Raw genomic sequence first — 288,358 nt, 5'->3', positions numbered from 1 at the left:
CACAACTCCAACACCATCATTAAGTTTGCTGACGACACAACAGTGGTAGGCCTGATCACCGACAATGATAAGCCTATAGGGAGGAGGTCAGATAACTGGCAGTGTGGTGCCAGGACAACAACCACTTCCTCAATGTGGGCAAGACAAAGGAGCTGATCGTGGACTACAGGAAAAGGAGGACCGAATATGCTCCCATTAACATCGACAGTGATGTCGTGGAGCAGGTCGAGAGTTTCAAGTTCCTTGGTGTCCACATCACCAACAAACTATCATGGTCCAAACACACCAAGACAGTCGTGAAGAGAGCACGGCAACATATTTTCCCCCTCAGGAGACTGAAAAGATTTGGCATGGGTTCCAAATCCTCAAAAAGTTATACAGCTGCACCATCAAGAGCATCCTGACCTGTTGCATCACCGCCTGGTATGGCAATTGCTCGGAATCCGACCATAAGGCGCTACAGAGAGTAGTGCGTACGGCCCAGCACATCACTGGGACCAAGCATCCTGCCATCCAGGATCTACGTATATACCAGGCGGTGTCAGAGGAAGGCCCCAAAAATGTCAAAGACTCCAGTCACCCAAGTCATAAACTGTTCTCCCTGCTACCGCATGGCAAGTGGTACCGGAGCGCCAAGTCTAGGTCCAAAAGGCTGCTTAACAGCTTCTACCCCCAAGTCATAAGACCAAATGGCCACCCAGGCTATTTACATTGACAACCCCCTCCCACCTTTGTTTTTACACTGCTGCTACTCGCTGTTTATTATCTATGCATAGCCACTTTACCTCTACCTACATGTACAAATTACCTCGACTAACCTATACCCCCGCACATTGACTCGGTAGCAGCACCCCCTGTATACAGCCTAATTATTGTTATTTTATTGTGTTACTTTTTATTACATTTTTAACTTTAGTTTATTTAGTAAATATTTTCTTAACTCTATTTCTTGAACTGCATTGTTGGTTAAGGGCTTGTAAGTAAGCATTTCATGATAAGGTCTACACATGTTGTATACGGTGCATGTGACAAATACAATTTGGTTTGCTGCCAACTTAATGACTTACTATAACTTATTATCCTCCAACTAAGGCTCGCACCACCTTTCTTCCTGACATTAACATTGGCACAGACATCAAACACTATGACTGCCCTTGTTTGGCCCTGATAGATCTAGGTGGAATGGAAATGTCAATTTAGTCCCATCCACCATTGCACTATCTATGCCATTTGGCAATGCTATACTGTTGTTACTTGTGCTGATTGCCAGGTCTTGTCCCAAATTGCATCGTCAGTTCTAATGGTTTCTTTAGATTGAAAATCGAGTGTTGGCTCTATGTTGCTAGTTTGGTCATGTGGGGAGAATTCTGAGGAGTTGGGCCCCGGGGCTGTTTTCACAAGTCCATTCCGATTCGGCTGCATATAAATACAGCTTTAAACTCCAGCCAATCAACTTGTACTCCCCTTTCTCATGTAGTGTCTTTTATTTCTGCATTTATTCTGCATTGCGGTGCTAGCAGTAAACATTTAACAATCCTGGTGTGGCGATTTACACCTTCAGCACTTTCAGACTACAAATTTCGCACATTAGAGTGTGGCCCGAGCTAACTATGGTATTTGTCAAGAACCTGTGAACATTTAGGACTTAGGTAAGAGAAGATTCTGCATCCTCCATAAACACAGGCCAATTGACAAGCATGCTGGCCTCTGACCACATTTCTCCCGCTAGACCATGTTATAAAAATAAGTGGTCCTCGTCTTCCTATTTTGTGTCAGGGAGAATGGGGGAGGGCAGCCTTTGAGGATGAAGGTTGCGCGTGCATGTTTGGAGGGAAGGAAGGAGTGTTATGTATAGCTATTCCCATTGTCTGTGAGCACTGTGGAAGGCAGGAAGGAAGAACCTTCTGAACAACAAATGGGGGACCAGTCTGACCTGTTCCCGACCATCCTCCTCAGCTCGGTGATAATGACTAGGCCAGTGGACCTAGGGGGTTCAAGAGTGCAGCTCCTAGCACAATGTAACGGATGTGCACCACCTAGCCAGGCCCTGTCCCCATCGTATGATAGAGACTGCTTAAACAGTCATTGTATTGTATGCTAATATTGTACTGTATGTTGTTCATGACTTATTTGTGTTGATCTTCACGCTCGTTGGGCACTGCAATAAAGGGCCGTAAATGACTTCCTCACAGCCATCAGGACAGAAATGTTTCATTGTGTTTGGCCTCTGAGGACAGACAGAATAGTAGACTTTCCTTTTCTGATGTTTTCCTGTCTATGAAGAACAAAAGCAGTGGAAGTGGAAGGTTATTGGTTGTGTGTGGAATCAGTACATGCTATGAGCTCATTTACACTGTCCTTGCTAAATCCGCTTCCGGTAAAAGGCAGTGCAGGCAACTTTTTCATCATAGTCTAGATTAATGTGTTTCATTTTAGTTTTTGCTTTAGCACAAATTTTACCGGCCTCAGTCTGTAGCTGAAGTGGCCTGTAATGGTGAAAAGAACATACACAAGTTTAGTCTGCAAAGTTCTGGCGCTTTCTTTGTTCTAAAGAATGTTTTTTTTCTCTTGTTCAATTGTTTATTTTCTTGTTCATACTTTTAAAACATTCACATCAAACAAGTGCATGCTTTAAATTACACAACATAAATGCACTTTACCTAAAGCAGAATTCAAAAATGTTCCACAAATACCTTGTCTTACTGTATGATTTCACATGAAAACCAAAATGTATTTCACATTAATACAATAAAAACACTTACAGTGGGGAGAACAAGTATTTGATACACTGCCGATTTTGCAGGTTTTCCTACTTACAAAGCATGTAGAGGTCTGTAATTTTTATCATAGGTACACTTCAACTGTGAGAGACAAAATCTAAAACAAAACTCCAGAAAATCACATTGTATGATTTTTAAGTAATTAATTTGCATTTTATTGCATGACATAAGTATTTGATACATCAGAAAAGCAGAACTTAATATTTGGTACAGAAACCTTTGTTTGCAATTACAGAGATCATACGTTTCCTGTAGTTCTTGACCAGGTTTGCACACACTGCAGCAGGGATTTTGGCCCACTCCTCCATACAGACCTTCTCCAGATCCTTCAGGTTTCGGGGCTGTCGCTGGGCAATACGGACTTTCAGCTCCCTCCAAAGATTTTCTATTGGGTTCAGGTCTGGAGACTGGCTAGGCCACTCCAGGACCTTGAGATGCTTCTTACGGAGCCACTTCTTAGTTGCCCTGGCTGTGTGTTTCGGGTCGTTGTCATGCTGGAAGACCCAGCCACGACCCATCTTCAATGCTCTTACTGAGGGAAGGAGGTTGTTGGCCAAGATCTCGCGATACATGGCCCCATCCATCCTCCCCTCAATACGTTGCAGTCGTCCTGTCCCCTTTGCAGAAAAGCATCCCCAAAGAATTATGTTTCTACCTCAATGCTTCACGGTTGGGATGGTGTTCTTGGGGTTGTACTCATCCTTCTTCTTCCTCCAAACACGGCGAGTGGAGTTTAGATCAAAAAGCTCTATTTTTGTCTCATCAGACCACATGACCTTCTCCCATTCCTCCTCTGGATCATCCAGATGGTCATTGGCAAACTTCAGACGGGCCTGGACATGCGCTGGCTTGAGCAGGGGGACCTTGCGTGCGCTGCAGGATTTTAATCCATGACGGCGTAGTGTGTTACTAATGGTTTTCTTTGAGACTGTGGTCCCAGCTCTCTTCAGGTCATTGACCAGGTCCTGCCGTGTAGTTCTGGGCTGATCCCTCACCTTCCTCATGATCATTGATGCCCCACGAGGTGAGATCTTGCATGGAGCCCCAGACCGAGGGTGATTGACCGTCATCTTGAACTTCTTCCATTTTCTAATAATTGCGCCAACAGTTGTTGCCTTCTCACCAAGCTGCTTGCCTATTGTCCTGTAGCCCATCCCAGCCTTGTGCAGGTCTACAATTTTAGCCCTGATGTCCTTACACAGCTCTCTGGTCTTGGCCATTGTGGAGAGGTTTGAGTCTGTTTGATTGCGTGTGTGGACAGGTGTCTTTTATACAGGTAACGAGTTCAAACAGGTGCAGTTAATACAGGTAATAAGTGGAGAACAGGAGGGCTTCTTAAAGAAAAACTAACAGGTCTGTGAGAGCCGGAATTCTTACTGGTTGGTAGGTGATCAAATACTTATGTCATGCAATAAAATGCAAATTAATTACTTAAAAATCATACAATGTGATTTTCTGGATTTTTGTTTTAGATTCCGTCTCTCACAGTTGAAGTGTACCTATGATAAAAATTACAGACCTCTACATGCTTTGTAAGTAGGAAAACCTGCAAAATCGGCAGTGTATCAAATACTTGTTCTACCCACTGTATATATAAAGACAAAAATAACTGAATGTTTTTCCATATACCGCTACCAACATAGAAAACTGACAACAATACATTCAGCTTTAAGATAGTAGCACCTCCATAAAATCGTCTCTCTCTCATGCACCCGCACTGTCTGCACTAAAAGTCCACGCTCCACAGCGCCATCTATTGGTCTGAAGGACTACTAATGCTAAAGTATGTAGAATATACAATTTAGATACAGTTGAAGTCGGAAGTTTACATACACTTAGGTTGGAGTCATTAATACTTGTTTTCAACCACTCCACAAATTTCTTGTTAACAAACTATAGTTTTGGCAAGTCGGTTAGGACATCTACTTTGTGCATGACACAAGTCATTTCCCCAACAATTGTCAACAGACAGATTATTTCCCTTATAATTCACTGTATCACAATTCCAGTGGGTCAGAAGTTTACATACACTGAGTTGACTGTGCCTTTAAACAGCTTGGAAACTTCCAGAAAATGATGTCATGGCTTTAGAAGCTTCTGATAGGCTAATTGACATCATTTGAGTCAATTGGAGATGTACCTGTGGATGTATTTCAAGGCCTACCTTCAAACTCAGTGCCTCTTTGCTTGACATCATGGGAAAATCAAAAGAAATCAGCCAAGACCTCAGAAAAAGAATTGTAGACCTCCACAAGTTTGGTTCATCCTTGGTAACAATTTCCAAACTCCTGAAGGTACCACGTTCATCTGTACAAACAATAGTACGCAAGTTTAAACACCAAGGGACCATGCAGCCATCATATCGCTCAGGAAGGAGACGCGTTCTGTCTCCTAGACATGAAAATACTTTGGTGCGAAAAGTGCAAATCAATCCCAGAACAACAGCAAAGGACCTTGTGATGATGCTGGAGGAAACAGGTACAAAAGTATCTATATCCACAGTAAAATGAGTCCTATATCGACATAACTTCAAAGGCCGCTCAGCAAGGAAGAAGCCACTGCTCCAAAACTGCCATAAAAAAGCCAGACTATGGTTTGCAACTGCACATGGGGACAAAGATTTGGTCTGCTGAAACAAAAATAGAACTGTTTGGTCATAATGACCATCGTTATGTTTGGAGGGAAAAAGGGGAGTCTTGCAAGCCGAAGAACACCATCCCAACCGTGAAGCACGGGACCTTTGCTGCAGGAGGGACTGGTGCACTTCACAAAACAGATGCCATCATGAGGATGGAAAATTATGTGCATATATTGAGGCAACATCTCAAGACATCAGTCAGAAAGTTAAAGCTTGGTCGCAAATGGGTCTTCCAAATGGACAATGACCCCAAGCATACTTCCAAAGTTGTGGCAAAATTGCTTAAGGACAACAAAGTCAAGGTATTGGAGTGGCCATCACAAAGCCCTGACCTCAATCCCATAGAAAATTTGTGGGCAGAACTGAAAAAGCGTGTGCAAGCAAGGAGGCCTACAAACCTGACTCAGTTACACCAGCTCTATCAGGAGGAATGGGCCAAAATTCACCCAACTTATTGTGGGAAGCTTGTGGAAGGCTACCCGAAACGTTTCACCCAAGTTAAACAATTTAAAGGCAATGCTACCAAATACTAATTGAGTGTATGTAAACTTCTGACCCACTGGGAATGTGATGAAAGAAATAAAAGCTGAAATAAATCATTCTCTCTACTATTATTCTGACATTTCACATTCTTAAAATAAAGTGGTGATTCTAACTGACCTAAGACAGGACATTTTTACTAAATGTCAGGAATTGTGAAAAACTGAGTTTAAATGTATTTGGCCAAGGTGTATGTAAACTCCCAACTTCCAACTGTAAATTTAGACAAATACATAAACAAATTGATTAAAAAAAAAATAATAAAGGGGTGTCTGTTTTTAGTGACTCTGTATTCAACCCATTACACTAACACACTTGATTCAGCTAATCAACTCATCACAAAGCCTTTGATTAGAATCAGGTGTGTTAGACGCTACAACAACCATAAAAATGTGCACCCCTTTGGGTCCCCAGGACCAGGGTTGAGAAACATTGTGTATGAAGCAACATTTTTTCATTGAAAATACTCACAATCAGCCCAAAACATCAATGTGACAAAAACGTAATGAGACCAGGTTGTGACATTACTATCTAACTGCTGCTCCCATGTTTCCTAGCTGAGCCTGGCCTCCTGGAGGTCAACCAATGGAAACTAGAACTGGTTTTCCCGATAACTTTATTTGAAACCTTGTCAAGAGATCTAGTAAACTGTGACACACTATCTGTCGTTGTCTGTGTGAACATTAAACAAATCATATAGACATATGTTATACAGTTGTCCTTATCACATAACCCATTTCCCGTTACCCTCTATCTTCTCTTCCTGTCCACCCGCTATGTAAATTTAAGAAAACTCAAGCCATTGAGCCTAGCTGCAAGTGTTAAAGATAGTGAATGATAAATGACTGTAAGGGGTGCGTAACTGGTGGCAGGGAAGTCAGACGCAGGAGAGCAGAACTGAGTAATAACCCGAGCAGTTTAATTATCAAAACCAACGGCATCCAGAATAACAAAATATGGGTACAAAACCCATCGCACACCAGTCAAAATGTGCACAAGCACTTACAACAAACAATTGCACACACAGACATGGGGGGGAACAGAGGGTTAAATACACAAGAAGTAATGAGGAAAATGTCAACCAGGTGTGTGGGAAAACAAGACAAAACAAATGGAAAATGAAAGGTGGATCGGCGATGGCTAGAAGACCGGTGACGTCGACCGCCGAACGCCGCCCAAACAAGGAGAGGAACCGACTTCGGCGGAAGTCGTGACAATTACAAAGTGAAAATGACAATTGAATATTTGTGAAAATTAAGGCCTCCATTGACCACACACACGCACATACACACACACACACAGAGAGACCCCTCCTCACCTCACCCCACCCACCAACCCAACCCGCTCGGCCACAATAATCTCAATGGGACAAGTTTATTCTGCATGTGGCCTATTACCAATGCACATTTCTGTGAAGCCCTGGGAAAATGTGTGTCAACACATGAAAGTAATGCCTGGGCCTGCCAGAACAGTGGGGCTGGGACGCTGAGGGGTGCGCTGCAGGTCGCCCCCTCTGGAAGGGCGCCTGCACTTGAACTGCCTCCATTCATGGGAGGGGAAGCCCTTCTTTCACGTGTCCCCTGGCAGGGCGGCCGGGGCTGGCCTTTAATTCTGCTGACCCCTCTGTGATGTCCTACATTGTCGCCTAATCCTCTTTCTTTTCCTTCCACCGCTGCACCCCAGTCAGAGGGGTTGACTTCTTTCTCTCTCCCAGAGTCCCCTTCTCCTATCCCTTCTGTCTCTCTCTCTACCCCCCAAATCGTTAAGCCCCTCCTCTCCCTGTCTCTGCTACCCCTCTCCCCCTCTTTCCCTTGCATTTACACCCCCCATTTACACCCCCCCAACATTCCATGTGTCTTCCTGTCACCCCCCCTCCCGGTGTGTCCCTTGGGGTTTTAGGAGGTGGGGGATTAAGACTCTGGCCTTGCGATTTTTTGAGGGATGGAATACAGTGGATAGAGCCAGGGGTTGGTGGTCACAACAGGAGAACATGAAGGAAGAAATGGGAGAAACTACTGGTTTAGACAAGTGTTGTAAGAATCCTGAAGGCAACTGGACGATAAAACTATGCTTGTATCAGGCTGCTACTGTATGATACTGCAATGCACTTCATATATTTAGAAATGATGTATTCGTACATTCTAGAGAGTTATCCTTTCATGACAGACCATCTGATAACTGATATTCTGCAGCTGTTCATAGATTTCCTTTTGACACATTCTACCGTTTGACAGGAACTTCCATGGAAGTAATCATTTGCCCCAGACCATGACTTGTAAGTTAGAAACCACAGCCTGAGTTGTTGTACCATGACTTTGCAAATTGGTTGCATTATTCAGCATATTCGTGGTCAACTGACGGAGACTTTGGAATTCCGTCTCTGTATCAAAATCACTGGTGTATTTTGCCTATCCTTGAATAACCAAGTACGGAAGGCTTCATGCCCTTGTGACACATGCTGACTTACTGTCTGTGATTCTCCATGCCCGGGTGACACACTGATGGTTTATGAGGGTTGGCACCATGGTTCTGTTACTGAATTGCCAACAGTTTACTTGTCACTGGCAGAATATTGTAGCTGGTTGTTACACATTAGGGATTATGATACATGCAAATATTGAGTCACTTCCCATAACTGAAATGCAGTGGTCAGTTTAATATCAAGAGATGGAACAGTGGAATTGAACAAAATAGTCCTCGTTTTGAAATAGTTCAAACTTCAAGCACAGGAATTGAAACTGATGGAAACTGAGTGTTGTATGAAACTGTCACCCTCTGAAAGTGACTTTCTTCAGGCATTGTGTGTTCTCTCTTTCCCTCTTTGTCTCTGTCTATATCTCACTTTCTCCCTCTCTCTTGTCCACAACTGCCTGTTTCTGCTTGAGTAACTATCAGTGGCCAATGGACCACATGCATTCTTGATCATCCACACACATCTGCCCTCCTCTACTCACCCCTCTCACACACACACACAAGATCTCCCCCTTTCATGTGTTGGGGCCCTGGAGTACAAGCTGAGAGGGGGGGGGGTATCCCCTGCTTGAGTGTGGGACCAGCAGCTGTGTCTAGAGAGGCCTTCCATGAACTCTCGATCAGTGATGTCACGAATGGGGCCCTCAGAAACACTTGGGCCACAGGGGCCACCTAGAAACCCTGTCATGTCGCCTCTTTCTCTGAATACAGCACTCTACAACACACTAGTGCCTAAATCGTGTTAAGAATTCAAGAAAACCTATGCCACTGAGCTTAGCTGTGGTTAAAATAAATGAAAGTGAAGGATAAATGATGAGGTGAAAGTGAATGATAGTCAGACAATGGATTACAGCTACAGGCTCCACTAAGAAAACCGGCCATCTCTCTGATTACAGCAACAGGCTCCACTAAGAAACTCTGCCATCTCTCTGATTACAGCTACAGGCTCCACCAAGAAACCCTGCCATCTCTCTGATTACAGCTACAGGCTCCACCAAGAAAACCTGCCATCTCTCTGATTACAGCTACCGGCTCCACTAAGAAACTCTGCCATCTCTCTGATTACAGCTACAGGCTCCACCAGGAAACCCTGCCATCTCTCTAATTACAGCTACAGGCTCCACCAAGAAACCCTGCCATCTCTCTGATTACAGCTACAGGCTCCACCAAGAAACCCTGCCATCTCTCTGATTACAGCTACAGGCTCCACCAGGAAACCCTGCTATCTCTCTGATTACAGCTACAGGCTCCACCAGGAAACCCTGCCATCTCTCTAATTACAGCTACAGGCTCCACCAAGAAACCCTGTCATGTCTCTGATTACAGCACTCTGGAATGCATGCTTCTCCAGTGTCCACTTTCCAACTACCTTCATCAGCAGCTGTTACCAAGGCAGACTTCATACTGGTATTCTGGTCTCCCCAGCCCAGCAAGATGTCTCGCTGCCTCTGCCATCTCTGCTTCAGGAGGACAGCAACACATTCGGCCCTATATTCTGAAAACTCCTGTGATTTTTGTTTTACATTGTGTAATCGCTTACTGCTTGTACCGGACCCAGCAGCAACAGACAGACAGGAGCAGACGGACAGTGTGCAGATGTTGTCACTGATTTACACACGACAGCTGAACAGAGGACAGGAGATGAAAGGAGAGGCCCTCTGGATCCCAGGGACACAGCAGCAGCAGTCTCCACCAGCTGTGCAGAGGACAGGAGATGAAAGGAGAGGCCCTCTGGATCCCAGGGACACAGTAGCAGCAGTCTCCACCAGCTGTGCAGAGGACAGGAGATGAAAGGAGAGGCCCTCTGGATCCCAGGGACACAGCAGCAGCAGTCTCCACCAGCTGTGCAGAGGACAGGAGATGAAAGGAGAGGCCCTCTGGATCCCAGGGACACAGCAGCAGCAGTCTCCACCAGCTGTGCAGAGGACAGGAGATGAAAGGAGAGGCCCTCTGGATCCCAGGGACACAGCAGCAGCAGTCTCCACCAGCTGTGCAGAGGACAGGAGATGAAAGGAGAGGCCCTCTGGATCCCAGGGACACAGCAGCAGCAGTCTCCACCAGCTGTGCAGAGGACAGGAGATGAAAGGAGAGGCCCTCTGGATCCCAGGGACACAGCAGCAGCAGTCTCCACCAGCTGTGCAGAGGACAGGAGATGAAAGGAGAGGCCCTGTGGATCCCAGGGACACAGCAGCAGCAGTCTCCACCAGCTGTGCAGAGGACAGGAGATGAAAGGAGAGGCCCTCTGGATCCCAGGGACACAGCAGCAGCAGTCTCCACCAGCTGTGCAGAGGACAGGAGATGAAAGGAGAGGCCCTCTGGATCCCAGGGACACAGCAGCAGCAGTCTCCACCAGCTGTGCAGAGGACAGGAGATGAAAGGAGAGGCCCTCTGGATCCCAGGGACACAGCAGCAGCAGTCTCCACCAGCTGTGCAGAGGACAGGAGATGAAAGGAGAGGCCCTCTGGATCCCAGGGACACAGCAGCAGCAGTCTCCACCAGCTGTGCAGAGGACAGGAGATGAAAGGAGAGGCCCTCTGGATCCCAGGGACACAGCAGCAGCAGTCTCCACCAGCTGTGCAGAGGACAGGAGATGAAAGGAGAGGCCCTCTGGATCCCAGGGACACAGCAGCAGCAGTCTCCACCAGCTGTGCAGAGGACAGGAGATGAAAGGAGAGGCCCTCTGGATCCCAGGGACACAGCAGCAGCAGTCTCCACCAGCTGTGCAGAGGACAGGAGATGAAAGGAGAGGCCCTCTGGATCCCAGGGACACAGCAGCAGCAGTCTCCACCAGCTGTGCAGAGGACAGGAGATGAAAGGAGAGGCCCTCTGGATCCCAGGGACACAGCAGCAGCAGTCTCCACCAGCTGTGCAGAGGACAGGAGATGAAAGGAGAGGCCCTCTGGATCCCAGGGACACAGCAGCAGCAGTCTCCACCAGCTGTGCAGAGGACAGGAGATGAAAGGAGAGGCCCTCTGGATCCCAGGGACACAGCAGCAGCAGTCTCCACCAGCTGTGCAGAGGACAGGAGATGAAAGGAGAGGCCCTCTGGATCCCAGGGACACAGCAGCAGCAGTCTCCACCAGCTGTGCAGAGGACAGGAGATGAAAGGAGAGGCCCTCTGGATCCCAGGGACACAGCAGCAGCAGTCTCCACCAGCTGTGCAGAGGACAGGAGATGAAAGGAGAGGCCCTGTGGATCCCAGGGACACAGCAGCAGCAGTCTCCACCAGCTGTGCAGAGGACAGGAGATGAAAGGAGAGGCCCTCTGGATCCCAGGGACACAGCAGCAGCAGTCTCCACCAGCTGTGCAGAGGACAGGAGATGAAAGGAGAGGCCCTCTGGATCCCAGGGACACAGCAGCAGCAGTCTCCACCAGCTGTGCAGAGGACAGGAGATGAAAGGAGAGGCCCTCTGGATCCCAGGGACACAGCAGCAGCAGTCTCCACCAGCTGAGCAGAGGACAGGAGATGAAAGGAGAGGCCCTCTGGATCCCAGGGACACAGCAGCAGCAGTCTCCACCAGCTGTGCAGAGGACAGGAGATGAAAGGAGAGGCCCTCTGGATCCCAGGGACACAGCAGCAGCAGTCTCCACCAGCTGAACAGAGGACAGGAGATGAAAGGAGAGGCCCTCTGGATCCCAGGGACACAGCAGCAGCAGTCTCCACCAGCTGTGCAGAGGACAGGAGATGAAAGGAGAGGCCCTCTGGATCCCAGGGACACAGCAGCAGCAGCAGTCTCCACCAGCTGTGCAGAGGACAGGAGATGAAAGGAGAGGCCCTCTGGATCCCAGGGACACAGCAGCAGCAGTCTCCACCAGCTGTGCAGAGGACAGGAGATGAAAGGAGAGGCCCTCTGGATCCCAGGGACACAGCAGCAGCAGTCTCCATCAGCTGTGCAGAGGACAGGAGATGAAAGGAGAGGCCCTCTGGATCCCAGGGACACAGCAGCAGCAGTCTCCACCAGCTGTGCAGAGGACAGGAGATGAAAGGAGAGGCCCTCTGGATCCCAGGGACACAGCAGCAGCAGTCTCCACCAGCTGAGCAGAGGACAGGAGATGAAAGGAGAGGCCCTCTGGATCCCAGGGACACAGCAGCAGCAGTCTCCACCAGCTGTGCAGAGGACAGGAGATGAAAGGAGAGGCCCTCTGGATCCCAGGGACACAGCAGCAGCAGTCTCCACCAGCTGAACAGAGGACAGGAGATGAAAGGAGAGGCCCTCTGGATCCCAGGGACACAGCAGCAGCAGTCTCCACCAGCTGTGCAGAGGACAGGAGATGAAAGGAGAGGCCCTCTGGATCCCAGGGACACAGCAGCAGCAGCAGTCTCCACCAGCTGTGCAGAGGACAGGAGATGAAAGGAGAGGCCCTCTGGATCCCAGGGACACAGCAGCAGCAGTCTCCACCAGCTGTGCAGAGGACAGGAGATGAAAGGAGAGGCCCTCTGGATCCCAGGGACACAGCAGCAGCAGTCTCCACCAGCTGTGCAGAGGACAGGAGATGAAAGGAGAGGCCCTCTGGATCCCAGGGACACAGCAGCAGCAGTCTCCACCAGCTGTGCAGAGGACAGGAGATGAAAGGAGAGGCCCTCTGGATCCCAGGGACACAGCAGCAGCAGTCTCCACCAGCTGTGCAGAGGACAGGAGATGAAAGGAGAGGCCCTCTGGATCCCAGGGACACAGCAGCAGCAGTCTCCACCAGCTGTGCAGAGGACAGGAGATGAAAGGAGAGGCCCTCTGGATCCCAGGGACACAGCAGCAGCAGTCTCCACCAGCTGTGCAGAGGACAGGAGATGAAAGGAGAGGCCCTCTGGATCCCAGGGACACAGCAGCAGCAGTCTCCACCAGCTGAGCAGAGGACAGGAGATGAAAGGAGAGGCCCTCTGGATCCCAGGGACACAGCAGCAGCAGTCTCCACCAGCTGTGCAGAGGACAGGAGATGAAAGGAGAGGCCCTCTGGATCCCAGGGACACAGCAGCAGCAGTCTCCACCAGCTGTGCAGAGGACAGGAGATGAAAGGAGAGGCCCTCTGGATCCCAGGGACACAGCAGCAGCAGTCTCCACCAGCTGAGCAGAGGACAGGAGATGAAAGGAGAGGCCCTCTGGATCCCAGGGACACAGCAGCAGCAGTCTCCACCAGCTGTGCAGAGGACAGGAGATGAAAGGAGAGGCCCTCTGGATCCCAGGGACACAGCAGCAGCAGTCTCCACCAGCTGTGCAGAGGACAGGAGATGAAAGGAGAGGCCCTCTGGATCCCAGGGACACAGCAGCAGCAGTCTCCACCAGCTGTGCAGAGGACAGGAGATGAAAGGAGAGGCCCTCTGGATCCCAGGGACACAGCAGCAGCAGTCTCCACCAGCTGTGCAGAGGACAGGAGATGAAAGGAGAGGCCCTCTGGATCCCAGGGACACAGCAGCAGCAGTCTCCACCAGCTGTGCAGAGGACAGGAGATGAAAGGAGAGGCCCTCTGGATCCCAGGGACACAGCAGCAGCAGTCTCCACCAGCTGTGCAGAGGACAGGAGATGAAAGGAGAGGCCCTCTGGATCCCAGGGACACAGCAGCAGCAGTCTCCACCAGCTGTGCAGAGGACAGGAGATGAAAGGAGAGGCCCTCTGGATCCCAGGGACACAGCAGCAGCAGTCTCCACCAGCTGTGCAGAGGACAGGAGATGAAAGGAGAGGCCCTCTGGATCCCAGGGACACAGCAGCAGCAGTCTCCACCAGCTGTGCAGAGGACAGGAGATGAAAGGAGAGGCCCTCTGGATCCCAGGGACACAGCAGCAGCAGTCTCCACCAGCTGTGCAGAGGACAGGAGATGAAAGGAGAGGCCCTCTGGATCCCAGGGACACAGCAGCAGCAGTCTCCACCAGCTGTGCAGAGGACAGGAGATGAAAGGAGAGGCCCTCTGGATCCCAGGGACACAGCAGCAGCAGTCTCCACCAGCTGTGCAGAGGACAGGAGATGAAAGGAGAGGCCCTCTGGATCCCAGGGACACAGCAGCAGCAGTCTCCACCAGCTGTGCAGAGGACAGGAGATGAAAGGAGAGGCCCTCTGGATCCCAGGGACACAGCAGCAGCAGTCTCCACCAGCTGTGCAGAGGACAGGAGATGAAAGGAGAGGCCCTCTGGATCCCAGGGACACAGCAGCAGCAGTCTCCACCAGCTGAGCAGAGGACAGGAGATGAAAGGAGAGGCCCTCTGGATCCCAGGGACACAGCAGCAGCAGTCTCCACCAGCTGTGCAGAGGACAGGAGATGAAAGGAGAGGCCCTCTGGATCCCAGGGACACAGCAGCAGCAGTCTCCACCAGCTGTGCAGAGGACAGGAGATGAAAGGAGAGGCCCTCTGGATCCCAGGGACACAGCAGCAGCAGTCTCCACCAGCTGAGCAGAGGACAGGAGATGAAAGGAGAGGCCCTCTGGATCCCAGGGACACAGCAGCAGCAGTCTCCACCAGCTGTGCAGAGGACAGGAGATGAAAGGAGAGGCCCTCTGGATCCCAGGGACACAGCAGCAGCAGTCTCCACCAGCTGTGCAGAGGACAGGAGATGAAAGGAGAGGCCCTCTGGATCCCAGGGACACAGCAGCAGCAGTCTCCACCAGCTGTGCAGAGGACAGGAGATGAAAGGAGAGGCCCTCTGGATCCCAGGGACACAGCAGCAGCAGTCTCCACCAGCTGTGCAGAGGACAGGAGATGAAAGGAGAGGCCCTCTGGATCCCAGGGACACAGCAGCAGCAGTCTCCACCAGCTGTGCAGAGGACAGGAGATGAAAGGAGAGGCCCTCTGGATCCCAGGGACACAGCAGCAGCAGCAGTCTCCACCAGCTGTGCAGAGGACAGGAGATGAAAGGAGAGGCCCTCTGGATCCCAGGGACACAGCAGCAGCAGCAGTCTCCACCAGCTGTGCAGAGGACAGGAGATGAAAGGAGAGGCCCTCTGGATCCCAGGGACACAGCAGCAGCAGCAGTCTCCACCAGCTGTGCAGAGGACAGGAGATGAAAGGAGAGGCCCTCTGGATCCCAGGGACACAGCAGCAGCAGTCTCCACCAGCTGTGCAGAGGACAGGAGATGAAAGGAGAGGCCCTCTGGATCCCAGGGACACAGCAGCAGCAGTCTCCACCAGCTGTGCAGAGGACAGGAGATGAAAGGAGAGGCCCTCTGGATCCCAGGGACACAGCAGCAGCAGTCTCCACCAGCTGTGCAGAGGACAGGAGATGAAAGGAGAGGCCCTCTGGATCCCAGGGACACAGCAGCAGCAGTCTCCACCAGCTGAACAGAGGACAGGAGATGAAAGGAGAGGCCCTCTGGATCCCAGGGACACAGCAGCAGCAGTCTCCACCAGCTGTGCAGATCTGTGGAGGGACATAGGAAAAAGGACATAACAATGTATGGATCATGTCTATATCACTCCCTGCACATTTCCCCACAGGCAGCTCAGGGATTCGAACCGGCAACCCTCCTGATACCGGCCTACCGCTCTAACCTTGAGGCTACCGCTGCGCCCCAAATACTCTAACATGGGTTGGGTTCTTCCATTCCTCCTCAGTCTTTCTCTAGGCAGTAAGCTACTTACACTGAGTTTGTTGCCCTGCTGGACAAGAGACTCTTGTAGTAAAGCAGATCAATCTGACTGGAATAAAACCATATGACCAATAAATGTTTCATTGCCTCGATTGGTCTATTGTCTTGTTTCCCACCCTCTGTTAAAAGCTTTGTAGGTGTCCCAATAAACTTGGGATGACTGTGGGAATGCTTTGGCCAAAGGTCTTCGGCCTGAGTGCTAACAAAGCAATAACATTCCCATCTACAATTTGAACCCACCTTGCAGAAACATCTCCCCACGAGAATAATTATATTACATTATGTCTGAAAAGTATGAGTGAATGTGACTTTTGACTCTTTGTCATTTCTGAGACTTTACTGCGCTTGCTGTTGTCATGCAACAATGGCTGGTGGGAATATGGCCTGGGCAGAGGATCAGTCCACTCTGGCTTAGAGGAGACAGAGTCCTTTTTGCAGCGCTACCTGTGAAAACCCATGTGACTGAAGTCAATTGTTGCGGCTAGTTTAGCATATCCAGTGGTAGGCTGTCTGTCTGTCTCTGTCTCTGTCTCTCTCTCTCTGTCTCTCTCTCTCTGTCTCTCTGTCTCTCTCTCTCTCTCTCTCTCTCTCTCTCTCTCTCTCTCTCTCTCTCTCTCTCTCTCTCTCTCTCTCTCTCTCTCTCTCTCTCTCTCTCTCTCTCTCTCTCTCTCTCTCTCTCTCTCTCTCTCTCTCTCTCTCTCTCTCTCTCTCTCTCTCTCTCTCTCTCTCTCTCTCTCTCTCTCTCTCTCTCTCTCTCTCTCTCTCTCTCTCTCTCTCTCTCTCTCTCTCTCTCTCTCTCTCTCTCTCTCTCTCTCTCTCTCTCTCTCTCTCTCTACAGCACATTCCAATGGATACATTATATATTGAGTCCAGTAATTTGGCAAGATAAATCTATTAGACACAGCCTCTGAGATTCCCCTGGACGGAAATACAAGACCTATAGCCATCCTGTCCTGCCCTTTGGGGCTGGAGGTGGGGAGGGAGGAGGCCATAGAGGGAGTTGAGCAGCATTTCAGATGCAGCATTAAATCAAATTCCCCCACATCCCCCTTTTCCACTGATTTTCCGCATCCAGGTCAGAAGCACACAGACAATGAACTAATTTCCAGCCACCACAGGGAAACTGTCGGGGAGGGGAAGTAGTCTGATCTCACTTTCACTGCAAAGGAAGTGCCAGGCTGCAGGCAGGCAGGCACCAATACCACAGATCAGAGCAGGCTGCTGGCACAGGGCCAGGGCCAAGGGAGCTCCATGCTGGATGCATGGGATTGACGTATGGATGGATGATACCAAGGAGGCCTTTGTTTGGGCCCAATGGGGGAAGGGGGAGACAGGGGCATTCCTGTCTGAGATTACAGGGGCATGGTGCCTTCCCCAGGGCCAGGCCTCTATGGGACTGAAGAACAGCCAGAGGCAGGGTCCACTGTCAGACTCCTCAGTATTTGGGAACAGTGACCCTTTACTGAGAAGGTCATGAGGGGACGCAAGCCATGGAATGTGTGTGTGTGTGTGTGTGTGTGTGTGTGTGTGTGTGTGTGTGTGTGTGTGTGTGTGTGTGTGTGTGTGTGTGTGTGTGTGTGTGTGTGTGTGTGTGTGTGTGTGTGTGTGTGTGTGTGTGACTGAAAGGTATGAGCCAATGAGAATATCCCACATTCAGCAGAATCAGCAGGCTGGGTGACAGCAGTTGAGGTTATCAATGGAAGACAGAGTAAAGAGCAACCCCCTACTCAGCATCCCACCACTGCAGGGTGCCTGAGCGGGTCAAGAGTTTCGAATGGAAAAAGTACCACTGAAGCAGCTTTGTGATTCTCACCACAGACCCTGAACCTGGGGGTTTAACACTCCATAGTCGCCTAGTTTATGTCATCGTTTTTTTTTTCTTCATCTTCATCAATATGTAATTATTCCATCACTATTTCCACACACTTGTGTTGACTGACATACTGTACCTTGCAAATAAAACCTGAGGTATTTCAGTTGATACCTGGTTGAATATCCAAAGGGTGAAACAAGGCTGCTATTTCCTCTGTCCGTGGGCTAATCAAGGAACTGTGTAGTGCTTTCTCCTTCCCTTTTTGTGTGAGAGGAATTTACAAGTCTTTTATCCTTTGTATCGCACACTTTCTTCCACTTTTACCACTGAGGGGAAGGGCGGGGAAGCAGAGAAAAAAATCAGTTTGTCATTTAAAGTGGTAGCAGTGTTAGCAGGCAGTAGCAGGCAGTGACTGGACAGGTTGCTCTTTGCCGTGTTTTGCCACCCTTCAGCAGCTGGGTTAAATTCGAGCATCCTATATATGGACAAGGGCTCTTCTTAACATAAATATTCCGGAGGCTTCAAGCTGGACTTAGCGCACCAATAATTTAGAGTGGTTTTATTTATCTTATGACATGAACGAGAAAAGGGCAATTTCAAAAGTCCAGTACCTTCCTGCTTGCCGTAGGTGACACGCTGCATTTGATGACCTTTGCACCCCCATCCACATTACTTCCCCAGACAAAAGACTATCTCAGTAACATACATATTTTCCCGCATGCAAGGCCCGAAATTGGAAACTTCCTCTAGCAGGCTGAGACTCTTTTTGGAAGTCATGAAAGGCCAATGTGGGAGGTGAAGAGGGAGGGAGGTCATTCACCCTGTTGCTGCTTCGGCCTGAGAGGACTGAGACCAGCTCCAAGCTCCAAGCCTCTGTTTATCACTCTGGTTTCATTGAGTGAATCCAGTCAGTACGTTCTCAAGAGTTGTTTTCTTTATTATTGCAATGTACACTCTCCGGCAGGTTCTCTAAGTATACTGCAACATTGCTTGGGTTGGGAATAATAAGAGCCCTCCATCAGTGAATGCTAATGTGAGCCTGACACTGGCTCTACCCTCTGTAGAGCTAGCTAGTAGCCCTATCATACATTTAACCTCTATAAACCCCCTAGTTTGAATCATGTTGCAGGGTTAAGAGTAACCAGGGGCTCAGGAGGTGGGTAACTTCCACAACTAGGGGTGACAGCGCAAATATTTGTCCAATTGAGATAAGCTCATCTGATCGTGGCCAGGACCTTAATCTGCCCAGCATTTTGTCCATCTTATTGGATAACATTCGAGCTTCAAAGCTGCAGCACAAAAAGGTTCCCAAACTGAGCGTACTCCTCGCCGATCAGGAGACACAAAGTTCCCGTTTTGATAGAATTACCCATATGACAGGTTGTTCCCTACCAAACACTGTAATTGGAACTAGATATCTAAACAATGGCAGCATGCCATTGGTGGAGAGGGAGTGTTGGACCTCAAATCCTTTAATGGTTTCAGTCTTTAAAACGTGTTCTCCCACACACCATACCAAATCAGTAATAGCGTCTGAACAAATAGAAGTACAGGTGTTTTACATAGAAACAGAGAGCTTTCTAAACGGGATTTCCAGTTTTTTCAGATAAGGAGATAGCATGGCTAATCTGTAGAGGAAGTAAACATTACTTCACATAAAACAAACTGAACCACATTCCTCAAGGGCTCTAACTGGTCTCTTTAGAGAATGGATCCATTAGTGCTAGAAAACATCCATATTATGCTTTCTTGAATCAGATGCATATTTTCACAACGTCAGGGAGCAACTCTTCACTTGAAATGTTCACCTTATTTGATTACTTCAAACAGGCTTCCTGTGATAGGATTGTGTAACTTTGGTGGTTTAATTAAATTTGTGGCCACCTTCCTTACTGGTGGATCAGTGAATGAAAGGTGAAAGACTTCCCAGCAGAACTCCCTGGGTTGCCTGGGTGTTAACAAAACCCTTAAGCTGCTCAACAGTGGGGGAGACGGTAAAGAGTTAACTACGGCCCACAGATGAGAAGAGGGTCAAATAGCTGGTGGAGGCAGTGGTATTAGTGTCCAGGTGTCGTCCGTGTTCCTCAATGGTCCTCGCCTCTCCTCCCAAGTGACAAAAGTTATTCACATTGTAAAATATAACTATGACTTCCACTTGTTATCTATTTTCCTTAAACACATTTTAGTTTGGGGAAATGTTTCATTTCAGACTTTGGAAAGTGATTGGGGGACAGAGAAGAGAAGGGCGTGGAATTCAACTCAACGCGGGCGGTGGCGTGTTACTAACTGCAGCGGTGCACAGTCTGCAGGCTAAAATAGATCCAGGAGTGTGGCCGCGTTAGCATTCTGTGCAGCACAATCAAAGCATTCTCTCCCAGTCGTCGCATGTGTCTGTGATTTGGGCCCGGCCCGCTCCAGCCCAACCACTAAGCCTCCCATGTGAGAGCGAGGGGCGCCCAAAGGGGTGCAGCGGTTGAACTGGGGGACAGCTGTACCCTGAGGGCTTCCATCAACACAGCCCTCTGCATCCCCCACCTCCAAAAGAAAGGCCTGCACCACATCTAAGAGGAAACCCACTCTGGAAAAAATGCTTTTCCTGCTCCATCTTTTCCTCCTTCAGTGTTTCTCTTCCTCGATCCCTGTTTCTCGCTCTGCAGTTTCAGGCTTTTTCTCACCACTTTCAGACTTGAACTATGCCAACATTTTGCACCGTCACTTATCCTCCATCCTCCTTCATTGTTTTCATGTGAGTAATTATACAACTATTCATTATAAAAAATCACTTTACCACAAACTCTATCAGTGCAGTCCTGCCCCCCCCCCCCCATGAAGGACCTTAAAGCTACCCCCTGACACGTCCGTCTTACCGTGACACTTTTCTCACCCTTACCTCTGCCCTTACCATGTCTGCTGTGCTGGCTACACACCAGCAGTGTTCCCAGACTACCTCATCAGATACACTGACCAGAGGTCTCAGCTTACCTCTCAACTGTTGAGGAACATTGTATAGGTTGATGATACTCAATGATACTTCCAACATCCTGTTGAAACCTATGTTCCAAAGTCAGTACTTTTATAAATGTTTGTGGTTTTCAAATGAATCATTTACTTAACTGCGCGATGCTCCTCAGCTTCGCTTCGTCAACAAAACAGAAACAATAACAATGGGGATTGGGCAGACAGTGGTGATGTTACACCCTACTGCGGATTCCATCTTTAAAGGTAAAAAACAAATGTGTACTTGACATATCTCTCTTCTTTGTATACACCACTTAAACAGGCTAACAACCTCTGAAAGGAGGTAATATGCTTTTAATTACTCAAGCACATTGTGCCATTACAATCTGTAAATGCAAAGAATGCACCCGTCCCTATTTCTCTCAACACTCTGCTCAGGGCCATTTGTTGTAGTGTTGTTTGTTGCAGGAGAAAATAAAAGGACACCCTGCATAAGCAAACACCCCTATGCTTCTCTATCAGGGCTCCAGGTGGTTGCATCTCTTCATCCCCTGATTTCCCCGTTCCTCCTATACCCTTTCACTCTTCCATTCCATCTACTTACTCCTAATGAGTTTGCTCAGTCCCAAATCAAAAGGGGGACGCCCATCAGGCACCTCTTGGAAACATGTTCAAATAAACTGTTTGTCTTTCAATAGGTAACCAATCAAATGCAGGCCCCACATTTTAAAGGTCCCCCACAGGGTGGTCCCTAGCTTCTTCATATTCTTTTTAGGAGTCCTAGAGGGGTGACTGGGCAGTGGGGGTTGGTTAGTGGAACGATTTGGGGTTTGGGGTTTAGGGTTAGAGAGGATGAACGTCAAGGGATTTGTCATTGCCTCCCTCTCATGTTTTCCTGTGTGGCTTTGGAAAGCAAGAACTAGATTGTGGTTCTCATATTACTGCTTTACCTGGACCTTGATGATGCAAATTGATTAAACTCTCACTGGAGACATTGTGTGACAAAATGTGGTTTGGTGACGATAATGGAAATTTATATCACACACATTTACAGTACATACCGTCTTTCTCTTAATACTGAATCAGGCATTTGAATAACTGAAACTGAACCCTAGTTTTATTATAAACCAGAAGCAACATTTGCATATTTCCTCACAAACTCCACAAATGTAAAATTCCCAATATTGGAAGGAATGTTTCTTCAAACGGGAGAAAACATACTTGGAATAAAATACAGCAGGTGTAGCCCTGTAGCCATTTCTAGGCCCTAAACAAATCATTTGATTATATTTTATTGAACTATTGAATCAACAAAACTATCTTTCCTGTGTCATATCAAACCTTTTGCCTTTTACATTTCGATGGATAAAAACTAATTTGAAGAATCTGACAATGACAATGGGGTCACACTATCCATTGGACATTATGATAGAGGAAAACAATGGACTGCTCTGCTCTCTCTGGTCTTTCTTCCCTGAGTGAAACGGAGACTGTAAACACACAGGTTATGATGAGATAAACAATGTGGTCCCCTCTGCCATAGATTATATCTCTCTCTCTCCCCACCCCAAGGCTTGGCGAATATTCAGAGACATCCCTGGAATTCACTAAAGCCCACTTGGCCTGGGCCATTCACGCCGCGTCTCCCCTTTATCTTTTGTGTGCGCTGTCACCACTCCTTCTCCCAAGGCCCAGAGAGGGGGACCCATTCATCCCTAATGAACTTCTGAAATCATGCAAACAGCCTCGTTTAATGGAGAAATGGGGGAAGCAGTTGCGTTGTAATTTTTTTTCAGTGGGAGAACGGGGTACAGCTAAGGGAAAGCCAGTTAAGACAGCAATCTTTTATATTCTGTTTGAGGGTGAGAACACTTCAAGCAGCAAACAGAATGAAAAATAGATCAACTATCATATTGAGGGAGGAATTTTTGGGCACATTTGATATCATAGAAGCTCAAAGAGGATAAAGATATTTGAGAAGTGATGCTGGTAACACTACTTGGATAGTCCATCTGTAGATGCTCTACAGACTATCAGTAACATTTCAACTACTGTAACTATAGTTGAAGTCGGAAGTTTACATACACCTTAGCCAAATACATTTAAACTCAGTTTTTCACAATTCCTGACATTTAATCCGAGTAAAAATTCCTTGTTTTATTTCTGAAATGTCAGAATAATAGTAGAGAGAATGATTTATTTCAGCTTTTATTTCTTTCATCACATTCCCAGTGGGTCAGAAGTTTACATACACTCAGCATTGCCTTTAAATTGTTTAACTTGGGTCAAACATTTCTGGTAGCCTTCCACAAGCTTCCCACAATAAGTTGGGTGAATTTTGGCCCATTCCTCCTGACAGAGCTGGTGTAACTGAGTCTGGTTTGTAGGCCTCCTTGCTCGCACACGCTTTTTCAGTTCTGCCCACACATTTTCTACAGGATGGAGGTCAGGGCTTTGTGATGGTCACTCCAATACCTTGACTTTGTTGTCCTTAAGGCATTTTTCCTGCAGCAAAGCACCCCCACAACATGATGCTGCCACCCCCGTGCTTCACGGTTGGGATGGTGTTCTTCGGGCTTGCAAGCTTCCCCCTTTTTCCTCCAAACATAACGATGGTCATTATGGCCAAACAGGTCTATTTGTGTTTCATCAAACCAGAGGACATTTCTCCAAAAAGTACCGTCATTGTCCCCATGTGCAGCTGCAAACCGTAGTCTGGCTTTTTTATGGCGGTTTTGGAGCAGTGGCTTCTTCCTTGCTGAGCGGCCTTTCAGGTTCTGTGGATATAGGACTCGTTTTACTGTGGATATAGATACTTTTGTACCTGTTTCCTCCAGCATCTTCACAAGGTTTTTTGCTGTTGTTCTGGGATTGATTTGCACTTTTCGCACCAAAGTACGTTCCTCTCTAGGAGACAGAACGCGTCTCCTTCCTGAGCGGTATGACGACTGCGTGGTCACATGGTGTTTATACTTGCATACTATTGTTTGTACAGATGAACGTGGTACCTTCAGGCGTTTGGAAATTGCTCCCAAGGATGAGCCAGATTTGTGGAGGTCTACAATTTTTTTTCTGAGGTCTTGGCTGATTTCTTTTGATTTTCCCATGATGTCAAGCAAAGAGGCACTGAGTTTGAAGGTAGGCTTTGAAATACATCCACAAGTACACCTCCAATTGACTCAAATGATGTCAATTAGCCTATCAGAAGCTTCTAAAGTCATGACATTATTTTCTGTAATTTTCCAAGCTGTTTAGAGGCACAGTCAACTTAGTGTATGTAAACGTCTGACCTACTGGAATTGTGATACAGTGAATTATAAGTGAAATAATCTGTCTGTAAACAATTGTTGGAGAAATGACTTGTGTCATGCACAAAGTAGATGTCCTAAACGACTTGCCATAACTATAGTTTGTTAAACAAGACATCTTTGGAGTGGTTGAAAAACAAGTTTTAATGACTCCAACCTAAGTCAATCAATTTCAATCAATTTTATTTTATATAGCCCTTCGTACATCAGCTAATATCTCGAAGTGCTGTACAGAAACCCAGCCTAAAACCCCAAACAGCTAGTAATGCAGGTGTAGAAGCACGGTGGCTAGGAAAAACTCCCTAGAAAGGCCAAAACCTAGGAAGAAACCTAGAGAGGAACCAGGCTATGAGGGGTGGCCAGTCCTCTTCTGGCTGTGCCGGGTGGAGATTATAACAGAACTATGCCAAGATGTTCAAAAATGTTCATAAGTGACAAGCATGGTCAAATAATAATCATGAATAATTTTCAGTTGGCTTTTCATAGCTGATCATTAAGAGTTGAAAAACAACAGGTCTGGGACAGGTGGCGGTTCCATAACCGCAGGCAGAACAGTTGAAACTGGAATAGCAGCAAGGCCAGGCGGACTGGGGACAGCAAGGAGTCACCACGGCCGGTAGTCCCGACGTATGGTCCTAGGGCTCAGGTCCTCCGAGAGAAAGAAAGAGAGAAGGAGAAAATTAGAGAGAGCCAAGATTTTCAAAATGTTCATAAATGACAAGCATGGTCAAATAATAATCAGGAATAAATCTCAGTTGGCTTTTCATAGCCGATCATTAAGAGTTGAAAACAGCAGGTCTGGGACAGGTAGGGGTTTCGTAACCGCAGGCAGAACAGTTGAAACTGGAATAGCAGCAAGGCCAGGCGGACTGGGGACAGCAAGGTGTCAGCATGCCCGGTAGTCCTGACGTATGGTCCTAGGGCTCAGGTTCTCAGAGAGAAAGAGAGAACGAGAGAATTAGAGAGAGCATACTTAAATTCACACAGGACACTGGATAAGACAGGAGAAGTACTCCAGGTATAACCAACTGACCCTAGCCCCCCGACACATAAACTACTGCAGCATAAATACTGGAGGCTGAGACAGGAGCGGTCAGGAGACACTGTGGCCCCATCCGAAGAAACCCCCGGACAGGGCCAAACAGGAAGGATATAACCCCACCCACTTTGCCAAAGCACAGCCCCCGCACCACTAGAGGGATATCCTCAACCACCAACTTACAATCCTGAGACAAGGCCGAGTATAGCCCACAAAGGTCTCCACCACAGCACAAACCAAGGGGGGGCGCCAACCCAGACAGGAAGATCACGTCAGTAACTCAACCCACTCAAGTGACGCACCCCTCCTAGGGACGGCATGAAAGAGCACCAGCAAGCCAGTGACTCAGCCCCTGTAACAGGGTTAGAGGCAGAGAATCCCAGTGGAGAGAGGGGAACCGGCCTGGCAGAGACAGCAAGGGCGGTTCGTTGCTCCAGAGCCTTTCCGTTCACCTTCACACTCCTGGGCCAGACTACACTCAATCATATGACCTACTGAAGAGATAAGTCTTCAGTAAAGACTTAAAGGTTGAGACCGAGTCTGCGTCTCTCACATGGGTAGGCAGACTGTTCCATAAAAATGGAGATCTATAGGAGAAAGCCCTGCCTCCCGCTGTTTGCTTAGAAATTCTAGGGACAATTAGGAGGCCTGCGTCTTGTGACCGTAGCGTACGTATTGGTATGTACGGCAGGACCAACTCGGAAAGATAGGTAGGAGCAAGCCCATGTAACGCTTTATAGGTTAACAGTAAAACCTTGAAATCAGCCCTTGCCTTAACAGGAAGCCAGTGTAGGGAAGCTAGCACTGGAGTAATATGATCAAATTTCTTGGTTCTAGTCAGGATTCTAGCAGCCGTATTTAGCACTAACTGAAGTTTATTTAGTGCTTTATCCGGGTAGCCGGAAAGTAGAGCATTGCAGTAGTCTAACCTAGAAGTAACAAATGCATGGATTAATTTTTCTGCATCATTTTTGGACAGAAAATTTCTGATTTTTGCAATGTTACGTAGATGGAAAAAAGCTGTCCTTGAAACAGTCTTGATATGTTCGTCAAAAGAGAGATCAGGGTCAAGAGTAACGCCGAGGTCCTTCACAGTTTTATTTGAGACGACTTTACAACCATCAAGATGAATTGTCAGATTTAACAGAAGATCTCTTTGTTTCTTGGGACCTAGAACAAGCATCTCTGTTTTGTCCGAGTTTAAAAGTAGAAAGTTTTCAGCCATCCACTTCCTTATGTCTGAAACACAGGCTTCTAGCGAGGGCAATTTTGGGGCTTCACCATGTTTCATTGAAATGTACAGCTGTGTGTCATCCGCATAGCAGTGAAAGTTAACATTATGTTTTCGAATAACATCCCCAAGAGGTAAAATATATAGTGAAAACAATAGTGGTCCTAAAACGGAACCTTGAGGAACACCGAAATGTACAGTTGATTTGTCAGAGGACAGACCATTCACAGAGACAAACTGATATCTTTCCGACAGGTAAGATCTAAACCAGGCCAGAACTTGTCCGTGTAGACCAATTTGGGTTTCCAGTCTCTCCAAAAGAATGTGGTGATCGATGGTGTCAAAGGCAGCACTAAGGTCTAGTAGCACGAGGACAGATGCAGAGCCTCGGTCTGACGCCATTAAAAGGTCATTTACCACCTTCACAAGTGCAGTCTCAGTGCTATGATGGGGTCTAAAACCAGACTGAAGCATTTCGTATACATTGTTTGTCTTCAGAAAGGCAGTGAGTTGCTGCGCAACAGCTTTTTCTAAAATTTTTGAGAGGAATGGAAGATTCGATATAGGCCGATAGTTTTTTATATTTTCCGGGTCAAGGTTTGGCTTTTTCAAGAGAGGCTTTATCACTGCCACTTTTAGTGAGTTTGGTACACATCCGGTGGATAGAGAGCTGTTTATTATGTTCAACATAGGAGGGCCAAGCACAGGAAGCAGCTCCTTCAGCAGTTTAGTAGGAATAGGATCCAGTATGCAGCTTGAAGGTTTAGAGGCCATGATTATTTTCATCATTGTGTCAAGAGATATAGTACTAAAACACTTAAGTGTCTCTCCCGATCCCAGGCCCTCGCAGAGCTGTGCAGATCCAGGACAGCTAAGCCCTGGAGGAATACGCAGATTCAAAGAGGAGTCCGTAATTTGCTTTCTAATGGTCATGATCTTTTCCTCAAAGAAGTTCATGAATTTATTACTGCTGAAGTGAAAGCCATCCTCTCTTGGGGAATGCTGCTTTTTAGTTAGCTTTGCAACAGTATCAAAAATAAATTTTGGATTGTTCTTATTTTCCTCGATTAAGTTGGAAAAGTAGGATGATCGAGCAGCAGTGAGGGCTCTTCGGTACTGCACGGTACTGTCTTTCCAAGCTAGTCGGAAGACTTCCAGTTTGGTGTGGCGCCATTTCCGTTCCAATTTCCTGGAAGCTTGCTTCAAAGCTCGGGTATTTTCTGTATACCAGGGAGCTAGTTTCTTATGACAAATGTTTTTCGTTTTTAGGGGTGCAACTGCATCTAGGGTATTGCGCAAGGTTAAATTGAGTTCCTCAGTTAAGTGGTTAACTGATTTTTGTCCTCTGACGTCCTTGGGTAGGCAGAAGGAGTCTGGAAGGGCATCAAGGAATTTTTGTGTTGTCTGAGAATTTATAGCACGACTTTTGATGCTCCTTGGTTGGGGTCTGAGCAGATTATTTGTTGCGATTGCAAACGTAATAAAATGGTGGTCCGATAGTCCAGGATTATGTGGAAAAACATTAAGATCTACAACATTTATTCCATGGGACAAAACTAGGTCCAGAGTATGACTGTGGCAGTGAGTAGGTCCAGAGACATGTTGGACAAAACCCACTGAGTCGATGATGGCTCCGAAAGACTTTTGGAGTGGGTCTGTGGACTTCTCCATGTGAATATTAAAATCACCAAAAATTAGAATATGATCTGCTATGACTACAAGGTCTGATAGGAATTCAGGAAACTCAGAGAGGAACGCTGTATATGGCCCAGGAGGCCTGTAAACAGTAGCTATAAAAAGTGATTGAGTAGGCTGCATAGATTTCATGACTAGAAGCTCAAAAGACGAAAACGCCATTTTTTTTTTTGTAAATTGAAATTTGCTATCGTAAATGTTAGCAACACCTCCGCCTTTGCGGGATGCACGGGGGATATGGTCACTAGTGTAACCAGGAGGTGAGGCCTCATTTAACACAGTAAATTCATCAGGCTTAAGCCATGTTTCAGTCAGGCCAATCACATCAAGATTATGATCAGTGATTAGTTCATTGACTATGACTGCCTTTGAAGTGAGGGATCTAACATTAAGTAACCCTATTTTGAGATGTGAGGTATCACGATCTCTTTCAATAATGGCAGGAATGGAGGAGGTCTTTATCCTAATAAGATTGCTAAGGCGAACACCGCCATGTTTAGTTTTGCCCAACCTAGGTCGAGGCACAGACACAGTCTCAATGGGTATGGCTGAGCTGACTACACTGACTGTGCTATTGGCAGACTCCACTAAGCTGGCAGGTTGGCTAACAGCCTGCTGCCTGGCCTGCACCCTATTTCATTGTGGGGCTAGAGGAGTTAGAGCCCTATCTATGTTGGTAGATAAGATGAGAGCACCCCTCCAGCTAGGATGGAGTCCGTCACTCCTCAGCAGGTCAGGCTTGGTCCTGTTTGTGGGTGAGTCCCAGAAAGAGGGCCAATTATCTACAAATTCTATCTTTTGGGAGGGGCAGAAAACAGTTTTCAACCAGCGATTGAGTGCTGAGACTCTGCTGTAGAGCTCGTCACTCCCCCTAACTGGGAGGGGGCCAGAGACAATTACTCGATGCCGACACATCTTTCTAGCTGATTTACACGCTGAAGCTATGTTGCACTTGGTGACCTCTGACTGTTTCATCCTAACATCGTTGGTGCCGACGTGGATAACAATATCTCTATACTCTCTACACTCGCCAGATTTAGCTTTAGCCAGCACCATCTTTAGATTAGCCTTAACGTCGGTAGCCCTGCCCCCTGGTAAACAGTGTATGATCGCTGGGTGATTCGTTTTAAGTCTAATACTGCGGGTAATGGAGTCGCCAATGACTAGGGTTTTCAATTTGTCAGAGCTAATGGTGGGAGCCTTCGGCGTCTCAGACCCCGTAACGGGAGGAGTAGAGACAAGAGAAGACTCAGACTCAGACTCCGACTCCGACTCGCTACATAATGGGGAAAACCGGTTGAAAGTTTCTGTCGGCTGAATGAGCGACACCGGTTGAGCATTCCAACAGCATTTCCCTCCAGAAGCCATGAGAAAGTTGTCCGGCTGCGGGGACTGTGCGGGGGGATTTATACTAACGTTACTATCTGTACTTACTGGTGGCACAGACGCTGTTTCTTCCTTTCCTACACTGAAATTACCCTTGCCTAACGATTGCGTCTGAAGCTGGGCTTGTAGCACAGCTATTCTCGCCGTAAGGCGATCGTTCTCCTGTATATTATGAGTACAGCGACTGCAATTAGAAGACATCATGTTAATGTTACTACTTAGCTTCGGCTGTTGAAGGTGTTGACGAACCATGTCCAGATAAAGCGTCCGGAGTGAAAAAGTTGAATGAGGGAAAAAAGTTGCGATGGAAAAACTAAAAATATAAACGGTAATTAAAAACAAAAACAAAACAAAAAACGTAAAGTTGTCAGCTAGCAAAGTAAAGTAAAGTTGGCAGCAAAACGCACAGCAACAAAACGCACAGCAACACGTCTGCAGATTCAACAGGAAGTGACGTCAAGAAGCGTATGTAAACTTCCGACTTCAACTGTATGTACTAACCCTAACCCTAGCTCCAACCCTAACCTTAAACCTTATCCAAACCCTAAACTTAACCCTTACCCTAACCCTTATTCTAAACCTAACCCTAACCGTAACCTTAGCAAGCAGTTGCTTATCAACAGATATTTGTTGATAGTATGACCATCTGTCGAGCATCTACAGATGGAAAATCCGGACTATTCAAATAAAGTGTGACCATGATTTATTTATCCATACACAAACTCTCATTCAGAATTGGTCATGGAGGGAGCCTGTTGTAGACATCCGCTTACAAGACAGGTAGAAAAAACAGCAAACCGAACAGCTCTGCTGCTTTTTCCCAGAGTTCCACATCATGAAAAGACGTGCAGGTGCCTCATAAAACAGTACCGCAACTAGAACATAAACATGAAAAACAACACTAATTAAAAGGTACAGGGGAGGCAAAGATAAAAACAATATGTTTACATAATGAGAATGGTAAACCACAAGCTAGTGTCTATATATGTCAACCTCCACGTCGGTAGTTTTATTTTCATTATTCCCGACATATTTAAGAAGCACGTTCTTCATAGTTGTTGCATGTACAGTACCAAGAAACATGTACACCCGTTGCCAACTGTGAAAGCTGTTTCTTATCAGTGAAGCAGGGAGCGCCCAATTGTTCCTCATGCCAAGGGTGTTAATAAGCGTATTCTTGATACTGTGTTTCTGCTGAATTTAGGTGGGCCTGTAACTGAAGCAGACATTGAGAAATGCACTGTCATTGTTAACACTCCCATCCACAACCTACAAGGTTAACCCTTTTTAGGTTAAGACCTCAAGAGTAGAACAATTGTTGATGGTTTTCAAATTGTTTAAGAGCAACTGAAGAAAAAAAAAAAGACTTCTCTGGTTGAAAAAGGCCTATGTGGCATTGGTAGTAGTCATTAACATCAATTCTACTCCCACAATTTAATAAAAAGTGTAGGATAACTTTGGTCATAAAGTCAGTATTTTCCAAAACGAATATTTGTGAGATTTAAGAAATTCATGACGTTGCCGATATACTTGGATATTTGAGGGTTGGGTTTGGATTTCAATCATGCCCACATGTCCACTAACACAGCACAGCGTTTCAACCGGTTTCAACAGTTACATTTCTTAAGGAGGAGGAGGAAAACCACGGTGCAATTCAGCCCCCCCTTAAGCTTAACAGAAAGTTTCCCACCATTTATAACTTCGAAGGATCATCCACAGTGCTGATCTAAAACATATGAAAATGGTTCATCTCTTGCTCAAAATAAATATGTTTAACATTAATTTACATTCATGACTCATCAACACAATAAAGGCTACCTAACGCTCATCATAGAGTTCATCCGACTTTTTGTTTTGTTTTCTCCAATTGAGAGTGCACCTCTCAGACAGGAAGAACCTGACATAAAGCATCAACACATCTAAGGGAAATAATACAAAGAGTGTCTGGTCGGACAAATCCTCCCTTCCACCTCAATGCCTTCTTTCCTCTACCTTCCATTCTGCTAAATCCTCCTTCTATCCCTACTGTCCTCCCCCATGTGCCAGCTGCTGTATTTTCACTGCACCAGCCCTTTCCTTTGCGAGTTCCACCCAGCAAAACCTGTATACCGACCACATGCGAAGAGCGGAATTTATGGCCATTTAACTGATTTTCCTGTCATGCCAACAGAAACCTTCGGAGGCAGAGAAGGAGACTTGTGGGACTGGCTATAGCTAACCGCACATTTTCTCAAGAAAGACACTCTTCCATCACTAAGCTGTCAGGTGAAACTTTAAAGCACAATTAAAGATAGAGATGAGAAGGCAGTAAGTGAATGGAGGAAGGTCTCTTCTCAGTAACCTATTAAAAGCAGGCAGCAGTATATCTGAAAGAGCAGAGGCTTTTTCACACTGTGTAGACACTATCCCTCCTTGTGATTGGGTGTCAGCCCAGCCAATAGGCGGGCCCCACTCTGCAGCCATTCATGAAAATCCAGAGGCACATAGTGACTGAGTGAGAGCACAGGAAGTACAGAGAATGTGGTGGCTATCATATCCCAGCACGCCTTCCTCTGCAGGCATCTCATTCAACCCCTCAAGGTTTCACTTCCTACTGTCCGTTGCCTAAATCGTCTTTCTTTCTTAAGAGATAGAGCACTAGCTGATGTATGAACTCAAGAGTCTCAAGACTCTCTCGCTCTCTTTATTGACATAATCTAATCTTTGAGGTCTTTGAGGAATTCACATGGCCTTACGGTGTTGTGTCTAAAAATATTCAGACTATTGAGTTGGGAATTTGACTCATGTCTCTAGCTGCACAACATCCCTGTTTCTCAAAAGCCTTTTTTTATAGACAGCCAGGGTATGCTCATGGGAGGGTGAAAGGAAATGGGCTTTAAATGTAATGATTTAGTCAGTGTGTGTCCCTTATTCGCACTCTCCTTTCACCATACTGTATATACATTTCATTCTTAACTGATGGTCTGAGCTCAGAAAAACACCCACACTGAATTTTCTCCATTTTTTTCTCTCTTCACTCCGTTCACCTGCCACTCACATTTTTTCAGAAAAAAACTTAAAGGACATCTGTCCATAATCTAAATCTAAGATTTCCCATAAGGGTTTAGTATTAGTTGCGTAACACTGGCTATACAAAACAAACAAACAACTGATTTGAGACTGGATTTGGAATTTAATAGTTGCCTTTTGGGCGATTACATTGCAGTGTTGCAGAGCAGGTTAGTACTTGTCTTCTTTTAATTCCTTGAAGGAATGAACTGCCATAGGACTGTATAACCTTGACCCTACGTAACCCCCTTACCCTAACACCTTGTGAATAGACTGCTAAAGAAGCATTGTATATGCTGTTTTTATTGCAGAGCAATTTCACTGAAAATGAGATTCCTTGCTAAAGTAATGAACTGGTCATTGTGGTCCAGTCGGCTGACCCTTTTAGACATTAATAGAAAGGCTTTTCTGTAGCATAAAAAAATCCATTCTTTGAATTTTTTGGTCAGAGCTTCCGTGCAGTGATAGGGACCATGCTTCTTGAGTCACACAGTGTTTTTGTCTTGTCTATTTTCATTTCATTCTTCTAACAAGAGGCATTATTTGATGTCTCATATGACCCATTGAGATCTGGAAACGCCTCTGAGACAATTTAACTTTCTTATCTTACAGTACAATGTATTTTCCCTGATTGCAAGTTTATTATTGTCTGTGCCATTTCTTTGTCTGTTTATACTTTTCATTTGAGAAGTCCCCTTATTGTTTTTGTATATATTTTTTTAAATGTCATTATTTTAGTGGGGTCCTCCCTGGAAATCCTGTGTGCTGAATACAGCTGAATATATTGGGTTTTGAATGAGAGTGCGACAGATTGCTCAAGACCTTCCTCAAAAAATGTGGTCTTTATGCCCAAAGTGAGTCATTGTCCCCCTTGAAAAGCGGATAGAGGAGTTTTGGGGCAGTTTCCTATAGATACCATACTGCATGTGGTATGTATTGGTATGGGGTAGCGCAGAAGCAGTCTGGAGGATGGGTGGGTGGGTGGGCATTATGTGGGGCTTGCTCTTTTGGCCCATCAAAATATTTGACATTCAACTGGCATCTAGCATTTAGTGGTGTTCTGTTAGAAAACAAGTATCTGGCTCATGGGAGGTCTAGTTAGATGTGTTGAGCCTTATAATAAAAGTTCTGTTCTTCAGTAATGGAGTTGACTCACAATGACCTTACAGCAGTCTGATTAAAGACACAACAAGTTTGTATGATAAGACTATGTCTTTGCAGCTTAGATTAGTGTAATGATTTGCTCCTGTTTACTGTCTCTGTCTTACTGTCTCGTGTCTCTCTCACACGCACGAGCACACACACGCACACGCACACACACACACACACACACACAGGTACTATAAACCTGCCCTTTGGACAATATGACTCTAGTAGACAGTCTAACATGTTGACATCTTGTTTACCTTGACCTTCTGTGCTGAAACCAGTTTGATGACCTGCCCTGTAGTATATTTATTTTTATAAACTGGTTGGTTCAAGCTCTGAATGCTGATTGGCTGACAGCCGTTGTATATCAGACCGTATACCACGGGTATGACAAAACATTTTATATTTATATACATTTTATATTTATACTGCTCTAATTTGTTGGTAACCAGTTTATAATAGCAATAAGGCACCTTGGGGGTTTGTGGTATACAGCCAATATAGGCCTGTATCCAGGCACTCCGCATTGCGTCGTGTTTAAGAACAACCTTTAGCAGTGGTATATTGACCATATACCACACCCCCTCAGGCCTTATTGCTTAAATACACTTTCTAGAAAAAAGGGTTCCAAAAGGGTAATTCAGCTGTCCCTATAAGATAACCCTTTTTGGTTCCAGGTAGAACCTATTCGGGTGCCATATAGAACCCTCTGTGGAAAGGGTTCTACATGGAACCCAAAAGGGTTCTACCTGGAACTAAAATTGTTCTACCTGGTACCAAAAAGGGTTATCCTACATCGGGACAGCCAAGGAACCCTTTTAGGTTCTAGATAGCACCTTTTTTTCCTAAGAGTGTACTTTCCCATGTAAGCAGCCTGATGATCTAATCTACGCTGCTTTATATCCAGTATAAAAACTGAGGTCAAAGGCAGCGCTGCAGTCTGGAGCTGTTAACAATGCAGCCGCAGGATTTCATGAGCTCTGCCTCCTTTTGTGTCATAATTATCTGCAAACGCCTCCAGATGGTGAAAATGCAGACACTCCGCAACCATTAAAAACCTCTAGTGTTGGTGTCTAAACATTAGCATCAAACCAGCACCATATCCTCTCCATATGGAAACATGTCTAATAAACAAACTTGAACTTGATGTTAATACATATGAAACAATGGCCACTTCTGTCAGCTCTGCAGTGGGCTTGATGTTCTTTTATGAGCCTGTAAAGCGAGGGGCCGTGGCGTTGTCTCAAATGAGATGCAGACGAGCAGAGATGCGGGTGTACGGAGGAGGCCGAACAGACTCGCACAGTGTTCCAGTGTCCCTCACTGTTCAGACATAATCAAGCATAAGTGGATCAATAACCTCACTGGTCTTAATAGACGGTTTTACTGCATCTTCCAAGAATAGAGGGAACCCACCCCCCAGTCCCCCCGCCTCCCTAACTCCCTGCTGCATACATCTGACACCATACATCCAAAAACCGCCAAAAATCTGCCTGCACCACTCATTCTCATCTGCCCCAGCCTTGGCCTTACTGAAACAAGCTCCCAGTTGTCTTCAGGGGAACACAGCTCCCTCTCCCTCCACCCCTCAGTGCTCATTAGTGGGGGTGCATGGCATCCACCTGTCAGACTGTGTAACTGGAACGGGGACAGGAGATGGAGGGACAGGGGACAGTGAGGGCACGTCTCAGCTGGGACCTCTCTGCAACACATGGCTGGTGGTCTGTGGGTCTGGGCTGTGGGGATCAGGGCTGGGGGGGTTCCTCTTAAATGGTGGTGCCATTGAGGATGGACCACAGACTGGCCTCCCATGCAAACTGGCCTCAGCCAAACTGTCGGGGCGCACGGAAGTCTGCAGGTTTGGACCCTTGTCTATTGTTCATGGAACTAGGCCAAGGCGCTGAGCTATCAAAATCTATTTGGCCTGTGGAATGATTGGAGAACGGGGCAGGGCAAGGTAGGGGGAAGGTGGCTGATCACACTTGTTGATATAGACATAAAATCAGCAGTATTAATCTAGGCCACCTCCTCTCAGGCTCTGAGCCAGTAGATGAAGTTAGTGGAGAGGGGCATGTGGAGACAATTATTATGTAACTACACTACCATCCACTTAGTCACTGTATAGATCTGTCTCAAAGTTGGACAATTGAGTCAGTATATTAGAATTATAGAATTACAATTGACTCAGAATATTAGAAATATAACAAGTCATTGGTTTATTAGTACTGTAACTACTAGTGATGGGGGGAAACATTGATAGTTACATATTGGGATATTCATTTTGACGATATATCGTATCGATCGTTTTGACAATATCGCAATACTATTTTTGCGCTAGTTCGCTGTTCCTGCACCAAAACTCCAGAATTTTTCCTTCAAAGCTTGTTCTTCATCTTCTTTTTAAATAGGGAGCCAATTTGTTTTCAGCACTTATTTCCATGACTGATCCAAACTTGTTTTCTCATGGCTCCCTCTTGTCCCTCTGCAGCAGACATGAGCAAAATGTTTGGAACATCAAATCGCAATAAAATCACAGTGTCGAATCGCAATACATATGGAATCCTGAGAATCGCAATACATATCATATCGGCACCAAAGTATTGTGATAATATTGTATCGTGAGGTCCCTGGCAATTCCCAGCTCTAATGTCTACAAAGCAACTAGCTCAAATCTTCAAACACCTGATGGGAAGTCGTAGTGCCATTTAATTTGTCAGAGTATATACCATTCAAGAAGAAAACCTTGTCTAGCTACACTATGTATACAAAAGTATGTGGACACCTCTTTAAATTAGTGGATTCGGCTATTTCAGCCACACCCGTTGCTGACAGGTGTATTAAAATCTCCATAGACAAACATTGGCAGTAGAATGGCCTTATTGAAGAGCTCAGTGACTTTCAACGTGGCACCGTCATAGGATGCCACCTTTCCAACAAGTCATTTCGTCAAATTTCTGCCCTGCTAGAGCTGCCCTGGTCAACTGGAAGTGCTGTTATTGTGAAGTGGAAACGTATAGGAGCAACAACAGCTCAGCCGCGAAGTGGCAGGCCACACAAGCTCACAGAACGAGACTGCCCAGTGCTAAAGCACGTAACACATAAAAATCGTCTGTCCTCAGTTGCAACACTCACTACCGAGTTCCAGACTGCCTCTGGAAGCAACGTCAGTACAATAACTGTTTTTCGGGAGCTTCATGAAATGGATTTCCATTTCCAAGCTTAAGATCACCATACGCAATGCCAAGCGTCGGCTGGAGTGGTGTAAAGCTCACCCCCATCGAAGCTGTGTAAACACTTTCTCTGGAGTGATGAATCACACTTCATCATCTGGCAGTCCGACGGACGATTCTGGGTTCGGCGGATGACAGGAGAATGCTACCTGCCCCAATGCATAGTGCCAACTGTAAAGTTTTGTGGAGGAGGAATAATGGTCTGGGGCTGATTTTTATGGTTCGGGCTAGGTCCTTTAGTTCCAGTGAAGGTAAATCTTAACACTACAGCATACAATGACATTCTAGATGATTCTACGCTTCCAACTTTGTGGCAACAGTTTAGGGAAAGCCCTTTCCTGTTTCAGCATGACAATGCCCTGTGCACAAAGCGAGGTCCATACAGAAATGGTTTGTCGAGATCGGTGTGGAATAACTTGACTGGCCTGCACAGAGCCCTAACCTCAACCCCATCGAACACCTTTGGGATGAATTAGAAAACCGACTACGAGCCAGGCCTAATCGCCTTACATTAGTGCCTGACCTCACCAATGCTCTTGTGGTTGAATGAAGCATCCCCGCAGCAATGTTCCAACATCTAGTGGAAAGCCTTCCCAGAAGAGTGGAGGCTGTTATAGCTACAAAGAGGGGACCAACTCCATATTAATACCCATCATTTTGGAATGAGAAGTTCGACGAGCAGGTGTCCACATACTTTTGGTCATGTAGTGTATATAGACTCAGATTCATTTGCAAGAGCTTTACACAACACTTGGTGATTTTGGCACCTACATAAGGTCCTAATAACCAAACCGATTACATCTCTTGCCAGCCAAAACAAGCTGCATGGGCTTGTAGAAATCCTGAATGGCCCTGCTGCGTCCTTCAGGCACAACTTGAATTAGCTCTCTCACTGCATTGTTTCTGAGGGCTAAGCCCAGTAATCAAAGCAGCCTATTGGGCTCATTGGCCATGCATTATTTCAGGAGTTTGGTTAATCCCTTATGCTCATGTTCCTACCCCGTTGACATATGGGACTCTGAGATTGATACTTGGCAGGATTTACTGGGTTGTTCACTAATAAATCCGTTGATAACCATTTGAAGAGTGAGACATGGATCTCGCACATTAGTGTACGTTTTTAATAGTGTATTAAGTATTTAACATAATAGTGTAAGTATTAAATTATGTATTTATGATTTAATTCCCATCCCCCTAAGGCAATAAATACATAAACTGTTAGCTTTCTTGTTTGACACGGTCATATAAATATAAAACGCTCTGCCGTGCTGCTTGTGGATATTCTCATTATGTTATCTAAATGGTTATTGGTAAAGGAAGGGGTCCTGCCACTGACAGGCTAATTGATAGACGTGTGATAATCAATGTGTCCAGCATCTGTGGTTTCGAGACGGAGCTCATAGATTTAATCTAACAATATGGATTACTGTACATCCAGCCCAGTTCTACCACTCAACGTGATCGTAACGCCGCTGATATTTCTAATTAAAAAACTATTGCCTTACATGACCCTTGTTTCACCCACTAAGTATTGGAGCCTGCGGCGAAATACTATAATCTGGACATTAATGTGATTTGATTGATTCCCTCTAGTACAATGATTAAGCCATTGCTTGAGCAGCACAGATGGTATGTGTAAAGCTTATACATCTCCAACAACAGGGTTTAATGAAGGCTAATGCTGCAAGAGGTATTGTTCTGTGTATCAGCAGAACTTCCAAAAGCCTTCATCAGAACAGTCTGTTGTTGTTGTTGGGTGACTCTTCTGTACGTATGGCATACCGTAGCTGCTAGCAGTATTCATCATGCTAGTTGTTCATTCCTTGGACAAATATGTACAACAGAGTGTCACATACTTTAGCTCAGGACCAATTGAAATAAAGATATTTCACCAAAGTAAACTGATGTGTCACGTTGTAAGATAATAACAGTATTGTCGGAACTACAGTTTGGTAGTTTGATTAAAATGGAAAATCATTGTTCATCAAATGTGTGTGGACACTTGGGTTTGCACGAGAGGAATGAGGAAACTATGAAAATATTTGTGTAACAATGTGTGCTTTGATTAAACATGAAACTCAAATATATCATGATGTATCCTGCCATGGCCACAAACATTATATATTGTGTCCATGTAGTTTTAGTTTTAAATAGAATTACAGCCAATGACATAATCACTTGATTATTTAGATTTTATAATGATATTTTATAGTAATATGATTGTTTTCCTATGACTATTGTTTCTTTGGTAGATAATGATTTGGGATCTTAAATACGTGCATAAAAATACTTGGCAGCCATGAGTTTAAAAATAAAAAAACAACAAAAAACAATAACCATTACATCATAGTACCCTATAAAAAACATTTCCTATACGCTCCACATTGATGTCTGGATTAACTGTATGACCTCACCTCACAATATCACAAAATGTTGATTTGTTTATTTGAACAGTTTTAGAGTTGTAAGTTGTACGTTTTTCTTTATATCATGTTAGTTGATGAAGTTAAGTTAAGTTCAGTTAATTCCCCTTGATAATACACTTCCGACTTCAACTGCATGTTCTGTCATTACAAGTAGGGATTTTCACCCATTTTCATCCAATGTACACTACATCACAACTACCTACTTACAAATGGACTGTCTCTCCCAAGGTTTCTTGGGATCTTTGCACTCTCTTGGCTTTATTTGCAAAGGTTTTTATCCATCCTCCATTCAGCCACCTGTATAAACCACATATCTAGTGAGGAAGCCACTGGACAAGATCTTTCACCTTCCTTTCATTGTCATACCGGGGTTCTTGGGGTCATATGATGTCAGTAACCAGAGTCATAACTACTCCTACTAACTGGAAGGTTCTCGTATGACCACGACCATGATTTGGCACCCTTTATCATAATTCAATTTTGGGTGACAGAGCCTTATGAAGCAGCCCTGACGATTGTGGTTCCGTCGATATGTAAGATTTCTTGATGGTCACGAGGTTCTGTCTGTCTGTCCATGGACAGCTGAGGCCCAGGGGCCCATGAAGAAGGCTCTGCATTGTTCCCCCTGGCCTGGTTGGAGCGTGGGCTAGAAGAATGTGAACCAAACACTAGCAGTTCATGTCTGCAGGATGTTCATTGAGATAGTAATATGGGCAACATGTGGTGCCTTATTCGCTCCTCGTTTCATATGGTCAAGCACTTACTGTGTTAAGCGTGATGTACAAGCAGCCAGTTGCCTTCGTCATGTAGCAGACAGGAATGCAAGCAGAGCGGGAGCAGTGCATGGCTCCGGAAGCAGAGAGACGTGTCATTGTTCCTCGCAGCCACCCATCTACTGTCCCAGAGTGACAGGGCCATCATGGGTCAGCTCCCGCCAACTCTGCCTGCTCCCAATTCAGAACTCCCGCTAAAATCCTACTCCCAAGTCAGAAGCACCCATTACATCTCCTCATTAATAAAGACAGAAGGAGCCAGGATCACCAGCCCTTCGTTATGTATTTGAGTGATTTCATATTACTCCAGAGAAGTCTCACTCTCCACAAAAAATGTCCAGTGAAGGACAAAACATTTGCTAAAATAACATTTTCTTTCCCTGCTTCCAACTAATAGGTCCTATTACCACCTACCTACTACACTACTCTTGGTCACTTCCCATCTCATTAAAATGCTTGATTTGTTTCCTTGTCATCTTCTGTGTCGTGTTTCTTTTCCCAAATTGTCGGATTTTGTTACAAGGGCTACTAGAGATGTAGAAACTTGCAGAATCAGATGGGATGGGAAAGAAAAGGAGAACCAGAATTGTCCTTCCCCTCTCTTTTATCATCTTCTAGTGGGCAAGTATGCGATAAAGAGAGTGAGAGAGCAGTTCAGAGGCACTAGGACTAAAAACACTGAACACAGGCACAAAGAGGAGGGTCAGGGGTCACATAGCACTGCAGGGAAAAAAGCACTAAAGAACTCCAGACAATTGTCAGGGACCGGCCAGCATCGAGGGGTCTTGGAGAGGAGAAGCAAGACCAACTCAAGTTGACAAATGTCCACTTTTCCTGTCCTCCAGCCCACTCATTCTTTCTCCTTCTGTCTTTCTAACTATTAAAAAAGTGTGTTGTTCATTAACATTAGAATATTTTGGGTCTCTGATTGGGAAACTTGTTGAACAATGTAGAATACAAAAACCATCTGAATACAATACAATTTAGTTAATCTGTAATTCTCTAAGTCACACAAACACCTCTGTGCGCAATTTCCACTCATTTCTATTAAAATATGACTAGTAGATGGTCCTTGAATAACTTGCCAGCAGGGCAGTATTTCTGGTAATTAGTTGTCTGCCATTTGAGCGCCATAAAGGTCTATCCTGCTAAACAAGTAGGGCAACATCCCAGGGCCTAAGTAGTTAGCTGGGTAGTGTGCTCCCTGGGCCCAGATGGAGCAGACACAAGGACTGTCCCCATCTCCGGCTGCTGGATTTGTGGCTATGAGGGGGGATAATCCACCTGGATGTGTCACCTCGAAAGTCAAGAACAAACAATGGAAACTTAACTAGGGATCATCTGCTGTGTAATTACATATCATCCATACCCATCCGCACTTAGATGGACACCCCCGGCCAGCAACAAACACGCCAGGCCCAACACACACCTAATCCTCGAGGCGACCATTCGGACCCCCTTCTGGGGCAGATGGGCCAGGGTGGCGCGCGTTCAGCATTAATGCCCAGGAAGATTTCTGGCCATGACCTTTTTGGTTTGATCCTATTAGCAGCTGAACGGGGAGGTGGACATTGGAGTGACAGGTGCCCCAGTCCCAGCCAGTGGACTGGAGCTCTGGAAGACTGTGGCCCCTGACCCTGTACTCATTAAGCATACATATGCCATCTCAAACCTGGCATATTGCAAAGACTTTGGATAAGTTCATGATGCATATAAAAGTACATTCATAGATGAATAGACGATTACTCACTATATAGATTTAAAGCTTAATAATATGGTAGTGGAAGGCCCCCTGCTTTGTGGGATCCGGATGAAAATAGAATTAACTAGCTTACAGTTCACTATGTAGTGCGGTAGCCAACACACTTATAAGGGGTGCTGTTTGTAGCAAAACCCACCTCTCATTCCTACCAATGAATTTTTGGAAGTGAACACAGTATCTTCTCTAGATTAATGGAGGACCTTAATGCAACATTAGACATTATTGATGAGTGCCAGAACAGGAACACTATTCCCCCGTGACAGGAAGTTCCAGTGATGAACATATTCTGGCTCGTGGTCCGAGGCCTCTTTTTTCATGATCATAAAAGAGGTCTGAGAAGAAAGGACTGTGTGAGGGACATCTTCACCCTTGTTTTGTATACCTGAACTAATTTCAACAGTATTATAGTTGGGTGTCCACCCACTCTGCCCACTCTTGTATAAAATACATTTTACCAAGACAAATATGATTATTAATGTTCTGAATAGTTCAGTGGGGTCTTTCTCTAACATATCATTAGCATTATATCCAAAAAGTCGGATTTCGTAACCGAATACATCCGATAATAAGCACCGAGCTCTGTTGACATTGTGGTGCAAGTTTCTAGTAACAACTTTTGAGGATTTTACATTTTGTGGTTGTCGTCTTCAAAGTTGTTTCTGCGGGTATCAGAATTAGCGTGACACGAGCTGAATTAGATGTAAAAGGCTTTGGGGAAAAAAGCTTGGTATGCACTCAGTGCTACATTGACATTTCACAGAGAAGCGCTTGATGTGTGAGAAATCTTCAAATCTTCGAATTAATATGAAAAGCGTATACTAAAATCCTACATGTCATGTTTCAAAATCGATATGCATGGGACGAGCTCAACGGGAAAGTATAAAGTAGCCTTAATTCTTGCACAGAATCCAGCATAGCTGACTCGCTGCAATTTTCTTGATTTCTGACCACGTTTTTTTTCTTTGGCCTCCATTGATTTAGTCACTCTAATTCTGGACATCCTACAAGGGTAAAAACTCCAATAACTTTTGAATGGATTAGGATAGAGACATGAGGTTTGGACCATTAGAGGATGATTATTATTATTTGTTTACCCATTGGTCAAAAGATGCGTTATTGATTGGACAACCTAATTATAGTATACAATGTATTAGCAATGCTGGACCTCCTGATGTATTCCCATTCTATGGAATCACTGCAAAGAAAATATTTTACTCTCTGTAAAAAGTGTGCGTGCATGGTGTGTACGTGCATGTGCTTGTGTGTCTGTGTGAGAGAGAGTAGGAGTCTGATTATGTGACTGACTGCATGTGATGTCACTGTTAGTCTAGCTGCCAAATGTGTGTGAGTGTGTAAGTGTGCGTACATATAGGAAGAGAGCAATGGCTGGCTGGCTGGCCCCCCAGGCTGGCAAGACTGCTAAAGCCAGAACACAAACCTCCAGAAAACACACACACACACCAGCCCCTCTGATTAGGGCCTGAGCTCAGATGAAAGGCGGCAGGGCCAATCAGTGATGAGTTAGGGGCACCGAGGGAGGAAGTGAGCCCGCCACAGGCATTCTGGGCCGTCTAGCTGTTACTATTGAAACAGTTCCCAGAAACAGAAACAAATCATAAAAATGGATGGTGGCGGTGGCAGGAGGAGGAGGACTGTGGAAAATTGTATTATAATCAACTTGACTTTCTTAGACTACAGCGTCTCAAAACCGCTGAATGAGAACAAGTTGTCTTTCAGAGGACCAATGTTCCAGTAGAAACTATGTTTGTTTGCCTTCCCCTGGCCTGTTGGGGAGAAATTATGGAGTTATGGAGTTACCGCATGGTATGGCTTGGTAGCAAAGGTCTGGTGAAAACTAACTGGTTGTGACACTCTTCAATCATGAGATTAATTCAATACAACTGCATTTTTACTGAATTGTTGTTTATCATTATTCAATCGAGCTGCTTTTCCAGGAACGGTGTATCTTGAGTCATGTCCATTTTCCCATAATTCATGGCGACATCCGACAGTTATTTTGAAACTGGCAATACCTCAGTAGGCCTATCAGGATCTTGAAGACAATGTAACAACCAGCAATTATCTTCCAAAACGTTGAAGTCCTTGCTAAGATGCTTTTGAAAGACCAATATAAATCGTGAAATTGACCTTAATGTCGTCAGCTGCAGTGTATGAGTCTCCTTTGTAGAATCATTGGCCGGACAGTGACAGAATGAGCATGGGACACAAGGTCTGTGTAGCATGGCTATCAGATCGACCTTATCACAGAGACACAAACAGGACACTTGAATGATAAAGAGAAAGTATATAAGGAAAGAAGGTCCTGAAGGTCAGTCTACCAGATGCATGGTAGAGACCTCCCTTTTTTGATGATTCCCAACAATGGTTGACTCTCACTTAGCTCCAAGTATTGAAAACTCTGAAGTTGTTTACTCCTTGAGGGGCAACCTGTTTGGCACCTTCATAGTTTGTTTGAATTTGTTTCTTTCCACACATCAGAACGATTGAGCGTTATGGCTTACCGGGATGTAACATGCTTTGTGCATTTCCTGTACTCTTGATGTGGTGAGGGGCATGGAGAGACAGGCCGAAATACTGACTCACAGGACAATGGAGGGGGAGAACCAGAGGCTTTGAGCGTGTGCCACAAAATAGTTGCGGACAAGGCTCAAGAGGCACCCGCGCTCTTCGATAGAGTAGACACGGTCTGGCTATTTTGTTTTCCACTGGTCTTCGCCGTCTGTTCCAACCCCTCCTCTTCCTCTTCCTCCTCCTCCTCCTCCTTTAACATCACCATTTCATACTGACTCTTGGTGGGGTGGTTGGTGGTCCGTTCATGCTCTCTCTCTCCCCTCAGAGTAATATCTCATCAGACAATCATTATAACCTAAAAGAAAAAATATGGGCCGGGGGATTTCAAACTTCATCCTACTGAATGATCCCATCCCAGCCGCACTCAAAGCATCCATAGAAAGCTATTGCAAACACCACCTGAGTGGAGCATGCCCCCACCTTGAACATTTCCCTTTCATCTTCCCTAGAGACAGAGAGTGTTTATTTGTCCTTGAGGGGGGAAGCAAAGCCAGACAAATGATAAGGGGCCTATATAAATGCTGCGGTTAGCAGGAGGCCGGGAGCACAACTCTGTCATGAGTTTTCAATTTCTATTGGAAATGCGTTTTTAATTTCACTGTGTTTGCCTTTTGGTCTTGAAAAGAAAGATATGTATTGGCCTTCACAGACAAAAACACATGAGAAGCATAACATTCATCGAGTACTGTTACTGTATTGAGGTTCTGAAATTTCAAGGGGGGGAAAAAATCAAGGACATGGAGTTCCAGGCTTTTTTTGGGGGGGGGGGGGGGGTTCAAAAGGATATATCTGTTGTTGTGAAATATAATTAACTGTGAATACAATATGTATTGATCTGTTTCCAACATAAGTAACTGGATTTAGCCCAAAGCTCCTTACTATGCAATCACCTCTGCTTGGGAACAGAGGTCAATGACCCGCCTTTTCTTGACAGCAAATGCCCTTCTCAAAACCAGCAAAGACCAAGACAAATATTAGTGGAAGATTAATCAATAAGGACAAAGCATACACCCAATTATCCTGATTATGACATAAGCAGAGAAATGTAGAGACAGACCATGTGCAGATTTTCAGAGGCCAAGTCGATGAGGCGACTGATGCCATAGATCAATAAAGAGTAGAACTCTAAACATGCAAATGCTATCTGACAGCCAAGTCCATATTCCCCTACCCTGGATAAAAGCTGAAAAGTCATGCATTTTCCCTCCCATGGCCTGTATTTGCAAGGTATGGATTACATAGGGCTTCTTAACATCTAACATCCTTCTATCTGTTTGCAATCTAGTTGTTATGATTACAAAGCATGCCTTAGCAATTTTTGATAAGCAGTAAAAGAGGCTGTTCTGGTTTCCGCTAGGTATCTCATCCTCTCAGGGTAGATACAAAATACTGACAGTGGCTGCCATGAAACTGGGATTCATTATTGGCCATTCTAATATACTATTGAATAAATTGAATATGGTAGGCAGAACTATTCATCAGGAAATTATTTGTTATGCATCAATGTAGCATCCTGCAAATATTACAAATGCCACACAGACCGGTATCTTTTGTAAACAGGAAAATCAGGGCACATAGCTAGCTAACTAGCATCAGGCAGATAAAGTTTGACTAACAACCCCATGTAGTAAAACATGGAAGGCATGGATATAAAGTTGAAGTCGGAATTTTACATACACCTTAGCCAAATACATTTAAACTCAGTTTTTCACAATTCCTAGTAAAAATTCTCTGTCTTAGGTCAGTTAGGATCACCACTTTATTTTAAGAATGTGAAATGTCAGAATAATAGTAGAGAGAATGATTTATTTCAGCTTTTATTTCTTTCATCACATTCCCAGTGGGTCAGAAGTTTACATAAACTCAATTAGTATTTGGTAGCATTGCCTTTAAATTGTTTAATTAACTTGGGTCAAACGTTTCAGGTAGCCTTCCACAAGCTTCCCACAATAAGTTGGGTGAATTTGGCCCTTTCCTCTTGACAGAGCTTGTGTAACTGAGTCAGGTTAGTAGGCCTCCTTGCTGACACATGCTTTTTCAGTTCTGCCCACAAATATTCTATAGGATGGAGGTAAGGGCTTTGTGATGGCCACTCCAATACCTTGACTTTGATGTCCTTAAGCAATTTTGCCACAACTTTGGAAGTACGCTTGGGGTCATTGTCCATTTGGAAGACCCATTTGCGACCAAGCTTTAACTTCCTGACTGATGTCTTGAGATGTTGCTTCAATATATCCACATAATTTCCCTACCTCATGATGCCATCTATTTTGTGAAGTGCACCTGTCCCTCCTGCAGCAAAGCACCTCCAGAACATGATGCTGCAACCCCCGAGCTTCACGGTTGGGATGGTGTTCTTCGGCTTGCAAGCCTCCCTCTTTTTCCTCCAAACATAACGATTGTCATTATGGCCAAACAGTTCTATTTGTGTTTCATCAGACCAGAGGACATTTCTACAAAAAGTACAATCTTTGTCCCTATGTGCAGTTGCAAACCGTAGTCTGGCTTTTTTATGGCGGTTTTGGAGCAGTGGCTTCTTCCTTGCTGAGCGGCCTTTCAGATTATGTCGACATAGGACTCGTTTTACTGTGGATATAGATACTTTTGTACCGGTTTCCTCCAGCATCTTCACAAGGTTCTTTGCTGTTGTTCTGGGATTGATCTGCACTTTTCGCACCAAAGTACGTTCATCTCTAGGAGACAGAACCCATCTCTAGGAGACAGAACCCATCTCCTTCCTGAGCGGTATGACGGCTGCGTGGTCCCATGGTGTTATACTTGTGTACTATTGTTTGTACAGATGAACGTGGTACCTTCAGGCGTTTGGAAATTGCTCCCAAGAATGAACCAGACTTGAGGAAGTCTACAATTTGTTTCTGAGGTCTTGGCTGATTTCTTTTGATTTTCCCATGTTGTCAAGCAAAGAGGCACTGAGTTTGAAGGTAGGCCTTGAAATACATCCACAGGTACACCTCCAATTGACTCAAATTATGTCAATTAGCCTACCAGAAGCTTCTAAAGCCATGACATAATTTTCTGGAATTTTCCAAGCTGTTTAAAGGCACAGTCAACTTCTGACCCAATTGTTGGAAACATTACTTGTGTCATGCACAAAGTAGATGTCCTAACTGACTTGCCAAAACTATAGTTTGTTTAACAAGAAATTTGTTGAGTGGTTGAAAAACGAGTTTTAATGACTCCAACCTAAGTGTATGTAAACTTCCGACTTCAACTGTAGATAGGCCAACTTGGGGCACCTCTTCTATAGTACAATATGTCCCCATGCAGCAGACAGCTCCAGGGCCGTGTGGTTGAGCCGGAAGTGGTGGTATGACAGGTGACCTTAGCCAGGGGCCGTGGTGTGGTGGCCCCTGCTTCCTGGGGACCTGATGGACAGGAACCCCCTGCCTCTGCTCTGAGGGGAGAGGAAGTGCCTGACATGCCTCAGTCAGGGTGGTGAAAAATAACCTGAACTGTAATTATAGCACTGTGTCATGTTAGACAGAGCCCCAAGGTACTACTCGATCTGAGTGTCAAACATGCATGCTATAATTGTGTTGGAGGCTTTTTGTAAAGGTCGGGGGTCGTGTCTTCCATCTACCCCATTATACAAAATGAAGATAGGAAATCATCATTGTATATTTCTCTGTAGTACACGTGTGACTTTTTAATACGAACATCCTCATTTGCCATCAGAGATCAGTTCACCAGAGACAACATAATAGTCATCTTACATACGCTGCAGTCTACAAAGAGAAATGAGTGAGGGAAATGTCCTTCATTGTTGCTTGATTGAGAGGAGTTGATAACGCTCTAATTAGTTCATCAGGGGTTGGAGGTCAGTGGTATGCCAATTAGTCTAATTGGAGTGTGACTTTCTGTCTAGGTAAAGTGAGACCGCTGATGTTGGCATGAGTTCAAAGTGGCACTTTAGGTCAACACGTGAAGGGCTTTCATGGGCACTGACCTAATGATTCATGAGTAAAACTCCATTCATAAAGATCTTTGGCATATTTTGCTGCCATTATGAAGGTTGCCTGCTGTTTGTGATAGAGGTCTGAGGAAGCTGTAAAATCAACTAAACTAAGGCCATTTTCCTCCTTGTGCATGTGTGTGTTCGCATGCGTGTGTGTCTACTTAGTATGTTGAAATGTGTAAATACGGCATACTAAAGCAATGCAAATAATGTGTTAGAACCTGCATTTCAGGCGCTGTATGCAGCCATGGGGTAAAAGAAAAAGGGAGGCTTTTCAGTGGACAGCCATCACAACGGATAATGGGTACAACATAATGGGTACCAGACTGTGCACACAGACATTAAAGCTGTGATTTTCTATGCATTTACCTGCTATTCTCAGGGCAGACCAACCCCCTGCGCCTCCAACCCAACTTAGCACATGTTGAGATGGTGCCCAGGACATGGTATAGAATCTGAAACCACTTAAAGAGGCTTTGTGAGCGAGCGACTGAGGGTGGGAATATGAGAAAACGAGAAGGGTTCCCCCTAAACTCGGGGCCAGATGAAAAGCACCCTCCCCATTAAATACCCATCAAACTCTGCTGGAGCGCTGAACTCTTTGGGGGGGGTAGAACATGTCTGGCTATACCGCCACAGCCCACCCCCCCTCATCCAAGTCCTCCAGGATATAGTAAGATTGATCGTGATGGCCAAACATAACAACAGACCTGTTCCTATGGAGATGGGGGGCCTAGGTGCACAGACTTTGGAAGTCATGGTTTTCTTTTTCTCTCATTCTTGAAAATTATTCATGTTGATGTCATGCGTCTCTTTCGGAACACACATGTGGAGAGGAGAGGCACCGGCGAGAGAGAACAAAAAAAAAGCATGTGCAGCCGAATATATCATATGATGTTAGATTACTTTTGTTTATAGCTTCATGCATGTGTGTTGGGCGTGCGTGTATGTGTGTGATTGTTGTGCTGATAAAATGTGTCCATCTAGTTCAGAACCCCAGGGAGTGTGCCCCTCCAGTCAGTCGGTACGGCAGTAGTTTGCGGTAGCCATATTCAGAGACCTCAGGGGAATCAGATCAGGGGGCCCATGCAACCACCATGCACCATACTGCTACAGTAATATAGAGTGCCCGGTGGCCATTTATTGCAAAGTTCCAGTGGAGGAATGCTTAACATAAGGTTAGGTATAGGCTATGGGTGAGGGAACATTGAGCCAGTTGTGTACATTCGCCCGAGGAGTGCAATAAGAGGTTTTCAAACGGTTTTTGCATTTACCTCCTTGTATGTGTTTGGGAGATCAGGGGAAAGCTGAGGCAGACCTAGGCCCAGGGCAGTGACATTTCAGTAGAGCAAAAACCAGTCACCAAAGCGCCCCTAATTTCATAATTGAAAGCATGAGTGTATGGGGACCCCCATTCTTCGAGATGAGTGTTTTGATAAAGTTCAGGAAGTAGGAGGTGGTTTTGTGGAGTTTCTTGGTTTCATTGAAAAATGGCCTTTCAGAATCTAATGCAATGGGCTAGGGAAGTAGGCTACTGTAGGTAAATACTGTACTGTCATTGGTATAAATCCGAACTCTGCTGTCTACCTTCACAAAGACTGACATTCATCATTCAACACACAATGTCACTTTTTTATTGTATCAACAACACACAAATGCAGAAATGTTGAAACGTGAGTTCTGATCTTTGTTATTTTTGGACTGTCTGGACATGATCTAAATGGGAATGGTACCAGCAAACACATTCTACAGTGGAGTTGAACTAGTCATAGGATGGCTTTCTATGATATGAGCCTGGACTGGGGTCTGAGGCGTAGATAGGACATATCAAAGGAACAGGCGCTACTTGTTTCTATCAAAAGAAATGTAGAACACCTAGCCCTACATGTAACACAAGCCTACATCTTAATGTTCATATGTTAGCTACGGGGTGTATGGAGGTAAACATGTATGTGCTTGATTTATAAAACATTGCAACAACCAGCAAAGCAATAATAAGCTGACAGTAGTATAATATAGAGCACACAGCCATGCAATCTCCATAGACAAACATTGGCAGTAGAATGGCCTTACTGAACAGCTCAGTGACTTTCAACGTGGCACCGTCATAGGATGACACTTTTCCAACAAGTCAGTTCGTCAAATTTCTGCCCTGCTTGAGCTGCACCAGTCAACTGTAAGTGCTATTATTGTGAAGTGGAAACGTCTAGGAGCAACAACGGCTCAGCCGCAAAGTGGTAGTCCACACAAGCTCACAGAACGGGACCGGCAAGTGCTGAAGCGCGTAAAGATTTCCTGTCTTCGGTTGCAACAGTCACCGACTTCCAAACTGCCTCAGGAAGCAACATCAGCACAAGAAATGTTCGTTGGGAGCATCATGAAATGGGTTTCCATGGCCGAACAGCTGCACACAAGCCTAAGATCACCATGTGCAATGCCAAGTGTCGGCTGGAGTGGTGTAAAGCTCGCCGCCATTAAACTTTGGAACAGTGTAAACACATTCTCTGGAGTGATGAATCACGCTTTAACATCTGGCAGTCCGACGTATGAATCTGGGTTTGGCGGATGCCAGGAGAACACTCCCTGCCCCAATGCATAATGCCAACTGTAAAGTTTGGTGGAGGTGGAATAATGGTCTGGGGCTATTTTTCATGGTTCGGGATAGGTCCCTTAGTTCCAGTGAAGGGAAATTTTAACACTACAGAATACAATGACATTCTAGATGATTCTGTGCTTCCAACTTTGTGGTACCAGTTGGGGAAGGCCCTTTCCTGACAATGCCCCTGTGCACAAAGCAAGGTCTATACAGAAATGGTTTGTCAAGATCGGCGTGGAAGAACTTGACTGGCCTGCATTGAGCCCTGGCCTCAATTCCATCAAACACCTTCGGGAAGAATTGGAACGCCGACTGTGAGCCAGGCCTAATCGCCCAACATCAGTGCCCGACCTCACTAATGCGCTTGTGGCTGAATGGAAGAAAGTCCCCGCAGCAATGTTCCAACATCTAGTGGAAAACCTTCCCAGAAGAGTGGAGGCTGTTATTGCAGCAAAGGGGGGACCAACTCCATATATATTAATGCCCATGATTTTGGAATGAGAAGTTCGAGGATCAGGTGTCCACATACTTTTGGTCATGTAGTGTATGCGGTATAGAGCTCACCAATGAGAAAAGCAGTTATAGCCAACCCTATTGAACGTTTTTTGATCATATTGTTTCCTATCATTGTTATCATTCAGAATACCTTCAGGAATGTGCCTATCCATACTAAGTGGCATTCCAATTATGTGTGGCAATGCCAACAGTGGGAAAACCTTAACTCCAACTGCATTTCAAATTCAATACATATTATTAGATGTTGCTGGAACACTGGCAGCAGACGAGGATAGAAGTGAACAGCTTCAGTGGAATTGTTTAGTCAATGCCAATACTTCATCTTTCGGTACCTCAATGGCAGCTCATGGGCCTTCCAGTTTGGCTGTTGTTCTGCGGCTGCCATTGTTAATGTTCTCCTGCAGATTCTTCATCGGGACTGAGTGAAATGTCCTAGGGCACCTTCACACACCACAGGCATTCTGCACATCTCAACAAGCACCCCGTAAACAAACATACATTTTATTTTTTACTAATGTGTTTGCTTTGATTTCATAAATGGGCCCCTGCACCACTACAATGTCAGTTGTGGTTGTTCAGAAATGTAGTGCTACCAGCCTTATGAAACTGAAGTTGCTGTGTGTGAGACATGCTGCAGGCTCGGGCAAGAACAGCCTTCTTGCTCTTGTCGTTTGGCATTATGATCCCTGTATAGAACCTGGAAAACTGGATCATGGGAATGGCACATCTTCTGGCTGCCGAAAGATCAAATGGAGCTGGAATGACATGGAGGCGTTTCAGGTATTTTCGCTATGGCTCTGCTCCCCATGTTTTTCACTTCAACTCCCTGAAACCTTGTTTGCGTTTAGAGGGTCGGGGTGAGGGGTAAGCCCCGGTTGGCCCATGATGGCTTTAGCTGCTGCTCCGCTGGAGCTATGGAGGTCGTAAACGTCCGTCAGGACGGCCTGTTAAAGTTGTCCCAACCACTGATTTCAAGTGCCTGCGGTGGTGCCTTTTGACGTGGGCTTGGGTGACGTCAGCCAAGGGGGCTCGTCCTCTCTCCTCAGGAACTTTTACCCCCCACAAATACAAGCACCATCACCACCACCACTGCCTCAATTTGAAAAACACAATAGGGGCACTTACTGAAACACAAATTAATGGGTGTTCCAACCAACAGACGGCCAGAGCTCATTGTCCCCTGGCCCATTATTAAGGATCAGGATGGGGGAGGAAGGGGGAAGTTGGCAGGAGGTTGGGGAGAAGATGGTTAACGGGGGTTTAACTGGTTGACTCAGTACAGGTCTTAAGGAGAATAAAGAAAGAAAGTCTGCAATAAATAAAAAAAATTGAAACTCAAGTGTTGAATTTTAGTTTGATACCATACACTGCATCATTATACTTCAGATATCTCTGTCAACGAGTTTACATTGTTCTAATTTTTAGCTACACTAATTGCCTCAGCCACTAAGTGACTATCCACTGGTTGCAAGTGTTACATTATGCATGTCAGCCCAATGTATGCAGACTCAATGATGAGCCAAATGGTCTTGATTGCTAAACTCCCAATGATTGCATTAGAAGGACCTGTTGCCCCCATGCCTCTATATTTAAATGCTCAACAATCAAGTCTCTATTGTCAACATTCCAGAATCTCTGTGTAAAAGGTGGTGAGAACAGGCCCTATTACTAGCGGGAAAGAAGAATAAATAAACAAGCTTTTCATTTTCAAGAACCTCTGTAATACAAACCACCATCCTTAACTGCTGGCTATAGTGCCTGGAGTACCAATTGTTCTGCATAACAAATGAATCCATTTGAACTATTGCTTAGCCGTATGGCTGCTTCAGTTGAGCAATCCCATGAGAATAAAAATGTTGTAGGCTTGGACGTTTTCTTCTATAGTTTCTTTTACAGTACAGATAACTTTGGGTTTTCAGAGGGAGACGATGGGCCTCCAAAATGCTAGTTGGATCACTTTGAACTGGGACGCATTGTAAGCTGCTTGAGGAAGATCTGTTTAAGCCCCAACAAAAGGTCACATTCCCTGGCCCTTAGCTGGCACAATTAATATTTATAAGGATTTAATGCCAGAGACATCCTCCTACCAGCACACACACACAAACGCATACGAGCACTCACACACACGCACACACATCACAATATGTCGTTGGTAAGAAACATTCCTTAAACACTGTTGTCATTCTGACATTTTTTGTTGTCATTCTGAAATTATGAACAAAATTGAGTTCACTGGCGGCTAAACCCTAGTCAGCACTGTCTATAGTGTACACATTGAGTATGATTTTAGAACATCAAATTGGATGGAGCAGGGAATGACGTTCTGGATGGCCGTCCTGGCAGTTTCTGCTGCCCGCGGATAGAGCGGGACTAACAGGGCTAACCTGATTATAGGCTCCCATCGTTCCTCTCTTTGTTTGTTTATGCTCAGTTTTGTCCCTGACCCGGGCAGCAGTTACAATGGGATTACGTCCTCTTTTGCAAGGGGAACAGAGGAGAAGACGGAGCATCCTAAATGGCAGGGCGGCGAACCCAAAGGAGAAGAAGAGAGACTGGGAAGAGAAGAGAAAGGATGAGAGAGGGTCCAAGTCGTCTCTTTATAATAAGCCTGTCCGATGTGGTTCTGGTACCCTAAAGACATTCAAAAGGACAAGAGCGTGGGCTCTCAGCACAAGAATGTCATATTGTGTACAGAGACAGACAGAAAGAAACAGAGAGAGAGAGAGGCAGGCATGCAGGCAGGCAATATTTTGTGTGATTTAACTGATGGGGTAACATTGGTGGGAATCCTCTCCCTTCCTCCCACACATCATATAAGCTATTTGGTGCTGCTGTAACATGTCCTTCTGACAGTGACATCTGACCTTAAGTATTGTTAGGAATGTGATATCAGGTTTTAAATACTTGGCTCTGTGTACAGAGAGAATAAAATGGAAGTAAGAGTCACAATGCATAATAACTGTTGCTCACTCTTAACTAAGTAGGATTTTTTTAACTATCCAAAACAAAACAGTTGAAAGCTTCAGTCCTGTAATGTAGACAATTAAAAAAAAATGTGTTAGCGCCAGGACAGAACCCCATTCTTTAAGTTTTAGGTATTTTGTTATGACCAACTTTTAATGTTTAACACACTAATTAGCCTACCACTTAAACCATAATAACAATTACTGTGCTTTTGGAAAGTATTCAGACCCCTTGACTTTTTCCACATTTTGTTACGTTATAGCCTTATTCTAAAATGGATTAAATAAAAACATTCCTCCTCAATCTACACACGATACCCATAATGACAAAGAGAAAACAGGTTTTTATAAATGTTTGCTAATTTAGTAAATATGAAAAACAGAAATACCTTATTTACATAAGTATTCAGACCCTTTTCTATGAGACTTGAAATTGAGCTCAGGTGCAACCTGTTTCCATTGATCATCCTTGATATGCTTCTATAACTTGATTGGAGTCCACCTGTGGTACATTCAATTGATTGGACATGATTTGGAAAGGCACACACTTCTCTGTATAAGGTCCCACAGTTGACAGTGCATGCCAGAGCAAAAACCAAGCCATGGGGTCGAAGGAATTGTCCGTAGAGCTCCGAGACAGGATTGTGTCAAGGCACAGATCTGGTGAAGGGTACAAAAAATGTCTGTACCATTGGATGTCCCTGAGTGGCCCAGCCAGAGCCCGGACTTGAACCCGATCAAACATCTCTGGAGAGACCTGAAAATAGCTGTGCAGCAATGCTCCCCATCCAACCTGACAGAGCTTGAGAGGATCTGCAGAGAAGAATGGGAGAAACACCCTAAATACAGGTGTGCCAAGCTTGTAGCATCACACCCAGGAAGACTCAAGGCTGTAATCGCTGCCAAAGGCGCTTCAACAAATGACTGAGAAAAGGGTCTGAATACTTACGTAAATTCATTATTTCAGGGTGTTTTTAGAAACCTGTTTTTCCTTCGTCAGTATGGGGTTTTGTGTGTAGATTGATGAGGGGGAAAAACTATTGAATCCATTTTAGAATAAGGCTGTAAGGTAACAAAATGTGGAAAAAGGTGTCTGAATACTTTCTGAAGTACTGAAGTATAATGTTGACTGCATTCTCTTATTCCTTCTATTTCCAACTATTCATCATCATATTTCATAACAGTGTTGACAGTGATATCAATAGCATACTAAAAGCCTTGTTGATTACTCGTGTACACTAAAACATGTTTTAGCTTTTTATCTACAGTTATCCAATCCCTCAGGTTAAAAGTACTGTACATGCTTGAGATTACTGTATACAATTCCCCAGTTAAATTATTTATACACAGACTCATTTTAAACCCCATTCACTCTTCAATGTTAGACCACATTGCCTACACATGATTATGCAGTACTTATGCATCAAAAAACACAATATGCTGAAGAAATTTTTGATGAAACGATGGTATAATAGAGGGATTCCAAGTACTTTTCTGTACATTTCAACAATTCAAACAATTCTCATTGACCTGAGTCACATATCAATTCGAAAAGGCACTGTGCTATGCTTTAGACAGCCAATGCAAAAGTAATTCAAAGTTATGCAAATAAAAAATGTGGAACGTGTCACATCCAGACCAACATTTTCATGAAAGCTCCAAAGATTCCCTGAACGAACATGCTTCCCTATTTTCTTCCTGGTTTTGCTCATGGAGTTTCCTGATCCAAAAGGTGAAATCCGATTTAGCTTTCAGTTGAATCACAATGGAATAAAATACACAAGAATGAAGCTATATACAGGGGGTACCAGCTAAATGTGCAGCGGTATGAGGTATTTGAGGTTGATACTGTATGTACATAAAGGCAGAGTAAAAGGCATCAGAATATATAATAATAAGAGTAAAAAAGAATTAAGAAGGAGGGACAGGTGCACTTCACAAAATAGATGCATCATGAGGATGGAAAATGATGTGGATATATTGAAGCAACATCTCAAGAAATCAGTCAGGAAGTTAAAGCTTGGTCGCAAATGGGTCTTCCAAATGGACAATGACCCCAAGCATACTTCCAAAGTTGTGGCTAAATGGCTTAAGGACAACAAAGTCAAGGTATTGGAGTGGCCATCACAAAGCCCTGACCTCCATCCTATAGAAACTTTGTGGGCAGAACTGAAAAAGTGTGTGTGAGCAAAGAGGCCTACAAACCTGACTCAGTTACACCAGCTCTGTCAGGAGGAATGGGCCAAAATTCACCCAACTTGTTGTGGGAAGCTTATGGAAGGCTACCTGAAACGTTTGACCCAAGCTAAGCAATTTAAAGGCAATGCTACCAAATACTAATTGAGTGTATGTAAACTTCTGACCCACTGGGAATGTGATGAAAGAAATAAAAGCTGAAATAAATCATTCTCTCTACTATTATTCTGACATTTCACATTCTTAAAATAAAGTGGTGATCCTAACTGACCTAAGACAGGGAATTTTTACTCTGATTAAATGTCAGGAATTGTGAAAAACTAAGTTTAAATGTATTTGGCTAAGGTGTATGTAAACTTCCGACTTCAACTGTATAACGTGTGTAAATACAGTCTTGTGAGTGTTCATGGAGTCAGTGCAAGATAGGTTCAATGCAGATAGTGTGGGTAACCATTTAATTAACTTTATTTAGCAGTCTTATGGCTATTTAGCAGTCTTATGGCTTGGGGGTAGAAGCTGTCTCGTAGCCAACCTTTGTAGCTCTTTGCGGTCTAGGGCGGTACATTTGCCATACCAAGCGGTGATGCAGCCAGTCAAGATACTCTTGATGGTGCACCTGTAGAACTTTTTGAGGATCTGAGGGCCCATGCCAAATCTTTTCAGCCTCCTGAAGGGGAAGAGGAGCTGTTGTGCCCTCGTAATGACTGTGCGGGTATTTGTGGACCATGTTAAGTCCTTAGTGATGTGGACGCCAAGGTACTTGAAGCTCTCGACCCGCTCCACAACAGCACCGTTGATGTGAATGGAGGCGTGCTCTCCCCTCTTTCTCCTGTGTTCCACGATCAGCTCCTTAGTCTTACTGACGTTGTTGTCCTGGCACCACACTGCCAAGTCTCTGACCTCCTTCCTGTAGACTGTCTCATTGCTGTCGGTGATCAGGCCTACCACCGTCGTGTCGTCAACAAACTTGATGATGGTATTGGAGTCGTGTGTGGCCACGCAGTCGTGGGTGAATAGGGATTACAGGAGGGGACTAAGCACGGACCCCTGAGGGAGGTGTTGTATTTCAAGTGAGAGGGATCCTGGTCAATATAAAAACTTTCCCTGAGGCAAATGACCAATTCTGGATCCATATTTTACTTTTTCTATAATTACTCTACTACTTTTCCATTCTCAATGTTCAAGGTCTATGCAAATTACTTTTGAGGGACGTAAATGGTGCTCTTAGATAGAGATATTGTAAGTATTTGTTTAAGGATAAATAGCACCCATATATTTAAAGGTGTTCATGATTATGTGTTTCATGAGTCAAGCAAGAGTTCCCACCCATCCTCCGATCTACACACACAAACCCTACCCACCCCACCCTCAGTATGCATTGCTTTGTCTATAACAAGATAGGAGAATGGGGAAGAAAGGAGAGTTATTCAGAAGCAAATGAGCGTCAGTCTTTCAGCTCTGAGACCATCAGACAGAAAGGATCTGGGATCCTCCTTAAGCCACCAGAAGCTTCAGAAGACAATCCTGCCATCAGCACCATGGACTTTACGAATGGCTGTCAGGATGGGGGCTTATTGACACATAATTGTCAAAAGAGCAACCAACTGACTACAGATTGTTGGATGTGTTTATTTCCGTCCAAACCAAAAACTATGACTGTGTGATGTGCACAGTATGTATATGTGTGCACGTACATGCACGCTCGTGAATGACTTTGGGGGCCCATTAACTTTTGCAATCCTTTGTGCCCCGAAATCATAGCACAGGCTCCAACTTTCTTCCATAGCAGATATGGGCCATATAAGTAGAAGTTTTACCTTCATTATGCTCATCCCATTCCTTGTCTGGAGTCCCCCATGTTCCAAGGCTCTGTAGGCCCCCACATAGCAGGGACGAGGTCCTTCTCTCTCCCAAGGGCCTCCATTGTTCAGGGGACCTTTCCTCTCATTGCTGCCCTTGGCCGGACATGGCCCCCAACCACCCACCCAAGCCAGTGGTGTCAGGTCAGGCACGGTGCAGGCGTGCCCTCCAGACTGGACCCCCACCTCTCCCAGTTTGCGGATCACTAAACAGGACAATCACTCAATCCATCTTTTCAGGGAGCATTGTGGAGCTGCCTAGAGTTGAGAAAGGGGCTTCTTTCAGTGGGAAATCTTTTCTCTCTTTTTTCGTTATGCTTTTTTGGGCTTGCGGATGGGTTAAAAGAAAAGCTCTCACAGACTATGTGTCTCTTGTTGCAAGGCCTTCTCCCTTTTTGGAGCACATATCCAGGATATGAAGAGGAATCAGGACATCAAAGCTGGAGAGAATGCCTCCCCCATCCTCAATATTCAAACCAACTGTCAATATACCTATCAAGGAGTACATTTGCATGCATACTAACAATATTAAACTGACTATGGCAGTAGGCCGAGTGTGGCATTAGTAATGTAAAAACCTTACTCTACTTATCTTAATCGGCGTAAGGTCATTAAGAAGTAAGCATACGCTGGTTAAAACAGCTGTTTTTCTGAGCAATATTTTGAATTATTGGGACATGTAAATAGCTTAATCGGAGTTCCAGCGATGTATTTAAGCTGTGCACGTGCTAGCACCAGCAGACCAAGACTCCCTCTTTTGCGCGAGTGAAGTGAGTTCTGAAAAAATTGAAAGTATGCATCTTAGAAATAGTTTTCGCATACAAACTTTATATGTTCGAACTCAAACAAAATGTATATGGTCGCTATGGTAGAATGTTTATTTTGATTTGCGATTTTCTTCATTTATCAAAGTCCCATCAGGTAGCTTGATTTCAGACATGTCCATGTAAACACGATTATTAGGGAAATCGTAGCCCTGCTTCCACCAGATTTGTCATTGCTATTGACATCCTGCATTAAAGCTACAATATCTAACTTTTTGGACGTGTATTACAGACCTGTCATTCGCATTGAAGGCAAGTCTAAGAAGCTAGTTCTATCTAATCTATTTCTATGCTTCTTGTTCTTGAGTTTCGATTTTTCATCTTTTACTTTCGTACAGCTGCTTCAAAGAGCTGAAAATACAGTATTTTTACAATGATTCTCTACACAGTGACTGCTTGTTGATTTGGCACATAAACTGAAATTAGGCGAACTATTAGAATTTTAGCAATCAGGAAATTTTGCATCTTTAAGTGGCACAGCCGGTAATACACTGGTGTTCCCCAGCGACCGGTTCTTACATAAAACATCTTCTATTTAGGCTGCTAAGGTGTCAGTTTCCTCCTTAATTTTGATTTAATAGCCAGCTAGCCTGAAAAAAAACGGAGAAAATGTTGTACTGTCTTGATGTTTGTACACCCCCATTTTGATGTTGCACACCCCCATTTTGATGTTGCACACCGTGTTCAGCCAATCAGGTTACACCAGTCTGTTTTTTACCCCTGGCTGAACGTGGTGCGCAACATCAGGAAGTAGCATTAGTCACTCTAGCGTTTTATTAAGACAGTATGCATATTTTCCCTGTTTTTTTAGTCCGGCGGGCCATTAACTTGAGTTAAGGAGTAAACAGACGTCTTTGCAGCCTGAATGGAGGATGGTTTATGTAACAACTGGTCACTGTTTTGGTAAACAGCTGAGGGATGGGGCAGGAGAAATGTAACCATTCTTAAATTCATAGACAGAGCTATGGATGCAAGGACTGACCATCCCTGATATCACCATTATAGTTTTAACCATGTTTTGAGGCTATACATTGTTTTCAAACAATGGAGTAAAAGTTGATATTTTGGGTTATGGAGTATGACAGTTGAATTAATCTCATGAGGCATTTATAAGTTATATTCCTAGAGAATCAAACATTTTAAAGTCTAAAAATGTATGTACCAATTGCTGATTGCCCCTTTAAAGTTATTTCAGGACATTAATCAGTAGTCAGTTATCAACAGAAACTTGTCAAATTTGATGTAATGATCCTATTACATTTCAATAATGATAGCTTGCAGTCATCTTACATAAAACAAGTAAAAACAATTTAGGTAGAGTTGTCTGTCACGTTCTGACCATAGTTCTTTTGTGTTTTCTTTGTTTTAGTGTTGGTCAGGACGTGAGCTGAGTGGGCATTCTATGTTGTGTGTCTAGTTTTCCCGTTTCTATGTTTGGCCTGATATGGTTCTCAATCAGAGGCAGGTGTTAGTCATTGTCTCTGATTGGGAACCATATTTAGGTAGCCTGTTTTGTGTTGGGTTTTGTGGGTGGTTGTCTTCTGTCTTCGTGTGTCTGCACCAGACAGAACTGTTTCGGTTTTTCACATTTGTTGTTTTGTATTTTGTAGTGTTCATGTTTATCGTCTTTATTAAACATGATGAACACTAACCACGCTGCGCTTTGGTCCTTTCCTTCGTCCACAGAAGAAAGCCGTTACATTGTCAGAGACAAATTATATTCCATGATTTGTAAAGCAACAGACGGTTGTTGTGACAGATAAACATAAATATAAAGTTATTACATTTAAATCAGCTGACATAATCACTCAAATTTCATTAATTGGTCTATGCAAAGTCATTACAATTTAAGAATGCCAAATGTGCTTCCAGTAACTGAAGTTTCACTGAAGAGTGTGAGTAAATCTTCTAATGATAGTGTTTTTGCACCGTTACACCCATAATGTGGGAGGACACTATTGTTTGTTAAATTGACAGATATGACACAAAGCTGTACTGACAGTAGCGGCATTTATTCATCAAAATGTCACTAACAGATTTTTTGAGTTTGAGGCCAATTTCATGACTCACTTAACAAGAACTTGAATGAGCGACCTACCCACTCCAGACCCTTAATTTAAAGGCAAGTTCCAACAATATGAGACAAGATCATAAAAAATGCAATCTGCTAAATCCTGAGTGAGACGATCAAGGTAGATACACACTATTTAAAGGCATATTTCTAGTTTTGCAGTTCAAAATCACACACACTTCTATCACAACACATTCTCTATCCATTTCACCACTTACGCAACACACTGTAATGGAAAACTGTAATTTAAACATGGTAATGCTGGGTATTATCAACAGTAAAATACTGTGAAACATATTTTGTTGGCAGGGAAAGAATTGCTGTATTTCGAATGGTACTATAATTCCATCCCACAGAATACAGTACTGTACCATCTTTTTGGAGTGGCAAAAACCTTTTGACCACTAGTGGTTACATGGTATTGTTGTTTCTGGCTCATTAACATATTTTGAGGTGTGCCTTGTAAGAGGCTAAATTTGTTGCATCCGTTAGTGAGAGTGCTATAGTAGTTAGTTGGTATGGGGTAGTAGTGCCCCATCAATTTAAAATGTATAGGGAACAGATTTGAGTGGCAGCAAGTCTTAAACCATTTAAGCTCAACTGCCCCTAAAAACAAATATTGTTTTCAAAATAGCCTATGCGGTATTGATATGAGTCAATCAAAATTGACTACAAAGTGCAAATAGAATAATTTTTGTCATAAAGTCAGTCTCGTCCAAAGCGGAGATTTGTGCGGTGATAGATAAAAAATAGTATGTCTAGGAATGAAGGATACCATAAAAGTTTTCCATGGGTAGGGTTTATTTTAATCCTCCCCACAGCTGGGAGCACTCAAGTAATCTTCAATTCGGAGCGCTGCTGCATAATGCCGATGGTCAATTTGGTTTGACATTTGATATCCCTATGGGGTTAGTTAGGGACCATCAGTAAATTACGAAATGTACATGGGACAATATTTTAAAAACCTCAAACCAGCTACACATTGTAGAAATTCATCTACAAATATTGAAAGCATTTAATGAGCCAACTAAAAGATGTGCAACATGAAAACATTGCCCAATTTACATTGTGTAATTTATTGACGGTCCCTAACTATCCCCAGAGATAGGCTATCCAAAGGCAAATCAATTTTGCCACGGTAAAACACCAGCTGGCTGAAGCTATTTGGCAAAATAATTTGGTTAACTCTTCCCACCTGCAAACACACACAAGAGACACCCAGATTTAACCACACCCAGAAACCAACCCACGTTTGAATTGAGTCTGGAGCTGAGTATCTCCCCGACCCTTCACAAAATGTGAACACATTGGGGCCATCTGATTGGTCCAGAAACCGATGGGTTGGGCCAGAGCCAGAACTTACGTGGGTAAGGCAGCAGTTTGGAAATCAGTCATTTGCTTTGATACTCTGGTTATTGACAATTCAATCGCTGATGACTTTGTTTTGTACAACGCCCCTCGTGCCCCTTCTCACCACAAATGACTTCAATGATTGCAGTCTCAGACTAAAGTATATAGCGAACGACAGAGGAGCGGAAGAATTTAGTGTAAGTCGTCAGGCTATTCTAGAAGTGCAAGTGATATAAAACACCAAATATTCATTGATGTGCTGTATGTGTAAACACATTACCAAGCAGCCAACCTGCTTGCACCAATCCCATGTAATTACAGTAAAATAGTGTGAAATACAAACCCCACCTCCCCACAATGAATTTCATTCATCCATTTATTCACACATTCATTACAATTACAGTAGCATTGACCTTTTTACAGTATAATACAGTCAATTCTACAGAAGTGTACTGTGTGTCATTACACAGTACTTGCATTGATACTGTATTTAGATTACAGTAGGTGTACTGACATATGAAATACAGTAACTTACTTGCCAATGAGCTGCCTGTAAGTTACTGTCAAATTCAATACAACCCCTTTACAGTGTACATTATAGTTTTAAATCAGCACGAGTTGACCACATGAGATGGCCAACATAAATGTCAGGCACGCAGGCTTCCTCTGACCCTTGAACGCGGAGATACTTCTGGTGTCAACCATGCTCTGTATGAATGGACCTACTGACTATCAAATGTGTTCCCTGTGGCCTTTTTGCCAGAGCCCCTGGTCGAGAACAGAGATTCCTGTCTTTCTCAGTCTGATGCATGGAGTCAGAGCATCTCAAAACTCATTGAACCTTTCAAGCAACCACACTTCTGAGAAACAGCACTTTGCAGAACTGTAATTCTTACTATGGTAGTCCCATCAGTAATCCATGTACTATTATTGGTCAGTCAGATAGATCCAGGCAAAGCCAGTGTCCCACCTACTCAGTGAGTTTGATGTCTAACCAAACATTTGAGTTTTACTCTTTTTGTCTTTGAGTTGTAGAGATATGGATGGGAAACATCTGACCTGACAAGGGCTATAGGTCTCCTTACACAAACAAACAGACAGAGAGACAGAGACAGAGACAGAGAGAGAGAGAGAGAGAGAGAGAGAGAGAGAGAGAGACAGACAGAGACAGAGACAGAGAGAGAGAGAGAGAGTCATGCTCAACATGAGCTCCTGATATATTTGTTTTTTTTTTGTTTTTAGAATGAGATAAACACTCTAATCGAAGAAGAATTCCAGACAAGAAGTGATGAACAACAACTCTATTCATTCAGAATAGAAAAAATAAATAAAATAACTGCGCCTCAAGTTAAGAAGTTTTGAGTCTAGCTAGCTAGCTACACAACAAAGACCTAGCCAGCAGACTAACAAGCTAGCCAGAAGAAACGAGCTAGAACAAACCTAGCAAGGGCAGTTAATACAACTACATCAAACGACCAAACTGAGTGAGAAAACCAAAAAGGAGCACGGACTAACTGTAAACATATCTTCAGTTTTTTGTGTGAGGATTTTTCACTCTTTTTGCTGTTTTTTGAACTAAAGTAGCGCGAACAGCAGACGAACAAATCGGTTGCCATGGCAACGGGGCAGCAGAACAGCGCAGCAGCAACGGTAGTAGCAGAGCGCACAGACACCATGTCCCCACTCCCCCTCAGCGCAGAATCCATTCTCTACCCAAAAAAGGCCAAAAATGACACAATGAGGAAAGCTTTCAAACAGAAACTACTAGAGGAGAGGCCAGAAACCCTTTTTTGCAGACCTCTACAAAAACGGTGACGTGAGTAATCTCATCTTTCTCACTGACCAGCCAAATGCATGGCGCTCAGCAGTCTGCTCTCACTACCCATGCATAAAGAAAGAGGGAATCTGTAATGGGTGGAAGCTGAAAATCAAAGAGACAGACGACCCTGACAGCACCATGATAACAATCAACCTCTACAAGACTGGGACTGTCATGGTGCAAGGTAACATCAGGCTGTTTGAAACAGACTTTCAGACCATTAAGGAGAGAGCGGAGAGAGAGAAGAACACCACCAGTGACATGCCCTCCCACAAGACAAACTCCACCAGCACCACCCTCACCCCTACCCTCCCCACCCAAAAAGGCACATCCAGCACCTCTCTTCCCACCATAGTGGAGGACACGCCACAGGAGGAGAGCGACCCCCTCAGTGCAGAGCAGGCTCAGGCCCTCCTCACCACCATGGCTGCCATGAGGGATGAGTTCACCAAACTGGAGGGGGAGGTGGTCCTGCTCAGGGAGAGCGTGAGCAAGCAGCAACCAGACAACCACACCTTAGAGGAGCTCCTAACCAAGGTGAGGACAGAGCAGGACAGCAGCCTTGCAACACAGCTGAAAGAGGTTCAGCAAGAGAGAGACGGACTCAAGAGAGAGCTGGCTGATCTAACACAGGAGGTGAGAGAGCTCCAAAAAGACAGGCAGAGCAGCAATAAGGAGCTGACCACACTAAGAGAGGAGCTGCAGGAGAGAAAGAGAGCAGAGGACAGGCTGCAGGAGCAGCTAGATCACCACCCTATGACCTGCCCTCACACAGCAGAGGAGCCCAGCTCAACCAGCCAGACTTCCCCAGCCCTGCCTGCTGCACCCCTCCTCCCCAACCCACAGAACAGCCTCCCACTGACAGTGGCACCGACACAGACCAGCCACACCCCAGCTCCAACACCCACCAGCCCCCACTCTGCCCCCCCCCCAGTCCAGAAGAAACACTGGCTGACATCGTCCTGTTAATGGACTCAAATGGGAAGTATGTCCAGGAGAAGAAACTTTTCCCTAGACACAAAACGAGAAAGGTGTGGTGCCCAACAACGCAGAGTGCCATGGAGCTGCTTGATAAGAACCATCTCGGGTCGCCAAGCCACATAATCATACATACCGGAAGCAACGACCTGCGTGCTCAGCAGGAGAGGGTGGCGACTTCACTACGGGGAGTGATTGAGAAGGCCTCCGCAATCTTCCCCAACTCAAGAATCATAGTGTCAACCCTTCTACAGAGAAGGGACTTCCACCCTGCCACAATCCAAAGAATAAACGCCAGCCTATCCCGGGACTGTGCCCTGCGACCCAATGTACACCTGGCCCACCATCCCACCCTCGATCTGGACTGTCTCTATGACCATGTTCACCTGTACAGGGAGACAGTCCCCATCCTTGCCAAGACTCTCAAGGACGTCGCTTTAAACCGCAGCCCGACCTCTCCACCCAGGAACAGCGGAGCAATCTCCACCCCGCCGAGATCACCGAGACAACACCCCGGACCAGCACCCTGGACCCCCCAGCCACGACCACAGCACCACCAACCTCAATGCCCACCACAGCCAGCGCAGCACAGACCACCCCAGCCCAGCTTCAGAGCCACCCAGATGAGGCCTACCACCCCCCTCCTCCCCACCGCAGACCCACACCTGGAGGAGCCACAGCCCAGCAGGCAGAGCTACGCACAGGCTGTGAGAGGAGCAACTGGCCCAGCCCCCACCAACCAAATGAGTGACATTAAACAAATGCTGAGTCTACTATGCCCACATGTGATAGGCCGAGGGTCATGGTAAGATGAGCACAAGAACACCACCATCCTCACACTACATCCACCCAAGTGGCATGACACAAATTCTATCTTAAATGATAAACAAATCACATTTGCAAAATAAGAGTTTACTTTAATTGAAAAATCCTGTTTTAATGGTTCTTCTTGGATTGTGAATGTTTGTCTCATTTTGAAAGGTAAAGAAAAGAAAGAGGAAAAAAAAAGTTATGAAGTCATTTTACGTTGCATGTTGGAATATACAAGGATTGAAGTCCTCTGCTTTTGGGCTAAAGAGCAGAAACCCAGACTTCCTGAAAGAAATTGATGATGTTGATATTGTAGTACTACAGGAAACATGGTGCAGAGGTGATGTTTCCACTGGCTGTCCACTAGGTTATAGGGAGATAATCATACCATCCACTAAATTAAAAGGAATCAAACAGGGCAGAGACTCAGGGGGAATGTTAATATGGTATAAATCTGAACTAATTAATTCAATCGAATTGATCAAAACAGGAGAATTCTTTATCTGGTTAAAAATCAACAAGGAGGCTATCTTGACAGATAAAAACGTCTTCCTCTGTGCCACATACATTCCCCCCTCAGAGTCACCCTACTTCAACGAAGAGAGCTTCTCCATTCTAGAGGGGGAGATTAGTCACTTTCAGGCCCAAGGCAACGTACTCGTCTGTGGAGACCTGAATGCTAGAACAGCAGAAGAACAAGACACTATTAACAGTCATGGGGATAAACACCTACCAGGAAGCAATAACCTTTCCCTCCCCACATACCCCCACAGAAACAACTATGACAAAGTGAAAAACAAAAACGGAGTACAGCTCCTGAGGCTCTGTCGAACACTGGGTCTGTACATAGTCAATGGCAGGCTGAGAGGAGACTCTTTTGGTAGGTACACCTACAGCTCATCCCTTGGCAGCAGCACTGTAGACTACTTCCTCACCGACCTAAACCCAGAGTCTCTCAGAGCCTTCACAGTCAGCCCACTAACACCTCTCTCAGACCACAGTAAAATCACAGTGTATCTGAGAAGAGCAGAACCCAACCATGAAGCATCACGGCCCAATAAATTACATGGTACTAAACAAGCCTATAGATGGAGTGCAAACAGTACAGACATCTACCAAAAAGCAATTAGTAGCCAAAAAATACAATCTCTCCTGGACAACTTTTTAGCCTTAACATTCTCCTTCAGCAATGAAGGTGTAAATTTGGCCGTTAGGAACATAAACTTTATATTTGACAAATTAGCCTCCTTGGCTAATCTAAAGAAGCATAAGAGCAAACCAAAAATAACAGATAATGAAAAATGGTTTGATAATGATTGCAAAAATCTAAGAAAGTCATTGAGAAATATATCTAATCAAAAACACAGAGAACCAGACAACAAAAATATACGCCTTCAATATGGGGAAACACTGAAGCAATACAAACGCACCCTAAGAACAAAAAAGGAACAGCACATTAGAAATCAGCTGGTTGGAATTGAGGAATCCATAGAATCAAACCACTTCTGGGAGAATTGGAATAAATTAAACAAACCTCATCATGAGGAATTGGCTATCCAAAATGGGGATATGTGGAGAAATCACTTTGCAAACCTCTACAGCAATATAACAAAGAGCCCAGAACAAAAAGATATACAAGAAAAATTACAAATCCTTGAATTAGCAGTCAAAGACTATCAGAATCATGTAGATACCCCAATTACAGAAGAAGAATTATTGGAAAAACTATGCAATCTCCAACCAAAAAAGGCCTGTGGTGCTGATGGTATTTTAAATGAAATGATCAAATATACAGACCACAAATTCAAATTGGCTATACTCAAACTCTTCAACATTATCCTCACTGCAGGTATTTTCCCCGATATTTGGAACCAGGGATTGATCACACCAATCTATAAAAATGGAGACAAATTTGACCCAAATAATTACAGAGGAATTTGCGTTAACAGCAACTTGGGGAAAATTCTCTGCAGTATTATAAATAGCAGACTACATCATTTCCTTGACGAACACAATGTCCTGAGCAGAAGCCAGATTGGATTTCTAAAAAATTATCATACAACAGACCACATTTACACCCTCCACACTCTAATTGATAAACAAGTTAACCAAAACAAAGGCAAAATCTACTCGTGTTTTGTAGATTTCAAGAAAGCATTTGATTCAATTTGGCACGAAGGTCTTTTTTATAAACTAATAGAAAGTGGTATTGGAGGGAAAACATATGATTTTATTAAATCAATGTACACTAAAAACAAATGTGCGGTTAAAATTGGCAACAAGCAAACAGACTTCTTCTCTCAGGGGCGGGGAGTGAAACAGGGCTGCCCAATAAGTCCAACATTATTTAACATCTACATTAATGAATTGGCAAAAACATTAGAAGAATCGGCAGCACCTGGTATCACCCTACACAACACTGAAATCAAGTGTCTGCTGTACGCAGATGACCTGGTGCTGCTGTCTCCCACTAAAGAGGGGTTACAGCAGCACCTAGATCGTCTTCACAGGTTCTGTCAGACCTGGGCTCTGACCGTTAACCTAAAAAAAACAAATATAATGATATTCCAAAAAAGGTCGGGAAATAAGGATGACAAATATAAATTCTATTTGGACACAGTTCTATTAGAACACACCAAAAACTACACATATCTAGGACTAAATATCAGCAACACAGGTAGCTTTCACATGGCTGTGAATGAGCTGAGAGACAAAGCAAGAAGAGCATTCTATGCCATTAAAAGGAACATCAAAATTGAAATTCCAATTAGAATCTGGCTCAAAATTTTTCAATCAGTTATAGAACCAATTGCTCTATATGGCAGTGAAGTATGGGGTCCACTCTCTAATAATGAATGTACTAAATGGGACAAACATCCAACTGAAATATTGCATGCAGAGTTTTGCAAGACTGTATTGCAAGTACAAAGAAAAACTCCAAATAACGCATGTAGGGCAGAATTGGGCCAATACCCCCTCCTCATTCGAATAGAAAAAAGAGCCATCAAATTTTACAACCATCTAAAAACAAGTGACCCTAAAACATTCCATCACACAGCTCTACAATGTCAAGAGATGAAACCAGAGAAGAGTCCCCTCAGCCAGCTGGTTCTGAGGCTCAGTTCACCAACCCAAACCAACCCCATAGAGCCTCGGGACAGCCCTCAGAAAATCTGGCCCAACCAAATCATCACAAAACAAAAAGAAAAATATATAACCTATTGGAAAGACACCACAAAAAATCAAAGTAAACTTCAATGCTATTTGGCTCTAAACAGACAGTACATGGTGGCAGACTATCTGACCACTGTGACTGATAGAAAACTGAGGAAAACATTGACTAGGTACAGACTCAGTGAGCACAGTCTGGCTATAGAGACCGGTCGTCACAGACAAACCTGGCTGCCCAGAGAGGACAGGCTGTGCTCACTCTGCTCCAGGGGAGAGGTAGAGACAGAGGTGCATTTCCTACTACACTGTGACAAATACTCAGACCTAAGAGCATATTTCTTTCCCAAAATTATAACTCAATACAAAGAATTTGAAACTATAAAAGATGAAGAAAAAATCTAATATTTATTGGGTGAAAAGCCAAAATGTGCAGTTTTGGCAGCCAAATATGTGTCCTCCTGCCACAACCTGAGGGACAGCCAGTGAAATATGCAAAGTAATGTTGATAATATTTCCCATTTAGCTTAGTTTTGTTTTGTCTTTCATACCAGGTCATATGTCTTCTCAAGACATGTTGACACTGGTCTACTACCATTGATTTAATGTATTGTTGTTCTGATTAATATTGTTGTTGTAGTTGTTGTTAATGGTGATCCCATGTCCACTACTACTATTGTTATTACTGTTGGTCCCACCATTTATTTATATATAAATATATATATATTTTGTATATATATACATATATATTTGATTTTTATTTTTTGATATGTATACTTTGACAATGTAAGTAATAATGAACTTGCCATGTCAATAAAGTCAATTGAATTGAATTGAATTGAGAGAGAGAGAGAGAGAGAGACAGAGAGAGAGAGAGAGAGAGAGACAGAGACAGAGAGAGAGACAGAGAGAGAGAGACAGAGAGAGACAGAGACAGAGAGAGGAGAGACAGAGAGAGGAGAGAGAGAGAGAGAGAGAGAGAAATCTGCCACATCTCCATTAATCTCTGCAGAAAGAAAGGGGCCTGCTTAGGGATTGGCCTCCACTGGCAGTGAGTTGGGAATTCTTTTGACTTCATTTGGCACCAAATTAATCTTGATCACCATAAGCCAAATAAAAGGTGGCTTTGAGGAGAGAGTGTCTTTGGGAGTGGTGGAGATGGATCACAGAGACAGTGGTGTGGGGGAGTGTTGGGCCCCTCAAGATGAGGATCAATCTTGTGAGTCTCATTGTCTAATTGCATGCAAAAGTGATGATGTCATTTGTGTTGAATAAATGTTATTTCAATAATTGAGGGGCCATGTATGTTAATACATTATGTGTAAGTGAAAAAACAGTGGAGAGTGAGAAAGAAAGAGAGATGTATGTACAAATCAAATCAAATGTTGTTGGTCGCATACACATATTTAGCAGATGTTATTGCGGGTGTAGCGAAATGCTTGTGTTCCTAGCTCCAACAGTACAGTAATATCTAACAAGTACTTAACTAAACATGGTGGCTTAGCTCTGTGGCAGCCAAACCAGATCACCATCAACATACAAAACTTGTGTTTAGTTTATAATGATGGTGGCAAAAGTTCTCCTAACCAGACCCAATTTATGACAAATGATTTTTTATGACCTCTTTAAATTGAGCTTTCACTTATTAACAGTGTTATGTGGAAGATATTCAGATTCCCCATTCAGGTTTTGTTTTTGTGCAGACTTCAGAGCTGTTCTTTTGATTTACAGCAGGGGTCGTGGGGTCGGGCACTGCCATAGCCCATAGACTGAGAATGCTGCCCATTAATCTTTGATACCTGTTACACAGTACTTTAGCACTCCTTGTGTAGTTGGCTTTCCATTATAGGTCTGTGATTTATTGTGGCATCAGGGGGTCCCTGAGGTGGTCTGTTTCCAAGGGCCACGATTTATACTTTCAGCGACGTCGCAACATAGGACCAGCCCCTCTAATGAAGGAGCGGCCTGGACTTCCATGGAGCGGCCTGGACTTCCATGGACCAGCTGGTTCTGAACTCCGTAGTACCAGGTCCCCATACTAAACTATTACTCACTAAAGAGTAAGGCACAGATAGTTGATCCATCAATGGAAATAAACCATCTACACTAATTCACGTAACAGAGCCTTTAACTAACAGTAGCCTATTAGTGTAAAGTCTTCCATTTTCACAGCTCAATATGTGTGCAATTATCAACTGGGCAGGAATCTCGCTCGGTAATGTACAATAGACACACACTGCTACACTTTAACCCACATTAATAAAACTGAAACTTCATGACCAGCAAACTTTTGCAGAAGTTTACCGAAGCACATTTCACAATCCATAGGCGATACTGAAAATGTTGCCCCGCCCTTAGGTCGTTAACCTCTATAGGTCAAGGACGTTTGAAGGGATGACCCTGTATTAGCATAGGGTGACACCCGCTGAGGAAAGAAAGTGAACTCAATGCATCTGAGTCCATAGCGGAGTGGAGACAGTGGGGGGGTTGACGAGTGTCAACATGGAGAAATCCTTAAAGACAAAGAGAAGTGGGAGGAGGCAGTGGCTGGGAGATGGTGGGAGGTGGTCAGGTGGACATTATGTTAAGTGATTGACAACCTGTAATCCTCTCATTAGGCAGCTATTTGTTTTGGGATATGCAGCAACACAGGTTGGAGGCAAGACACCAGCACTCGTCACCCGGCCTACAGCTGATTTACTGCACACCTGTGGGAGGGAGTTGCAACAGGAGCAGGGCCCCGGGACACACAGCCAGGCCACCCTCAACTATAGAGCAGCATTCTAATTCCTAGAGAATCGCTCTGTGTTCTCTCTCTCTCTCTCCCTCTCTCTCTGATAAATAACTGAGGTCCATTCAGACAGTGAGCATGTACTCTTTAAAACACACATATACTTCATATATTAACATAAACACAATACAACATACAGTACTAGCTATATACAGTAGATAATACCACCCACCCTCCACTAACACAGAACTGCACTCGTATTGAATGTTACTAATAAAGCAGAACTCTTTCAACAGACTACAGATCATCTCACTGCTACGGCTATAAAAATGGCATAGCTTTCTTTCAGAAGGGGAGAGGCACATAATTGTAGCTTTGCTATCACATAGAATGAGAAAGGAGTGAATTCCTAGTGCTCATGAAGCATTAAACCAACAGAAGGGCCATGCCATAATCTACCACAGCTCTGACATGTGAAAATGAAGTATGCATGTCAACCAGTGTGAGATCACGCTAACAAAGAACGGAAGGAGTGGTAGTGTGTGCTGCAGCTGCAGAAGGAATTAACTAGATTTGCTTATGGATGTCATTATCATTTATGAATCCGAAACTTGCCAATGATGGGTCCCATTGTACAATAAGTGTCTCAAATACCTGTGTATTTATGTGGTAGTAAAATGTATTCACACCCCTTTACTTTTTCCACATTTTATTGTGTTACAGCCTGAATTTATAATGGATTAAATTGATATGTTGTGTTACTGATCTACACACAATACCACATAATGTCAAAGTGGAATTTTGTTTGTAGAATTTAAAAAAAATAACAAACAAAAAGCTGAAATGTATTGAGTCAATAAGTATTCAATCCCTTTATTATGGCAAGTCTAAATACGTTCAGGAGTAAAAATGTTCTTAACAAATCACATGGACTCATTCTGTGTTCAATAATGCTTCATGAGCACCGATTAAAATGGCTAACATTATTTTTGAATGACTACCCCATCTCTGTACCCCACACATACAATAAGCTGTAGGGACCCTCAATCAAGTAGTGAATTTCAAGTACAGATTCAACCACAAAGACGAAAGGTTTTTCAATGTCTCGCAAAGAAGGGCACCGATTGGTAAATGTGTAAACATTTAAAAAAGCAGATGCTGAATATCCCTTTGAGCGCTGTGAAGTTATTCATTTGGTTTTGGATGGCGTATCAATACACCCAGTCACTACAAAGATACAGGCGTCCTTCCTAACTGAGTTGTATCTGAATTGCAATTGATTATATAGAGTTCTCACTTTAATCAGTACAGGGATCATTTAGTAGACTGACCTTTGTACAACTTTTAAAATAATATACCTTTAGTTTACATGCAACATAAAATAGGCTTAGCCAATACAATAGGCTCACTGTGTGCAACTAACACATTGAGTTGTTATAGAAGTCACTGAAAATCAGTGTCAATTGGGTATGGTAGAGTATACCCCAGTTCAACACCAACAATTAAAACTAAACTCCTTCCAATCCCGATTAAAATGCAAATGCAGTTTAACAGGCTGGCTTTAGGACCATGCGGACAGCTCAGAGCTGACGGGCAGGCTGTATTATAGATGGGTTGGTAGTTTAGCAAGATAACCGACGCGTGCACAACTATGGAGAGATTATTCACAACATGTTAACTACACTGAACAAAAATATAAACGCAACATGTAAAGTGTTGGTCCCAAGTTTCATGAGCTGAAATAAAAGATCCCAGAAATGTTCCATATGCACAAAAAGTGTGGGCTTGACAAGTATCAACGTAGAGCAATCATCAAAGGCAAAGAGAAGTGGGAGGAGGCAGTGGCTGGGAGATGGTGGTCAGGTGGGCGTTATGTTAAGTGATTGACAACCTGTAATCCTCTCATTAGGCAGCTATTTGTTTTGGGATATGCAGCAACGCAGCTTATTTCTCAAAGATTTTGTGCACACATTTGTTTACATCCCTGTTAGTGTGCATTTCTCCTTTGTCAAGATAATCCATCCACCTGACAGGTGTGGCATATCAAGAAGCTGATTAAACAGCATGATCATCATTACACACCTTGTGGTGGGGACAATAAAAGGCTACTCTAAAATGTGCAGTTTTGTCACACAACACAATTCCATAGATGTCTCAAGTTTTGGCGGAGTGTGCAATTGGCATGCTGACTGTAGGAATGTCCACCAGAGCTGTTGCCACGGAATTGTTCATTTCTCTACCATAAGCTGCCTCCAATGTCATTTTAGAGAATTTGGCAGTACGTCCAACCGGCCTCTCAACCGCAGACCACGTGTAAGCACACTAGCCCAGGACCTCCACAGCCGATGTCTTCACCTGCGGGATCATCTGAAACCAACCACCCAGACAGCTGATGAAACTGTGGGTTTGCACAAACGAATAATTTCTGCACAAACTGTCAGAAACCATCTCAGGGAAGCTCATCTGCATGCTTGTCGTTCTCACCAGGGCCTTGACCTGACTGCAGTTCTGGTCAGGGCCTTGACCTAACCGACTTCCGTGGGCAAATGCTCACTTTCGATGGCCACTGGCACGCTGGAGAAGTGTGCTATTCACGGATGAATCCCAGTTTCAACTGTACTGGGCAGATGGCAGACAACGTGTATTGCGCCGTGTAGACGAGAGGTTTGCTGATGTCAACGTTGTGAACAGAGTGCCCCATGGTGGTGGTGGGGTTATGGTATGGGCAGGCATAAGCTAAGGACAACAAGCACAATTGCATTTTATCGATGGCAATTTCAATGCACAGTGATACCATGATGAGATCCTGAGGCCCATTGTCGTGCCATTCATCACCTCATGTTTCAGCAAGATAATGCACTGCCCCATGTCGCAAGGATCTGTAAACAATTCCTGGAAGCTGAAAATCTCCCAGTTCTTCCATGGTCTGCATACTGACCAGACTTGTCACCCATTGAGCATGTTTGGGATGCTCTGGGTCAATGTGTACGACAGCGTGTTCCAGTTCCCACAAATATTCAGCCACTTTGCACAGCCATTGAAGAGGAGTGGGACAACATTCCACAATCAACAGCCTTATCAACTCTATGAGAAGGAGATGTGTCACACGGCTTGAGGCAAATGATGGTCACACCAGATACTGACTGATTTTCTGATCCACGTCCCTACCTTTTTTTAAGGTATCTGTGACCAACAGATGCATAACTGTATTCCCAGTCATGTGAAATCCATAGATTTTATGAATTTATTTCAATTGATTGATTTTCTTATATAAACTGTAACTCAGTAAAATATTTGAAATTGTTGCATGTTGCATTTATATTTTTGTTCAGTGTATATTTAGTCTCCAAATGTTTATTGAAAACATAAATAAATTTGCACAATGAGCACTTTCTGTCCCTCAAATGCATCTTTACAGTTGTTGGTTAGCTAGCTCGCAATTTTTTTTGCCATATTAGCATTGACATGAAATCATTCAAAACACCGCAAAACAATACCAGAGGGGTATCCTACGAAGCAGTTTTAAGGAGTAAGCGAGCTAACTTTGGTCAACTGAGTTCAACTCGGGATAACCGGTCGTACGAAAGTGGCTCACCGTTAGCCAAGGTACATTTCTATGGCTATGAATCCTTCAGAACTAACTTGCTCCGGAGCAGGCTAACTAACGGCTAACTGATTAAATATTTGATTAATTAAATGTTTTTTTGGTGTGTTAAAAACGTGTAATGTCACACACAGTATGACTTAATACAATTATTTTATCGATAGGAGTGAAAAAAAAATGTGCTGGTGGTTGTGCATTGATAAGCACAACAAAGCACACCAAAGTCGGCATTAACGATAAGTAATAAAATAAAAGGCAATTCTAAAAGCCTATTTTATATCATCTCATGTTGAATTTGCAAAACAACTTTTATTTTGGCACAAATGAAACTGTGGCACTGACTAGTTGATGGATTTATGTTTCAGCATTGTCTCAATGAAGAGTTTGTCGTTTGACTAGCCATTTGCGACATGCATGTGCAGTTACAAGCCTGCTAGAGTTAGTGGCAGGTGGATGAGCAATATCCACCATTATAGTACTGACGAAGCCTGAGCTGGAATGTGAAGCTAACTGAAGCTGGTTAGCTTTAGAAAACCCTGAGTAGATCTAGCTTGCTTCGTGGGATACCCATCAGGCCCATTAAAGTACTACTTAAGTAGTTTTTTTGGGGGGGGGGGGTATCTGTACTTTACTATTCATATTTTTGACAACTTTTACTTCACTACATTCCTTAAGAAAATAATGTACATTTTACTCCATACATTTCCCTTGACACCCAAAAGTACTTGTTACATTTTGAATGTTTATGGACTTATCAAGAGAACATCCCTAGCCATTCCTACTGCCTCTGATCTGACAGACTCACTAAACACACATGCTTGTATTAAAAAAATAATAATAAAAAAAAAAAAAAAAAATATGTAACTAGGCAAGTCAGTTAAGAACACATTTTTATTTACTGGGGAACAGTGGGTTAACTGCCTTGTTCAGGGGCAGAATGACAGAGATTTTACCTTGTCAGCTCAGGGATTTGATCCAGCAACCTTTCGGTTACTGGCCCAATGCTTTAACCACTGTTGGAGTGTGCCCCATTTAAAAAACAATCAAATGATGCCATCTGGTTTGCTTAATATAAGGAATTCTAAATTATTTATACTTTTACTTTTGGTACTTAAGTATATTTAAAACCAAATACTTTATACTTTTACTCAAGTAGCATTTTACTGGGTGACTTTTACTTGAGTCATTTTCTATTACAGTATCTTTACATTTACTCAAGTATGACAATTGGATACAGCGATCAAGAACAAGATAAAACTAGCTGAAATGAGACACCTACCATTCCCCACATGGCAGCTTCTTGTCATTGTTGCTAGCTATCTGACCATTCAGAAATCATAACAAAGCAGGGCTTCTGGCCCTATCCATGTGTGCGCATTATTTTGTGACTTTGTCAGCCAACCCATCTATGGAGAGTGGATTGACACAGCTGCAGGGAACAGCATGACTTTTATCTCAAAACAGTGCAGAGGTGGAAGATGGCTGTGGTAGGAAATCCCCCACTGTAACTTTGCCATACCCTACATTTAGCTGAAGCCCCTGGTCAAAATATGTAGGGATTTTGGCACATGGTTTGCATAATGTTCAAAAAGTATGAAAAAAGTTCAAAAGAGTGCAATAATGTGCAACTTGGGTGATAAGAATAGTAGGCCTTCCTTATAGGCCATATGAGTTAATGATAAAAATCGATTTTTATTGAAAATAAGTTTTGTTTAAAAACTTGTAAAAGTGAAAGAGTCAAGGTTAAAGAGTCACCCACATTCGTCAACAATAGCAAGTCTTGACAAAAATAAAACTTATTTTGGTCGTTATACGGTAGCTATTCAATAACCTGTGGAGAGGAATGTTAAGAATGCGAAAAACTCATATTCCTATTGAAACGACTGTGAGATTAAACGTTATTGCGACTCTTAGAAAAAGTGTGATAAATCTGATTTCGACTATTCACACCACTGATCCCTTATTTAGATCCTCTTTCACGCAACAAAAATATTGATATTCCACTCCCATGACTTGCAACTGTTCTAAAGGTAAAAGAACATACCATTCTGTTCAAACTTGTTTTGTTATTGTTCTAATGTTATATAACAGAACGTTCAACATGTTTTTATTTGGCCTACAGCCAATGACATTTTAACCAATCACATGATTATCGATAACTTTAATTTGAATACAACATTTCAACACTCCCATAAGTGCATTAACGTCTTCTGCCTGGTAACAGCAATTCCTCCTATTGGTTAAGACTCATTTCGGTCTCCTCCCTAGTCAGAGAGAGAGAACTTGTGTGAGAGTGTAATATTTACTGTACATTTTTTATTGTTTATTTCACTTTTGTTTATCCATTTCACTTGCTTTGGCAATGTAAACATACGTTTCCCATGCCTATAAAGCTCCTTGAATGTATTGTAAAGTGAGCTAGTGCACTTTTGTTGTACCATGTTTAATGACATAAAATTAAACTGAAACCTGAAATCAATATTGTTAACAAGCTACTTTGTCTAAATTAGAGATGTTTATAATGCTATTATTATTAGGTTAGGCTTTAACGTAAACGTCTTTGCACATCGTGTTTTACTCTTGAAATATTAAATAGCCTCCCTTACTCAAGGGCTCTGATAGTTGCTTTTTACAGGTTTTGTGATGCATAGGTCTATTGAATATGCCTGCAATCTGAACAAGTATATGAATTGCTGTATAATGATTATGTTAAAGTGACTTAAAAAATACATGTCCCACTGTTTAATGTCTTTGTGTGGTAGAACCTTGCCCATGTGCTCACCTCATGTTCGACTGGGTGACGAGAAGAGAAGCCGGGGCTATTCTCTGAGATGGCTTTTTCTAACAGGAAAGTTTCATGAATGTGTCTATACCGCCCCCTATCAAAATCGAACCATTTCACATTCATCTCTGCATAACCAACTTCCCTATACCGACACTAGCCTTTACATCCCACCTCCCTCAAACCCCCACCACTCAGCGTCCGTTCTCTTCACCCCCTCCTGACTCCCCTCGGCTGTATAGGCTACGCCACCCAGAATACTGGGACATCCCATTTCCATACCTATAGGAGTGGTTCAGCAGCGACTGGAAGGACTTGGAACTTTAGAGGGGTAGTTCTTTAGAGTCATCCTCCTCTCGCTATAGACTCCTTAGCTCGGCTCTCTCAGACTCGCTGTTGCTTTGATCTCCTCCTTAACAACAGTTAACGTCATCGCATAGCCCTCTGAAGGAGAGTTTTGTCTAGAAGCGTTGGAGCTCTCAGAGGGCTACATTGTAGGAACAGCAAGCAGCATCCACGGAGCCTCACTCACTCCTAACAAGAAGCACATCTTTTGATTATTTATTCAGCCCAGAAAACGCAAGCTACTACCGCAAAAGATATGGAACACCAGCTGCTGTGCTGTGAAGTGGAAACCATCAGAAGGGCTTACCAAGACGCCAACTTACTAAATGACCGAGTTCTACAGACAATGCTCAAAGCAGAGGAAAATTACCTTCCGTCTCCGAATTACTTCAAGTGTGTCCAGAAAGAAATAATACCTAAAATGAGGAAAATTGTGGCTACATGGATGTTAGAGGTGTGTATATTTATGATTAATGTATTGCTGAAAAGTTTGTCCAAACACTAACCATGCCCTTTGGACGCAATGTATTGAATTGGTCGTTTTATGCTTCGTACATTTTATTCTTCACAAGCATGATCGTATATATTATGTAAACATACTGACATGTAGTAGGCTAATGTTTCATTAGTGTACGGTTGTCCAAGTAGGCTAAAATAGATTTGGCACACGGTTGTAGCCTATAAGGCTATTTCGCAGGTATCGTGTGTGTTCAGTAATTACAACACTTGCAATGTAGCTGCTCGATTATTTTCTTTTGTCGGAGACTTATTTAATGTAATTTTGTATTTAGATGTAATTTCCCCCCCCAAATTAATAGCAATGTACACGTATGCAGTCTTACTCTTGCCAGTATTATGCGCCATCTTTGTTGTCGTATGCGTAGGTTTTTAATATAATTAAAAATATTTAATAATGTCAGCTATGACAGTAACTGAATCAGCAAGTCGAAAAGTATATCTTGGGTATGCATGTGTAATCCTGTCGCATGGATAGCGAAAAATGATTATATAAAACCGTAAAGTTTTGTTTCGGCTTACTAATCAGGCTGCTGTTGCTGCAGTTTATGAAGGTTGCTCTGGAGACATGATCGTTTTCACAAAAAATGTAAATAAGAATGCATTTTAAATGGTCGGTTATGATACTATATCGATTAATCAACATTTACATGTAGTTAGAGATCGAGTCTTATGTCGACATACATTTATTATTAATTTCAGAAATTGTGAGTCAGCACAAGATCTAAATGTCGCACGCTCCACGAGAAAGAGCGTTGACTTGTAAATTCAATTGTTTTCATATGTTTACTATGAAAATTCGACATTTCATTAAACTATCCGATAAGGTATACCGTAAGGATCATTTACATGCTAATTTGACAAACCGGGACAATTTTTACATATTTTTTATTCTTTTTTGAAAAGATGACGAACTAGAAATTTAAGGGGAAAGTTGCATTGACGCCACCTTTGTGTCTTTCCAAGAAGCGACTGAAAACAGCCTAAATTCTCAACTATTTCAATTTCCGTTTTAATTAGGCCTAAGCCACTTTCAGCTTTTCGAAATGCATGATTTTATGCTCATTGCATCGGCAGACTATAGCCTACTTTGCGCCACCTGTAGCCTATAATTAGGCCATAGCTATTGTTTTAAGAACAGCCTTAAGGAATAGAAGTATAATTCAAAAAATGTGTTGTGTTGTCATTACAGTATTTTGTTTTCACTTATGGACAGGCCTATTTATTGGTATATACAATCGACCTGAATGCACTTATAGGCCTATATTATAGGCTACTGTAATTTGAGGCTATAGGCTAAATTGCTGTTTTCACTTCTAGGTCTGCGAGGAACAGAAATGCGAGGAGGAGGTTTTTCCCCTGGCTATGAACTACTTGGATAGATTTTTGTCTGTGGAGCTCACAAATAAAACCAGATTACAACTCCTGGGAGCTACTTGTATGTTTTTGGCCTCAAAGATGAAGGAAACGGTCCCTTTAACTGCAGAGAAGTTGTGCATTTACACCGACAACTCCATCCGGCCCAGCGATCTATTGGTAAATGAGCAATGTCAATCTTCTTAATAGACACTCTGTATATGGCTGTAGTTATAATCCATTTCATATCGGCCAGACAATTGTAATGAGCATTTCCATTTTCCATAATATAGGCCTATAGTTAGCCTACTACAATGCATCCAGTTTGTAGGCCTATAGGCATACTACTTGTCTTTGTTTCTCTTTGACTGGATCTAAATCATTATTGCATCATTTTTGTTGTGTTAATTTTAAAGAACGTTTGGTTTCTTATACATTTAAAAAATGTAGCCTAAAGCGGTTAGGCCAGTGTAGCGCAATGACATGACAAGGGCGACATCTCCCTCTAGTGGATAACGTAAAATGTAGAACAAATTATGTGAAGCCACTTGTGAAGTTCGATTGTCTCATTGTGCACGTCTGTCTTTTTTGTTGTTGTAGCAAATGGAACTACTGACTCTAAACAAGTTGAAATGGGATCTAGCATCAGTAACACCTCACGATTTCATAGACCATTTCCTCTCCAAGCTACCAGTCCATCAGAACACGAAGCAGATTCTGCGCAAGCATGCCCAGACATTCGTGGCTCTCTGTGCAACAGGTAGGCCCACATATGAACCACCGGTTCCTGTCACTGCTCCATAACCACTTTTTCAAGGACCAATGGTTAATATATGTGTTAGATTTTGTCTGCATTTTTTTCTCCACTTGCCAGGATAACTCTTCCTCCTTGAAGGACCCAGGTGGCCAATGGTCAATGTAAATGGTTGGGGGTGTGGGCTCTGGTGCAGGAATGTTTGAGTGTACAAGGCCTAACATGTTTTATGGAGGGTGTCTCAGTCACTGTGTAGTGTGGACAAGTAGAGGAGATACTGGAATGGAGTCAGTGATCTCTTTTTCTCCAGATCAGTTTTATGTGATTATGGGTTTGCTTCTCACATTGCTTTGTTGTTTCTCCCCAAAGTCAGGGTTTGCTCAATAGATTTTGAATCTGTTGTCACTGGGGTATGTTTTAGGGCTATTGTGGAAATGAAAATGTTGTGCTGTTGATGCATTTATTTGTGAAAATATATCTACTGCATGCATGGCAGTCAGTTGGGGGATGGACAATGTCCACTCTAGATTCATGGTCACCTTTCATGCACTTGGAGTAGGAAGTGGGGTGCTAACCTCTTTAGAGGAGATCAGCTCAGTGGGGATTAAAACTATAATTTATGAGGGAAATGGGTAGGAAGGAGAGTGGTATTTCCTTCTTGGAAAAAGTTAAGTGGTGTACCCATTGAATGCGTGTGCTGGAAGTTATTTTGTACCTGTTCTATTTTGTCCATGAGCTAGATTTATTGTTTTTGGAAGTGTGTGCATGCGCACCGGTGTCCTGTCAGTGGCTGGTCATGAAATAAGGCACATTCAGGATATTGTGAGTGGAAAGGAGCAACAGGATATCCATTGTCCCCTACATCATTATGCCACAGCCTAGAATGGCCTCCCTCACATAACCTCCACATTAATCCTATTGAAAGCTCATGTGTACTATTTAGTCAATGATCTGTTTCAGATGGGTTGCTTTACGACGTAAGTACTTACTGTCTCTTTCTTTTGTCTTCCCTGTAGATGTCAAATTCATCGCCAACCCTCCCTCCATGATCGCAGCGGGCAGTGTGGCAGCAGCGGTCCAGGGGCTGTACCTAAAGAGCAAAGATGGTGCACTGTCATCTCAGAACCTAACCAACTTTCTGTCCCAAGTCATCAGGAGTGACCCGGTACGTCAAACACAGCTCCCCAGGCCTTTACACTGCACCACACATATGCTTGCATTGACTATTTGTCACAAACCCTTTTGCTACTATTGTCTTTCAGATATTTTGCTTCATTATGCTGACCGTATTTCTCTCTCCTCACAGGACTGCCTGAGGTCGTGTCAGGAACAGATTGAGTCTCTGCTTGAGTCTAGTCTGAGACAGGCACAGCAACATAATGTCTCCACAGAAACAAAAAGGGTAGATGAGGATGTGGACCTGTCCTGCACCCCTACAGACGTGAGGGACATTAACATTTGAGTGGCATCCTCCGCATTTTTGGGGAAATATCTTTGAGGCTCTGGCCTTACTAAGAGGCCATCTGGGAAAAGAGGACACCAGCGCACCCTTGAGTCGTCACCCTCTGAACACCCTCTGGCAAATGCTTTTGTGCCACACCTGTTACGGTGCCCCGGCCTGTATGGCCTTACCAGTGACGTGTGGCCGCCCTCAGCCAGGGCTGTCAAGAAAGGACTGAACACCTCACTTTTCTGAGACCACCAGTCATATTCCCTCTCACTTTCCATCCTGTCTTGCTCAAGACCTAGACAAGGATGATAGCAAAATGAATTCTTATGGAAGATACACAACTATATGGATGAAACAAAAACATTATAGTTTATGTGCAAGATTAAGCCACAGAAATATACATTGTTACCACCCGATGTTGAACTAGGATTTTTAAATACCATAGACTGACTTTACATGCTTACTTAAAACATTCAAAATAACAAGTAGGTATTTTTAGTCTCTTTGTCTAGGTTTTTATTTGAAGTATACATTCATTTATAAGAGAAGGGGCATTTTTGTTCTCTAATAGATAGGCATTTTGCTTGCTATCAAAGCTCCCTTTTTTTTTTTTTTTTTTTTTTGCATCTAGGCATCTGTATCCCTGCTTGCTTATGCGTTTAGTCACTTTATTATATTGTCTAGACTTCAAAAAAAAATTGAGCCCCTAGTTTTGGCCTCTTCTCTTTTTAACTGGGTTGTATAACTCAACAGTATACTTTTAGTATATATTGCTCTGTTTTTATTGTTTAGATGATTGTGGGTTGCTGGTGCTGAGGTTTGGCAAATAAGTTCATTCATTCAATATAAGGACATTTACTTTATATTCAATTAGGAGTAAATTGAATGAACCAGCATTGTTTGGCTGTTGATTTGTGACTTATTTTGTCCTCATTGCCACATATGTACATATTTCAACAGCTAACTATGACATGATAAACTAAAATCTAGCATTAATTGCAAACCTTTACCATGCAATCCACAGTTGAATTTTTTTGTGGTTATATCTTACCTTCTAATACCATTCCATTTTTAAACGCACTTTTAGTCAGTTTTTTTCTGACTCGTAAAAAAAAAAAAACATTTTGAAAAAATGGAATGGAGCAGGTCTCTTTTAACTATGGTGTTATGTGTGTTACAAGTCAATGCAGCCCAGCAGCGATCCTGTGTGCCCTTGATGTAGAAGGGTATTATTTTGGAGATTGTTATGCCACGGTTCTTACAGGAGGGGTCTATAGTGAGACGAGCGTTGTGTGTGGCATGTTTCAGCATCCTGTATTCCATCGCTTGAACGGCATCCAGAGCATTTGAAACACTAAAATATCAAACTTGAAAGCTAAAACAAAGATTTAGGCTGTTTATTATTGCATATTTTCCTATTGGAGCCAGTACAGAGTAGAAACAGGATGCCAAAGTTTGTCTCTATCTAACATTTTGTACACAACTATTTACCATAGTGCTTAACACATGCCTGCCCTCCAAATCATGTGTTTTTTCAATGCAAGACTGAAAGAAAACACCATAGTTAAAATGCTGTTTAGAATATGTAGTTGAGGGGATAAAAATACAAAAAAATTGTTTTGGTATAGAGATGATTTTGCACAAACCTGAAGACTTAGGCTATGTTTTTGTGGCTTGCCTAAGATAAGAGAGAAGGGTAACGTTGAAGAGTGGGGAAAAAGGGAGGCAAAAAGGGTGACAGCAAGTTTTTGTTGACTTGCTGAATTAAGGTGTTTGACTGTACATTGAGAAAAAGATGAGAAAACAGGATAACGGAAGAGCACACTCCTTTTGAGCTGCTATGGAGGAATTCCCAGCAAAGTGTAAAAGAAAATGAAAAACAACAAGAAAAAAACAATGCTTTTTCTCCTATTGTTTGCTGCTATTTTTTTTTAAATATACATATAAATGTCAATATACTGCCATGTAATTGGTCTTTAATTTTCTATGAGAAAATTGTTGCCATCTTTGTTTTTGTAGTTATGTCATCAGTTTTTACTTTATGATTTCAGTGCTATTCCAAAAACAGGAAAAATGAGACACCATGGTTTTTATCAACAATACCTCATTACAGTCAAGATTTATCTTTCATCTATTTTTACTTTTTTTACTAGTTTGTTCAGTGGCTGATAGTCCTGTTTAAACTGCTAATGGTAATGCATTGATCATTATCCAAATGGGTCCTGATGTGAGCAAGTAACCTGGATTGTATAACTCTTGAGTGTTAAGCTGTCTCATTGAAAGAGTCTTTATCCCCTTTAGGCTCCTGAAGGCCCTCCTATTTTATATTTATAAAACATTTTCTCGAGTTAAAGCCCGTAATGAGTTTTTGAGTTTGTTAAATACCAAGCCATAGAATTACTTTCAAATCATCATGCCGTTATTCCACACAGTTCAGTTCATGCTATTCTAGATATCTTGTCCTCCAAGAAGCATAGCATATTTATGTCAACTGCACAATAAATGGTAAATAGATTTAAATCTTGTAACACTGCAGTTTTTTTCTAAACTGAACCGCTACTGGTACATTGAAGCCAAAATAATGGGCTACTGATATTGTTGGCACACTTCCATTTGACCCAGACATCCTTCAGAGTTAATGAGTGTGAGAGCCAACAGTGGTTCACTTAGCCATAGACATGATGCTGCTATATGTTCTGGTTGTAGATGTGAGGTAGGCCTAGTATTTGACAAATGATGTTTCTGCAAGCTGCTCAAATTTCTACTAGCTAACACAGGACCCAGGATGGAGATATTGTTTTTCTGTCTAGTGTAAGGAATACTTGTTACCTCAAATGGAGAAAAAAAATACATGTTGATGCCCCTGTGATCAACTAAAGATGACATTACATATTTGTCATATTGAAAAAGTGCTGTTAGTAAAAATAAATAAAAATCTTTGTCCAAACAGTAACAGAATGTGCTACAGTGACACCCCCCCCCCCCAAAAAAGCTAAATGGTCAGCATTTTAACCATTGCTTCTATTGTTAATGATGGTCGGGGAGGTCGCAGCTCTTACTGAACTGTTGTTTCAGGATCTGTGTTCATTGCAATGGGTCAAAGGTCATCTGGGGTACAAGTAAATAAAGCAAAGATTCTGAAATGTCTGCTTTATGTCTGTTTTGTGTAACAGTTGCTGGTCTGAAATGCACAACCGTTTACTTGCAGATCCATTCTATAAACATGATGAACATCAAACTAAACCAGAATTAAGTGGATTAAATACATCCTGTTTTGTCTTTTCTTGATGGGAAAACAAAGAAATTTCATGTTGTCTTTTACAATGTCACATGATACATATTTATTTTTAAAACAAAGTTATTGTATTCCATACATACATAATCACACCTCAGTTATGATCAGTAATCATCCATTTTGAATAGGAAGTTATAGATTACTGACAGTGACTGAATCGTTTTCCAAAAAAGCAACATTGATATATATTAAGGACATTTTCCAAAATCTAAAGTTGAAATGCTTTGTGGGACTAATGATTACCCATGCTATTGGTCAAAGCATGAGTGTGTGACAGCACTCATTGATTTATTATGCAAGGAATTCCTTTGATCAGGGTTTTCTGTAAAGAAAAAGGTGTGAAATCCTAATCCTTTCCCACAGCCCTGCAATCGTGAGCTGGACAAACAGTGGATAAAGGGTTTCAGCACATAAGACAATGCGGCACCAAATTCCTGCTGGCACATAGACATCTCTCGCTCTCTCTGAACATCATGCCACAAAATTCATTTTATAGCATTTGTAAACTAAAGGATTAATTAAACTTCAGCCATAATGCTCACTATTTAACAAGCACCAAAAAAACTATCATAAAATGCCTAATCTAACCCTGGGTTATAACTGTTTTACTAATGATTTATTAACACTAGTCCTAGCTTTAACCTGTTGATTATATTGTAAACGTTTTACATCCATATCAGATCAGCTCTTTTGCCAATTATCAGCACTGCATTTTATCACTGGGGAAATTTTCATACACATCACTGCATTTTGTATGGGCTGGGAGTCTCTGACTACAAGAAGGGTCCAGCACTGGCTACTTTTTGTATATAAAGTTGTTCTTCAGACACTCCGCAACAACCTCAGCTCACGTATTAACTGGAGATCCAGCAATTTTCAGACCCGCTCTCTGGACTGGCTTGTTCTGGAGGTCCCGCGGGTACCCTTCAGGCCACCTTGAAATTAGACTTGCTTGTCTCCATTGGACAGTTTAGATTGAGTTTAAGGGAGGTGATATGTGAGAGTTGTGATTGTTTTGATTAATCTTGTAATATTTATTGTATTGATATTATTTATTGTATGTTCATGTTTTGTATTTATTAAGGATCCCCATTAGCTTCTAGCTTTTCCTAGGGTCCAGCAACATTAAGGCAGTTATATACAATTTAAAATATTACATTTCAATAACACTTCTCACATGTTCACAGGGCTCCCTTGCAAATGAGACCCTGGTTTCATTGATGACCCACCTTATATAAATATAAGTAATTTACAGATAGCCAGGGGCACACTCCAACACTCAGACATAATTTGCAAGCGAATCATTTGTGTTTAGTGAGTCTGCCAGATCACAGGCAGTAGGGAAGACTAGGAATGTTATCTTGATACGTGTGTGAATTGGACCATTTTCCTATCAAAATCTAATGAGGACTTTTGGGTGTCAGGGAAAATGTATGGAGTAAAAAGTACATTATTTTCATTAGGAATGTAGTGAAATAAAAGTAAAAGTTAACAAAAATATAAATAGTAAAGATACCCCCAGAAAACTACTTAAGTAGTTCTTTAAAGTATTTTTACTTAAGTGTAAAAGCAACTGATTGTTGGGTACTGTAGGTCACAATAAAATGTCAAAGGCTTTCAGATGGGCCAGAGTAAAGAAAAGATGGTACCCACTGGTCTAAGGCCCTGGGCATTTGTGAAGGAACTCTGGAGTATTTCACATAAACCTGTGGGCATCTGAGGTTCGCATAAATACAGTGTCCTCAACCTCTGACATCTTAGCACTTGCGTTTTCAGAGGAAGGATCAACATTGCGCCCCAAGTGCCATCAAAGGGTACAGGGATGGACTCGTCAGGACATGCTACCTCAGTGTGGTATCCTTTCAACATTTTTACCCATGTCTGTAGCTGTGATGCAGTGCAGACCTTCATAACTGAGAATTAGGCATTTCTCACTCATGCCATGAGCAGCTTGTGAAATCATGCATCAAGGTCTTTTAAAGTTATGAAATCGCCTGACTTCCACCGTGATACATATCAACATTAAAATATTAAATTGAGTAGCTGATTCTGGGTGCCAAGATTAATCGTAACTGAATGTTCAAAAAACAAAAGCATGAAAATATATACTGGCATTCTTCAGACATACTGCATTAATGGGCTAGACAGCTGTTAAAACTGAGTTCAGATAGCCTATAGCCATCTGCCTCCAGGACTGGAATGGGGGGGGGGGGGCATATGAGGCACCAAGGCAGGGGAAAACTCTATGCCATCATTTAGTTTGGGGCTTTTTCCCTCGAAGTGCCTGGCGGTTGCATTTGTCACGTCTTCTTTTCATGTCACCACTCGCCACCTGCTCCAGAAATTCCAGAACATTCTCTAAACCCTCCAGTGCCCCCATATCCCTCTCTGCCTCCTCCCTTTCCTTGGCCCCATCCACTCTGCTTGCCCAACACAAGGAATCAAAGAAACAGTGCTGCTACAGCTTTCATTCACTGGCATACCCCCTCTCTCCCTCTGTTCTTTTTTTTGCATTGGACTCAAACACACACAAGTAACTACGAATCAGGTCAGACCGCACAAAGATGAGCAGTGCACTGGCCGTTCCTTCTTCCCTCCAGCTCATTTGGGATTTATCTGTCCCCCTCAGAAGGTGCCTCGGGGCAGTGTTCACCTGCTGCTGCACAGTGCATCAACCAGCTGCCACTGGCCCCCACCTCCCCATCTGGTTTTGTCTATCTGAATTTTTATCCGTACAGCGAATAGAAAGGGGGGACCATGAACAAAAACAAGCGCTCCGCAGCCCCTGCCATCCCTGGTGCCCCTTGATACCATTGTTACAGCCAGAGGCCAATCTCACACATGACTCAGGAGAAGGGGCCGAACATTAACTGACTGCTGACCACCAGTGAAATGAGGCTGAAAGGCCCAGTGGTGGAATTTCATGGGGATGGAGTTGGTTAAACAAAACCAACAGACAGTGATTGCTTTGTGCCTCTGGCAGGTGAATCAACCCTCCTGTCATACTGTATATAAAGTCATTTTACCAAAAAAAGTGGCTTAGAAACACATACCACCTCAGTTTGTATTGCATAGTAAAGAATTTTGGTTTTGATCACTTATTTCATATAATGTTGAGTTTAATTAATGCCTGTAAACTAATACACCATAGCTGATGGAGATCCATCTCCATACTCTTCCACATTATCTCAGCCTGAGGAGCTCACTAAAACATGGGTGTGATATTTTTCATTGACCACATGGTGGGGATGTTGAAGTTTAAGGCTATCCATATGACTTCCTACTACTTGATCATTTCAACCACTGAAATTATTTATCTCCTTGTGACCATTTATGTTTTAGCAAGTGTGAATAGAAAAGGAAACATGTATTGGAATATGCTAACATACATACTTCACAAGTACTTCAAAATAAATAGCTTTTTATTATTATTTCACATCAACCAGTAGTTTAAGCAATCACTCATTCTCAACCAGGTCACTCAAAATTGACCTACACTATTAGAAAAAGTGTTAATTGGGGTTCTGTATAGAACTTTTAGGGGTGTATATATATATATATATGAAGCAAGCGATAGACTCCTTATTGGTTCCATTTGGAACCTTTTTTTCCCCAAAGTGTAGATTAAAAAAAATAAAAAAATCACTCATTTATCTAGAATCATTAGAATTACAAAATAATTGATGCAACTCAGCTCTCTCTTACCACCCAGACAAAGCACTAAATATCAAGGACTATAGAACACCAGTTAGGCCTATGTAGCACTTCCAGTTCACTTTGTGTTCTCAGTGGCACTCCATATTTCAAAACTAGACTGATGCCCCACCAATTGATATCCTAACCTTTGTCATTCGAAAACACCAATTCTTCATAGTACCAACTGATAGCATACTTTATGCTCCACCATTAAAAGTCAGTTAACTACACTACAGACCAATTCAGGACATCCTGTTTACATAAGGGGAGGCCCACCTGCAGGTTCCCCCTCCTCAACTGTTCTCCTATCATGTCTTCAAAGCCACAATGCTTCACAGGAAAGGTTGCATTCAAGGAACCCCCTTCAGATCCTCAAGCCGTGGGCTTTAGAGTTGCCAGTTCCCTTCAGAAAGATATTCCTCCAGACCCTCCAGACTTCACATAATCACTGAAGTCTGTTGGCACATTTAACAGAGAGCAGACCTAAAGGTGAAAGAAATTAAGAGGAGCTAAAGACCAGTACCTAGTTTTTCAGTAGACATTCGTTTAGACATCAAAATAAGAGCATGAAAAACACTGCTAATCAGTGGTCAGTTTAGGTCATGGATAATCTAAAGGCCATGAACCTTTACAATGAAAAACATTTGAGTCAACCATGTTTGTTTCTAAGAGCATATTCACACAATTGACTTGTGGTTGAGTGAGATAGTCCTACCTGTCTAAACTTGGCCCGAACCTTCTCCATGTCTTCCTGTAGATATTCATATTGAGGTTCTTCATGGGGGAACTTCTGAATCAACCCAAGAAGAGATTCCAAAACTTTCAGCCTTTTTCTGAAACATAAAATAGACAAACTGAAGATCATATTATTTGCATGAAAGTCAACAGAAACAAGCGACCAATGATTCGATGAGCTATAGGCATTTTATTACTGCAGATGAGAGGTCAAACCTGGCTTTCACGTCTGTGTTGTTTTGAAGAAGGCATTTCCAAGTGATTCCAAATCCATAATAGAAGGAAACCTATAAAAAGAGGTGAGTGTAGTTTAGAAAGTTATCTGTAGTTGGGGAGAAATTAGTTGTAAAACACAAATCACACTTATTTAACGAAGCTGTTTTCACAAACCAGTAAGCCTATACATGTAATGTGTGTGTAACAAAATCATATGTATGACTTCAGCTGAGTAACAAATCAGCTGCTGTAACAACACTGGGTTGCCATGCCTGCCCTGGGGTTTTGACTAGCTATTAAAAAGTGCCTAGTCAGCCTCCTGAGTGGTGCAGTGGTCTAAGGCACATTTGTTTGTTTCTAATAGCTTATTCACACAAATGACTTGTGGTTTGAGTGAGATAGTCCTACCCGTCTAAACTTGTCCCGATCCTTCTCCATGTCTTCCACATTTTTGCGCATCAAGTTCAAATCATCCTAAGTGATTTTTGTTGAGCTTCACAATTCATTTTAGATACTTTTGGATGATTTGAACATGATGTGCGAAAAATAACTCAGTCACATGACGAATGGGATTTGTGACAAATGCTAAAACGTTAGCACGTGGAAACAGTAACGTTAACAGCGAAACTAAACCAAAGCATGGATTGCTGTCATACCGTGTCCATAGACTGCTTACTACAGGGTAAGGAAACTAATTTTAATTTTGTAATTTGGGTAAACTATCCCCTTAATAGCTAGTTTTGACTAGATGGTTTACAGCTTGTCAGAATTGACTTTTTGTAGCATGTTAAAACTTACGCAGTAGGTTATGATAATTAACGTAGCATGTTAGGATAATTCGGTTAAGGTTAGGAAAATCATTAGGTTTCGCTCAAATGCAACAACAAAAAATATCACCTTTTGACGTCAATTTAGACATGACCCTGGATAAGTGATGCTCAACTTGCCTCCATTGAAAGCTTGGCACCATGTGATGCCCCATGTTTCCGACCATCAATCATTCCTTGTCGCGTGCCTTCATCGAACCCCTCGCGGTACCCCTCTACATGGAACCTGAAATCATATAAAACTCATACGGTAATCACGGAACATTGCTACAACTCTAGCTAACTATAAACAGAAAAGCGACATGCTAAATAAGCTAGAGCAAGGCAGTATTTATCCTACCTATCGTCCGCCATGAGAATACAGTCAAATAAATCTTCACTTTTGTGGGCCATTTTCGAAGAGTTTTAAAAGAGTATCGCCTATTACACATATTACTTGGCTATCTAGCCTAGCCAACAGCCCTCGCTTCCGCAAACATCAGTTTGTGGCTACAGCATTGCTTTAGACAGCCCAACAGTTAGTTTGCGCATCACTGCCATCTACTGTGTTGGAGTTTATTGTTCTTCGATGAGGTACAACGGCGGTTGGCATCCAATGTTAATGGGGCATTACCGCCACCAGCTGGACGGGGTATTAAATAAAACGAAAACATATATTCCGAAAAGGGGTAAAACGATATCATACAAAATATCTAAAAAACAAAGCCATCATACTTCTTCAACCACAGTCCACTCCAAAATACATCCCTACACAGGCTCAGGGGCCTGTGATAGAGCTACGTTCACCGACAGGAACGTTCAGCGGCATTCAAAATGATTACAATTTTCTTAGACTTCTTCTCCGCTTGTGCTGTACAGTTTATGACCATTGTAATAAATAATACAAAGTCCACCTTTTTAATATGCAGCATTTCACTATTTCTCGGTTGGTGATAAACCTTCACTAGTATTGGTGGCTCTACTACCATTGCTTCTACCACGCCACTCGTTCCTTCCCATTTTCTCACCGCCTCCAGATAGGTGACACGCTGGACACTCCATTCTCCTTCACCTTCTCCTTCAACAGGGCACTCCAAGAATTCAGGTGCATGAACACATCCACAGGTGCAGCATTTTCCTTCATCTGGCATACAATATTCTTCCCTTCTGCATGCACTTGACACATGACCAAATATTTTACATGTATGACACTGAAGGGGCTTGTGCACAGAAGCTCTTACAGGGTATCTCATGAAAGCTAATTTTGTATGAGAAGGGAGAGACTCAGTAGCATGGATGAAGTGAACTTATTTTCTCCGTCCACCATACAAGTCAATCGACTTGCACAAACCACTCCATCAATGTATTCAGTTATATCCTCTGCCTTTATTTTGCACCTTCTTGCGCCACCCTAAAAATAACCCCCTTGAAAGGCGCCCTGCTACGAAAATCCATGCAGGAAACATTCCACTCAGATATCATTTTGAGTCTTAACACACGCTTCTTCTGCTCCACAGACACACAAAACATCTAAATAAGACCACTTTCTTCCAACACATTCCAGATTTTCCTGGAAACGTTAAACGGATTTCCCAAGTAGCATTTATCCAAAACCCTGACTCCGACCAAAAACGAGTCTAGTGGTTTCCTATTTTCCAACATAGCTTTACTTCTTCGGTTTCCCTTTTTCTTCGCCACTGTAACCCACTCAATCTTCACTCGACTCACTGGCAGTTTCAACCAAAACCTCAGTTTCCTCCATTTTCCGTCAACCCAATCTAATCCAATCAATCTGGAGTTTGTTGGAGCCGAGGTTCCAGTTATAAGCAGTAAAGAGATGCTAGTGCTGAAAATAAACATGACATTTAGCGCTACATTGTCACATCTCGCAATGAACATGATGACTTACACCATGGACAGTGCCACGTAATAACAGCCAATGAATGCATCTCAATGATTGTAGTGCTCTAGCAGCACCCAGTGCAAGCAGTGGTGTAAAGTACTAAGTTAAAATACTTTAAAAGATTACTTAAGTAGTGTTTTGGGGTATCTGTACTTTACTATTTATATTTTTGTCAACTTTTACTTCTACTTCACTACATTCCTAAAGAAAATAATGTACTTTTTTTAAATTTATTTTTTTATCACCTTTTCTCCCCAATTTTCGTGGTATCCAATCGCTAGTAATTACTATCTTGTCTCATCGCTACAACTCCCGTACGGGCTCGGGAGAGACGAAGGTCGAAAGCCACGCGTCCTCCGAAGCACAACCCAACCAAGCCGCACTGCTTCTTAACACAGCGCGCCTCCAACCCGGAAGCCAGCCGCACCAATGTGTCGGAGGAAACACCGTGCACCTGGCCCCCTTGGTTAGCACGCACTGCGCCCGGCCCGCCACAGGAGTAGTAAAAGCTGGAGTGCGATGAGACAAGGATATCCCTACCGGCCAAACCCTCCCTAACCCGGACGACGCTAGCCCAATTGTGCGTCGCCCCACGGACCTCCCGGTCGCGGCCGGCTGCGACAGAGCCTGGGCGCGAACCCAGAGACTCTGGTGGAGTGCTCTAGACCACTGCGCCACCCGGGAGGCAATAATGTACTTTTTACTCCATTCATTTTCCCTGACACCCAAAAGTACTTGTTACATTTTGAATGCTTAGCAGGACAGGAAAATGGTCCAATTCACACACTTATCAAGAGAACATCCCTGGTCATCCCTACTGCCTCTGATCTGACAGACTCATTAAACACAAATTCTTCATTTGTAAATTATGTCTGAGTGTTGGAGTGTGCTATCCATCAATTGTGCCATCTGGCTTGCTTAATATAAGGAATTTGAAATGATTTATACTTTTACTTTTGATACTTAAGTACATTTTAGCAATTACATTTACTTTTGATGCTTAAGTATACTTAAAACCAAATACTTTTAGACATTTACTCAAGTAGTATTTTACTGGGTGACTTTCACTTTTACTTGAGTCATTTTCTATTAAGGTATCTTTACTTTTACTCAAGAATGACAATTTAGTACTTTTTCCTCAACTGAGTGCAAGGAAGGTAAGCATTTTCTTTACCCTAAAAAGGCCTACCAGTTGATGAAAGCTACCGGAAAATATAGAAAACAAACAATAATAATAATAATAATAATTTCTGTCCATGCATGGGTTGAACTATCAGTTATCATACTGGCCTTTTACTTTTACTATGGAGGTATATTTATTGTTATCTTTAGTAGGCTACTGGCCCTCCCTCCCTTCAGGCTATGCACAAACCCTACACCCCAACCCGAGCACTCCATTCTGCCACCTCTGGTCTCTTGGCTGTGGCAGGGCTTGCAAACTATTACGAACTACAAAGGGAAACCCTGCCGCGAGCTGCCCAGTGACGCGAGCCTACCAGATGGGCTAAATGCCTTTTATGCTCGCTTCGAGGCAAGCATCACTGAAGCACGCATGAGAGCACCAGCTGTTCCAGACGGCTGTGTGATCACGCTGTCCGTTGCCGATGTGAGCAAGACCTTTAAACAGGTCAACATTCACAAGGCTGCAGGGCCAGACGGATAACCAGGACATGTACTCAGATCATGCACAGACCAACTGGCAAGTGTCTTCAATGACATTTTCAACCTCTCCCTGACTGAGCAGGTCGAGCGCTTCAAGTTCCTTTGTGTCCACATCACCAACAAACTATCATGGTCCATTCCCCTTCAGGAGACTGAAATATTTGGCATGGGTCCCCAGGCTCCTTAACAGCTTCTACCCCCAAGCCATAAGACTGCTGAACAATGAATCAAATGGCCACCTGGACCAGCTAAATTCATAATAATAAAAAAAAAAAGCTGTACAAATATATAAGTATTTACAAGCATCTACAAACATGTAGACAAAGTGCATGCAGAGCCCCATATTTGTTTTTCAAAATACATGGATCAAGTATTTTCATTAAATAATATGACTAAGTCTAAAAAAAATAATAATAACAAAATAAATACTACAATTGATTTCAATCCACTTCTTCTTGGGCCTGAATGTTTGGAGTGGTGTATAATGTTCTGTGCCAAGTGCAAATTATGAGTTTGGAGACACTTTGTAGATGTAGAAGCTTCTTAGTATAGGTTTCATGTTAGCACCATCAGTCTCTCATCTCTCGATCGCTTTGGATCGAGATCTGTGAAAGTTTCCTAAAGGCATCTATAGTGTTTATGTCTAGGCCTGACTGTGGGCCTTGCTCGGAGTGGGCTGACAACCCCAAATCTGTTGTTATATCCAGGGGCAGGGTGCTCAACCTTGGCAGAAACCGGGACAGTTCAGGAATGCATCTGTCTCGCCCCTTGAGCCTCTGCCTGCTGCCACCCAGGCTCACGAGGGTCCCATGCTTGTCGGAGACATAAATATTGTAGCCGTCTGGGAGGAAGTTTTCCTTGAAGGAGCAGTCATCTTTCATATAGGTTTGCTATGAGAAGAGGAGGGAGAAAATAAGCTTTAGTGAATATGGAGTGACGCACACAGGCTGTTTGTTAGACCCTCTTCATCATCAAAGTGTGTCATCCTGACTGACTCCTGCCAGGAGTTCTTGGAGAGCTCTTTGCATAGTGTACACAGAGTCACTAGAGGCCAATGTTGTTGTTCCTGTTCCTTTCCAATGAGGTTTTAACTTTTCAAATATACCCTACCAGTGGACAAAGGTTGCAGCAGGGACATACAGTATAACCTATAGTAAACCATAGAATTCTCAGTATTTGCCAAATATATTTAAAATCTGGTACGGAAATGTAATGTAACATTTTATGCAACTGCTTCTGTAAATAACTCAGGAAACGTATTCAATATTTTACTATCATGAGCTATGATCTTTGTGTTGCCTATATTTTACTATTTGCATTTAGAGCAAAACCTTAGGATTATAGGGTTCTATAGACATCTGATGAAGGATAATTGGATATTCTGTACCAAACACTTTCTCAAAATGAGTGTATATATAGTTTTATGTTTTATTAATTTGATATAAATGTCGATGTATTAATGCGCCTCCAAACATGTATTTCTGTTATTCACAAATCGGAGCTGCATCTGAAATTGTGAGGTTTTAGTCATTGCAATCAATCAAAAGTCAAATGTGAGTGCTCTTACGGATGAGTATTGTCTTCCATTCCCTTCCATGCAGATACTGCGAGGCTGCTACTCCTTTGATTGCGACACAGCCCGTGTCTACACGTCGTATTTCCACCAAACTTGTATCAACACAACAGATCATTCAATTTACTTTTTTATTTTGATTAAATATTTACAAATCATAATAAAACTGTGACAGCAATACATACAGATATACCAACAGACAACCACAACACGTGATAATACAAATAATATAAAATACAAAACATATAAAACAGACAGAAATATAGGTTTATATTGTGCCTAATCAGAATAATATCTCAAATGTGGGATGAAATTGAAAAAGTTCTGTATTTGGACATTAGCTAACTCCTCTCCTTATTATGGATGTTATGAAGGAGATGGCTGAGGACCAGGTGGATATTGTGGTGGCTTTAGCTCTGTGTATTCTAGCGGTGGATCTCTCCAGGAGATAACAAGGTGTAGATCCACAGAGTGTTCAAGTGAGCCTCCTGATCAAACAAAGCTTTCAAACTTGCCTTTTTTCTGCAGTAAGCCAGTTATAAGTGCATATTACTTCTGGGATTTTAGACAGGTTTACACACTTTCTAAATAAATTCTATTGACTATTAGGCATATCTCTGTATGTAAGTATTATGTACAACCTAATAGAGTTACCATTTTATAATCCACACATTTCAAATTCATAATCACACGTTTTCATATGACTTTCTTAAAGGATGCCAATACACAATGCTCAACCAAAAGTTCAACATCTATTTCATCAAAACAACCTATCCAGAATATGAATTCTGGTTATGCAGTCTCCAATCAATATTGTGAATGACCTTGCCAGTGCTATTCAAAGATGGCAAAGCAAAGGCAAAGTTAATAGGGCCACTATGTCTCAACAAAATATAACCGTTTCATTGCTGCTCTATTTATAGTGGTAGCGTACTTACTGTAAGAGCTCTGCTCAGGAGATCCGTGCACCTTGCCGTTCTCGTTGATTAGCAAATGCAATCCGTGTGTGGCCGCATACAGATGGCTGCCCCTGCCCCGAGTGGGGGCAGACAAACAACTCCAACAGCAAAACATATGTTAACCATGTATACTGCAGTAACTGCAAGTGTCATTTTGCTCTTGACTATAGCAAATTCTCTTTTCTGAGGCTTTTCTCTGTCTATTATGCCAGACCGTCTCCCTTCTTTCTACCTGTCGCTATTTTCTAGTAAGACAATGTCCCAGCCTTTTTAAAATGTAATGCTTACCAGTACGATCATAACCCTTTTCCCAAAGCCAATTCTGGGAACAACAAAATCCTAGGTGACTGGTTGGCCATGCCACGACCAAGGATTTATAAGATAATTAGGCCTTAAATTATCAAAGTCAAAACATTGATGATCATAATGTATTATAATAATTGATTATAATGATATGAATTGTGTAAATATGTATATTCCATTTGATTTATAGCCCTGTGTAATTTATGAGGTCTTGAGAAGTTAAAGTGAATTATAGGCTACTGGATTAAATAATAGCCATCCACTCGTCATTATAATATAACAACAACCTTTTTAAATTAGGCTATATTAATTAAATCTGGTTTGCCATTGCTCAATCGGTGGGAGCATTCAGTTATTTCGCTAAATGCCAAGGGTACAAGTCATGTGTAATTCAAATAAACTCTGGCACAGGAACATATCTGTCCTTGTTGGATTTGGTCAACTAGCACAAATAACAGATTTACTCCTCTGTTATCTTATTTTGACCGAGGGTTTCCGATGCTTAGTGCACACTCGTTGTCAATTGACGAATTCCTACGTGGACCGTGAAATGTAGGCTACATAGATGTTAAACAGTAATTTAGAGCAAATATCCCCATTCATGAAAATGCAAAGCGCAATATCAGATCAGGTAGTATTAAACTGTGTGGACGGTCGAGATAACGTCTCTCGGTGAGTAGCTTATTCCAGTAGGCCAATATTTGTCCAAATACATGTTGTTGTTTTTTTATCAAACTGATGTCTTTAACTTTATTCATAACATTATGGTGTGACCGATTTAACGGGAGCCTTCTTGAAGATTACTGACTAATCCATGGACTAATTAACCAGCTCTGCCTAAAATAAATTGCCTACTTATTCTGTAAACCATTTTTTTTTCACTCAGTGGTCCATGTCATTATATTCACTAGGTGGCGCACAATACCACATTATCCATTTTAAATTCTAAAGTGTCTTCGTGAGCTTTATGGAGTCTTACAAGGAATTAGTTGATGAAGTTCGTGCCAACGACATCTTCAAAGGTTACACGTATGCTGGATAGGATATACGTACTTTTGCGCACTTTTACGCCTTGAATTGGGTGCACTGCGAAGGTGCCGTCCATATTTGCACCGAGGCCAGCTGACTGTCTATTCAGGGTGATAGTGAGTAGGGTAACCAAGGCTGGTTAACAAGATTAGATGGTAGCCTTAACGCTTTTATCGCAGCATTTAATTGTAGGCATGCTGTTGTTGTGTATTTTACATTTGATCAGTATGTCTTGTCAGTCAGTATCATGCCGATGTGAAATGCATGCGCTAATAGCGTTTCAATCGGTGACGTCACTCGCTTTGAGACCTTGAAGTAGTGGTTCCCCTTGCTCTGCAAGGGCCGCGGCTTTTGTGGAGCGATGGGTAACGATGCTTTGTGGGTCCCTGGTTCGCGCCCGGGGCGAGGGGACGGACTAAAGTTATACTGTTACACCGATAGTCTCTTACACCGATAGTCTCTGATCGAATGGCGACAAAAACGTTGTGTTTACTGGGTGGTAAGCCTTGCGAAATGTTTGGTAAATTGCCGCGTGCCGCTTAGGCAACCCACTGTGACCCGCTTGTGGGCGTGCTTGCAGCACGTTCAAAGTGTGTCAAGAATTCAGCATCGCAAGTTCGTATGAAGGTCTGGTTATTAAATGAGTAACGTTAAATAGTTCAATAGTAATAATCTCTAAAACGCTCTGGTGACAAACTTTGCTGCCCTGTTTCCAATTGTCCACATGGCTGGGAGAACCTACTCAAGTAAGTAAATACATTTCGAAAATGTAAAAAAACAACTATGTGCAGGCTAACTCAAATGAGCTGCTAAATGAGGTCGCTAGTTGGCTAGCTAGCTATCTAGCCAATTTTACATACTGTATAGATAGGTAGCTGGTGCTATTTAATTCACTTAGCTAGCTAATATGAAGTTAGCTAGCTATCCCGATGTTTTTATCACTCTAAAAAAACTCCAAATGCATTTGTAGGTTGCTAGCTAACAGCCATGGAGGAGGGTGAAAGGATAGCAGCCCCAACTGTCAAAATGAGTAGGCTATTCTGGATAGGGCAGGTACTTTTGTGTAGTTCCTGTCCCTAGAAGTGAGTACGGAGATAATAGTAAGATAATATTCAGTGTGGTTTTGTGAGGTTTTCTGTCCTCAGATAAAGATAGCTATGAAAGCCTGCCTACAGATGAAGAGGTCCCAATGAAGAGTGTGTTGTGCAGGCTCAGGTGTATAACTGGCGCCTTCCACCTTCAAAGAATAGTAAGACACTTCAATATTTCTATAACTACGGTATATTGTTTGTCCTCGTGTGCCCGTTCATGTTTTTCAGCAGAAAGTACTCTGCAGCCACTTAGTGTGGACACCATGTGAGCCCATACACACAGATTCCTGTTGAACACTCTTTAACTACCATATTTTCTCAATAAGTCTCTCCTTCACTTCATCCCTCTCTCCCCTTCTCCCTAAATCCTCTAGGTTATATCAGCTGTGTTGGTGAACCCCTCCCGCATCTGAACTGGCTACATAGAGGGCACAGCATGATCAGAGGTGAGAGGTCGCTTGGTCAGGTCAACAGGAAGTATTATTAAAGAGCTGCTTTACATTGAAATACAGATAGAAATGCAGTAGTCCCAGAGTTAATGATCCAAGGTCAGTTTAGCATTTCACCTCCTGATTTTATGATGACTGACAGTGTTAGAATAAAAACACAAAAGCAAGGCTTAAACATGCTCTCTTTCTCCATCTGTCTCTCGTCTGCAGGTATGTTTTGATGTGAGAGAGGATCCCAACCCCAACCCCCAGTCCCGTCATCGCCACCTCACCCGCTCTTAAGATAACCTTCGGGCCGACTGGGAGCCCAAGGCTGGTTAGGAGACACCACTAGAGACACTATTATGTAATTGGGATGAACTGAGAGAATATTAGGGTAGCACTGTGATTCATTAATCATATGCTGCCTTCCCTGCTCCTTATGTTCATACCTCTTTTTTCCTTTCTGTCTTACACCTCACCACCTCCTCTTTCTTCCTGTTTTTATAATGCACAACATATGTGCATTGAAGTACAGATTGAACTTGTATTTATCATATAATATTAGTTATAATATTTATAATGCATGTATTTATAACACATGGATAATTAACTTCTTTCAATAAAGCGTTTCACATTCTCTACTGGTTGAAGTTAAGTCTCATTTGATGAAATATTAACACCTATCCTGTGTTTATCAGATCAATGCAGATGAAGGAATTTAGATATTGAGATGAACCGGTTTGAGTATTTACATGATGCAGAGGACATGTAGTGTCCTGTTTTTTAAAATTATGCTTCTGTATATATGAATTACAAATCAGCATTTAACTAGTTAAATCATGTTTCTAGTATTTTGCATAGTTATTACAATGTGTAACCATTGATGTCCCAGGACCAAGATTGGTAAACACTGTTGAAGTGTATAATTGTAATACATACATGCAGACACAGCATCATTCAAGGACTGGAATTTGATACCCCTGGTATTGGATATGACTTAAAAATAATCTCAGACATTCACACCTGAACTGCACCTTTATTTGCCAAGGTAGAGTACATGATCAGTGAATATATTAAATGTACAACCTACAATGTGGGGATCTCATGCATGATATTAACTACATGTATATATGACTTGCATCTTTGGCACAAAGTTATTTTATTCTACTCAATCCATTTTTTTATTATTATTATTATTAAACCTTTATTTAACCAGGAAGGGCTCATTGAGATTTAAAATCTCTTTTTCAAGAGTGTCCTGGCCAAGATAGGCAGCACCAAGTCATTACAAAAATTACAGACAAACAATCTAGTAAAAACCATAGAATTCACAAGAGTATAACAAAATCAAAAAGAGCAAATTAAAAATATTGACAGGTCAGGGAATCAGTCTCAAGATCATTCATCAGTGATTTAAAAATATTAATCGGGACAAGTTCTTCCAGTTTAAAAGTATTTTGTAAGGCATTCCAAGACGATGGCGCAGAGTACATAAAAGCGCTTTTACCAAATTCAGTTCGGACATTTGGAACAGTTAGCAGGATAAAGTCCAGCGAACGAAGAGAGTACCCACCACATTTCTGAACAATAAAAATGCCCAAATAAAACGGTAGTAAACCCAAAATGGCTTTGTAAATAAAAGTATACCAGTGACAGCCTATGAGTGACTAGAGAAGGCCAGCCAACCCTGGTATACAAAGTGCAGTGTTGTGTAAGGGTTTTGCAGTTTATAATACATCTCAAAGTGCCATGGTAAAGGGTGTCAATTGATCTCAAACACTGAGCGGAAGTATTCATATATAAAATATCCCCATAGTCTAGTAAAGGCATAAATATATCTGATACTAGCCTCCTTCTGGCTTCAAAAGAAAAACAGGCCTTATTCCTAAAATAAAACCCCAATTTCAGCTTTAATTTTTTTGTAAGTTGTTGAATATGCGATTTAAAAGAGGCCGTCATCAATTAAAATTCCAATATATTTATATGAGGTTACAGTCTCAATCTCAATGCCCTGACAGGTAACAATAGGTGAAAAGTTCAGAGGTCTATTTCTTTCTTTAGAAAACACCATTAGTTTAGTTTTGTCAGTATTGAGGATAAGCTTCAATTGACACAAGGTATGTTGAACAGTATAAAAAGCATTTTGCAAGTTCTGGAAAGCTTTTGTAAGAGACGAGGCACAACAGTAAATAACAGTATCATCAGCATAAAAATGAAGTTGCGCATTTTGGACATTTTTGTCAAAATTATTTATATAAATAGTGAATAAGAGAGGACCAAGTACAGAGCCTTGGGGCACACCATTACAGACAGACAATTTAACAGACATGAGCCCATCAAATTGAGTGCACTGAGTTCTATCAGACATAGTTAGCAAACCATGCAACTGCATGCTCTGAAAGACCTACACTCGACAATCTCTGCCTTAGAGAGATCAATAAAAAGTGAGACACAGTGCTGTTTTTTGTCAAGGGCTTCAGTGATATCCTTTAAATGGCTGCTGTAATTGTGCTCTGCTTCTTCCTGAAGCCTGATTGATACATTGATAAAATAGAGTTAGTAAATAAAAACTATTTTAGCTGTTCACTCACAAGGGTTTCAAGTATTTTCACCAGGGGTGACAGCTTTGAGATTGGCCTATAATTATTTAAAAGAGTTGGATCTCCCCCTTTTAAAAGTGGTAGGACAAATGCTGATTTCCAGATCTTTGGAATTTCATTACATTCCAGGGTTAGATTGAACAGATATGTAAGTGGTTCAGCTATGAAATCAGCTGCCAGATTTAAAAAGCAGGGATACAAAAGATCAGGACCTGCAGGCTTTCTCTGATCTAAGGATTTTAGGGCTTTATGTACCACCTGCACTGAGAATGGCAAAAAGCTAAAAGTTTGACCAGCTCTCACTGTTTCATCCACACAGGGTTGAGACAGAGGACACTGAATCAAACAGCCTACCAGATTATACAAAGTGCTCATTGAAACAATTCAGTATTTCAGTTTTGTCATATACAGCAACAAAGTCCTTCAATACACATGACGATAATTCATTAACATTACTGTTACCAGACATAGACTTAATAGCCTTACAAAACTTTCTAGGGTCATTCAGGATATCAGTGGTAACAGACATAAAATATTCAGACTTGGCCTTCCTGAGAAGAAAAGAACACTTGTTTCGTAACTGCCTAAAAATAAGCCAATCAGCATCGGAACATGATTTCCTTGCTTTAGCCCAGGCTAGATTACGGTTGTGAATAATACAAGACAGCTCAGAAGAAAACCATGGATTATCCCGCCCTTTAACCCTGAACCTGCGGAATGGGGCATGTTTGTTTACTATTTGGGAAAAAGCATCATGAAAGACTATCCAGGCAGTTTCCACATCAGGGATAAGGTCAATCTCGCTCCAGTCAAAATAAAACAAATCATGAAAGAAAGCCTGCTCATTAAAACACTTCAAATTTCTCTTACGAATAAAACATGGGTTTGTCTTAGGAACCTTACTATTTCTAACAGCAACAACAGCACAATGGTCACTTAAATCATTACAAAAAACACCAACCACAGAATATTTACGTGGAACATTTGTCAATATCAAATCAATCAGGGTAGATTTTTCTGGGCATTTAAGATTTGTGCGAGTGGGTGAGTTAATCAACTTGGTAAGATTCATAGAATTACAAAACATTTTTAAATCATCAGACACCGGCTTTAACCAACACCAGCTGAGATCACCAATCAAGATCATTTCACTGTAAAGAAGTGAAGTAAGGTTCATCAGAGAAGAAAATGCATCACCGAGAGCAGAGGGGGGTCTATAACAGCCAATCACAGTTATAGAGAGACCCTTTGAAACCTCAATATTCAAAGCAAGAAATTCCAACTGTTTACAAATAGTTTCAGACTTTGCAACACTTACAGGGAATTTAGTTTTTACATATATAGCCACACCCCCACATTTCTTAACTCGATCAGTGCGATAAACATTGTAACCACTTATACAAATATCCTTATCAAAAACAGACTTGCTGAGCCAGGTTTCAGAAAACACAATTACATCAGCATCAGTTGATTTAGCCCAAATCATAACCCCAACAATTTTTGACAACCAAAAAAAAAAAAAAAAAAAAAAAACAGATCTTGATTTAAAATCAAAGGGGGTTTGGAGACATTGCATATCAGGGCCAGGGTTAGGTTGCATAACTGTCCCGTGTCCCGTGTGGCTCAGTTGGTAGAGCATGGCGCTTGCAACACCAGGGTTGTGGGTTCATTCCCCACGGGGGGACCAGGATGAATATGTATGAACTTTCCAATTTGTAAGTTGCTCTGGATAAGAGCGTCTGCTAAATGTAAATGTAACTAGGCACCTCTGTTTAATAACCTTGCACGGCTTCTCTTTTTTAAGAGACCTACTGCAAGCGAATTCTACAAGTGAGTTTCCAGACAATACAAAACAGTCATTTAAAACCATTAGACTTTGGTAATCCATAGGCTTCATTAATGTCATTCAGACTGCTTTGAAGTTGATACAACTGGCTATGATAGCTCAGGTTCATAGCTAGGTTCTGAACTAATATGTATACCAAATGTTTTATGGTCCATACACAGATCAGCTACATAACTAGCTACACATCCATAGGCATACAGGTATTTTTTTTATCCTCCACTGCACAATAAGCAAGAACATAGCTAGCTGCGTTATTTCATCTATCTGCATTGCATGGCAAATATCAGCAAGGCAAGCATACAAAATTGTACATTCAATTTCCAGTAAATGCTTTAGCTAGCTAGATTCTTTATATCAACTGTTTCCCAAGACGACAGCCTGGTTTTCTGGTTGTTTCAGGAGTCCCTAAAACATTAAAAAAAACTGCATTACAATTTCATACTCATGTCTCAACACCCATAAAACTAGCCAGCTAGCTGGCTAATGTTAGCTAGTCAGCAAGCTTGCTAAATTGTGAATTTCGTAAATTTAAATTTATGATAAAAAAAATATGCATAATCGTTTGTCTCCACATTAACTGACATATTCCTGACAACTGTACATTTTTGCATGATTCGTTATAACGTTATAATCACTTACATTTGCTTCCTACCTAGTGTTTTTGTCAGCCATCTTTGCTGAAGAAAGTCTCCAGCCTTGGGTCACGTGGAGTCAAATTCGTCATGGGAACCACTCGATATGATTGGTCATCGTCCAGCGGACACCGCTAGTGATTTGCATAAAGTTGGAAAAAGTTCATATTTTTCACCGCCTCCCACGCCACCTTCGCACCGCCCAAAGGTCCCCCGCCCTCTCCGCCTCTCACCGCTTTCTTTCCATTGAAAATGAATGGGAAGCGGTGTTTCACCGCGCAGCACCGTGTGCTAGTGAACACCGGGCAGCTCCTTCTCCACTCACGCGTCATCAGGCAAATTACGTTTATACAGTGTTGGATCCCAAAATAAATGTGTAGTCATAATAACAAATTAAGTCATTTGTGCAAGACAAATTGAATTAGTAACATCATACGTTTTGCGAAATCTTAACATTTTTACATTTTGCTAATTCGTTACATTTATGAAATTCGTAACATATCATACGAAAGGGATGATAGACATCCACAAATAATACATACAATATGAAACGTAACATATACTAAATGGTGTATCTTTGATATACGTACAGAATAATATGAAATGCTCTGAGACCAGGTTGGGTCACGGAGCAAGGATGGAGGAGTTGAGGATGGTCTTCTGTCCAAACGAGAATCTTCCTAAAATATCTCTACACCAGATTTTCAAACCTGAAAACTCTCCGTTTTCTGGCCTAAATTAGAACAGTCTAAAAAATAATGCCTGCCGAAACCCGGGATCGAACCAGGGACCTTTAGATCTTCAGTCTAACGCTCTCCCAACTGAGCTATTTCGGCTATAACTCCGTACACTAACCCCATAATAATTAGTCATACTTTTCTAAGGTCTGTGGTTGGCTGTCCGGTGTATTCATCTGGCTTCAGGATAATCAATATTTTCTACTCATCTTTCTCTAACAGGGAGTGACAAATGCCCCCACATGGATGGAATAATCACTCACACGTTCTTTTCAAACTGCTAGAAAGACAATGCTTTCACCGGCTGGTGCTCTGACAAACTCACACATACTTTTAGTTCGAATTTTTATTAAAATTAGGCTAACCTTTTACTGACTACGGGTACGAAAAGGAGCCTCAGTTGATCTGGAGTCTTCTTGCTAACAGACACAGGCTCTCAATGTGTAATGGAAGTTCTAGAACTGCTCAGAAAAAATGACCTATTATTTTATCCATTGTCCATGAGAGTGTGGTAGTGAGCACATCAAATTTGCACTTGCCCTTCTGCATGACGCAATATTAATGTGGTCTAACACAACCATCTATTACCCATAGTTTATGTATTATATAAGTTATAGTATTGCTTATAAACAGCATTTTAACACATTCTTTGTAAACAAAGCTCTCGTTTTATTATGTCTCATCATAACTGTATGTAGGTATTACATAAAGGCTTTTTACATTATATATTTTAATTCGTGTTTTTTTCCCCTGCTGAAATACCGAGATGTAAAAAACATAGCAGAGGATGGTTTCGATCCATCGACCTCTGGGTTATGGGCCCAGCACGCTTCCGCTGCGCCACTCTGCTATCTATTTTGTTAGGAAGAAATGTAGCATTTGATCCTGTGAGACCAGCTTATTACGTATGTATGCAATGAAGATCTCAGGAGCTCCCTAAAGAGAATTTGAAAATAATACTTCTTTCACTGCCATAGTAAAATAAGTACAGACAAATCTAATGACAAAATTATTATAATTAAACAACCATTAATTTTCTGTCTAAAATGTGTTTGTTGTTGTTGATCAAGTCATATAATTTATTTACAACCACATTAAAGATAAGTGAGAAAAAACGCAACAAATCAAATGCTATTTCACAGATTGTACACTATTTTATTGTATTTTTGACAAATATGAAATAAGGCATCTGATGGAAATCCAATGGCACAAGTATTATACTATATATAATTTCTCCCCACGACATATGTTATAAACTAAGGCCTTTCTTATTCAGTCAGTGTCAGGGCCACTTCCCCAGTCTTTGGGCTTTCATGTCATTGTGTACGTTGAGATTGCTTCATTTATAAGAGACGTATGCATTTTCTTGGTTCTCTTTGCAAATGCCATTAATATCAGGTATATTTTCAATGACATAATAAGATGAACCTGTATTTTATTGCTTTACTTGTATAATAAAGGATACAATGCTTCTCTATAATACTGTTAAACTGAAGATGTCAGGAATATAGTGAAGACATACGAAACACACAGTATAGTTATTTCTGCCTATAGCAGAAATACATTGGAATTCTGTTAGATTAAAATAATACAATGGCAGCATACGTGATACATTTGCCATTTACTCAACATAAACTGAACAACCAGTCCAGTTAGCATGTCAGGAGAGAAACATTAAGCCTAGTCCTGGACTAAGAAGAATTTTCAATTGATCCATCAGGAGGGGTCAGCCTGTCCTTGCATTGGATATCAGACACTGGTTGACCACCTCCAGAAGCTGGGAGTTCTCGAGTGCAGCGGCCACTCTCTCTTTGTCTGCCAGCTGTTTATTGACTGGAACAAAGCAAAAACAAAGGGTTTAGTTAGGGACAATTCCACAGTAACTGGGTGATGCTGACACTCAGATACTTCACTTTAAGATATACACTACCGTTCAAAAGTTTGGGGTCACTTAGCAATGCCCTTGTTTTCTATGAAAACATACATGAAATGAGTTGCAAAATGAATAGGAAATAGTCAAGACGTTGACAAGGTTATAAATAATGATTTTCAATTGAAATAATTGTGTCCTTCAAACTTTGCTTTCATCAAAGATTCCTTCATTTGCAGCAATTACAGCCTTGCAGACCTTTGGCATTATAGTTGTCAATTTGTTGAGGTAATCTGAAGAGATTTCACCCCATGCTTCCTGAAGCATGTCCCACAAGTTGGATTGGCTTGATGGGCACTTCTTACGTACCATACGGCCGGATGCTCCCACAACAGCTCAAAAGGGTTGAGATCTGGTGACTGTGCTGGCCACTTCATTATAGACAGAATACCAGCTGACTGCTTCTTCCCTAAATAGTTCTTGCAGTTTGTGGAGCTGTGCTTTGGGTCATTGTCCTCTTGTAGGAGGAAATTGGCTCCAATTAAGCGCCGTCCACAGGATATGGAATGGCGTTGCAAAATGTACCCTGTACAAGTCTCCCACTTTGCCACTACCATGCTTGACAGATGGCGTCAAGCACTCCTCCAGAATCTTTTTATTTTTTCTGCGTCTCACAAATCTCTCTTCTTTGTCAACCAAACAGCTCAAAAAAAGTTTTTTATTTAACTAGGCAAGTCAGTTATAACCAAATTCTTATTTACACGCCGGCCAACTGTGCACTGCCCTATGGGACTTCCAATCACAGCCGGATGTGATGCAGCCTGGATTCGAACCAGGGACTGCAGTGACGCCTCTTGCACTGACATGCAGCGTCTAAGACCACTGCGCCACCCGGGAGCTCTCCGGAGATTTCTCTGTCCATAACACTTTTTTCTAATCTTCCCCTGTCCAGTGTCTGGGTTCTTTTGCCCATCTTAATCTTTTATTGGCCAGTCTGAGATATGTATTTTTCTTTGCAACTCTGCCTAGAAGGCCAGCATCCCAGAGTCGTCTCTTCACTGTTGACGTTGAGACTGGTGTTTTGCGTGTACTATTTAATGAAGCTGCCAGTTGAGGACTTGTGAGGATTCTGTTTCTCAAACTAGACACTCTAATGTACTTGTCCTCTTGCTTAGTTGTACACCAGGGCCTCCCACTCCTCTTTATATTCTGGTTAGGGCCAGTTTGCTCTGTTCTGTGAAGGCAGTAGTACACAGCGTTGTACGAGAACTTCAGTTACTTGGCAATTTTTCACATGGAATAGCCTTCATTTCTCAGAACAAGAATAGACTGACGAGTTTCAGAAGAAAGTTATTTGTTTCTGGCCATTTTGAGCCTGTAATCAAACCCACAAATGCTGATGCTCCAGATACTCAACTAGTCTAAAGAAGGCCAGTTTTCTTGCTTCTTTAAATCAGGACAACAGTTTTCAGCTGGGCTAACATAATTGCTAAAGGGTTTTCTAATGATCAATTAGCCTTTTAAAATGATAAACTTGGATTAGCTAACACAACATGCCATTGGAACACAGGAGTGATGGTTGCTGATAATGGGCCTCTGTACGCCTACGTAGATATTCCATTAAGCAATTTTTAGCCCTCCCGATTGGTCTAAGGCACTGCAGTGCTAGCTGTGCCACTAGAGATTCTGGGTTTGAGTCCAGGCTCTGTTGCAGCCGGCCACGACCGGGAGACCCATGGGGCGGCGCACAATTGGCCCAGCGTCAGTCGCCAGGCGTACGGTGTTTCCTCCGACACATTGGTGGGGCTGGTTTCAGGGTTAAGTGGGCACTGTCAAGAAGCAGTGCGGCGGGGTTGTGTTTCAGAGGACGCACAGCTCTAGACCTTCACCTCTCCAGAGTCCGTACGGGAGTTGCAGCGATGTGACAAGACTGTAACTACCAATTGGATACCACGAAATTGGGGAGAAATGGGCAAAAAAAAATATTAATAAATCAGCCCTTTGCAGCTCCAATAGTAATTTACAACATTAACAATGTCTACTATATCTGATTAATTTGATGTTATTTTAATGTACAAATAAAATAAAATAGGACATTTCTAAGTGACCCCAAACTTTTGAACGGTAGTGTATGTAAAACAAAACCCAATATTTGCAAAGTTAAACAACCCATACAACTCTACACACAAGGACTACTTTGAACAATTTCCACAAAAACACATTTACTTCAAGAACAGTGCAGATGCAAAGTTCCGTAAAAGAATGACAGCAAAAAAAAGCACACTGTCAACAAAATTTGCTTCTGCACTGTTGTTCAAGTAAATGTGTTTTTGTAAACATTTCTGTGGAAATTGTTAAAAGTAGTCCTTGTGCATAGAGTTGCATGATTTGCTTAACTTTGTAGTCATTGGATTTTGTTTAACATACATTTTAAAGTGAAAATTCAGTCTCAGTATCACTGTTACTGTGGAATTGATATTAAGGGCATCTCAAAAAGGGCAGTCTACAACAGTCGTCTTGAAGGTGTGATTGTTGGTCTCAGCCTCAATGTTGAGTTACTTCAGAGGCATGTCACTTTACCTGCATCTTCTGAGGCATGCGTCCCAGGAGTGATGTGCACATCAATCTGCAGAGATATGATTAGGCATAGACGGACATGACCCACTATGTTAATGTTAAATGTCCAGACAATTAAATCATATTAAAGCTTGTTCTCCTCTCACAGCTCACCAGGAAGCAGACTTCATTTATTTCACCCACCTTAAACCTTTCTGGCAGGGACCGCAGCAGTTTGACTTTGATGGACAGGCCTATGAGAGTTGCCATGCTGCAGTGGGGTATAGTGGGGGTGAACTCCACACCCACTGTGTTCTCTTGGTCATCTACCTGTAAAGAAAAATAAAGTTGATGGTTATATTAGGCTAACACAGTATGGACTATCTGCTGTCCTTAGTAGCTACACAAGTGTGTCTGTGTGTCGAACATCTAACTGGGGAAAAAGTTGTGAAAGAAGTTTAACTCACGCGCACTCGCACTTGTTCCACGACATTCAACTCCTCGAGGGACAGTGGGTGTTCAGGATCATTAATGGATCTGATGAGATGTAGTGTGGGTTAAGGTGAAATCTGATAACACAATGTTGAGAAATAAGCTTTCTTATTAAAGAATTAAGCATCATATGCAAAGTTAATTAGTATGACATTGAAAGCTCAAGGGATGTATCCTTAAGATAGCTACACAGAAAGGATATCAAATATTTCTCTGTCGTCGATGGGATCAGCAACATCTTCGTCCTCGTCATTTGCGGTCTGAAGTCTCTCGCCTGTTCGTTGAAAAATCAAGGGATTCGCGTTCTCTAAACTGGTCCCCCCTGACATTTGTGATGTTGAAATTAAAGAAATACGTATATTTGTTTGCGCTATCGTTTTTTACTCTGACCCACGGGACTGAACGATCCACTTCCGGAAACTGTAGACGTCAAAACGTACGCAGGCGCAGCCCAGCGATTTAGTGTCATGTTGGATTTCCAGATGTATCCGGCAGGTGGCAGCATACTCATCTTAAATTCTGAAATGTGACTGAACTACAATGTTAATATACAATTGAACTACAATGTTAATATATAATGGCAATGCTACACAGAAGCATGAAAATAATGATCCAAGTACAAAATATTGTTTATGCAAAAAAATAATAATAAAACAGCAATTCATTTAGCCCTCTTACACATGTGAATTGTGAATCCCAGGCAAAACAGCATTTTACCATAGACTCAAATGATAAGCTCTAGCTAATATCTTTAGTAGCAGTATAAGTAACATCTGATGACTCAGAATACATCTGCAATGCACCATTTCAAAGTCAAGCCTAACCCATAATTGTACAATTAATCACCTGTGTCTGTGAGGATTGCACATTTTGGGGAATATTCAGAGGTGGAAACTTCCCGTTGGAATTAACGGGAATATACGGAAATTAATATTAATACCATTTAAATGTAGATGTTTTTTGCATTGGATATATTTACAATATCATATGGAGACAGAAACATAAACCTTTTACCTTATAAGTAGACATAATTGCAAATGATTAAATCCTTCCAATATAAATTTAAAAAACAATTTAGTTACAAATTGAACTTTAATTAAATGAGTTGACTCTTCAAATGGGATGATTTCACTGAACAACAAAAGAAAGGGAATATTGAATGATCCCCAATGATCCATCGCATCTCCCAAAAAAGCTTTCAACAAACATCTGTAAAATGATAGTCTAGAAACTACAGCTTTGGTTGTCTTCCTCTCAGGCTTCCATGTCTTCTCCCTGGATCTCCTCAATGTCCACCTCCTTGAACATCAGACTCTGAGGCCTCATCTTCACTGTCACTTTCCAACCTTGTTGAGGATGGCTCGTTGTCAGGCTCAAAAAACCTCAAATTTGCCCGGATGGACACCAATTCTTCAACCCTTGTATTGGTCAGCCTGTTGCGTGCTTTGGTGTGTGTGTTCCCAAACAAGGACCAATTGCGCTTTGAGGCGGCTGATGTTGGTGGGATTTGGAGGATGATGGAGGCAACAGGGGAAATAGCCTCAGATCCACAAAGTCCCTTACACCAGGTGGCTGATGTTGGCACGACTGCCATATTGCATCTCCATCCCAAAGCCATGGCTTGGAAGTGTACTTCGCCAGACTGCCAAGAACCTTTCCCTCATCCAGGCCAAGGTGGCGAGACATGGTAGTGATGATCCATAGGGTTTGTTGATCTCTGCACCTGACAGGATGCTCTTGCCAGCATACTTGGGGTCCAACATGTACGCTGCGACGTGTATGGGCTTCAGGCAGAAGTCTTCACGCTTTTTGATATATTTCAGAACTGCAGTTTCCTCTGCTTGGAGCAACAGTGAAGTGGGCAGGGCAGTACGGATTTCTTCTCTTACATCTATCTGCAAGCAGAGTCTGAACATCAGACAGGATGGCATTGTCTCCTTCAATCCGTGCAATGGCTACTGCTATAGGTTTCAGGAGTTTCAGGCTGCTTACCACTCTCTCCCAAAATACATAATCCAGACTGACATGGCCATTTCTTGGAGAGACTCCTAGGCTACTATTTACTAGTTAACAAAATATAATGTATGTCATATCAAATACACTGCTCAAAAAAATAAAGGGAACACTTAAACAACACAATGTAACTCCAAGTCAATCACACTTCTGTGAAATCAAACTGTCCAATTAGGAAGCAACACTGATTGACAATAAATTTCACATGCTGTTGTGCAAATGGAATAGACAAAAGGTGGAAATTATAGGCAATTAGCAAGGCACCCCCAAAAAAGGAGTGATTCTGCAGGTGGTGACCACAGACAACTGCTCAGTTCCTATGCTTCCTGGCTGATGTTTTGGTCACTTTTGAATGCTGGCGGTGCTCTCACTCTAGTGGTAGCATGAGACGGAGTCTACAACCCACACACGTGGCTCAGGTAGTGCAGTTCATCCAGGATGGCACATCAATGCGAGCTGTGGCAAAAAGGTTTGCTGTGTCTGTCAGCGTAGTGTCCAGAGCATGGAGGCGCTACCAGGAGACAGGCCAGTACATCAGGAGACATGGAGGAGGCCGTAGGAGGGCAACAACCCAGCAGCAGGACCGCTACCTCCGCCTTTGTGCCAGGAGGTGCACTGCCAGAGCCCTGCAAAATGACCTCCAGCAGGCCACAAATGTGCATATGTCTGCTCAAACGGTCAGAAACAGACTCCATGAGGGTGGTATGAGGGCCCGACGTCCACAGGTGGGGGTTGTGCTTACAGCCCAGCACCGTGCAGGACGTTTGGCATTTGCCAGAGAACACCAAGATTGGCAAATTCGCCACTGGCGCCCTGTGCTCTTCACAGATGAAAGCAGGTTCACACTGAGCACATGAGCACATGTGACAGACGTGACAGAGTCTGGAGACGCCGTGGAGAACGTTCTGCTGCCTGCAACATCCTCCAGCATGACCGGTTTGGCGGTGGGTCAGTCATGGTGTGGGGTGGCATTTCTTTGTGGGGCCGCACAGCCCTCCATGTGCTCGCCAGAGGTAGCCTGACTGCCATTAGGTACCGAGATGAGATTCTCAGACCCCTTGTGAGACCATATGCTGACACATGCACATTTGTGGCCTGCTGGAGGTCATTTTGCAGGGCTCTGGCAGTGCACCTCCTTGCACAAAGGCGGAGGTAGCGGTCCTGCTGCTGGGTTGTTGCCCTCCTACGGCCTCCTCCACGTCTCCTGATGTACTGGCCTTTCTCCTGGTAGCGCCTCCATGCTCTGGACACTACGCTGACAGACACAGCAAACCTTTTTGCCACAGCTCGCATTGATGTGCCATCCTGGATGAACTGCACTACCTGAGCCACTTGTGTGGGTTGTAGACTCCGTCTCATGCTACCACTAGAGTGAGAGCACCGCCAGCATTCAAAAGTGACCAAAACATCAGCCAGGAAGCATAGGAACTGAGAAGTGGTCTGTGGTCACCACCTGCAGAATCACTCCTTTTTTGGGGGTGTCTTGCTAATTGCCTATAATTTCCACCTTTTGTCTATTCCATTTGCACAACAGCATGTGAAATTTATTGTCAATCAGTGTTGCTTCCTAAGTGGACAGTTTGATTTCATAGAAGTGTGATTGACTTGGAGTTACATTGTGCTGTTTAAGTGTTCCCTTTATTTTTTTGAGCAGTGTATATTCAACCCGGCCAGTATTTTTATCAAAACTTACCAGAAATCATGTAGTCCTTGGCTCAGACAATGTAGTAGTGTGGGCTCAATAGCATTCCATTAATGTGCAAGATCTTGAGAATCAGCTGTACATGTGATGGAAGAATGCACTGTGCATGCAGAGGGTTGCAATTCCATTGAATTATGGATAGTTTAACCAAAATATGCCACAAGACCTAGAATTGCCTTATGTGTATACCATAAAAATACTCACTGTTATAAGCTAACGTTTTAGATGAATTTAAGCAAAATTCCAGGGTTTAACTTCACATGGAAAATTTCCAGAACAATTCCGGAAATGTATCGGAAAGTTTCAGACGCTTTGCAACCGTTGTGTCTATGGGTATTGGAACGGTTTAAAGTCCAGATTAAACTGTACTTTCACCATGTACACTACCGGTCAAAAGTTTTAGAACACCTACTCATTCAAGGGTTTTTCTTTATTTTTACTATTTTCTACATTGTAGAATAATAGTGAAGACATCAAAACTATGAAATAACTCATGGAATCATGTAGTAACCAATAACGTGTTAAACAAATCAAAATATATTTTATATTTGAGATTCATCAAATAGCCACCCTTTGCCTTGATCTCTCAACCAGCTTCATGAGGTCACCTGAAATGCATTTCAATTAACAGCTGTGCCTTCTTAAAAAATAACTTGTGGAATTTCTTTCCTTCTTAATGTGTTTGAGACAATAAGTTGTGTTGTGACAAGGTAGGGGAGGTATACAGAAGATAGCCCTATTTGGTAAAAGACCAAGTCCATATTATGGCAAGAGAAGCTCAAATAAGCAAAGAGAAATGACAGTCCATCATTACTGTAAGACATGAAAGTCAGTCAATACGGAAAATTTCAAGAACTTTAAAAGTTTATTCAAGAGCCGTCGCAAAAACCAACAAGCTCTATGATCAAATTGGCTCTGCTGAGGACCGCCACAGGAATGGAAGACCCAGAGTTACCTCTGCTACAGAGGGTAAGTTCATAAGAGTTACCAGCCTCACAAATTGCAGCCCAAATAAATGCTTCACAGAGTTCAAGTAACAGACACATCTCAACAGCAACTGTAAAGAGGAGACTGTGAATCAGGCCTTCATGGTCAAATTGCTGCAAAGAACCCACTACTAAAGGACACCAATAAGAAGAAGAGAGTTGCTTGGGCCAAGAAACACGAGCAATGGACATTAGACCGGTGGAAATTTGTCCTTTGGTCTGGAGTCAAAATGTGAGATTTTTGGTTCCAACCGCCGTGTCTCTGTGAGACGCGGTGTGGGTGAACGGATGATTTCCACATGTGTATTTCCCACCGTAAAGCATGGAGGAGGAGGTGTTATGATGTGGGGGTGCTTTGCTGGTGACTCTGTCAGTGATTTATTTAGAATTCAAGGCACATTTCCCCAGCATGGCTACCACAGCATTCTGCATCGATATGCCATCCCATCTGGTTTGGGCTTAGTGGGACTATCATTTGTTTTTCAACAGGACAATGATCCAACACACCTCCAGGCTGTGTAAGGGCTATTTGACCAAGAAGGAGAGTGATGGAGTGCTGCATCAGATGACCTGGCCTCCACAATCCCGACCTCAACCAAATTGAGATGGTTTGGAATGAGTTGGACCGCAGAGTGAAGGAAAAGCAGCCAACAAGTGCACAACATGTGGGAACTCCTCTAAGACTGTTGGAAAAGCATTCCAGGTGAAGCTGGTTGAGAGAATGCAAAGAGTGTGCAAAGCTGTCATCAAGGCAAAGGTTGGCTATTTGAAGAATCTCAAATATAAAATCTATTTTGATTTGTTTAACACTTGTTTGGTTACTACATGATTCCATATGTGTTATTTCATAGGTCTGATGTCTTCACTATTATTCTACAATGTAGAAAATAGTCAAAATAAAGAACAACCCTTGAATGAGTAGGTGTTATAAAACTTTTTTTTATTTTATTTTAATTTTTATATCATTTTCTCCCCAATTTTCGTGGTATCCAATCGCTAGTAATTACTATCTTGTCTCATCGCTACAACTCCCGTACGGGCTCGGGAGAGACGAAGGTCGAAAGCCATGCGTCCTCCGAAGCACAACCCAAGCAAGCCGCACTGCTTCTTAACACAGCGCGCCTCCAACCCGGAAGCCAGCCGCACCAATGTGTCGGAGGAAACACCGTGTACCTGGCCCCCTTGGTTAGCGCGCACTGCGCCCGGCCCGCCACAGGAGTCGCTGGAGCGCGATGAGACAAGGATATCCCTACCGGCCAAACCCTCCCTAACCCGGACGACGCTATGCCAATTGTGCGTCGCCCCACGGACCTCCCGGTCGCGGTCGGCTGCGACAGAGCCTGGGCGCGAACCCAGAGACTCTGGTGGTGCCCTAGACCACTGCGCCACCCGGGAGGCCGTTATAAAACTTTTGACTGGTAGTGTATGTTTATATTATTAATAGCAGCTGACAAAGTCAATGTTGTTATGTCCAGATTTGAAGTGATACATGACATAAATGACTGTCTTAGGTGATTCCTTTTACTGTGCCAAATAATCTAAATAGCTGAAAGTAGAGGTCGACCGATTATGATTTTTCAACGCCGATACCGATTATGGAGGACCAAAAAAAGCCGATACCGATTAAATCGGCCAATTTATTTTCTTTATTTGTAATAATGACAATTACAACAATACTGAATGAACACTTATTTTAACTTAATATAATACATCAAAAAAATCTATTTAGCCTCAAATAAATAATGAAACGTGTTCAATTTGGTTTAAATAAGGCAAAAACAAAGTGTTGGAGAGGAAAATAAAAGTGCAATATGTGCCATGTAAGAAAGCTAACGTTTAAGTTCCTTGCTCAGAACATGAGAACATCTGAAAGCTGGTGGTTCCTTTTAACATGAGTCTTCAATATTTCCAGGTTAGAAGTTTTAGGTTGTAGTTATTATAGGACTATTTCTCTCTATACGATTTGTATTTCATATACCTTTGACTATTGGATGTTCTTATAGGCACTTTAGTATTGCCAGTGTAGCTTCCGTCCCTCTCCTTGCTCCTACCTGGGCTCGAACCAGGAACACATCGACAACAGCCACCCTCGAAGCAGCGTTACCCATGCAGAGCAAGGGGAACAACTACTCCAAGTCTCAGAGCAAGTGACGTTTGAAACGCTATTAGCACGCACTCCGCTAACTAGCTAGCCATTTCACATCGGTTACACCAGCCTAATCTCGGGAGCTGATAGGCTTGAAGTCATAAACAGAGCAATGCTTGAAGCACAGCAACGAGCTGCTGGCAAAACGCACGAAAGTGCTGTTTGAATGAATGCTTACGAGCCTGCTGGTGCCTACCATCACTGTCAGACTGCTCTATCAAATCATAGACTTAATTATAACATAATAACACACAGAAATATGAGCCTTAGGTCATTAATATGGTTGAATCCGGAAACTATCATCTCGAAAACAAAACGTTTATTCTTTCAGTGAAATACGGAACCGTTCCGTATTTTATCTAACGGGTGGCATCCATAAGTCTAAATATTCCTGTTACATTGCACAACCTTCAATGTTATGTCATAATTACGTAAAATTCTGGCAAATTAGTTTGCAACGAGCCAGGTGGCCCAAACTGCAATGAACGCAAGAGAAGTGACACAATTTCACCTGGTTAATATTGCCTGCTAACCTGGATTTCTTTTAGCTAAATATGCAAGTTTAAAAATATATACTTCTGTGTATTGATTTTAAGAAAGGCATTGATGTTTATGGTTAGGTACAGTCGTGCAACGATTGTGTTTTTTTCGCAAATGCACTTTTGTTAAATCATCCCCCATTTGGCGAAGTTGGCTGTCTTTGTTAGGAAGAAATAGTCTACACACAGTTTGCAATGAGCTAGGCGGCCCAAACTGCTGCATATACCCTGACTCTGTTGCAAGAGAAGTGACACCATTTTTCCTAGTTAAAATAAATTCATGTTAGCAGGCAATATTAACTAAATATGCAGGTATAAAAATATATACTTGTGTATTGATTTTAAGAAAGGCATTGATGTTTATGGTTAGGTACACGTTGGAGCAACGACAGTCCTTTTTCGTGGATGCCACCGCATCGATTATATGCAACGCAGGACACGCTAGATAAACTAGTAATATCATCAACCATGTGTAGTTAACTAGTGAATATGATTGATTGATAGTTTTTTATAAGATAAGTTTAATGCTAGCTAGCAACTTACCTTGGCTTCTTACTGCATTCGCGTAACAGGCAGGCTCCTCGTTGAGTGCAATGTAATCAGGTGGTTAGAGCGTTGGACTAGTTAACCGTAAGGTTGCAAGATTGAATCCCCGAGCTGACAAGGTAAAAATCTGTCGTTCTGCCCCTGAACAAGGCAGTTAACCCACTGTTCCTAGGCCGTCATTGAAAATAAGAATTTGTTCTTAACTGACTTGCCTAGTTAAATAAAGGTGTAAAAAAAATATATATATATAAAAAATACCGAAATACCGATTCCAAAAATACCGATTTCCGATTGTTATGAAAACTTGAAATCGGCCCTAATTAAATCGGCCATTCCGATTAATCGGTCGACCTCTATCTGAAAGACATTAGCTCTTAGAAATACTGGGCACACATTATTGAAATACCCCAAACCCATTTGTTGAGTGTCACCAACGCAAACAATAACATTGAAAACCACTACTGAAAAACCTTGGTAATATATCACTAAGGACTTCCTTTAATCTGAATGCAAACAATCCTTCTCTCTGTCTATCTTGTCAACAGCTGTTGAAAAAAGACCTGGTTTGCTCGCTCCAGTACACAATGAGCCTCCATTGTACCCTAAAGCCTGTCTCAACCTGAAATACCTGTTTAGATGGAGCCTGATAACACACCTTCCTTATCCCATTTGCATGCGCCCAGCTTGGCTGTAAGGAGGCAGCGGTATCTTGTTGAACTTTATTCAACCCCTGTAAATGATCAGAGTGTATCCTAATCCAACAAAAAATGTTCACTTGAACTACGAGAACTGTGATTGTGCATGTATTTCAGTATCAAAGCTTGTAAAGTAAAAATACAGTGTGCCAACTGAAATTTTTAAGCTAGTCCTCACCCTCAGTTGTTTTAAGTTACTCATTCATCAGCACAGTCAGAGGGATAGTTCAGTGGGGCAGTTAGCTGAACGACCCACATTCTGTGTCAACAATAACAATTAAGGTAAAGACAGGCAGGAGTCTTGGGTGTGGTTAGCTTGCTCCAGGCTAAGTGCTGGGCTGCTAGCCATTCCTCCAGGGACACTTATCAGCATGCTATCCTTGCCCTAGTATTTGCTTACCCAGGCAATACTATGCACAAGTAACTTTTCACCCTACGCAAAGAAAGAGAGGAGTCAGGAGACTGTCAAAAAGGTGAATGAGCATCGGTGCGCCATCTCTCTACAGGTGATGAAGCACAAGGAAGGAAACACAGACAGACAGGGTATGGAAATATTTTAGCACCTACTACCAGCATAAAATCCTTTTAGCCCTTGAATGTGGAGTCAGGTAGCATGTGTGAGGGATTTTTTTTCATCCCACTGACCCCACCCTTTCAGAAGGTAATGAGAGACTTTCAACAGTTTCTGCATGACACTCCACAGTGACATCACAACAGCTTTGAGAACTGGTTGAGAGTGCCTCGGGCCCCACACAGTTTGCTGAAACCCCGTGAGCCTGGAGCCCTGCAATCGAGACAGCGTGGGTCCTGTCTGTGTGCAGTGTTGCAGGGGTGCCATTTCATCTCAATACTCAAGAGTGTAGAGAGGAGGGGTAGAGTCACAGACACCGTCATGCCTGAAGCCGGGAAGCTTAATGTAGCTCTCCTGAAGACGGGAGGTCCCATCACCACATTCCAGGAAAACAAAAACCCAGGCACAACACAAGACAGGTCTTGTCTATCCCCAGCCCTGGCTGTTGTTCTAGACAAATCTGAACATGCTGTAAAGCTTGGGGCTGGTTAATCCGGGAAAGATAAGGATGGCTGGCTATTTAGAAACATGATTCCATAACCTAATCAGATTGTGGAGGTTATGCATGCATAAACATTTTATAGAGTTTACTTCCGTCATCATGAAGTGCTTTGTGAGACTAGTCAAGGATCATATCACCTCCACCCTACCTGACACCCTAGACCCACTCCAATTTGCTTACCGCCCCAATAGGTCCACAGACAATGCAATCACAATCACACTACACACTGCCCTAACCCATCTGGACAAGTGGAATACCCATTTAAGAATGCTGTTCATCGATTACAGCTCAGCATTTAACACCATATTACCCTCCAAACTCGTCATTAAGCTCGAGACCCTGGGTCTTGACCCCGCCCTGTGCAACTGGGTCCTGGACTTTCTGACGGGCTGCCCCAGGTGGTGAGGGTAGGAAACAACATCTCCCCCCGCTGATCCTCAACACTGGGGCCCCACAAGGGTGCGTTCTCAGCCCTCTCCTGTACTCCCTGTTCACCCATGACTGCGTGGCCATGTACGCCTCCAACTCAATCATCAAGTTTGCAGATGACACTACATTGGTAGAGGCTTGATTACCCAAACGAAGAGACGGCCTACAGGGAGGAGGTGAGGGCCCTCGGAGTGTGGTGTCAGGAAAGTAACCTCACACTGAACGTCAAAAAAACAAAGGAGATGATCGTGGACTTCAGGAAACAGCAGAGGGAGCATCCCCCCATCCACATCAAAGGGACAGTAGTGGAGAAGGTGGAAAGTTTTAAGTTCCTCGGTGTACACATCACGGACAAACTGAAATGGTCCACCCACACAGACAGCGTTGTGAAGATGCAGCAGCGCCTCTTCAACCTCAGGAGGCTGAAGAAATTTGGCTTGTCACCCAAAAATACTCACAAACTTTTACAGATGCACAATCGAGAGCATCCTGTCGGGCTGTATCACCGCCTGGTTCAGCAACTGCTCCGCCCACAACCATAAGGCTCTCCAGAGGGTAGTGAGGTCTGCACAGCGCATCACCGGGGGCAAACTACCTGCCCCCCAGGACACCTACACCCCCCGATGTCACAGGAAGGCCAAAAAGATCATCAAGGACAACAACCACCCGAGCAACTGCCTGTTTACCCCGCTATCATCCAGAAGGCAAGGTCAGTACAGGTGCATCAAAGCTGGGACCGAGAGACTGAAAAACAGCTTCTATCTCAAGGCCATCAGACTGTTAAACAGCCATCACTAACATTGAGTGCCTACTGCCAACATACTGATTCAAATCTCTAATCACTTTAATAATTAAAAAAATTGGATGTAATAAATGTATCACTAGTCACTTTAAACAATGCCACTTTATATAATGTTTACATACCCTACATTACTCATCTCATATGTATATACTGTACTCTATACCATCTACTGCATCTTGCCTATGCCGTTCAGCCATCGCTCATCCATATATTTATATGGACATATTCTTATTCATTCCTTTACACTTGTGTGTATAAGGTAGTTGTTGTGAAATTGTTAGATTACTTGTTAGATATTACTGCACGGTTGGAACTAGAAGCACAAGCATTTCGCTACACTCGCATTAGCATCTGCTAACCATGTGTATGTGTGACCAATAAAATTGGATTTGATTTGAAAAGCCTCACTCCGCGTTGATGGGGTTTTAAGGGCCGATGGTGTAGAGAGGAAGTCACTCACTGGACAATGGAGGGATATTGGCTGATCACAGCATTTAAATTGATGTCCACTGACTACTTTAGGTCAATGGGTGAGATCATTAGGAATGTACAGTATACAATTACCAGAGTACAGTATACAATTACCAGAGTACTGAACATAGGCAAAACACTGAAAAAGTGTCATATCTCCGAAGAGCAATTCCCTTCAATCTTGATCCCTTGATCTTTGTGGGAGGGATTGAATAAGGATCTTGTCATGCTAGATCTTTGATGTGAATGAGCACAGAGACGAATGAGTGTGCTGGCTGCTACTGTGGATACTAAATACAGGAAGAGTAGGTGTAATACAGAACCAGGTCGCTTCTTTGAACATATAATTTACCCCTCCCCCATCGCCTCACCTTATTAACTGCTGTCGCACAACAGGCTCTATCAGCCCTCTTTCAAAAACCACAAAACACAACAACACACACCATATATAATTCATGATCAACACACTGTAGCTAGTTTGCGCTCGAGCTTTCAGGGTTGAAGTTAGGAAAACTTGGCGGATGCGGATAACAAATGCTTAAAACTTTATTGTTGTATTAATACTAAGTGCCAAACATATCCCATTAGACGGATGGATAATCGTTAAAGATAGATGTACTATAATAAGCAAATGCTTTAATCAGGAGATGTACAAGTCTTTGTTAATTATAATGCTTTCAAAATGATTTCCTGAACGTTTTGCGTAGGTTTCAGCCTCTATCATTTCAATAGGGACAGTAAGGTCGAAACCATTTACATTCTTTACACATTGGTAAATAAATGACAGACTGCCCCTATAACCAACCAGCCTTGACAGAACCCTTCACGAGAAATCAGCTAGACTTGTTGAAACCATTACGCATCTGCGGAAAAACCCTGTTCCATTCCTTCAAAATTATAATCTTTGATTCTTTAAACTCCTATGTAGAATAAGGGAGACAACGTTCTTATGGAAAACCTGAAACAGTAAACTGTTTTCAATTAATATTTCAAGCTTCTTACAATTGTCATTCATTATATTTTTTCCAAGGATTTTAAACAAAGTTACTATGTGACTTTTGCTTCAGTACTTCTTTAACCATTAGTCAATGTCTCTATCAGGCTAGAATTCCCCAGAGATTTCCTGTTAACAATATGACCACATTAACAAGTCAGGGCACAGTCAGTCTCCCAGCCATACACAGTAAAATAAACCAATGAGATCCTGAACGTCAGACTGTGTAACGGGATGGCAGTCTAAATGCAAAATTAATACATAAAACGTATTATCTCGTTAAAATATAGCCTACACTTTCACTCCTGTGAGACCATCTGAAGGGAATCTGTGAACTGAGCTCCAATTTTGCATTCAAAATGGATGGCCAATCCAATTAAGGGGAACATTAAAGTCCAATGTATTGGTGATGACTGATGATGATGATATAATGAGCCTTCACTGACACACATGCAGTACTGAGTACAGCAACACAGGCTCTCCCTCTAGCTAAGTCTGGGAACTCTCTCCTAGAGCATCCTCACAGTCACGTGTTATAGCACAGTTTACTTTACCACACTCACTGGAGTATTTGTCCTTTGGGGTTAATATACAAGCACAGATAGGCACACAACCAATTAATGATTAATAAGATTCCCGTTGCCTCCTTTCCTCTTGAACTAAAGAGTTGGGAGTCTTCCTCCTAATTAGCACAAAGTCAAGTCCAGCTAGGGAGTGTAGTTCTGGAGAATCTGTTATACATTCCAGCATAGATAAGGAAAACTGAAGTAAATACTGTCCTTCAGTGGAGGCAAAAACATGGTAACGTTTACAAGGACATCTTATATGAGACGTGAGTCTCACACAATGGATAAAAAGTGCATAATATGTCTATCTAGGACTGCAGTAGCAAATTACCCTGTAGTGTGTTAATGTATTCATTATGAGCAAAAAGTTCAAATGATTTGTGATGTTCCGAGTCAGAAATGGGATGTAAAGCCTAAAAATATATTCCATCAAACAATACGCTACAGTATCTATCTGCTGGGTCATGAAGTGAGGCATGTGATTAAGTCAGTTGTTAGATATGGACTACATACCATGTCATTTCTGATTGGCCACCACTGTTCATACTTACAAAACACAGACACGATTTGACTTATCATACAATACCAGCTGCTGTTTATTCAGAGAGGATCTATGCAACACAACAAAGGGAACTGGAAGAGAGAAGATAACATCATAAAATTGCTTCTCACCATTTCCTACTTTCATGTCAAGTGACTGTGGAGCATCAGATGAATTCTAAATAGAGGTTCTGATAACTGTCAAATGGTTTGAGTGTAGACAACTGGATTATATTTCATATGGTGTCATTTCCTCTTTTTACACCACTTTGTGTGATGATAATTTCCTATTCAGAAACATCACAAACTGCTCAATATTACTTATAAAGCAAGTATGAAGCATGATGCATTACTTGTCAATTGAATTATGGGACCTACCGAGGTCTAGTCAGTGAGATTTACAAAAACATGGCGGAAATAGAAATAGACAAAAAACGACATAGGGTAAAGAGATATTTAGATGTCAAAATACAGTAACTAATCATCTGAAGCGATATAATAGAGAGCGCGCATTTATCACATTCGAACACGCCAATCTAAATTCTGCTGCTAACGTTACTGTCTTGCTTTGCAGTTATCTATTCAGCAATTATAGCTAGTATAATAGTTAATAAGAATAAGAATAGTAGAGCACATTATTCAAGCAAGTGGTAAGTGAATTTCAAACCAAAACCATATTACCACATTATCCATTGTTGTCAGACTTGACTTGTAACTTTTTACAGGGTAAATGCTAGTAGTTAGCTAGCTAACGTTAGTTGCCCCATGGCAAATGGGCCAGGACTAACGTTAGCTAGCTAGTAGCTCAACTACAGCATGTTTCTGACCTTTTCAAAACAGTTGTCAGAAATGTAATGATAGCGTCAATTCACTCAACCAACTTGTTGGATTGCAGCTTTCTGTAGGCTATTTAGCATCATTATGCCGCGCACATGACCAAATCACCCGGTCGCATGCAAAAGATCGTGGCTAGCTAACGTTAGTTGCCCCATGGCAAATGGGCCAGGACTAACGTTAGCTAGCTAGTAGCTCAACTACAGCATGTTTCTGACCTTTTCAAAACAGTTGTCAGAAATGTAATGATAGCGTCAATTCACTCAACCAACTTGTTGGATTGCAGCTTTCTGTAGGCTATTTAGCATCATTATGCCGCGCACATGACCAAATCACCCGGTGGCATGCAAAAGATCGTGGCTAGCTAACGTTAGTTGCCCCATGGCAAATGGGCCAGGACTAACGTTAGCTAGCTAGTAGCTCAACTACAGCATGTTTCTGACCTTTTCAAAACAGTTGTCAGAAATGTAATGGTAGCGTCAATTCACTCAACCAACTTGTTGGATTGCAGCTTTCTGTAGGCTATTTGGCATCATTATGCCGCGCACATGACCAAATCACCTGGTGGCATGCAAAAGATCGTAGCTAGCTAACGTTAACTCGTTTGAAAAACATGCTCTCATGTCCAAATACATCGTTTTTAACGGCCTCAAACATTCGTAGTTTGACTCTTTGTGAAAAAATAAACATTTGTTGAGAATAAAATGGAAAATTACTTACAGTGTTGTTGTTTTAGTGAAGACTAGTCAGGAGGGTTAACATCCCGTTTGACTTTGATATTTCAACTTTCGGCGCCATTGAAAACAGCATCAGTTCAATTGCAGTCAGTAGTTTTGTGCATAGGTTTTGTGCCTCTACTTATGCCATGGCAATCATGGATAAACAGGGGAGGGACTGCTAAAACACATTTGGAGCTTATGATTATGCTAGCTAGCAATGCATACCAATATTGTGAATCATGAGTAGGAGCCTTAAAAGTGAAGGAAGTGATGTTTGGATGTGGGTCACAAACTGATCACATTTGAAACTCATGATCCACAATATTATCTGTACTCTAAGGTCACTGACTGAATGGATAAAGAAATATCTTGCATGTCATAGTTTCCCTTCCCTTTGGAACCCTCAAGCACTTTTATTTTCCCCAACAGGCCAGTCTCTCCATATCTTAATAATTTAATTGATATTATATAGGTTACTTACTACCAAAGACCAGGTCTATAGGACGTATTTGGTTCTACAAGGTGACATAGACTTACAAGTCAACCATTGCTTCACAAGGCTACTGGAAATCAAAAGCAAGCAGGGTCTGTAATGTTGATCTGCCACCATGTCTGGGGTGAGGATGATGGCGATGTGATAGAGAGGATGCATGGAGAACTTCCTGCTGCAATTTTTCCTGTATTTATAGCTAATCAGGTCCACAGAAAACCTCAGGTAGTGGAGTAAAGCCCATCTACAATACATCATTTTTGTACTGGTATATTATGCTGACTGGAGATGTTTAGGCTACTCATTGTGATTATGTTTAGCTGAGTTGTGTAGGGAAGCCATGTAAACTACAGTAGTATGAGCGTTGAGGAGTAAAAGTGAGATCAACATAAATAGTATTTAAGTACTATAATGGTTTTATGAAATTGGGTTGTTTTTAATAAAGTGTCTCATTCCCCAACTGGACAGGCTTTAGGATCATGCCGTCTGTGGTCAAACTAGCTAAATGAATGGTTCCTTTGAGAGAAGTGGTAGTGGTAGGATAGCACAGGGTCTCTCACATTGACACACAGACTTTACTACAAGCTGAGGAAACGTATGGTGAAGAATATCTACAGCAATTATTTTGACTAGGCTAAATGGAGTAATGTTTTTTTTTTTTTTTTTACCACGATTGAAATATATGTATTTATCAGTCATTTGTTAAAATGTAAAGTTTATTTTGACAAATTATAGCTTTTGACATATATAGACAACTCCAGTCTGTGAAATTATTGTCAGTGTTGCTGACGGTGTTTTGTTTGAAACTACTTTGATCATGAAATGGAATGACTGACATCCGTGTTTGATCCTGAACCCACTCTTCCTCATCGGTGCTTCTCCTCTCGATCGGAATTCTCACATTATTGTGTAATAATTTTGAACATAGGACCCTGCTGTGGGTTTCTGGATTATGACAATTTACCTGTGTTTCATAGGTGCGGGTATAAGGAGCCGTTCTCCTCCATGCCCATACTTGGAGCGAGCGGATGGGCGACGTCACCTGCCTGCACACGGCACTCTCCAGAAACTACCTGCTGAAACTCATTTCTCCAATTTAACCGACAATCCAGAAAGCACACATTTGAACAAGAGAGACTTTTCCCCCATCTACGCGTAAACTGATTACTTTTTACTGTTGGTGGAACGACTATTCTGAAATTATTTAAAAGAAATGGGGGCCTTTTGGTTCGTGGAGTTGGGGGTATTAACATTGTTTCTCCAGGTAAGATTTTTTTGTTGTTTCTACTCTGAAAGTAACATGCAATGTAGGCTATGCCATTTACCTGGGAACACTAACTCACAGATACTGGTTCAGCTACAGCCTAACGTTACTGGTCTTATTTAACTCATTTATGATGAACTTTTCATGATTTGTTGGGTATATTTGTTTTAGCCAGCGTTGCGTTGGTCGATTATATAATTAACGTTACCAGGTTAACGCACCCGGATATTTATTTTGTATTATTCTTAGCTTTTATTTATACTTGTGCCACATTTCGCAGTAGGGTGCTGGGGTATTTGTAGAAGATCAACAACAATAGTAATGAGTGGTAATTATGATAGTATTTCTAAGGTAATCTGGTGAATATTGATTTCATGACCTTGTGTAGTTGATTTATAAATAATAAAACTGACGTTATTTGCTTTTTCCTTTCTGTAAGGCTTTCAAGCCAGGTTCGTCGGAGGAGTCAAAATGTCTACCAGGTTTCAATTCAGAAATGTACATTTTCAAAGTGGAAAGAAATCACTTACAAAGTGGCCGGAGACTAGGAAAAGGTAAGAACTAACTAATTGTAGTTTAGGCGCTCTTAGCATATGACTGAGCAAAAATGTATTACGCCGCGTTCAAAACAACTGGGAACTCGGGGAAAAATGAGCTCCAACTGAAAGAAACATTTTGAACTGTCATCCAACAAAGAATTCGAACTCTGGTCTCTTTCAAGAGCTCAGACCTGAAGATCAATGGCGTCATGATTTGACTGGTATTTTTTTCGAGTCGCAGTTTTGAATGCTGCGTAAGGCCAACCATTTTTTTTAAATGGGTGTCATCACTTCAGATTACATTTTAGTTTCTGCTTTGAATATTTCAGTACACATTGATAAATGTTTATCCATTGTTCAATTTGTCAGAAGAGGTTAAATTGGAAGTATTTTGTGTTTCAAGATTTGGGTCCGTCTCCCCAGACAGCCTGATTCCTATCCTAATCAAACTGCCACAGTTCTACATTGTACAGACAAACCATTACTTAGCAAATATGGCATGGCACTGGCCTTCCCCTGTTTTCTCAGTGTTAGTTTGTTTACAATAGCATTGTGGTGTGTTGTCTGTACAGCATTGGGACTAATGGAGGGATTTTTCACACCTTTGCTTTGCTAAGAAAGCAAAGTGTCACTTGCAATTGTGACTAATTTAGTAGGCTAGATTTGCATTATGGCTTTTCATCAAGTTGTGACCTAATTGAAGGCTGTTTTTGTCTTTGTAAAACGGTTGACTAGACTGGGTGAACTAATTGATGAGACATGCTACATCTCTGGTAGTTTAACTGGGCGTGTAGGCACAAGCTCTGATCTGATCAGTAGAGTAAAACTGGTTAGACTTTCTGGAACAACCATTAGGCTGGCCTAGATTCCCCTGAGTGACTTCTGATATTGCTTGTCATTCACGTCAACTGAAGCATATTAAAAATTTATATCAATGAGAAATGCTGTCTCAATCAATCCCTTTGTGTAGCAACCTATTTCCCATGATCATGTTCTGTGATTAGTACCCAGTATTACAGTAATAAGGAGGTAGTCTTAGTCATTGGTTTACAACTATTCCTCCTCCCTTTGGGATATGTTACGGGAAGACCTCTACAGACTCTCAGTATAATCTACACTGGTCTCTATTGATACAGAAAGTTTGTTACTTTCATCTACATGTTGTGCCAAGGTCAGGAATCCATTCTAGTTTCACTCCTAGCCCATAAGATTGACGTCAGTGTCTTGCTATAGTTGGGCAATATTATGCGGGTATAGCTAGGCCTGTGGGGATCATGAAATTGTCAGGCGGATATTTTCATGCAACTAAGTGCTGTTCTTAACATAGTTCTTATCAGTGCGGTTCCATATGGGACCGAGATGATCATCTCTGATAAACTTAAAGGGGGAGTCTAAAGATGCAACAACTAGGATGGGTTCACTAATATAACTAAGATGGTGCCTTTTGGCTTCTCAAATGAAAGAAAGTTTATGAAAACCAATAAAACAGGAGAGAAATGCTGGTTTCAATGGCATATGCGGAAGTCTTTATAAAATAATTGCCTCCACGTTTCTATGTTGGAATTTTGGTGAGGCTGCTTTGAAGCAAGGTAAGACATGCCCCATAATATGAAGTAAAATGTTCAGGTTTCAAACATAAGTATTAAAATGCATAGGCCGACAGCCTCCAGCTCATATTGCAAAGTGGTTGAGACGTGATAGCCTGCCTACCTTGCCTATGCACTCGAATGCAAAGGCAATAGAAAGCTGGGATCCTCTTATTAATCGTGGCCACCAAAACCATGTTTTTATCACACAATTGCATTTATAATTGTTGCGCATGTTTCACTCTAGCAGCATCCAGCTGTATTGCTGTCTGACAGGGGATTTTTCCTCTCAAACTAGGCTCTATGCTGTGCACGTGTGATAAAAAGATGCATGACGACTAATGAAATAAAAACATCAGCGACAATTTACACTGAACAGAATAGAAACGCAACATGTAACAATTTCTAATATTTTACAGTTCATATTAGGAAATCAGTCTAAATTTAATTCATTAGGGGCTCCCGAGTGGCGCAGCGGTCTAAGGCACTGCAACTCAGTGCTAGAGGCGTCACTATAGACCCTGGTTCGATTCCAGGCTGTATCACAACCGGAAGTCCCATTTGGGAAGCGCACAATTGACCCAGCATTGTCCGGATTAGGGTTTGACTGGGGGTAGGCCTTCATTGTAAATAAGAATTCGTTTTTAACTGACTCGCCTAGTTTTAAAAAAATAGGCCCTAATCTATGGATCTCAGATATGCATCTGGTCACAGATACCTAAAAATGTATGGGCGTGGATCAGAAAACCAGTCAGTATCTAGTGTGACCACCATTTGTGTCATGCGGAGCGCAACATCTCCTTCACATAGAGATGATCAGGCTGTTGATTGTGGCCTTTGGAATGTTGTCCCACTCCTCTTCAAAGACTGTGCGATATTGGCGGGGAACTGGAACACGCTGTCATACACCTCGACCCAGAGCATCCCAAACCTGTTCAATGGGTGACATGTCTGAGTATGTAGGCCATGGAAGAACTGGGACTTTTTCAGCTTTCAGGAATTGTGTACAGATCCTTGGGACATAGGGTCGTGCGTTATCATGCTGAAACATGAGGTGATGGCGACGGATGAATGACACGACAATGGGCTTCAGGATCTCGTCACAGTATCTCTGTGCCTTCAAATTTCCATCGATAAAATGCAATTGTTTGTTGTCCATAGCTTATCCCTGCCCATACATAACCCCACTGCCACCATGGGGCACTCTGTTCACAATGTTGAACAGAATTGCTCGCCCACATGATGCCATACACACGGCCTGCCATCTGCCCGGTACAGTTGAAACCGGGATTCATCCGTGAAGAGAACACTTCTCCAGCGTGACAGTGGCCATCGAAGGTGAGCATTTGCCCACTGAAGTCGGTTACAACGTGAACTGCTGTCAGGTCAAGACCCCAGTGAGGGCCATGTGCACGCAGATGCGCTTCTCTTTTTGAATTTGTGTTTTTTTAAAAACTTTTTCTAAATAATTAATTAAAAAATATATATACTTTAAAAAAATATATATATATAAAAAAAATAAAAAAAAATTACAACCTCTTTTTCCCCAATTTCGTGGTATCCAATTGGTAGTTAGTCTTGTCTCATTGCTGCAATTCCCGTACGGACTCGGGAGAGGCGACGGTCTAGAGCTGTGCGTCCTCCGAAACACAACCCAACCAAGCCACACTGCTTCTTGACACAGTGCCCACTTAACCCGGAAACCAGCCGCACCAATGTGTCGGAGGAAACATCGTACACCTGGCAACCGTGTCAGCGTGCACTGCGGCCGGCCCGTCACAGGAGTCACTAGTGCGTGATTGGACAAGGACATCCCTGCCGGCCAAACCCTCCCCTAACCCGGGCGACGCTGGGCCAATTGTGCGCTGCCCCATGGGTCTCCCGGTTGCGGCCGGCTGCAACAGAGCCTGGACTCGAACCAGGATTTCTAGTGGCATAGCTAGCAACTACGACGCAGTGCCTTAGAACACTGTGCCACTTTGAAGGCTAGAGGAGCTTCTCTGAGACGGTTTCTGACAGTTTGTGCAGAAATACTTCAGTTGTGCAAACCCACAGTTTCATCAACTGTCCTGGTGGCTGGTCTCAGACGATCCCGCAGATGAAGAAGCCGGATGTGGTGGTCCTGGGCTGGCATGGTTACACGTGGTCTGCGGTTGTGAAGCAAGTTAGACGTACTGCCAAATTCTCTAAAATTATATTGGCTGCGGCTTATGGTAGAGAAATTAACATTCAATTCACTGCCAACAGCTCTGGTGGACATTCCTGCATTCAGCATGCCAATTGCACACTCCCTCAACTTGAGACATCTGTGGCATTGGGTTGTTACACAACGTCACATTTTAGTGGACTTTTATTGTCCCCTGCACAAGGTGCACCTGTGTAATGATCATGCTGATTAATCCACTTCTTGATATGCCACACCTGTCAGGTGGATGGATTATCTTGGCAAAGGAGAAATCCTCACTAACAGGGATGTAAACAAATTTGTTTGTGAAATTTGAGGGAAATTAGCTTTTTGTGTCTATGTAAAATTTCTGGACTCTTTTATTTCAGCTCATGAAACCTAAACTTTAGACATTGCGTTGAATATTTTTGTTCAGTATAATTCCTCTAAATTTTACAAATTAAGCATGACCAGTCAAATGTATTTCCAGTGGCTAACAATAACAGTAGCCGTTAACATCCCTAGCGCCTTTGGAACATATACATTTTTAAAGTGTAATAAATCTATTTAATACACACATCACAATAAATCCATGATTTTATTTTAGGCATTATGATATGAAGAAAATGTATTTCAGAAGAACAGAATAAGTCAGCCTACGGTAATGTTATCTGACTATGCGCCATGCCATTATAGGCTGTAGGCTAGTTCATTTAGCGGAGAAGATATGCTTAAGTCCCGTGTCCCGAATACACTCACCTGCCAGTTTATTAGGTGCACCACCCCGTTCACGAAACTGGATCGCTGCTACAGACAGTCATGGGGCTGTGGCTTGCTATATAAAGCAGGCATACGGGCATTGAGGCATTCAGTTAGTGTTCGATTGGACGTTAGAAAGGGCAAAACTAGTAACCTAAGCGACTGAGCATGGTAGGATTGTCAGTGCCAGGCACGCCGTATCTCAGAAGCGGCCGCCCTCCTGCGCTTTTCACACACACACACGTGTCTACTGTTTACGAGATTAGTGCGACAAACAAAAAAACATCCAGTCAGCTGCAGTCCTGTGGGTCAAACAGTTCTTTGATGAGAGAGGTCGAAAGACGATGTCAAGAATGGTGTAAGCTAACAGGCGGGCCACAACCATGGAACATGACGGAGTTCAGTTTACTTGAGTGGCCTGCACAGACCTCAGAACTCAATAGAACATCTTTGGGATGAGATGGAACGGGCTGTTGGCAGCATGAATATACCGCCGTCCAATCTGCAGCACTTGCGTGATGCCATCGCGTCAGTATGGACCAACATCCCTGTGGATTGTTTCCGACACCTTGTAGAATGCCCCAAATAATTCAGGCTGTTCTGGAGGATAAGGGGGTCTGACTGTGTAGCTACTTTTCTCAGTGAAACCTACTTTTCTCTGGTAAAATGCAAGATTAACTTAAAACAAAACATTAAGAAATGTAGCTGGCTGCATTCTTTCTATGATGCATTTGAAATATCTGATGGCGGCCGTGCATCGTTTTTGCCCAAAAGTCCTTGCTTTTTCATTGTAAGCTCATTTACTTGTATGGCTGCTAGCCAAATAGTTTTGTACTTCTGTCATCTGATCAAAATGAAGCTATTTTCTGTCTCGTGACACTTGTGTGAATGAAAACTATAGTTGCACGCCCCATGCTCAGTTTATTGGAGCAAAAAACATTACTTTCATTATAAAACGCAGGTGAAATGGATAAAAACTGGTTTTGAAAATTCAAGTTTCTGAAATGTAAAGTGACCCCTGATGCGACTATAGGCTATTCATTATTTGAAAAAGTTGCAAAAAAAGCTTCAGGCTGCACACATTGTTCTCTCAAGTGATCATATTTTCACTTATTAAATTGAGAATAGTCTGATCTTGTCTTTACTGATATGTACAATTTGTTTTAATTTAGAATGGTTTATCAAATTGGCATGGGGAAAAAAGACATGTCATCCGTATGCACTAGAAATGCAACTGGAGCGTTGAGTCACGGTAATCTCCACTTATCCCCTCCTGTACTTCCTGTTCACCCATGACTACGTGGCCACGCACATCTCCAACAGCAGAATTGAGTTTGCAGACGACACAACAGTGTTAGGCCCGATTTACCAACAATGACGAGACAGCCAGTTGTAAAACAAATGTTTTTGTGACAGGTGGCCTGATTCTTTATTGCTCTGCACTTGCGCTTTACCACCTACAGCCTTTAATTTGTTCAAGACTTTGTTGACAACCGCCTTCTGGCCTAAAGAGTGGTAGTTGCTGTACCTCTACCCACCTGATTCTCTAGTACCTAACTATCAATAGGATAAGCAGAAGTGTGTACTGTGGCATACTACAATTCAGTTTTACTTCTCAACCCCACCTTTCTTGTTTTTGTGTAATTACAGAATTAATTAGGCTGGAAAGTGGTGTATTGATTTAGGGGATTTAAACGGATATGTTTTATGGGCAGTCTAGGCCTAAATGAAAACTACAGAAAGATGTGAGGGGGAAAACAGAATTGTAGGTCCTTAAAAAATACTATTTTGTTAACATAATAGGGGCATAATGAGCCACTCACACCTGAGTGACTCAGACCTCTTTTGTAGAGCTAGGTCTATCCCTCAGGATGTTTAGAAGTAGTAATGTGAAACCAGGGGTTGCTGCCCACCTGTCCTTGAGTCTTAACCCAGGGCTGGTCAAGTCTGCTCTTTCTCTGTCCACACAGGATGATTATGGTATACTACTTGTATACAATGACAGCTTCATCGCTACCTGGTACATTGTATATTGTTCTAAGTTGCACAGTACTAAGTTACACAGTACTAGTTATACATGTAATGTTAGTTACATGAGGATATGAGTCAATTTACTCCTTTGCAAGTCAGACATGTTGGAGATTTTTACATTATGCAGGGCTTATTATTTGTACAATGTCTTTGCAGATCAGAATTGTGATCATGAGGTGATTTAGGCCTAGCTTTTTTTTTTTTTTTTTTTAAAGGCCATTTACTGCTTTGTTACTATGACCAGTATTCCATTCATAAATTTACTGAGTGAGTCTGGTGGCAGTGTATCTAGAAAGCACTGATGGAATAGGGCTCTTCTGTTATGAATTTGAGATTAAAGCGACAGTGCTTTAAATATGCTCCTGTTGATGAATTACTTTTTAGCCCCACATACGAATTATGGTTGTGATATTTTTAAAAGGATATCTTCTGACCACCTTTCAGTGGTTTTTGATGACTGCACCAGCCGCACCAGCTTTCTCTTTCACTCCGAGGATTCACGTTTCAAAGTAGATGGCGACGGGACGCTGAAACTGAAGAGGGGGGTGACTCTGCATAATGGACATAAGGAGTTCTATGTCTCTACCCAGTCCATGGGCAAGAAGATCACGGTTCCAGTCAGAGTGCTGCATGAGGCCAGACACGGCCACCACCACCATGAGATGACCACCCAGCCCCAGGTATACGACTGGTCAAATTAATATTGACTATGCTGTCCTCTAGTGGATAGATGGGCATTGAAACAGATTTTTTTTTTTAGGTCAATTGATGACATTTGCTTGCAGATTTTGTAAAAATATTTTTATTTTAGTGCCTGTAAACCATAGACTTGATATTTCATGGTTTTTGTTTAAATTCCACAGCCTGGATCAAGTCTGTCTCTACCTGTTCTGAACTTCCACAAGTCTTCAGGAGGTCTGAAAAGAAGGAAGAGGGACTGGGTCATTCCTCCCATCAACTTCCCAGAGAATGACCGAGGCCCCTTCCCAAAAAATATGGTGCAGGTAAGTGTCTTGTAGGTTAAGGATTGTTTTTCCATTACTCCAATATCAGTGTTGGACATTTTGTAATTGACATGAACATTATCATCCTTGTAAACCAGATCAGGTCCAACAATGATAAAGAGGTGAAGATCCTGTACAGCATCACTGGTCCTGGGGCAGACCAACCTCCTGTGGGACTCTTCACTGTGGACAAAAACTCTGGAACTCTCTATGTGACCCAGCCTTTGGACAGGGAGAAAAGAGACCAATACGTTGTATGTTTTGTCTATCCTAATTTTCTTCCCTTGACTTAATTGAAAACTGATTTATATGTAGTTTTAAACTAATTGTTACTCCTCTCTGTAGCTCCTAGCCCATGCTGTTGCAGTGGGTGAAGGTAAGGCTGAGGATCCCATGGAGATCATTGTGAAAGTCATTGACATGAATGACAACAAACCTGTATTTACCCAAAATCCATTTACGGGAACAGTCCCTGAGGCATCAAAACCAGGTATGTTCACACACACACTCAGTATTTACAATACTTAATGATGTGATGGTTTTTAAGGAAAATAATGCTAGGATGTTTCTGCAATTTTTTTTTCACTCTGTTCAGGTGATGAGGTATTGCAGGTAACAGCCACTGATGCTGATGAGGGGGGCTCTGCCAATTCTGATGTCAGATACACCATTATCAGTCAGGAGCCTCCACTACCAAGCCCCATCATGTTTGTCATCAACCCTGTGACCGGAGTGATTCGGGTTAACGAACATGGGTTGGACAGAGAGGTTGGTCTCTTTTCAAATCGATAGTCTTGTTGATCATTTATTCATTGTGTACATTCTACATGCGTTACATTTGTGACTTAGTTCACTAAATTTGTTTCAGAAAATTCTTAAATATACTTTGGAAATCCAAGCTGCCGATATGGAGGGAAATGGCCTTACCTGCTTTGGCAAAGCCATCATTACAGTAACGGACAGCAATGACAACGCGCCACAGTTTGTGACGCCTTCGGTAAGCACATTTGTGAAGACAACATTTCAAATTGAAGCCTTAAAACCGTGTTAACACATAATGGAATTGCCCTTTGTTGCTTTATAATTATGCTTCTCTCCTTTGCAGTACACTGTGTCAGTCCCAGAGAATAAAGCGGATGCCTTGGTGGTGAAAATGCCAGTGACTGATGGGGATGAGCCTCACTCCTCTGCCTGGGCCACCACCTTCAAGATAGTTGACGGGGACCCTCAAGGCCTTTTCAATGTGAGCACAGGCCCTAGCAAGCTGGAAGGCATCATTACGACAGTAAAGGTATGTGGAAATCCTCTCCTATAGATGATTTGAGCTGCTACTCTGGAGGTATAGCAAAAGCAGCCTGTCACTAGCTTTTTAGCTTCTACTCTAGAATGGTATCCTGTAGGAAGCAATTTGCACTCCCCTTAGTAATTTATTTGGACAGTGAAGCTGAAATTTAATTTGGCTCTATACATTTTTTAAATTTGAGATTCAATGTTTCATATGAGGCGACAGTACACAATGTCACTTTTTTTTGAGAGTATTTTCATACATATCGCCCCCACAGTAGACCTTTTGCCTTTGGTAGGCCATCATGGTAAATACGAATTTGTTCTTAACTGTCTTGCCTAGTTAAATACTTTTTTAAAATACAGTTTAGAAATGAAAGTACTTTGTTTCTAGTCCCCCTATTTTGAAGGTGTCTTAAGTATTTGGACAAATTCACTAATGACAGAAACATTATATTAAGCAGCACATTCATATGAGGCTTAAAATTAAATTATAATCCAAAAGTAGTGTGAAATGCACAACCCTCCAACCATTGATGAGGGGATGATTAAGGTCTACATGTGTACTACAAGCAACATGTAATTAGTTTTTTTGCTGGCGCTCTATAAGAACTCCCCCTTGTTCTGCCACCAACTTGTGCGTATCGCTCTCGTGCAGCAACGTTTACAAACACAGAAAGGGGTCTATAGAAGTACACGGTAAATAATGTATTGTCATTTGAGTCTTGTTTTGTAAATAAGAATGTTTCTAAACACTTCTACATTCATGTGGATGCTACCATTTATTATGGATAATCTTGAATGACTCTTGAATCATGATGAGGGATAAATATCATACCCCCCAAAACATTTTGGTAATGGTGAGAGGTTAGCATGTTTTGGGGGTATGATCTTTCTCACTACTCATTATTCACGATTCATTCAGGATTATCCATAATCATGGTAGCATCCACATCAGTGTAAAATGCTTCAGAAACATATTCTTATTTACCCTAAGTGATTCTTATTTACCATTCATTTCTATTGGGCACAACAATCTGAAAACAAACTGAAAATGCGTCCAGCAAGTTTGTAGCCGCAAGCTTGATGTAGTCATTGCGTGCTAGGAATATGAAACCAAATACTAAAATTGACTACTTTTAATACACTGTGAATTTGGCCAAATACCTATGACTCTTTCAAATGGGGACGACTAGATTCATAAAGTGCTTTTATTTATAAACGGATATTTATGAAAATACCCTCAAGTTCCGTTATGTACTGTTGCTTCATATGAAACATTTGATCTAAAATGCTGGAGTATAGAGCCAAATAAATTTCTGGCTACACTGTCCAAATAAATATGTAGGAGTGTATGCTTGTAGATATAAACACCATTTTCCTGATTCTATAATGTCTGAAGGATTCCTATTCTGATGGGCTGTCCTGTTCTTTCAATACAGCCCCTTGACTTTGAGAAGAACAACAAGTACACTCTGCTGGTCACTGTGGTGAATGAAGTCCCATTTGCCGTCCCCCTGCCCACCTCCACTGCTACTGTTATAGTGAATGTGGAGGATGTGAATGAAGCTCCAGTCTTCACCCCAGTGGAGAAGATTATCAGGAAACCTGAGGACCTCCCTGTGGACAGTGACCTGGTTCTGTACACAGCCACAGACCCAGACACTGCAAGGAATCAGAAAGTCACGTAAGATTAGAACTTAATTTACAAATGATTATATTTTTCTAAGATTTGAAGAGGATCATTTTTGTGACAACTCAACAGGTTGTAAGCAATGCATATATTTTAAATGTTTGTACATTTACTACACAGATACAAGATACGCAATGATCTTGCTGGATGGCTCAGTATCAACAAAGACACTGGGCTGATCAAAGTCAAGGCCCCCATGGACAGAGAATCCACTTTTGTCCAAGACAACAAATACTCTGTTGTTGTTCTGGGCACTGACAACGGTATTTCAATAAACCCTTTCTCTAATATTAACTGTTAATATTTCAAGTTTAGAAGATGACCATAACCTCAACTTGACCTTTTGAGTGACAGTGCTCTAATTTGGATTTGCAGATGAAATCCCAGCAACTGGCACTGGCACCCTTATCATAGAGCTGGAGGATGTGAATGACAACCCTCCAACCATCGACGAGAGGATGATTAAGGTCTGCAACAAGGAGTCCTCCCCACAGCTGCTGTCAATCACTGATAAAGACGGAGCGGACTTCGCTGCTCCATACACTGTACAGCTTCAGGGGTCGTCCAACTCTAACTGGACTGCCAGAATGAATGACACAAGTATGCGTTGATTTTTCTCAGAACTACAGTACTAGCCCCCCCCCCCCCCCCCCCCCTTTAAAACAACTGCATTGTTAAATGTTACCATTTTCCATTTCAGAAACTGGCATTATCCTGACACTGAAGACTATGTTGGATAGTGGAGATTACACGGTTGTCCTGAGAGTGTCTGACACCAAGGGCCTGCACCAGGAGAGCACCATCCAGGCCTCCGTGTGTGACTGCAAAGGAGCTGATGTCCAGTGCACCGATAAAGCTGTAGCAGGCTTCGGCCTCTCGAGCATTCTGGGAATTCTAGGAGCCATTTTACTACTCCTATGTAAGTTGTTCATTTGTTTGACCCGGCACTAAAGTGTTTGGTCATTGCTGTCCTCGAAGCCTACATATGTAGTAAATACACAATGACGTGCAAGTGTGTTAAGGCCCTGTGTGTTTGTTGTGCTCCACAGTGTTGTCTCTTCTGCTGCTCATGTTCCTGAGGAAGAGAGGTGGTGAGAAGAAGGAGCCTCTGCTGCAGGAGGACGATGTCAGGGACAACATCTACTACTATGACGAGGAGGGAGGTGGCGAGGATGACCAGGTGAGGGAAGAGCACGCCAGACTAGGGCTGCGGTTTAGACTCGTAAGACACACCCTTGTCCACTTATCTTCGCCTTATGTCCTTGGGGGAATCCCCGTCGCCATCTTGGAGGGCGGTCCAAATTATTAGCCAAGCAATGGAAGTTTGCAATGTTAGCTCCTCAGCCCTCGTTTTTAGTCGCGTTTGCGAGTGTACAATTATGTTCTCTCCGGGGCCTGAAACTCCCCATAATTCAATTTGTGACGATTGTACATGCGCTAAGAAAAGTCGGCAAACTTAAACAACATCAATGGAGAAGTCAACATACAAGTGTAAGTAAAAACGAATGCAAATAAGTTCGAAATTGTGCTACTAATACACACGACAACTCAAACGCGTCTCGTAAATGTATTTTTTGGTTTGGTTATCTTTTGAAAATTGTAGAAATAAAACATTTTCCAGTTCTAGCTAGGCAGCCTAACGTTAGTTATCTAATTAATTTGCTAGCTTTCATACAGAAGGTGTATATTAATAATTATGTTTAGTGAGTAGACATGCACTCATAATTGACTGTAGTGCATATAAAGCTACCGGTGGCTAAAAACACAATCATCGTGGGATGAACGAGTGACGAATTTCCAGCAAGGGTGGTCCATTTAAAAAAATAAAAATAAACATTCTTTCCACCCTTGCCCTGCAAGTGTACACTTAATTTGAGAGCTGAGGGGTTAGGGTGTGTCTTAAGTGTTTGGACTGCTGCCTAGCTCAGAACAAGCCCACTAGACTCTCCCAAGTGTCAATTTATTATTGGGATATGCAATAACACCTCTATCAGTCAATGTTTATGGTTCTGTGTCTTCTGATCTTGTAATATAATGCATGTCTGTACATCTTTCCACCTTCAGGATTTCGACTTGAGTGTTCTGCACAGAGGTCTGGATAACCGTCCTGATGTTTTCCGGAATGACATCGCTCCAACCATGGCCCGGCCAGAGTATCGCCCACGACCCGCCAACCCAGCTGACATAGGCAACTTCATTGATGATGTGAGTAAAGTCTTGAACTGATTTATAATGTAAGTGGAATGCACAGTTAATATCATATTTAAGTCTTCTGGGGATAATTTGTCATTCAAGTAACTGGATTTGACATGGATAATGTCAGTTTGTTTGTTTAGAATTTGTGCTGTATATTCACCAAGGTGGTAAAATGTAATCTTTCTGTTGACCAGAACCTGAAGGCAGCTGACAACGACCCCACTGCTCCTCCCTACGACTCCCTCCTGGTGTTTGACTATGAAGGAGGTGGCTCTGAGGCCGGCTCCCTCAGCTCCCTCAACTCCTCCAGCTCAGGAGATGACCAGGACTACGATCTCCTTCAACAGTGGGGCCCGCGCTTCAAGAAGCTGTCTGACATGTACGGCGGAGGAGAGGATTGAGAAGTCAGTCAGCCTCTCAACCTTTTTGCTTGGAAAGCGTCCGGTTCTCCACACTTGGGTCTGTAGGCTGAAGACACTTTCTTTATTTCCCCTTTTGTGTGTTTCGGGCACATTTACAGTTTGATTTGTGCAGACATGGGACCATTTTAGAGAATTGTGTTCAATGCTCGTCTTCAGCATGGGGAGGGTGGCACACTCTTGGCTCTGCACTAGCAGGATGTTGACATGGATTTTACACAGTTCAGCAGTGCTTTCTAATGGACTCTTAACAACCCCAGACTGTACTTGAATTTAATATGCATTGTTTGCTGGTTCTTGCTTCTATGTTGGCGTCGTATCATAAAGTTTCTATAAAGACTATACTTTGGCATGAAATGTAAGTTACTTGAAATCCAAATCAGCCTTAGGATTTTTTTTTTTGTTAACTGATATGAATTATCAAGCTCACACGCTTTTTAAAAATGTTTGATAAAAATATAAGTTTGGGTCTTTGTATTCCTTTTCATTTTATTCATATTAAATGTTTATTTTTTTCTTTCTATTTGCTTCTGAAGAAGCACACTTGTGAATTGTGTTTTTTTTTATAAAGGATATCCCTTTGGTACATTGATGGCCATGTGAATAGTTTTATTAAATAAATTACAACATGTCAGTCTCTTATTTGAGCTAAATTATTCAAATTCACAGATGAGGCACTAGATGGCAATGATTGAATGAAACTGGTCTGGGCAATGAATAATGGCATTTTCTTGTTCCACAGAACAGATTGTACAAGTTATATTTAAGCAATAAGGTTCGGGGGGTTTATTGCCAATATACCGTGGCTAAGGGCTGTTGTGCACAATGCAACGCGGAATGCCTGGACGCAGCCCTAAGCCATGGTATATTGGCCATATACCACAAACCCCAAAGGTGCCTAACTGCTATTATAAACTGGTTACCAATGTAATTAGAGCAGTAAAATAAATATTTTGTCATACCTGTGGTATACTGACTGATCTACCACGGCTATCAGATAGCGATACTCTGAATGATCGGCTATGAAAAGCCAACTGACATTTACTCCTGAGGTGCTGACCTGTTGCACCCTCTACAACCACTGTGATTATTATTATTTGACCCTGCTGAGCATCTTGGCCATGTTCTGTTATCTCCATCTGGCACAGCCAGAAGAGGCCTGGCCACCCCTCATAGCCTGGTTTCTTCCTAGGTTCTGGCCTTTCTTTCCTAGCCACCGTGCTTCTACACCTACATTGTTTGGGGTTTTAGGCTGGGTTTCTGTACAGCACTTTAAATATAAGCTGATGTAAGCATGTCTTTATAAATTAGATTTCATCAGCCAATCAGCAGGGCTTGAACTCCCCCCCCCCCCCCCCAGTTTATAATGTGCCTTGAATCACATGCACGTGAATCTTTTGCTAAAGTAGCCTATAATCTCCATTAGGAACTGGGTAGTTCCAGCCCTGAATGCTGATTGGCTGACAGCCGTGGTATATCAGACTGTATACCACAGGTAAGACAATATTTGTACTGCTCTAATTACGTTGGTAACCAGTTTATAATAGCAATAAGGCACCTTGGGCTTTTGTGGTATATGGCCAATATACCACGGCTAAGGGCTGCGTCCAGGCACTGAGCATAAGAACCCCTTCGCCATTGGCCATATACCACATTATTGCTTAAATACGCAATTTTTAAACATGTTAAATAAAAATATTTGTTTTGTCTTACACTTTAGAAGTAGGTGGTTAAGGTCAGTATATTCTTTTTTTCTACACAATGAACTGTTCAAGGAAGTGAATACTTACACACCATCGTAAAAAAGAAACAGCTAATGTTGCTTTCAGTCCTCCACACCCCCCTCCTTGACCGCTAGTTCGGCTGCTTCAATGGGACGCACTTCACGGAATGAAAAATGACCGGTCTGGGAATGCGCTTTGTTTCCGAAGCTTTCAAATGAGACATGGAAAGAAACTGAGAATAATAGACGAGGAACCTCTCACGAAACACTTCAAGTCTGTCTTTCTATACAAGTAAGCATAGGATACAAAAGTGCATTCATTCATTCAAATAAACACGTATAGTTGGCCTAATCATAGGTCTGGACTTTGAGCACATTTTTAGGATGGAGGTGAATAACGTTTTTAACGGCTAGTACAACCAAAAAAACACATTTATTTGGCATTTTTTGCTATACCATGTGATAGTGAGAACGTATGTAGAATAAAGAAAAATATAGAGAAAGAAATATCGGCAGGCCAATGTTTATTTTACTAATAAAGCCAGTCAGGCAGGGTAAATTCAGATCGCCTGTCTACGGGCTTGCAGACTACTGTATACAGTGTATTGCGATGCACCTGTTTTGTTGGGGTATGCTGATCGACGCAGAGGTCCGCCCCGGTGCACTTGTCCTTTCATTCTAATTGGTCCGACAGGGTGTGTATGCTAATTTTTAGCGACCCCTGCACCTGACTCTCTCCACTCCACTGAAGAATGCAAGGCAAAAGACAGCCTCCAAGAGCTATTTATTCAACAGGTCATCCTACTAGCGCTCACTTGTTACATTATTGCGGCGCTGCAGACTCATCAATAACTCAGAGCTATATGATAAAGATGCCAAGGTCGTTTCTGGTGAAAAAACATCTCACTAATAAGAAGCCAAACTATGGAATTCTGGATTCAAAAGCAGACGGTACAGTTAATTTTTAAAATCTACTTAAATTATATGTTTATATCGTTGTGTTGTATATTCTCATCTACAGTAGTTCTAATTTTTTTTTAAAATACCAATGTAAATACCTTTGCTATTTTGTCTGTTGGCTATAACTTGCATTATTTCAGAAAAAAACAAAATTATAGTTATATTTATTATATTCCGTTCATAGCCCATTTTAAAAATGAATTTTATTCTTGCCGTGAGTAATTGAACACACTAGGCCTATAACTCAAACAATATGATTAGAGCATAGACTAAAATTACGTTAGTTATAGGAAAGTAAATAATGATGGATCTAACTGATACCTTGGAATAGGATACGACAAATGCGGTTTTGGAGTTTAGCAGGTGCAAAATCTGTCACACAAAAGAAGAGTTTATTATTAGTCCCTCCTGGGATCTGAAGGGTCCTATTAAGCGCGTTCAAGAGGCTAATGTAGTGCCCTCCGAGGCTCCTTTTACCCCAAAATGTGCCTTAAGTCTGTGTTTTTGTTCCAATTCACCCCTTAAAGCGAGCTAGCCTCCCACCCTCCCGTATTGAACTGGCAAAGATGACCATTATAGAGGAAAGTAAAATGTATGTGACTAAAATCAGATGAGGTTTTTTTGTAAGGAAATTAGAATAGTGCCAGTTGGCTATGCTATGTGTATGCATTGGAACTTTGGATATTAAGCAAATCCATATGCACAATACAGTCCCTCTGTTACTTTGAGACTGCTCCTAATATTGTAAATTAATGTCAAATATTTAACTATATGTTTTAACTTATTACTGAATTCGACCTAATTATTCTCATAGAGCATTATTAAAACATTTGAGTGTACTTGTAAAACAGTTTTAACATAAAATGGTGTTTGTGTCATTACAGATCTCTACACCAGCCTGGTCCAGCCTGAGGTAGCCTGTTACATCCCCAGCACTCCTCAGCCCCTGGAGGGTTGGCTGCCAGGGCCAAGTCTCATCCCCACACCAGCCTCCATGCACTTTCCACAGGTAGACAGGCTGCCTTCAAGGGACACCAGCTTGTCCCTGCATAGCTCAACACAGGAAATCACCTACCCCCTGCCAGTGTCTCACAACAATCCGCTAAGAGACTCACAGTCCGGACTTAAGTCCCTGGGAACCATGGAACCCCAGACCTTCCTGCTCTCACAGGACTTCAGACACCTGGAGGAGAGGGGCAGCATGCCTAATCCCCTCCTGGGCCTTGTCCACTCTGGTGTTAGTCAGGAGCGCTTTGAATGCTTTGACTGCCACAAAGCCTACTTCACCTTCTCTGGGCTGGCCAAGCACAGGCAGTTGCACTGTGAGTGGCAGTGTCACAAGTACTTCAGCTGCAAGTACTGTGACAAGGAGTATGTGAGCCTGGGAGCTCTGAAGATGCACATCCGAACACACACACTGCCCTGCGTCTGCAAACTCTGTGGGAAGGCCTTCTCCAGGCCTTGGCTGCTCCAGGGACACATTCGCACACATACAGGTATGGACAGAGTAATGTACAGCCGGCAACACTTTTCACCTTTATTCACCTGTTTCATGAATTGAGCTTGACTCCACATCATCCCATATTCAGTTACCCACTTGGGCTCTGAGTTTATCAATTCCTTTTTTCAGGTGAGAAGCCCTTCTCCTGCCCACACTGCAGCCGGGCGTTTGCTGACCGCTCCAACCTCCGAGCACACCTACAGACACACTCTGACATCAAGAAATACCAGTGCAAGAGCTGCTCCAAAACCTTCTCCAGGATATCTCTGCTCTCCAAGCATGAAGAGTCTGGCTGCTGCCCACAGTCCTGATGCCATTTACTGCCTGTGTTGCCCACTCTGAACCTGTTGCCTACTTGCCTAGGCTATGTCTGGTTCTACTAACATCAGACTGCTGTGCCCTCACAAAGCACTGGAGATAGACTGCTATTAATGACACGGAGCTCTGACTACTGTATGTTTTTGGTCTCTGACATTTCAAGCTCATGAAATAAGCACAACGGACTGTGTCCAAAGACGTTCTTATGTCATATATTTGATATATGAAGTAGTTGTTTGACAAAAAAAAGAGAAGTTATCGCATGCTGCCAAAAATACTTGAAATTTAAGAGCCTTGAAGTTTTTGATTGTGTTATTGATGATTACCTGTGCCTTTTGAGGAAATGTATAGCTGGAGTATACAATTTTGTATGAACTTTGTTTGTTTAAAAACAATAAATACCTACTTTTGTACAATATGCCTAAATATGAAAACATGCATGATCATGGGAGACATGAACCACTGAGATGAAAGCACAAGCCCTTGTCTAAGTCAAGAAATATTGAAGAAACCCACTTTTCTAAAATCAAAACAAAGACTGAGTGACTGCTGAAGAGTACACAAGTAGAGTATTAGAACTAAATGTTAGCGCTTTCCTATCAGTGACCCGGCACGTTCCTACTTTACGACCATTTCTTGGCATTGTGAGATCACTGGCATACTGTAAATATCATCATGGGCACACAGGAAACTGGAGAATAAAGCAATTCGGATAAACAGATAGTGTGGGTGACATTCTGGAAGTGTTCTTGTGACACCCCTATCCCCAGGCAGGATCTCTCAGGGGTCTCTGAGACGGGATCATTTAAATCACAGGCCCCCATTTTTCCTCAGCTAATTAATGTATTTTTGGACGGCAGCTGGTGAAGGTGGATATTTTAAGAGTCTAAATAAAACCGTGATGTTTCCCATTTGTAATGGTGCATGGAAAATTCTTATTAAATATATCGGTTTATTGGCAGGTGGAGGGAGGCCAGCTGCATGCTGCTGTGGCGCCATGCCAGGCCTTGTGGGAGGGGAGACGGTGGGGGCTTGGTCGACTCTTTCCAGTTGCTCAGCACAAGTGGAGCAGCTGAGTGGAGAGAGCTCCCTAAACACATGGCCAGTCACTGCCGGCAGGGAGAAACGCTGCTTTTCTTCAGCAGAATCCAAAACATGTCTGGCATGTCCCAAGGCACTCCAAACACGCGCAGGTTGGTGCAACTTGGCCCTCTGTTAGATGATTTGTAGAGTAGAATGATGAATGGGGATTGGGTGCTGTGTTGGCACTGGCCGGCAATTAAATGTTTGTCAACTGTTTACTTGTACACTGTTTCACATATACGGCCAAGGCAGCAATAGCCAGCTATGTACAGTAGCTGCAACTGGAGATGGTCAACCCCCTTTGAACAATAAAAAGGTTGTTTTTGTTGTTGTTATAACCACCACTCATTTAATAATAATAAAAAATAAAGAAATCCATAAAGGGTGAACAAATAAAAATATCTATGTGCTAAATGTTAAAATATACATTGATTGCACATATTATGAATTGCTCTGGATAAGAGTGTCTGCCACATCAGGGTTTCCCAAACTCGTTTTTGTTTTTGCACTAGAATTACACAGCTAATTCAAACAATCAAAGCTTGATGATGAGTTGGTTATTTTAATCAGCTGTGTAGTGCTCGGGCAAAATCCTGTGCTAAATGACCAAAATGTTAATATACACAGTAGGTGATATAGTTGTGGAAATAAAGAGACACGTGGACGTTTCTAAGTTGGGAAAGAAAGGGTATCTTGGGCCACAAAACCCATAACTTAGCAGGAAGCCCACGCAGAGCAGAGCTCATCGAGCCAGGCCAGTGTTTTCAGGAGGCCAGATCCCACGGGGCAGGGCTCTGGCACCACCGTCACAGCTCCCTGGGGTGTTGCTGGGGGATTTTAGTGGAGACTGACATGGCAGACACATGGCAGACGCATTCCTCAGCATATCCTGGCTGGAGCCGTCTCGGCCCATCCTTCACCTTTCTGACGCACTAAATTTATACCAACATAATTCTTTAGCTGCAGGACACCATGGACCCGATCAACCATGGACAACTTCTACTACTACTAACATTGTGGAGATCAATATGAATGTAACCGTTTCAGAGGTCTGGTAGAAATGTTGACCAGCCTTACTGGACAGACCCAGAGGATGAGGACGATAGACAAACACAAGGCTCGGCTCCAGACGTGATCTTGACCTCTGTCTCCGTTCTGCATGACGTCTGCATCAGCTGACGCAGCAGCAGCTCCTAACTATAGCCACTGTGACTCCACAAAAGACCCCTCTCGCCCTATAAATACCCTGTAGCCAGGGTAAGAGAGGCATGGACCTGATACCCTTACAGCAGCAGACGGGTCAAAAATAGAGGTAGTGTGGCTAATTCTGACCCAGTGTGAATTGGGCCTGGTCAAACTCTAGCTCCTGGGTTGGGCTGACATGAGCCTACAAGTCCCTCTCAGGTCCCTGGCACTGATGAGTGGAACCTAGAGAGTTTCCAATGCTCTGCGCGAGTGAGTTAGCTTTCTCCAATTCCATAGAGCTGTGCCTAGCTGTTTCCCTTTGGAACAATCTCTGGGCCTGATCCAGGGATTCGCCTGCCAGTAACCCTCCCTAACCCTCCCCCACACACTTTTTCTCAGCTGCTGGGGATTTCAACCCCATTTCCACTTGTCCTGCTACTCTGCTGGATACAGCCACCGTACTAGCTCCTGGGATGATTTGATAGCATAAAGGTCAACGAGTTCCCGTCCATCGAGATAGAGAAGGTGCTTTGATATATCTGTCTTGAGGATTTATGTTGATCAGTTGGCGGTAGTGATGATAATCTACTGTAGATTAATGATTAGATAGTATTTATGTGCGTTGGATAAAACTAGTGACAGCTATCTCACGATTAGCTCATGTCACAGACCCAAAACATCCCAGAAATCATGAAAAGCACATCTACTCTAGAGAAGAGAGTGAAGGAAGATAAATCAATTATTTGTCTGTAAAATGTTTGTTGAATGTCGAAACACAACTGACTTTAAACAGAATTAAATTAGTCTGTATTGCCGCCAACAGACACGAATGAAAATACATCTGTGTCGTATTTGAATATCATGCTCTTGATAAAAGCTCTTGCAAAAGTATTGAGGCCCCTTAGATTTATTCACATTTTATTGTTTCACAAAGTGGGATTCAAATGGATTTAATTGTCCGTTGTAGTCCAATGACAAGTAACTCTATTTCAAACTGGTTTCCAATAGGCCAACGTGGCATGGGGTCATACAGTATTAGTCTATTGGAAAATCTGAATCAATGAAAAGTGTGAAAAGACCATCTGGTAATAGATCCATTTAGAATAGCACTGTAAATTAGGGATAGTGACTAGAGAATTTAGACAAAAGAAGAATCCTATATCAGCACCAGGTTTAAGATTTGTGATTAGCGAGTGGATTAAAGTTGACATTTTTTCCGGTGTGTGTTGGCCTATGAGCGCATCATGGACGCTACTACCTACACCGACATGTTGCCATGGCAACGTTGTCAAAAGCATGAACGCCTGCAAACTCAACTTGACTTCAGGGGATATCCAGCCGGGTCATGTCTATATGGATATTAATACAAACGTTTAGGCCTATAAATACTTGATAACTTGTTTAGAATAAGCATGCCACTACTCCATTGCTAGTATCATAGTAATACCATCCCAGTTGCCACTTATAGCCCCTGTGAAGACAAAGTGGGGATATTTTTAGTCTATCCAGCGGATGCTATCTGGCCTGGTGGGATATTTTTGTGAACGACCTCAGCACAGCCTTGCACCGATTCAGAATATTTTCCACAGTGAGTGTTGGGCATTTATAAATATATCTCACTCCTGTAGCTCCCTCACACACTGCGTATTAATGCTATGTGCTGCGCTTGTTACCAAAACCCTGCCACTATGCTGCTGTGGACTGGGGATGGGAGTATTCAGGGAGGTAGTTATATCTGTCCACTTGTTGTGGGAAAAAAAGCCCTGCAGGCCTGAACAGGTGCAGCTTGGTAACATTTAGCGGCCCGTCGAAATCAGCCAACGCCCCCGCCCTATTTTCCATCTGATATCTGAGATTGTTTTCGTCCAAGGGCTCCTGCTTGCTCACCACATTCGTTTTCCATGCCCTGACCTTTAACCTAGGGTGACCAGACGTCCTCGTTTTCCGGGAACAGTCCCCGTTTTTGGTGGCCTGTCCCCGGCTGGAGCTGTCCCCGTTTTTAACTGTGTGTTAAAAACAGACCGCAAAGGGAAATATTTTACTTGGCAAGAAAGACCGGGCAGCAGCGCCTACCGGTTAACGTCTCAATCGCGTTGTGCGTGTGTGTTTAGGCCAACAGAGGGGGCTGCTCGCTATAGCAGCTTCATTCACTCTTCTTCTACTAACTATTTGCTCGCGATAGTTTTAGAGAAAACTGCTGTGGAAAACTCGTCCAGAAGCTAGCAAGTATCAAGTGAATCCACAACATCACCACCAACGTTTTTTCAAGCCAGGTAAGTTACAATCGTTTGAGATACCAGTGATGTTATACTGTCACAATTTATTATATAGATAGATGATCTGCTCTATAAGGTTTTAAATATGTTATGCTCGCTAACGTTAGCTATGTAGACTAAGTTAGCTAGCTAAGTTAGATAGCTACTATTATGGTAGGTTAAAAAAACGTTCACATGTAAACATGCAGTGGACGGGCTATTTTGAAAATATGATTATATTAAATGAATGCACAATTAATTCTGAGAATATTTTTGTAGATTACAATTTTAATGGTTTGGCATTATAATAAGTAGTGTGAAAATCGACTCTGCCGCTCGAGCATGCTTTTGCGGCACAGTCGATAGCGCGCCGGACCTCGGGCTAGAAGGTCGAGGGTTCGAGACCTGCTCCCTGCTGTTTCATTACAATATATTTAGAAGTGTTCATGGATAACATTAGCAGTGGAGAGGAGGAAGACTGGATAGGAAGAAGAGTGAAGGAGACAGAGGAGGAAAGGTAAAGATATGGTTACAGAGCCTGACAATTTATTATTCCAAACAATGTTTTTGAGATAAAATACAAAAATGAGGCAAGCAATGGGAATCTGTTAACCAAAGTATTTGATCTAATAGTATGCTATTTATTAATACAGATTGGAGAGGAAGGAGAAGGAAAAATTTAAGGGAGTAAAAAGAGTGAAGCAAGGAGAGTGTAGAAGAGTGAGGTGGAAAGGTGAAGAGAAGGAAAGGAAGACGAGTGAAGAAAAGAGGAGGAGAAAGATTGGAGGAGAAGAAAAAGTTAAGAGAGTAAGAAGAGTGACACAAAGAGAGTGAAGAAGAACAGACAGGATAAAGTTTAACCCCAAAGTTCAAGTTGTCCCATTATTCAAAGGAGTCCATCTTCAGAGTGCATAGCGATAATAACTGTGAAACACCTATATCATTTTCAACATTTGATTAATGACCAGCCAACTGTAAAGCTCCTGATGTTCCAGAATTATTTGGCTTGCCATGCTAATTATGTTCTACTTACAAAACATTGTATTTATCAAGAAAAAAAAGAAAAAAACAGCTTGAAAATGATAAATGATCATGATCTGAAGTATAGTATCATTGGTAAAGATTATGAATATGTATCATTGGTAAAGATTATGAACATGTGTGTGCACTTTTGATGATAATCAAATGCAGCTTTGTTCAACAACATTGTTTCATATGAAAGCTCAACAGACAGAAGGGTATTTCTGCATGATCCCTCACTATCTTCTCGATTTAGTCTCTTTGCCTGTATGTTTGAGTTTATTTATTTTGAGTTTATTTTATTTTTACAGGGACGGTGCACATTAATCAATTTTATGTGGCTAATTTATATGGCTAATTTTCAACCACAGTCCCTGGGCAGGTTATTAAAAACAATTACAATATAGACAATCATTGAGCAGTGAGCACACACAGAGCAACATAGGACAAGCAAGACATAGCATACAGACAGAGCAACATAGGACAAGCAAGACGTAGCATACAGACGGAGCAACATAGAACAAAAAGCAGCAAGACAAAATCCATAAAAGCAACAAAGTGTTTCTACACCTCACAAGCTACATACAACATGGAAAGCGGCAATACACAGCTAGGGATTATGTTCACAAATCTGATTGACCTTTAGCCATGTCTTCATGCATTTTGTGAAAGTGTGATATGCGGTGCAGTTATGTGTGTCTGATGGCAGTGTATTCCAGACATGGGAAGCTCTCACAGAGAAAGCGGATTTAATAAAGGTGCTTTTCCTTAAGGGAACTATACAGTCACCTCTCATGGCAGACCTTGTGGATCTGCGGCCATATGTTTGGGTTTTCTGTTTAACAAAAATAATGAGTGGAGGGGGAGCCAGGCCATTTAGGATCTTGAATACAAGACATGCGTCGGTGTATTGCACAAGATTTTCCCAACTCAGGAGCTCATGCTTTCTGAGGATGTAACAGTGATGATGGCTATTGGGCTTCCTATCAAGCACTTTGAGAGCCTGTTTGTAGACAGACTGAATAGGTTTTAATGTTGTATAGCAAGCTTGGGCTCAACTAGTCAAGCAGTATGTTAAGTGGGGGAGTATCATAGATTTGCAGTACAGTTTTGCTACCTCTGTAGTCAAACAATTTCGTATAAATCGGAAATGAGCTAGGTTGAATTTGGTTATCTGAATTACCTTTTTCACATGCTTTTTAAAAGAGAGGTTGGAATCAAGTATGATGCCAAGTTACTTAAAACCAGATACCACCTGGAGCTTCTCCCCTGACACATAGACATCTGGCTCAGTAGCATCTGTTGCCCTCTTTGTGAAGAACATGCAAACAGTTTTTTTCACATTGAGATGCAAACACGAGTCACTGAGCCACTTTGTAACCTGGACCATTACAGTAGTGAGTTCTTGTGCAGCTTGTTGTTTGCTCTTTGCATGCACATATATCACTGTATCATCTGCATACATTTGAACTTCAGACCCAGTACAGACAGAAGGCAGATCATTAATGTACAGGCTGAACAGGAGGGGCCCCAGTATTGACCCTTGGGGAACGCCCACATCATAGCTAAGAGTGGGCGACAGCTCATTGCTCACTCTGACACACTGAGTTCTGCCTTCAAGGCATGATTTCATCCATCTCAAGGCATCGGGGGGAAAGTTGAACTTGGACAATTTTGTGATGAGAATATCATGGTTAACAGTATCAAAAGCTTTCCTTAGGTCCAGAAGCACAGCCCCAACAACGCCCCCTTTGTCCATCTTGGACTTCACATTTTCCAGAAGAAAGCAATTGGCCGTTTCTGTGGAGTATTTCGCTCTGAAGCCAAACTGCATGGAGTGTAATGTGAAGGGGCTGTTGTTAAGGTGGGCAATCAGTTGTTCTGCTACACACTTTTCAACAACCTTTGACACCACAGGTAGTATACTAATGGGCCTGTAGTTACTCACAGGGTCGCCCGATTTAAAGATGGCTGTTATTATGGCCGACTTCTACACCCTTGGAAACACCCCGAGACCAATAGATGTGTTGGTGACCTTAGTAATGGGGCCAATGAGTGACTCTTTGTAGTTTTTAAGAAAGGTAGAGTCCAGCCCAAACACATCTTTGGCTTTAAAGGTTCTTTAGTGAGTTAATCACCTTGTTCACCTTTGACTCAGAAACCTCCCTTATGATGAAGACAGGTTGAGCGTCATTCACTAGCACTGAGCCCAAGAAACCAGTGGAGGGGTTCTGTGTCAGTACCCTGACAGAGTCAATAAAGTAGGAATTGAAGGCTATTGCTATTTCGGGCTGCATCCTGTGTTAGATTGTTATTCACCATGATTTCTATTCTTTTTGCAGTGTTACTATGGTCTTTCCCTGTTAACTTTTTTAGATTCTCCCAAATCAATTTAGAATTTCCCTTTGCTTCACCAATTATGTTAATAAAAAAGTTTGCCTTGGCCTGTCTGATTTCTTTCATCACCTTATTTCCCCAACATGGTAAACCTGCGTCTGTCATGCTCTAATTTGGATTTTAGGGCTATTTTTAGAGCATAATCTTGTTCTTTCATCAATTTCCAAATTTCTCCATTTAGCCAAGGAAGAGTGCTCTTCTGGCCAGGTTTGGATTTGATTTTCTTTAGGAAACCATTTATTGTAGTCTGGATTGTGGATAGAAAAACCTGACTATCAGCTTCCACGTCTGTATAGGACAAGAGAGCATTCCAGTTAATTCCCTTAATTTGCGTTTTCAAAATAGTTTAATTCACTCTTAGTTGATCCGGCTTTCTAACAGTAGAGAGGTTAAACCTGCTCTTAGACAGCTTTCTGGCTATAAGTGTCAGATTATGATCAGATAGCCCAGTAACCATATTGAATGATTTAGTCACTCTCTCTGGTTTATTACTGAACATCAAATCAATCTGTGTTTTAGAGCAACAAGTCACCCTGGTTGGCCCTTTAACTAGCTGTGTAAGGTCAAAGGTATTAGTGATCCGTTTGAGAGTTTTCCTACAATACTTGTCTTCATAATTAATATTAAAATCTCCCATTAAGATGACCTCTTTCCCAAAATCACATTCCCTAAGCATGTTATTAAACTGATCAAAAAACACACTTTTGGTGGAAGTTGGCCTATACATTCCAATAAGGGTAAAATACATTTGAGGAGACAGTGTAACGTTCAGGCCAATACATTCTAGTTCATTATCACATGACCACTCAATTTGTTTACATCGGATATGTTCTTTAATGTAAATCATCACACCCCCTCCTCTTCCTTCAATCCTGTCTCTCCTGAAAACAGTGTAGCCAGGCACAATCAAAGCAGCATATGGAGAGTTTTTAAGGAGCCATGTCTCTGAGAGGCAGAGGAAGTCAAGGTTGGAGTCTGTGTGTAGATGTTGAATTTGATCACTTTTTGGAATGACACTACGAATGTTCAAGTGCCCCCCTAGTAGTCCCTTGGGTTTAGCTCGTGGGTCCCAGATGACTCGAGAGCGATTGATACATTGAAAAAAGTTACATTTTCTGTGTTTTCTGACGGCTGGGTTTAGGCCGTTTTGTTTCGTTTTGATTAGGGGCAGTTCAGTAGCGCAATTAACAATCCCTCCCGCCTGCACTGGATGCGGGGAACTAATTAAAACAGCTTGCGTACCAGAAGCAGAGTCAGGGATCGCATATAGCGACTTGGGTATGTTTGAAGAGTCAAAATCTATCCTGGAGCCGGGTGAGTCGAGAGAAACAATGGGACCATAGCACTCACCCACTTCCACAGCGGCGAGGATCAGTGGACGAGGCCATCCACTGCTTCCCACTCCGGTGAGTATCGCTGGCTCGGTGATGTTAGGCCCAGGGTTGAGTTGCACATCCCCGGAGAGCTGGAGGGTAGTGAACAGGTAGTTTAACAGTTTCCGATAAATGTTGGACTTGTTTGTTACGCCTAAGCGGGTCAGTGGAATCGGGAGCGACTTGGCCATTATGCAGAACATTATGGTATGTTGTGTACTGTCCGCTCCCGTGGACCAGTGAACCAATGTGTTTGGTGTTGATATTCTCCGCCAGTAGATTTATTGTGTCATCCCAGCAAGGACGCACTGAGATTATCAGTAGAGCAGCTACATAACTGACAATCATGGCAAAGTACTGGAGATAAAACACATAATTGCGCTTTAACTCTTTGCATGAGTTACTTAGCTGGGGTCGGCGTACACCTGATGTTTTAGATAAAATAACAGCATTCGTATGAGAAGCGGCACCTGCCGCACCACCCTGTCTTCCGTCCGCCATTATCCTGTTAAGGTTAGGAGATAGATGTTGTGTGTGTGCGAGTTAAGGTCAGAACCTTAGCACTGCCATTCAGTAACACACTTTCTCTCTGATATAATGGCAGAGGCCTGCACCTCATCAGTGGCTGACCCATGCTGGTTCCCAGGCCCCAGTATGAGGGTGGATAGGGAGGGAAGGGGGTTCAAGGGCCAGGTGTTTTGGGAACAGGGGAGCGCTGGACTACAATGGTGGTTGCTCTCAAGGGTGGAAGATTGTCGGCTGATGCACTCAAAATGAATAATCTCATATTTAATGACAAGCGGCAAGATGATAAACTCATTATTTTTTACAATGTATTATTTCGATATTAAATAATTAGATAGGTTGATTATGCAAAAACGCCAAAGCCTTCTTTCTTCATTATAAGAGAGGTCATTGTAGTGTCACTTGTCATTTCTTTCTCTTGGGGTGAGTGTTTTTTCTTGACTGTTTTCACACTATGACACCAGTCATCATTAAAACCTGCAGAGGTGAAACACAAACAGAGGATCTTAGAGATAACAATGGGTAATGAGGAGAATGTTTTTCAACCGGTCTGAATAGTGTGTGTGGAGTTTGAAAGGTCTTTATAACCAAGCCTCAGTTATATTAACATAACACAACAAACGCCACCAATCCATAGCTCAATCAAAACATCCTCCAGTGTGGCCCAGGTCACAGGGGCTGCCCTCTGCTCTGTTTAGACTGTGGTTAATTGGACCACTTCACTTTGAGTAACTACTGTGTAGGACCCTCATGTCGTCTTATAGCCTATCCCAGACTATAGCAACACCTCCACACTTGCTCAAAACACAAACGCCTAAACTTAACAGCTGGACAAGGCCATATCCATTCACCTGGCACCCAGCTTCTGTCCCGTGTAGAAAGGTAGACAATGGCATCATTATTAATAGTGCCAGGGGGGTAATCACAAGCAACAGAGAGAAATGATTGTTGGGTGAAGCGTTTACAGTTGTGACACCAGTCCAGGCCCCACAACAGAGTAAAGGTCTGAGTGCGAGAGCAGTTTTGCTTCAGATGCCGCCCCCGGTCTCCAGACACCACACCGGTTTGGAGGCTCTGCATGATTGCCGCCTGTCTTCTGTCACCTCGGTGCTGCAGTGTTGTCACAAAGGCCCCTGTCGCCTTCCATTTTAGAGCACCTCCAAAGACAGGCATCTCCCTGGCAACCAGTGGTTGTTTACAGGCCTCTTGGGTCCACAGTGAGCTCTGGGGCCCCCATTCTCCAGTTGAAAAAGGCCCCCACTAAAGGAGATTGTAAGGCCTCTATTCACTGCCAGTAATTATGCGTTGTCCCCAATGTCTCACACCACCCTGTGTACTCTACTTGTTACATACCAGCAGAAGACGGGGATCTTCTCCTGGCAGTACTCCTGATTAAAGTCACGTCTCTAATTTCAGTTCAAAGATCACAACACAGTAAATATGTTACCCATTCAATGTGACGGTAGTAGTGGGGGTATCAAATTCAAAAATCTAGCGACAACATATCAGGAAGGAAAAAGAGTGGGATGGGTCAGTGTTTTTATTGAGGGGGAAAAAATCTGCTACAAATACAATATCTTATTAAACTTCAAACAGTGTTATTACTGGTATTATTACTATTTTTCAAGAATGCATAAATCACATTTAACACACACAGGCCCTGACAGTAGGGCCAAAACCCCAGGGTGGGTCTCTAGGGCACAGTGGCCCTGAAGGAAACGATCTGGCTCAAGTGACTGCAGCTCAGTCCCCCTGGGGAGGACAACATCAGCCTGTGTCTATACTGAGTGACATTACATACTCCCAGGGCAGCCAAGTCCTGGGGGACACAGTCAGAGACACAGGCTCTGTCTTCTCTGATTGCTGTGATACCAGTCTATATGGCAGTCTATTTCCTGTCAGCCTTACCAAGTTCAGAACAGACAGTCTCAGTAAGGCCCTCTTGAGAAAAATGACCCAACAAAGTTCATACAAATAGTTTCCTTTTCACTGTCCTTTTTTTGGTGTATGTCTTTGTTGCAGGTGGTCTATCAGTGTGTGACCTGCAACATTGTGTTTATTTTACAGAGATTGGGCTGGTTTTGACCACAAACAGGACATCTGGGATGATGATGCACAGTACAGTGGCATTATGCATGGATGCAACAATACACACAGAGTGAGAAGTATACATTTAAGGTATACTCCATACAAAATCTACATTGGGCTACAGCTGTGCACATGAACGCTGATCTAAACATACAATACCTTTTACCTTACATTTATAAAATAGCATCATTATTAGGTAGTAAAAAAGGCTGAGTAAATGATTGAATTGAAGATGCGTGACAATTCCTTGGTGCCCCAGAAGAAACTCAGGACTTCTCATGGTGACGACAGTTTTTCTCTAATGGCCACCCCTGTCAAGACTGTGCCACCAACCAGTACATTACATTTAAACACTGAAAATATGTCTATCAAATATAAGGATGTATTATCTCCAAGAACACTTTGACTAAGCCGAGAGCCCTTTTGTTTGCCACACTATTGGGCATCTGGGATGGTTTTCTCAGTTGATTTTGCAATCTATACCCATCTATAAAATATGAACGACACAACAGAAATACATGTTGTACCATTCCTGTACTCCAAAACATGTTATGACTGAGATAACACAACCTTCCTTCTGCTCTTACACAAAAACAGCCACAACTTACATTATCATCCATCATGAAATGGACACATTGGAACGAATTAAAGTAAAATAAAAAGACAATTCCTACCCATCAAAATATATTTCTGAATTAAAGTGCAATATTTCAATGCATTGTTGTGTGAAAAAGATAACTTACAAAAAGTTAGACCTAAACCTAAATGTTGCATTCTCTACCGTATATACAATTCTCCTCGGAAACAAGGAAAATCACAAATGGACAGACCATTATACTTTTACTAGTCAGTCTAGTAACAACTAATCACAATACATAATATCTTCCTCCATTGCTTGCTATATAAGAACAATCTAACCAGTTTCCCATAAGGCATCCTTCATCAGAGTAAACCAAAACATTCTCTTAAATCTCCATAGATCAATGCTAGCTCAAAGGGTACACTACTACTCAAACATGGCTTATAATTGGACATCTACTTTGGGGCAATGTACTTTTATAATTTTATCCCTTTGAAGCAAAGTGCCTTTAGAGAAATTGATCTCATAAGATTGAATATGCAGCTGTTCTGAACAGTTCTGTTTAAATCCAACTTGAATAATTACTGCGTTATCAGAAAGTGGATGTCTTTAACAAACCATTGGAACATAATGATTGAATATACCATACACATTCCAGGCCTGTTAATCTGTTTTTCACAGCTCTGATGACTAATGGGTTTTGGGGAGACCCCACTGAGATTGGAGCAGTGTGGAACCTGAAAGGTAAATGGCCTAGGAATATTGCAGATTCTGTACAGTGTAGCAATGTACACTTTGACATTTGCATTTTACTATCAGACCAACATTGGTGTTCAAGACAATAATTAACATAAAACTGGACTCTTATGGGGAAGCAACCAACTCAACCACAAGGATAGACTTATCCAACAGTACTCACATCATAATATTGCACTTTTCCTACTGGGCACTAAACCAAACGGGTCATATATTTAGAAAACACATGGACATTCTTCACAATACTGTGAATGGGTATAAACATGATGACTTGGAGTAACACTGACTGAAGAACATGGCTTTGAATGACTATTGCCAGGTCTATTTTGAGACTGGGGCGCCCTCTTGTGTTTGAGAGCGTATTACACATGAGCTCTAAGCTCCTGCTAACAACTGTTTGATGCCAGCAGTACAGTACCAACGGGTACTTAGAAAAAGGTGGTAAAACAACGAACACATCTCCAATAAACACGTTTCTTATTATTAGTACACCATTTGAAACTGGGACATTTTCCAAAAATATATTTTTATCTTGTCTGGTGCTTCATAAAAATATCAGCAGAGTGAAGAATGAATGGAGTACTACAATTCTGTTTCTCAACTGTGAAATAAGAACAATCTATAGTTCAATTATGTAGAAAAATGTGACAAGTGCAAGTATTCACACGAACTCTGAATACAAAAGGGGATAGTTTGAGAGTTTGTTTTGATTCGCGTTGCAAATGTTAGTGTGTTGTCGTGATGGGGATGCAAGAATGTCCTCACTCTCTGTGTTTAACTGGTCATGTCTAGACTGTCACCCAGCGGTAAGATTATCACACTGAGAATGAGGTCAAGCCATTCAACTGTAGTCCCTCAATCAAAAAGCCATCAAACTATGCACTTGAGAATAAACTTTAACAGAACTAATCTGTGGTACTTTTACAAGAACGTCTGTCATGTGACTCATCCTGGAGTTTGAAAACGTTTCATTTGAACAGTGAAAAATAAAGAGTAAAAGAAAATACCTTAAATCATTACTTTTGGGAACCTTCATACTTTCTGCAGAATAACAACAATGTCCATGCTGCACTCATTGTTTTGCATTGCAGTGGTTTTGAATTGCAACATTTATTGGAGGCCAAGCTCCCCTCCTCCCCAGTATACAGGAAGTGAAGGGGCTGCTGCCGGCTGAGAGTATGATGTAATGGGACGAGTTAAGCAGGTGAGCAGAGTGGATGAAGGGCCAGGCAGAGGATCAGGGACAGGGTTAGGAGATCATCTCTGTAGCTCTCCCAGAGTGGGAGTCTAGAACAGGGCCAAGTCCTTCCAAACTCTCCCTGTGAGGGGGCTGGATATGGGGTGGATCCAGAGAAAGAAAGAGAGCTAGTGGGGTGTCAGGATGGAAGTGCGTCCCCAGACAGCAGAATGGGGGACTCAGTTCTCTGCCATGGAGAGAGCCAGGGCTGCCTGTAGTGCCGCCTCTTCATCGATACTGTAGTCCTGTAAACACAGAGTCAGACAGTCACTCACTTTAACATTTGATTTGACAGGACAGGGCCATGGCTGCCTGCAGTGATGACTCCTCGTCAATGCTGTAGTCCTGCAAACACAAAGTCACACAGTCAACCACTGAGCAAATAATGCCTGACACCAAATAAATAAAGCAGACTGCTTTGAGATATGCAGTGCATTCATGTTAGAGTAATAGGATATCACAGTGACAGTACTAGGATATCACAGTGACAGTACTAGGATATCACAGTGACAGTACTAGGATATCACAGTTACATTATTGACAACAGGACTAGAGCAGTTCTATCTAAAGAACAGACGACACAGAGCCCAGACCCCAGCCCTTATCCTCACCACGAACGTGTCGTAGGAGAACTTGTGCCGGTGGAGCAGGTGCTGGAGGAAGTTGGAGCTCTTGTAGCTGGGGTCCCCCCAGGGCATGGCTGAACATACAGGACACACCTGGAGGCACACCAACCAATCAACAACCCTGTCATTACCTCACCAGTACACCAAACCAGAATGCAGTAGAATCTCTTGCAGTGACGTCAATGTCGCGTAACACTTCATATCAACACATAAATGCTTGAGGAAATTCAGACTACGACAGTGTCCATAGTTCAGACTACGACAGTGTCCATAGTTCAGGGTATAACATAGCAGACTGACCACTTTGTTGGGATCGTTGCGGTGGTTCTCCATACAGTGTTTGACCAGCTCCTGTTGGTCCAGATTGCGGGCTCCACAGAACGGGCATGAAAAGGTGGAACGGTTTGGAACATTGCTGCAGGCAGGGAGAAAACACACGTTTAGTAGGAGCCATAATGGATACAACATGGGTATGCACACACACACACACACTTTGCCAGACACACACTGATGGTGTGTTGTTGTCTGTGTGAATATAACCCCAAAGTCTGAGGCCCAGTTTCCAGACACTAGCAGGATGCCAATCATGTCCAGCAGCACACCTGGAAGGACAGCTGGTCTGTGTGGACATGAGGGTCAGAGAGCAATGTGCTGCAGTGACATTTACGCTAGCCGAGCCACACACACGTAGAACAGGGTCCTTAATGTGTTCATTAACTCACTGCTCCATCAGCACTACACCAAGACAACAGGGCCTATTCACACACTACCCTCCACAGCTGACCAGGAGCAGCCCATTAGTCCCATCAGACTTAAGGTTGACAGGTCTCTCAGGTAGGACACAGTCTACTAGCTAATGGGAAACGTCCATTTGACAGACGTCTATTTGAATAGCCGATAAGGGTGCACACTATACTGTAGACTTAATAGAACAGCAATGTCCCCAGAAAAACTCCACAAAATATACCAACCAACCATAATTGCAGCCTTGGGCTAAAAAAAAGTGACAATTTAGTCAGAATAATGACTTTGTGACAAGTAAACAACACCAGCAGATGGTCCACTGTGTTCTCTGGGCCTTCGACTAGATGAGACTCTGCCTTTGTGGTGCTGGCAACATCGCCCAATTAAACTGTGTTTTGGAATGTGGTAAAAACAACAACCGAGAAAAGACACAGATAAGCTGTTCTGTGTTCACCTGTGAGTTCCAGATGGTCACTATGGACGTCACAGAACCTGATCACAGTACTCTTCCTCAGACTAGTAGCTCAGTGCTTCTAGCACATGTTGGGAGTGGGACCTCCTCTGGCTGAGATGTTCACAGAACCTCCAGACAGAAAGACCCTATCCCAGGTATTCCCAAACTGGGGTATGTAAAAATGTGATTCACATTTTTTTATATACATATGAATTTTTTTCTCTTCACATTTTCAAATTGTCCATTAATAAGCCACGGGAGTTTTTTGGAGTGAGAATTAAGACGGCTTTCGAGTAGTAAGACATGTATAAAAGCAAGATATCATTAATAAGAAGGGGCTAGAAGCATCTTATATGGTGAGCTACCGAGTGGCTAGGACAGGCAAGTCCCATACTATTGTGGAGGACTTAATTATTCCTGCTGCCGCAGATATGGCTGGGACAATGTTGGGGGGAAAAGGCCCCCCAAAAATATACAGACAATGCCTTCATCAAACAACACTGTTAAACAACGCATCAGTGACATGGCAGGAGATGTTTTGAAACAATTAGACAGACAGAGAGATTACCTGGGAATGGGCTGTGAAGTGGGGACCACAGGCACAAACTTTGGGCAGTTGGCCATCTGTTCCTGGACCTTTGCGCAAGAGGAGATGTGTGACCTCATTTTGACCAGAGACACCTGGAGCCCGCCAGTGGAAAGAGGAGAGAGAGAGAGAGACAGAGGGAGGGGTGGGGGGGGACATAAAAAGAGAGCGAGGTAGAGGAACAGGAGAGAGACAGGTAGAGGAATAGGAGAGACCGAGACAGAGGAACAGGAGAGAGAGAGTAAGACATGCTATTAAGTGAATAAATGGGCAGGGAGATGTTTTGAGAGTGTGTTTGTGAGTGGTAGTGTGTATCATCAAGTGTGCATCCGTCCAGTATGTGTGTTGGACAGAGTGGCAGGCCATAGTAGTGTAGTTTACCTTCTTGCTGCAGCCCCGACAGGGGGCCTTGTAGTTGGACAGCTGTTTCTCCACACTGGAGGACTTGTCCACCTTCTTTGGGTCAAAAGGCATGCGGCACAGAGGGCAGAGGGGAGAGGTGACCTGGAGACAGGGCTGCAGACACTCCCCACAGAACCTGCACGCACACACACACAGACCGAGAGGCAGTCAGTCGTTGAATGATACGTAAAGTCTAAACACAAAGTGAATCAGAGCGATTATTCGGGGCGAGTGTCCCAGAAAAATGTGTCATCTCAATGAGATGTGTTTGTGTGCTTTAATAACATTCTATGAACCTCTTCTCAAGGTTTGCCCGCACAGTGAACTCCAGTCAGTCAGTCTCATTCAGTGCCATTAGAGAAGTGGTGTATCTATTTGCTGGGGCAGCATCACTCAGTCAGACAGACCCAGCATTCAACCCATCATCATCTCCTCTGGCGGCTCTGAGCAACGTGGGCACTGCTGGGTGCTGGGCCATGGTGGGGCCGAGAAATGCCCCTGTGGTGGCATGCAAACAGGCTGAGTGATGGGCAGTCACCTCCCATGACGACATGAGTCAGCAGTCAGCACTGCCAGGGGGACCTAACACAGGGAGGGGGGGGGGGGGGCTAGCATAATGCAGGGAGGGCGACGTCAGCAAACAGAGGGCCCAGAGAGCTGGTCTTGGTCTGGCTGCGAAACCTCCCCTGACAAACGAGCCAGGAGTTTATACTGCCAGAGTACTGAATCATTGCGGATTTTTACAGCGCTGCTGGATGCTTTATGGCCCTGTCAGCCTGAAGGCGAGCGGGTAGGGTAGGGAGGGGTCAGATATGTAAGGAGCCATGTTGCACTTCAGAATTCAGATCTCGCTGCATAGCCACAACCAGTCTTGGTTCTAACTTTGCGGGTCTACCACTGTTCTTCTCTTTCAGCTGGTGACCAGAACTCACCGCTTGTGGAAGAAGCCGTGCAGTCTGCCCTCAGGCAGGCTATTCAAGTGGCTAATAAACTCAACACAGCGGAGCGCTAAATAGCGTCAGGGGATGTCTATTAAAGTAATGGCACTGTGTTTCAGCACCTTAGTTATCACATTAGCATGGGCTTAGTTTTAATAGCTAAACATCTCTCACTTCACTCCATCCATTCTCAACCAGCTACATGACCCATGTGACCTTCTCTGGAGTCACTTCCTTCTTCCCAGTCACATAGGAAACCCCAAAACACTGGCAATCTTTTAGTAAAAATGTAATCTAGTCAAAACATGTTCAAAATATCCACAAACTCAATTGGTTTCCATCCGCCAAACAACACTGTTGAGCTGAGAAGTGGATGCCTGCATTAAGATTAAAATATGCTAATAAATTAGGCCTCGTGAGTAGGCCTAGACCCATTCTCAAGAGTCCACAATACTTGGAAAGACATTTCTTTGAGAAATTATACATGAGTGTGGAGGCTGGTAATAATATTCTCTGGGGCTATCATTGCCTCGTATTCAAAAGGTATACTCAGCTACCCTAGGCTACAGAATTGCAGCACATCTCAATATCAGAGCAGTACAAGTTATTTGCCGTCCTTTTCTACTACCTTAATAAACCAATAGCATCATGAAAGACGTTGGCCAAATGATTGCTACAATGCTGACACGAGGATCCAACAACATAACATGTTTGTGTGTGTGAGGCTCAGCTAGCATAAATGTCACTGGAGCACATTGCGTTCTGACCCTCATGTCGGAGTCAGTTGCTCCGTGAGGTGTTGTTCGAAGTGCGGGCCTGTGTCTATCTTGCAAAGTGTGGTGTCTATTAGGTTAGATCAAAATAACGTTTGCAGTCTGTCCTCATACCTATTCACGTTCCCAGACACTCCAGAAAACGATCCCAAAAACCTATTTATAGATCAATAAAACAGATAGGTGGGAGGAAGGGACTCAAACTTTTTTGCAGCTCCAAAACAGATCGTTTGGGGACCCGTTTGATCAGCTGAGATGTAGTGAAGCTCTCTGTCTGGACCGTGATGAAGGACTGTCTAGGGTTGATACTGTCTCAGAGACTAGAGAGACCAACTTGAGAGGAGCAGCATTGAAGAAAGCACACATTTAAACAGCACTGATGAATACTAAAAGCCAACAGTGCTAAAACACCATTTTGGCCAGACAGACAGACAGAAGAGAGAGTACAGGACAGACAGAGCTACGACAGTGTCGAACTACAACGGTCTGCAGAACATGCAGCGAGCAACACGAGCCCCTTAAAAATGCTCATCTCCCTCTCCTGCAGAGTACAACTCCTCCACATAAAAGTCTGTGGGGAAATGCATCTCCATATCAATGAAATACAAATCTGTCCCAAGTACCCCAGCGGCAGCAGAGGTCTTTCAAAGTAAGCATCCTGAACGGCTGTAAGCCAACTTATCTTCTAGCCTCGTCTGTCATCACTTAAAGATGCCCGGGTTTAGTAGACTCCTATTAGACACTTAAATCACCGCCACTGTATTTAACATTCAGACAGCTGAACGCCACCACCTGCAGGCTCACACACACGTCTTGTGTCTAACTGAGAAGGGGCTAAAGAAAGAGTTGTGGTCAAGTGTGTGGTGACATGGGAGTGACAAACACTCAAGGGTGAAAATGGCGGTTGAAATACTGTTCTGTACTGCCTAGTTGTACACATTTTGGCCATGCCCAATATGCTTCCTGAGTATTTACATGAAATTCCCATCCATAGATAAGCAGTTGCCTACTATTTAGAATATTACACAGGAATGTGATTATTAGGCTACCTAAGGAAGGGGTTAAAGGAGCGGGCGAGGAACGGCCTATTCCTCCAGGAGTAAAAGAGAGTCAACAAAGAGGCCTAGCTGTGTAAAAATAGTGCCATCTCCCCATTATAGAGAGAGACAATGGCCTCGCCTGTCGTCACCACGCAGCACACACCTGGCCCAAGGATACCGGGACGACTTGCTGATGCATATGGTATATATGATGATGTATGGTGCTACAAGGAGAGAAGCTCCATAACTATGTATATTTGATCTACCCTCTCCAACTCCCTCCCTGAAGGAATGAGGCGAGCTGACAATATTTCCTGTGCAGAGAAGGGAGAGTAAGCTTTCGGAGAGATATTTGCTGCCACTTCAGGAGCTGCAGAGGTAGGCTAATGAGAGCAAATGAAGCCAGGTGCTACTAGAACACAGAAGCCTCAGGGTTGGCTCCACACCATCTACATCACAGCTCAGTTCAATCTACTTCTCAGAAATACAGTAAAGTAGACACTGCAGAGCATAGAGGAGAAGTAGGAACTCATTGGTGTTTCTCCCCCTGAACAGACACAGGCTTCAACCTTAAAACAATCCGATTTAACAGAGCAGAGAGGGTATGAGTTTGCGAGGGCCTTTCACACATTCAGCAAGTTTGACATGCCGGAACATCTTTACATGTGACTTTCAGAAGCTTCGTTCTCAGCTGAAATAAGGCTCTTCTCACACGCCGTCAGATGGGCTTGTCACTAATGTCACAGGACAGAATTAAAGGCTTGACATCACAGAAAACCAGCAGCAGAAATGAGGGGAACCATAGAGCTAGCCTGTATAATCTCCTGCAGTATCAGAGGTGACTACTGCCCATCCCAGTCAACCCCTTGCTTATACATCCCCTGCCTGCCCATTGAAACACATGGCTTACGTGACACTCCACTGTTAGAGGGGGTGGGGGCGAGGACAATTCGTTTTGACATGACACACCTCAAGGTTCTCTCAGCTGGACATCCTCTGAATGCACCGTAACACCAAAGTCACTATCTCAACGCAGAGGGAAAAGCTTCAACGTGCGAGAGAATCGCTCCCATGGATCTCACAGTATAGCCTAGAAGGCTGTAGTGCAATGTACATCATTGTGAGCACTAGGAATGAAAATCGAGCAGTAGGCTAGGTTGTGAAACAAACACATTTTTCACAGAGTGTCACGTGTGCTCCCTCACCGGCCTCTAGGTCACCAGGCTGCTCATTATGGCGCACACCTTTCACCATCGTTACGCGCACCTGCGCGTCATCAGACTCACCTGGACGCCTCAGCGCACATCGTTACAGAATAACGCCTCACCTAAGGGAAGCATAAGGGATTTTATATATAGTTTTTGTGTCCGGTGGAATGACGTCGGGTTCGGTAGCCGCTACAGGCTTTCATGCCTCCGCCGGTTCGTCAGGCTCCCCTGCCTCCGCCGGTTCGTCAGGCTCCCCTGCCTCCGCCGGTTCGTCAGGCTCCCATGTTATAGCCGGTTCGTCAGGCTTTCATGCCTTCGCTGGATCGCCAGGCTGCCCTGCTTCCACTGGCCCGTCAGGCTCATGCCTCAGCCGGATTGCCACGGCTCCCCTGCCTCAGCCGGTCTGTCAGATCCCCGCGCATCAGCAGGGGTGACCTGTCTGCTCCTGATCCCCGGGATCGTCCCTTTGGTTGGCGTCCTGCGGCTGAAGCCACGCGTCGGGGAGGGGGTACCGTCACGTGTGCTCCCTCTCCGGCCTCTAGGTCACCAGGCTGCTCGTTATGAGGCACACCTGTCACCATCGTTACGCGCATCTGCGCGTCGTCAGACTCACCTGGACTCCATCACTTCCCTGATTACCTTCCCTATATATATATATGTCACTCCCTTTGGTTCCTTCCACCGGCGTAATTGTTTCTGTGTCATGTCTGTGTTCTGTGTATTGTTTGTGTTTCATTGGTTTGTATTATGTTGTGTTTATTTATTAAAACACTCACTCCCTGAACTTGCTTCCTGACTCTCAGCTCACATCGTTACAGAGAGGAAGCCAAGAACAGTCTCAGTAATGGCTTAAAAATATCCACCTGCTCTTTGTAGAAGAACCAAAGGACATTTAAGGACTGTTTCTGCAAATTACTGTCTGCATGACAGGCAAAACAAACCCTTCAATTCTGACACTGTACTGAGACAACTAAATGAAAGACACTTAAGTCAGCCTTTCAGGCTACCACCCACCCACACAGGAAGGTTCAGCTAAAGGTATCCTGATGCAACATCAGACCACACAAAGTGCATGATCAGTTTTCTGCCAGGTTGCAATGCCAATCGTGCTTGGCAACAGTCTTTAGTAGTCTACTGTTTTTGTTGTTGTAGCTACAATAGTTAAACAGTATATTGCCCTTTCCCACAGACCCATTTAGCAGAGTGGGGAGCTGATTAGAAAGCCATATTGGCCAGAGGAAACAGACTTAAAATCCAACAGTGGGATCCATGCCAACGCCACAGGAGGCAAAGCAGGTGCACGAGTCCGTGTGTATGTGATTGTGTGCGAGTGAGACTGCATGCTTAAGCAATGTGTGCACACAGTAGTGTAGAAGGTAGATAGTGGTCTCCTCCGTGGCCTAAGAGGCTCTCATGTGAGACCTTTGTTCAATCTCCCCAGCAGCAGCTCGGCTAGAGCAGGGGAGAGAGAAAGAATGGAACGAGAGACAGCAAAATGTATGCCGGCACACTGCATAGCTGAGTGAGAACATGAGAATGCAGGACAACCTTGAAGGAATAAAAGCTCCTGTTTTGCTCCTTTCCTCCCTCCCTCTCTCAATGGGCAAACTTCATCAAATCACCCTAGACAAGGAGGGAGGTGGGGGATGGGTAGGAGTCAGGCTGCCTTGGGTTCAGCCCACTAACAACACCACGTGAGGAAGAGAGGGATGGAGGGAGAGAGATACAAAAAAAGAGAGAGTAGGCGAGGGATGAAGCTTAGGTAAAGGCTTTGAGCAGGTGTTACTGGACGGTTATGCTGATGCACACTGTTTGAGATGCACCCATTTCTCCATTGACGCTTTTGTCTATGTTCAAGAGAAGATTGGGGTAAGGGGTTGAAACAGCCAGATGGAGACTTTACCACTGAGTGGGATACGGATTAGGTCTGGCCTCTGAGGTTTCAACAGATTGGGGTTTGCGATGAAGACTAAAGTGCATGCTCTGGAGAGTTTGAGTGAGATAATGTTGGGATTGTGGAGCGGTCCTTTTGGGGGAGGGATTTGGAATTTACAAACAGATATACGGTTCCTATCTCAAATCAAATTTTATTAGTCACATGCGCCAAATAGAACAGGTGTAGGTAGACCTTACAGTGAAATGCTTACTTACGAGCCCTTAACCAACAATGTAGTTAAAAAAAAAAATACGGATAAGAATAAGAAATAAAAATAACAAGTAATTAAAGAGCAACAGTAAAATAACAATAGCGAGACTATATACAGGGGGTACCGGTACAGAGTCAATGTGCGGGGGCACCGGTTAGTTGAGGTAATATGTCCATGTAGGTAGAGTTATTAAAAAGTGACTATGTATAGATGACAACAACAGAGTAGCAGCAGTGTAAAAGAGGGGGAGAGGGGGGTGGGGGGCGATGCAAATAGTCTGGGTAGCCATTTGATTAGATGATTTGATCTTAATCATAATATTGTCTATAATGCTGAATAGACCGGAGTCTCTCAGTTTTGTCCAGGGCAAGGTAATACAGACACTTGGAAAAAGTAATCTCATACCAAGATCAATGGCTAAAAATGAGTTGTCCACGTGGATACATACCTGTGAGTCACTGGAGGCTTCAGAGAGGAGGACGGCTCATAATAATGGCTGGAATTGAGTCAATGGAACGGTATCAAACACCTGGTTTCATGTGGTTGATTCCATTCCATTGACTCGATTCCAGCCATTATTATGCCGTGAGTAGGCCTTTAGCATCACCATGACAATGAGCAGCACCAGGACATGTGCGTGCAAGTGTACTTTTCTACTCAGCTCTGTGTGTGTGGTAGTGCAATCATGACAACAGTGTGTAATTCCATCATCCCCAGCTCTTTTTTCTCCCGCTGGATTACATCCATGTACATTTCATGCTTCAAGTGTTATTGTCAGAATAATAGCACAGACAGGACCTTTAGTTCTGGGTTCAACCAGAACCACTGACCTCAATAATGAGGTTTAATAGAAAATACATTAATTCTCCCTGTGGTTATTTCTATATTTAGACTGACTGTATGCATATGTCCCCAAATGAGCGTTATATGCCCCTCACTGGCATTATGCTGTATGAATAGAGAGCAGAGAAAAAATGTTGTACTTAAGAGAGATATTGGTCATATCTGAGTCAACGACATGACCACTCCTAGTTGAATTAACGTTAAACACAAAATAAAAATGTACAGTATTAGCCCATATTACACAATGTCATGTTTTCTACACACTTTCATGGGTGTTGATATCTGCTTGGACACTAACTCCTGATGAGGAAGAGGATGGCTTGCATAAGTGTTAACCTCAGCGATGGTGTGTGTGATGTGAGATGTTGACATCCACAGAGCCAATCTCACACAGATCGGACTAGCCTACATGCATGTCAGATAGAAGTGAGCCACAGAAAAGCTGTATGTCACTGGAGGGAGCAGGCAAATGAAAGCGAGAAGAGCTGCTCTGAGTACCTCACCCAAATGTCATCAGCAAACTCAGTACTGCTGGTGGGACAGGCTAACAGACAGCCACACAGCAAACAACATCTTGAGCAGACTATTCAATCCACCCATCAGACCCACATTACACCACTTCCTACAAGACAGACAGACAAAAAAGATGGGGCTCTGAGGTCTGTCTGACTCACGTCTTTAAATGAGCAGCCATATTAGCGCTCCCATTGTCAGAAAAATAAAATCCTAAAAAAAGGGCAGGAGGAACGGTTTGTTTGGCGAGTGACAATGTAGTCAGCTTCAAGGCAACCCTACACATTCATTCCTGTAGACACACAGAAGGTGTCAAAAAGGAAGAATAGGAGGGAGCTGTTTTCAAAACGCCAGTAATCTTTAGTGTTGACAGCAGAAGAATGGACATCAAGTTGCCCTCAAAAATAACATTTTAGAGTAGACTACATCTAGACCTTTTCTGTGTAACTGCCAGTAATGAAATTCACAGGAGGCAAAATAAATAAAACACAGGTGGTGTTACTTCGGCTACAGCCCTACACAGATGTTCATTAATGTTCAGATTAGGGGAACTAGACATAATTGGTCAATAACTAGTAAAGATGTGGCTCCTCCAAATAGCTTATTTTAAACTCATTCAAATGGTTTATAAAATGGAGCATTCAGACCCCTTGGTTTTCAACCTTGCGGTGTGTGTTCTTACCAAAACAAGTGTGGCCTAACGATTGTAAAAATGTGTCTAATTGAGGAAAATTAATGCCATGTTCTCAACCTAACTTTTACAACCACTATTCAGCGAGCTTCCTTTCACAGCTGCAGTCTTTTCATGTACTTGTGAAATGTGAATTGATATCAGTGAGAGAATGGTGCAGGCAGAAGCTCTGCTCAGTGTTCCAGCTCTGCTCAATGTTCCAGAAGCAGCACCTCACAGATCAAAGGCAACTCTCATGTGCCACACTGAGGTTACATTACCCACGTTACCGAGGCCTAGTCAAGGACATTGTGGCAAGCTTATTGCGAAATGCAGTGGTGGGAAAACAAACATGAAAAAAAAACATGAATAATTCGGCTTCTTCTCTGACTGAGTGCTAAAACGCTACAGAAACATGATAGATCAAACAATGCAATGAGCATCATGAGAATCCAAAACATTCCATTCAACATTTTAGTATTGTTGTTTCCACATATCCTAGTGCTGGCTTAAAGTATACAAAACGGTCTTCCTCTTTTCGACAACACGTCTCATTTTAGCCTAGGCAGCCGATCGTGGGCACCATCTAGTGCCTCCTATCGGCTGCCTCGACTAATCTAATTTGTGTTGAGTTAGCCACGCATTTCCTCTGTCTGTAGCTATTATGTCTTTATTATGAAAACGCTGTTGTCCAACATTTCTCATCAAATCAGCTATAATAGCTTAGCTAGTATTTTACGTCGATATTGCGTTTCGAGAGGCACTGAACTACCACCTAGCCCGCTTTGTTCTACTGTCTGAGCTCCCTTGCATTCCCTTTGGCAAGTTGGCATCCATGGAAAAACAAAAACAATATCCCTATCCCAGTATCAGTGCAGTTTTTTCTATCATAGATGTGCCATTTTTGCTGTGAATCATAAGCATTTTATAACAAAACCGTTACTTTAAGTGACAAGCAAAAATAAGATTGACAGCTCAGTATCTGCAGACTGATACGTGACAACAACTAATACAAATATGAGAGACTATATGCTATATACAATAGCACGTTGTTGTTGTTTAAGTGAGAGACTTGTCTGAGAAGCAAGAGATCACAAATCCGCCAACTTACGTGTGGGCACATCTTCCAATGGTGACAGGTTTATGATACACCTCCAGGCAAATTGGGCAGGAGAACTGGCTCTCGAGGCTCTCGCCAGTGGCAGCCGCGGCTGCCCCGTTTTGTTGATGCTGCCTGAGCTGATGAGTAGCCGACACAAAACTGCGAAACATCGCCATCATGAACGAGGATCTTGCTCGCACTTCGTTCTCGACTATGGCTGCAACTACCTGGGTGTATTCACATCGAGTATTTACATCGATTGTGCACGATGGATATCCTTCGTGTGAATAAAGCGTATGAATAAAGCTACCCAACCTATGAACTGTTTGTGTAAAATAATTTAGCTAACAGACACTACATCAGTCCGCTATACAAGCGCTCGAGAGGACACGCCGAAGCACTAAAGAAGTAAACATTACAAGACAGTGCTGGTTGACGAGAGGACCTGAGCCGGGCGCTGGGCAGATTATTCGATCTTCAAATCATTTTGATTTACATAAACTGACCAAAATATATCCAGATTATTAAAAGATCAGGGAATTTGCACAACTGCTAGTTCAGGGCGACTCTCACGAACAAGCCGTACAGCTACAACAAAAAGATTACGTTTCTGGGCATTGAAGTCTCGTTCGCGATATCACCAATTCAGTTTACAGCTGCTTCAAACTACAGTCCCAGAATACATTGTTTCATTGTGTTGTAAAATGTTTACGTTATTAGAGTTCTAATTTTCTATTTTAAATATGTGCTGCAACATTGATTAATGTGATACATCCACAAAAAGAACAGTGATCCAACCACAAACTGCTCTTCACATGATTGTGGACAGAATCTAGCACGTCATCAAAATGCGTTTTGTTGTTATTCCAGCACGAGCCCTTTTAACAGCTATGAGAAATAGGCTGAATTAAATACATCTCGAAATAGCTAAACTAATCTAATGAATTTCTCTTGCTAAATAGAGTTTCGAAAAACTCTGGTATCTGCTCACATAGTTTTAACTGGCTCGCTGGCAAGCTTGTACCGAAAACTCTGTTACAGCTACATTCTGCAATTGTTAGCTAGCAAGCTACAATAAATTAGAGCTCTACATAGCTAGCTAACTCGCTCAACTCGACCATGTGCCAGGTTGATGAGGAATACAATGGACAGCTAGATCACAGAGTGACCCCACGGTAAACTATTTGCCCATTTAACAGCTAGATTACCCAGTTGCTTTAGCTGCAGTCAAGCTAATGTAGCTAACGTTAGTTTAGCTACTTAAAGTTTTGTCTGCTGTAGCAACTGCTTCCAGCCGCTCACAATTCATTTTTTTATCGCAGTGTCTCCAAGAAGTGTGTCAAATGCAAAGAAAATACAACTGTATTGATTATCCGAGCTGGAGATGCATTTTGCAGGTAACGTTAATTGAACTTATTTTTGCAAGTATCACAAACTAGATGTATTTGTCTCAAGAACTGACCCCACAGAATTTACTGCAAAAATTAGTGCTAATTTATACTTAGTTGTGAATTTTTTGTTCTCATTGTCAGCACATATGCTCTTTGTAGCTAATAATGAAAAGTAATGCATTTATTTGGGTATGTCTTCTGGCCAGGGGCTGCTTCAAGGAGTACTTCATACACAAGTTCCGGGCCATGCTGGGAAAGAACCGGGTCATATTCCCAGGAGAGAAGGTATTGAATATCCATCTCTAACATGTTTGTAACGTCTTACATAAATCAAACAACTGAGTTGGCATTGTTTCTCTATTGTAGGTTCTTCTTGCAGTGTCTGGAGGGCCAGCCTCTAGCTCCATGCTGTCACAGGTTCAAGAGGTAGTTGGGTCAATGTCTTCCTAGATGTGTAGTCACACTGTATGTTGCAATTACTGAAATATCACAGGGCTGACATTTTAGATGTAACTCATTAACAGTGTCTTCAAAGTATTATGGGTTTTAAACTGTTTTTGTTTTTTGAATGAAAATGAACCCTTTTCTTCTCTCAGGGTTTGAGTCGAGACGCACCCAAGAAGTTGAGATTTGTCCCTGGAATTATCTACATAGATGGTAATGCACAGATGATCATCACTGCTCTTTGGCACAATGTTTTTTTTTCTTCTGTCACTTAGCAGGTGGTTCTGGCCCATTAGACTAGCTCATGTGTGATGATTGTCTATTACCGTGTCTTGACAGAGGGCGGGGCCAGTGGTCAAAGCATGGAAGAGCGGAAGAGGGCAGTGGCTCAACTGGAGTCAGTTTTCAGAGCCACTAATTACCATTACCACATAGTCCACCTGGAGCAGGTGAGCTGTCAAGAGATGGGTCAGATTTTTTTTGTGTACTTCTGTCTGGGATGTGAGACTGAGCTTTGATCATTGGAATTAAATATGTACCGGAATTAAATATGTACAATGCCTTCGGAAAGTATTCAGACCCATTGATGTTTACCACATTTTGTTACGTTAGAGCCTTATTCTAAAATGTGTATACAATATCCCATAATGACAATCCAAAAACAGGTTTTTAGATATTTTTGCAAATGTATATAAAAAAACGGATACTTTATTTACATAATCGAGGCCGTCATTGTAAATAAGAATTTAACTGACTTGCCTAGTTAAATAAAGGTCAAATAAAAAAAGATGAACGGAGCAAAGTACAGAAAGATCCTTGATGAAAACCTGCTCAGGACCTCAGACTGGGGCGAAGGTTCACCTTCCAACAGGACAACGATCCTAAGCACACAGCCAAGACAACACAGGAGTGGTTTCAGGACAAGTCTCTGAATGTCATTGAGTGGCCGAGCCAGAGCCCAGACTTGAACCCGATCGAACATCTCTGGAGAGACCTGAAAATAGCTGTGCAGCGACGCTCCCCATCCAACCTGACAGAGCTTGAGAGGATCTGCAGAGAAGAATGGGAGAAACTCCCCAAATACAGGTGTGCCAAGCTTGTAGCATCATACCAAAGAAGACTCTGCTGGTATCACTGCCAAAGGTGCTTCAACAAAGTACTGAGTGAAGGGTCTGAATACTTATGTAAATGTAATATTTCATTTTTTATATATATATATATATATATATATATACACATTTGCAAAAATTTCAAATCCTGTTTTCGCTTTGTCTTTATGGGGTATTGTGTGTAGATTGATGAGGAGAAAACCCCCCAGATTTAATCAATTTTAGATTAAGGCTGTAGCATAAAAAGTCAAGGGGGCTGAATACTTTCCAAAGGCACTGTATTATAGCTTGTCATTATTTAGAACAGGTATTCCCAACGTTTTTTTTTTTTTTTTTTACATTTTTTCTTCTTCTCATTTTCAAACAGTCCATTTATATTTTCCAACGGGGCTATACATTTGAGTGAGTTTTTTTCCCTGCCTGAGTAGCCTCGTTTCACTGCCAAAAATAAAATTAAACCATCTAGTGTTCAGCGAAATAACAACACAATGTCAAATACAGGTAAACTAGTCAAATAATTAACATCCGATCACATTAACCGTTACTCTCTCGCGGGAATTCCACTAAGGGTCTGTATGTAGCCAAACGTAGCTGCTGCTCATGTTGGTATCTGTACTGATGGCGCAAAAGCCATGACAGGGAGACATAGTGGAGAGGTAACGCGCGTGCAAGCAGTTGCTCGCGACGCCACTTGGGTACACTGCTGCATCCACCGAGAGGCTTTTGCTCTCAAGGGAATGCCTGACAGCTTGAATGACGTTTTGGACACTACAGTGAAAATGGTTAACTTTGTTAAAGCAAGGCCCCTGAACTCTCATGTATTTTCTGCACTACGCAATGATATGGGCAGCGACCATGTACAACATACAGAAGTGCGCTGGTTATCAAGAGGCAAAGTATTGACACGTTTTTTTTTAAATTGAGAGACGAGCTTAAAGTTTTCTTTGGTGACCATAATTTTCACTTGTCTGACCGCTTACACGATGACGAGTTTCTCACACGACTGGCCTATCTGGGTGATGTTTTTTCTCATCTGAATGATCTGAATCTAGGATTGCAGGGAGTCTCTGCAACTATATTTAATGTGCCGGGACAAAATTGAGGCTATGATTAAGAAGTTGGAGCTCTTCTATGTCTGCATTAACAAGGACAACACACAGGTCTTTCCATCATTGTATGATTTTTTTGTGTGCAAATGAACTCAAGCTTACGGACAATGTAAAAGGTGATATAGCGAAGCACCTGAGTGAGTTGGTTGCACAATTACGCAGGTACTTTCCCGAAAGGGACGACACAAACAACTGGATTCGTTTTTCTGCCCTGCCTCCATTCCACTTACCGATATCTGAACAAGAGAGCCTCATTGAAATTGCATCAAGAGGTTCTGTGAAAATTTAATTTAATCAGAAGCCACTGCCAGATTTCTGGATTGAGTATCCTGCCTTGGCAAATCGCGCTGTTAAGACACTGATGCCATTTGCAACCACGTACCTATGTGAGAGTGGATTCTAAATAAAGAGTGAAACTATTGATTATTATTATTATTTGTGCCCATGTCCTATAAGAGCTCTCTGTCACTTCCCACAAAACGGGTTGGGACAAACTCATGCTCGTTCTTAAGTATAATAAATGTATTCTATAGTGTGTGTGTGTGTTTGGGAGGCTTACAATGATGGCAAAAACATTTGAGAGTGCGCTGACCCTGGTGCTAGAGGGGGTATGCAGCTGGAGGTTGAATGTTTTGAAGGGGTACGGGGCAATAAAAAGTTTGAGAACCACTGATTTAGAACATATGGTTGCATCATCTACTCTTAGTTGCATCATCATGTCTATTGTCTTTCGCTTCCCATGGTGTTTCAGGTACTGAGTCTCCCCAGCTCCGTGCTAGAGGCAGGATCCTCGGCAACGGAAAAACCTCAGACTGGGTTGAGTTATAAAGCTGCTGTGGATCACTTCATCCAGACCAGGAAGAACCAGAACCAGCACCCAGACTTCTCTGTGGAGAATGCCCAGAGTCACCTGTCCAGTCTGAGCATGCAGGAGGTCCAGAATGGAGTAACCAGCCCCATCACCCCTGAACAAACCCAAGCCCTTCAGAGACTGTTTGCCTCTGTGAGGACGCTGACAGCCAAAGAGGATTTGCTACATACACTGAGGTGAGAGATTAGACAGTATCTCTGAGACATGCCATTTACGTATCCGAGCATATGGGGGATGAACATGTCTGAAATGCTTCTGAAGGTCTAGTTTGTGTAAAGGCCATTTATGACAGGTGTAACGTGTGCCTTTGTCTAGGCAGCACCTGATTCTCCACACAGCGAGGACGCAGGCCTACACCAAGGTGATGATGGGGGACAGCTGCTCCCGTCTGGCCATCAAACTGCTCAGCAACATCTCTCTGGGGCGAGGGGCATCGCTGGCAACGGACACGGTGAGGGGAAAAAGACCTCCCCTCTTTCAGCTGTAGAATAGTGAACATGATGTTTATGCCCCTCCATTGCAATATTTAAAGTACTGTTCGAAAGCATCAACGTAGCATTACCCCACGTAGGCATACATTGTGTATTGAGCTCTGGCAGCAGCAGCAGCAGCTGTGTCATTTTGAAATGTTGCTATGTTCACAGGGCTTCTCAGATCCTCGCTACGGAGACGTGGTCATTGTCAGACCCATGAGGGACTATTCCTCTAAAGAAATAGCATATTACAACAGAATGTTTGACATCCCCTCAGTCTTCATCCCTGGCCTGGACTCTAAGGTGAGAGTCGACTGTGTTCTGATTACTATCATTGTTATCCAGTGTGGCACTGTGTGCCAAGCCAGTATTCTTCTCAGAGTATTTTAAGAGTTTTCTTCACCGCCTCTTCCAGGCACAAGACAAGGCCAGCATCCAGCGCTTGACAGAGAGCTTTGTCACCAAACTCCAGACTGACTTTCCCTCTACTGTCAGCACAATCTACAGGTGAGGATGGGTAGCACAAGAAGCCACACTAGGAACCAGTTGTAAGAGCGACTTCTATATGGTGCAGTAAAGAAAATAGCGGTTGTGTAAGGTTAAAGTTGATTTTGGGGGTCTTCTGAAGAACCCCACCATTGATTGTTGTTATTAATTTGCTTACGTGCCATTGTACTTATGCTCACTGTATAGCTGAATATTGAGGCCTCTGTGTCTAGCTCTCTGCCAAAACCCGCAGCCCCGCGTCTGTGAGAAAAGGGACTGAGGGTGATAGCGAGACACAGAGAGACGGCATCTGTTTTTCTCTGAAACAAGGGCAGATTTGCATACTGCTGAGACAGGTTCTCAGAAACCTTGTGTTCAGAATAACTTGTTCTTTTAGCTGCACATGCAGGTTTTAGACATAGGAGATCACACCGTAAGGTGTGATCTTGGGTATATAAGATCCTGTCTTTTGTTCGGGGCAGAACTCAGGAGAGACATCAGTTGTATATCTGATGTTTGATCTTTGACTTCTGTCTACAGCTGTATTTTGATTCAAATTGTTCTGATTTATAAGTGCACATTTTGAGTGTTCCTTATTTGTTAAGTAAATAACGGGGCCCAGAAAAGTGGAAGCAACAGTTGAAAGGGGATTTTGTTAAAAGAAGGATACTATATCAATCTTAAGTGAGCCTGTTCTGTATCTAGACTCGTGTGAAGATGGCTGTTGATAATGTTTGAGGATTTTGGTATTGAACACCTGTGATGGTTGTCCTCCAGGACCAGTGAGAAGCTCCACACAGCATGTCCCCCTCAGAACACCAACACACAACTCTCCGCTAAGTGCCTACTGTGTGTCTGTGCCTTGGACACTAAACTAGGTGAGTCACACTGCCAATGTACTAAGATGGCATCACATTACGGAAATGTACTGTACTCACTAAATAAAAATACATGTAATTTTGTACTGAAATTAGTTGTATTTTTCATTTAAATTGTTATACCCTAATCACATAAATATCTCTTATCTCTACCTATCCCTCTCTCTCTCTCTCTCTGCCTCCCACTGTACTGTAGAGGAGTTCTCTGCCTACCAGGCCACACTGATCTCAGAGCAGCTGTCTCAGAGGCGGGGCCCAGGCCCTGAGTGTACCCCTGGTACAGCAGCAGCTCCAGGGTCGCCTCCAGCCTCCTCGGCAGGCCAGGGCCACTCCTCTGGAGAGGGCCAGAGTCAGGGCTGTGAGACTGGAGAGGGGGACTGCTGTTCCTCTAAGTCAGTAGGCATTATGTCTCCATTTATGTATACGTCCCCAATGTTTGCATTACTGTACAGCTGGATTATGTACACCGAGTGTACAAAACAATAACACCTTCCTAATATTGCGTTGCACCCCTCCCCTTTTTGCCCTCAGAACAGCCTCACTTCGTCGGGGCATGGACTCTACAAGGTGTCGAAAGCGTTCCACAGGGATGCTGGCCCATGTTGAGTCCAATGCTTCCCACAGTTGTCAAGTTGCCTGGATGTCCTTTGGATGGTGGACCATTCTTGATACACATGGGAAACTGTTGAGTTTGAACCCAGCAGCGGTGCAATTCTTGACACAAACCAGTGCGCCTGGTACCTACTACCATACCCCGTTCAAAGGCACTTAAATCTAGTCTTGCCCATTCAGCCTTTGGCACACATTCTAAATTGTCTCAAGGCTTAAAAATCCTTCTTTAACCTGTCTCCTCCCCTTCATCTCCACTGATTGAAGTGGATTTAATAAGTGACATCATTAAGGGGTCATAGCTTTCACCTAGTCAGTCAGTCATGGAAAGAGCAGCTGTTGTTCATCTTTTGTACACTCTGTGTATATTCACGTGTTTACATTATAGGGTGAAGTGCCAAGCAACTTGAGGTTGCTTGTACAATAAGACGCTGTGTTTAATTTGGGATGTTGATCCTATTGAATGAATACAATACTGTGTGTGTTCTTTCAGGGAGCCAGAGACAGTGGATCTTAAAAGCCTGTTGTGTTACAGTTGTAGACTGACCATCAAAGACATGGTAAGTGAAAGGACATCTATCACTTCACATTACTCCTAAACATGACCAAGATAATCTTTACAAAGACTACAGCAGGACAATGTGAACCATGGACTTTCTCTGTTCTACAGACTGCATTAGACGCCCTTCCCCAGTACATACTGTCAGAGGCTGAGAGGAGGAGAAGGTGAGATTAAAACGACATTCTTTACTCAAAAACAAGAAAAACTTGTGAAATAGCTATTTTTAATTTGCCCATAATGTCTGAATATAATATTGAGTTATTACCAGTAGAATTTCACTTAGCATATCCTTCTATTTACATTTACATTTACATTTTAGTCATTTAGCAGACGCTCTTATCCAGAGCGACTTACAGTAGAGTGCATACATTTTATTACATTTTTTTTTTTACATACTGAGACAAGGATATCCCTACCGGCCAATCCCTCCCTAACCCCTAACCCGGACGACGCTATGCCAATTGTGCGTCGCCCCACGGACCTCCCGGTTGCGGCCGGCTGCGACAGAGCCTGGGCGTGAACCCAGAGACTCTGGTGGCGCAGCTAGCACTGCGATGCAGTGCCCTAGACCACTGCGCCACCCGGGAGATATTTACCTTGTTACTTCTGTTTATGGACTTGTCTAGGTCTCAGATGAGGGAGGAGATCAGTGACTTCCTGCTAGATGAGGAAGAGGATGAAGCCATCCCAAGGGTCAATGGGTCTTTGTGACAGACTAATACCCAGTGTGACTGGACAACGTCCAACGGCAGACACTGCAGTGACATTGTTCCCGTGGCAACTATACAGCCAAGGCTATTTGTCTCAATATGAACTGTAATACCAATTGCTTTTATTATTTATTTTCAGTCAGTTTATTAATTATTTGGCTATAAGACAACTATAGACAGTTTAAATCAATCTTAACTACACCCAAAATTATTTGTACATGGCACTGCTTGGTGGTGAATCTAACATTGATTCAGGTCTAACTAATGAATTGAATATATGATGCTGAAACAATTTGTTTTTCCATGTCAGGAATGAGAAGGATCATTTATTTGTACAGATGAACAATATTTTCATTGGTTTAGGCGCTGAATCACATTATATTGGAAATAGAAATGATTATTCTTCCACAACAGAGATCCCATAGCAACAACCTACATGGTTCTGCATTAGAACTCCCATCAGCATCACGCAGGTTCTCTGAAAATGAGAGCAAACATATGGCAATAAAGTATAACACATGTTTATTAAAGTTAGGAAAGGTTTTGGTTTTACGTTTTTGCATATAGATTTATGCATATTGGCAACTACTCAAGCAATGGTTGGACCATATTGTAACAATTCAGAAAAAAAGATTTAAGGCACAATGGTAGATGTGTTTCCTGTATAGTGTCACAATTGATCAAACTACTCTAGCACAACATTTTCTAGAGATGGGGCTAATGTTGCCTTATGCGTTAGTCCAGCATGGAGACATTTTGTATGTTTCAGTCTTTACTCTGTACAGTGTTGCTATACTCTCATTTAACCACCATATATTTTACACTTGTAAAAAAAAAAATGAAAGATTCAAGTCTTGCAATCAATAAGCCTGTAACTTGTTGCCACGTACAAAGTTAGCTTTCCTCCCAACTGAAGTGTTTCAATTTGTAAACAGTTTGAGTAAGATTCAGAGATTTGTCTGAATATGATCTAATAGAGATTTGATTGGAAACAAACACCCTACTTTAGGTCCTTTTTCTCTCAAATTGGCCCCTTTGGCACTGCATTAGTCCACACTGTGCTGGTCAGTGTGGTGAGGATCCAGCCTGTGACCTGTCTGGGGGCCTGGCTCTTCATTAAGGGGTAGTGTCTGTAGGTCGAGCCGGCCATCACACCTCATTCAGAAGCCGATCTTTCTGTTGGAACCTAGGCAATAAGACAAGAGGAGCCTGGCTTTTGTCTGTGGTCAAAGTGCAAAGCATCTAACCTGCCCTTCTGATTGGAGAGGCCTAGCCAATCCTTCCATAACCAGGGGACAGGCACTGGAGCAGCCCCTTGGCCCTCACACAGCCTCTGGCTCACTGTCTTGTCAGTACAGCCCACCAGCAGAGGCAAATAGCACTCTCAGTGTACAGAAACAGACAAAACATCCCTTTCCCCCTGGTTAAGAGAAGGGGTTAGTGCACAGTGAAACTAGACCCACTGGAGCTACCATTGGTTCTTTTAGAAGAAGACCAGGTAGAGGCACCCATGTGTGTGAGACAGCCCCAACCAGGGGTGCTCTGGATGGGATGGGACAGGACAGCTGGGGGGAGGGGGGCTAGCGATTGTCACTTGATAGCTTGTCTCTTGTCCACTTAATCATAGTCTCTGGTGAGCGGTAGAGGAAGATGAGTTTGGAGTAGAGCTCCTCTTCCAGCTCTAGCTCTCCTGTCTCCCTGACCAGGAAGATGTCTGTGCACAGCTTGAGGATACGGTTAACACAGGGCAGCTCCTCAAACATAATGGAGTGAGAGATCTCACTGAAGAAGCCCCTCACAAACTTCCCGATCACCAGCACCACAGACACGTACAGACCCATGATCCTGCAGCGGAGAACAAATGTAGAATGAGCATAATTGAACATAGAGCTCTCTTCTATTCAAAATACAGTTCATTTCCCACACAATAGTTTGAATGTAAATCTAGTCTATTAGATTAGCTGGACTTGGCTACCATTGAGAAGACCGGTAGGTACAGATCCTTACCCATATCCTGCCAGGAAACCTAGGCTGGGGGGGCTGACTTTGTCGTTGAAGATGACCATGGGCAGGACGCCGCAGGCCCCTGTGGACGGAGGACAGTCGGCGATGCTGATGTCCCACCACTCCTGGGCCCCACGGGTGCTGTTCAGAGAGCGGTCCCTCATCAGAGACAGTGTTACATCCTGGTAGCCCTCCTCGTCACCTGCAACATAACATGGTGTCAGGGAGACAGTAACACAGACTGACTGCCTATGTTTCAGCTTTGAGCTTCCTTATAGACGGGTTGGTTGTCTAGCAACAAAACTGATGCGTGCGCAACTAGGGGGCAAAACAGACGGAGTTGGCTTAGATTGTTGACAACATGTCAACTATATATCGCCTCCAATGTTTATTGAAAATATAAAGAAAGAAAGCTGAACAATGAGCACTTGTCTGTCAAATAAGTCGTTACAGCTAGCAAATTTTTGCCATATTAGTTGACGTGACATCAGACAAAACATGACATGGTATCAAGAACAATATCAAACAAGCTGAAACACGAGCCACTTACGATTCCCCACATGGCAGTTTCTTGTCATTGTTGCCAGCTATCTGGCCATCCAGAATCACAACAACACACTGCCTTCTGCCCCATTGAAGCGTGCGCATAGTTTCCGTGACGTTGTCAGCTAACCCGTCTATATTTCAAGTACTGTATGGCAAGAAGGATGTTTATACATAAAAGCCGCTCTGACCTTCATACAGCTGGTCGACTGGTTTGGCCTCGGCTCCGTTTGGTGCTCGGATATAGTTGGGGAACATGTGAGGCACACGTCTGATAAAAAACAGTACAGATCATGTCAAACAAAATTCAGGACAGGATTTCACACAACAGAAATGTAAATACTACATTTGACTTTGAGCGGAGAGCAGAACATACACTGGGTCTGTGCGGTTCCCCACTAGCAGGGAAGCCAGGTCTGCTCTGACCGGGTTGCCTGGATCCAGATCGATGGAGTACTTTTCAGATGTGTGCTCCACAGTGCCACCCTTGCCAAGGTCCCTGAAGAAAGAGACAGACAAAAATATATGAAATATAGAAAACCACAGGGCAACTACTTAAAACCACACACAAACAGGTGCATACACATACAGGTGCACACACACCCATGCACACACACACCACACCCAGCTGACCTCTGGAAGGTCCAGGCCAGGCGTAGGGTCATGTCCACAGGGCTGCCCAGCAGCTCCTTGACCACCTCCTGTCGACTGGGTGGGCTGATCCTCCACACTGACCCTGAGCTGCCCTCGATCTTAGCTGTCACTATGTCCTCATAGCTGTAGAGGGTGATGAACTGCATAGCCCTCTGCAGGGGACACACACAGACAGTCAGAAGTTACAACTGCCTACCGCGGAGGCAAATGGAGAGCAGCAGAACTCAAATCCATGTTTGTTGTATTCATCATTCAACAGGGATCACTTACTCACAGTCACACAGTTGTACACAATTTGTTTAATTATATTCTAAAACAGGGTGCCCAAGGGAAGGAAATTAGTTGAGCTCTTTACAGTAGAGTTGGAGGTATTACGTACAGCATTGTCATAGAAGTTGGTGGTGAGTTTGTTGTAGTCCTCCTCAGTGAAGGACTGAATGGACTGCTGCTGGACACTCATGGTGAACAAGGGCTATGGAGAGGGACAATGGTTAACGTTTCAGTACAACAACTCTAACATGAGCACATATCAAATGTATCTTCCATAGATTCTCCATTGCTTGCTTTTTAGTGCTGGACGAGACTTGCCGTTGAAGATGACCATGGGCAGCATGGGTCCGGTGCCCATTAGAGTGTAAATTGTGCTCACTTATAATTTCCCCCCCAGTAATTACCTCATATCCTCCCAGCTTGACGGTCACTGTGACATCCACAGGGTGATTGACCACGCCCACAACCGATCTGACCAATGAGATGAAGAGCAGCGGGAACCAGATGATGCAGATGAGGAAGAAGATGATGAGTCCTCCCATCCCATACTTCACTATCTTCTTCTTCTTCTGGCCTTTGGGCTGAGGGTATTTCTGAGGATGAAGAGGAACCAGCTGTAAGAACTGCTGGCCTAATCACATACTACAACAGACAGCAAGGGATTTTATCAACTACATTTGTAACCTAGAGGTCTTTGTACCTTCTCTGTCTCACGGCTGCACTTGATGATGAAGATGTTGGCGTAGATGTCTTCCACACACATCCAGTTGGAGAGGGACAGAGTGGTGTCAGTCCACACCCAGTCCATCACTGCCCGGAGCTCCACCAGGAAAGGCACCAAGCGGAACCTGAGAACAGACAGACAGACAATATCACCCTGTACCAGTACCCAACCTCATCCCATCACCTCCCTGAACAGGGAGACACCCTGACTCAAACATATTAAATGGTGTGGCAGAGTAGGAGACTATGAATGGACAGACTCACCCCTGGAAGAGGAAGAGGTTGAGGTGGTTGAACTTCTTAGTGAGGAAGTTGCCCAGGATCCGGGTGGGGTAGCCACAGCGGATCTGATAGGCCGACAGGGCAAAGTAGATACACTTGAAGAAGTACCAGAGCTGAGCCACGGAGTTTTGACTGAACATCCTGAGAGGACAGAGAGAGAGACACACTCCAGTATACACCTCAGAGAAATGATGCAATAGGTACACCGCTTAAGGACTGTCGAACATCACAAAGATAGACAAACATATCGTCCTACGCTTGATTAAATAGACAAGATGTAATGAGATGCATCACTCTGCGGACACACCCAAATCTTCCTCACCTCTCAGTGACAGCAGGCAGGATGAAGAACATCCAGAGGTGGATGCCGAACACCAGGATGATCTGGAAGATGAGCTTGCCCAGGACGGTCTTGCGGAGGTAGAGGGCTCGGTCGATGATCATGGTGCTGAACTGGATGAGCAGCATCACCAGGAAGGCCTCGGGCACCTGGTCCTCTGACAGCGTGGAGGCAATGTCTGCTGCGGCCGAGTGTTTCTGAAGCACAATGGGCGAACCGTTAAGTCCACAGAACGCTGTTAGAGTGTCCTGTGACCAAGCACAGAGCTTCTAAAGATGGCGTTTTGATGGTTTAATCGGAATAACATGTAAGTGGTGACGCAACAACGAGTAATACAATATCGGAATTGTTTTGAGAGGTTTGAAAAGTTTGAGAGATTTTGCCGGTGCAGGTATAGGAATAGGTTGTGGGCCAAGAGTGGCCTCATACACAAAGTGAATTTCATTGCAGTCATGTAAACAGTACTCACTCCAAAGGCCCAGAAACCGAAGACAATGATGATGAAATCCACCACGTCCGTGAGGAACATGAAGGCATAGACATCAGTGGCAGCACGGTACGGCGCATGTAAAATGTCGCTGATGAATTCGTGACAAGGCTTGTAGACATCCCGCACACTACAAAGAGTAGTAATCGTGTCACAACCAACTACACTTCTAAATGCAAATCAAACCCCACAGGATGATTTACAAACCATAATAACACTATAGAATCCACTGGTTATGTAATTGTGTGACGTCTGTATTGTCTGACGAGCTCTCCAGTGAGTGACTTCTGTGTACTTACGTGGTGATGGTGAAGTGCGTGATCTTCTCTCCCACTGCTATCAGCTTCTTACTGGCTGCCTCTCTACGCTTACCCTTCTGTTTCTTCTTCTGCTCCTTCTTCTCAGCCTTGATATCTAAGGCTTCTAGGATCCAAACAGAATACAAATCATTTCACTGTAACTCTGAGGAGGGCAGTCATAAGGACACACAGGCCTTTAATTCATGAACGTCTTCATTCTCCCCTCTATTGCTAGTTTCTTTAACTCACCTTTGCTTAGTTGTTTTTTCTTGCGGAAGCGCATGATGCTGCCCTTCTTCTTGGGTCCCTCCACAGGCAGGCTGGGGGGCGGCTCTGGGGTAGGGGCTACGCTGGTGCTGGGCTCTGGTTCAGGCTCTGGGTCAGGCTCTGGTTCGGCCTTCTGGTCCTCGTCCGGTTTGAGTTCCTCCAGGTCCATGAGGCTGGGTCCTGGGCTGGGATGGACAAGGACCTCCACCCCTTCTCCTTCCTCCTTCTTGTTGGCCTCCTTTGATGGCCGTGAGGGCTTCTCCTCCAGAGCACATTCCTGGTCCCACAGGCCATACCGCTGATGAGAGACAGTGAAGAAACAAAACCGTTATGAGTATTGAATCCAAATCTTGTGGTATAAACGTATGATTATAAATGTCAAGGCCAACAGAGTCAAGGCTGAGAGTTCAAAGGTGGGCTGGTATACCTGTAGCAGTGAGCGATGGAAGAAGAGAGCCAGCAGCTGCAGCAGATCATAGCGGATGTAGTTATCAGTCTTCTCCAGGCCCAGGATACGAGGTGGGAAGAAAGGCTTGTCCTCGTTCAGCGTGAGCTCATATACACTGTTCCACGGGAAGAAACCAAACTGGAACAGGTACTTTACCACTACCATGACCTGAGTAGAACCGGAACAAACCAGAACAATGCAGAGGGAAACATAGTTTAACATAAAGAAACATATCTAATACATGACCATCTGTTAAATATTATTTTTATTTATTTTTGTAAAAGCTAACAGCCTGGAACGGGAACAGAGTGGAATAAAGCCCTAAATTAGGCCTGGAAATCTGGAATGCAATTTGGTTTCTACCGTTGGTTTACACCAGGTGTTCAATAAAAAACAATCTTACACATGACATACTTCACATCTTACGCAATGTTTACACCACTTTAGCCAACGAAGGCAAGAGGAGGGAGAAGATAGCCATTGCACAGGTGCAAACGCTTACCATGTCTCAACAGGCTTATATAGGTGTGCACTACCATACTACATCGGTGCGACAATAACAATCCATAAACCAGCTCTGTCTTGGTACCAGCATTTTCAACCCAACAACGACCCACCTCAGTGTAGACAATAGCGGTCATCCAGAACTTCTTGGTGGGGCGTGGCACGGCCAGCATGGCCCAGAGGAAGATGAGGATGGGCAACACCACTGAGATGACGGAGGCCGTCACCATGTTGTTGAGCACGATGATGAAGTAGCACACCAGCTCTGAGTTGGCAGCCAGGAGGTTGTACAGGGCAAACTGCAGCTTCAGCAGGCGGTTCTGAGAGGAGTAGAACTCTCTACACTGGACCAGCTCCTCCACAAAGAACTGCCTGAGTTAGGGGGTATAGAGACATCGGGGTCAGTACAGTTCATACACGCAGGACATACACAAGCTGATACGTGGGGACAGTTGGCAGTCTGAGTCGATCAGGCTAGAAGCTGGGGTCTGTAGCATGTCAACTGTAGAGATCTTCTGGGAACATTGTAAGGTGTATGTCAGTACCGGTCAGTGAGCATCTCGCTGGCGGTCCTGGAGTGGCGGTAGCGGCTTATGTGCTGTGGTTCTGGCTCCACCCCCAGCAGCTCCAGAGTGGGCTCTGAACAACACAGGGTGGTGCCGCTGTGACGCTCACGCTCGCTCAGCTCCACCAGCTCCAACCCACTACAACATAACACACAGGTCAGCAATAACACTCAACACTGACTGAATTATACACTGAACAAATATATAAATGCAACATGCAACAATTTCAAAGATTTTACGGAGTTACAGTTCATATGAGGAAATCAGTCAATTGAAATAAATGTATTAGGCCCTAATCTGTGGCATTGTGTTGTGTGACAAAACTGTACATTTTATTGTCCCCAGCACAAGTTGCACCTGTGTAATGACCATGCTGTTAAATCAGCTTCTTGATATGCCACACCTGTCATGTGGATGGATTATCTTGTCAAAGGAGAAACGCTCACTGACAGGGATGTAAACTAATTTGTGCACAAACGTTGAGAGAAATAAGCTTTTTGTGCTCATGGAACATTTCTGGGATCTTTTATTTCAGCTCATTAAACATGGGAACACTTACATGTTGCGTTTAAACTTTTGTTCAGTGTAGATCAGGTATTCCCAAACTGGGGTACGCGCAAAGCCGTCGGGGGTACGGCAAATAAAAATGTTATTCACATAAAAAATATATATAATAATAATAATTAAATGTTTATTTTCTTCACAGTTTCAAACAGTCCATTTATATTTTCCAACGGGGCTATACATTTGGTTGAGTTTTTTTCCCTCGCCTGAGTAGCCTCGTTTCACTGCCAAAAATAAAATTAAACCATCTAGTGTTCAGCGAAATAACAACACAATGTCAAATACAGGTAACCTAGTCAAATAATTAACATCCGATCACATTAACCGTTACTCTCTCGCGGGAATTCCATTAACGGTGTCCGTATGTAGCCAAACGTAGCTGCTGCTCATTCCGTTTGCTCGAAAATGGTTAAAAAAAGTTTTAAAAAAATAAATAAGTAAGGCCCATAGAGACGCATACCAGCTCTACTGGTAGTACTGCTACTACCAGCAGTACTACACCTGCACCTGTCGATGACACAAGTTGTTCTGCTTCCACGAGCACATCCAATGCTAGCATCAGTAATTCTACATTTGTTGTTAGCCCAGCTAGCATGGACACTAACAGTTGTGAATCTGATGCAGCCGAAGAGATACAGTGGGGCAAAAAAGTATTTAGTCAGCCACCAATTGTGCAAGTTCTCCCACTTAAAAAGATGAGAGAGGCCTGTAATTTTAATCATAGGTACACTTCAACTATGACAGACAAAATGATTTAAAAAATCCAGAAAATCACATTGTAGGATTTTTAATGAATTTATTTGCAAATTATGGTGGAAAATAAGTATTTGGTCACCTACAAACAAGCAAGATTTCTGGCTCTCACAGACCTGTAACTTATTCTTTAAGAGGCTCCTCTGTCCTCCACTCGTTACCTGTATTAATGGCACCTGTTTGAACTTGTTATCAGTACAAAAGACACCTGTCCACAACCTCAAACAGTCACACTCCAAACTCCACTATGGCCAAGACCAAAGAGCTGTCAAAGGACACCAGAAACAAAATTGTAGACCTGCACCAGGCTGGGAAGACTGAATCTGCAATAGGTAAGCAGCTTGGTTTGAAGAAATCAACTGTGGGAGCAATTATTAGGAAATGGAAGACATACAAGACCACTGATAATCTCCCTCGATCTGGGGCTCCACGCAAGATCTCACCCCGTGGGGTCAAAATGATCACAAGAACGGTGAGCAAAAATCCCAGAACCACACGGGGGGACCTAGTGAATGACCTGCAGAGAGCTGGGACCAAAGTAACAAAGCCTACCATCAGTAACACACTACGCCGCCAGGGACTCAAATCCTGCAGTGACAGACGTGTCCCTCTGCTTAAGCCAGTACATGTCCAGGCCCGTCTGAAGTTTGCTAGAGAGCATTTGGATGATCCAGAAGAAGATTGGGAGAATGTCATATGGTCAGATGAAACCAAAATAGAACTTTTTGGTAAAAACTCAACTCGTCGTGTTTGGAGGACAAAGAATGCTGAGTTGCATCCAAAGAACACCATACCTACTGTGAAGCATGGGGGTGGAAACATCATGCTTTGGGGCTGTTTTTCTGCAAAGGGACCAGGACGACTGATCCCTGTAAAGGACAGAATGAACGGGGCCATGTATCGTGAGATTTTGAGTGAAAACCTCCTTCCATCAGCAAGGGCATTGAATATGAAACGTGGCTGGGTCTTTCAGCATGACAATGATCCCAAACACACCGCCCGGGCAACGAAGGAGTAGCTTCGTAAGAAGCATTTCAAGGTCCTGGAGTGGCCTAGCAAGTCTCCAGATCTCAACCCCATAGAAAATCTTTGGAGGGAGTTGAAAGTCCGTGTTGCCCAGCAACAGCCCCAAAACATCACTGCTCTAGAGGAGATCTGCATGGAGGAATGGGCCAAAATACCAGCAACAGTGTGTGAAAACCTTGTGAAGACTTACAGAAAACGTTTGACCTCTGTCATTGCCAACAAAGGGTATATAACAAAGTATTGAGATAAACTTTTGTTATTGACCAAATACTTATTTTCCACCATAATTTGCAAATAAATTCATAAAAAATCCTACAATGTGATTTTCTGGATTTTTTTTCTCATTTTGTCTGTCATAGTTGAAGTGTACCTATGATGAAAATTACAGGCCTCTCTCATCTTTTTAAGTGGGAGAACTTGCACAATTGGTGGCTGACTAAATACTTTTTTGCCCCACTGTACCATTAATAAGAAGGGGCTAGATGCGTCTTATATGGTGAGCTACCGAGTGGCTAGGACAGGCAATACTTTTGTGGATGACTTTATTATTCCTGCTGCCACGGATATGGCTGGGACAATGCTGGGGGAAAAGGCAACAAAAAAACTATACAGACAATGCCTTCATCAAACAAAACTGTTTCATGACTCATCAGTGACATGGCTGTAGATGTTTTGAAACAATTACTGCTTCGCATTCAAGCCAGTGAATTCTATGCGTTACAGCTGGATGAGTCAACAGACGTGGCGGGCCTGGCACAGCTCCTGGTATATGTCTGTTACGTTTATGGGGGTCAATTAAGGAAGACATCCTCTTCTGCAAACCACTGGAAACCAGGACAACAGGAGAGGATATTTTTAAAGTACTGGACAGTTTTGTGACATCAAATGGACTTTGGTGATCAAGATGTGTTGGTATCTGTACTGACGGCGCAAAAGCCATGACAGGGAGACATGGAGGAGTGGTAACGCGCATGCAAGCAGTTGCTCCCGATGCTACTTGGGTAAACTGCAGCATCCACCGAGAGGCTCTTGCGGCCAAGGGAATGCCTGACAACATGAAAGACGTTTTGGAAACTACAGTGAAAATGGTTAACTTTGTTAAAGCAAGGCCACTGAACTCTAGTGTATTTTCTGCAATATGCAATGATATGGGCAGCGAGCATGTAACGCTTTTACAACATACAGAAGTGCACTGGTTATCAAGGGGAATAGTATTGATACTATTTTTTGAATTGAGAGAGGAGCTTAAAGTTTTTACTTGTCTGACCACTTACATGATGACTGGCCTGTCTGGGTGATGTTTTTTCTCACCTGAATGATCTGAATCTAGGATTACAGGGACTCTCTGCAACTATATTCAATGTGCGGGATAAAATTGAGGCTATGATTAAGAAGTTGGAGCTCTTATCTGTCTGCATTAACAAGGACAACACACAGGTCTTTCCATCATTGTATGATTTCTTGTGTGCAAATGAACTCAAGCTTACGGACATTGTAAAAGGTGATATAGCGAAGCACCTGAGTGAGTTAGGTCCGCAATTACGCAGGTACTTTCCCGAAACGGACGACATAAACAACTGGATTCGTTTCATGCCCTGCCTCCATTCCACTTACCGATATCTGAACAAGAGAGCCTCATTGAAATTGCATCAAGAGGTTCTGTGAAAATTGAATTTAATCAGAAGCCACTGCTAGATTTCTGGATTGGGCTGCGCTCAGAGTATCCTGCCTTGGCAAATCGCGCTGTTAAGACACTGATGCCCTTTGCAACCACGTACCTATGTGAGAGTGGATTCTCGGCCCTCACTAGCATGACAACTGAATACAGGCACAGACTGTGTGTGAAAAATTATTTAAGACTGAGACTCTCTCCAATACAACCCAACAATGCAGAGCTATGTGCATCCTTTCAAGCACACCCTTCTCATTAACCTGTGGTGAGTTATTCACCATTTTCGATGAACAAATAAGGTTTTATATGTAAGATGCTTAAATAAAGAGCAAAATTATGGATTATTATTATATTATTATTTGTCCCCTGGTCCTACTAGAGCTCTTTGTCACTTCCCATGAGCCAGGTTGTGACAAAAACTCACACTCATTCTTATGTTTAATAAATGTATCGTATAGTGTGTGTGTGGCAGGCTTACAATGATGACAAAAAACAACATTTGAGAGTGCGCTGACCCTGGTGCTATGCAGCTGGAGGTTGAATGTTTGAAGGGGTACGGGACTATAAAAGTTTGGGAACCACTGGTGTAGGTGATTAAGAAAAGGACATATACATTCTGTTAAATTCTATTCTGTTCCTCCCTCGAAAGAGATATTCAATATTAATGTGCCCAATATGTTAAATGGGCCATCACCTTCACCAACCTGGTGGCACTGGTTCTATTCCCATGGTCCGTGTCTCCCTCTATGTCTCCCAGACAGGTCTCCATAGTGGGGCTCTCGCTGCCCTGGGACAGCTGATCCTCCATGGGCTCCCTCAGAGATCCCTGTAAAACACTACAGGGTTAGGGTCCATCACTGGTTATACTGGGACAGTGGCCCACTAGAAGTAGATGACTTCTGGGTGTGGGAGGTACCTTAGAACTGACCTGGCTGATGTTGTGTATGAGGTGGTAGCGTTCGTTGCACAGCACGGTGGAGGTGTCCACGTACTGCTTGGTGATGAGGTTGAGCCACTCTGTTAGGCCGTCCACCATGGCCAGGAACACGATCCACAGCAACATGAGGACGTCCAGGATCCTCTGCACGATGTCTGTCTTCCCTAGAACACAGCATGAGATTACATTGCACTAGGTCATACAGACAATAAAATGTGTGAAACTTACTGAATAAATGGCACTATATAAAACACTGGGAATATACTAGCCAAAATATGAAATAAACCCCCAAAATACCTGAGCCCTCTCCTTCAAGTTCATCATTGTCGTCTACCTCTTCGTGTGAGATACTTTCTTCAAATTCAAGACTACCTTCATGACCTGTAACAGAAAAAACAACAAGTTAAACACTGTGTGTGTGTGTGTGTGTGTGTGTGTGTGTGTGTGTGTGTGTGTGTGTGTGTGTGTGTGTGTGTGTGTGTGTGATCTCTGACCTGATGCTGGAGAGCTGTCCTGTTCCCTCTGCCGTCTCTCCTCTCTTTCCAGCCTCCTCTGTTCTTTCTGTCTCTCCTGGCGTTCCCTGAGTGTTGCCTTGGCGCTGGTCACCCACGCCCGGTACGCCAGCTGTGAGGCACAATACTGCATTGTGAAAAGCAAGCTTTGGAGTATCTTGAGTAATATTGTTGTTTTTGCACATTTCAGTGCAATTTAACACTGTGACAATGCTGTGGTGGCAGAGGCTGTGTTTAATGTCTGTAAGGTGAACTCACCTGAAAGGCAGTCTGTTTCTGAGGCTTTTTTTCTTCTGAAAATAGTTCTTCTTCCTCCTCACTGTCCGACTCAAACAGGTAGTAATCCCCAGAATGCAACACTGCAGAGGTAAACAGAAACCATCCAGATGATATCAATACATGGGGACAGGACAGACCATGGGTAGTGATTGCATTTTCCGGTAGTACACCTAGTCATAACTCATATACACTGAGACTTCAAACCCAGGAGTGTTTAGTGCCTGATTTTCAAACAAAACTGAAACTAAGGAAACTGACTAGCAGCATTGGACAATGCCGTTCTGTCTGAGGAAGGAAATAATGAAAACAGATGTGGGGAAAGACAGGCCAAATAGACCGGGAGATTACAATCCTCTACTGGTCTGCAGCTGCAATTCGAAGAGTATAGAGAAATATGTGTATTACCCCCATGTGTAAAGACCTATTCCATTATGAAAACACTACTGGTCTGCTAATAAACTGTGACAAACTCTGATTGGTTCTGTCCTAAGGCAAACTCTTCCAGATTTCTGACTGTGCATGTAAACAGTGCAGGCCGGCTCAGCCAACCATTTCCCCATCACTGACAGAAGACATCAGATGCAGATGCCGCTCACCGCAGGAGAAAAATACTCCTATTTCAATATCAAAGAGCCCAGACAAATCTAATTTCCGGACCTCCTGAGGCAGACAGATGGAAGGTATTTTATTTGAGCTAAGGGCATCTTGGGACACAGCCCAGCCTCGAGTAATGACGTGATTCTAACTGACTGGATGACCTTCCAGAAGAAGTCTCTCAGACACAGCTGCATTACAGAGGATAGAGAGTGCACAGTCACATAAACATATACAATATTATATACATGGATGCTCATAGACACACCTGGAACATGCACATACAGGCACACGACAAGCAGCTGCATGCACAAACACATCCACAAACACATCCACTTAAGAACTTGGTGTGAGATAAATGCGGGGTCAGATACTGTGGAGATGGAGGGATGTGGAGAGAGTCAGTCTGGCACTGACATATACACAGACAGAGGGCTATATAGTGGTGGGCTATGGAGCAAACCTTTAGCATGGTCCAGCCAGGGCTCTTGCCACTTCTTGCCACGCTTGTGGCTTCTCTTTTCCCTCTGTGGCTCTGTGGGGTGAGATGAAGGGCCTCAAGCTTTACCAAACAGCAAACACACAACACAACCACACCCTCAAACCATAATCTGTAGCGGTGGGTTGTTGAATTTCTTTGAATAAATTGATTAACGGTTAATAGGATGATTCATGACAGCGAGAGCACAAGTCCAAACCAAAGCTCATTTCATGCCTGCTGGATTAGTACAGAGTAATGAAGTTGAGTACCTGATGCCGGATCCGCCTTGGTGTCCAACTTCCGATGGCCCTCTTTACACTTCTCCTGTTTGGAGCGGATCCGTTCCATCCTGAGGGGCAGGGCAGAGATATTCTGATGTCATCATGACGAGCACCGACTAGTTAACTCTCTCTCTCTCATTCCTCTCTCAGTTTTTCTACATTAGTTGTATATAATTAAGCAGTCATATATGGCACTTGACCACACTACAATCTTGGTTTTGGACATGTGTTTTATAGAGATTGTCCATCTGCTGTCACATTCATCAGACATGCAGAGGGAGATTAATGGCCTTGCTAGTGGCCATTCTTGGCTATGGGCTAGTTATGAGAGCTGGCTCTCTCATTAGCCCGTTTTAGCGTGATACATGAGGAATGGCTCAATGTGTTGAGAACATGGAAAGCGGTCGTTTCTATGGCTACTCACGATCTCTTGAGCTGCGAGAGGGACTTCTTCTCTACTTCCTGGTGGAAGCGCATGTTCTTCACAATGCTGGCCCTGAACAGCTCAAAGCCCCTGTCCCAATCAAAACATCAGGTCAACATAACATGTTTCCATACAGTACATACAGACTGAACACACAGTAAAACAGTATCAGCGTGAGTCTATCAAAACACTGTGGCAGTTGCAGGGGACTGTCGTGGCTCTTAGGGTGCCCTCTAGGAGGTGCTGTGGAGACCAGTGCTCACCGGGAGGCTTGGCGGGCAGAGGCCTGCAGGTCGGCTGTCACGTGCAGGAAGTAGCAGCTGAGGAACACTCTCCTCTGCAGCAGGAGGAAGAAGAAGCAGATACTGTCCCAGATGATCCCTGCCTCCTCTACAGGCAGAGTACACGCCTTATCGCTCACACTCTTAGCTGTAGGACACACACACACACAAGCATACAAAGTCCGCTTTGGTTATTCTATAATATCATTGTTTTCCTGCCAATTTGGAGGGTGACATGTGTGTTTACTCATAGAGATAAAATAACTGTATCCATCTGTATGTGTTGAGTACTCACGGTCATAGTAACCCTTGACTGTGCAGACCAGACTGAAGAGTTGGATCACCCAGCAGAAACCTTTCTGCATCTCCACCACGAACACACAGGCCAAGATCTGGGGACACAGCACACTCTCACTTAAAGGTACGCAAGCATAACAGTTCACCTAACAAGGTTTATTTCCACCCTGTATAGGCGTATGGTTACAGTATGTGGTTGTCCACAGCGAAGGTGCATAGCCACTTACAGACAGCATGTTCTTGGAGATGATTACGGCCACGTTGTAGATGATGAGGCAGTCCCACATGACCAGGCGCGTGCGGGAGGGCTTCCTGAGCAGCTTGGTGCCGAAGAGCAGGAAGAAGAAGCAGGCCAGCAGGTAGCCCAGGCCGAACACACTGATCCTGGTGGCCCCCGTCACAAACACCACCGACAAGACAAACCAGAACATGTGACGGAACACCATCACCTTGGCCATGTCCAGGTAACACCTGGAGGAGAGGGGGAGAGAGAGATTAGAGTTAATGTTGATACTGTATACTGGTAGGTGTAGTTGAGGATGTATAATGATTAGTGCCCAGAGTTTTTCCTGGTCAGGTCGCATGGTCAGGAAAAACTCCCGCCCCTCATAATAATGCCTGAAGGGTATGAAGAGGAGGAGTGTGGTTATAGCTGCTGTTAGGTCAGTTGTTATCAGTGTCTGGTCATACAGTACCTGCAGTTAATGAAGTTGGGGGCAGGGTTGAAAGGCCGCTCGTCCATGGGGTTAGGGTTGTCTGTGTTCTCCCCAGCCAGAACCATCCACTCCTCCCTCTTCTCATCCTCAAACACCTTCCACTGCTGGGAGGCACACATGAGGAGGACAAAGTCCGCTGGAGGGACCAGATACAGACACAACCATCAGCATCAAACAGGAGGAACGCTATAGTAGAACATCAGCAAATTGCTAATTAACCATTTTTTAGATTATGCATCTATGACCAGGATATTTTAAGGTCAAACAAACACAGGTCGTAGCGTTAGTAGGCCACAATATCACTGAGGTCAGGGGTCAGATAAGACAGGAGACTCACCAATGAGGTTCTTGGAGTTGGGGATGGTGTAGAAGTCTGGGAGGTAGATCCATTTGATGAGTGCTGAGTTGATTATGACGGGGGTGTTCCATCGCCAGGGGTAGTCTATAGAGGGAGGGACATACACTGTCAGGTACTGTAGGTACCAGGGGTAGTCTATAGAGGGAGGGACATACACTGTCAGGTACTGTAGGTACCAGGGGTAGTCTATAGAGGGAGGGACATACACTGTCAGGTACTGTAGGTACCAGGGGTAGTCTATAGAGGGAGGGACATACACTGTCAGGTACTGTAGGTACCAGGGGTAGTCTATAGAGGGAGGGACACACACTGTCAGGTACTGTAGGTACCAGGGGTAGTCTATAGATGGAGGGACATACACTGTCAGGTACTGTAGGTACCAGGGGTAGTCTATAGAGGGAGGGACATACACTGTCAGGTACTGTAGGTACCAGGGGTAGTCTATAGAGGGAGGGACATACACTGTCAGGTACTGTAGGTACCAGGGGTAGTCTATAGAGGGAGGGACATACACTGTCAGATACTGTAGGTACCAGGGGTAGTCTATAGAGGGAGGGACATACACTGTCAGGTACTGTAGGTACCAGGGGTAGTCTATAGAGGGAGGGACATACACTGTCAGGTACTGTAGGTACCAGGGGTAGTCTATAGAGGGAGGGACATACACTGTCAGGTACTGTAGGTACCAGGGGTAGTCTATAGAGGGAGGGACATACACTGTCAGGTACTGTAGGTACCAGGGGTAGTCTATAGAGGGAGGGACATACACTGTCAGGTACTGTAGGTACCAGGGGTAGTCTATAGAGGGAGGGACATACACTGTCAGGTACTGTAGGTACCAGGGGTAGTCTATAGAGGGAGGGACATACACTGTCAGGTACTGTAGGTACCAGGGGTAGTCTATAGAGGGAGGGACATACACTGTCAGGTACTGTAGGTACCAGGGGTAGTCTATAGAGGGAGGGACATACACTGTCAGATACTGTAGGTACCAGGTGTAGTCTATAGAGGGAGGGACATACACTGTCAGGTACTGTAGGTACCAGGGGTAGTCTATAGAGGGAGGGACATACACTGTCAGGTACTGTAGGTACCAGGGGTAGTCTATAGAGGGAGGGACATACACTGTCCGGTACTGTAGGTAAAGAAGGGGATGTTCTTGTATAGCTACTGGGATGCTGGCAACAATGGTGATACGTGGAGATTAATGAACCCCACTCACCTATACAGAGTGCAGGGGGAATGCCCACACACAGTATGTACTGGTAGATCATGAAGATGCTGAGGAACAGGCAGTACTTGGGCCAGATCTGAGCGATGGCCGCCCGGCGACGCCGTACCATGATGGCCACCAACCAACAGCTATGGATTATGACTAGGAAGTTCATCCGCTGGCCAATCACATTCACCGTCATCAGGAAGCAGATCTTGGAATGATACATGGACAGAAAAAGACATGAAAGATATGAGAGGAATCCAAAAGCATAGAGAAATACACCAACATGCTTTTGAATAGTAACTCCAAACAGCAGCAAGAGGCCTACCTCCAGGCCAAACTTGTAGAAGCTGTAGTTGAGTAGGTACTTGATGCAGGCCAGCAGGCCCTGGTCCAGGGTGTCTCTGGTGGCCTGGGGGAAGATGGCTGGGATGAGGGGAGGGGACCTCTGCTGCTGCCTGTAGTGGTGGTCCTGGTGGCGGTTCACTGTGGCCTCAAACACCAGCAGCATCAGCACCAGCAGGTGGTTCTGGAAGGACACAAACACAACAGCATGAGCTAGGTCCAGTACACTTGTTATTTGACCTAGTACCAAAGTTGGGGTCAATTCCATTTAAATTCCAGTCAATTTAGAAGGTAAACAAAATTCTTATTAAAAAAAAATCCTCACTGAAAAGCAATGAAGAATTGGAATTTCAGTGCTCTTCCTGAATTGACTGGAATTGAAATTGACCCCAACCCTGCCTAGAACACGTATAAAAAATGAATCATGAAGACGAACATAGCTCAATGACATTACCTTATAATCATTGTCAAAAAACTGTCCCGAAGAGCATTGATCTCACCTTGCTATAGCCCAGCACGGTGGCATCCTTCCTGAAGCCAAACCAGTTGGCTGGGTCTACAGGCTCTATGTACAGAGTGGAGTTCAGGACCTCAGCATCTTTCAGATTGGTTTCATTGGCTAAGGGCTATGACGGAAAGAAAGAGAAATGGAAAGGGAGCGAGAGAAAGAAAGAGAGAAAAAAAGAAAGAACGAAAGAAAGGGAGAGATAGAGAAAGGGAGAGAGAGAGAGAGAGAGAGGGAGAGCGAGTATATATGAGACTGAGGAACTGCAGCCAGAACGTCTCTCTGCAAATCACAGAAAAATAAACAAAAGGCTGTTCTCCCCTAAACGGCCGTAAAGCAGGGAGACTAAACACGTCAACAGAATTCACACATGAAACTGCCTGTAATTAGCACCAAGGTATTAGCTTCTCACCACGGGTAAATACTAGCATAACGTGCACTCAGCAGAACGCTGGCAGCAGGAGTGTGAGAATGCTGTCAATATAAACAGAGAGCATAGCTCTGTACACTTTCATCTGTACTCCACTGTCTGTGTATCTTTCCAGACTGGTGTCTCACCACAGTGCAGTTGTTGGAGTACTTGACAGGGTCGACGATGCTGAGCTGGTAGAGCATCTTGCAGACGATGATGATGCAGACCCAGACGGTGGACAGACAGCAAGCCATGTGACGGAAGCGGGAGTAGGGCATGGCAAACGCCCAGAGCACCACCAGAACCAGGTTCATCACAGACGGCTGAGACAGAGAGACAGACAGAGAGACAGAGAGACAGACAGACAGACAGACAGACAGACAGACAGACAGACAGACAGACAGACAGACAGACAGACAGACAGACAGACAGACAGACAGACAGACAGACAGACAGACAGACAGACAGACAGACAGACAAAGAGAGAAGCCGTTTAGAAAAAGAGGGAGGGGGATAAGGACTTGCTTTCAAATTCACATGGTGCATAATAGACTTTAACAGATGACAGCTGTGGACTACTGACCTCTCCCAGAGCCACCCAGACAACAAAAAAGGCCACCATCTTGAGGATGTGCAGCTCCAGGACCCTCCAGATTAACACTTGGATCTGGGTCAGCGTGTCAGATAACTTCCTGAACAGAACTATCAGCCTGTTCACCACCAAACCCCACTTACTGGGCATCATCTCTGTACAGCAGAGAGAAAGAGAGCGAGACATCATTATAGACATGCCACATATAAAGAAACACTTGCCTTGTACTGTTTTTGTTTGTACAATTGTAAGGTGTCTTTGTGTCCTAGAGAAGCACTATACAAATCCAATGTATAAAGGGTTGCCGGAGACTGCATGAAGCTCAACAACATCTGTGCTCACCATCATCCTCTGATTCGTCATCCCTCAGACCCGTCACCAGATCATCCTCCTCAAACACAGCCCCATCATCACAGCGGCGGACCTCTGGTCTGTGCCTGTTCCTCTTCCTGTGGGATAAAAATAATGTCATCATATAGGATATTTTTTCTGCAGAGGTGGACAACGGCTCTGTCTGGCAGTGATGTTAAATGAGATGGACAGCACACGACTGAACTCTCATTTACTATGGACTCTATTACGTGGGCATTTGAGGAGCATATTCTCGATCATCCTCTGTCTGGCATGCTGTGTGTCATACTGTGTGGGAGGAGCCTGAGAGGAGCGTACCTGTGTATGGGCGTGACGTGGTCCAGGTCTGTGATCTTCATGAAGGGTTTGTGGAAGTAGTGCAGCTGCAGGATGCAGGCCAGCAGGAAGAAGCCCGGGATCAGGATGCTGGTGAACAACTCGGTCAGCTTAAAGGTCTCCAGGCCGATGTCAGCCAGCCTGCAGGGAGACAGAGGAGCAGGACTCGCTTCAATTTCCAGAGGTTTCTACTATACTCACTGTACACCTCAAACCCAGATGGGAGTGATCAGGACAACATAGAACATCTGGAAAAACTGGATATTGGTGCGGAAATTGATGGCAATTAGGAATTCCTGATTAATCAGGAAAAACCACATCCATGAACCCAGATCGATGTTAATATAGGCCACTTCATCATCAAACTTAATGACAAACCTAAAAAGAAAGTGTGTATTAGTCTTGACCACACAGTGAGGTGGGGGGAACATACTGCTCTTCAGTGAAGCCGGTGAAGTTCCTCCAGTAGGCAGGGAAGTCCTCAAACTGGAAGGTATAGATGGTGATAAGGACCAGCATGGTGTAGGCCACCACTAGCCACCAGAAAACCTTGAGCAGCCTCCTCCACAGAGAGTAGTACACCTGACGATATAGGTTACAGTAACAGTTACAGTCACAACAACAACAACATTCATTAACATGTCAATGACCAGTCAGTTTGACCACTGGTCAAATCGAGGTAACCCGAGTTATCCCAAGTGCGACCAGGGGCAATTTGCCGCATAAAACCAGTTTGTTGTGTGCTGCACTGAAGCTGACCCTGTGTTACTCTCATGTTTGTTTGTGTGTGGAGGGTTGAGAGCAGAAGCAGAAAACACACGTACGAAGTAGCAGTCGGACCAATAAAGTAGTATTGTAATATGGAAATCACAAGGAGTTGATGATGGGGGTCATAGTTTAAAAGGACTTCAGAGTGTGACCCCCTGGACTGATGGTGCCTACATACCTGGTAGAGACAGAGGCAAAGCAGGAAGAGCAGCATGTAGATGATCTTGTAGCCCACCAGCTTGCCAGCGAAGCTGACCATGATGAACATGCCTCCACACACGTAGATCCAGTACTTGGCATAGCAGCTCATCACCAGTCTGCCCACAACCTTCAGAACCGACTCGTTCTGCCCGCTCCCCTCTGTGGAGCCGAAGGGAGAAGAGCACCTTGTTACTAACCAAACTGAAGACACTGCCATACTGCACGGTGCACATGATTCGCAGTCAGTGTGAAAATTGATGCGCTCACTACTGTAAGGTGGCTCTGGATGAGAGAATCTGCTAAATGACTAAACTGTCAAAAGTAGATAGCGAGAGAGAATGTGACTGGACCATACTAAAGCACACACACCTGGGAACTTCACAACTTTCGTGAAGTACTTCTTTGTGTAGAGAAAGTGTGAATCGGAAGTGTACCCTCTCACCTCCAGTGGTGACCTCCTGTAGAGGAGCAGACCTGCTCTTCTTCCTGCTGAAGTTGTCCTTCACTGACTGGCGCAGGAGCAGCCAGAATGTCAGCGTGTACAGCAGCTGACAGGATCAACAAAACAGACAGAGGGAGAGAGGAATACAGTCTTGACACTTGGGAGATTGACTGCAGGACCACACTTTTAAGTGGTTATACACCTTTAAGAAAGTGCAGGAGCATATACTGTTAAATAGCCTATTCAGCATATGTGACAGGCATGTTTTACACATAAAATATTTGTTGAGTGGTTGAACTTTTCAGGTATGCACTAAATGATACCTTGTGGACATGTTTACTACAGCTCTTCAGTCTTCAGAATACAGACTACTGCACTATCAATTTCCTGTAGGCACTTAACAGGCTGCATTCATTAACATTTCCCAGAGCCTCTGTCCCACTGCTGACCCTGTCCCCTCCGCCCCTAACCCCTCTCTCCTTACCATGGCCCCCAGGCGGAGGCAGGGGTACTGGGCTCGGTCCAGACCCAGCTGCCTGAGGCTCATGGTGCCCACGGTGCGAGGCAGCTCCGGCTGCAGGTCCATGGCCCAGACGTACTGCAGGAAGCAGAGGGCCAGGACGTAGAGCAGGATGAAGGGAGAGCACAGCGTGGCGAAGTGGCGCCTCGCACGCAGCATCCAGATCAGACACGCCCACAGCAGCAGCACGAACGTCAGCCAGCTGTGGTAGGTGATGCTCCACACCTGCAGAGGGGCATCATGGGAGAGGGAGTTCAGGTAAGACATGACATACCTTCACTGAGAACTGCGGTCACAGAACTAAGGCTTGGTTCCAATATCCCATGCATTCTTAGTGGTATTCTAGTGTGGATATTGGAACATAGCCTAATATACCCATAGGGCTCACAGAGAGGATACATTTAGAATGTGAATAAGATTTCAGTGTTACCATCATGGCGATGAGAGCACACACGTAGCTCTGCTGCATGACCACTCTACCCAGCAGGTGCAGAGGGTTGTCCCCGTGCTGTCCATCAGGGGCGCTACTGAGCCCTGGGCCCAAGTCCTGATGACTGGAGCCATTGGTGACGCCGTCTACTGTGCTCTCTATAGACTGAAGCGTGTTCTGGAACACATACACAACACACCTTTATAAACAACAACACCAACACACAGTCAGAGAATGGCAGACAGTAGTACATTGGACTGCATGGAGCAGAGCAGGGTGCTATCAGGTATCTCATGCCCACCTCAGTGTCGCACTGGCTGGGTCGTCTCTGAGCGGACCAGGGCTTCAGTTCCACCTCTCCTCCTCCAGCCTCTGTTCCTTTGACTAGCTGGGCCCCCTCCTCACCCTGTCATATAAGCAAGTACTGATTCAGTAAGCAGCACGTCAATCAATACAGACAGGTATGTTTCATGCCTCGGAGTGCTGATGTCAGTACCTTGTCAGCCGATCCATGGTGGCTGCTGATCTTCAGGACCGTCGCCACAGTGATGTACAGGAGAAGCAGGATCCCGGGGTTGACATACACCGGCCAATCATGCTCCGTGTTAAGGATGAGGTCATAGGAGGCGGAGCAGTTGCCAGGTTTGATGATATCCTTGAGGCCAAACAGTCTGGGGGTTGAGAAGAGGGGAGAAGGAATGTAACAGAAGCCTGTATATGGAGTTGAGTTGAGGAACCATGGTTTCTCTGTGAAACGTCATCAAACTTTAACGCACAGTTTAGCCCTGGGTTCACCCTGCCGTGACACCCATTGATTATAGTTTCAAGGCAGGGGAAATGTCAGGTTAGATTTGTGGGCTGGAACTGACTTCTAATGTTGATGGCTGAGTGTGGCTGAGAGCCAGAGGTAGAGAGGTGAAGATAGAGAAGGAGAGATAGAAAGAAAGATCACAGGTGTTTCCACCTGGGAGGCCTTGATAACAGCAGTACATATCTCTCCCTCTCTATCTCTCTTTAGCATCCTATGCCAAAATCCCCAGGCACCGAGATAGAATGCTACAGGACGGCTTCATCACACCCACCCCATTTTGTAATATTCCAAAAACAACTTGCCAGTATTTCTTCACATAGCTTTCACACTCTTCCTCCACTCCTCCCCTCTCATTTCACTGCATTCCTCTTCTTCCCCCTCCTTCCCTCCATTGATACTTAGAACTATGACACAAAACTGAGAACTGTCTCATTTCCATTCATCTGCTGTTAGGTAATAGTGCAGTCTGCAAATGTCTCAAAAAGATCACAACCCCAAAAAGATGATATGTTTAAGGTTATCAGAACCTTGTGAGCCAAGGAGTCATTGCGTACAAATCACTTCTGAATCAATATGTTTGAATCACAATCTTGAGCTAGTGCCAAACAGGAGCATCGCTATGGCTGCTGCCAGTCCCTGTGAGAAGTAAAGCTGGGTAGGTACTAGAGACATGAAAAACAATGACTAAAATGGAATAGAATGACTTATTTGGGTAGAGGTGGGGTGGGGCACTGACCTGGCCCACAGGCTGGCAGGGGGGAAGATGCCCTGGGCAATGGGGCACTGGTACAGGTAGAGACACACCAGGTGGCCCGCCGTGAAAAAGCCCACCATCACACACAGCACGTTGAAGCCTAGGTGGCTGATGGGAAAGTGGCAGGCCCACCACGTGCACACGCCAATGAAAAGCAGGAAGTAGATTGCAGAGAAGGCCGAGGGTAACGTGATGCCTGGGGAACAGAGATACAGGCGAGGGACTTTATCAACACAACAATACTGCACATCGTCTCTCATATACAACAAACCATACATGGATATCTTAAAGCAGTTCCCCCATTGTAACGTTCGTCTTGTGGTGCATGAACGGACCAAGGCGCAGCAGGTGAGGAATACATACTAATTTATTGAATGAAAGACGAAAACACTGACAAAACACTAGAACAAACTACAAAACAATAAACGAAGGCAACAGACCTGAAACAAACGAACTTACATATAGACGAAGAACGCACGAACAGGAACAGACTACCTAAAACGAACGAACAAACGAAACAGTCCCATGTGGTATACACTGACACAGGAACAATCACCCACAAACAAACAGTGAGAACAACCTACCTTAATATGGCTCTCAATCAGAGGAAACGACACACACCTGCCTCTAATTGAGAACCATACCAGGCCACACATTAACCCAACATAGAAAACACATAACATAGACTACCCACCCCAACTCACGCCCTGACCAACTAAACACATACAAAACAACAGAAAACAGGTCAGGAACGTGACAGAACCCCCCCCTCAAGGTGCGAACTCCGGGCGCACCCTTAAAACTCAAGGGGAGGGTCTGGGTGGGCATCTGTCCGCGGTGGCGGCTCCGGCGGTGGACGAGGACACCACTCCACCACTGTCTTTGTCCCCCTCCTTAGCGTCCCTTGAGTGGCGACCCTCGCCCCCGACCATGGTCCAGGAACCTTCACCAAAGCCCCTCCTAGATAGAGGAGACAACTCAGGACAGAGAGGTAGCTCAGGACAAAGAGGTAGCTCAGGACAAAGAGGTAGCTCAGGACAAAGAGGTAGCTCAGGACAAAGAGGTAGCTCAGGACAGAGAGACAACTTAGGACAGAGGGACAACTCCGGACTACTGGCAGCTCCGGACTGAGTGGCAGCTCCGGACTGAGTTGCAGCTCCGGACTGAGTGGCAGCTCCGGACTGAGTGGCAGCTCCGGACTGGGTGGCAGCTCCGGACTGGGTGGCAGCTCCGGACTGGGTGGCAGCTCCGGACTGGGTGGCAGCTCCGGACTGGGTGGCAGCTCCGGACTGTAGGGCAGCTCATGACTGTAGGGCAGCTCATGACTGTAGGGCAGCTCATGACTGTAGGGCAGCTCATGACTGTAGGGCAGCTCATGACTGGAAGGCAGCTCATGACTGGAAGGCAGCTCATGACTGGAGGGCAGCTCATGACTGGAGGGCAGCTCATGACTGGAGGGCAGCTCATGACTGGAGGGCAGCTCATGATTGGCTGGCGGCTCTGGCAGCTCCTGACTGGCTGGCGGCTCTGGCAGCTCCTGACTGGCTGGCGGCTCTGGCAGCTCCTGACTGGCTGGCGGCTCTGGCAGCTCCTGACTGACGGACGGCTCTGGCAGCTCCTGACTGACGGACGGCTCTAGCGGCTCCTGACTGACGGACGGCTCTAATGGCTCGGGACAGACGGGCGGCTCAGATGGCGCTGGGCAGACAGATGGCTCAGACGGCGCTGGGCAGACAGATGGCTCAGACGGCGCTGGGCAGACAGATGGCTCAGACGGCGCTGGGCAGACGGATGGCTCAGACGGCGCTGGGCAGACGGATGGCTCAGACGGCGCTGGGCAGACGGATGGCTCAGACGGCGCTGGGCAGACGAGCAGTACAGGCGGCGTTGGGCAGACGGCCGACTCTGACCTGCTGAGGCGCACAGTAGGCCTGGTGCGTGGTGCCGGAACTGGTGGTACCGGACTGGAGACACGCACCTCAGGGCGAGTGCGGGGAGCAGGAACAGGGCACACTGGACTCTCGATGCGCACTATAGGCCTGGTGCGTGGTACCGGAACTGGAGGTACCGGGCTGAGGGCACGCACCTCAGGGCGAGTGCGGGGAGCAGGAACTGGGCACACTGGACTCTCGAGGCGCACTATAGGCCTGGTGCGTGGTACCGGAACTGGAGGTACCGGGCTGAGGGCACGCACCTCAGGGCGAGTGCGGGGAGAAGGAACAGTGCGTACAGGGCTCTGGAGACGCACAGAAGGCTTGGTGCGTGGTGCCGGAACTGGTGGTACTGGGCTGGAGACACGCACCACAGGGAGAGTGCGTGGAGGAGGAACAGGGCTCTGGAGACGCACTGGAAGCCTGGTGCGTGGTGTAGGCACTGGTGGTACTGGGCTGGGGCGGGAAGGTGGCGCCGGATATACCGGACCGTGCAGGCGTACTGGCTCCCTTGAGCACTGAGCCTGCCCAACCTTACCTGGTTGAATGCTCCCCGTAGCCCGTCCAGTGCGGGGAGGTGGAATAACCCGCACTGGGCTGTGTTGGCGAACCGGGGACACCATGCGTAAGGCTGGTGCCATGTACACCGGCCCGAGGAGACGTACTGGAGGCCAGATATGTAGAGCCGGCTTCATGGCACTTGGCTCAATGCTCAATCTAGCCCGGCTAGTGCGGGGAGGTGGAATAACCCGCACCGGGCTATGAACACGTACAGGAGACACCATGCGCTCTACTGCGTAACACGGTGTCTGCCCGTACTCTCGCTCTCCACGGTAAGCATGGGAAGTGGGCGCAGGTTTCCTACCTGCCCTCGCCACACTACCCTTTAGCCCCCCCCCCCAAGACATTTTTGGGTGAGCCTCTCGGGCTTCCGTGCTAGACGCGTCCCCTCATAACGCCGGTTCCTCTCTCCGGTTCCCTCCGCTCTCCGAGCTGCCTCCAGCTGTTCCCATGGGAGGCGATCCTTTCCAGCCAGGATCTCCTCCCATGTGTAGCAACCCTTGCCGTCCAAAACATCCTCCCATGTCCATTCCTCCTTCGTGCGCTGTCTCTCTCTCCCGTTACACCGCTGCTTGATCCTTTGTTGGTGGGTGATTCTGTCACGTTCGTCTTGTGGTGCATGAACGGACCAAGGCGCAGCAGGTGAGGAATACATACTAATTTATTGAATGAAAGACGAAAACACTGACAAAACACTAGAACAAACTACAAAACAATAAACGAAGGCAACAGACCTGAAACAAACGAACTTACATATAGACGAAGAACGCACGAACAGGAACAGACTACCTAAAACGAACGAACAAACGAAACAGTCCCATGTGGTATACACTGACACAGGAACAATCACCCACAAACAAACAGTGAGAACAACCTACCTTAATATGGCTCTCAATCAGAGGAAACGACACACACCTGCCTCTAATTGAGAACCATACCAGGCCACACATTAACCCAACATAGAAAACACATAACATAGACTACCCACCCCAACTCACGCCCTGACCAACTAAACACATACAAAACAACAGAAAACAGGTCAGGAACGTGACACCCATACTTTAATGCAGGGATGGGTAACTGCCGGCCATTGGGCTGCCCCCCTTTTGAAGGCCCTCTGATACATTTCCCACCAAAATTAAAATACATTACATTTTTGGGGGAATTCAGTCAGGGTCTCAACTTACTGTTGCGAGGTAGAATACAAAAGGTGCAATTTAGAAATGTGGTTGTGCATCAACAGTTTATAGCTTGTTATGTCAGTCACTGATAGTAACTCAATTAGCCCATATCAGCAAAAATGTTTTAGAATGGTAAGTTAGTCGAGTGGCCAGCTAACTAAACATGTAGTAATCAAGGTCGAATTAGAGCCTGGGGGGGGGGCATTCGTTTTGTTAGTCAGTCTCACTCAGATATCATATTAAAAACTGCAAATATTTCTCTCCACCCTATGTGAAAATGTGTATAATTGCAGGAAACTAGCTGAAAACAGCTCATTTTCTTTTCAGTCCCATGGCAAAATGTGTAGAATTGCACGAAATGAACTCTAAAACAAAAAATATATTCTCTCTACAACTGCAGACCGTCATGAGGAGTTCAGATTTTTTGTGGCCCCCACCTCCATCAAAGTTGCCCATCCCTGCTTTAATGCCTCCATTTTATAGAACAAAATAGTGATTAGTTTAAAGAAAAATTATTAAACATTTATTTCACATATAAATCAATTATTACCAGTATATTAATTTCCTTTTATAATTAAGCAGCAATACAGGGGTTATTCCCGTGACTGCACTCCACTCTACCCTCTCCTCCCTCCAGTTCTCACCAGCCAGGGCCAGCAGGGTGATGGCCAGGATCCGGCCCAGGTCCCTCAGGACCTTCTGGGCTGCGGCTCGGAGCCGGGCCGCCAGCTGCTTGGCACGAGTTGCTGCAGAAACCACGGGGTCACTGGGAGACGACATGCCTTCCTCATCTCCTTCCTCTTCCTCCTCTTCACCCTCCTTTGTCTCTGACTCATCCTCGGTCTGGAAAGAACCAAAGCATGAGCCAAAAGTAAACAGATATTCGTAAATGGAATTCAGAATTTTTTAATTTAACCTTTATTTAGGCAGACAGTCCCATTGAGACCAAGGTCTCTTTTGCAAGGGAGCCCTATAGCACAAGGCCAGCAGCAATTGAACAATAATACGTAAGAGAACAAATACTTCAATAAAGTGTAATGTCAACAGTGCGGTAAATCTCAGATCCAACGCTATCTGTATCCCGTTATCAAGAGCACTTAACTTCCATGACAAGAACCTGGCACAAAGCATAACCATCAGACATAGATATGCAATACTATTCTTGTCATCTATAGTTACGTGCATACAGTAGGTCAACATTGTAAAAGGTAAAACTGACATGGCACATTACACACTCATAGAGATCACTTTCTGACTGGGGCCCTATGTTCATTACAATCCTGTACACACTAGAGTCCCAGAGTGGCCAGGGAAAACATACACTGTTCCAGCTTAGGAAAAAGACTTGCACAGAAACTGGCACCACGGATAAGATAATAAACACGAATTACAGAAATGATAACATAGGGAGCGCATAGGGAGTGTTGGATCTGAGATAAAACATGCTCTCAACTTAGAGCTCAGTTACAAACTTAATATGCCTGTCCAGGCATAACAATGTTATGCTTTTATGGTACAATACTCAATAAAAGTGTTTCCAATTTAACAACATATAATTTTATGTAGAGACCTGCCAAGCAAACCCCTCTAAAACACAACGATGATGTGACCTTTGTGACGATTCTGTAGAAATCAGGTGTGTCATGAGAGGTCTTATAAAACTAACCAGTGAGACTGTTTACCAGGTTCTGTGTTGTTACCATGGTGACTCATGTACTGTCTGTCTTTTCTTCTTTTTGGCAGTGCATGTCACTTTTCTCAGTAGCGGGCCGGAGGCATCTTGGCCTGGACCGGCGGCTGCTACCATGACGGAGAATGTTCCCACTGAGAGGATGAGTACACAAATGAGACGACACAGCCCTGAGCATAACAGAGTGGCCATCCTGTCACTCTAACCCCAGGTTATCAGGAGGGACCAAGATCTGATGGGGTGTGGAGGAAACCACCTGTCAATCACAGGTGTTAGGTTGGCACACTGTACCAACGTGAGAGAACGAGAGGGGGACCGCATTTGTGTGTTTGGGGGTGCATTCATAGTTCATTCCACAAACTGCTAAGAGCACGCCCTAAGGGTGCTGCAGCACTCATAGCAGTCATTTCCCTCTGACACTGTGAATGATGTGGTAAATGTATTTGCATCACTGACAGGAGTGTGTCAGAGGGCCAGATGTAACCGGGACATTAGTCACATGATACTGAGGTCACAGTATCATTCAAATCCCTCCCTGCTCAGCACCCCAGCCACAGGGGGATAACACAAACACCGGGCCTGGGTGGGCTAATACTGTGATAGGGTTTTATAACTTATAGCTTTACAAATATACCAAGCATCTCATCTGTCACAGCACATTAACGTGCCACCAATAGGTGGCATCTGTTGCCACATTGTCACCCTGGTCATCCCTTGGCCTGAGTAGTCATGTCCTGTTGCGCATGTAACTAATTCCACTGTGTTTCCCCTCGTAAATACACTGGGCCTTGCATCCTGTCTGTCCACTGCTCCTAACCTTGATGTGTAAGAGTGTATTTGTGTGTGTAGTGTACTCTAAGTACATGTGTGACATTGATTATCATGAGGGTCATGAACAGATGCAATACAAAAACCCACCAACCAACCAACCAACTAACCAACCAACCAGAGGGAAGAGTCTCAAACATGGTACCTATCTGCTCCATAAGATTCTGTGTCATTGACTACGGTTCAGGACACCAGGATTTATTTCATAGGTCACAAGAGGTTGGGGTAACGTGACACTATAAAAAGGTTAGCGTGACACTTGAAAAGATAAATGTAAAAGATTTTTCCGGCCTCCCGAGTGGTGCAGTGGTCTAAGGCATTGCATCGCAGTGCTAGCTGTGACACTAGAGAACCTGGTTCGAGTCCAGGCTCTGTTACCGAACAAAAGTTTTAGAACACCTACTCATTCAAGGGTTTTTCTTTATTTTTACTATTTTCTACATTGTAGAATAATAGTGAAGACATCTAAACTATGAAATAACACATTTGGAATCATGTAGTAACCAAAAAAAGTGTTAAACAAATCAAAATATATTTTATTTTTGAGATTCTTCAAATAGCCACCTTTCGCCTTGATGACAGCTTTGCACACTCTTGGCATTCTCTCAACCAGCTTCATGAGGTAGTCACCTGAAATGCATTTCAATTAACAAGTGTGCCTTCTTAAAAGTTCATTTGTGTTATTTCTTTCTTTCTTAATTCGTTTGAGCTAATCAGTTGTGTTGTGACCAGGTAGGGGGGGTATACAGAAGATAGCCCTATTTGGTAAAAGACCAAGTCCATAATATGGCAAGAGAAGCTAAAATAAGCAAAGAGAAACGACAGTCCATCATTACTTTAAGACATGAAGGTCAGTCAATACGAAACATTTCAAAAACTTTTGAAAGTTTCTACAAGTACAGTCGCAAAAACCATCAAGCGCTATGATGAAACTGGCTCTCATAAGGACCTCCACAGGAAAGGACGACCCAGAGTTACCTCTGCTGCAGAGAGTAAGTTCATTAGAGTTACCAGCCTCAGAAATTGCAGCCCAAATAAATGCTTCACAGAGTTCAAGTAATAGACACATCTCAACATCAACTGTTCAGAGGAGACTGCGTGAATCAGGCCTTCATGGTCGATTTGCTGCAAAGAAACCACTACTAAAGAACACCAATAAGAAGAGGCTTGCTCTGGGCCAAGAAACATGAGCAAGGACATTAGACCGGTGGAAATTTGTCCAAATTGGAGATTTTTGGTTCCACCTACCGTGTCTTTGTGAGACGCGGTGTGGGTGAACGGATGATCTCGCATGTGTATTTCCCACCGTAAAGCATGGAGGAGGAGGTGTTATGATGTGGGGGTGATTTACTGGTGACACTCTCTGTGATTTATTTAGAATTCAAGGCACACTTAACCAGCATGGCTACCACAGCATTCTGCAGCGATACCCCATCCCATCTGGTTTGGGCTTAGTGGGACTATCATTTGTTTTTTAACAAGACAATGACCCAACACACCTCCAGGCTGTGTAAGGGTTATTTTACTAAGAAGGAGAGTGATGGCGTGCTGCATCAGATGACCTGGCCTCCGCAATCCTCCAACCTCAACCAAATTGAGATGGTTTGGGAGGAGTCGGACTGCAGAGTGAAGGAAAAGGAGCCACCAAGTGCTCAGCATATGTGGGAACTCCTTCAAGACTGTTGGAAAAGCATTCCAGGTGAAGCTGGTTGAGAGAATGCCAAGAGTGTGCAAAGCTGTCATCAAGGCGAAAGGTGGCTATTTGAAGAATCTCAAAAATAAAATATATTTTGATTTGTTTAACACTTTTTTTGGTTACTACATGATTCCAAATGTGTTATTTCATAGTTTAGATGTCTTCACTATTATTCTACAATGTAGAAAATAGTAAAAATAAAGAGAAAACCCTTGAATGAGTAGGTGTTCTAAAACTTTGGACCGGTAGCATATATATATATAAAAAAATGCTTCATAACCTGATTTTCTTTCTTTCTATGAATGAATTAAATGTACGGTTTTTAATTATCCCCCTTAGACTCTGGGCTGGTTTGTTGTGTTTGGTTTCATGAAATGCTGCCATCTAAAGTTCTCACTGGTTAACTTGGCTGGCATGACACAACCAGCCACCAGCTGTCTCACTCCGTTACACTCCCGAATAGAATAACAGGCAGTAGGAGAGAGTTTATAATGCTGTTTAATGTGTCTGTTTGAGTCTGGCAAGAGGAAGATAACTATTGATGTGTGGAATAGAGGAAAGGGGAATCTCCCTGACAAACACCTGCACCAAAACACATCTCAACGACCAGTTACCCAGTGTGCCCATACACTCTTAGAAAAAAGGTTTATTCGGCTGTACCCATAGGAGAAGCATTTTTGGTTCCAGGTAGAACCATTTTTGGAAAGGGTTTTACATGGAACCCAAAAGGGTTCTACTAAGGGTTCTCCTATGGGGACAGCTGAAAAACCCTTTAAGGTTCTAGATAGTACACTAGATAGCTATCTACAACTTTCCATTACCAAAAATGCATTATCTTAAGCATCAGCAACATTATTCTCGATGATGAAATACTGTATAAGAGGCAGAGTGTGTGGTGTGTGTGTCTGTGTGTGTGGGATTCCAACTACCTGGAGTCCCTGTAGTCTTCTGTTTAACCTAGAGCGTTCGGGTTAGTCTGTGTGCTGCTGACTGCTCAGTTGTAGAATGATCAAAAGACAGACACAAGGAAAGTAGGCCTCTCTCTCCCCACTCTCCCTCATGTTTCATTAATACCGTTTTTCCTATCTCATCCTATGACCAGAAGTATCTCTAGACAGATGCTTGCCTCTCACTAACAATTCGCTTCTTTCAGACGCCTCTCTAACCTTCTAATGAGGACTTCCTTCATCTAGGATTCCTCCCAAGAGATCATCATCAACATCACTCTCCTGCCGCCAGCACTCCCATACCTATCTCTCTCTCTCCATCTCCCTAATACACCCTCTCCATCTGTTATACTCCCCCTCTCTTTCCCTCACACCCCTCCCTATTTCCCTCCATCACGTCCCCTCTCTTCTCCTGACTGTCCAGTGGCTCCTCTGCGGTCCTAACTGCTGCTCTGATTACTGCTTGGCCTTCATAACTCTAGCATCCTCTCAGTGTGACCTGTTCCAGGGGAGTCGTTGACACCCCCAGCGTGTGAAGTCAACCGCTGACCACGGGAGTCTCATCACTGAGGAATCCCGCTAAGAGGGGTGGTAATTCCTCACACATATAGTACATCATCCCTTAACGACACCATCCCTCATACACATGCACAACCTGTCACCCACACAACATCCCTCCCATACACCCTGGATCAACAGGGGGGACAGGGTCAAGGGTTAGCCACGTGCACAACCAAATGTGATTCTGTTTCTGGAGCTGCACATGGAGTATGCTTGGGGTTTTCATGAAGACTAATCCTCCTCTACAAAATAAGACAGGAACGTTTATGTTATTGACAAACCACTGCTGGCTCCCCTGTCCTCCCTTAGATGTAGTTCTGAGTGAAACCATGTGAGCCAGAGGGAAAGTGAATGCAGTGTGATGAGAGGGTGGGGTGAGGTATACTGTATGTGTTAAAGGATGTGCCTAAACTGCCTACTTCACAAACACAGTCTCCAGTTTCCCCAGCTGAGCACCACCAGTCCCTGAGTCCCATCCACATCAAAGACCATTGTCCCAGCCTCTCTGGCTGGAGGCAGCCGCTCATTCCCAAACACAGGAACAGACGCAGAACGTTGCGGTCGGAACGTTACAGCAACACCACAGAGATGTTGTGAGAATGTTGTTTTTGATGTGTGTGCAGGTCTGAAAGTGGGAGCGTGGCAGAAGAGAGCGCTGCTCAATTGGTGTTGAGTGTACTGCACAGTCAGGGAGAACTGCAGTGCACCCAATGGCCGGGCTCAGCCCTAGTGGTCGTCCGTCTGAACGATGTATTGTCTGAGCGGAGCAGAGGGGCAACCCCTGTCACCCAGTCAACACATGGCAATCAATCTTCAGAGTGCTCCTGTCACGTTCCTGACCTTATTTCCTTTGTTAAGTCTTGTTTAGTTGGTCAGGACGTGAGCTGGGTGGGCATTCTATGTTATGTGTTTCTATGTTGGGTTCATTGTTAATTAGCCTGATATGGTTCTCAATCAGGGGCAGGTGTTTTACGTTTCCTCTGATTGAGAACCATATTAAGGTAGGCTGTTCTCACTGTTTGTTTGTGGGGTGATTGTTCCTGTGTCAGTGTTTGTACCACACGGGACTGTTTCGTTTCGTTCGTTCGTCTGTTCCGTCCTGTTCGTGCGTTCATGTGTTTTGTTCTCAAGTTTAGGTCTGTTCACGTCGTTTGTTATTTTGTAGTTTGTTCAAGTGTTTTTCGTCTTCGTTTAAATAAACGTGGTTATGTCTTTAAACTACGCTGCATATTGGTCCGATCCTTGCTCATCCTCAGACGAGGAGGAGGACGAGCGTTACAGCTCCCTCAATCAGCACAGCACTTCTGAAGCAAAGAACACAGTATGCAGAAACATTCTGACTGATATACAGATTTAACAGAGAGAGGAAAGACAGGAGAACAGACTGTTCTCCCAATGAAGAACAAAACTTGAAGAGAAATTGTAGATTTTTTTGTTTGTTGCCAATTGTAGCTATGTAATAGAGAGTGGACAAGAGGCTCAACAGCAGTTTGGTTGTGTTTGATCATTGATCGAGTCATGGCCCTTTTTTTCATTTTCTGACACAGATTGGGGCAGGCTGTGTTTGTTTGGATGGTTGCCCTGGCTACGACAGGAGTAGAAAACTGTTGCTCTGGGCAGCTGTACAGGGAGTGTGTTCGGATGGCACAAGGCAACAGAAAGAATGAAAAGAGGGAGAGAAAAAAAATGAGATTGAAAGTAGAACGTAGTCTGGAGAGTGAAGAGCAGCCGAGACTGTCGGCGACAAAGAAAAGGGAGGAGAAAAGCTTGGCTGGTGAAACCTCTGTGTGTGTGTGTGTGTGTGTGTGTGTGTGTGTGTGTGTGTGTGTGTGTGTGTGTGTGTGTGTGTGTGTGTGTGTGTGTGTGTGTGTGTGTGTGTGTGTGTGTGTGTGAGAGAGAGAGAGAGAGAGAGAGAGAGAGAGAGAGAGAGAGAGAGAGGCCCATGGGTTGGAGGCAGCATTACGTTTGGGGAGCACCTCTCTTTCCCAGGCAGGCTGAGGATGGGCTAGCCTCCCACACTGTGGAGCAGAGCAGGAAACCAACTCAGCTGGTGGAACAATAGCTACCTCTGTCACCAGCACCAGGTCTGAGGGAACCTCCCCATTACCTCCCTGTGTCTCTCTCTGCCCCAGTAACACCACAACAAATACCAACACACCAGAGAGCAGTAACACTAAACTACTGTAGCATACCACAACACTGTTTCACCACAAGATACAGAGAATAATAATCTCTCTCTTACCAGCAGTGATTGCACAACAGTGCTATCAGCATACCGTTGTGCGTCTTCTGTGAATATTCTGAATGTGATGTCCTATATATTCTGCAATTTTGGAATATGATTAAAGGGAAGTAATTATACACAAATATGATTGTTATTAAAGAATTATTTAATATAAGAAACGGTTGTGCACAAAACATGAAATGAATATGAACAGTGTGGAAGGGCTTGAGGCAAGCGCGGACATGGCCAGCCCAGCTCAGACATTCATTCCAGCACTGACCTCAGCCAGAACCCTCCTCTTTAATCAGAGACAAGACATTGGGTGCCATAACGTTCCATTAGAATGTACCGTTCTAAAGTTCCATTATATATAGCAGCCCATGCAGCAATGAGTCAACCACTTCCATTTCCTGAATGGTGGAAGCCAGGGACACTGCCTATTATATGTGACTCACTGATTCGCAGCGCAAGACCATTACCACTACTCTATATATGGCTCGGAGTATTACCATATAAGGAGTGCTTAATTTGTCAATCGGGAGGTGCCGGACCAAAAAGTGAGCGCGAGAGGGGTGTGACGAGATACCGGAACGTATGAAAAAAAAATCACATTTATAATAAATCCTCACATTTGCGTAGTGGCATCGAGCAGTAGAGTAGAGGCACTTACAGAAGTTGCACACATGGGACCTTTTTGGGGGACTTTTATAGACGCATTTCATGCAATCCTACGTCATTTTACATGACTGGAGACTTTGGCAGAATATTTTTTAATACTGCACAAATTATCGAAATGGCAGGCTACTTTGATACTGACAAACTGAGATAAATAAAAACGACCTTGTCTTGAATCCATCAATAGCCTAGGTCTAGGTGTGGAGACAGATCGAGGAGGAAATTATAGTCCTTAAAATGGTTCCCAGTTTCACTGACTCATCCAATGATGCGCAGCTCACTTGCTGGTGATGGCTGATGCAGTCGTGCCAAAAGCATCTCTTTCTCTAAAACAATATTTGGAAGTTGATCAAATATTTTGGTAGACTACAGCATAGAGTCTTCTCTTTTCAGCAGGAGAAATTTGCTTTCCAACCTGTATTTTCCCTCGATTGTATTTGAAATATTGCAAAAGGCCTGTTTGATCTGCATGCTGTTTTTTCACTGCCATATTTGCCGCGCGTTCCCGACTGTAGGCTATTCCTTGTTAGGTTATTGGACTACAATTCACAGCTAGGCTATTTTTAAAAAGAAGTTTTTGATCATCTGTGGCTAAATGATAGGCCTTCTCATGGTGTAGTAGGCTATTCTGAATGATTTCATTTATTTCTGAACAGACAGCAGTAATTCTATAACTTTGTCAAATGTATTTCAATTTATCAGGGGTGCTGTAGTTCCTTCAGAACCCTTCGCGTGGCTATGATTCTATCGGAGGGCCTGTTGTCCGGACCTCTGGCAGTCTCTATGGGGGTACCACAGGGTTCAATTCTCGGGCCGACTCTTTTCTCTGTAGATTGTTGCGGGTGATTCCCTGATCTACCTCTACGCAGACGACACCATTCTGCATACATCTGGCCCTTCTTTGGACACTGTGTTAACTAACCTCCAAACGAGCTTCAATGCCATATAGCACTCCTTCCATGGCCTCCAACTGCTCTTAAAAGCTAGTATAACCAAATGCATGCTTTTCAACCGTTCGCTGCCGGCACCCGCCCGCCCGACTAGCACCACTACCGTGGATGGTTCTGACCTAGAATATGTGGACAACTACAAATACCTAGGTGTCTGGCTAGACTGTAAACTCTCCTTCCAGACTCATATTAAGCATCTCCAATCCAAAATCAAATCTAGAATCGGCTTTCTATTTTGCAACAAAGCCTCCTTCACTCACGCCGCCAAACTTACCCTCGTAAAACTGACTATCCTACCGATCCTCGACTTCGGCGATGTCATCTACAGAATAGCTTCCAATACTCTACTCAGCAAACTGGATGCAGTCTATCACAGTGCCATCCGTTTTGTTACCAAAGCCCCTTATACCACCCACCATTGCGACCTGTATGCTCTAGTCGGCTGGCCCTCGCTACATATTTATCGCCAGACCCACTGGCTCCAGGTCATCTATAAATCTATGCTAGGTAAAGCTCCGCCTTATCTCAGCTCACTGGTCACGATAACAACACCCACCCGTAGCACGCGCTCCAGCAGGTATATCTCACTGGTCATCCCCAAAACCAACACCTCCTTTGGCCGCCTTTCCTTCCAGTTCTCTGCTGCCAGTGACTGGAACGAATTGCAAAAATCGCTGAAGCTGGAGAATTATATTTCCCTCACTAACTTTAAACATCAGCTATCTGAGCAGCTAACCAATCGCTGCAGCTGTACATAGTCCATCTGTAAATAGTCCACCCAATCTACCTACCTCATTCCCATATTGTTTTTATTTACTTTTCTGCTCTTTTGCACACCAGTATCTCTACTTGCACATCATCATCTGCTCATTTATCACTCCAGTGTTAATCTGCTAAATTGTAATTACTTCGCTACTATGGCCTATTTATTGCCTACCTCCTCACGCCATTTGCACACACTGTATATAGACTTTCTTTTTTCTATTGTATTATTGGCTGTATGTTTGTTTATTCCATGTGTAACTCTGTGTTGTTGTTTATGTCGCACTGCTTTGCTTTATCTTGGCCAGGTCGCAGTTGTAAATGAGAACTTGTTCTCAACTAGCCTACCTGCATAAAAAAAGGTGAAATATATATATATTTTTTTTAAATAAGGAAATACATGAAGTGCAACGCTGGAGAGATGACAGTTGCAGGTTCATGCCTATCAGAGCAGAGAGGGATCATAGAAAGTGAATCTCATTCTAGTTATGTGAGAGATACTGGTGCGCTTCTCACACAGCCACAGCCATGCGTTGTTCTCAAACATAGGTTACAGTGTTGCGCAAACCATAAACCCGGCCCGGCCCGGCCCAACCCAAATCAACTCCTAATCTACTTTTTCAAAAAAAATTGTGGGCGCAGGAGAATGAACAAATAAGAAACTCGAATGAACTTTGATGGCTTTTATTAAAATGTTTATATTGCAAAAAGTGACAATTATTTTTCATGACACGAAAGATACCAGATCTGGCCAAATAGGTTCCGGAACAAATCAGTCCAAAATGGAGAGAAATTTAGCACTAGATATAAGTGTTTCTGGGGTATTTTACCTAGCACTTGCATGAGAAATGTGTGTGCGTGTGCATGTCCCACATATGTCCCATATTATTAGCAGTATAGCGGTGAGGCCCAGTCTGTGTCTATAGAGTAGATAATCACTCACCCCCTGTGTAGAGTCTGAGGCTATGGACAGGAAAGTGACGTCATCTCTCTTCTTGACCAGCCGGTTACACACCACCAGGGTAACCAGGGAGATCACAAACACCCCCAGGTCAGGAGTCAGCAGACGCACCACACCCCACGGGTCATCCAGGGGCAGCCTAGAAGAAAGAGCCACATGCAGAGGTCAAAGGTCATCAAAGACCTAACGAGGAACTACAACGTGTACATTCTCACACACTTACACAAAGACAGTAAAGAGGGTACATAAATGATAACATGTACCACAACCAGTGAGTCATAAGATCAAAGAACAAACAGAAAGAACAAAAAGAGATGTAATTGGTTGAATTCTGCAGATAACATTAAATGATCTCTACACACAGTTCAGGGAGGCATGATCCTCAGTGACAAGATACACAGACCCAATGTGCTGTTTCCAAACATTCCTCACATACCTGGATACACCGACATGCCTCGATAGCGTCTCCCACAAACTACCTGTAAAGACAGAGAGTGTTAGGACTACCAGCTCTCCCCAGGCCACTCTGTCTCTGCCACGGAGTGTTGTTTAGGGGCGGGAAATGTCATACAAGGCAAAGACTCTACAGAAAAACTACAACATAGCGTACAGCTGCAGCTACCATAGATGTTCCCATGAGCCCCCAGTACCTCTGGGAGTCAGCCACCGTGTCGGTATTTGAACGGGTTTGTGAGGAGCCCAGGCATGGACAGACTGAAGCTGGAGTCAGGATGGTGGACTAACTCACATGGTACAGAGAAGCAAATAATATGAATACTGCTTTAGCTCTTAAAGCTCCTTGAGGACATATTTATATGGCCTGGCCAAAATAAGTACAGACCACAAAACAAAATCCACATATTCTACAGTCGGACGGTTGTAAGCATGGAGCATTCACAAGCATCCCTTATAGCATTCCACGCTGGTGGCTAATGACAGAGCAGTAGACTGAGCGTGAAGAGAGCTGGACTTAACGTGTCAAAATAAATCAGAGGTGGAGGCTATGATTTCATGGAGTTTCTTTCGACTAAGTCAGGGGTGTCAAACTCATTCCATGGAGGGCCTAGTGACTGCTGGCTTTTTGTTTTTAAGACCTAGACAAACAGGTGAGGAGAGTTCCTTACTAATCACTGGCCTTAATTCATCATTCAAGTACAAGGGAGGAGCGAAAACCCGCAGACACTCGGCCCTCGGCGGGATGAGTTTGACACGAGGTCTAAGTGATTGACTGAACCTAAACAAGCCCCTTATGTATGGCACAGGCCATTGTTTAGATATGCGGACTGAAAACATGGCAATGGAACGGCCTGTGTCAAAGACATCTATATTCACTCACAGTTGTTTCCCAGTGCATGGTCCAGGTCAGGGAGAGTGTACAGGCAGATCTGGAAGGAGACATGGGCTAGCAGGAAGAGAAGACTGGTGCAGAACAGAGCCTTGATGAAGCGTCCAGTATGTCCTGGAGAAAAGAGAGAGATGGAGTTAGAGGAGGGGAATGGGGGGGGGGGGGGGGGGGGGCAATGTAGAATATGAAAAGGGGGGGTAATCAGTTCCTACCATCTCTCAGGTTAAATAGGTTCAGGAAATAGCAGGGTGCACAGTACTAACCGAGCATGAACAGGACAGCAGCTCATTATAGAGGGTGTGGGTTGAAGTGTTTTCCAAGGACCTGTCCTGATCTGACTGAACTAAACATCCTCAACATCATCCCACCTTCAAATGATGCTTCATTTTCCACCAGTCAGAACACATACTGAGACCATGGAGGCACTACTAATCACAGCAGTACGTTTAGAGTCTAAGAAGGAATTGCTTGTAACAGTTAATTGCCCGTTTTTAAACAAAATGGGAACATTAGACTATTATCAAGCCTGTGGATGGCATAGAGGTACTGCCCGTGCAGAACTGTGCTGCTGACCATAAAATGCCCCCCTGCCCGCTCTAGCCCCGAATCCCCTCCTCGCCACAGGTTTGTGTGAGGCAGCTTTGATTGGTCTCCTCATAAAGCTGTCAGCTCCCATCGCTGGTGTAAAACAGGCCACAGTTAAGACACAGGCACAAACTCCCAGTGTAGTGAACGAAACGCTGTAGGTCCCTGTGGAATCCTGGGGGATTTTCCTTTACAGGCGTTGACTGGCTCAAGAAAATGAGCAGCTACAACAAGTCAGTGTTAAGGGACGAGCTTAAGGCTTTGATTGTGTTTTATAGGGCTGTTTTTCTCTGTGGCTTGCAGGGCAAAGGGTAGTTTAACGGCTCAGTGCTCCTCTATCACCCCCTCCATTACAGCAGACAGGAGGCTAGGTACTGCATTTACAGGCTTATCCCTGATCCCAGATTTAAGTTTATTCCACGAACACCAATTTACATTTATGACTAATACTAGACCTGAAGATGAAATAATATTCAACGTGACATTGCTAGCTAGAGGTAGCACACCAGAGCAGTGAGAGAGGATTATTCATGGACCTGCTTTGTGAGCAGGTGATGTGAACTTTGTGAAAAGGTTAAGATTGTTCTTTCTCCCCCCCCCCTTTCCAATTGTGCAGGATCAAGATCCATCACAGCCACTCTCTGTGTTGGACATGTTAATCTTTCCATGTATGAGATGGAAAGAAAAAGAGAGAGACGTGACAGGGCTGATCAAATGTCAGACACACAGCCTGCCTACTGTAACCCGCAGTGGAGACACATGCTAATAACATCTCAGTGTGTGTTTTGGAAAAGAAGGGACCCGTCCAAGAGACGAGTAAATAATATGGGAGCCGTTGTACACAACCAAGACCACCTGTTGAGGACGAGGTCATCCTGACTTTCTGCAGACAGCTCTACTCAACTGCTGCAACCCAAACCCCTGCACATAAGCTCATCTGTCTCCAAGTGTGTGTGTGTGTGTGTGTGTGTGTGTGTGTGTGTGTGTGTGTGTGTGTGTGTGTGTGTGTGTGTGTGTGTGTGTGTGTGTGTGTGTGTGTGTGTGTGTGTGTGTGTGTGTGTTTAAGTTAAGTTAAATTCACTGCACCGTCTTCTCTTTCTTCAATCCCCCCCGGCTCTCTACCCCTGCTACTGGAAAATCATAATGTCATTGCCATTACATGGACAGTCTCTTTAAAACTCAACTCCATAACAAATTCTGTAACTGCCTTGCTAATCGTCAGCATGTGTCCTGTGTCACAGTATAGTTCAAGGCTATTGAGTCCTTCCCTCTCCTGTAGGACCTGAAGGGCTATAAGCATAACCTATCATAGTTCTTTCCAGGGTCGTCATGAAGCTGTCCATCTACTACATTCCTACGTTACTTTACTCAGGACCGTCAGCTAGAGTAGCATGACCTCTAAAACATCTCAAAACTATGCACGCCTAGACCCACCTACCTGTATTTACACGGTCATTGCACACCACTAAGTAATCTGCACCGTTATCAAAGTTTTGGGATAGTTTCCTATTCCAAGAGATAAAGTAGGAATGGAATGTGGAGGTGCATTCCAGTGTCTTAATACAAGGCCAGAGGGAGACAGCTCCTCACAGGGAACCAGGGCATGGTATGTAGTGTTCTTTCCAGAGCAGGTTTCATATGATGGAGATCTCTCTGAGGAGAGACCAGCACAGCCACCAATGTGGAAACGACATCTGAGACCTGCAATTACTATGCCTAAGTACTACCAACACATAACACAAACATTATATTAAAATCACATCCATCTTCACACCAGGGATTTTTTAAATTTATTTTATTTATATAACCTTTATTTAACAAGGCAAGTCAGTTAAGAACAAATTCTTATTTACAATGAAGGCCGACACCGGACGACGCTGGGCCAATTGTGTGCTTCCCTATGGGACTCCCAATCACGGCCGGATGTGATTCAGCCTGGATTTGAACCAGGGACTGTAATGTCGCCTCTTGTACTAAGATACAGTGCCTTAGACCGCTGTGCCACTCGGGAGCATGACATGACAGCCATTGCAATCATGGCCTCATCATGTCTCATCAGATAGTGAACTATCTGAGAAGGTCTGGTTTTGGATCTGAGTGGGGGCAGCAGTGTTCTTGGTGAAAGCCAGAGGTGAGCAGAGGCCACTGGGTAATGTAGTTCACTACAGGGAGATCAAACCCAAACTCAGTGAATTGCAGGACCTCATCTAGGCCATGTTCGCCTTTTCTAGTTTATATTTTCAGAGACAGGCAGAAATTTGCTCTGGTGACTTCTTTAAAAAAACGGTTTCCCCACTCACCCTGGTGCTGTATGCGTCGTAAAACCTCAACTAAAATCTGCAATCTGGGGTGACATTACTGGATTTTCCATGAAACAGGATAATTTGGAGGAATTCTAACATTTACGAGAGTAGCGCTGAACATTGTTCTAACAAGTCTTGTGACTGTAGTGCACCTGACATGGAGGGGTGCAGCAGGGTTTCTGGACCCGGGTTAGAGTGGAAAGGAAAACAGTGCATGTTGAAAGAGCAGGGTATTATGTTTAATTCTCAGGCCGCTAAACAGCCACACAACTTTCACAGTTTGGTCTGGAGGTTATCCTGCAGCTGTTGGGTTTATTTATTCCTGTACACTATTTAGACTGAAGGGAGATGGAATAATAGTTACAAGTCAAAAAACAGAACCTAACTGAGTTTCATCCCTGAGAAATGAGCCGACTCCTGCCAGGCACTCTGAGTAATACTGTGCTGTGTTTGTTTTAATTCACACAAAAAAACTATGTATTTTCTTTAATTGCATTGACCTCATTTGTAAAAGGGGGAGATTTCAAAAAAGAGGACCTGAGGTATAATGGGTTATTTTTTTCCAGCACATCGTAAAAAGCTGGTTTAGATGGCCAGTGTAAACAGGGCTGTTATGTAGAGGAGTCCGCAGGGCCAGCCTCCGGACACAGCAGTCCAGGGTACAGAGGGCATGGTGGTTCTGTTAAAAACGCTATTTTCTGATGATTATTCCCTAATGGAATTTGGCCTTTAGGTACCCTCTCTAATGCTAGAGGTCACCGTAAAGCAGGTCTTAGTAACTGGTATCTGGGCCCTTGAGCCATAAAATCAGCCATGGGTGTCCTTAAGCGATTAAGACGTTTCAAATGTATAGTCTATTCAACCCCAAGGTCTCAGCCTTGATTTAATGCTTTGGCACCAGGCACGGAAGGGTGAAACAACGAAGAGATAAGGCAAGAGTATTTAGGTTTGCCCTCCCCTCTGGAGGGGGAGAGATTTGCTGTGAAACTGTCAGAGTAATGACATCCTATATCTATGTCTGTCTGTCTGTCTATCTGGTTGTCTGTCTATTAAATCTTTAAACATAGAAGTTGTTTGCCTTGTATTTTGCTTCGTGCATTTCTCCACACCTTGACCGGTTTTCATTTCCTAACACCATCCACTGACTGGAAACACACACACTGCATCTCTGGCCTACACCACCCGTACTGTACTGCTAAAATATTAGAGTTAGACAACACACTGACCCTGCTAGTTGATCTGCTTACTAGAGGGATCTCATTCACATGTTCTATGTGTGTAAACTCATTATACTAAGCTACATTTGTTTAAAAAATACCAATCAGCAACAATAATCAGCTACCCGAAGAAACAGCTACCCGATAGTAAACAAAAATGACTGACAACACCGACATTTCTGTTTTGTTGTTTGCATTACGTGTTTGGATCTTACACCATGTCCTGCTGCCTACGCTTATCTGGGCTGTTCTCTGACATCCTGTCCTGTCGCAGTACTGCGTTGGTGTGAGAAAAGATGGCGTTTGCGTAAGAAGACTGCTGAAATAACAGTGGTGTGTGGAATCCCAGTTTCTGTTGGGGCAGAGGAGCGGAGGGCACATAGCAGACACGCCTCTGGGAAAAGCTCCTCTCTGGCCCCATGGCCTCTCACTCTCAGGGCACTAATCAAACCAGGAGAAACAACAAAACAGGGGTCCACCGGCCCTCACTCCTCCCACCAGGGTTGGGGTCAATTCCATTTCAATTCCAAATGTTCCTCATTGAAAAGCATTAAAGACAACTGGAATTGAAATGGAATTGACCGCAACCCTGCCTCCCACATAACTGGGAGGACGGCTCATAATAATGTCTTGAGTCGAGTATAATGGCTGGAATGAAGTGAATGGAATAGTTTTAAACAGATGGAAACCATTTGATACCATTCCATTCCAGTCATTATTATGAGCCGTCCTCCCCTCAGCAGCCTCCACTGCCTAGCCGGTAAAGGAAAGGAAGGGTCAGGCTTGGCAAGTATCCATAATATAGCCAATATGTTTGTAGGTGTACTTTACATGCCATTTAATGAAGATAGTGTTGTAATTTGTTTTCATTATTAAAATGATTTACAGGTTGACATGGTTTGTGATGAAATATGCAGTCTCTTTTCAGTGCACACTAGCAGTATATCATTTGGTGGACAGATACCTTACATATTGATGCTAGTTCTCTCTCATTATTCAAAATGCTGGACTCTATTTTCAATGACTAAACCTGCTCAATTTCTCCATAGGGGAAAATGACAAATAAAGGACCACAAATGTCAAATAAACCAGATGGGCCTATTGAGAGTGGACTCATATTTGTGTGAGAACAGACAGCTGTCCTGTCAAATACTGTATATCAGAATTGGAACAGAAATCATCTGAAATCACCTGCAAACTAGTTGTCAACGGCATTTACGGCCCTTCCCACAGTCTATTCTCTGCCCAGTTTAAGCTATGGTCGGCCTTGAGTACTCATTTAGGGAGGCCTGGCCTGGTGTGCATTTCCCTCACACCCTCTCAATTATCAGCATGACAGTCTGTGACAGTTGGGCTTTTGGGCCTTTGAAAGCCACATGATGCCTTCCTCAACAAATGACACACAAAACAAAAACCAGAGGGGACATTCAACCCTCCATGTCTCAAACTGATGTTTCCCCGGCGACATGAAAGCTGTGGATATGGGCGATGTCTCGATATCGGTGCCTCAGGAAGGGACGTTGTAAAGCCTCAGCAGGTGTGAATAGAAAACACAGGGGAGGAGATTTGACGCAACACCCTGCGAGCGTCGGACCTGAATACCAGCGAATAAATCCCCTATATGTTTCCTATGTTGGGAACAGTGTAACCCAGCAGGCTCCAGACAGGTGCTCAAAATTTGTCCTTTTACTTATCACCTCTGGGGAAACGACAGTGTGTCCAGATTGTACAATACGGGGGATTTAGATAATAGGGAGCAAGCAATGGAAAATAGTATTTTGAAGGGAATGTCAAACACAGTGTATCAGGTGATGTGTATTTGGGCTGGGGAGGAGCTGAAAGGGACTATTAAGGCGTATCACAGTCCTCTCTGTCAGTGGCCTCAATGAATCCAATGATACCATCCCTTATGGGCAATACAGTTGGTGAGATCCACTTAATTGAGTCTTCGCTTACGTTACTGAATGAATGACAATATGGGATCGATTCAATGACACAAAAGGGGAAAGCAAGAGCGCACATGCATGTGGTAGCCTGTATTAATTGTAATGCAGATGGAACAAGCTTCCTCTCTGTCTTCCTCTCCATCCCTGGAAACAGTCCTAGTTTCCTTCTAGACAGGCCAGAGCGTCTGTAACCAGGTCAGCTCTCAGGGCAGTATGACATAAGACGGCTCCTTTAACCCTCTAATCCACAGAGGAAATTGTGACCATGGCTACTCTCAACCCTAATATGCCCCCACGCTCCACCACATTCACGTGAGATTACATTTTCCCTGGAAAGGAGGAGCATGTGGAGGTGAGGCGGAGGGGTCGTTTCTGCTTGACGTCTCCAGAATCCTCCTGGTTCTGCCCCCTTGATTACATGGATCTGGTCCTCCCATGGAGGCCCGGACCAAGAAATGTGCTGATAATTGGAAGCAGGGAACGATTCAAGATGGTTTTCATTAAAACCGTTAATCCTATTCTCTGTCAGGCTTCATTTAATAGAGGCTGGCAGACTCTGGGATTTTCCTACAGGGAATCACCTCTACCAGCGAGTTCCACTGAAATAAACCTCTCACCATTTACACATATTCAGTTCCCCCAGCAATAGTCATGTGACCCCGCACAGTTTATCATGCTCAGATTTCCCTCCTTTTCCCCTCTAAAAGAAACATGGGTTATTGACCCTAACAGCACTGGAGACAGAATAGTATTAAACACAGCTTGTTGATATAATCTCCCATCCTTTCATCGATGGAAAAATAAAGAACAAAAGAGAGAGAATGGGAGAATTCAACTGTTTTAATGATCTATAATAAGAGTGCTTCCGGTTCTGTGTATATTTACCCAGAGGCGGCAGGAACGGGGTCTGATTCACTGTAGACCTCATCACCAGTACAGGAACTGATAGCGCCCATTGGCTCTCAGGAGCGTGAGCCAGTTGATATGTTGGGTAAACAAGCCTCTGGGGGTTAAGGCTGGGTGCAGGGTGTGTGTGCTTATCTGTGCTGTTAAAAATGAGTCCCATTTCTATTGTTCGCTCTACAGCCACCATAGACCATTAAACTGCTACCACAGACAGGGATGTGGGTGGAGGATAGGGGCAGGATGTGGAAAGAGCGGATTTTCCAGACCTGAAATCATATCCACTGTTTGTTGGTATTTGATTAAGAGCCTCATTCTAATCACATTAGCCTACATTAGCTCAACCATCCCGCGGGGGACCCACCCATCCTGTAGAGGTGTTAAGAGCACACCAGGAGATTTGTCTGTATAAAATAGAGCAATATTTATGTAGAGTAAATCAATGAAACCACTTGGGTTTTGCTGAGCAAGAGCAGCGGCGGCAAAAAAAGAATAGAGCTGTCATGAGGTTAGCTCTATACTTCTCTACACCCACTTTACTATAGAATAAGGATGTCGTTGAGCAGTAGGTTTGTGCTGCTGACAGAATCTTTCTTTGTACAGTTCTGAAAAACAACATCTGCTGTGTTTTTATCATGTCTGCAGGAGATTAACACAGACTGCAACTAAGTACTGTGAGATCTGAACTTTATATCGAGGGAAAGCTGAGGGAAAAAAACGCACCATCAAATCATGAGAAGGTAGAGATTGAAAAACTCTCAACAGGAGTGTATTGTGGTAATCAAGTTTGACTTCCAGAGCAGAGTCAAGAATAAGAGGTTTCTGTATTTTTCAGATGAATTCCTGTCTCGTTGCCATCGCAGATTACTGGCCATTAGGTTTTTCACTTTCCACATTAATATCATAGCTATTTCTCTGCAAATGAGTTTTTATTCCAAACCAGACCACACATTTCTACACATAAAAGTAACCAGGAAATAGAACTAGAGCTTGTGTGGCCCTGTGTGTTATAGTCAACAGGTCCAAATTCAATCACTCTTTAAAGGGGTAATCCAGAGTTCAAAAAATGACAAAGCGGGTCCCCCACCACTTATTTTGGTAAACAGCTGAGGGATGGTGCTTGAGAAATAGAAACCACTCTCAAATGAATAGACAGAGCTATGAATGCCAGGACTGACCTGACCATCTATGAGATAAAAAAATATTTTAACTATGCTTGTTTACATTGACTTTGTTTCCAAACATTGGAGTAACATGTTCACAAACATGTTCTTTTGACGAACATATCAAGACTGTTTCAAGGACAGCTTTTTTCCATCTACGTAACATTGCAAAAATCAGAAATTTTCTGTCCAAAAATGATGCAGAAAAATTAATCCATGCATTTGTTACTTCTAGGTTAGACTACTGCAATGCTCTACTTTCCGGCTACCCGGATAAAGCACTAAATAAACTTCAGTTAGTGCTAAATACGGCTGCTAGAATCCTGACTAGAACCAAGAAATTTGATCATATTACTCCAGTGCTAGCTTCCCTACACTGGCTTCCTGTTAAGGCAAGGGCTGATTTCAAGGTTTTACTGTTAACCTATAAAGCGTTACATGGGCTTGCTCCTACCTATCTTTCCGAGTTGGTCCTGCCGTACATACCTATACGTACGCTACGGTCACAAGACGCAGGCCTCCTAATTGTCCCTAGAATTTCTAAGCAAACAACGGGAGGCAGGGCTTTCTCCTATAGATCTCCATTTTTATGGAACAGTCTGCCTACCCATGTGAGAGACGCAGACTCGGTCTCAACCTTTAAGTCTTTACTGAAGACTTATCTCTTCAGTAGGTCATATGATTGAGTGTAGTCTGGCCCAGGAGTGTGAAGGTGAACGGAAAGGCTCTGGAGCAACGAACCGCCCTTGCTGTCTCTGCCTGGCTGGTTCCCCTCTCTCCACTGGGATTCTCTGCCTCTAACCCTATTACAGGGGCTGAGTCACTGGCTTACTGGTGCTCTTTCATGCCGTCCCTAGGTGGGGTGCGTCACTTGAGTGGGTTGAGTTACTGACGTGATCTTCCTGTCTGGGTTGGCGCCCCCCCTTGGTTTGTGCTGTGGTGGAGATCTTTGTGGGCTATACTCGGCCTTGTCTCAGGATTGTAAGTTGGTGGTTGAAGTTATCCCTCTAGTGGTGCGGGGGCTGTGCTTTGGCAAAGTGGGTGGGGTTATATCCTTCCTGTTTGGCCCTGTCCGGGGGTATCTTCGGATGGGGCCACAGTGTCTCCTGACCGCTCCTGTCTCAGCCTCCAGTATTTATGCTGCAGTAGTTTATGTGTCGGGGGGCTAGGGTCAGTTGGTTATACCTGGAGTACTTCTCCTGTCTTATCCAGTGTCCTGTGTGAATTTAAGTATGCTCTCTCTAATTCTCTCGTTCTCTCTTTCTTTCTCTCTCTCTGAGAACCTGAGCCCTAGGACCATACGTCAGGACTACCGGGCATGATGACTCCTTGCTGTCCCCAGTCCACCTGGCCTTGCTGCTATTCCAGTTTCAACTGTTCTGCCTGCGGTTACGGAACCCCTACCTGTCCCAGACCTGTTGTTTTTCAACTCTTAATGATCGGCTATGAAAAGCCAACTGAAAATTATTCATGATTATTATTTGACCATGCTTGTCACTTATGAACATTTTTGAACATCTTGGCATAGTTCTGTTATAATCTCCACCCGGCACAGCCAGAAGAGGACTGGCCACCCCTCATAGCCTGGTTCCTCTCTAGGTTTCTTCCTAGGTTTTGGCCTTTCTAGGGAGTTTTTCCTAGCCACCGTGCTTCTACACCTGCATTGCTTGCTGTTTGGGGTTTTAGGCTGGGTTTCTGTACAGCACTTCGAGATATTAGCTGATGTACGAAGGGCTATATAAAATAAACTTGATTGATTGAAACTTGAGTAAAACAAGCTTATATTTTGGGTTCTGATGGGTATGACAGTCGAACTAAGCTCAAGGCAGTTATAAGATACACTACCGTTCAAAAGTTTGGGGTCACTTAGAAATGTCCTTGTTTTTGAAAAGAAAAGCAAATTTTTTGTTCATTAAAATAACATCAAATTGATCAGAAATACAGTGTAGACATTGTTAATGTTGTAAATGACTATTGTAGCTAGAAACAGCTGATTTTTTATGGAATATCTACATTGGCGTACAGAGGCATATTATCAGCCACCATCACTCCTGTGTTCCAATGGCACGTTGTGTTAGCTAATCCAAGTTTATCATTTTAAAAGGCTAATTGATCATTAGAAAACTCTTTTGCAATTATGTTAGCACAGCTGAAAACTGTTGTTCTGATTAATGAAGCAATTAAACTGGCCTTCTTTAGACTAGTTGAGCATCTGGAGCATCAGCATTTGTGGGTTCAATTACAGGCTCAAAATGGCCAGAAACAAAGAACTTTCTTCTGAAACTCATCAGTCTATTCTTGTTCTGAGAAATGAAGGCTATTCCATGTGAGAAACTGCCAAGAAACTGAAGATCTCGTACAATGCTGTGTACTATTCCCTTCAAAGAACAGCGCAAACTGGCTCTAACCAGAATAGAAAGAGGAGTGGGAGGCCCTGGTGCACAACTGAGCAAGAGGACAAGTACATTAGAGTGTCTAGTTTGAGAAACAGATGCCTCACAAGTCCTCAACTGGCAGCTTCATTGAAAAGTACCCGCAAAACACCAGTCTCAACGTCAACAGTGAAGAGGCGACTCCGGGATGCAAGCCTTCTAGGCAGAGTTGCAAAGAAAAAGCCATCTCTCAGACTGGCCAATAAACATAAAAGATTAAGATGGGCAAAATAACACAGACTCTGGACAGAGGAACTCTGCCTTGAAGGCCAGCATCCCGGAGTCGCCTCTTCACTGTTGACGTTGAGACTGGTTGAGGACTGGCAGCTGCTGAATGCCTTTTAAAGAAGACTGTCTGTTTGTCAGTTTGTCAGTCCATACATTTGACATGAGATATTCATAAAATTCAACACCTCCATTCAGCGCAAGTACATAATTTGGGCAATATCAAAAGGGAGCTGGTTAAGTCACCTGCTGTGTGTTTTGGCAGGCCCCAGGCTCTCACTCAAGACCCATACAAAGCTGGATGTAAAGCCCTCTGTAAGTGCCCGTCTACCTGCCTGGCTAACCTGGCATCATCCTGACACCGCCCAGCCCAGCGGGCACACAGCTGCCAGCCTCCACAGAGGAAATGAGAGAGGGCAAAGCCACACACCTGAATCTAATCCATGGCTTAATATTGCATAACACCCACAAACATCACCTCCAGCTGTCTAATTGAGATTATAAACTGGGTAGTTTGGATACTGGATGCTGATTGGCTAAAACAGCATTTAGCCGTGTGCATGTGAGACAGTATACCATGACTATGACATTTAGCCTTTTCCCCTTTATATCGTTGCGCCTTTTCACATCGATAAAATGGCTACATCAACAGTAGTTCGACATGCCGATGTAGAAAATAAGCGTTTAGATTAATTTGAGAGAAACCAAAAATAATATTGTGAAACAAACAAAGTGGGCACCTACCTGCTTCACTGACTGGTGTGCAGAAAAAGGGATACACTGTGAGTTTGGGAATACAACAAAAACGGAGCTGAACGTCATTCTACGGGACTTGTATGGTTCAGTGAGAAACATGAATGGTGAAGAATATGGGATGAGCAGCTACAATGGACTCAGGTTTGAACCGACATATCAACAACCCGCCTCTCAGTTTGGCATGGAGTGTACAGAAGGACACCAAATTCACAACGAGCAACAATGTGTCTGTCGGCATAATTAAAAAGTTGAGGGAAGAGGGGCGTGACAAAGCTGCCCACCAGTGAACGGCTACATATGGAATGTAACTGTTAGCTAACTAAATCATTCTAATCAATCAATATTTCTTTATAAAGCCCTTCTTACATCAGCTGATGTCACAAAGTGACATGCCTCAGGACTCAGGACTACCTGGCCTGATGACTCCGCGCTGTCCTCAGTCCACCTGGTCATGCTGCTGCTCCAGTTCTGTTCTGCCTGTGGCTATGGAACCCTGACCTGTTCACCGGACGTGCTACCTTGTCCCAGACCTGCTGTTTTTCCGACTCTCTCTACCATACCTGCTGTCTCTAACTCTGAATGATCGGCTATGAAAAGCCAACTGACATTTACTCCTGAGGTGCTGACCTGTTGCACCCTCTACAACCACTGTGAATATTATTATCTGACCCTGCTGGTCAAGTATGAACGTTTGAACATCTTGGCCATGTTCTGTTATAATCTCCACCCGGCACAGCCAGAAGAGGACTGGCCACCACTCAGAGTTTGGTTCCTCTCTAGGTTTCTTCCTAGGTTCCAGCCTTTCTAGGGAGTTTTTCCTAGCCACCGTGCTTCCATATCTGCATTGCTTGCTGTTTGGGGTTTTAGGCTGGGTTTCTGTATAGCGCTTTGTGACATCAGCTGATGTAAAAACAGCTTTATAAATACATTTGATTGATTAGCTAACACTATTGTCTTACGTTTCAGGTCACACAAAATGGCAGCAGCTCCCCCAGTTAAAAGAATGGCATCCATTTCCAGCAGTGTGGAGCCAACAAACGACAACATGGGCAAGCCAACAATAACATGGGACAATTTTTCCATTTGTGCACAATAAATGGCAACATTCAGATCAACATTAATAAATAATGTGTTAGTCACTCTGAAGTGGCTGGCACTAATGCTCGGTTCTTGCATACATTTAATGTAAGTTTGCTAGCTAGCCTGTGGTTGTTGCATAGCAACAGTCTAGCAACGAGAATTTTGTCCGGTGTAACGAGTGCGCTGAGAGTCGGGAAGCAAGTTCAGGGAGTGAGTGTTTTAATAATTAAAATAAACACGAAACACAAACAACGCACCGACATGAAACAGAGTCAATAACACCTGAGGAAAGAACCAAGGGGAGTGACAGATATAGGGAAGATAATCAAGGAGGTGATGGAGTCCAGGTGAGTGTCATGAGGCGCAGGTGCGTGAGACGATGGTGACAAGCGTGCGGGATAATCAGCAGCCTGATGACCTAGAGGCCGGAGAGGGAGTATACGTGACATCCGGACTACTTTTTTTGGCGGAATCTATTTATTATGAATTTATTTATTAAAGCAACATTTTCAATTTAGATGCCTTACTGTGATGGCAACCGGTTTTATAAAAGCAAGTAAGACACCTCGGGGGTTAGTGGTATATGGCCAATATAACACGGCTAAGGGCTATATCCAGGCACTCCGTGTTGCGTCATGCTTAAGCACAACCCTTAGCCTTGCGTAAGCACAACCCTTAACCGTGGTATATTGGCCATATACCACACCCCCTCGGGCCTTATTGCTTAAATAGCTGAGAGGAAAAACCAATCACTTATAAACCTCCAAAGATCCTGTATTTACTGGAGTGTATCAGAGTTGCAGTCCTCATAGGTTTGGAGGTAAAATATAGATAGAAGTTAGTGGTTAAGATTTTGCCATGTAATCTACAGAAGCGGTCTGTCTGAAAGCAATTACAACACAGACGCTGTGGTATGTATGAGGATGTGAACCATGCTCTGAAAACCTGTTTCATTGTTTCATCCTTTTTTTTTTTAAACCACAATTAATTTTGGATCGTATTGCAAATGTTTTGTCTGTGCTCTTCTGTTATATTGCACAACTTCCAAACACCGCACCATTTGATCAACGTCAATCTCAATGCTGCGGTGAGAGATCTCGGCATTCCCACTTACAACCACACCTACCCACCCAAGCTTGAAACTATTAAAACAAGCAGGAGTTACCAAATGACGGGAAGGACTGGCGTGTTGTCTTACCTCGTAGTGTGTGTTTGTTGGGCCACAGGAACCATGGCAGTAGCAGCAGGTAGAGCAGGTAGACCAGAGATAGGGCATTGTAGCGAAACAGGCAGGCTGGGGACACATAGAGGTCAGAGGTCAGAGGACAGGCACGACACAGACAAACATTAGTCAATGACTAATACACAGCAATTTTTCTGAGTGATTGAATGATCTAGGTACAAATCTGTGAATTAAGGTCCCATTGATGTGTGGACTTTTGAATTAACCAGAGAGAGGTGAAAGGGTGAGGGCTGAGACTGGGGTTGAATTGCTTGAGAATGAAGGCCTCTGCCTTTCATCACCAAGCGTCCCTGACACCCTCTGACACTTGTATTGGTTTGTAACCGCATGCCTCACACATCCACACACACCTCCCCTACTGGAAAACAGTGGAACATCTAATGAGTCTACATACAAGCAGGGCTCTCTCAGGTCCCTGTGAACGCAGCAGTGCTGGATTGTGTTAACAGTAACACAGAGCTGGATGGTAAGCCAACCGTGGCCTGCTCTGCACTAAACATTCCTTTAATAATGATGATGATTATTATTATGCTGATAATACACCAGACCCTGTGATTGTCCAGGCATAAGCTGGTTACTCAGCCTGTGTTCAGTGAACTAGCTAGATGCTGGTCATTTGAGCGGCTGCCAGGGGACACGAGGGCTTTCCAGACCGCCTGCTGGGGCCCTGGGAGGGCTGCCTTCACACCCCTGCTCCTCTTCTCTCTCCGCTCCCCGGCTGAGCTCTGAGACTGGAAGGGGGGAGCTGGGAGCCCAGCGCTCTGATTCCCCTATGCTGTGTTCTGCCCCTTGGGCTCTGGATCCAGGCCTGTTAGAGTCCTGCCACAACCATCCGTCTCACAGCATTTCATCCTCACACAACCAACTCTCATCTGGCCCTCTGGGTTTGCCCCTCAGTAACCTAAAGTAGCAGGCGTAAAAGAAACGGCTGAGCAGGGTCGGAAGAACCCATAAGCATCCGGTTCAGGCTTCACCTCTTCTCTGCTTTTCCTCTGAAAACCGGATGCTTCCGTTTCCCACTGACCCCACTGAGGGTGGCCCCACAGAGACCCAGCAGGGAAACGCAGCAATGCACCGCACAGTGTCCACAGCTGACGGCAGAGAACCCACCCTACACATCACAACATATCCACCATAATAATGCCTGGCAGTCAGTCACCCAGTACAGTACTGTGTCCCAGCCCTGCAGGCGCTCCGCCCCGGCCTACAGTCTGCTACAGATCTATAATTAACACAACCAGAATGGGAGAACAAAGACAGGCTTTGTCCTATAAGTGAGAGTCAATGAGCTAGCTAGCGTGTGGCCCACAGCGCTGTTTGTTCTAAGGATTTAACTGGCCCACTCCAGGGAGCCTTTCTACTAATTCTGGCTTAATTGTTAGCGAAATTTCAACAGGTCTCACTCTCTCCTTCTTTCATGTGGATCATATAGGGACAATATATATTTGTTATATAACGTGTGCAAAATGTCAAGTGTCATGTGCAGTGTAATGTCTTTAGCAAACTCACAGTGGCAGAGAACCTGCCAATGATCTTGAGGATGGACCAGTTAGGCTGACAACATTGGCTGAGGGGCGAGTCACTGCGACTTACTGTTTTGACTTAATGTACATATTCCCATGGTTACCTCACCCACGCATGATGTAATGTGACATGAGCTAATGCCGGGTTTCCCAAACTCGGTCCTGGGCCCCCCCCACCCTACCCCCCTGCGTGCACGTTTCGTTTTTTGCCGTAGCACTACACAACTGAATCAAAGAATCAAAGCTTGATGATTAATTGGCTATTTGAATCAGCTGTGTAGAGCTAGGGCAAGAAACAAAACATGCACCTGGGGGAGGCAGCATTTGATGGGCTGATAAAGGTGACAATGTCGACTCTGGTTTACTGGGTCTCTAGTCCCCGCCCAGCCAAGGGTGAGGTCTACCTCAGAATGTGTGTGATTCAAGTTAATCTTTTCAACACTGACCACAGACTGCTGCAGGGAGGTTTTATGGTCAAAGACCAGCAGCCTTGTGTCTGTCTCTAATCGGCTGGTTCTGGATCAGAGGGTGAGGTCATTAGCTTCTCATCCCACAATCAACAGGCTTCGACAGATAGCAGAGAGGGGAAATGCCCCTAGTCTGCTCTTAGTATACTGTAAATATGTGCTGCTAATAGGTAGTGAGAGCTTTTTCCTTTCTCACCATCATTGAATCTCAAGCATCCTCGCTCGCATGTGCACACATACATTCATACCCTCACACACACTCCTACCCACGCACTAAACCAGCCGGTGACACAGTGCAGAAAAATGGGCCGCAACTCAACTGAAGCAAGGAAAAGTTCAACAGTGTGAGGAGTTCATCCTGCGTTTCCTTCTTTCTTTCCATCGCACTTCATCCATCTCTCTGACTGGCTGGCCGTCTGTTTACCTCCTCTGTAGCATAACCCCGGTGTTTCCATTCCCCTGCCTGCCTGGCTGCCTGACTGCCTGAGCAGCTACACTACACTACCTATTGCACCCAGCTAGGAAAATAAAGGTCAGCAAATCAGGATTACTGTAAGTCAGGGGCTTTAATACTGTATGAACAATGTCCACTGTTCAAATACTGAAGAATCTCCTTATTAACAATCAATGACACACGCTTTCACACACACCAAACATCTGTCAATCAGGTGTGGCGTGAGTGGGACAGACTGTCACGACTTCCGCCAAAGTCGGGTCCTCTCCTTGTTCAGGCGGCGGTCAGCATCGCCGGTCTTCTAGCCATCATCGATCCACTTTTCATTTTCCATGTGTTTTGTCTTGTTTTTCCTCACACCTGGTTTCAATTCCCTCAATCATTTGTTGTGTATTTAACCCTCTGTTCCCCCCCATGTCTTTGTGTGGGATTGTTTATTGTAAGTACTTGTGCACGTGTTGTTTGGTGCGCGACAGGGTTTTGTACCCAACTTATCTTTTTTATTTTATGCCGTGGGTTTATGTTATTAAACTGCTCCGGCTATTAACAAGTTCTGCTCTCCTGCGTCTGACTTCCCTGCCACTGATTACGCACCCCTTACAGAATCCCACACCAACTATATGGAGTCAGCAGGAGCAGGTGCCCCTGGAATAAGGGTCTCCACCGTGCGCATTCACCCCGAATATGCCGATTTGGCTCTCGCCTTCTCCAAAAAGAAGGCGACTCAATTACCACCCCATCGACGGGGCGATTGTGCGATAAATCTCCTGGTAGACGCTGCACTTCCCAGGAGTCACGTGTATCCCCTCTCACAGGCGGATACGGAGGCTATGGAAACATATGTCTCCGAATCCCTGCGTCAGGGGTACATTCGGTCCTTCACTTCACCCGCCTCCACAAGTTTATTTTTTTGAAGAAGGAGGGAGGTCTGCGCCCGTGTATGGACTACCGAGGCCTAAATCAGATCACGGTGAGGTACAGTTACCCGCTACCTCTTATCGCCACGGCGATTGAGTCAATGCACAGGGCGTGCTTCTTCACCAAACTAGATCTCAGGAGTGCTTACAACCTGGTGCGTATCAGGGAGGGAGACGAGTGGAAGACGGGGTTCAGTATGATTTCAGGGCATTATGAGTACCTCGTCATGGCTTACGGGTTGATGAATGCTCCATCAGTATTTCAAGCCTTTGTAGACAAGATTTTCAGGGACCTGCACGGGCAGGGTGTAGTGGTGTATATTGATGACATTCTGATATACTCCGCTACACGCGCCGAGCATGTGTCCCTGGTATGCAGGGTGCTTGGTCGACTGTTGGAGCATGACCTGTACGTCAAGGCTGAGAAATGCCTGTTCTTCCAGCAGTCCGTCTCCTTCCTAGGGTACCGCATTTCCACCTCGGGGGTGGAGATGGAGAGTGACCGCATTTCAGCTGTGTGTAATTGGCCGACTCCCACCACGGTAAAGAAAGTGCAACGGTTCCTAGGGTTTGCCAATTACTACCGGAGGTTTATCCGGGGTTTTGGTCAGGTAGCGGCTCTCATTACCTCACTGCTGAAGGGGGGCCCGGTGCATTTGCAGTGGTCGGCTGAGGCGGACAGGGCTTTTGGTCACTTGAGGGCTCTGTTTACCTCGGCTCCCGTGCTGGCCCATCCGGATCCCTCTTTGGCGTTCATAGTGGAGGTGGACGCGTTCCGAGGCTGGGATTGGAGCCGTGCTCTCTCAGCGCTCAGGTACGCCACCGAAGCTCCGCCCCTGTGCCTTCTTCTCGAAGAAGCTCAGCCCGGCGGAGCGAAACTATGACATGGGGGACCGGGAGCTGTTGACTGTCGTCAAGGCTCTGAAGGCGTGGAGACATTGGCTTGAGGGGGCTAAACACCCTTTTCTCATCTGGACTGACCACCGCAATCTTGTTTATTTTATGCCTTGGGTTTTTGTTATTAAACTGCTCCGGCTATTACCAAGTTCTGCTCTCCTGCGTCTGACTTCCCTGTCACTGATTACGCACCCCTTACACAGACAGAGTACTGAGATCAGAGATCCTGTGGTGCAGAAACAGAGAGAAAGTCCATGTGATCAAGGGGGCAATTAGCCATCCAGGGAGAGGAGTGGGTTCCTCCTCTCAAAAAGCAGCACTACCTCACTCGGTTGTTCCTATAGGGTCAAAGCCGTAACATCCCAGCCTAGACTCCCACCACCAACGACTCTAAATATCAGAGCCCATAGACTCTCAAACTATGCATCGGATAGATTCAGGAAATTATGGTAATCGAGATTGGAAAAACCAACAGCATGCCGCAGAGCTGGGGTCGTGACGCATCTCTGAGGAACACACTCGGAGTGTGTGTGTCCCAGCTTGGTCTGTGCCCTGTGCAGTCAAACACGGTGAAAAGCTGTTCTCTTATGCCTAGGGCCTTCTAATGTATGCTCTATGGTAAAACACCTGTGGATTACGCTTACTGTAGCTGGCTCATTTAGAAGTACCATTTATACTCCACAGACATCACACTGAATTAAGTCTCAAGCTCTAATTTGTCAATAATAAATCTGCCAATGTTTGTCCTTTAGAGTTGCCTAGCTATTTCTGGGAATAGTTTACAAATGGATACCTGTGTGTCTCTGGAGCACATCTCACCACCAACATATATTTCAATATGATTCCTCTTAATTAGAAAAAATAATAAGAATGGTTGTTTCTTGAGGGTCTTGATCACTGTCAATCCTTTATCAAACCAAACCATGGACCAAACTACTGACAAAATGAGGCATTGCAAACTGCAAAGACTAACAGGCTTGTTACATGTTACTCTCTCAAATATCTTACCATTACATAGTTGTAGACTCAACAGAAGTCTAATCCTTAATGTCAATAGACAGTCACACTTCATATATACAACACCTAGTCCAACTCCACCTAGTCCAACTCCACCTAGTCCAACTCCACCCAGTCCAACTCCACCTAGTCCAACTCCACCTAGACCAACTCCACCCAGTCCAACTCCACCCAGTCCAACTCCACCTAGTCCAATTCCACCTAGTCCAACTCCACCTAGACCAACTCCACCTAGTCCAACTCCACTCAGTCCAACTCCACCCAGTCCAACTCCACCCAGTCCAACTCCACCTAGACCAACTCCACCTAGTCCAACTCCACCCAGTCCAACTCCACCCAGTCCAACTCCACCCAGTCCAACTCCACCTAGTCCAACTCCACCTAGTCCAACTCCACCCAGTCCAACTCCACCTCGTCCAACTCCACCCAGTCCAACTCCACCTAGACCAACTCCACCCAGTCCAATTCCACCTAGTCCAACTCCACCCAGTCCAACTCCACCCAGTCCAACTCCACCCAGTCCAACTCCACCTAGTCCAACTCCACCTAGTCCAACTCCACCCAGTCCAACTCCACCCAGTCCAACTCCACCTAGTCCAACTCCACCCAGTCCAACTCCACCTAGTCCAACTCCACCTAGTCCAATTCCACCTAGTCCAACTCCACCCAGTCCAACTCCACCTAGTCCAACTCCACCCAGTCCAACTCCACCCAGTCCAACTCCACCTAGACCAACTCCACCCAGTCCAATTCCACCTAGTCCAACTCCACCCAGTCCAACTCCACCTAGTCCAACTCCACCTAGACCAACTCCACCCAGTCCAACTCCACCCAGTCCAACTCCACCTAGTCCAACTCCACCCAGTCCAACTCCACCCAGTCCAACTCCACCCAGTCCAACTCCACCCAGTCCAACTCCACCCAGTCCAACTCCACCCAGTCCAACTCCACCTAGTCCAACTCCACCCAGTCCAACTCCACCTAGTCCAATTCCACCTAGTCCAACTCCACCTAGTCCAACTCCACCTAGTCCAACTCCACCTAGACCAACTCCACCTAGTCCAACTCCACCCAGTCCAACTCCACCCAGTCCAACTCCACCCAGTCCAACTCCACCTAGTCCAACTCCACCCAGTCCAACTCCACCTAGTCCAACTCCACCTAGACCAACTCCACCTAGTCCAACTCCACCCAGTCCAACTCCACCCAGTCCAACTCCACCCAGTCCAACTCCACCTAGTCCAACTCCACCCAGTCCAACTCCACCTCGTCCAACTCCACCCAGTCCAACTCCACCTAGACCAACTCCACCCAGTCCAATTCCACCTAGTCCAACTCCACCCAGTCCAACTCCACCCAGTCCAACTCCACCCAGTCCAACTCCACCTAGACCAACTCCACCCAGTCCAATTCCACCTAGTCCAACTCCACCCAGTCCAACTCCACCCAGTCCAACTCCACCTAGTCCAACTCCACCCAGTCCAACTCCACCCAGTCCAACTCCACCTAGTCCAACTCCACCCAGTCCAACTCCACCCAGTCCAACTCCACCTAGTCCAACTCCACCCAGTCCAACTCCACCTAGTCCAACTCCACCCAGTCCAACTCCACCCAGTCCAACTCCACCCAGTCCAACTCCACCTAGTCCAATTCCACCTAGTCCAACTCCACCTAGACCAACTCCACCTAGTCCAACTCCACTCAGTCCAACTCCACCCAGTCCAACTCCACCCAGTCCAACTCCACCCAGTCCAACTCCACCTAGACCAACTCCACCTAGACCAACTCCACCTAGTCCAACTCCACCCAGTCCAACTCCACCCAGTCCAACTCCACCCAGTCCAACTCCACCTAGTCCAACTCCACCTAGTCCAACTCCACCCAGTCCAACTCCACCTCGTCCAACTCCACCCAGTCCAACTCCACCTAGACCAACTCCACCCAGTCCAATTCCACCTAGTCCAACTCCACCCAGTCCAACTCCACCCAGTCCAACTCCACCCAGTCCAACTCCACCCAGTCCAACTCCACCTAGTCCAACTCCACCCAGTCCAACTCCACCCAGTCCAACTCCACCTAGTCCAACTCCACCCAGTCCAACTCCACCTAGTCCAACTCCACCTAGTCCAATTCCACCTAGTCCAACTCCACCTAGTCCAACTCCACCTAGTCCAACTCCACCCAGTCCAACTCCACCCAGTCCAACTCCACCCAGTCCAACTCCACCTAGTCCAACTCCACCCAGTCCAACTCCACCCAGTCCAACTCCACCTAGACCAACTCCACCCAGTCCAATTCCACCTAGTCCAACTCCACCCAGTCCAACTCCACCCAGTCCAACTCCACCCAGTCCAACTCCACCTAGTCCAACTCCACCTAGTCCAACTCCACCCAGTCCAACTCCACCCAGTCCAACTCCACCTAGTCCAACTCCACCCAGTCCAACTCCACCTAGTCCAACTCCACCTAGTCCAATTCCACCTAGTCCAACTCCACCTAGTCCAACTCCACCTAGTCCAACTCCACCCAGTCCAACTCCACCCAGTCCAACTCCACCCAGTCCAACTCCACCTAGTCCAACTCCACCCATTCCAACTCCACCTAGTCCAATTCCACCTAGTCCAACTCCACCTAGTCCAACTCCACCCAGTCCAACTCCACCCAGTCCAACTCCACCTAGTCCAACTCCACCTAGTCCAACTCCACCTAGTCCAACTCCTGGCCAGAGAGGCTCTATGTTTCCCATTTGGCATGTCATTGTTTTATAGCTCCTGTGTTGACTGAGGGAGGAGATGTGACTCCTTATCTCCACTGACTTACAGTCAGGGACTCTCCTGTATTTAAATGTTCTTGCCAATCTTTCCAGGGCTTTGGCAGTTTTTCCCTGAACTTGAGGTTGTTTACTGTACGGCAAATAGAAAGGTCTCCACATAGTAATCCTGCTAAGCTGACTGAACATGAACCTGCAATGGAAGAACACTGAAGAGGGAGCTGACCTTTTACACTCAAAATGTCATCATTTTGGTCAGTTGGTTATATCTGGAGTACTTCTCCTGTCTTATCCAGTGTCCTGTGTGAATTTAAGTATGCTCTCTCTAATTCTCTCCTTCTCTCTTTCTTTCTCTCTCTCGGAGAACCTGAGCCCTAGGACCATACGTCAGGACTACCGGGCATGATGACTCCTTGCTGTCCCCAGTCCACCTGGCCTTGCTGCTATTCCAGTTTCAACTGTTCTGCCTGCGGTTATGGAACCCCTACCTGTCCCAGACCTGCTGTTTTCAACTCTTAATGATCGGCTATGAAAAGCCAACTGACATTTATTCCTGATTATTATTTGACCATGCTTGTCACTTATGAACATTTTGAAAATCTTGGCCATGTTCTGTTATAATCTCCACCCGGCACAGCCAGAAGAGGACTGGCCACCCCTCATAGCCTGGTTCCTCTCTAGGTTTCTTCCTAGGTTTTGGCCTTTCTAGGGAGTTTTTCCTAGCCACCGTGCTTCTACACCTGCATTGCTTGCTGTTTGGGGTTTTAGGCTGGGTTTCTGTACAGCACTTCGAGATATTAGCTGATGTACGAAGGGCTATATAAAATAAACTTGATTTGATTTGATCGTCTCCATTAGGCAAAGACTATTGGGAGAGTCCAAGCTGCTGATCTGATCACTGTTCTGCTACCTTAAGATTATGTTTAGAAAACAAATTTGTATCGCTTCTAAAATCGGCTTCAGTAGATAGTGGTGATTGAATTTTTTAAACTGTATGGGCCTGTCTGTAAAGCAGAGTGTTACATGGGATGACGCTGGAGAGACGAAGCAGGTACAGGGAGTAAAACATTTAATAAAGAACGGACATGGAACAAGACAGGACCAGCATCAGCAAACTAATAATACAGACAAAAAACAATTAATGCAGCAGCAGGGAACAGAGCTGGGGAACTGACAAATATAGGGGAGGAAATAAACAGATGATGAGTGAGTCTAGGTGAGTCCAATATCGCTGATGCGTGTGATGAGGGAAGGCAGGTGTGTGTAATAGATGATAGGAGTGAGTGATGCAGGGCAGCCTGGAAGAGGCGGGAGAAAAAGTGACACAGATCAGCAGTGAAGATCACAGTTTTTAGTGTTTACTGCCAGAGCCAAATCTGATTAAAAGATGTTTCCAATGTGAGTAATTGCCACAGGTCATGAGCAACACACTCACAGTGGATCTGTCTAATATCAGAGCTAACGGATCGCAATACCTTCCACCCTCCAAGCATTTACAGTGTTTTCAGTGTAGTGTAGTGGTGCTTCTGAGAACACGTGGTAAGACAGTGACTGTGACAAGCAGTGTCTCAGAGAAACCAACCCAGTCAGTTAAAGGCTCCTCTCACTCAGACAAAGCAGTGCTTTGACAAATACTAAAAGGCAGTGGCGCCAATATGATCCCTGCTCTTCGCTGCAGCTTGCCTTCCCCGGTAGCGTGGCCAAATGCCTGTTAATCAGATGGGCCGACGCCCAGTTTTCACGGACCTCACCCTGGTCCTAACAGCAGCTCCTCAATCACATCTTAGCATCTTCCTGGAGCTAGCTGAGTCATAGCGGAGGCACGGCAACATGACCGTGTCACCACATGTAACATGAGAGAAAGAAAATCAAATACCTAAGGCATGTTCTGCGAAAAGGCAGGCACACCACAAAACACTGTCAACAGAAAGTGCCACGTGACTGCAGCTCACATGTGCATACAGAACAGAGCTACCCCACCGCAGAAACACTACACACAACTCAGACTGTTCATGGCAGTCACATCAAAGGCGATTGAAAATGACAAATAACCTTTAGCAGCAGAAAACGGAGGGAGGAAGTTGAGAAAGCGAGGGAAAATTTAAGAAGCGAGGCCAACTGCGATCACTCGTTTGGGTCTGTGAGCAAGTGTGTCTGCCTGCCAGGCCCAGTGAAGCCAACAGCTACATGACTCCAGGGGCCCACAGCTGGCCCTCACAGTGACCTCAGTCTACAGGTATGTGAACACAGCCCAGTCCGGCACGGGTCAAAGAGACGGGAAGAGAGACGGCTGGAGAGGGAAAGAGGGGGAGGGTAGGAGAGAGAGGAAAAAAGAGAGATGGAAAGGAAGAGCAAGGAGAAAGGGAGGATATAAAGAGAGGGAGAGGTGGAGGAGTGAGAGAGAGATGATATGGGAGAGGAGTGGGTGAGTAAGCGTCTTGGATGAGCCAAGTGGGTAAAGGGTAGTGAGAGGAGGGATAGATACTGGAAAATGGAAACATTTTTGGAATAAACAGCAGGGTGCTGATGTCAAGCAAAACATCTGGGAAACACTAAACTGGTAACTGTGTAACCGTCCTCGTCAACAGTGGCTATGAGTAATCCTGCACTATAATTGGCGCTATAACTGGACTAACTATGACACTCAAAAAAGACAACGCTATATTGATATTTACATGTTAAAGTTTGTTAAGCACACAATGATCCTGAACGCAATCTTATGTTTCTTTCAAATTCATCATGATGGCCTGGTTAATACTGAGCGTAATTGCAGTCTTTAACATTTTTGCTAGATAACACAAGGTCAGATCTTCAAAATGGATAGTTGAATGACATATAGATCCCTCACAGAAGTTGAGTGGATTATGTACGTCACTCTCATACAGCGGTGTGGGTTCAATGGGTCTCGATAGATCCCTGTGATTCCTCCTGACTCATTGGCTCTGGTTAGAATGAGTCACACAGAGGTCTTCCATTGCAGCGGTCCCAGATCTGCCGTCTTCAACATGTCTTGTGTTTTCACTACTATACAGCTGGATGGATGCTCTTATTGAACTCACCAGTGGAAAGTACCCTAACTAGGCTCACTACAGTCTATCAGTCTATCACCTGGGCACTCACACTGATCCTATTATTCTGCTGGAGTCTGCGTAGCTGAAGAGAGAGGAGTTTAAGGGGAAATGTAGAGAGCAGTTTTCCAGAGACGCCACAGCGTTCCATGATGTCAGCTGAGCTCAGGGAGAGAAACAATGGCTCATGGAAGCCATTAAGTAATCAACTGCGTGTTTAAATAGGACCCGATCTCCATGTGGACAGTGGGGCGATCAACTAATGAGGACAGCTTTATGTGATAATTAAAATGAAATGGCCAGAATGGATGTGATAGGGCTTTGACAGTTTTACATGCTCTACTGCAACTCTCCGGTACAGCGGAGAAAAAGCCACGTCCACAGTTGTGGATCCACGGCTTAAAACCATATGATAGCAGCTCTAGATTGCCATATTGCGGGATAGCCTACCTATCTAATCCATTCATATCTACTAGGGCGAATGGGTTGTTCCTGGACTGAGGCCGGCCCAGGGAGCCTGATCCCAGCTCTTCTGTTCTGACGGAGAGAGGAGAAGGTGGGGAGCCAGAGTCAGGGCAGCTCTCCCAGCCAGACACAGAGCTGGGTTATAGGGGTGAGTGGAGAGAGACAACCCCTCCCTGGAGCACAGGCTGTAAAGGGCTTCCAGGATGATGAATCCCATTGCCAGCTGCTAAAGCCTATAGATCTGGCAGGCCCTGCATGAGGCCTACAGCCAGAGACAATCCCCCTTCCTCTGTCTTTCCCACACACACACTGCACACACTGTATGCTCAAATACTGAGCTTCCCACAAAAATCTTCTTGTGTGCCTGCGAGGAATTGGAAAATAAAAAGCGAGGAGAACTGAGAATCTGAAAGCAACCAGCCCTCCTGTCAGTGTCTGTTCCTGGATAACTAGCGGCCACTCTGACCTCCATTCTCGATAATTTTCATGTTTCCAAACAGAGAAATTCCTTTCGACAGACAAGAGTTAATTTACTTCACTCTCAAACTTTCCCGTTTCTGCATGCTATTACTGTTATCATTCTATTACTGTTATCATTCTATTACTGTTATCGTTCTATTACTGTTATCATTCTATTACTGTTATCATTCTATTACTGTTATCATTTCAGAGCGAGCGAGAGAAAGTCAAGAATCATAACATGCCCTTAAGGGTAGCAATTTAAAAAGGATACAAGCCATTCACGTGTGATCCGCAGGACAATAGTAGGGCCTAAACAGAGAAAACTAGACAAAACTAAACAAGCCAGAACAAAGGAGGGGAACTTTGTCAACTAGAATCGCTCTCTGAAAGACACCTTGCTGCTGGAATGAAAGATTCGTAAGCGCCATTGAGTATGTGTGGTGTGTGAATAAGAAATGGGGAACTTGAGCTGCCCTACTGCAAAATATGGGTACTATTCACTCTTATAACCTCCTGAAACCTGAGAACATTTTTCAACAAATCTGAGTCAACTCCTAACAAACTAGCTGGCATGGCAAGAAGTGCATGCTGCCAAGTCAATCTCTATTCATTGTTCATGCACATTGCAGCTCTATGAAACAATGCTCATTCTTCAATCCTCTAAACAATCACTTCCTCTTTGGTTTCCCTTCCCTCCGTGATGGGTGAAACTGTTCTACTTCTGTGACAGCAGACTGGTCTCATAGATTAGACATAGTAAATGTAAATCCGAGACACTCAAATTAGTATAATATGTTACTTTTGGTATGGTTACATAAGACAAGTTACTTCAAACAAAAACGAAAGTAGGGTAGTTGGTCGGGGTGGACGAGTGAACGTATAACGCAAACATCTAGCAGCCTAAAGGTTGTGTGTTCGAATCCCATCAAGGACAACTTTAGCTACTTACTTTGTTTAGCTGCTTTGCAACTACTTAGCATGTTAGCTAACCCTAACCCTTTCAGCTAACACTTCCCCAAACCTTAAACCTTTTAGCTAACCTTTCCCTAACCTTAACCCCTTAACCTAACTCCTAACTTTAACCCTAACACTAGAGCTAGCTAACGTTAGCCACCTAGCTAACGTTAGCAACAACAAATTGGAATTCATAACATACCATAAGTAACATATCGCATGAATTGTAATTCATAATATATCATATGAATTGTAATTTGTAACATATCATACGAAATGGATGATGGAGATCCACAAATTAATACAATACAAACGTAACATATCATACTAAACGGAGTGTCTCGGATTTATGTACAGAATAATACGAAATGCTCTTGGGTGCCAGGGGAGGAAACAGCTCTGTCAGTTTTGCCCTTAAAATAGTTTTGCCCTTAAAATAGAAAGTAATCATCTAATACGTGCCCCTTTCAAACATTATGAATATTTCCATTAGTATGAATGTAGTATCTTGTGACAAACAGCCAGGTCTGCCCTTTGGAGGTCTGAATGGCCATGCGGTGCTCAAGGGGGTTATTACTATTTCTGCATACATAATAACCCATCTATCACCCTGTTCGAAAGGAAAAAATGAACACCACTCTCCACCTATCTGTGGGAGACTTCTCCACCTGATGTACAGAGAGCAAAGGCGTGTGCCATGTGGCCCGAGAAGATAACGGCGCTAGCCAAGCAACCTGAACAGACCGTCACTCTTTCCCTTCACTCCCTCCCTCTTTCTCTCTTTGACCAGTAAAGGCAGCGGAGGCTCTGAGAACATGTGTGGGGAGGATATTGCACCACCACCTCAATTCAGATCCAGAACTCAAGCGGCGCAGTCAGACGACGGCACGAGGAAGCAATTTTCCATAAAATGGCCCATAACAGAAGTAGCATTCAGCGTGAAGAACAGAATGTGGACCCTGTCGTAAAAGTCAGAAAGCCTTTTGATATGCCCAGTTCTCATCTCAGCCTGCAGCCTCCTCTTTAACACTTCACAGCCCTCTCTCTGACTCTGTACTCTGCCCCTCTCATCATTATCATCATCATCATCTGATGCTTGCCTGCCTCTCCTGACAAGCAGGGAGATCAGGGTCATTATGAGGCATTTTGTAATCCCGTTACTGGAGGAATGGAAAGTAAAAAGCACAAGGCTTGTCAGGGCAAGTGTGTGAGGAATGCTTACAGAGAGGCATAATCTAACATGTTGAATGGTGTGAGTTTTAGCTTGTAGCTCCCACTTGGCTGTAATTTCTTCTTCAGGAGTTTGCAAGGCCATATGGCCGAGTTACAGTTGCAAGAAGTGATGATATAGTTTGAAGTGCAATTATTTTGAAATTCAGAAGAACTACACTTCCCTACAGTGTTTCCTTATAGACTATCCTGTCAGGTTCAAAACCAAGAATGCAGAATAAGCATGACTGGACAGAACACAATTAATACTATTGGTATGACCCATGCCGTTTTAACTGACGTACAACATCACACAAACATAGGAGCACCTACACTACATATTATCCAAACTAGTGCCCTTAAGTTGTGATATGAGAGACATGTATAACACTGCCCGTCTACATAGTTATGAATATTGGACATTGTGTTACAGCTTGCTGCTGAGTCTGAGCCATTTGAGAGCTGTCTCTTATCTCTGGCACTAATAATTACAGTAACTGCTATATTGCTGAGGGACCCTAGACCCATGGATAGATGACGCATTTGAAGGGTCTTCTCACTGTAACTCAGCCCACTCTCTGGTTTCCAATGACGTGTGAGTGATGCACTTATGGGGTTAAGGTCTCACCATGATCTTCCACTCCTTCTCATCTCCTCTTCATGGGAATGAATGATGAGCATTACACCAGCTCTAAATGCAATTCAATGTTAAGCTATTTTTGAGCTGTCAAGCCAAGTATTAGGAGGTCTGTTGCAATGGAAAGGATTTGTCTCTCTAATTGCTCTCTGAAAATGTAAATCGCAAAAATCGATATATTTCTTTTGAAATTAATACCTTGACTTACATTGGGTTTCAAAGGTGAAAGCTAAGAGGTTAACAACTTAACAATTAATCAAATCAGGTTTTTATGAGCTATATCCTAAATAGAAGCTAAAAAAGAGATGCCTGCCTGCCAAGCAGATAAATTAACCAACTGTAATATCATCTTGCTTAAAGATGTATTATAAAGGTGTTGTATCATTTCAGCCAGTAGTTTTGAAAGTAGCGCTCACAAGCCAAAAATAGGTCCCTGAAAATGGTGCACAATTGTGTACAGTCATCCATTTCGCACTATATGTTACGCTCTGCAAAAAATAATTGTATGCCATGAGAATAGTATAATAATAGTGAAGACATCACAACTATGAAATAATCATGTAGTAACCAAAAAAGTGTTGAACAAATCAAAATATATTTTAGACTTTAGATTCTTCAAATTAGGCACCCTTTGCCTTGATGACAGCTTGCACACTCTTGGCACTCTCAACCAGCTTCACCTGGAATGCTTTTCCAACAGTCTTGAAGGAGTTCCCACATATGCTGAGCACTTGTTGGCTGCTTTTCCTACACTCTGCGGTCCAACTCATCCCAAACCATCTGAATTGGGTTGAGGTCAGGTGATTGTGGAGGCCAGGTCATCTGATGCAGCACTCCATAAAATAGCCTGACTGACTCTCCTTCTTGGTCAAATAGCCCTTACACAGCCTGGAGGTGTGTTTTGAGTCATTGTCCTGTTGAAAAACAAATGATAGTCCCACTTAGCCCACACCAGATTGTATGGCATATCACTGCAGAATTCTGTGGTTGCCATGCTAGTTAAGTGTGCCTTGGATTCTAAATAAATCACAGACAGCGTCACCAGCAAAACACCCCCACACCTCCTCCTCCATGCTTTACGGTGGGAACCACACATGCAGAGATCATCCGTTCACCTACTCTGCGTCTCACAAAGACATGGCGGTTGGAACCATCAGACCAAAGGACAGATTTCCACCGGTCTAATGTCCATTGCTCGTGTTTCTTGGCACAAGCAAGTCTCTTCTTCTTATTGGTGTCCTTTAGTAGTGGTTTCATTGCAGCAATTTGACCATGAAGGCCTGATTCACGCAGTCAGTTGAACAGTTGATGTTGAGATGTGTCTGTTACTTGAACTCTGTGAAGCATTTATTTGGGCTGCAATTTCTGAGGTGCAGTTAACTCTAATGAATTTATCCTCTGCAGCAGAGGTAACTCTGGTTCTTCCTTTCATGTCCCCATGAGAGACAGTTTCATCATAGCACTTGATGGTTTTTGCAACTGCACTTGAAGAAACTTTCAAAGTTCTTGAAATTTTCCGGATTGACTGACCTTCATGTCTTAAAGTAATGATGGACTGTTGTTTCTCTTTGCTTATTTGAGCAGTTCTTGCCATAAGATGGACTTGGTCTTGGTCCAAATAGGGCTATCTTCTGTATACCACCCCTACCTTGTCACACCACAACTGATTGACTCAAACTCTTAAAGGAAAGAAATTCCACAAATTTACTTTTAACAAGGCACACCTGTTAATTGAAATGCATTCCAGGTGACTACATCATGAAGCTGGTTGAGAGAATGGCAAGAGTGTGCAAAGCTGTCATCAAGGCAAAGGGTCGCTACTTTGAAGAATCTAAAATCTATTTTGATTTGTTTAACACTTTTTGGGTTACTACATGATTCCATGTGTTATTTCATAATTTTGATGTCTTCACGTTTATTCTACAATGTGGAAAATAGTCAAAATAAAGAAAAACCTTTGAATGAGTAGGTGTGTCCAAACTTTTGACTGGTACTGTATATGTTCTTCATGCAATTCACATGATATGTTACGAATTCCAATTCGTACAATATGTTAGGAATTTGTAAGTGCTTAAGATCCCTTTTCAATCTCTAATTAATCTCTTCATAAAATAACTCAGTGAGGTGAGGAAGCTCAACTTCCTCTCCCTTACTCACTCATGCTGTGCCATATCCTTTTGGCTTGGAGGGACTGCACCACTGGGCCTATGGGCAGTTGGCCTGGCTGCAGGCCCAGCTCTGCCCAATGCCCTAGATATCCGAGAGGGTTTTCTCTGGCCGTGGTCAGCCAGCCTCAGCCCTAGGCAGTCAGTTAGTTCAGCACATCTAAATGTGTGCCCGCAACAGGTGTTGGGCATTGGAGCTCCACGCTCCTCATTAAAAACCGCATTAGCACTCCTGTGTCTGTGGTGACTGGCCAGCATGAGGCCAGTGCGGTGGCGGTCTGTTATCTGGTTACAGGTCAGCCAGAGGCATCAGCGGGAAGTCAAATTCTCATTTAATGAGTAACCTCCATCTGTATCATGTTTTACTGCAGCCTGAAAGACAAAGCTCTGAAGCCGGGCCAGTCCCACACCTGTCCTTGGCTCACTGTTAATTCACCAATAATGACTTTGGATGGCGCTGGCTGGTGTCAGATTCCAGACCTAACATACAAACTGAGTGGTTCTGGGACCTAACAGAGAAGCTAGTCTTCCCTGACTGAGTCCAAGTACTGTACTGTAGATAGATGCGTGAGTAATAGCATATAATTGAGCGTTCAAGCAGTATGTTTATCATTATGGAACTATGTCTTGTTGAAGTTCAACATTCAACTTCCTCCCACTCATCTCAATCCAATTACGCTGACAGAAGCAGCACCTACATGGAGGATTATGTCCGAGTTCATTCAAAGGACACTCATGACAGCACCTTCACAGTTGTGTGTGTGTGTCTGTGTGTGTGAAAGAGAATAGTGAGGTAAACCGCTGCCCTAATGAAGATAAGCAGAAACTGATTATCCAGGGCCTCCCGGGTGGCACAGTGGTCTAAGGCACTGCATGTACCACCAGAGATTCTGGGTTCGAGTCCAGGCTCTGTCGCAGCCGGCCGCGACCAGGAGGCCCATGGAGTGGCGCACAATCGGCCCAGCGTCGTCCGGGTTAGTGAGGGTTTGGCCGAAGGGGTAACCTTGTCTCATCGCGCACTAGGGACTCTTGTGGCGGGCCCGGGCGCAGTGCACGCTGGCCAGGTCGCCAGGTGTATGGTGTTTCCTCCACACATTGGTGCGGCTGGCTTCCGGGTTGGATGGGCATTGTGTCAAGAAGCAGTGCGGCTTGGTTGGGTTGTGTTTCGGAGGATGCATGGCTCTCGACCTTTGCCTCTCCCAAGTCTGTACGGGAGTTGCAGCGATGAGACAAGACTGTAACTACTACCAATTGGATACCACGAAATTGGGGAGAAAAAAGGGGATTTTTATTTTATTTTTAAGATTATCCAATAGAAATTCCCGATCACACTTGTAGGCGATGTTATTGCTACGTTAGCTAGCATAGCTCATGCAGAAACACTTCATCAGGTCTAACCGTCGTGTCGCGCCGAACTACGCACGTGAAGGCCGTCAAACCAAAACACACTCCTTCAATATAAAATTGTCCTTGACAAAATTAAAAGCGTGTCAGTTTGTCACTTTCACGAGCTTTAGTAATGACAGACATCGGCTCCAATCTAGGTTTTGCCTTTAGAATTTGAGAAAATGAACAACGCATGCATGTTTCACCTCTCCCATTGACTTACCAAACCCCAAGTCTGGTCTGTCTAGTCTGCTTGGCAACGCGTTCCTGGAATTATCGCCATGTTGCGCCTCTGGGTTTGAAATCTCTGTGCTAATACAGTGTTTCCCGAATACCTACACTGGCCAGAATGTGTCTCACTTATAAAATACTTGATCAATTGCTCATAGTGAACCAAAGTTAGTGGCAAACAATACTGATGATGTATCTCAGGCATTGTTTGAATACATTCTGGTAATTGATTAAAACCTGTCTGGCTCTGGCGTTCCGCCAGCGGAACTCCTCCCACATTCCACTGAAAAGGCAGAGCGCGAAATTCAAAATATATTTTTTAGAAATATTTAACTTTCACACATTAACAAGTCCAATACAGCAAATGAAAGGTACACATCTTGTGAATCCAGCCAACATGTCCAATTTTTAAAATGTTTTACAGCGAAAACAGCACGTATATTTATGTTAGCTCACCACCAAATACAAAAAAGGACAGACATTTTTCACAGCACAGGTAGCATGCACAAAGCCAACCTAACTAACCAAGAACCAACCAAACTAACCAAGAAACAACTTCATCAGATGACAGTCTTATAACATGTTATTCAATAAATCTATGTTTTGTTCGAAAAATGTGCATATTTCAGGTATAAATCATAGTTTACATTGCAGCTACAATCAGAAATTGCACCGAAAGCAGCCATAATAATTACAGACACCAACGTCAAATACCTAAATACTCATCATAAAACATTTCTGAAAAATACATGGTGTACAGCAAATGAAAGACAGGCATCTTGTGATTCCAGCCAATATTTCCGATTTCTTAAGTGTTTTACAGCGAAAACACAATATAGCGTTATATTAGCTTACCACAATAGCCAGAAACACAAGCCATTCCCCAGTAGTAAAAGTTAGCGATCGTGACAAACCAGCAAAAGATATCTAATTTTTGACTAACCTTGATAAGCTTCATCAGATGACAGTCCTATAACATCAGGTTATACATACACTTATGTTTTGTTCGAAAATGTGCATATTTAGAGCTGAAATCAGTGGTTATACATTGTGCTAACGTAGCATCTTTTTCCCACAACGTCCGGATATTTTTCTGACACTTTTTCTGACACACATATTCTGACCAAATGACTATTCATAAACATAACTAAAAAATACATGTTGTATAGGAAATGATAGATACACTAGTTCTTAATGCAATCGCCGTGTTAGAATTCTAAAAATAACTTCATTACGACATCCAGCTTAGGTATAGCGAGAGAGTACCCAAAAGCTGGGCGCAAACGACTAGCACAACATGTTCGACAGATATATGAAATAGCATAATAAAATGGGTCCTACTTTTGCTGATCTTTCATCAGAATGTTGTACAAGGGGTCCTTTGTCGGGAACAATCGTTGTTTGGATTTAGAACGGCCTTTTTCCCTCTCGATTTAGCAAGCACACTTGCCAAGTGGCGCGAATCTCTCCATGTCAACAAACGGAAGAGAACGGAACACGGCAAAACTCCCGAAAAAATTTCAATAATCTGATTAAACTATATTGAAAAAACATACTTTACGATGATATTGTCACATGTATCAAATAAAATCAAAGCCGGAGATATTAGTCGTCCATAACGGCAGCTTATCAGAAGGCAAATCCAGGTCCCTCCTCGCGCTCTCCAGAAAACAGGAAACTGGTGACACGTCATGCCAAGAGCTATGATTCGAGTCCAGATCAAGTTACACACTCAATTTCTTCTCTCACTGCTTGTCGACATCTAGTGGAAGACGTATGAAGTGCATCTAAACTAATAAATATCAAGGACTTTAATAGGCAGCCCCTAGAAGAGTGCATCGATTTCAGATTTTCCACTTCCTGTCAGGAAGTTTGCTGCAAAAGGAGTTCTGTTTTACTCACAGATATAATTCAAACGGTTTTAGAAACTAGAGAGTGTTTTCTATCCAATAGTAATAATAATATGCATATTGTACGAGCAAGAATTGAGTACGAGGCCGTTTAAATTGGGCACGATTTTCCCCCAAAGTGAAAACAGCGCCCTCTGTCCTCAACAGGTTTTAAGGCAATAGCACAGATCAACATACACTTGCTTTGGGCCAATTTGAACTTTGGTCTTCCAATGCTACTGATCACATCATACAGATGTTAACAACCCACAGCTAAAAATATATGATCAAGGTCATTCAAATTTCAGATGTTTTTCATCATTCATTTAGTTTTATAGTCGTGAGAAGTGTTTTGGGTTCATCTGCAAGAAGACGACGGGAAAGTGGATCTTCAGATATAATGAACTGTCCCCTTCATGATTCAGTAACTCTACTGGGGCAGTTCATCAGTATGGGATGGAAACTTTCAGTATTTTCTCCATGGAATTTTAGGGTAGATTTAACCTAAATACATATGTAGCTAGAACTGACTTAGGTATTTCTGGCTGAGCAGCATTTCTTCCAGTCTATATTTAATTCTCACAAAGCACAGCAACCAAAGGCATGTAACTTTCCAGAATGCTGCTGTGTCTAAGTGAGTTTTAAGTCAGAGTTAGGTTTACAAACATATCATAAGCATCTCAGCCCTAAATTAAAGGCAACACAAAAGCCATGGCCTTATTTTCTTCTCTAGACACACTTGGATCCCAGTCAAACTTCGACACTGAGAGAAACACTGCCAAGCAGTTGAGAGCACTAACCAGGATGGGTGTGTGGATATGTGATTATCAGTTTAACTGTCAGTTTGTGATGTTTGGGAAACCGTGACATACACTATATGTACAAAAGTATGTGGACACCCCTTCAAATTAGTGGATTCGGATACCACTTTGCGGCTGAGCCGTTGCTGAATATCAACGTGAACATCCAGAGGAAGGGAACACATGGAGGCCTGCCATTCACATCCATGGCCATCATCCAAAAACTGATACACACCCGTTTCTGGTTGAAAATGCTTCCATTTTCACTCACTATGAGTTTTTAAAAATAAGAAAACGTCAACATTGTGTGAGGTTGAATGATCAACAAAAAGAATTCTCCCTCTCTTCAAATACTAGAGTATCTTAAAACATACAGGGGTTTTCCTCGGTCTTTGCTGTGAGTACTGCACTAGACGTACAGTATACCAGATCTGGTCTCAGGAATGGCTAACTCTGGAGATCCCTTCTATCTCCACTGAGTTAGGTAAATCTGCTCTTAGTTTTTTTGCACCTGACTTGTGGAATGATCTCCAAGGCTCTCTAAACATGGATGAATTGGTGCCTCTATGGCAATTCAAAAGGCTGATTGAGGACCTTTTTACTGAAGATTGTGTTTGTTTTCGATGATTGTGTTTTGCTTTTAGTGTATTGATGTGAATATTAATGTATATAGTGTATATTGATGTGTTTGGTGGGTATACAGGGCTCATCTGAGAAAGAGACCTTGGTTAAATAAAAATACAAAAAACACCGCTGATACACATTCAAAGTGTGACCCATCTGCCATTATCATCACTGCCCCAAAGACAGACACCGCGCACACATGCACAGTGCACGGAACACTTACCGAATTGTCTACACAGTAGCAAGGCAGTTAACCCCCAACAACAACTGCTCCCTGGGCGCCGATGACGTGGACGTTGATTAAGGCAGCCCCTCGCACCTCTCTGATTCAGAGGGGTTGTGTTAAATGTGGAAGACACATTTCGGTTGAATGCATTCAGTTGTGCAACTGACTATGTATCCCCTTTCCTTATCATCCCTTTTCTTCTTCATGGTTAACGTACATGGGATGGAAAGGACATTTACACTCAGGACTGTGTGTGTGGAACACATTTCTGCATTTGGGAGTAATAAGCACACTGAACCGTGGCATCTATGGCAGGTTGTGCGTTCTCTAAATGCGTTATTTGATGTCTGTACTGTACTTGGCCAAAAAGTCTTACTTCCTCCTTTTAGCAGCAGTGAAACTATTGCACATTACTCAACTTTCACATGAATATTGTCATTTCTTCACTTTATGAATCATCAAACTCAAAGTTGTGTAAATGCAAGAAGACACAAAGGACTTTGTTTTTAGTTGTACTGGTGACATTAACTTTCTGAGAAGTTGACTAAAGGTGGAAGCATGAGATTAATCTCAGGATGTTGCCATGGCACTCATCTTTACCATGGTAATACCATGGTAAACAGTCTGAACATCTGGGTGAGGTCGAGACACACTGAGGGCCGTAGCTACAGCTAGTGGAAATGACAACACTCAGTTTATTCACAAAATAAACTCCACTGAGTAACGGAAAACCATTACATGCTTGGATTCAACTTTCAAACTACCATACATGAACATGTAACTGACTTCATGTATACTGAACACAAATATAAACGCAACATGTAAAGTGTTGGTCCCATGTTTCATGAGCTGAAATTAAAGATTCCAGAAATTCTCCATGTGTACAAAAAGTTTATTTCTCTCAAATTGTCACGTTCCTGACCTGTTTCTGTTAGTTTTTGTATGTGTTAGTTGGTCAGGACGTGAGTTTGGGTGGGTAGTCTATGTTATGTGTTTCTATGTTGGTTAAAGGGGTGACCTGATATGGCTCTCAATTAGAGGCAGGTGGTTTTCATTTCCTCTGATTGAGAGCCATATTAAGGTAGGTGTTTTCACACTGTTTGTTTGTGGGTGGTTGTCTCCTGTGTCTGTGTCTATGTACGTTGCGCCACACGGGACTGTTTTCGGTTTGTTTGTTTGTTTGTTCGGTTTATGTAGTCTGTTCCTGTTTCATGCGTTCTTCGTTATATGTAAGTTCTTATGTTCAGGTGCGTCTACGTCGTTTGTTGTTTTGTAGTTTGTTAAAGTGTTTTCGTGTTTTTTCGTCTTGTTTAATAAATCAGTATGTCATATTCCAACGCTGCATTTTGGTTCAATCCCTGCTCCTCCTCTTCGGATGAAGAGGAGGACGAAAGCCGTTACACAAATGTTGTGCCCAAATGTGTTTACATCCCTGTTAGTGAGCATTTCACCTTTGCCAAGATAATCCATTCACCTAACAGGTGTGGCATATCAAGAAGCTGATTAAACAGCATGATCATTACACAGGTGCACCTTGTGCTGGGGACAATAAAAGGCCACTCTAAAATGTGCAGTTTTGTCACACAAATCAATGCCATAGATGTCTCAAGTTTGCAATTGTGCAATTGGCATGCTGACTGCAGGAATGTCCACCAGAGCTGTTGCCAGAGAATTGAATGTTAATTTCTCTACCATAAGCCATCTCCAATGTTGAATTTGGCGGTAAGTCCAACCGGCCTCACAACCGCAGCCCAGGACCTCTACATCTGTCTTCTTCACCTGTGGGATCGTCTGAGACCAGCCACCTGGACAGCTGATGAAACTGTGGGTTTGCACAACCAAAGATTTCTGGATAAACTGTCAGAAACCATCTCAGGGAAACTCATCTGTGTGCTTGTCGTCCTCACCAGGGTCTTGACCTTACTGGAGTTCGGCGTTGTAACCGACAGATGTCTCAAGTTGAGGGAGCGTGCAATTGGCATGCTGATTGCAGGAATGTCCACCAGCACTGAAGCCAGATAACTGAATGTTTATTTCTCTACCATAAGCCGCCTACAACTTAGTTTTAGAGAATTTGGCAGTACGTCCAACCGGCCTCACAACCGCAGACCACGTGTAACTACGTTAGCCCAGAACCTTCCCACCCGGCTTCTTCGCCAGCCACCCGAACAGCTGATAAAATTGTGGGTTTGCACAACCAAAGAATTCCTGCACAAACCGTCAGAAACTGTCTCAAAGAAGCTGACAGACAGCGTGTATGGCGTCATGTGGGCGAGTGGTTTGCTGATGTCAACGTTGTGGACAGAGTGCCCCATGGTGGCAGTGGGGTTATGGTATGGGTAGGCATAAGCTACAGATAGATTAGGGCCTAATGAATTTATTTCAATTGACTGATTTCCTTATATGAACTGTTACTCAGTAAAATCTTTGAAATTGTTGCATGTTGCGTTTATATTTTTGTTAAGTGTATAACAAAGCCTTTCCATTGTTGGTGGAACATTGGGGCTGCTGGCTGGGCTCAGCTGGCTCGACCTCCTCCCTGTTTTTGTGTGTGTGTGGGGGGGGGGGGGGGGGGGGGGCGGTACCATTGACTGTGGGTCTGTGTCCAGGACATAGTAAAACAAGCACTCGGCTTTGGGCTACAAAATCAATGTGTGGGTGTTAAAGGTAATTTAAGGGCAGTGGTTCTGCTTGCCGGCTCCTGTAAACAGGCGTGCCTCCTGTGGGTCGTTACTAATGCGGAGCTAGATGAGCCGGGGATGGAGCCCTGCCCTCCCCACAAGGCCTGTGTCACATTTCAGACTAGACTGTGAAAGCTGCTTCAACTGTCTCAACTAGTGCTGACTCACTCAGACTGAAACACACACACACACGTGTAGCAGTGTGTGGGTAAAATCACTGGGGAAGCTAGGAAAGAAATGCCATTACAGCCTATCTGTTGAGATTGCGCCTATAACCTGATAGTTCATATGCCTTGCGTCCGTGATATATAGGCCTAAAGGCCGAGACAATAGGAAAACAACAGTGGCAGAATAAATTCAAACACACCTTTGTTTCATGACAAAACCAGAGAGCAACCTCTGTCGGGGGAAGTCCACAAAGCATATTGCATGTACCAAACAGTTACATGACTTACAGCATGGTCAAGCAAGTTAATGTTTCCGACATTTTCGAACAACTAAATAACTATTGATTTACAACCACGGAGAGTTACCGCAAGTAGCAAAGAAAACAGGAGCTGCCTCCACTATTCCAGCACCATTTCAACATCATCAAATCACCTCTGCTTAGTCTAATACAGTGACAACTAAAATATACCCAAAATGATTTAGTCCAATCAACGTAAGCTAAATATGATGGGGCTGTCCATGGCTCTGATTTTTGTGTGTGTGTGCGGTCGTGCTAGTAGAAAAAACATGTTGACCCACCCTACTTGTAGTGAAACACCGATGCCATCCTCCTCTTACATGTTGACCCACCCTACTTGTAGTGAAACACCGATGCCATCCTCCTCTTACATGTTGACCCACCCTACTTGTAGTGAAACACCGATGCCATCCTCCTCTTACATGTTGACCCACCCTACTTGTAGTGAAACACCGATGCCATCCTCCTCTTACATGTTGACCCACCCTACTTGTAGTGAAACACCGATGCCATCCTCCTCTTACATGTTGACCCACCCTACTTGTAGTGAAACACCGATGCCATCCTCCTCTTACATGTTGACCCACCCTACTTGTAGTGAAACACCGATGCCATCCTCCTCTTACAGGTTGACTCACCCTACTTGTAGTGAAACACCGATGCCATCCTCCTCTTACATGTTGACTCACCCTACTTGTAGTGAAACACCGATGCCATCCTCCTCTTACATGTTGACTCACCCTACTTGTAGAGAAACGCCATCCTCCTCTTACATGTTGACTCACCCTACTTGTAGAGAAACGCCATCCTCCTCTTACAGGTTGACTCACCCTACTTGTAGTGAAACACCGATGCCATCCTCCTCTTACATGTTGACTCACCCTACTTGTAGAGAAACCACGATACCATCCTCCTCTTACATGTTGACTCACCCTACTTGTAGTGAAACACCGATGCCATCCTCCTCTTACATGTTGACCCACCCTACTTGTAGTGAAACACCGATGCCATCCTCCTCTTACAGGTTGACTCACCCTACTTGTAGTGAAACACCGATGCCATCCTCCTCTTACATGTTGACTCACCCTACTTGTAGAGAAACCACGATGCCATCCTCCTCTTACATGTTGACTCACCCTACTTGTAGAGAAACGCCATCCTCCTCTTACATGTTGACCCACCCTACTTGTAGTGAAACACCGATGCCATCCTCCTCTTACATGTTGACTCACCCTACTTGTAGAGAAACCACGATGCCATCCTCCTCTTACATGTTGACTCACCCTACTTGTAGAGAAACGCCATCCTCCTCTTACATGTTGACTCACCCTACTTGTAGAGAAACGCCATCCTCCTCTTACATGTTGACTCACCCTACTTGTAGAGAAACGCCATCCTCCTCTTACATGTTGACTCACCCTACTTGTAGAGAAACGCCATCCTCCTCTTACATGTTGACCCACCCTACTTGTAGTGAAACACCGATGCCATCCTCCTCTTACATGTTGACTCACCCTACTTGTAGAGAAACGCCATCCTCCTCTTACATGTTGACTCACCCTACTTGTAGAGAAACGCCATCCTCCTCTTACATGTTGACTCACCCTACTTGTAGAGAAACGCCATCCTCCTCTTACATGTTGACTCACCCTACTTGTAGAGAAACGCCATCCTCCTCTTACATGTTGACCCACCCTACTTGTAGTGAAACACCGATGCCATCCTCCTCTTACATGTTGACTCACCCTACTTGTAGAGAAACCACGATGCCATCCTCCTCTTACATGTTGACTCACCCTACTTGTAGAGAAACGCCATCCTCCTCTTACATGTTGACTCACCCTACTTGTAGAGAAACGCCATCCTCCTCTTACAGGTTGACTCACCCTACTTGTAGAGAAACGCCATCCTCCTCTTACATGTTGACTCACCCTACTTGTAGTGAAACCACGATGCCATCCTCCTCTTACATGTTGACTCACCCTACTTGTAGTGAAACACCGATGCCATCCTCCTCTTACATGTTGACTCACCCTACTTGTAGAGAAACCACGATGCCATCCTCCTCTTACATGTTGACTCACCCTACTTGTAGAGAAACGCCAATGCCATCCTCCTCTTACATGTTGACTCACCCTACTTGTAGAGAAACGCCATCCTCCTCTTACATGTTGACTCACCCTACTTGTAGAGAAACACCATCCTCCTCTTACATGTTGACTCACCCTACTTGTAGAGAAACGCCATCCTCCTCTTACAGGTTGACTCACCCTACTTGTAGTGAAACACCGATGCCATCCTCCTCTTACATGTTGACTCACCCTACTTGTAGTGAAACACCGATGCCATCCTCCTCTTACATGTTGACTCACCCTACTTGTAGAGAAACGCCATCCTCCTCTTACATGTTGACTCACCCTACTTGTAGAGAAACGCCATCCTCCTCTTACAGGTTGACTCACCCTACTTGTAGTGAAACACCGATGCCATCCTCCTCTTACATGTTGACTCACCCTACTTGTAGAGAAACCACGATACCATCCTCCTCTTACATGTTGACTCACCCTACTTGTAGTGAAACACCGATGCCATCCTCCTCTTACATGTTGACCCACCCTACTTGTAGTGAAACACCGATGCCATCCTCCTCTTACAGGTTGACTCACCCTACTTGTAGTGAAACACCGATGCCATCCTCCTCTTACATGTTGACTCACCCTACTTGTAGAGAAACCACGATGCCATCCTCCTCTTACATGTTGACTCACCCTACTTGTAGAGAAACGCCATCCTCCTCTTACATGTTGACCCACCCTACTTGTAGTGAAACACCGATGCCATCCTCCTCTTACATGTTGACTCACCCTACTTGTAGAGAAACCACGATGCCATCCTCCTCTTACATGTTGACTCACCCTACTTGTAGAGAAACGCCATCCTCCTCTTACATGTTGACTCACCCTACTTGTAGAGAAACGCCATCCTCCTCTTACATGTTGACTCACCCTACTTGTAGAGAAACGCCATCCTCCTCTTACATGTTGACTCACCCTACTTGTAGAGAAACGCCATCCTCCTCTTACATGTTGACCCACCCTACTTGTAGTGAAACACCGATGCCATCCTCCTCTTACATGTTGACTCACCCTACTTGTAGAGAAACGCCATCCTCCTCTTACATGTTGACTCACCCTACTTGTAGAGAAACGCCATCCTCCTCTTACATGTTGACTCACCCTACTTGTAGAGAAACGCCATCCTCCTCTTACATGTTGACTCACCCTACTTGTAGAGAAACGCCATCCTCCTCTTACATGTTGACCCACCCTACTTGTAGTGAAACACCGATGCCATCCTCCTCTTACATGTTGACTCACCCTACTTGTAGAGAAACCACGATGCCATCCTCCTCTTACATGTTGACTCACCCTACTTGTAGAGAAACGCCATCCTCCTCTTACATGTTGACTCACCCTACTTGTAGAGAAACGCCATCCTCCTCTTACAGGTTGACTCACCCTACTTGTAGAGAAACGCCATCCTCCTCTTACATGTTGACTCACCCTACTTGTAGTGAAACCACGATGCCATCCTCCTCTTACATGTTGACTCACCCTACTTGTAGTGAAACACCGATGCCATCCTCCTCTTACATGTTGACTCACCCTACTTGTAGAGAAACCACGATGCCATCCTCCTCTTACATGTTGACTCACCCTACTTGTAGAGAAACGCCAATGCCATCCTCCTCTTACATGTTGACTCACCCTACTTGTAGAGAAACACCATCCTCCTCTTACATGTTGACTCACCCTACTTGTAGAGAAACGCCATCCTCCTCTTACATGTTGACTCACCCTACTTGTAGAGAAACGCCATCCTCCTCTTACATGTTGACCCACCCTACTTGTAGTGAAACACCGATGCCATCCTCCTCTTACATGTTGACTCACCCTACTTGTAGAGAAATGCCATCCTCCTCTTACATGTTGACCCACCCTACTTGTAGTGAAACACCGATGCCATCCTCCTCTTACAGGTTGACTCACCCTACTTGTAGAGAAACGCCATCCTCCTCTTACATGTTGACTCACCCTACTGGTAGAGAAACACCATCCTCCTCTCATGTTGACTCACCCTACTGGTAGAGAAACACCATCCTCCTCTCATGTTGACTCACCCTACTGGTAGAGAAACACCATCCTCCTCTCATGTTGACTCACCCTACTGGTAGAGAAACACCATCCTCCTCTCATGTTGACTCACCCTACTGGTAGAGAAACACCATCCTCCTCTTACATGTTGACTCACCCTACTTGTAGAGAAACGCCATCCTCCTCTTACATGTTGACCCACCCTACTTGTAGTGAAACACCGATGCCATCCTCCTCTTACATGTTGACTCACCCTACTTGTAGAGAAACGCCATCCTCCTCTTACATGTTGACCCACCCTACTTGTAGTGAAACACCGATGCCATCCTCCTCTTACATGTTGACGAAACGGTTTATCACTCTGTCATACTGTACACACTTCTATTTTTGTTGTCCTAGGCTACCTGGCTAAAATGCTTGCTTTCATAGTCAAAGTTAGCTAGTTAACATTAGCCTTCTACATCTAGCTACATATTGAACTGCCATCCTCTCAGGCCAGGGGCACAATGTATAAATGAATGGTTGGATCAGAATTGCCGTGATAATCAAAGGCCAGTACGGAGGATTACGTAAGTAAAACCAAGCATATACCTTTTATTCCCCAACTTGCTGTGAGACCACTGTGAATCTCTAAACACTAAAACACACCAGACACATCTGCGATTTAGTTTAGCCCAGTAAGCCCACCCCCATTCATTCTTGGGAATGGGCATAATTGTCTCTTATTAGGTGTAAAAACAAATGGGATTAACCGAGGTAATGCAATGTACTCACACAATTTAGCGAGCAGGCCAACCATACTGTTTATAGCTTTGAACATGAGGTAATGAGCAGCAAGCCAGGACTTAAGGGTGAACTATTTTCCTCACCCACTTTGCCAGTCATGTCCCTCTCACATTCTCTTCTTATAGAACCAGAGTAGGCCATAGAATAGGCCTCTTGCAGGTGTACATCTCACTGACTAACTCATCTTTATGGCAGTGAGTGACCAAATAAAACAAAGATCTATCCTTGGCACCGGACAAAAGGAGAACTAGCATAGATCGATGCTATCTTACGTTCTCAAACATCTCTTCAACAGAATAGCACTTCAAGGCTGTGAATTACACTTCAACCAGTTGAATCAAAATCAAAAGGTAGAGATTGAAAATAATGTTTTAAACCCCTATCTATACATTAGCTTTCTCCTGGCTGTGTAATGTTAACAGTGTTTGGAGCATCGTTCTAGCTAATGGGTGTATTTAAGCTGTGCTGGAGCGACAGGCTACAGGTGTTTTCACTATGTACCGCAGCTGGAGAATCAAACGCACGGTTTATCAGACCTATGCAGCAGACTCACTGCGCGCCCCATGTTTATTACATGAGCTTAACCTCACACACAACTATCCTCACACAGCACAGGACCCATGTTCCATTCTCCTCTCTTACGCCGCTGCTACTCTCTGGTTATTATCTATGCATAGTCACTTTAACTCTACCTACATGTACATATTACCTCAATTAACCTGTGCCCCCGCACATTGACTCTGTACCGGTACCCCCCTGTATATAGCCTCACTACTGTTACTTTACTGCTGCTCTTTAACTATTTGTTATTTTTATATTTTTACTTATCTATTTTTTACTTAACACTTATTTTTCTGAAAACTGCATGGTTGGTTATGGGCTTGTACGTAAGCATTTCACTGTAAGGTTGTATTCAGCGCATGTGACAAATACAATTTGATTTGATAGCTGCTTGATTGGAGAGTGGGTTGGGTTTGTATTGTCATTAAATAAGCACCTAGTATTGTTTGTCAAAGACAGTGTTGCATCATTGAAGGAAAGGGCACTCACTGGTCATTTAAATGGGGTTTTGTATGAGAAATTATTTATATTCACATTGCCAATGGAAATATATGTACAAATGAGAAATTGACATTTATAAAAGGAGGTTACACCACAGTATTGGTAGGCGACGCCAGCACGGAACATTTCATTTTTATATCATTGTGCCACGACTGGCATACAGAAGTGTTCCAAAATGAAAGAGTTCATATCACACAAGTGTGTGTTTGTTATCACACAAGTGTGTGTTTGTGTGAGTAGAAAATATCATTGATGCAGTAGGTCATTATTTGAACTATATTTGATTGCTTGCATCAAACAAGTCCAGGTTTTCTCCAAATTTCCAAATGAATATAGTGGAAGCTTCCTGACATCCAGGACATATATATATACTAGGTAGTGTCAGAGGAAAGCCCAAATAATTATCAGAGACTCCAGTCACCCAAGTCATAGACTGTTCTCTCTGCTACCGCACGGCAAGCAGTACCAGAGCACCAAGTCTAGGACCAAAAGGCTCCTGAACAGCTTCAACCCCCAAGCCATAAGACTGCTGAACAATTCATCAAAAGGCCACCCGGACTACTTACAATGACCCCCCCCCCCCCCCCCCCCCTTATGTTTTTACCCTGCTGTTACTCACTGTTTATTATCTATGCATAGTCACTTTACAAATGACCTCAACTAACCTGTACCCCCGCACATTGTCTCGGTACCTGTACCCCCTGTATATAGCCTCCACATTGACTCGGTACCGGTACCCCCTGTATATAGCCTCGTTATTGTTATGTCATTTTCTTGTGTTACTTTTTGATTTTATTTATTTTTTCACTTTAGTTTATTTAGTAAATATTTTCTTAACTCTATTTCTTGAACTGCATTGTTGGTTAAGGGCTTGTAAGTAAGCATTTCACGGTAAGGTCTACACATGTTGTATTCGGCGCATGTGACAAATAACTTTTGATTTAATTTGATTTATTGTGTTCGTCCGCTCTTCACATATTCCGCCTTGTTCTAAAATCTTTATTCCACTAAGATACAGGTTCATTAGCTTCTCATTGTCTCACTTTCAAACGGTAGTAGTATACACACCAGCCAACCATGTGGTCTTGATTAAACAGGTCCTATGTGGCCTCATGTGGAACAATGCACTGGTCAGGATGACCCACTGTCGGGGGCATTTTTATTTCCCTCAGTGATGTGCACCTTCCAGCCTTGGATTGACCACAAAGATGGCAGGGTTACAGTCTGCATCCAGATGAGCAACAACAGATCTTGCTGACAAAAAAAAGAGGACATGTATGATGAGGCCTGCAACTTCTAAACCACATGTGAAGAGCAACATTATGCGGTCAAAAAAGGGAAATCAGGCGTGTGGGTAAGACATAGACCTCAGATTGAAACAGTTGCAGCCGATGTGAAAATGAGTGGAGATTGGTTGGCCACGTGTAACGGGTAAGGAGGCTCGCGAGACACTTTCTGTTTCCTGTGAGCCACGGAGAACCCATGTGACAAGAGATGCCACATCTTCTAGCAGTATCCTGTCAACAGTCTGAACCATATCTATACCTGCTACAGAGCTCTTAGTAAGACCAGCAGGAGAATATCTGGATTTTAGTGCATTAAAATTGGCTGTTGGAATGGAAAGTTTCAGGGACAAGGCTGAGATAGAAAATAATCTTTACAGATGACACAACTGAGGAGGACGGTTTCCTGTTAAAACACTTACATGATACTAATAAGCCTACATGTGGGGGACAATGTCCTCAGTTCATTTACCAAGTCATAGGCCTACTACACTTGAAGCTACAAATCAAAACCAACTTTTCATTTAAACTACCATTTACTCTTGCGTTGTCCTTTGGCACAGCATCCTACCATTATATTGGCAAAGAATGGAGTATGAACAATGGTGTGCACTCTTTGAATGGGCACTCTATCTAAAACCTAAAAGCATTCTTTGGCTGTCCCCCTAGGATAACCCTTTGAAGAACCCTTTTTGGTTCCAGGTAGAACCCTTTTGACTTCCATGTAGAAACCTTTCCAGAGTTTTACATGGAACTCAAAAGGGTTCTGCCTGTAACCAAAAAGGGTTCTACCTGGAACCAAAATGGGTTATGCTATGGGGACAGCCAAAGAACCATTTATATATGTGTGTGTGTGTGTGTGTGTGTGTGTGTGTGTGTGTGTGTGTGTGTGTGTGCGCGCGTGTGTGTGTGTTTTAACAGGAAAAGGTCCCGTCTAAAACCTCATGTAGAAAGGAAACCAGGCCTGAGTGTGTCTGCTAAATAAACACCAGATGAATCAGGAGAACTCACTGGAGTCTATTGGATTGGGGAGAACAGGAGAATCAGATAAATAAGTACAGCCTATTTTCATTGGGCATCCGTGCAAAAGAGGGAGGTCAAATACTTAACCCATAATAATCCTATTCATACAGAAGTGATTCCAATTTCAGATTATGTGATTTTTATCTGATCTATCAATGTCATTCTGTCAGTGTTCTGTATGTTCATGTTTTTATTGTAGCCTACCCCTGCCTGAAATTACATGAAAAAAATCCTAAAAAAGTAGACAACAATAAATAATATAGCATGACATGCAAATTGAATATGTAGCAAAATAACATAATATCAATAATTTAGACCTATTGAGCACTAAAATTGAATTCTGGCTTAATTCAATTCACAATGGAAACACTGACAATTTACCTGCTAACAAGAACGTCGGCAACAGAGTGCAGTAGAGCAGTCCACATACCACCTGAAGCTCCATGAGCGGGCGTCCCAAATACACTGCTTAACTCCAGTCTACAGCCCCGCTGACATTCCTCGACGGAACGTTACATTCCACCCAATCAATTTTAATAAACCCAGTCCGCAATAATTGTTCATGGTTTTAAAACAGTCTTTTGAACCGAGAAAATAAAGCGGTGCGGTCACTCCACTAGGCAGACATATGACTTCCAAAAGTAAACTTTTTCAAGTTTCCAGAGTGATGGACCAATGAAATCGATTGCGGTTCTTGTTCTGTAAATCCACAAGACATCTTCACCTCCTCACATTGCGGCGATATAAAATGTATTCTCACGAAATTGTAAACAAAACTAACTACCAGCTCTCCCGTATTGAAACAGCTCTCCTCTCTTGCCGCCCCTTGGACTGAATATTCCCTGTAAAGCAATATCTTCCTGGAAAACGTGATTCACCAGTAGGCCTACTGCAACAGATGAACTGTTCTTTCAGTCGCTGTAAATCCAATTCACTCTCACTGGGTTGGCACTTCCTCTGAATTTTTTTCTCTCTTCATAACTTAACTAACAATTTTAATGTGTGTTTTCGAAAGCAACCTGTCCACGTGGAAGACTATCCCACAAGCATACCCAATTAATGTATGGTAATTTCGAAAGAAACGAATTCATTTCCAACCTATTCAGCTATTCTATATCATAGTTAACGCATGTTTGAACATCTCTCACTGACAGCACCATCGCCTGCGATTTTCCTACTTGAGCACATCGTCGTTTTGCGTTGACACATGACACTTACAAACTTTAGCCTATGGCAGGAAATTATAGGTGAAATATTGCTATGTGACACTCCTACAGCAACATGCTAATAAATAACCCTACTTTAACTGCGTAGTAAAACCAGTAGCCTATGAATTTTGAGATTATACACCCGAAAACTCGTACTCGGTAATCTTTTGAAGAAGTTTCACACTGCTGTAACCTGCTTGAAATTGACTCTACAATCTTCTAAATAAATATTTTCTGGTAAATCATTAGCGTCATCTAGCGGTACACCAAATCCAACTCATCACCCTCACACACTTTTGAGATTATTGTAGGTCATGCATTCTGGATGTCTATGAGTTAAGTAATGTGATTATCTGACTGCTTCCTCTTTTTTAAATGGAAATTATTTGAAGAGGGTTTTCTTGATGTGTGTGTATGTACACATCAAGAAAACCCTCTTCAAATAATTTCCATTTAAAAAAGAGGAAGCAGTCAGATAATCACATTACTTAACTCATAGACATCCAGAATGCATGACCTACAATAATCTCAAAAGTACATGGCCAGATAGGCCAACTCAAACTCAAAATATAAAAATAACATAGCATTGACCTACCGTACAACAAAAACTACACATTTTCACTGCATGCAAATACAAATTATACATGAGGGAAACTAGTAAAAAGGAGAAAAAAAGCAACCACCTTTGCACATGAAAACAGAATCCTACTCATTACTTCACGTTGCCGTCGGCCAGAACCGAGCAACTGGCTCACGCGGTAATGTCTAGATGCGATACAGCTTTTGTCAAATTGATGTAAAAAAAATGTTTTTGCATTTTAGCTAACCCTAACTCTTTTCCTAACCTTAACCTAAATCTCATAACCTACTTTAATGCTCCTTACATGCTGCGTAAATTATCCTAAACCTGATACGAAAAGTAAATTTTTACAAAAGCAGTATCTCTTCTAGACATAACCGGCTCAAATCAAATGCAATCAACGCTAATCATGAATAGAATCCCATCAATCACACAATAGTTTCTAAACTACATACTGTACTGTATTTTAACGCAGCTTTATCGCAATTGATTCGTTCAAAAAAGTTGAATGACTATGCATTGGCCAATCATTAAACAAATCTATTTGAAATGGGCGGAAGGAGCGGGAGGAGGCTTGTGAAGGTCACATGTCCATTTCGCGCGAAAGTGTGTTGACGTTCCGGTCATAGCGACTTTGATCAAGCCTGCATATATATCCCTCGGTGGCTCAAGCTGCTGAGTTGGAATTTATTTATCGATCGTCTTTCCTGACCATAAGAGAATTGTGTGGTTCTAGATTGACATCATTATGTCTCAGGCGCGGGTCACCGATTTTTACTACCAGAGAAAGAAAGATGCTAGTGGGGCTAGGCATGGTGATGGCAATACCCAGGTTGTGGACACTGTAACAAGTAATCCCAGCACAAGATCAACTCGGTTGAAAAGCAAGAATGCAACATCTACAACAAAGGTTACGATAAAGACTTCAAACTCCACATGTTCTGAAAACAGTGTACAAGAGGAGTTTAGGAGGGTTATTGACGAGGCGACTTCGGTCGATAAGGTGGAGATCATGTCTGCTGTGCTGGCGAGGACCGACTCGGAAAAACAAACACTTTTCTCCAGCCCTCGAACTCCCAAGAGGACCTCTGCAGATGCTGAGTTCGATTTTGGATCAGCTGTATTTTCAACCACTGCTGACCATATCATCGCAAAGAAGCGTCTTCGGATCGAGGCAAGAAAACATGCCATCGCTGCAGGGACAAGTCCTGGGCCGTTTAAAGTTCTAGAGAATTCGGTCAGGAAGCAATTGATTCTCTTCAAAGACGACAAAAAAGTAATGTTGGCTTAATAATGGCGTATTTTTTTTATAAACTGCGTAAATTAAGGTGTGTGTGTGTGTGTGGTAAACACTCATAACTACGTGTTGTTCTAAGACAATCTTCATCAAAATAACGTCACTTTTACGTAGGCTAATCAAGACAAGTACAACGGCTTAATAAAGGTCATGTTAACGGACTGATATTATAGTCATAAGCTAACACCATTTACAGCTTTTAGGGCCACAAACTAGCGACCTCTTGCTAGAAATAACAACCTAGCAAGTCTGGTCCATAATGGTCAGCTAGCTATTTATCATAAGCTAGACAGAACAGACCTCACAACAATTCATTTTTATTTTCCTAGTTTGGCTACTAGTAGCTAAATAATTTGAAGACATTGAAGGGGGTTGAAAATGTACAAGTCACAACTTTTAATCTTTTTTTTTTTTTTGGCAACCCACCTTCGGGTACCCTATGTCCCCCAGGTACCCCATTCACTACCTGTTGATAAAGAATCAAAGAATTTAGTCAATCGCAGTGCCAACCATTCTCCAACGGGCGAACCACATGTTCAGGGCAGCTCAAAACCAAAAGAGGGGCACATGATACAGTATTGTTGGTGGCATATGCTTTCACCTCTGCTCTTCGCTGTTATGTCTACACACCTGGCCACAATTAAATTCTATGGGAGAATGTTTCATTTGATCCCCTCAAGTTACTCCTTAGTCACACCATAATTGACAGCATCCTCACATGTCTTTTTTGTAAAAAAAAAAAAAAAAAAAAGTAATGTTTTTTTCTACTACATCAGACTTTCTCCAAAGAGGATGTTGTGGCACTCGGGTTCCGACTTCAGAAGATCAAGGACCAGACACGGAAAGCTGAGAACCTGCCCGCTACGGCCCCAGAGTCTACTGCCCCAGACATGAAGACTAAGCTAGCCTGTGTCAAAGAGCTTGCTGCTAAGGCACAACACCGGAAGGAGGAGAGGTTGGCAGAGGCCAGATCTACAGAGGAAAATAATCGCCCAAAAACCGAGGATGGGTGAGGATGAAACAATTATTTCAATTATTGACAGCCTTAAATTCAGCCAGGGTGGGTGAAGCTCAAAATAGTGACATTTAATGCAAATGTTTCTGCCACCTTTTTTAGGGGTCTTTGTTGGGAAACTGTTATTTGAAAAGAGGCTGCTGTAGTGGCTTTGACTATAACTTCCTTTGTCCTGATCTGTAATATGCTCTTTTTCAGAGATAAGCTCCCAGCCTATCAGCAGTACCATACTCTTGCCCAGGATGCTCCCCCTGGCCTCACCCTGCCCTTCAAGTACAAACTGCTTGCTGGAATGTTCCGTAGCATGGACATCATAGTGGGAATGCTTTTCAACCGCTCGGAGACGGTTACCTTTGCCAAAGTGAAGCAGGGTGTCCAGGACATGATGCACAAGTATGGAGCAAACTACAGTTGTCTAATTGGATGATTAGTAGAAATCCATGGGAAGGAGCAGCAGAAATATTAATTACTTTTTATTTTATTTTATTTCACAGGCGTTTTGAGGAGACCCATGTGGGACAGATTAAGACAGTCTATCCTACTGCCTACCATTTCCGCCAGGAGAGAAACATTCCTACCTTCAGTGCTACAGTGAAGAAGTCTAGCTACCAGCTCACAGTGGAGCCTGACATTGAAGCTGGTGAGGGGATGGTCTCATGAGGCTTTGTATTCTTTCAACACAGATGAGTGTATTTTAAATAACTGCTGATCTGAGTCTCTCTTGATGTCTGTTTTTGTTCCTCAGATAAGAGCAAGGCAGTGCTGGCTGCTTCCCGCCTGTTAGAGAGGCGACGTATCTTCCATCAAAACCTAATCAGCATTGTGAAAGGGCATCACAAGGTAGGCACCATTATAAGATAATATTTTGTAACTGTATACTTTGAGTTGACCTGACTTGGTAACCAATCTGTATATGTTGTCTTTAGGCGTTCCTTGCCAAGTTGAATCCTCCTATTAGAGTCCCAGATGACACGCTTACCCGCTGGCACCCTCGCTTCAATGTGGATGAGGTGCCCAATGTCCTGCCCGGTGAGCTGCCCCAGCCCCCACAGGGAGCTGAGAAGCTAACCACTGCCCAGGAGGTTCTGGACAAGGCCCGCTCCATGATGACCCCTAAGGTACTTACTGACCTGTCTGTTCTAAATTCTCCTCTACACATCCAACCCCTAACACACACAGTCAATGCTGTTGTTTTATCTATATAACATCTGTGTGACGAAGACACTAGCCACTTTATATTGTGTACTTCCATTTTATTGCACTGTTGCAGGAGCTTGCAAGTAAGCATTTCACTGCATGTATTATACTTGCTGTAAACTCTGTACGTGCTGAATAAACCTTGATTGGATTGGGCTTTAGTTTGATAGGCATTCATTTCAATAGCATTGTTTGGTATTCATTTTGCTCTTTCCAGATGGAGAAAGCACTGGCCAACATGGTTCTGAAGACCGCAGAGATGGTCTGTGTAAAAGAACAAGAGCCTGTTCCACAAACTCCTGTAGCTCCTGCTGAAACTCACAGTGCCCTCAAAGGGGTGTCTCAGTCCCTGCTGGAGAGGGTAGGTCACCTTCCTGTTTGACTTAGGACACATAAATGTGTGTATGTAGTACAGTGTGCCCTATGCAGTGAGGACTGAGACTGACCCCTCTCTTTTGTTGTAGATCCGAGCAAAGGAGGCTCAGAAGCTCCAAGCTGCCATGACCCGGAACCCTCCGCGGGAGGAGCGCCTTGTGATGATGTCACGGCTGGGGGAGCTGGCTCGGATCCTGCGTAACGTCTTTGTGGCAGAGAAGAAACCCACACTGATCATGGAGGTGGCCTGTAACCGGGTGGTCTCTAGTTACCGCTCTGCCATGAGCACAGGTGAGTCATCTGAAGAAATGCCTGATATGAAATCCTATATTTTTAACTTTTAAAAACATCCATTGGTTTTCAGTGCATTTGACATTGACTGACTTTTTTTTTTATAGGTGATATGGAGCTGCACCTTCGCCTGCTGGCAGAACTGACTCCTGGATGGCTTACCATTCACACAATTAGAAAGGACTTTTATCTCAAGTTGATCAAGACCATGGACCTGAATGTGGTACTGGAGAAGCTGAAGCAGAAGACCAAAGAGGAAGAAAGGCTTTGAAGCTATGATTTTCAAAGTGTAATTTGAATAGAGACATATTGGCCTTTGTGTGTGTGTGTATATACACTGCTCAAAAAAATAAAGGGAACACTTAAACAACACAATGTAACTCCAAGTCAATCACACTTCTGTGAAATCAAACTGTCCACTTAGGAAGCAACACTGACTTACAATAAGTTTCACATGCTGTTGTGCAAATGGAATAGACAACAGGTGGAAATTATAGGCAATTAGCAAGACACCCCCAATAAAGGAGTGGTTCTGCAGGTGGTGACCACAGACCACTTCTCAGTTCCTATGCTTCCTGGCTGATGTTTTGGTCACTTTTGAATGCTGGCGGTGCTTTCACTCTAGTGGTAGCATGAGACGGAGTCTACAACCCACACAAGTGGCTCAGGTAGTGCAGCTCATCCAGGATGGCACATCAATGCGAGCTGTGGCAAGAAGGTTTGCTGTGTCTGTCAGCGTAGTGTCCAGAGCATGGAGGCGCTACCAGGAGACAGGCCAGTACATCAGGAGACGTGGAGGAGGCCGTAGGAGGGCAACAACCCAGCAGCAGGACCGCTACCTCCGCCTTTGTGCAAGGAGGAGCACTGCCAGAGCCCTGCAAAATGACCTCCAGCAGGCCACAAATGTGCATGTGTCTGCTCAAATGGTCAGAAACAGACTCCATGAGGGTGGTATGAGGGCCCGACGTCCACAGGTGGGGGTTGTGCTTACAGCCCAACACCGTGCAGGACGTTTGGCATTTGCCAGAGAACACCAAGATTGGCAAATACGCCACTGGCGCCCTGTGCTCTTCACAGATGAAAGCAGGTTCACACTGAGCACATGTGACAGACGTGACAGAGTCTGGAGACACCGTGGAGAACGTTCTGCTGCCTGCAACATCCTCCAGCATGACCGGTTTGGCGGTGGGTCAGTCATGGTGTGGGGTGGCATTTCTTTGGGGGCCGCACAGCCCTCCATGTGCTCGCCAGAGGTAGCCTGACTGCCATTAGGTACCGAGATGAGATCCTCAGACCCCCTGTGAGACCATATGCTGGTGCAGTTGGCCCTGGGTTCCTCCTAATGCAAGACAATGCTAGACCTCATGTGGCTGGAGTGTGTCAGCAGTTCCTGCAAGAGGAAGGCATTGATGCTATGGACTGGCCCGCCCGTTCCCCAGACCTGAATCCAATTGAGCACATCTGGGACATCATGTCTCGCTCCATCCACCAACGCCACGTTGCACCACAGACTGTCCAGGAGTTGGCGGATGCTTTAGTCCAGGTCTGGGAGGAGATCCCTCAGGAGACCATCCGCCACCTCATCAGGAGCATGCCCAGGCGTTGTAGGGAGGTCATACAGGCACGTGGAGGCCACACACACTACTGAGCCTAATTTTGACTTGTTTTAAGGACATTACATCAAAGTTGGATCAGCCTGTAGTGTGGTTTTCCACTTTAATTTTGAGTGTGACTCCAAATCCAGACCTCCATGGGTTGATAAATTTGATTTCCATTGATAATTTTTGTGTGATTTTGTTGTCAGCACATTCAACTATGTAAAGAAAAAAGTATTTAATAAGAATATTTCCTTCATTCAGATCTAGGATGTGTTATTTTAGTGTTCCCTTTTTTTGAGCAGTGTATATATTTGTGACTTCAAGTCTTTGATTATTGTACAATGTATGGCTGGTTTTTAAAGCAAGTAAAATAACTTGTACCAATTCAATAACCATGTGTCATTTTTGTATAGATTAAAACTGTGCAATGATTTTGTCAATTCTAACACTGACTCATTTTGTGGGTGGTTTTACAGTTGTGGGAGACTGTTTCTGGTTGATTAGGTAGTATGACACCGTTGTCTTACTTCTGTAATAAACCTTTCTAGTTACCCATGTCAAACTGCCTTTTTTTGCTTGAACAGATTTACAACAAGCAGGTTCTTATTCTGTAGTGCACATCTTTCTCCAATGTGAAAAGTTCATTTTTATTCTGCACAAGTTTGAAACAATTAACCAGTCATGGTGAAACAAGTATACTGACAAAATGTCTCAATTGCACCAGTACATAACAGAAGGTATCTTTAGACATTGATACTTATTGCATATAAATGAGGGCTAGCACAACTAATGGTTATAGATGAAGACAGTAATGAAAATAATAGCACATTGATGGGTACACACAGATGGTCTATATTGACAAGAAAGCTGTGACTGCTCAAACAATAGAAATGGCAATAAGGCAGATATGCGTGCAAAACTAAGTTTTTCTCAATGTCATATAGATAATTTAACCCTTATTTTACCAGTTAAATTGGCTGAGAACACATTCCCATGTACAGCACCGACCAAGATGAGAGGGGGATGAATGAGCCAATTGGAAGCTGGGGATGATTAGGTGACCATGGTGTAAGGGCCAGATTGGGAATTTAGCCAGGCCACTGGGGTTAACACCCAATTAACGATAAGTGCCATGTGCTCTTTAGTGACCAGAGTCAGGACACCTGTTTAACATCCCATACGAAAGATGGCACCCTACACAGTGTAATGTCCCCAATCACTGCCCTGGGGCATTTTTTAAGACCAGAGGAAAAAGTGCCCCCTACTGCCCTCCAACACCACTTCCAGCAGCATCTGGTCATCCATCCAGGGACAACCCTGCTTAGCTTCAGAGGCAAGCCAGCCAGCTGGCACTTCCTTTTGGCATTTTTTTTTTAAATTTATTTCTCATCTACACCTTGTTGAGGGTCAGTATTTTGAACCAATGTAAGAATAAGTGGCTTTTCAATTGCACATTGTTATCAAAGAAGCCTCACGTAATTTGACAGAGTTCCATAGAAAAAAGGGTTCATCTCATGTGGACCGGTTTTGGGAAGAGAGAATCAGCTCGCTTCGCCTCTTTCTCTATGGTACTCTTCCTGCTTTCGCCAGTCCACCCATTATGCCATTATTGACTTGAATGGGGACGCCTGTTCTATTCATATGACGGCACGTGGAGGAGAGGAGAAAAATGTGTGTAAAAATATTTTTGTTGTTGCTGCTATTCGAATAGTTATTACAGTGACCGTGGTCATTTGGCTGGCCAAATAGTCTTCCAGAATTCCATAACCGTCACAGACGTACTATGTATACTTATAAAATGAATGGCATTTGCTTTATAGTACATAGGTAAACTTTTCAAAGCATTCTTATGTAACATAAACAAAAGTCTCCATCACAATTCATTACAGTTGGGTAGGAACTGTAAGACAGTAAACTGCATCAAAGTAGTGTGTTCTAAACCATACTGAATGGAACACTTGGAATTGTTTGGACCTCAATACTGCACCAGGGAGAAGAGGGTATTTGGCTTCAGCTTTTCAACCCCGTTGAGCTCTTTGAGCTCAATGACCACCATGCAGCCTATTACCTCTGCATTCTGTTTCTTCATGAGCTCACAGGCAGCATACAGGGTTCCTGACAAACAGTAGAGAAAGTTAGGTAGAGTACTACTGAGTAATATGGAGGCATTGTCATCGACACTAGTCTCAAAACAAAGACGGGTAATGCCAATGAAACACAGTTCCCTTCAATCAATATATATTTTTATCTGTCACACTGTCCACTTATTTGTACAAAATACACCCCATAAACAGTGAAATGCCTCACCTCCAGTGGCTAGTAGATCATCGATGAGAAGCACTTTCTCTCCTGGAGCCACTGCATCCTCCTGGACCTCAACCTCAGCCTGATGAAGGAATATTAATTGAACATGAATGTTATAAACAAATAGCAGATTCCAATACATAAAATGTACTTTTCAGAGGCTTGGAGCTGTGATATGAAAGGACAGAAAGGTATAGGAGGTAATACAGCGGTCATCACCAGCCAATTTCACCTCTCCATACTCCAGTTTGTATGCCACAGACACTGTAGGCCCTGGGAGCTTTCCCTTCTTCCGGACCAGCACAAATCCCACTCCTAACCTCTGGGCTAGAAGGGGCCCGAAGAGAAATCCCCGAGCATCCAGACCTACAGGACATAGATCCCGCTGTTAGAACACAGTGACCATCCATGGTGTTGAAGGAAATATGTGGTTAAATGACAGCTGCAGCTGTAACCTTCAATGAGCTCAGAATTGCATAATTCCCAGACAGCAAGAGAAATGGGGAGCTGCATGGTGTCCTTAGTGACACATGCGCCAGTCCCATTGCTTCTCATGTTAACGTTCCTCAGGAGCTGCATATGACAGTGACAAGGACTGCTTTTACACAGACAGCCCAATTCTGATATTTTATCCACCAATTGGTCTTTTGACCAATCACATCAGATCTTTCTCAGAGCTGATCTGATTGGCCAAAAGACCAAATTGGGCTGCCTGTCTAAACGCAGCCATGGGGATGACTCACCGACAATCAGTTCTACTTGGGGATGAGTCTGCCTCACATGTTCCTCAAAAAGATCGATGACTGCCGTCAATGCACCCGGGTCTTTCAGAATTGGACAGATGTCTCTGTGTGACACACAAAAACACATCATTCACATTTGCTGTTGAAATAAATATTCTAACTAGCTATCTCGTAAAATGTATCTTCTATCGAGCATTTCAACATAGCTAGCTACTACAAAATAGTATTACACGCATGCACGTTATTTTGAATAGAAAGCTAGCATTGCAAAGATGGCTAGCTATCTAACTCAGCACATGAATGTAACGCTAGCTAGCTGGGTTTATCGCGATAATCTATCATTCACTACCTAACAGTTACCTGAAAAGTATTCCTTTGCTTGGGAAATCAGGAAAACATTTTATGTGTTTGGTGACCAAATCTAACTTTGCTTCTCTCGTGTGGACTGCCATGTCTAACCCAGCGTTAACTTCCTGTGGAACCGTCTGTGTGGACTTTGAGGCAAAAGGTCAGATGCCGGTAGTCATGCAACAAAATCCGGGTCGTCACTAGTTACCACAGCCACAAAGTCAGAAACTCAGCCTATTTGTACAATGTATCTTCTTAAAATCAGACGTTGAACGTAACTACACTGCTGACGGTATGCCTAACCTTAAATTAAAAGCAAATTGTAGATATGCTATCTAGTGGAAACCCCAAACCCGTGCTGTTCGTTGACTTCGAGACATCGATTGGGTATTCCCTAGATTCCCCAGCCACAAAGTCAGAATAACCTGCCTTTATCGTAAAAATGTATGACAACAAAAATGAGCTTTTTGGTCGTCATTTAAGGTTAGGGTTAGACATACGGTTAGCAGTGTGGTTAAGGTTAGGTTTAACATTTAAAAAAAAAAATATATATAGACTGTAGAAATAGGCGGGATTTAGCTATAATATAATTGTCATCAATAATAATTATATGAATATTCCTCTCATAATAGTGAGAGGAATGTCGAGGCGTCACCCAAGTAGGTGCTTCACAGAGTGGAAGAGAATTCCAGTGGCTATAAAAGTCGGTCTGGTTCCGACTTGCCCTGTACAAGATCATCAGCAGACTTCATCACCATCATTTACCATCGTTTGACCAGTTCCCTCCGCTCAAGCCACGAACCGATGACCCTCTCCATCTGCAAAGCATGAAGCAAAGACTTGGCCTCTATTGGTTGATCTGTCATGATATATTGCTTGTTTATTTGTTTGTTTTTTTGTTTACGAAGCGATTTCTATTATAAAAAGCGCTCGAAGTTGAATAAATTATTATTATTATGACTTTGTGACTGTGGAAACAAGTGACGACCCATCGATTGACGCAGAAATCTTCAATCTGCCGCCCACTAGAAAACATCTGTCAAGAACATTTTGAAAAACAACGTGGCATAAAAATGAAACATTGTTTTATTCTAGTTAAAACAGCTTGTTGTTGTTGCCCTATTTCAATGTCTTCCACAATAGTGCGTAAGTAAAGAGAGAGAAAACATCTACAGAGATGGCCTCATAAAAAAAGCAGTTGCAAATCAGCTTCATTCTATTAATAATCATATGGTACCCAGACAGCATTCGTCCCATTGTTAATGTCCTTCATTCAAACCATATGTTGTTCTGTTTCAACATTACAAGTTAAAAACGAATAGAAATTCAAGTTGAATTCCTGAAAATTGCTCTTCATCAAGGCAGCATCTTCGCTGACATCCTCCCTTTTCCCAGGGTGGCGCTGAAACAGATAGCTAATGCGGCCAGTCACACTTCCACGGCTGTGACTTGGGTGCTTTAAGGCATTTTCCTAACTTTTCACATCCTGGAGGTGCCTGTTCTGTCAGTGAAAGAAACCACAGAAAACATTCTTACACATTCATTCACTTGAGCTGAACATTATTAAAATTATGTTCTCCAAGGAAACCACATGGGGGAGCTGCTGCTACACTAGTGATACACAGATCTCAGAATCATGGACAAACTGCTTCAGCAATGAGCATACAAAGCAATGTTCCTTTTTAGCTGTTTTGTAAAAACCAAAACCAATGAGACAGACACTCCCTATTTTTTACAAAAGCAGCTAAAACCCACAGGAACAGTTGCTGAGACAAAAGGTCCAAGAATCACACTGCTGTGTTTTTCCACAAATAACAATAAGATAGTCTATTATTTTACGAACAAAGGGAAAGAAAATAGCTCTGGTAAACAAATCTGAAATTGTGCCCACATAGTTTACTGAAAGCATTCAGCATTATAAAAAGATAAAGGAAACGAGAAAAGTCCCTACAGCAAGATCTTAATCAATTTATTTTCTAAAATAATTTTCTTTGTGAAAGAACACACAAGTCAGAGATGTTAACACTGGAAACAAAAGCCACAGAACAATACTATGAAACAAAATGTATTATATCAAACAAGTTAAAGGAGGCTACATGGGGAATGGACATTCTGTGTAGTATTGATCTTACCATGACAGCCATGTCACACATATTGAGCTGGGGCACACCTGGTACCAAACCCTTCTTATGCTTCTCCACCACTGCTGTGATCCGACTCAGTACATCCTAGTACTCCTTAGTCACAACACTGCAGAGAAACACACAGACGTAAGTAGTTGTGCAAAACACTCACCACACATACAAACATACCATTCAGTCAATATTGGCATGTGGTCACACCATCCAGAATAACAACAGCACAGTAAAGGCATACGGCTACATCTTGTATTCACACACTAACACAGACTCACCTAAAATGTCTGAACAGATGCATGAGGCTCTCCAATCAGAGCTTGGTCAAGGACAAACACTCAGGTTTTCACCTTCTCCCACACACAAACAACACACCACACACACAACACACCAATGGCGTGGTTATACAATTTAACATAGAGAATAGATGTCAGTCACAGCACATAGACAGATGACAGAAGGTCACTGCTCACACAAATGCACATTCACACACAAACACAGCAGGCCTACAATATAGATCAGTGTAAAACAATCTCTGAATGATTAGTAAAACATTTTTCATAAATCAGTTTCATAAATCTGCAGCTGTCTTCCATGTGCTGTACAGCCTAAAATGACTATCTATTATCATTGTATGACACCTGCCTGCCTTTAAACAACTGATATAATCCATAGCAAATGTACACACTAATGACTGAAACAGTTTAAAGCCGACAAGCTTAACTCATACGAGAGCCTATTGACAGCATGTGCACACACACACACACACACACACACACACACACACACACACACACACACACACACACACACACACACACACACACACACACACACACACACACACACACACACACACACACACACACACACACACACACACACACACACACAGCCCCTTTGGGGAGCCCTCTCAGCAGGATTGGCCATGTTCCCCATCCCCTGTCTCTCAATTATTCTTGTTGGACACGGCCGAGCACCTCTGTGCATTATTATATTCAGTGTGTAAAACGCAGAGGCCCTGAAGTGTTTCAAAGGAACACTGCTCTGTCTGCTCTCAATAGGACCTGTAGGGTTAATGGGCTCTCTGTGTTTGGGGGGAGTGGGCGGTTGGTGGCGCGACACGTGGATAGACAAATATCACCAGTGCAATTACACCCATAATACAGTCGCAAGCAGCACCTGTGCCAGCTCCGTCCCCCCCCCCCCCTGCCCCTCCCCAAAGCCAGCTCTCTGATTGGCCCCTGGGGAGGGTGTGCGTGAGGTGAAGTGTCAATTAGTGTAATAACCCCAGGCCCTGTCCGGCTCACACCGCCTATCCCCTCCAACTCCACACCACCTCCCTTCCACCTCCCCTCCTCCTTCTCCCCTCCTCCTCCCCCTCCCCACCTCCACCCCTCCACCTCCTCTCAACCTCCCAGAGGGCAGTGGGGCTTCTGACACACAATAGCACCTGCTCCCCTATTCCTCAGCCATGTGCTACTCCTATATTCACACCCTCTGCTCTCCCAGCATCACTACTCTACTGCCCCAGTGTTCCCCACCACAACTCATCCTTTAGGTCCTTAACAAGGCCATGGCGGTCTAAACTTACCATCTGCTCTCCGCCTTGGCTTGGTGGTTATTTCTTATGGTTGCGTGGTGACGCAATACTGTGCAATGACCTAGAATCACAACATACCATGGCCTTGATCATATCTTTAATGAGTAAAGGTTTCTATAGAAACAAGTGTTTCATTTCAGATTAAATTTGACTATGTATGTATTTGAAATCACAAATTCCGCTTCATGGACCAAAGACAATATCTTGATCAAAATGATGGAGATTTCATTACCATCCTATCTGTTCTCTGCTCTGTATTGATCACTGTGATTCGTTTTCAGATAACTTCTGAAGCTGCTTTATCTCACTAAATATTAGAACCATACATCAGAGCCAGAACAAACACAGTGTGCAACACAGGCGGCTGGTGGCACCTTATTTGGGGAGGAAAGGCTAATAGTAATGGCTGGAACGGAATCATATCAAACTCATCAAACACATGGTGATTTCCATGTGTTTGACAACATTCCATTAACTCCATTCCAGCCATTATTATGAGCCGTCCTCCTCTCAGCAGCTTTGTGTGGTGTGCAAAGTGTACACTCAGCCCTTTTTGTGTCAACAGACTATTCTTTGTCCATGCATTGAGCACCCTAACCCTAAAAATATATACATAAAAACATATTTATTTCTCTCCTCCCTCTCCACAAATAAACAAAGAAAACTCCAGTCAGCACAGCCTCATTATCATTACTATAACCCTTAGCCCACTGGTGTTAAAGCAAAAACTGGAATAATAATAACGCTGCATGCAAATGAACTCTTTTGATTTATAATGCATGACACCCAGGGGGAAGGCGGCATTGCTCAGGTGTGTCACCACACTCTGATTAGTGATTCATAACCCCACTGGTAGAGCGAACACACACACACACACACGCACGCACACAGCAGCAGGCATCAAGCAGAGGGAATTGAAGAGACAATCAAATACCTCTGCCCTTTCTCCTCCTCCTGTGGAAATTGAGCAAATCGGTGAAGACTATTGATTGGGGGCTGAAGTGCTAGTCGGCAGCAGATGAGGCCAGAGTGTGCAGGGCTGCCCGCTACATTAGCTCGAGGCTGGCTGGGACTTAAGTGCTCAGCACAGGGTGACGAGGGCCCAGGGGAAGTGAGCCAGAGCAGCAGGAGGCAGAACTAAGTCCAGTCCCACTGGGACACAGGCAGGGAGAACTGGGCTGTCTTACTATACACTGGACCCAGTCAGCCACACCTTCCCACTGATCTACTAACCACATGAGGAGTCATCTACCACACCAATAGAAGAGGACCAATAAGAACAATTTAATGTGCTCATGTACAGTCTGAAAACGCTTAACCGTAAATTCACTGACAATCGGAATAAATGTTTTGTCTAAATCTCACAGTGGTAGAATGCTGATCTCTGTGTGCTTGTGATTATCTCATTTGATATACAATAACAAGACAAAGACAAAATATGAAAAATCCTAACTCAGATATGAATGGAAAAGCATCTTCTGTATTCATGCAGCAGGTCTCTAGTGAGTGTGTCCATGTATCCTAAGAGGCTGGGACAGTGGAGCGACTGCCTGGGCAGCGTGTGTTACTGCTGTAGTATCAGCCTGCCACACAACTGAAGGTATGTGTGCAGACAGGCCCTACATCATCTTAAGTGGCTCTTTAGGTGCAGACAGAGATTAATGACGGCCAGCCGGTCCAGCTGGGTGCCCAAGGAGCACATGGCCAGCAGCCTGCCTGACACACAGACAGGAGAGAGGGAAACAGAGAGAGGGAGGAGATGGGAGGGATGGCAGTGGGGGTGGATGGTGGCTGGGTGTCATTACTGGGGCTGGAGAGATGGGGCTGGAATATTGTGACCTCACGGTCCACCCCAATGACCCCCACCCACTTGGAGAGGGGAGAGGAGACACAGGGTCCTCTCTCCAGGTACCAAACCAGCTCCTCCTCTCCATAAGTCTGGGACACGGCCAAATAAACGCTCCAACCCATTCAACACAACACTGCTATAGATTTCTCTGTTTTTAATTATTCGGATTGAATGGAAGAGAGCAGAGATGAGATGGGCTGATCAAAAACAACATGAATGTTTAATTATTCCATCTCCCTTCAAGTGAGAAAAGGAGTACGGGGAGATTAAGAGAGGAGAGAGTGATAAAGTGAGAGAGGAAGAAAGAGAGAGAGAGACGTATAGAGAGATGGTGAGGGAGGGAGCCAGCCAGAGGGTGTGAAACAGCATGGGGGACAGGAGCTAATCCGACTGAAGAAAACATTAAGGAGAATGAAGACAGATCAGAGAGAAAGCTAGATAATAGGAAATTGTATTCCCTCATCAAATCATTATGGAAACTATATGAATGTATGTCACGCTTTTGTTCATCTCTGAGTGTCTTTGCCAATAAAAAAGTGAAAGAAAAAATGAATTTTAAAAAATGTATATAAAATATAACATATGTATTTAACATTTATTTAACTAGGAAAGTCAGTTAAGAACATATTCTTATTTATAATGACGGCCTACCGGGGAACAGTAGGTTAACTGCCTTGTTCGGGGGCAGAATGACAGATTTTTACCTTGTCAGCTCGGGGATTCGATCCAGCAACCATTCGGTTACTGGCCCAACGCTCTAACCACTAGGCTCCCTGCTGCCGAATAATGGTTCTTTTGTACAATTAAGGCCATTTTTGTCCACATTTTTACACCATCACAATTACATTTAATGTATAGAGAAAAATTAAAAGGTATTCTAAATAAAACACCCAACTGTTTTTTACACCACTAAGGGGTCATGTTCGAAGGCACACAAAAGTCCATTAAACAGCACTCCCTCTCCATTTATATGAGAACAATTTGTCTTGCAATTTTAACTTCTAGCAGTGGGTCTGAGGCAAGACAGCGAGCTTTAAAGAGCTATTTGCAATCACAAAGAATAGTGTTTAATCAGCCAGTCTGGGGCTGCAAAGATCAATCTTCAGTCCTCACCGCGCCTCTTTCCCACAACTGGATCAGTATTGATCTCATAGATTCTGTCCACCAACATCCCACAACCCCCCCCCCCCCCCCCCCTCCTCTCTTGTCTTGTCTTATTTAACCAGAGGCCTGCTGTTTGTTGAGCTGTGTGGAGATTGGCTGACCAACCCTAAGCCCTGTCTATATTTCCCTTGCCTTTCACTTTACGTTCAGTACAATCTAACAGTACACCAGGGAATCTTTGTTTGTTTTAGTGAGCACTCACCTGATAGGATATTTCTCCCCGGGGTCCCGCCCCAGGTGGAAGATGAGTGGCTGCATTGTGTGTTCCTGTTGGGTGTGGGTGGTCACGCCTGCCACCTCTTGGCCTGGACAGAAGTGAATGCCCTGTTAGAGTAGACACACATACACACAATTGATCTTTAGCTTCTAACGCCCACTTCACAGAGGACAATGGAGACTGTTGTGGTAACAGATAACCTATTTCAACTGACCCTGAGAAACTGCCCTTGAAAAGAAAATTCAATTAAAAAGACTGTCAATGATGTCCACCTACAGACCGACACTCTCACTGCACACCTGACCCTGATGCCGTCTCTCTGTTTGAAGATATGGAGGAATCTGTCCAAGGGAGCAGAGTGTAGATGTGTATAGTACATGGTGTATACTGTGTGTGACTATATCTGTTTGGTATATAGTATCATGTCTTCCTCACCTCAAACCTGTCAACCTATTCTCTCTGCCCTGGGGTTACGGTATGCCTGTGGCTGTTACCTATGTGGCTACTCTATCTGCCAGTCAGAATGTGGGGCCATGGCCTGTACGATTGTCATGCCGACCCCCAAAAGTGTGCAGGCTTGCTCCCCTATACCTTCCTCCCCTCCACCCCTCCTCTGGGGTAGCAGCCTGGCTCTGACAGAGGCTGATTGAGTCACAGCCCCCTCCAGACCCCCTGGGGATACCCCTCAGGTGCCCTTGTGAGCAACACAACTAATATTGAGAGAGCAC

The 288,358-nt window shown here is 43.8% G+C and overlaps 11 protein-coding genes, 2 non-coding genes and 1 pseudogene across 17 annotated transcripts in view; 5 read left to right on the top strand and 9 right to left on the bottom strand.

Annotated features, from left to right (window-relative positions):
* Positions 1-78,952: 78,952 nt before the first annotated feature.
* Positions 78,953-83,671, top strand: LOC120025309 (G1/S-specific cyclin-D1-like). The gene is made up of 5 exons (XM_038969804.1): positions 78,953-79,453; positions 80,836-81,051; positions 81,472-81,631; positions 82,642-82,790; positions 82,932-83,671. The coding sequence occupies exons 1-5, from the start codon at positions 79,256-79,258 to the stop codon at positions 83,085-83,087; spliced, it is 879 nt and encodes a 292-aa protein (XP_038825732.1). The 5' UTR covers positions 78,953-79,255; the 3' UTR covers positions 83,088-83,671.
* A 6,103-nt stretch (positions 83,672-89,774) lies between these two features.
* On the bottom strand, positions 89,775-92,341 carry LOC120025008 (protein LTO1 homolog). 2 transcript variants are annotated; one of them, XM_038969434.1, is made up of 5 exons: positions 92,185-92,341; positions 91,965-92,070; positions 91,018-91,088; positions 90,782-90,899; positions 89,775-90,549 (listed from the first exon to the last, which is right to left on the bottom strand). In XM_038969434.1, exons 1-5 carry the CDS (start codon positions 92,235-92,237, stop codon positions 90,472-90,474), a joined length of 426 nt encoding a protein of 141 aa, XP_038825362.1. In that variant the 5' UTR covers positions 92,238-92,341; the 3' UTR covers positions 89,775-90,471. The 2 variants fall into 2 exon arrangements, with proteins under 2 accessions (XP_038825362.1, XP_038825363.1); XM_038969435.1 differs by having other exon boundaries at positions 89,775-90,521.
* A 3,616-nt stretch (positions 92,342-95,957) lies between these two features.
* LOC120025057 lies at positions 95,958-98,035 on the bottom strand (annotated as a pseudogene).
* Positions 98,036-106,615: 8,580 nt separating this feature from the next.
* Positions 106,616-106,688, bottom strand: trnaf-gaa. Its single transcript has one exon. It is a non-coding gene; the product is annotated as a tRNA-Phe (tRNA).
* Positions 106,689-107,367: 679 nt separating this feature from the next.
* On the bottom strand, positions 107,368-107,439 carry trnam-cau. Its single transcript has one exon. It is a non-coding gene; the product is annotated as a tRNA-Met (tRNA).
* Positions 107,440-107,718: 279 nt separating this feature from the next.
* Positions 107,719-111,951, bottom strand: LOC120025286 (cytosolic iron-sulfur assembly component 2B-like). Its single transcript, XM_038969775.1, has 5 exons — positions 111,710-111,951; positions 111,483-111,562; positions 111,220-111,345; positions 111,040-111,085; positions 107,719-108,422 (listed from the first exon to the last, which is right to left on the bottom strand). Exons 1-5 carry the CDS (start codon positions 111,834-111,836, stop codon positions 108,316-108,318), a joined length of 486 nt encoding a protein of 161 aa, XP_038825703.1. The 5' UTR covers positions 111,837-111,951; the 3' UTR covers positions 107,719-108,315.
* Positions 111,952-128,046: 16,095 nt separating this feature from the next.
* On the top strand, positions 128,047-142,633 carry LOC120024733 (B-cadherin-like). 2 transcript variants are annotated; one of them, XM_038969011.1, is made up of 16 exons: positions 128,047-128,316; positions 128,756-128,870; positions 135,840-136,075; positions 136,259-136,399; positions 136,498-136,653; positions 136,745-136,889; positions 136,995-137,167; positions 137,268-137,396; positions 137,505-137,690; positions 139,126-139,370; positions 139,497-139,639; positions 139,752-139,976; positions 140,077-140,295; positions 140,426-140,556; positions 141,441-141,581; positions 141,767-142,633. In XM_038969011.1, exons 1-16 carry the CDS (start codon positions 128,266-128,268, stop codon positions 141,971-141,973), a joined length of 2,643 nt encoding a protein of 880 aa, XP_038824939.1. In that variant the 5' UTR covers positions 128,047-128,265; the 3' UTR covers positions 141,974-142,633. The 2 variants fall into 2 exon arrangements, with proteins under 2 accessions (XP_038824939.1, XP_038824940.1); XM_038969012.1 differs by having other exon boundaries at positions 128,053-128,316; positions 135,817-136,075.
* Positions 142,634-144,392: 1,759 nt separating this feature from the next.
* On the top strand, positions 144,393-146,961 carry LOC120025056 (zinc finger protein SNAI2-like). Its single transcript, XM_038969494.1, has 3 exons — positions 144,393-144,665; positions 145,559-146,170; positions 146,305-146,961. Exons 1-3 carry the CDS (start codon positions 144,467-144,469, stop codon positions 146,484-146,486), a joined length of 993 nt encoding a protein of 330 aa, XP_038825422.1. The 5' UTR covers positions 144,393-144,466; the 3' UTR covers positions 146,487-146,961.
* Positions 146,962-157,853: 10,892 nt separating this feature from the next.
* On the bottom strand, positions 157,854-173,735 carry LOC120024899 (E3 ubiquitin-protein ligase RNF166-like). 3 transcript variants are annotated; one of them, XM_038969257.1, is made up of 6 exons: positions 173,048-173,723; positions 163,784-163,940; positions 163,385-163,497; positions 161,919-162,033; positions 161,604-161,711; positions 157,854-161,337 (listed from the first exon to the last, which is right to left on the bottom strand). In XM_038969257.1, the coding sequence occupies exons 1-6, from the start codon at positions 173,215-173,217 to the stop codon at positions 161,269-161,271; spliced, it is 732 nt and encodes a 243-aa protein (XP_038825185.1). In that variant the 5' UTR covers positions 173,218-173,723; the 3' UTR covers positions 157,854-161,268. The 3 variants fall into 3 exon arrangements, with proteins under 3 accessions (XP_038825185.1, XP_038825186.1, XP_038825187.1); XM_038969258.1 differs by having other exon boundaries at positions 157,854-161,237; positions 173,048-173,722; XM_038969259.1 differs by lacking the exon at positions 161,604-161,711 and having other exon boundaries at positions 157,854-161,237; positions 173,048-173,735.
* Positions 173,736-173,899: 164 nt separating this feature from the next.
* On the top strand, positions 173,900-182,582 carry LOC120025163 (cytoplasmic tRNA 2-thiolation protein 2-like). The gene is made up of 15 exons (XM_038969617.1): positions 173,900-174,213; positions 174,361-174,435; positions 174,636-174,714; positions 174,796-174,855; positions 175,026-175,086; positions 175,213-175,322; positions 177,843-178,138; positions 178,278-178,413; positions 178,607-178,738; positions 178,851-178,942; positions 179,699-179,799; positions 179,996-180,191; positions 180,902-180,968; positions 181,079-181,134; positions 181,597-182,582. The coding sequence occupies exons 1-15, from the start codon at positions 174,158-174,160 to the stop codon at positions 181,679-181,681; spliced, it is 1,602 nt and encodes a 533-aa protein (XP_038825545.1). The 5' UTR covers positions 173,900-174,157; the 3' UTR covers positions 181,682-182,582.
* LOC120025055 (piezo-type mechanosensitive ion channel component 1-like) lies at positions 181,605-260,518 on the bottom strand. The gene is made up of 50 exons (XM_038969493.1): positions 260,470-260,518; positions 236,046-236,141; positions 222,229-222,351; positions 221,543-221,612; positions 220,875-221,031; positions 210,243-210,441; positions 205,908-206,121; positions 204,857-205,031; positions 204,662-204,766; positions 204,361-204,537; positions 203,895-204,155; positions 203,411-203,516; positions 202,946-203,127; positions 202,433-202,581; positions 201,982-202,140; positions 201,655-201,761; positions 201,304-201,467; positions 200,867-201,043; positions 200,304-200,429; positions 199,787-199,987; positions 199,465-199,669; positions 198,222-198,326; positions 197,864-198,020; positions 197,396-197,639; positions 197,167-197,263; positions 196,854-197,019; positions 196,591-196,680; positions 196,155-196,234; positions 195,868-195,939; positions 194,790-194,890; positions 194,514-194,643; positions 194,317-194,400; positions 194,011-194,183; positions 193,787-193,908; positions 189,047-189,205; positions 188,615-188,873; positions 187,977-188,165; positions 187,532-187,847; positions 187,283-187,406; positions 186,966-187,113; positions 186,479-186,693; positions 186,139-186,297; positions 185,852-185,999; positions 185,556-185,744; positions 185,261-185,353; positions 184,861-185,033; positions 184,604-184,726; positions 184,419-184,498; positions 183,688-183,886; positions 181,605-183,525 (listed from the first exon to the last, which is right to left on the bottom strand). Exons 1-50 carry the CDS (start codon positions 260,516-260,518, stop codon positions 183,261-183,263), a joined length of 7,662 nt encoding a protein of 2,553 aa, XP_038825421.1. The 3' UTR covers positions 181,605-183,260.
* An 11,581-nt stretch (positions 260,519-272,099) lies between these two features.
* LOC120024977 (DNA replication factor Cdt1-like) lies at positions 272,100-276,055 on the top strand. The gene is made up of 9 exons (XM_038969375.1): positions 272,100-272,770; positions 273,568-273,800; positions 274,005-274,199; positions 274,301-274,446; positions 274,552-274,646; positions 274,733-274,924; positions 275,221-275,364; positions 275,468-275,669; positions 275,777-276,055. Exons 1-9 carry the CDS (start codon positions 272,243-272,245, stop codon positions 275,938-275,940), a joined length of 1,899 nt encoding a protein of 632 aa, XP_038825303.1. The 5' UTR covers positions 272,100-272,242; the 3' UTR covers positions 275,941-276,055.
* Positions 276,056-277,873: 1,818 nt separating this feature from the next.
* LOC120025216 (adenine phosphoribosyltransferase-like) lies at positions 277,874-280,824 on the bottom strand. The gene is made up of 5 exons (XM_038969686.1): positions 280,675-280,824; positions 280,315-280,418; positions 279,804-279,937; positions 279,575-279,653; positions 277,874-279,382 (listed from the first exon to the last, which is right to left on the bottom strand). The coding sequence occupies exons 1-5, from the start codon at positions 280,764-280,766 to the stop codon at positions 279,243-279,245; spliced, it is 549 nt and encodes a 182-aa protein (XP_038825614.1). The 5' UTR covers positions 280,767-280,824; the 3' UTR covers positions 277,874-279,242.
* Positions 280,825-286,024: 5,200 nt separating this feature from the next.
* Positions 286,025-288,358, bottom strand: part of LOC120025054 (N-acetylgalactosamine-6-sulfatase-like) — a gene marked incomplete at its 5' end in the record, with an annotated part of 15,007 nt that continues 12,673 nt past the window's right edge. The window contains 2 exons of the mRNA XM_038969492.1: positions 286,025-286,112; positions 287,616-287,737. Coding sequence (XP_038825420.1) covers positions 286,025-286,112; positions 287,616-287,737 — 210 coding nt within the window. The remainder of the gene's footprint in view (positions 286,113-287,615; positions 287,738-288,358) is intronic.

Source organism: Salvelinus namaycush, chromosome 30 (assembly GCF_016432855.1).
Source record: "Salvelinus namaycush isolate Seneca chromosome 30, SaNama_1.0, whole genome shotgun sequence".
Classification (NCBI taxonomy): Eukaryota; Metazoa; Chordata; class Actinopteri; order Salmoniformes; family Salmonidae; genus Salvelinus; species Salvelinus namaycush.
This window is presented reverse-complemented; position numbering and strand designations above follow the sequence as displayed.

Excerpts from the sequence above, each read along its gene's own strand:
- LOC120025309 (XM_038969804.1), top strand. The coding sequence starts at position 79,256 with ATGGAACACCAGCTGCTGTGCTGTGAAGTGGAAACCATCAGAAGGGCT. Across the intron at positions 79,454-80,835 it reads TGGCTACATGGATGTTAGAG|GTCTGCGAGGAACAGAAATG; the intron begins GTGTGTATATTT and ends TTTCACTTCTAG. Across the intron at positions 81,632-82,641 it reads CGTGGCTCTCTGTGCAACAG|ATGTCAAATTCATCGCCAAC; the intron begins GTAGGCCCACAT and ends TCTTCCCTGTAG.
- LOC120025008 (XM_038969434.1), bottom strand. The coding sequence starts at position 92,237 with ATGGCCCACAAAAGTGAAGATTTATTTGACTGTATTCTCATGGCGGAC. Across the intron at positions 92,071-92,184 it reads ATTCTCATGGCGGACGATAG|GTTCCATGTAGAGGGGTACC; the intron begins GTAGGATAAATA and ends ATATGATTTCAG. Across the intron at positions 90,900-91,017 it reads AACACAGACGTGAAAGCCAG|AAAAAGGCTGAAAGTTTTGG; the intron begins GTTTGACCTCTC and ends TTTATGTTTCAG.
- LOC120025286 (XM_038969775.1), bottom strand. The coding sequence starts at position 111,836 with ATGTCAGGGGGGACCAGTTTAGAGAACGCGAATCCCTTGATTTTTCAA. Across the intron at positions 111,563-111,709 it reads CGACGACAGAGAAATATTTG|ATCTCATCAGATCCATTAAT; the intron begins ATATCCTTTCTG and ends AACCCACACTAC. Across the intron at positions 111,346-111,482 it reads TGGAACAAGTGCGAGTGCGC|GTAGATGACCAAGAGAACAC; the intron begins GTGAGTTAAACT and ends TTTTCTTTACAG.
- LOC120024733 (XM_038969011.1), top strand. The coding sequence starts at position 128,266 with ATGGGGGCCTTTTGGTTCGTGGAGTTGGGGGTATTAACATTGTTTCTC. Across the intron at positions 136,076-136,258 it reads AGATGACCACCCAGCCCCAG|CCTGGATCAAGTCTGTCTCT; the intron begins GTATACGACTGG and ends TAAATTCCACAG. Across the intron at positions 139,371-139,496 it reads GCAAGGAATCAGAAAGTCAC|ATACAAGATACGCAATGATC; the intron begins GTAAGATTAGAA and ends TTTACTACACAG.
- LOC120025056 (XM_038969494.1), top strand. The coding sequence starts at position 144,467 with ATGCAAGGCAAAAGACAGCCTCCAAGAGCTATTTATTCAACAGGTCAT. Across the intron at positions 144,666-145,558 it reads TCTGGATTCAAAAGCAGACG|ATCTCTACACCAGCCTGGTC; the intron begins GTACAGTTAATT and ends GTGTCATTACAG. Across the intron at positions 146,171-146,304 it reads ACACATTCGCACACATACAG|GTGAGAAGCCCTTCTCCTGC; the intron begins GTATGGACAGAG and ends TCCTTTTTTCAG.
- LOC120024899 (XM_038969257.1), bottom strand. The coding sequence starts at position 173,217 with ATGATGGCGATGTTTCGCAGTTTTGTGTCGGCTACTCATCAGCTCAGG. Across the intron at positions 162,034-163,384 it reads ACTTCACAGCCCATTCCCAG|CAATGTTCCAAACCGTTCCA; the intron begins GTAATCTCTCTG and ends CCCTGCCTGCAG. Across the intron at positions 161,338-161,603 it reads TCTCCTACGACACGTTCGTG|GACTACAGCATTGACGAGGA; the intron begins GTGAGGATAAGG and ends TTGTGTTTGCAG.
- LOC120025163 (XM_038969617.1), top strand. The coding sequence starts at position 174,158 with ATGTGCCAGGTTGATGAGGAATACAATGGACAGCTAGATCACAGAGTG. Across the intron at positions 174,856-175,025 it reads TGCTGTCACAGGTTCAAGAG|GGTTTGAGTCGAGACGCACC; the intron begins GTAGTTGGGTCA and ends TTCTTCTCTCAG. Across the intron at positions 181,135-181,596 it reads GAGGCTGAGAGGAGGAGAAG|GTCTCAGATGAGGGAGGAGA; the intron begins GTGAGATTAAAA and ends GGACTTGTCTAG.
- LOC120025055 (XM_038969493.1), bottom strand. The coding sequence starts at position 260,518 with ATGACGCCATACACGCTGTCTGTCAGCTTCTTTGAGACAGTTTCTGAC. Across the intron at positions 236,142-260,469 it reads CTTTGAGACAGTTTCTGACG|CCTGCCTGTTTCGCTACAAT; the intron begins GTTTGTGCAGGA and ends ATGTGTCCCCAG. Across the intron at positions 199,670-199,786 it reads TCTACAAGTTTGGCCTGGAG|ATCTGCTTCCTGATGACGGT; the intron begins GTAGGCCTCTTG and ends TATCATTCCAAG.
- LOC120024977 (XM_038969375.1), top strand. The coding sequence starts at position 272,243 with ATGTCTCAGGCGCGGGTCACCGATTTTTACTACCAGAGAAAGAAAGAT. Across the intron at positions 272,771-273,567 it reads TCTTCAAAGACGACAAAAAA|ACTTTCTCCAAAGAGGATGT; the intron begins GTAATGTTGGCT and ends CTACTACATCAG. Across the intron at positions 275,670-275,776 it reads CCGCTCTGCCATGAGCACAG|GTGATATGGAGCTGCACCTT; the intron begins GTGAGTCATCTG and ends TTTTTTTTATAG.
- LOC120025216 (XM_038969686.1), bottom strand. The coding sequence starts at position 280,766 with ATGGCAGTCCACACGAGAGAAGCAAAGTTAGATTTGGTCACCAAACAC. Across the intron at positions 279,938-280,314 it reads CCAAGTAGAACTGATTGTCG|GTCTGGATGCTCGGGGATTT; the intron begins GTGAGTCATCCC and ends TATGTCCTGTAG. Across the intron at positions 279,654-279,803 it reads ACAAACTGGAGTATGGAGAG|GCTGAGGTTGAGGTCCAGGA; the intron begins GTGAAATTGGCT and ends TTCCTTCATCAG.